The 288,358-nt window shown below is 46.4% G+C and overlaps 1 protein-coding gene, 1 long non-coding RNA gene and 2 pseudogenes across 2 annotated transcripts; 3 read left to right on the top strand and 1 right to left on the bottom strand.

Annotated features, from left to right (window-relative positions):
* LOC146869266 (uncharacterized) overlaps positions 1 to 2,971 on the bottom strand; it is a 3,213-nt pseudogene extending 242 nt beyond the window's left edge.
* A 93,491-nt stretch (positions 2,972 to 96,462) lies between these two features.
* On the top strand, positions 96,463 to 99,795 carry LOC146869265 (uncharacterized; annotated as a pseudogene).
* A 22,692-nt stretch (positions 99,796 to 122,487) lies between these two features.
* Positions 122,488 to 228,474, top strand: LOC146869264 (uncharacterized). The gene is made up of 9 exons (XM_085632983.1): positions 122,488 to 122,571; positions 131,577 to 131,631; positions 139,872 to 139,907; positions 141,600 to 141,885; positions 150,889 to 151,037; positions 184,014 to 184,284; positions 211,571 to 211,719; positions 225,708 to 225,990; positions 228,234 to 228,474. The coding sequence occupies exons 1-9, from the start codon at positions 122,488 to 122,490 to the stop codon at positions 228,472 to 228,474; spliced, it is 1,554 nt and encodes a 517-aa protein (XP_085489109.1).
* A 19,266-nt stretch (positions 228,475 to 247,740) lies between these two features.
* On the top strand, positions 247,741 to 287,365 carry LOC146869263 (uncharacterized). Its single transcript, XR_014981371.1, has 3 exons — positions 247,741 to 247,827; positions 261,345 to 261,429; positions 287,026 to 287,365. It is a non-coding gene; the product is annotated as an uncharacterized LOC146869263 (long non-coding RNA).
* The last annotated feature ends 993 nt before the right edge of the window (positions 287,366 to 288,358 follow it).

Raw genomic sequence — 288,358 nt, 5'->3', positions numbered from 1 at the left:
GCACTTCCAAGGAGCATCAGTGGCTGCACAGGTAATGGCGGCTGATCAGACACACCACCCAGCGGCTCCTATAAATGCTGTCCATGATGTTATCTAAGATGTCTTTGCCGACCTCAAAGTCCCTGCCATGCAGACACACTTTAAAGAACAGGGGTCCCCTCTCTTCCAAGTTGGGCAGGAACTCGCGGACAACCCAAGCCTCATCGCAGCTGCTGTAAGAGACAAAGGCGTCAAAGTCATATTGCCTCTTTCTGTCGCGTCTCCCACGATAGTTCCACCAGGTCCTGAGCATGTAGTAGAGATACAGGAGGTACCAGCGCACCTTGTGATACAGCAGGACCGTGATCAGGAACAACATGTTGAAGGAGAAAGTCCCAATGAAGAGATGGTATCCTATCAGCAAGCTGCAGTATTTCTCCAAGAAATTGCGAAATTCAGCTCCTGTGGCCCAAGAGAGCATGTCTGGATTCCCAGCTCTAGCACGCTCACTTGGGGGTGAGTGGTCACCCATCTTCTGATCCAGGATTGTTCACACAAACAATCCAGGGGTACATCCTTCAGGTAGATGTAGCACTTACTTTCCACGTGTTCGAGCAGACCCTCCTGTAGGGTTTTCACAGGCTGGGACTTCAAGATTAGGAGTTCCAGAGAGACAAGGTCTCTAAACATGGTAGCAGTAAAGTCCTCTATCCCAGAATCCTCCAGGATCAAGGTTCTAAGGTATGTTAGTTTCCAGAACAGCTGCTCAGGAGTCAGGAAACTCTTCTTTATGTCCAACTTTAGGTTTTTTATATGGAGATGGCGTAAATTGTGAAGATGCTGCAGGCTGTTATTCAAGGGGCTGAAGGATTTATGGATAGGCATATCTGCAGATGAACTGTAGTACAAATATTCAATGTTAGTAAAAGACAGGAGCCCCAAGCCTTCAGTCTCTGAGACCCCAAGTGGTAAACATAACAATATGTGGTTTTCTCGTAGGTGAAGTTCTTTCACAAATTTGAAGTCCTTGCACCAGCGAATACGAATCTCTGGTGCACTAATGTGAAGGACTTCAAGTAAGCTGCAGTTGTTTGTGCATTATTGTAGACTTTGCTTCCAAAGTAAGAGTAGTGAGTTCTTTCTGTTCGATTTTTAATTCCATAGCAGTCTCAAAGCTGATGGACAGCTCCTGAAGCTCGCTCTTCGCGGTCAGGGAGCTATGCTGGTTCTTGAGTATGTTGCCCCTGAGGCCCAGCACCCTTACACTACTCAAGTGATCAAAATAGAAGTTCTCAAGCAAAAAGAGTTTATTGTAATCCAGCTGCAGAGAATTCAGTCTGTCAAGACCAACAAAGGCGTCCTTGTCCAGGGACATAAGGTGATTACTACTGAGATCCAGTGTTTCCAGATTAGCCAGGCAGAAGAGCTGCCCGGAGCCGAGATTGGTGATGAGGTTGAAAGACAGATCCAGGTGTGTGAGGTTGGACAGAACATTGGGGGTCCCGGGTGCACACAGGTCTATGCTTTCTATCTTGTTTACAGAGAGAACAAGGGACCTCAGGTTCAGCAGTTTCTTTGCCATATCATTCGTAAAAGCTCTAAGGAGGTTGCCGGACATGTTGAGAGACAACAGCATGGAGCATCCTTCAAAGGTCTCAGCGGGAACATCTGAAATAAAGTTTTGAGCAACTGTCAAGTTCCTGACCCCCAGCCGAGACACCACAGAGCAGACATCTTTAATCTTCAGATAGTCCTGATTTTTCATGGCATTTAAGGACAGCATTTCAATGCTCTTTATTCCAGACCAGAGAAGCTCGATGACCTTAAGAGCAGTTGCCTCTACCTTGAGGAGAGTAAGATGAGGGAAGTTGCAAAGTGCATTTTTCTCCACACTTTTTAGGTCATTGCTTGACAAATCGAGGCTGGTAATCCTTGGAAAGAAAATTGTGCTCTCTCTGATGTTGATTGTCTCAATGCAGTCCGCCTCCCGAGCTGCAACAATAGCATTCCTCGTGATTTCCAGGACCTTCAGAGAAGCCAGTGACTGAAGCATAGTGGTCAGTCTGTACAGCCTACTAACCTCATTCTCAGACAAGGCTATCACTTGTATTCTATGTAAGGGTTTAAAAAGATTTTTGGGAAAAGCTGCATCAATTTTCGAATTTCTGAGTTCCAAGTGTGTTAGATTCTCCAATCCGCCAAACACCTGATCATCCATGTCTACGGGTTGGGTGTGCCTAGTATCTCCTTTGATTCCCAGCTGTCTCAGGTTGGCAGCATCATTGAAGGCTCTTCCAGAAATATGAAACGATCCATACAGAAAGAGCCGGGTCAGGTTCTGATACCTGGAGAACGAGTCTGTAGGGACGGTTGGTACGTCTAACACCAGGCAGAGGGTGTCCACGTCCACTGGAACCTCTCTTAGATCCACCTCCATGTTCCTCACTGTAAATGTAAATGTATTTGTACTTATATAGCGCACTTCTACCCAGGGGTCTCGTAGCGCTGTATTCATACCGCTGTGGAACCCTTCCTGTTTTTCTTGTGAGATGTCCATTCCTGGGCACCCCCCAAGGTGAAGCCAGGCATCCTAGCGCTGTGGGGGCCGTTGTGGAGATTAAGCAAGCTATTGCCCAGAGTTGCACAGTGGGACCCATGATTAGAATAGGCACCGAGGCGAGAATTATCAGGTCCGGGGAAATTGAATCCAAGAGCCGCCAAGGCGGGAATTGAACCCTGGTCCCGGGCCAGACCTCTGCATCAGGGTCTGCCGCTCTAACCATTGAGCCACACTTCTCCACGTGCGGCATTTGTTGAAGACCCTGAACCCCTCCAAGGGGAAGCCAAAGCAGGTCGGGTCTAACACTCCCGGGGATCCCAGCTGGTCCCACTCGTAGATGTCGCACATGGAAGTGGCCGTCCCTGACACGATGGTCCAGCAACCGGCAACCACTGTGCAAACCACGGCCACAGAGAACGTTCTCAGCGCCATTTCACGCTGTTGCTGTCTCATCGGTGGTTTGAGGTGCAGGTGTCTGAGCAGCGGTGGTTGTCTGTATGTCTACCAGACAGGGTTATCTTAAGATTTAATGAACCGCCTCCTTCCTCTGTTCTTTGTAGTTTCAAAAAACGACATGCCTCTCAGTAAGGTACTGAGACTGAATTGTTGCCCGGTGCAGTGGGAGTTTAATGACTGGTTCACATCAGGGTTTGAAATAAGTTATATCCATTGCAATACATTAACTGGGGACTGGATGTGACACATGAGAGACGTGGTTCATAAATTTACATTTAAAAAAACCACACACCTTTTGTACAGAACTTTACAATATACTTTGGGAATTGTACCCAATAATCCTTTGGTAGAAATAGTGGTAAGTGGTAAAAGTAGGTATGCCACTCTCTAAAATAATTGACACATCTGTAGTATCCTGAGGGCGAGCCACAGTGCAGCCCCTTCTGCCACATGGTTGTCCCTACATTTACACAGACCCATCCCTCAAAGCACACATGCCCTCACTCCAGTTTCTGCAAGTTCTCTCTGTGCCGTTGGTAGTCGAGGCCCACAACACTTGACTGGTATCAGGATAGCTGAACCCCAACTTGTCACCTTGCTTTTGGTAAAACTGGCTAAGAGAAGTGGACCACCGATGACATCATGGCCTGCAGCCCACCCCTGCTTCAGGAAGCCAGCATTCTTCCTCCTGTTGGTTGGAAAGGGGGCCTGTCCCGTGTAGGGGCACGTGAAACTCATGTGGCCAAACCTGTAGGCACAACCACCCATCCCCTCCACTGAGCACGACTAAACCATCGGCCTGACCAACTCTCCCCACAGTGAAGAACAGAAGGGCCAACGCAATTGTCTCCCACCCCAGAACCGGACGGACGCCACTGTGTTGAGAGTGACGTCACCGGATACCAGACAGAGCCAAAGTCACCACTCAAGAGTGGTCCTGCTCCAGCATGGCTATTGAGAAGAGACATTGCTGCAGGGTCTGCATCCGCGTCCCTATTGGACAGAGCTGGACTTAACAGCATCTTCCATGGACACAGCCTGCTGCTAACGGGGCTAGGGGTGACCACAATTCCAAGAGAAAAATACTGGTTGTTTGTTCTTGTTTACAGATTCTGCAAAGGCTGGGTCGTGGTAATAAATAGAACTTTAAACAGGTTGGTATGTATGCATTTGTAGCCTTTTCTGTTGCTTTTGTCCACTTTTAATATTAGAGTCATTAACACAGCTCTAGGACACACTTAAAAGTGCTTTCTGTCCTCATACTGAGAGGCATCTGGCGGTTCTGTTCACTTGCCGTGGTTTGCAATCTTCTATGTCAGGGGTTTCACAGCAGTTTCAGGCTATGCGAGAGTTTCTCATCACTCAGAGTGGGTAATCTGTGATATTTATCTCTTTAAATGGATGTTCTTACTTTGGTTTTATCAGTGATCGTGTCACTTAAGGCATCACACATTTAGAAGTGTGATGTAATTCGTAAACTGTAATCATGGAAGTGACACACATAGGCAGTCTGTAAACTTGACACTATGCTCTGGGTCGGACGCTGCTGAGGATGAAGTCACCCTTCCCTTGCCTACTCCTTGCACCCCACCAGGGCTGAGGAGGGAGAGATGCACACTTGCACTTGAAGACCTGCTCCTCCTCCAGCCATACAGGTTTAACAGCTCTCTAGAGTGAGAAACAGTGGAGTCCAAGCACATCATAAACACTGTGAGACCCCCTAACCTAGACCTGAACCTGCTGTGCCATAGTGGAGCCCAAGCACAGCATAAAACACTGTGAGACCCCCTAACCTAGACCTGAACCTGCTGTGTCATAGTGGAGCCCAAGCACAGCATAAAACACTGTGAGACCCCCTAACCTATCCCTAAACCTGCTGTGTCATAGTGGAGCCCAAGCACAGCATAAAACACTGTGAGACCCCCTAACCTAGACCTGAACCTACTGCGCCATAGTGGAGCCCAAGCACAGCATAAAACACTGTGAGACCCCCTAACCTAGACCTGAACCTGCTGTGTCATAGTGGAGCCCAAGCACAGCATAAAACACTGTGAGACCCCCTAACCTAGACCTGAACCTGCTGTGCCATAGTGGAGCCCAAGCACCGCATAAAACACTGTGAGACCCCCTAACCTAGACCTGAACCTGCTGTGCAATAGTGGAGCCCAAGCACAGCATAAAACACTGTGAGACCTCCTAACCTAGACCTGAACCTGCTGTGTCATGGCATCCCGTGGACCCCGAAATCAGCAACCAATCACTGGTCGTCACACCACCCCACTGTCCTCCTGTCTGTAGTGTCATGTGAGTTAGCAATGAATTAATCCTTTTCTCTCTTGATGGACTCCGCAGATCTGTGACGTAAGTGTTCGAATGTAGTGAAGTGAATGTAGGTTTAGAATGCCGAGTTCGCTGTTACTCGCAGAAGAATAAAGATGTGTGATACCAAGCTCAGTGTGTGGTGTAGACGGTGGCGTATACCCAGGCTCGGTAGGACTCTACAACTGGCAACAAGATAGGGGTTACTGACCGGGCTCTCTCAGAGAGTTTACCTTAGGACAACAAACTGCTTACGTGTGCCACGTGTGCCTCTGTTGAAGTGGAGAATCAACGTTTGCCGTATGTGGAGTCAAAGCCCCACTCCAGCTGGTGGTAAGCAACTAACGATAATGAGCTTCACTGAGAAGTCAACACATCATTGGCCAGGAATGTGTTGGTAAGGTCGTAAAAAGAGGCACCCCGCCACTACGCAACATAGAGCTGTACATCATACGAAAGAATAACGCTAAAGGCGGATGCAACCAATTTTTCAAAGAGCAACAAAGAGTGACAGTAAATTGCAAAATAACACAGTGATCAGAAGCACTGTGAAGCTGTGATAACTAGGCACATAATTCACAATAAGTGGCAGCAGCCAGGTGCAAGACAATGCTGTGGTTAGAAGCAGATATACGTGGATTATCCAGGTGCAATGTAAAGAGGTGATGGTGGTAAAGACCCTGTGCAAGAAACAAAGTCGTTGCTCACTGCCAAAGAAGAAAAAGGAGTCCACTGACCTCCATTTGGGTGTTTTTGCCTTGTTTGTTTGCTGGTTTGAATTCACCATTTACTTTCACATGAAGTTATGGAGCTTGTGGAAATTTTCCTGAAAAGACATGTCACATATGTGTATGATATTGTAAACGCCTGCTCAATTTCTCTGCATATGTTTTACCAGGGACGTTCAACTAACAACTTCGCAAGTGTTGTTAATGTTAAATTGAAATAACTGCAACTACAATGATGTCTTGTTTTTGTTTTGAGAAAACAATATTGGAATGTGATGTTGGTCCTTCTCTCTTATCTTTCAGATTTCCATATATGTAAGAGTGTAAAGTAATTATCATTCCTTATATTATGCTATGTTCTGAAATGTCTTCTTCTGTATCATTTTGTATGTTGTCACTTTCTGCTTATGTCATTGAATAGTTATAACCTGGTTCAAAAAAAAATGTCTGATGATTAAAAAATGTAGTGTTGTTTGCTCAATGCAGTTTCCTGTGAAAACAAATGTACTTCCCAATGTTTATATGATGTCTAATGATATTCATCCGTCTAAGTCATTTGATATTGACATAATTCAACCCTACAAGGCCTTGGAATGGTTGATTTCCCTTCTCTCCTCTCCACCTTCCTGGTCAGCGTCACTGCTCTCCCCGTGCAGCTCCCTTGAGCCCGAGCTTCTTGCCAGGTAAGTGTTCGAGGCCCTCCTCCACCCACAGGCCCCTGCCTGCGGCCCATCCCTGGTGGTCTAGTGGAAGAGCACCCTGCTCTTCTGCTCTGCTCTGTGTCTCCTGTTTTCTTTTGCCTCTTCTCTCGCTTTCTCGCCTGCCTCTTTCTCTCTTTTGCCTCTTATTGCCTCTCATTGTCTCTTTTGCCCCTTTTTCTTTCTTGCCTCGTTTGCCACTTTTTCTCTTTTACATCTTTTGACTTTTCTCTTTTTTGCCTTCTTTCTCTTTGCCTCGCTTCACGCTTCCCGTGCTCCCAGCCACTGCTGTCCACACAGCCCTTCGCTCCAGCCTCCCAGATGATGGCCCTCCCCCGACTCCAACTTAATGGCAGCCACTGAGCGGAAAGAATAGCAAGACCTCTGATCTTCTTGGTCAGTGTCACTGCTCTCACCGGCGCAGCTCCACCGTTAAGGGTCTGCCCTCGAGCCCGAGCTCCTTCCCAGGTAGGGGTTCAAGGTCCCCTCCGCCGGCAAGCTCCTGCCTGCGCCTCATCCCTGGTGGTCTAGTGGAAGAGCACCTTGCTATTCCGCTCTGCTCTGTGTACCCTGTTCTCTTTTGCCTCTTCTCTCTCTTTCTTACCTGCCTCTTTCTTTTTTTTGATTCTCATTGCCTCTTTTATAACTTTTTCTTTCTTGCCTCGTTTGCCACTTTTTCTCTTTGCCTCATTTGGTGCTTCCCACGCTCCCCACTGCTGTTGCCCCGTCAGCCACTCCCCTGTGTGTTGCTCCTGCCTCCCAGCTGATCGACCTCCCCACCAAACCCTACTTAATGGTGGCTGCGAGCAGTGGGCGCGCACCTGCTGTGCCATAGGCAAGTCCATCTGCGCCTGTCCGGGACCCGACAGCGACCAGCGCCAGGAACCCTGGTCCTCAGACCCCCCACCGGTATGACCCAGCACCCTCCACGCTCTCAACTCCAGATGCAACAACAACTTCCAGCTCTCGACGCCGAGCAAAACACCCAAGGCCTGATCTCCTGACGACACTGCTGCTGCACCTTCACCCACCTCCGAACCCCAGCAGTAGCCCCCAGCACACCGGACGCCAGCAAACACAAACCACTGAACTGCATCCTCCTCAACGTACGCTCCCTGCACAAACACACCATAGAAATCTAGGACCTCCTCACCACTCACAAGCCCGATGTTGACTTCCTCACAGAGACCTGGACCAACGCCAGTGTAGGAAGTTGGAATCTGACTATATGGTTGCCCCCACATTTTGCCTTGTGTTTTGCTGGTTTATGACTTAGTTGGACTGGGATCCTGCTATTCAGGACCCCACTCTATCTGCTTTCTCTGTAAAATGGTTTGCATGCACATTAGGTACATATCTAATTGGATTCTGGAGTGCCTTATAAGCCCCTAGTATATGGTATACTATGTACCTAGGGCATAGGTACCTCAGAGGCTTACCAGGGGCCGAAGCAGTGCTGGGAAGCACTCCAAAATGGCACCACAGGTCTGCTACTGCAGCCTGGGCAAGGGTGTGCTTGCACCCCTTACAGTGGTATAGGCTACCTATATCCACATATATATACAGACACATATAAACCTATAAGCCACTACTATGGCAGGCCTTGACAATCCTGAAGGCAGAGTGTTTGGTTTTGTATGAGAGGGTGTCCAAGTATGAGCTGAGCCACTCTGCAGCTTTCGGAAATACTTCCTTATGGCTGTTCTGTGATACAGCCATACCATATACCCTTAAGTGCATTAAAAACCTCGCGGTAAATGCTAACTTTGGAATGGCGGCATCGAAACATGTCGTGTTTGGTGTCAAACGCTTTGTAATACTACCCCCCGCCAGTTCTGACGGCGGGGGTAGCATTCCACCCTTCTAGAGGGAGAGACATGTTCACACTGGTCTACCCGGTTAAAACTTTCCAAAGCCCTGGCATCACGAAATGCCAGAACCCGGTCCTAGGAAGCTTGTTTCCGGTCCAGGGAAGGCATGGCTTGGCAGTTCGGGCTAGACTGTTCCCATGAGGCACAGGGTCAGACTGATTTGCATATGGCCATGTCTGAACTGGGGTGGCAGAGTGGGCTAAAGAACGGTGATGGATCCTACCCAGATCTGTTGACTGGGTGTAAGTGTTTGATTGGTTGTGATGCTCCGTCCATCTCCACCCCCTTTTGTACCGCTTTGTTCGCCATAAGTTGGCAGGGTATGCTCAGACGTGAGTCCCTTGCTCACTTTGCCACTTGATTCAAGCAAGCCTGGCTGAAGACGGCTTAAATGCCAGAAACCGGTCCTAGGAAGCTTGTTTCCGGTCTAGGGAAGGCATGGCTTGGCAGTTCGGGCTGGACTGTTCCCATGAGGCACAGGGTCAGACTGATTTGCATATGGCCATTTCTGAACTGGGGTTGCAGAGTGGGCTAAAGAACGGTGATGGATCAAACCCAGATCTGTTGACTGGGTGTGAGTGTTTGATTGGTTCTGATGCTCCGTTCATCACCAATCCCTTTTGTACCGCATCACAAAATGGATGCCACTGCCACAGACACGGGTCTGGCCTCCTGCTGCTGAGGGAAACTCCGGCAGGGGAGGCCTGGACAATAGGTTTCATGTCACAGGGAGGTGTAACCACCTCCCCAGACAGGCAGATGTGTTTTGGGGCAGGGTGGGTGCATTCAGAGAATGCTTTTGAGACACTGCCTGGGGCACACAAGGTGTCCCTGTGCATAGCCCAGTTCAAACCGGTTGCAGGGGCACTCAGTCCCTGCTCTGGCGTGAAACTGGACAAAGGGGAAGGGGTGTAACCACCCTCACCCCAGGTCCTCCCATAGGTGCGGCCTTAGAGTTAGTCCATCCCCTAGACTTCGTAAAAGTATAGGAATCCAGTCCCTGAGACTTCAGATTACCCTGGACGAAACTCTGCAACATATATCCTGGACCTTCGACTTTCTATCACGACTAGAAGATGGAAGAAATCTCCCTTGGGGTCAAGGAGTGACTCCCCTGCTTGGCAGGCACCAAAGAAGCAACTGACCGGTCTGCACCGCTGAAGCTCCTGCCGGATGCCGAAGTCTTTGCATAACCAGAGGTGGACTTCCAGACTTCCCCGAGGCTACCCTGAGTCCACATCAAAGCTGAGGCCCGTGGCTATCGTGGGTGACGTGGAACCGTGACCCCTGGACACCATGATCTTTTGCAGCAACAGCATCTTTCGGGTCCTCCTTGAAGTTGTGCTTTGGGCTCCGAGTAGCCCCAGCCTTGAGCAACTCCTGCACCGAAGATTGTTGGCCTCCACTCCACGAGTGACCCGTGGGCCAGTTTCAAGTGCGACCGCTCAAGGCTCCTTCGCGATCACTAGCCTGTTGGCTAGCAGGTCCCCACGAAGGCAACTCCTTTTCTGCTTGGGATTTCCTGGTTGCTCCAGACGTGCCCTGACTTACCCTTGCAGGGTGAGTCCCTCAGACCATGCTGGTCTGCACCGCAGTCCTTTCTCTGAATTCCTGTGACTTGCCGTTGCCATGGCTTGTTGGGTCCATTCTGGTTGCCGATACCGCAGCACTTGACAGACTTCATGGGACAGCTCAAATCCGGCTCGTGGACTTCGTCGCCGCCTCCTGGACCTCATGGCTGAAGAGTCAAGACACCCATCAACTCACCTGAAGCACCCGACATCTGTGGGCATTGGTCCATCCTGCCCTCGGTCACTGGCTAGTGACCCAGACTCTGTCCTCTCTGCTTACAGGTTCCTTCCATCCCAGATCCAGGCTTGGATCTCTTCAGACACTTCTCCTCTTCACGGCAGCAGCAGTTCTTTGCAGGCTTCCATTGCAATCGACGACGTGACCTGACACCAAAAGACACCTATGCACCCGGCTTCCCTGGGTGAGGTAACTTGAGTACTCCGGTGCTCTCGTGGGTGCTAGCCCTAGAACTTCTTAAGTCCAAAAGGGTTTGGTCCTGACTCGATTAGAAGTGTCCCTAATCTTTAAATTTCCAACCGCGAAATTGCCCATAGAAGATAACGGGAACCCACAGTTGTGTTTACACACTGCATACAGTCCCCGTGGGTCCCCTGTGTCACTACCTTGGGTGGTTCCTTGGGGTCCCAGCGATTCTACAGGCTCTAGGCTTTGTGTCTAGTTCAGTCGTGGTTCTTATACCACTTTTTTGGTATATGGTTTGGTACGCCCCTAGGGCCCAAACGTGTATTTGTGCTGTTACTGATGATTGCTATCTTGTAACTTAAGTACTTCGAACTCCAGTCTCATAAAGAGACTAGAGGGGTGTGTGTTAACCTGAATACATATATTTTAAATATATACCTGGTGTGGTTGTCCTTTCATTTGATCATTCAAGAGATTATAGGCTGGTAAAACAAGCTCCTTTACATTCCTTTAATACTTAGCCTGAAGGCTGCTCTCCATAGCTACCACTAGGATAGCTTTCAATAAAGGTTGTCTTTAACCTATCACCATAAGGGGTTGTTTGGACTGATACAAGGTGCCCACTAGAACTAGTGGACAGCATATATCAGGCCACCTTCTCACATTGGTGTGCAGCGTGTGGGATTCCAGCTTGCTATTGTTTTACCAGATAATCTCAATTGAATTGATCAACTGAAAACCACTAAAGGTACCTAAGGTACATATAATATCAATTTTAGCTACAGTAAGTTCTACTGACCTTAGAGTTGTGTGTTAAGGGATAGCACACCCTTTCTACAACCCAAGAGAGTTTAGTAGGCCACACTAGTGTATGTAGTGCAATACACCACACCACATTAGTAATGTCTAACCAGCCAGGAACCAGTGGGTCCCTACCAGGAACCAGTGAGCTCCTTCCCTATAAATATGAGGATCTCTCCTTTGCTCAGCTTAGGGCCTTATGTTCCATTAGGAAGCTGAAGACAGGCAAAAGCCCATCCACCCAGCATCTCATAAAGATACTTAAGCTGGATGATATCACAGGGCCTATTGGGCCTGATGGGGTAGACAGTGTGGGTGGGACAGCACCTGAGGGTGGGCCCAGGGGTGGAAACTCCCCTGACCCTACCTCTGATGCTCACCAGACTGGTGACAATGACCAGACTCTGGTGAACCCAGATCTCCTGGATGAGGATGAGGAGAATGACAATAATGCCACTTCCTTTATCCCTCCAGGTAGACCTGACAACAGGGCTAGAAGGGATAGATCTCTGTCAAGGGGATCTATCCAGTCTAACTCCTCTATAGGGACCTCTGTCTCTTCTCACAGAGGGAGGGAAACCTCCCAGGAGAGGAGAGAGAGACTGCTGAAGTATGAGCAAGACAAGTTCAACCTCAGAAAGCAGCAGATGGCCTAGGATAGGGAAGCCCTTGAGCTCTACAGAGCTAGTAAAAAGGAGGGACTAGAGTTGGGGGCAGCAATTTCCCTAGAGATAGGGAGAGGTATTATGACCATAGAAACCTAAGTAAGATTGTCCCTCCCTACCAGAGTGGGGATGACATCCACACATGGATAACTGCCTTGGAGAGGGCCTGTAAAGTACAAAAGGTCCCTCAAGGTCAGTGGGCAGCAATCTTATGGCTCTCCTTTGCAGACAAAGGTAGAGCCAAGCTCCTCACTGTAAGAGAAGAGGATGCTGATGATTACAATGTCTTTTTTTTTGTCCTCATTTACCGCCAATCTCACTGTGAATGCACACTCAAGCAGTCCGTGCCCTCACTCAGCAAGCTGAGAGGCGCAGGCGACTAGGAGTTTAGATCACCCCCCTACCAGCACTAAGACTTGCCAATGTGTACCCCAAAGCAGTCACTGAGATAACTCTGTTTTGCAAGCTTCTAGAGCTAAATGACCTTTTGTCTTAGGACCTCCCCCCCCCATACTGGGAGGGGGGGATTCCCCGGCTGGCCCTGAGAGTATTCAGGCAGCATAATCATAGGACCCAGAAAAGGGGGAAAAGAGGAAAAAACAAAAAACGATTCCCTCAACTCCGGGTTCCACCTCATTTTCAGTATGTTCCAGAAAGTTCCCATCTTTTGGCTACCATTTCTCAAGTCCAACTTGGAGCTCGCCAGAATCGAAGAACGCCAGTCAAAAAAGGAGGGAGGGATTGAATCTGTCCATTTTATGCATATTTGTCTCCTAGCCAGGAGCACAGCATAAAAAAGTATCGATCTTGCATGACCTCTAATATTATCTTGAAGGCCAAAACAGACCAAGGATAAATCAATAATAACAAGGGTTCCTATTAAGTCTGACAAAAATTTGCCAACGCTATCCCAAAAGGAGGTCAAAACTGGGCACTCTTTGAACATATAAGTGTCAGAAGCTGAGGCCAATCCACATTTCTTACAGCATACAGGCAGCTCTTTATTGATCTTGGAAAGCTTACGCCGGGTAAAATAAGCCCCATGTATAGTATACAGATGGTTCCTTTTTAACCATGCCGGCTTTACTATATCGTGTAGGAGTTGGCACGAAGTTTGCCACAGAGTGTCACAATCTTGATCTAGTAGGACACTTCCCCATAAATCCTCTGCAAGGTTAAACTCTCCGTCCAATGCCTCCAGTACTGCCTGATACCAGTAGGAAACTTCCTTCTTCCCTCGGGGTCTGGTCACAAGGTTGTACTCTAGATCGTTACCGTTCCCTAATAGGCTACCCTTGGTCGTTTGTGTCTGATCCTGAACCCAACTAGTCACCTGGAAGTATTTAAATCTAGAGAGACCTGACCCTACCCTTTCACTAAGCAGTTCCCATGTTACCAGAGTACCATCTGTGATCAGGTCCCCCCAAACTGCCAGGCCAGATTCCCTTAACGGTATCGCCAAACTGTCCCTTAGGCATTCTGGACCCCCTGGGGAATCCCATAAGGGAGCCATACTAGAAAAGTAAACAAGAGTGGCCGACCTCCTCAAGTCTGCCCAAGTTTTACCCAGGCCCTGCAAGACCTTTAGCCTTACTTTTTTGAAAAACTTTACATCCCCAAATTTAAACAAAAAAGCCTCCACCGGTAGCTGTGCACCCTGAAGCATTGCTAGAAACATCCCTCCTATTCCAATATTGACCGGCATTTTTAAAAGCATACGGGCATGGGAGAGTTGAAAGGCCCAAGCGTAAAGCTGAATATCAGGCACAGCAAGGCCCCCCTTCTCTCTTCGGTGTCTCAGCTTTTTCCAGGACAGCCTCGCAAATTTATAGCCCCAAACAAAAGAGTTAATCTCCCTCTGAATCTTGTCTATTTATGATTTTTCAAAGTAAAGTGGGATACAGTTAAAAAGAAAAGTGATTTTTGGGAGAATCGACATTTTAGCCAGATTGACTCTGCCAATAATAGAAAGGGGGAGCGAGGCCCAGGTGTTCATTAGATTTACACATTCTCTCACCACTGCGGTAAGATTAAACTCAACAATCTTGGCTATATCTTGCACTATATTGACTCCTAAATATCTCATTCTAGAGCTTATCTGATATTGATACTGATTTACCTCCTGATTCCAAACCATTACCTCAGTTTTAGCGGGCATTTAATTTCGTACCCCGATACTAGTCCAAACTCCTGAGCTTGACTAATAACAGCTGGAAAAGTCTTATCTAGGTCGGCAGTAAAAATCAAAATATCATCGGCATACAGGGCTACCTTCCTCTCCCACTCCCCATACCTAAAAGGCTGAATGTTATCATCATCTCTTTCCTGGAGGACAATGACCTGCGCAGATGAATCCCGCAAGTACTGTATGATCTTATCTCTCCTTGGTCTAGTTTGCAGGCCATTGACATTCCAGGAAAGAATCTGAAAGGAAGTCATGGCGGCTCCCCCTTCCCTGCCTTATCAAAATATGCAGTATTGGCAGTGTCAGCTTCCATCCTTACGCCCTTCACCTTAGCTCTAAAAATGGACACATCCTAGGTGGCGAAAATGAGGATTTTTTTTTCTCCCTCCCTCCCGCCCCTGCCCCTACCCCAACCCCAAACCCATACCCATCCACCCTCTACCCATGGAGAACCCAACCCCCAATCATCCGGACAGATGAAGTCCAGATAATTGCTTCCTGAAATTTTCCACCCACATCCACCTCAAGAAAACTCATCCAGAAGTGCCAAGAAAAGAAAAAGACCGTGCAATACTAACCTGCTTATACCTAAGCTAGCCTATTACAAAGCGATAGATATAAGCCTAACATATTGTAAATAAAAAAAGAAAGAAAGCAAGAGGGGAAAGGCATTATCTATGACCATCTTGATCTTCTTTTTGTCACTTCTCCCTTCTCCCCCTTCCCTATCTTTAAGACCTAGCTATTCCCCCCTCTGGGCTTCCTGCATCAAAGAGCACACATAATACTCAAAAGAGTGCTTTGAATTATATTTTCTAGCCCTGTATTTAAAAGACTAAGGGCCATATGTAGGAAGCCAAATGGCGATCGCAAATGCTGAAATTCGCAGAATTTCAGCATTTGCGATCGCAATTTGGGCAATGTGCTATATAGCAAACAACAACCCACACGCAAAATAAGGAATCGCAAAATCTGCAATTCCTTATTTTGCAAATGCATTTAAGGAATCCCAAATTGCGATTCCTTAAATGCAATGTAGGAAGCACCCAAGTTGTGCGATTTTGGATTAAGGAATCGCAAATTACCACCAACTTCAGGTTGGTGGTAATTTGCGATTTCTTAGAAAAATTCACTTTTTTGCATTTTTCAAAGTGCCATGGGGCGCACATACATGCCCTTAGCGCATGTATGTGCATCACATGTGCACACATGTTTATTTCAGGGGTGCAAAAGGGTGTCCTATTGACACCCTTGCAACCTTGAAATTGCATTCTCAATTTGCGATTCTCTAATTGAGAATCGCAAATTGAGAATGTCTTCCCATTCATTCCTATGGGCATTCTAGCCCATAGGAATGAATGGCAAGGTATTCCTTATTTGCGAATCTCAATTTGCGATTCGCAAATAAGGAATATGTGGGATTCGCAAAATATTTTGCTATTCCTACCTACATTGCGTTTTGCGATTCTCTAATTGCGATTCCCTAAAAATCGCAATTTGAGAATTGCAAAACACGTTCTACCTTATGACAATGGAACTATAGGCACGACAAGGAACAAAAGGCCAAAATATAGTGCACACCTAACCTGCCTGTAGGTTTACAAGCAATTCTTCCGCCTCCTGTACCGATCTCACATTGTACATTTTATTTTGGAACATGATCTTCAAAAAAGCAGGAAATTTAAGTTGGGCCACTGCTCTCAGCTTTTTAAAATCCTCCAACTTCCTGCCCAGTTCCCACTGCCTATCTAATGGTACTCTTGCCAAATCTGATCGCATTTGAAAAGGAAAGTCCTTGCCTCTTAGTGATTTAAGTTTGAGGGATAGGTTAAGTATCTTCTCTTTCACTGAATAAGTGTGAAAATTAATGAGGATCTTCCTCGGTTAAGAGCGATTCGGGTTTCTTCTGAAGGGGTCCCGGTGGATTCTCTGAATATCCCTATTTAGTTCCTCATCAGAGAACTCTAAATCTAGCGATTCTTTTAGAAGATTGATCATGAAGGGTTTAAGATTGTCCCCCTCACTCCCCTCTGGGACATTCAGTATTCTTAAATTGTTCCGGCGGGAGTTATTTTCTAATGTTTCCAGTCTATCCCATAGGGCTCCCTCTTCCCTTTTCAGGGCTACAAAATCCACTTTTATAACATCCAACTGCTCCGTTAATGCCCCCACATTGGATTCTAGTGTTTCCGTCCTTGCATTTAGGAGATCCACTTTTTTATCCAGAGATTCACAAAAGCTCCTGCTCTCTCCTTGGTTTGCGGCAGAGACCTCAAAACCCTTTTTTATGTCCACCGCTAATGAAGCCATAAGAAGCTCCAAGGAAGAGATCGAATGTACCTCTGGAGCTGGAGCCTCTAGACTTTGAACTATTGTTCCTCCATCCGGAAGTGCCACCACAGAAACCGAGCTCTGGACCTTAGATGGATCCTGAAAAGCTTCTCAAGAGACCCCTTAGGATGTCTGGTTCGCTACCTCCATCCTGTTATCCCTCCTCACCGACCCGGAGCTTTCTATAGCCGCTGAAACACAGTCCTCTACCAGCATGGAACACCCCGGCTTTGACTTTGCTATTTCTGAGGCTATTTCTAAGGCAGGGTTTACAAAACCGCTCAATTCATATTGTGACTCAATTATGATCTCCCCCCCCAACCTTACAGCATCTCCCTGCCTCGCAAGAGACAATACTTCTGGCAGGACCATAAAGTATGACCTTAAGGAAGGAGTAATCCTAGGTTTAATATCTGGGAACAGTCCCTTAACCTTAGTTGGTTTGGAATTCTTTTTTTTTACTTCCCCTGATAAGAAAGTAGAGGTGTTCTTCTTATCTATTTTCCCCTCCTTTCTGGACTTTGCCTTCCAATTGGCATTGCTACTATTACCGCTACTACTATTACTGTGATCTTCACCGATACTCAGCTGAAACTGGTCAATAGTTCTCTTAGTGGATTTAGCCTTTACAAGCCCTCCTCCTCCCCTGCGCCTTTTATCCCATCTAAGACTCTTACTGTTGCTCAAGAGGGAAACAGGAGTAGAGGCAGAAACAGAAGTCGAGGCAGAGGCAAGAGCTAAGGCAGCAGAGCTCACACCAACATCAACTGGGACGCCTCCTATCTTAGTATTGGACACCCCATCGCCCCACAAACCTCCACAGTCTTGTAGCTGAAGAGATGCATTGACCGACCCAGCGCTACGAACCCTCTGCTCCCGGGTGTCCTTGCTGTTCGCCTCAGTTTCCTCAATCTGCTCCAGGTTGACCATCACTCCTCTGATGCTACCCCTGAGGAGTCCGCGGGCCGCGACTCTCTGGCTCCTCCTCAGCTCCAGCGCCGCTACCCCCCAACGCGTCGAGCTGCGAGGGGCGGAGGGAGCGAAGGGAGCGGAAACCGGACCTGGACAGCAGCCTGCACCACCGCCGACGAACATCCGCAAGAGACCGACCACCAACCAAACCCGGATACGGCCCAAACAAAAGGCCATGCGAGCACCCCCCACAAGCAACCCAGGCACCTCAACACAGACGTCCAAGAGAACAGGGAATCCAAGCCTCCTAACTTTCCTCGTCCTCCCAACTGTACCACTATAGGATTTTCCCAGGTAGAGAACTATGTAATTGCGGCTGGGTTCCTTAAGTCAGATTAAGCACTGCGCAAAAATATGTCCGCTGCTGAGATCGCTAAGAAGACAGAGCCAGTGATCTCCAGCCGTGCGCAGAGTCAGAGTCTATACTCACATATACTCCTGAAGCACGATGATGTGCCTTGATGCTATCTCCAGTCCTGAGACCAAACGGCCACCATATCACAGCAGATGTCCCAGCAAACACACTTGTGGCCCTGCCAAGTCTCGTGCCTGATACCCAGCCGGTCGCACACCCTCTGCACACGAGAACGCTCCCAGGTGCCGATGTCCGGGGGAGGGCGGGATGCTGCGTTTTGGCCGCCCGTTCACTACGCGACCCACACCGGCTTCTCAAAGGTGGAAATCGTGGCCAAACCCGGACAACACAGGTGCTGCGAGTGCAACCCGCTGTCGCCTCAAACTTCCGAGCACACCAAGCGCCCAGACTCTCCGCTCAGGAAACAGAAACAGGAACAAGCGCCGCTGCCCACAGGCCGCTGGCTCAACCGAGACCAAACCCGGGACCAAATCACCGCCGCCGCCACTCAAAACAAACGTAGCGAAGGGGAAAGAGCTGGAAAAAAGGCTGGAAAAAGGTGGTAAGAATCACTGGTCCTTGTAGAAACCTCCGGACTTCATTACTAGGCTAAACAAAGCATTGGAGGAGCAGGTAGGATTTCAGGTGCAGCGGTAGCTCAGCGCGCTGCCGCCATGTTCTCCCGGTATCACCCCCTGTTGCCCAAATCTCTACAGAGCTAGTAAAAAGGAGGGACTAGAGTCCCTTGGTGGCAGCAAATTTCCTAGAGATAGGGAGGGGTCTTATGACCATAGAAACCTAAGTAAGATTGTCCCTCCCTACCAGAGTGGGGATGCCATCCACAAATGGATAACTGCCTTGGAGAGGGCCTGTAAAGTACAAAAGGTCCCTCTAGGTCAGTGGGCATCAATCGTATGGCTCTCCTTTGCAGACAAAGGTAGAGATAAGCTCCTCACTGTAAGAGAAGAGGATGCTGATGATTACAATGTCTTGAAGAGTGCTCTGATTGATGGGTTTGGCCTAACCACTGAACAGTATAGTTTGAAGTTCAGAGACACCCAAAAAGCTCAGACCCAAGACTGGGTAGACTTTGTTGATTGTTCTGCTAAGGCTCTGGAAGGTTGGATACATGGCAGCAAAGTGCATGACTTTCAAGGATTGTACAATTTGATTATGAGGGAGCAGATCCTTAATAGTTGTCAAAACCAGCTTTTACACCAGTACTTGGTGAACTCTGATCTGACCTCTCCCCAAGAATTGGGAAAGAAGGCTTTAACACTAAGGTCTTTGAATGGCTGTGACCAAGAGGGCTTAACATTGGTGTTGTTGCCATGGACAATGGCGGTAATATAGTTAAGAAAAAGGGGGGTGACAGAGTGCACATCGATTTCTTCCTTTTATTCACTTTTATCCTGTTTTTAGTCTGTTTGCGTGCAAGCCCAAAAATGTGGTCTGCCCTAAACCACGTACATAATTGAACATTTGTAAAGATGGGGCGACATCGCACCCCAATGCCGGACGCACTGCGTTGATTCAAGCATTACGCTGATGCCGTAAATTCATTCAATTTCATCATTATTTATTGCAATTTCATTCAAAGTTCCACATTTTCCATAGTTAGTCCTTGTCACATGAGAGGCGTCTTAAGTTTAACACTGTATCCTAAAAGCTGCAGAAATGCCAATCCAGGCCTTAAACTGTAGCCTGGAGTGTACAATATTAATCCTCACAAGTTTTATCCCGGTAACCCAATGCATTTCAGGCCTAGTCCTGGCCCTTCGTCAGAGGTATTCTACAATTTAAAAACATAATTGTGAGACCGAGTATTTAAACAGATTAAACATATTAATAACTGCACCAAATTTTTTCAAACCCTTTTTTTCACCATAATCCACACCTTCTCGCTAAACATAGCAAAAATTCTACCACTGAATCGATGCCCAAAACCACTTCTCTCACCTCCCTCAATTCTCTCATATTCAATGCCATCATTTAAACCCACATTTATCCGTTCTCGTAAACATGCATGAGACCCTTTTACAAACAAATTATTGCCCAACAACCACATCTTATTTACCCATTCCTTTACCTTCTAGAATCGACATTGTGCTTGCCTCCCGATTAGTTCACAACGGTCCACATACTGCATGCTCACCTTGTTCCGCAATTTAAGCACCTGTGCTCTGTCTCCGCCCTCCACCTTTCATCAGCTATTATCAACACTTAACTCTATGGTGCCGATTCCGATCCGTGTCGGAAAGCACTCCGACCGAGCCGGATCCGGAGTGTTTTCCGATGGAACCGGAGGCCTGCAGTCCGACCCAGCGAGTACGATGCGGCCGTATGCTGTCAATGGGAGCCGGTCGTACGACACGTACATGGGCGCGTACATGGGCTCCCATTGACTGATTGGGTACGCGTTGGTGCAATCCGCACCGTTCATGTCTGTGTTGGGGAGACCCATAGGTCTCCCCCTGTGTCCGAGTCGTAGGGCTGCGGGTGTCAGGGGTCCGACGCAGACCCCCAAAGGCAATCACCCAGACATTTTGCGAGCTGGACACTCCAGCTCGCACAGGCTGTCCGACGCGTGCATCGTACTGGCTTGGTTGTTAATCGCATCCATTGCATGCCACGGTTAGCTTCCGACCGAGACGTACGGAGCGGTTCGGACCCGGAAGCGACTCGGTCTGTGAATTTCACGTAGCTCGCATCATACTTGCTCGCTCGTACAGCTGTACGAGTCGGCTGGAAAACACGCGTACGGCTCGTAGTTTTTCTGGCCGGATCGCGTTCGGTGCCCTTCCGACCCAGATCGGAATCGGAATCGGCCCCTTTGTATCCCTAATCGCATCCTGCTGCAGCATTTATGTTACGTTCTCTATGCTTTAACCAAAACCTGTTAACTTGCCAAGTGTTGACCCCCTTATCAACCTGAATTTCACCTCCATCATTCACTTCACCGGCCATATTTCATTGAATTCGGCCCCACCCTTCAAAATCTCCCGTTTACAGTAATTGCCAAGCACTGATGTACTACCAATCCCATACTACACTGCGTTTGCCATCTTAAAGTGCCTCAGTATCATGTCTACCAAGCCACATTATATACACTATCCCAGACGCTGTTCATTTGGTATTTTTATGCATCAAGCTTAAATACCCCGCCCACCCTTAGATGACATTTATGACGTCAATTATACGATGTCCTACGTTTCATATTTCCGCCTAAAGCTAAACGTAGCAATATTCTGTGCTGGTTAATGCTGCGCATGTTGGTATGCTTACTATAAAAACATGTTAAAAACAGGAATACAATCTCGATACACCATATGCTTAAACAAAGTAGTTATAGGGGTTCACTTTTGAGAAAATGTTCTTTCAATTGTCTCTCATGTGACAACGTTGTGTTTGTTTGTTTTCTTCTTTGCTGTAGTCGATGGGTGTGACTCGTCAGAGGGCAGACAGTAATACTTCAAGAAAAAGGGGGGTGACAGAGAGTACACCGATTTCTTCCTTTTATTAACTTTTATCCTGTTTTTAGTCTGTTTGCGTGCAAGCCCGAAAACGTGGTCTGGCATTTCTGCAGCTTTTAGGATACAGTTTTAAATGTAAGACGCCTCTCATGTGACAAGGACTAACTATGGAAAATGTGGAACATTTGGATGAAATTGCAATAAATAATGATGAAATTGAATGAATTTATGGCATCAGCGTTATGCTTGAATCAACGCAGTGCGTCCGACATTGGGGTGAGATGTCGCACCATCTTTACAAATGTTCAAGTAATATAGTTAAGGCCATAGCCAATGCTGGCTATTGCAGGGTCCTGTGTTTGGCGCACTGCATTAACATCATTGCTCAAGACTTACTGAAAAAAGAAGACAGAGTCAACAACTTGCTGACCACCTGTTAAAGTATCTGCACACATTTCAGCCATTCTTTTAAAGCCCGGAAGCAGTTCAACATGATAATAGAATGCCATTTAAAGCACTCATCCAGGAGGTGCCAACACGTTGGAACTCAACTTATTACAGCTTGAACATCTGTTTGAGCAGTACTGACCAATCAATGAATATGTCATGCAAAGAGGGGATGCTACTGTGAAAGGCATGATCATTGAGATGGACCAATGGGGCCTAATTAAATGCCTGATAGAGATGCTGCTTCCTTTTGAGGTCTTCATACGTGAAGTCAGCAAGGAGGACTGTACTATGGGCCAAGCTATACCATTGTTGCACATGCTACAGGAACATCTGAAGGGGTGTCTGCAATGTACACAGGTGTGTAGGAAAAAAAAGAAGCATATGAGTCGGTGGAGAGCTTAATCCTTTGTTTATCTGAAAATAGAAGGATGCAAAGAGACATGGTGTCATCCAAGCATTACATGTGTGCCACAATTGTTGATCCATGGTACAAACCATTACTGCACACTTTCATTGCATTTTCAGATGGGGATGTTACCAACTACAAAAAATGGATAGCTGTGCAAGCCAGTCAGCAAGAAAAAGAAGGGCTGGGAATTAGAGGCCCGCTCCTCAAAGGCACAACAAATACTGCAGAGCAGCCTTCAAGTTCAGCTTTAGGTTTAAATCGTTTTATTGGTTTTTGTCAACACAAACACATAAATAAACATCCCCGCATTCGCTTCAGGTACATTATAATTCGTCAAGGGACCGTCCCTTGTAGCACTGATCTAAGGCCAGTTGTGCGTAGAATCGCCGTGACTGAGACAAGTAAGGTATTGGATTGGCAGGGCCCATAGTGCTAAGACAGACAAACTAAATAACATCTCCCAACAGAGCAGTACCGCCATAGTCCAGGAGGGAGGCCCTCCAGCGAGCACTCAGACAAGACCCTGGCCCGCTATAACACTCAGCGGAAGGGGCGATGCAAAATCAAGAAAACTTCGCCCCCCATCCCTCCTCCCAAACCCCCCCCCGCCCTCCCCTCGTCCAGTGCATGGGTCTGTGCCACCCCGCTCCATCCTGTCTCCCCCCCAGGCAGGCCCTCCAGCACGTGTCCCCACAGGGGGCCTACATCTCCGGCGACGTGAGCCGCAAGAGGCAGAGATATCTCGGGCAGGTCAACTCCCTGAATTCAGTAACCAGCAGGGACCGGAACGGCTGCCAAAGGTCGTTGAACTGCTCCGTGTCCCCCGCCACTGTAAGCGACAGTTTCTCCATACCCAGTACATGCCATAACCTATGAAGCCAGCCCGTAATCGTGGGTAGTGTAGGGGAGCGCCAGTGTGTAAGTATATTCTGCATCGCCGACCCCAACGCAATGGCTATCTGCCGACCCCTGCGGGAGCGTAAGGGGTACATCAATCCGTTCGGGAGGCCCAGTAGTATGTACGCTGGGAAGCGCGGCAACTCAGTGTCGAAGTGGGAGTCAATATCATCTATCACCGCCGTCCAGTAGGAGGCTAGAAGCGGACAGCCCCAGAGGATATGCGTCAGCGTGCTCACCTGCCCGCAACCCCGCCAGCAGGTGCTATCTTTGCTGCGGTTCATGTCGTGTATCCGTTCGGGTGTGTAGTACCAATAGGTTGACACTTTGGTGAACGTTTCAGTCAACCCCATATGATAAGCCGAGTGTCTAGCCCTATATGCGACCTGTTCCCATTCCTTGTGACTCAAGGATCTGCCCAGCTCTCTTTCCCAGCGCTCCCTCCCTGGGTTATAGTAGTGTGAGGAAGGCGGCTGAAGAAACCGGTAAAGGTCGGTGATAAGCTTCGTGTCGGACGTGCGAGAGAGAAGCCAACGCTCATAAGGGAGGAGCATCCTATCGGCCGTCTCACGCACCTGTGGGTGCAACGCCCAGTGGCGGACCTGCAAATAACGCAGTCTGTCGCTCTCCGGGAGCGCGTAGACCTGGCGGAACTGCGGGAAGGGGATAACCCCCTCCGGGTCGTACACGTGGCACAGGGCCCGGCACCCCGCCGCCCGCCAGTGAGTGAAGGCCCCTCTCTCCAGTCCCGGGGAAAAGTCAGGGTTGTCGATCAGGGGCGTAAGCGGCGAGGGGAATGTTGTCAACCTGTGTGTGGCATTGGTAGCGTCCCAGACCCGGAGGGGGACTCTCGTGACGAATGACGCGAATAGGTTCGCCGGTCAGTGAGCCCTTCGCAGGAAGGGGACTTCCTGTAATGGCCTGCCCGCCACTGCCTGATCCTGAAAAAGCCAATGCTTGTCAGATTCCCACTTGCTCCACTCCACAAGGTAATGGAGCTGCGCTGCCTGAAAGTATTTGCGGAGATCCGGAATCCCCAGTCCCCCGGCCTCCGGGGCGAGCGTAGAAAGCACCCTCTTCATTCTGGGTGTCCTACCCTGCCATATGAAGCGCATCAAGTCGGACTGCATCTGTCGGATCCAACCGGCAGGCGGTTGCAACGGTAGCGCCCTAAAAAGGTACAAAATCTGGGGTAGAACAGTCATTGTAACGGCCGCTATCCTGCCCAGCCATGAAAGGGTGCCACGGTCCCACCGGCCGATCTCCTCCCGGACCTTCTTACCCAAGGCGGTATAGTTAGCAGTCACCATAGCCGGGAGGGTGGGAGCTAGTTGGATCCCCAAATAGGGAACCAGATCAGTCGACCAGAGCATTGGGAAGCGACCCTGCAGGTAGGCCTTGGTAGCGGGCGCGAGAGACACATCCAAGGCCACCGACTTCCCCATGTTCATCTTGAAGCCCGCGACCGTGGCAAAGGAGGTCAGTTCCTCGATACACGCCGGTAGGGCAGAGAGCGGATCCTCCAGTGACAATATGACATCATCAGCATAAAGGCTAACGGCATGGGTAAAGCCCCCAAACTTCACCCCCTGTACTGCTGGGTTGTCGCGTATCCTCTGGGCAAAAGGCTCCATGTAGAGGGCGAAGAGCAGAGGTGACAGCGGGCATCCCTGCCTCGTTCCCCTCTCGATGTCAAAACTCCCAGAGCTATATCCATTCACTCGCACCGTCGCCGTCGGGGATTTGTAGCAATTGAGAATCATAGTGCGGAATGTATCCCCTATACGCACCTTCAGCAACACCTGCTCCAGATAAGGCCAGTGGACACGGTCGAACGCCTTCTCAGCGTCCACCAGGAGCAACATCCTCTCCCCGGGAATCCGCGACGCCTTTTCCAGCAGGTGAACTATTCTTTTGGTACTGTCCACTGTCTGCCGTCCCGGGATGAAGCCCGCCTGGTCTGGGTCAATAAGGCTCGGTAGGTGCGGGGCCAATCGGGCCGCTAGGATCCCGGTGTATATCTTGAGGTCTATATTCAGCAGTGATATCGGCCTGTACGAGCCGCATTGCACCCTGTCCTTCCCCGGCTTGGGGATAACCGAGAGAGAGGCTCGCAGCAGGTCCGGGGGGATGGCACCGGGCGCGGAGAACGAGTTGAAGAGGCGCGTGAGGAGCGGGGCTAACGTTGCACAGAATGTTTTATAAAAAAGGGATGTGTAGCCGTCCGGCCCCGGGGCTTTGCCATGCTTAAGATTAGCTATAGCGGAGATCACCTCCTCGACACGAATGTCCCTGTCCAGGTGCTCCGCCTGCGAAGGTGCCAAGCAGGGGAGCGAGACCAAATCCAGATACGCCGCCATCGCTGGCTCATCCGGGGGCTCCCCCGCATAGAGGTTCGCATAGAACGTGCGAAAGGTCTCCGCTATATCAGCATCTTCCGAGACCTCTACCCCCGTGGGGTCAGAAATCGCCTTCACTAGCTGCCGCCGTCGCGCCACTCTGAGTCTATTCGCCAGCAACCGGCCGCACCTGTCTCCCCCTGTGTAATAGGCATGGCGCAAGCGCAACGCAGCGTACTCCGCCCGGTCCATGTCCAGCGCCGCCAGGAGCTTCCTCGCCTCCTTGAGTTGCCGCCAGATCCGGGGGGCCCCTGTTCTACTATGTATGTGTTCAAGTTCGCTAACCCGTTGGGTGAGTTCGTCCCTCTTTTGCCGTCGGTCTCGGTTGTCGGCCGTGGAGATCGCTATAAATTCCCCCCGCAGTACAGCCTTCAAGGCGGCCCATTGGGTCGCCCGGGAGGTCTCGGAGTTGTCATTATGAGCTAAGTAGTCCCGAATTGCGTCCGCAACTCGCTTGACCACCTCCCCCCTATGTAGTAAGGTGTCCCGCAAACGCCAGACCCTCGGCGGGCAGGTAGTCGGTGGCAGGCAAAGCTCAGCGGAGACCGGGGCGTGATCAGATAGGGAAATCACCCCCATCTCTGTCGCGGCGGTGAGCGCACGCACCGGGCCCGTGACCAGGAGATGGTCCAACCTCGCATAGGTTTTATGTGCGTGGGAGTAATATGAATAGTCCCTATCCGTGGGATGCATATAACGCTATAGATCGTGAAGGCCCAGCTCCGCCAGGCGTGCCCGACACCCGGCCGAGAATTCCCCCGTCTGCGGAAAGCGGGTCGCCGACCTGTCGAGTGCGGAATCAAAGACCATGTTAAAGTCGCCTCCGAGGACAATATGTCTGTCCTGCGTTGCCGCGACATCCACCAACGCCGAGCGGAGAAAGCGATCCTGTTGTTCATTGGGGCTGTACAGAGACCCTACCGTAAAAGAAAGTCCCCCAACTCGAAATCTGTACACCAGCAACCGGCCTCTCTGTTCTGCGTGCTTATGGAGGACCTCCCCCCGAAAACGCCCAGCCACCAGAATCGCCACCCCCGCCGTCTTAGTGTTGCAGAATGAAAAGAATTGTATCGGGAATTTGTGGGAGCGTAGTCGGTGGCAGTCCCGAGGCACCAGGTGGGTCTCCTGGAGGAGGCAAATATCTGCTTGGGTGCTCTCCAGTAAAGACAACACCGCTCGCCGTTTAACCGGGTTATTGAGACCCCTAACATTCAGGGTCACGATCTTAAGAGTGGTGGGTGGCATAGCGGGTGACAAAGAAGGTAGCGCTGAGCCTCCGCGTACGCTGATGCCGTCTCAAAGAGGCCGCCGCAGCAGCCAGTACCCCTGCGATGCACTGGACGTCCCTCCCTCCCCTCCCGGTTCCCCCCCAACCCCCGGGTCCCACTCCCAGACCACCCTCCATCCCACACCCTCTAACAGGTCCCCGAACCCCCACAAACTCACCCCCCCAACAAAACACCAACAACCCATGAACCCCTTGCGCCCCCCTCCCCACACCCAACCCCAAACGCCCATCAACCATAGTCCCAGTCGAGTGCCGGAGGGACAAGTCCGTGGTAAAGTACCTGAGTGGACGTCCAGCCACTGTCCCCTCCCCGTGACCCCCCCACTCCCCCCCGATCCCCCAAACCTGCAAGATGAAGTAGGCTGTGATGATCTCCCCCCGGAATGTTCTTATGCTGTCACTGCAGTGTCACTGTTGGCAGTGTCCCTGGCGACCTCGAGCACCGCGTCTTCCATGCCGGCTCTGACGGTAGAAGAGTCCGGCCTTCCGGCCCGTCCGCGGGAGCGCCGCCTCGACACTCTCTGCCAGCCATCTCTAGTCGAGCGCCCCCAGCGTGGCGTAGACCCCTCTTCCTCCGTTGCGGTAATGCCTAGGACCCCACATGTCTCTTGCAATGAGCGCAGTTGATGCATGGCGCCGTTCCACCAGAAGATAAGACGGAAAGGGTGACCCCAGGCATATGGAGTCTCGTGTTCCCTCAGGAAGTCCGTGGCAATCTTGAAGGCCTTACGTTTCTGTAGGGTAATTGCCGATAAGTCCTGGAATAAAGCAACGGGGTGGCCGCGAAAGGTCAGGGACCGTTGCTTTCGTGCCTCAGCCAATATGCGCTCTTTAAGCGGGAAATCCGGGAGGAAGGCCAGAATGTCCGGCGGCGGGGCCGACGCCCGTCTCGGTGGTCCCACCCTGTGTGCTCTGTCTATCCGAACACAAAAGTCCTCCGACGGTCCCAGGATCTCCCTGAACAGGGCCTATAGGTAGCCTGCCACATCGGCTCCCTCCTCCGAAGACGGCACTCCCCGGACCCGAATGTTATTCCTCCGGGACCTGTTTTCAAGGTCCTCGTTGTGTGCCTGGAGATCTAGCTGTTGGTCCCGGAGGCGCAGCACCTCTTTCTGTAGCTGTTCGATTTCTTCGTCTCTCCGTTGGCTGGCGCCCTCCACGGTGGCCAACCGTTCCCCCAGGCCATCCACCTCTCTCCGCACCTCTCGCACCTCACCGGCCACTTCCTGTTTCAATGTTTGAAAGTCATCTCTGAGGGAGCTGAAGAGGGACTCCAGAAATGATCTAGTGACCGGCGGTTCCACATCATGCACGGTCCGCGAGCCCCCGGAAGAGCCCGATGATGGCTGCCCCTTCTCCGACCTCTGGTTGTTCTTGCCGAGCATCTCGGGGAGGGTGCGATCCCCCTTTTTACCGCTTCTGCCACTTGCCATCGCGGGGAGAACACAGGTCCGCCAGCCGTCGCAGTGCCTCGCTCCAATCCCTGGCACCGTACCCCCGCACCCCACCTGATGCACGTCGCCAGTCTGTGCAGGTCAGTTGGGTGCCGTGCGGTCACATGTTCCGGGGTCCTATGCCACTTTCCTTTGGCCCGTGCTCGCCTCTCCCGCACCAGGCCCGCTAGTCTCCGCGGTTTCAGGGATGTCCACCCTTCCGGTCGTAGCTCCCTCACTCCCCCGGGGGCGAAGCCTGGCCGTGACGCCCCCTCTAACTCGGGGGTCCCGCTCTGCAAGCCGCTGATGGAAGGAGCAACCACTCTCCCTATTCCAGGGGCTCCGCAAGGGTCTTGGGTTCCCTCTTCCCAGGCCGGGCCACCCCAGCAGCGTCTCAGCCCTTACCAGGCGTCCGTGCGCTGCGGGGCCTCTCCGCCGCTCGTGCTCTGGGGGACCCGTCCCCTCCGCCGCCGGGCAAATGGCCTCCACAAGTCCCCTTGTGCGAGTTGAGCCACCAGTTTCCGCCGCACCGCCTTCACCCCACGGGGCACCGGGGCCGTCCTCCGTCCTCGACTAGTCCCTCCGTCGCGTCTCCGCAGCAGTGATGTCAGTGGGTGGCCTCGGCCGTGGCGTTCCACCTCAGCGGCAGCGCCGTCATCCCACACTGGCCCAGGCGCCCTCGGGGCCTTCCCGTCCCCGGATCGGCCGTCTTGCCGTTCGTGCTGTGAAAGGGGTCGAAGCCTAGAGCCTCCGGGCCGTCGGCCTCAACTTGCACCCCGGTCGCTGCTGGGCCCCTCTCCGCACCGGCTCGTGTACAGACGTTAGGGTGCTCCGCTACAGGCCTCACCTCCGGCCCAGCCCAGGGATGCGTCTCTTCACGCCTCCAGCTGCCTCCTCGAGCCTCTTCACGGCACGGCTCTCCCCGCGACTCAGGTGCAGGCGATTCCACCATGCGGAGGGGCTTAGCGTGGTGCGGTTCCAGTCCGCACCCCGGCTGCACTACACGGGTCGCTCCGCTAGGCCGCAGGTCCCGGCGCTGTCCCAGCGCCGCTCCCGGCCTCCGCGTGTCTCTGGGTCTCGGCTGGACGTACGCGGCCCACAACGAGCCGTGAAGGTGTCGTCGTCCGCCTGCCACTGCTACCATGCCCGTTTCTAGCAGAACGGGGGGAGATCCTGCAAAAACGGGCGGTTTAGGGGCCAAAGGGTGCGGGAGCTCGCAGAGAGTGCGACCGCTCACCCCGCCATCTTGGCCACGCCCCTCAAGTTCAGCTTTAGAGCATGAGGGCAGTGCAGTTGGCTCACAGCAGCCAAAACCACCAACAGCAAAAACAACATCAACAACAGCAAGAACAGGAGCAGCAGCCCCAAAATCGGCAAAGGAATGGTTTCTACTGGCAGGGCTTAAGTCCAGTGTTGAGGCAAAGGCAAAAGAGACAGAGCAAAGCGGAGCACCCATGACCATTGAGCGGATGGTCCAGATCTATCTGGATGACTCAACAGAGGTCTACATTGATCAAAACCCATTGCTGTATTGGTATGGAAAAAGGCGCCAATGGCCTGTGCTCAGCAGGCTGGTGATAAACTATCTGGCTTTTTCCCCATAGCAAGTGTCTCTGCAGAGAGTGTTTTTAGTGCTGCTGGTGCCGTTCTGACAGTGAGAAGGACCAGTCTCTTGTCCCAAAACATGGAAATGTTATCCAAGATCAAAATGAATCAGCACTTTGTACCAACGGATTACACCATACCTGAAGTAGCACAGCAGGAAGATGATGACAGCGACTCAGGTCATGGACATGACAACTAGGCTTTCGATTTACTTTCTTTCTTTCTTTGACGCCTCAAAAAACGCTAAAAAAGACATAGCTCAGAAACATTATTAAGTTTATTATTTCAGTCTGCCACTGTCTTTCTGGTTCACAAATCTATCCCCACCGTCTTAGTCTCTTATTGCCTGATTGCAGTTGCAACTGTGTGCAGTCAGTGAGGAAGTAAGTCGACTCCTGACTCGCCCTAAAGCCATTTCCCTCAAGCCAGACATTGGATGCAGAATAAAAACCAATGTGAGCCTGCCTCCAAACATGGGCCCTGACTAGCTATCTATCCTTTCCAAGCCTAGAGGGACTGACCTGGTAGAACAGGTAAATTATGGCATGCATTGCACGCTGAGTGATTGTTGTTTGTTGTGAATGACGTCTACTATTCGACACACAAAAAGTGACTCAAGGCAATATTTCCCTTCTTGCTGTTCAATAAAACAATTGTACTACTACAGGCCGAGCCATTGCATTTTGGGTCGGGATAAGTCTGGACTCACTCTGGACAAAGTTGGTACGGAGTTGGACACCTTACTCGCAGTCAGAGTCAGGATGATCAGAGATGATTTATGGAATAACTCAGGGTGTGGGTGTGTGTCTGACTACTTCGAGAAATGCCACCAGAAGAAGATGGAAGTTTTCAAATTCACTGAAACCAACCGATTTGGATGCTGATGACTTTGAAGTGGGGAAAGTTAAACAACAACACCAGATCTACATGTCTGTGTAGTGGTGGTGGCGAGTGTGGTGTGACTGACAGCGGTGCATTGACTTTTTACTGCATTTGGAAAATGCTATGTTGATGTGTGTGTGTGTGTGTTCAGTGCTGTCTGGCTCAAATTCGAAGCTATATGGAGGTTTGGTTGGGAGGGCTGTTGTTGGAGGTAACTGCCGGAAACAGACATGATTTAGCCATGTTCCGCTAAAAATCTTCTTGTTGCATTCCTCCTTATGAAGTATAACTTTTCTCCTTGATTTTTCAATATCCTTTTTGTTTTTCCATCTACAGGCCCCTTACCCTGCGCCATACTGGAAAAACAACTCACACTTGCCTTACCAAACCACATCCGCCAGGCATCCAAGATTGACGGACGGATAGTCCAAGAGGAATGCGGAGATGCAACTCCCAATTTGGCAATAAAGTGTAATTTATTTCTCTTTAATCATTACGACTGTGTGTTGTTTATGTTTGCTTATTTGACTCCTACATACATTTTAATTGTATTTGCTATCTTTCAAAGCCCGGTACAACAGAACATAATGTATGTAACTTGGGTCTCTCTGGGGGTAGATAGACAATTACATAACTAATATACTGCCCTGTAGTAGTCTAGAACTACTCATCATCATGCATGCATTTCCTTTTTCTCCCATAACAGATTTATGATAGTCGGCTGCCAAGATGAATGTATTGTCCATGTGTAGTGTTTGTCTTTGTCAAACCTTTCCCTCAAATTCCCTTCCTATCCATTCATTGATTCCTTAACCCTCTTCCCCTGGGCTGTATCATATATTGAGATGTGACTAAATTAAATTTACAACATTAATTGAAAACACTCCTACTGGGAAGGATGTGGTGAAAGCAACACCAACTCAAGGCAGGGCGAGGATCTTCTTCTGCTCTTAGTGTATAGCCCACAATGGCAATATATGAATTAGATTGCCCACCGATGCACAGAATTTATTTCTAGAGGAACATAATCAGTCATAATTTATTGCCAGCATCATTATCCTTCCAGCACTAAAAATTACGCTTGTCCACTTCATAGCTCGAGTCAACTTCAGTTTATAACTTGTACTAGGCTAGCCCACCATTCTATTTTATTTTACTTTAGCATTACTTATTATGGTTTCTCGTTTGGCAGTCTTCTTCTTGTGTACTGTACTTCTACTAGTTGTTCTCTAGTCTCCCTCAGGTGACTGTCTCATTTTCTTTTTTTGCAACTGCTACTGTCTACTACTACCACCACCATCGCACTTTGGGAAACCAAAACATCACCATGCAGCCATCGCTCTGCCTAATCATCAATCACAGGTAAGAGAAGAAGTGTGGGTTATGCAATAAATCTAGATACTATGGAAATTAATTAATTCACACACCCACATCCCTTGCAAGTCCATAGGGGCTATAGTTGCAGATTGCATAGACTAGAAGAAAAGAGTAGTAGGATAAGTGAGGGCACCACATCTATCTGTTGGTGTGTTACACTATATCAGCAGATTTAAAAACACTGGCTGCGGCCCTGTTGCAAAGGAAACCATGTATAGTAAGAGTAAACCCCCGTAAAAAGATTTACATCATATTGTAAAACTATACATGTATTCCCCTAACACATAAAGCTATAAATGTCCACAACACCTGGCCTACCCCCTCTCTAACCCCAACCAATGTCCAACGAGAGTCCAAAATCCAAATGTCCGTAAGTAAAACCCCAATGCAATTTCCCCAACTCCCGCATCCCACTCTTTCCCCAACAGGTCCCACTCTCACCTACCAAACAAAACATTAAAAATGGGGCAAGAGACTGAGAGGCCTAGCGGCGGGCTAGGGGTACGATCCTCCTCTGTAGGCTTTCAAAACGCTCCTCCTTCCAGCTTTCAAGACGCGCCATCCTAAGGGGCATGCAGTGGTGAAATGTTTTAACTGTCACCGCAAAGGGGGTAGTAGCAGTAGATGAATAGTGGCGGCAGGCAGCTGCCAGACTACGACGCCGTACCACCGGAGGCACTACTGTGGCCAGGCTTGGGCCCAGGGCATTGGAGGCTGCATCTTCTGCCGCCTCCTCCTCCTCCTCCAGGACCACCAGCCGCTGATATTCATCCCTTATGGCCCCCAGCTTCCTATGCCGGGTCCTGGCTGCTCTCTCCCACCTTTCAGATTGTGGATTGGCAGGAGTAGCTATATCAAGAAAAAAAAGGACAAATTGTAACTAGTACTCTTAGCAAAACAGTAACACATAAAATTACTATATAATGGCACAGTAGCACTAGCAGTACCTAACATAACATTTGTGGTATCCACCTCGATTCCTCGGCACCTAAGATTTGGATGAGATTAGAGTTTCAGGCAATAGGCACTAAAGTATGGCTATGGAGTAGACAAGTATTCTTCTTCTCTCTCTCTTGTTTAGCTAAATTAATCTTGTAGGCATGCCAGCTCAGCTTCCGCAAGTTGCACCCTAGACAGACATACTCGTGTGCGTGTCGCAGACTTGCATTACTTTACCACTGTCTGCAGGTGGGGCAGCTCTTCTACACAATTATCTCTATTTCTATTATGGCCATGCTCTGTCAAATGGCAACTGCTCAATTTTACTTTCATCTTGACTAGTCTACAACGAGGCAGATGAATAGTTGCTTTGAATGATGATAAATGGCACCATGTCATGTGAGGTACTACTTTGTAACCATGCAGCCGATAGGCCACCCATGGCTGACACTGTCGAAAAATGCCATGGGCAGGGAGTGGGCCTCGGAGGGAGGCGATTGATGATGGATGGGTAGGGTGCATAATATCACGTTGTGCTTGGAAACTACTGTGAGTCAACTGAGTAATCCTAAATACAACCTCAAACCTTTGAATCAAAAACCTTGATAAAAAGGCATTCCTTGCTTATTATTCTTCACAGGGATTCCATTTATCAATGCATTGCTCTTCTAGCATTATTTTTTCACTCTTGGCTTTGCTGCTCAGGCACGGTTTAAGTTTTACATTCTCTTCATCCAGTCTTCACCTATGATTGAATACCAACATCCATCCATTCCAAACATGGCTATCATTCTCAACGAACCTTTCATCGACATACATTTGTCATTTTATTTGACCACCCCATGGCATGCGTCCTTACTTCTTTCTTTATGTTGACCCATCAAACTCCCTGGAGGATTTCTTTCACCCATAACTTTCACCCACATAGGTAGGCATCCTTTCTTTCACCTTTCACCCATCCTTCAACCCCCATGCATCCTATCAGCCACCTATATCATTCCCTTCAGCCTTCACCCACACATCCTTCTCTGCCAGTCATATTACATTTCACCCATCCTTGCTCCTTCCAACCTTCTTTTCCTTTTCTGTCTACCCATCAAGGTCTGAGTCTTCTTCATAAAACTTTCTCTGCTGAGTTGATGATAGAAGAGGCCATTAGTTACTCAACTCCCAAATGATAATGCTCAGTAAAGAGTGTCTTCAACTGTTCACAACTTAGTATCACAGTACAGTGCACTGTGTACACCCTTGCAGCGAGTGTATAGAAATTCAAATTGTCAATAGGCAAGCAATATTACTTACCACTGCCCGTCACTGCTGCTGGCGCACCCTCTGCAGCTGCCGCATCAGTTCCCTGAAGGCTGGTGTCGCCGTCCCCGCTGGCCCAGGCACTGGTGGTCGGTACGCCTAGAAAAAACGTTACACATTTTTAAATGGCATGGCATATATAAGCCTCCTTCTGTTAATTTTATTTCTGTAGCACGATTGAAAATACATGGACCACACACATCACTACAATTCTGGTATAGACTACAGAGGACAGTATGTCCTATCAAAAATAATAATATCTGGTTGGGCATTTTGGTGGTGGCAATTTTTTTAATGCTTCTCAAGAAGACAACCAGTAAAGGACTGGGCTGAGTGGCTAGAGCTATTGGTGAATCTGAGTTTTTGAAAAGAAATAAGAGTGGGCATCTGGGTGGACAATCAGACCTGGGGTCTTCTTGGTTGGAAAATGTAATGGTGCCATCCTCAATCCTCATTACTCCCTTCCGGTCATGTTGCATAGTAATCAGTTCACCATCAACTGCTGCTAATATATATAATACTAGGCCTAGATTAGATGAAGACACAACTTTGGAGTGTCCAACGTGATGTGGCCACTCTTGTTGGACTCATTTTACTGATTGTGCATGAGAAAGTAAAAGAAAGCCTTCCAATTCTCAATCCCATCTCGACAAAAATGTGTAGAATAATACCTTACTTGGGCATGCAATCTGCACGGCAGAGTAGTAGTACTAGTAGTAGTAGGAGCAATGGGTTCTCAGACTCTTACAGTACCACCACTAGGCAGTACACAAAATATATAAGAGGAGAGGGAAAGCCGAATAGAAAACCAGAAGAAAGCAAGTTACAGACAGACTAAAACAGACAGAGGCAGTTAGAGGTAAAAATCAAAATATAGACACTAGAAATATAAAATAACTACATTAGTAAATAGGATAATGCAGGGATAACAAGAATTTAGAAACAGTAGATCGATCGAAGAGGATTTTGGAAAGAGGAGAATTAGGAAACGGAAATAATAGTTCAGAATAAGGAGCAGTAAAGGTTAAGGAAATATATATATGATATAATCAACAGGAGGACTTACTGGGGCCATCAGAGCCATCAGATGAGGAGCGTTCCTGCTGGGAGGCACCTCCAGCTCCCGCACCCACCTTGGACGATCTCGTCTGCATCTCACTCTTGCCCCTGGATGCTGGTGATCATGTAAGACATAATGAAAGAGACAAAAAAATTATTGGTGTTAAATATTAAACCGCTCCAAAAAGATTATTTGGAAGGAAACGGCAATTCCAATAACTTTGACCTTTCATACAAACAATCCGATTCCTGACTCCTACACCTACCTAACCCGCGTATTCCAAAGACTTTGGAATGAATTGCAAAAAAATGATATTTGCTTTTAAGTTCTGATCTCATTCGCAAATCACAATCTATTCGACGGGCCAATACGTCTGCATTTAGTCGTATGCATAGCTGGTCGCATGCATATTGCATACACCAAATTGGTTGGTTGCTGCTACTTGCTAGTCACTATACGAACTACAAAACAAAAAGGTTACAGTCTGCTAAATTATTACCAATACTACTAAGTAACTAACAAACTACCACTATCTTAGTGACAAGACAAAGGAAAGGAGTCTCCCTTGTCTGCATTACCTAACTTAAATTATTTTATAATCTGCCCAAGCGAGAGCAAAGTTGCAAATAAAAGTATGATTAGGGAGCCTGAGCATGAGCACCTGTCTAGAATAATGATCATGTGACATAATATAAGATTTTTAAACGTAAGTTACCTGCATGTGAGCGGCAGCATTCTTGCTACTTGGGAAAAAAATATTATGCGCAATAACATAGAACACACAATAATAATTAAACGTAAATGTGCTTGTACTTATATAGCGCACAGCTACCCCGGTTCGGGGTTTCCCAGCGCTGTACTCATACCGCTAGGGAACCCTTCCTGGCTTTTTCCCTGTGAAATGTCCACTCCTGGGCATCCCCAGGGTGAAGCCAGGCATCCCAGCGCTGTTGGGGCCGTTGTGGAGCTTAAGCAAGCTATTGCCAAGGGTTGCAGCGTGGGACCCATGATCAGAATAGGCACTGAGGCGACAATATCCGGTCCGCGGAATTTATAGCCCGAGACCCTGCCGCGACGGGAATCGAACCCTGGTCCCAGACCAGTGCTCTGCATCGAGGTCTGCCGCTCTAACCATTGAGCCACACTTCTCCATTATATAATTGGCTACTCACCAAGCCCCGCGACCTCAACATCTAGCAGGTCCTGCTCTCAGTCCAGGATGTCGGATCACCGGTGCGTCAGCTAGTTGTGGGACTGCTGTCTCCAGAGCAGCGATACACTGCCCAGCGTACTCTCTCCCACCTCTGATGGTGCTCCCGGAGCCCGGGCCGAGGCCTGCCACCTGCTGCCAGGATTGAGGGGAGGTGGCGCTGAATAAAAAACTAAACAGAGCTGCCACCTCCACCTCAGAAAACAAGGCCCGGGCCTGCACCCTTTCTGGGCTCCGCCTTCTGGAAGGAAGGTGACTCCTCTCTGCCACCTTGACCCTGCTATCTTTCTCTGCCATGATGCTGGGGGGTGATGAGGCGGAAAGTATAAATAATGATAGGGAGAAGAAGGAAGGAAGTAGGAGTATAGAGAAAAATAGTATATAGAGCAAAACTCACAAAAAAACACACAAAAAAATGCAAAATATACACTTAAGAAGAAAAAGGAATAGATAAAAAGATCAGAAAAAGAATTTGGCGAACAGGATTGGAAAGATTTAGGCAAGATTGAAAAGTAGGCCCCAGCAACATAACAGAGAAGAAAAACATGATGGCCTCGCACGTGCGTGACCACGTGGTGAAGTTCGCGCAATATTTTGACCCCGAACACGCAATCCGCGTTGACGTACGGAGGAAAATGTCATGCAAACCGGTGGGATAAGCAACTCCGCCCGCTTGTGGAATTCCGCTGCAGAGGTTTTTTGCAGCTTTGCGGAGTTCCGTGTAGTGCCGCTAAGTGAACTCCGCCCAGGCTTACTCAAAATCCCAAATCATAAACCAGTAAGAGAGTCTTTGAAGCGGCTTCACTAGCTACCTGTTGATGCAAGGTTTACATTTAAATCACTTTGCATTGCATATAAGGCAATAAAGAACAAAGGCCCTACCAAACTTACATGATTGGTTCTCTCCTATGTCCCTGCCAGATGCTCAAGATTGTCCCAAGAACACCTCCTTAGAACTTCTAGAATTAAAAGAGGAAGATGGGGTGGAAGATCATTTGCACATCTGCACCCAAAATTATGGAAAGATATGCCCCTTGGAATGAGACTACTGGAAGAGAAAATCACCTTCAGAAAAAAACATGGTTATTTCCCAGTAACTTCTTATGTGGCATAGTCACCCTGTTCAGTACTCTCATCAGTGCTGGGTAGCCCTCGGGTAGCCATGCACTTTACAAATCTTAAACATAAATCTTAAACATATGGTGAGGCAGGTGATATGGACCCCCCTTTTCGCTTTCTTCACTCTTGAAGATGAGAGAAAGTAGCCTATCAGGGTCAGCATTATACACAGTCCCCAACAGAAGTGGGCACATAGAGGGTGTAGTCACCCTAAGGGTAGGTAGCCCATTGGCTACTACTTGGCACTCCCTTTAATGCTACTAAATTTAGCATTTATGCAGCACCCCTGAATCCTGAACTTCAAATCCTGAGGACTGAAATAGACACAGAACAAAGAAGAGCTGCTGAACCTGAGAACGGAGTGCTTGGACTGGAATTTCCGCTGGGACCCAAAGACTCAACAGTCTTGGAATAGTGTCTCATCCTGATCCTCCACAAACCCCAGGGGCCCTACAGCACTACAGCAAATTGCCTAAGAACTCCCTTGGAGTAGAGGAGCTACTCTTCTACAACTGCAGGCACTGAACTGCAGAGTCCAAATCTTTGGCTTGCAGCTCTCCAGTCCCACCGATGCCGCAACAGCCCAGGAGAAAGTGCTTGTACTCTGAAAGGTCAAATCTGTTTCCTCACCGAGTTTGGAGGCACCAGGATCAACCAGAGCCATACAGCACTAACCCTGGAGTACTGAATGCCCCGCATCCAAGATCAACCAGGAAGAGACCAGACTGGATTCCAACTACCCAGGAAGCTGCACCCGTTGAGGGACATCATTACCCCTGAGACCCACATCAAGAGTGGCCTAGCTGCATGAAAATTGTCTTCCCAAGGTGTCCGCCCCTGACCCCGAGGTGTACTATGCACATCGCAGCCCAACCGACCAGAACACTCTGCACCCACCCCGCCCCGCCTGGGTATCGACCTACCTACTATGCTCCAATTATCCCAAGTCCTTTGCAACCCTAGTTTCCTCTCAGGATGAGATGTGTGGTTAGGCTCCGCCCACATATATATATGCTTTTAAATGCTATTTTCTCAGGAAATACTGAACAGATTTACACCAGACCTGCAAAGGGCACTTCCTTGACCTTATGGCTACCTCTCTGCCAAATTTCAAGTAATTCTGTTCAGCCGTTCGGGCTGTAGCTGTGTCTAAAGGTCCTATGGAAAAATGCATGGGGAAAACGCGTTTTGGGACCCCCCTTTTTTCACAGCCCGCCTCCTACAACACTCAGATGAGAGGCACGCATGTGCGTTCGTGCTGTGGGTTATTTGAAGGTGGATCATGTTGAAGTCTTCCATCCGGGGTCCACACACCAAAACTGAAGCCTGTTTTTACTTCGCCTGGTATTGAACAGGCATTCTCAAATGATGCTGACATCAGCGTTTTGAGCCCATGTCAACAAAAAAATGTGGCACAGTATAACTAGTGGCAAATCAGTTGGATGCAACATCTGCAATCCTGGCCCCTGGTTAGAGGCGCAAGCATCATCTGCAATCCTGGCACCTGGTTAGAGGCGCAAGCATCATCTGCAATCCTGGCACCTGGTTAGAGGCGCAAGCATCATCTGCAGGCTAGGAGGCTGCACATGGCATGGAGACCATCAGCCAGGATACACTGACAGTCTGTGAATTCAGTGCCCCTGACACAACCCCTCCCGCCTGCACTGTGACGGCTGCCAGCAGACAGCTTGTCTACAAATGCCTGAGCTTGACGTCTCAGCACAGGAAGTGGCAACCCACTCTGACGGGGGTGCTGGTAATTAAATCATGAAAAACCATCTAGGACCTGCAGTCAACTGTGAGAACAGATCATTGACAACTAAATGTGGTCTCAGGGTACCCACAAGATGCTGAAGATGGAACAAAAATTATTCATGCTCTGAAAAGGAGGGTGCACAGACATGTGAGGGGTGGGTGCAGAGGACTCCAAGCAGTGGACAGAGACATGGGGGTGGGTGCAGAGGACTCCCAGCAGTGGACAGAGACATGGGGGTGGGTGCATATCACTCCCAACAGTGGACAGACATGTGAGAGGTAGGTGTATATGACCAACAGCAGTGGCCTGCCAAATGAGGGGTGGGTGCATATCACTCCCAGCAGTGGACAGACATGTGAGGGGTGGGTGCAGAAGACTCCCAGCAGTGGACAGAGACATGGGGGTGGGTGCAGAGGACTCCCAGCAGTGGACAGAGACATGGGGTTGGGTGCATATCACTCCCAGCAGTGGACAGACATGTGAGGGGTGGGTGTATATGACCACCAGCAGTGGCCTGCAATATGAGGGGTGGGTGCATATCACTCCCAGCAGTGGACAGACATGTGAGGGGAGGGTGCAGATGACTCCCAGCAGTGGACAGAGACATGGGGGTGGGTGCATATCACTCCCAACAGTGGACAGACATGTGAGGGGTTGGAGTATATGACCACCAGCAGTGGCCTGCAAAATGAGGGGTGGGTGCATATCACTCCCAGCAGTGGACAGACATGTGAGGGGTGGGTGCAGAAGACTCCCAGCAGTGGACAGAGACATGGGGGTGGGTGCAGAGGACTCCCAACAGTGGACAGACATGTGAGGGGTTGGAGTATATGACCACCAGCAGTGGCCTGCAATATGAGGGGTGGGTGCATATCACTCCCAGCAGTGGACAGACATGTGAGGGGAGGGTGCAGATGACTCCCAGCAGTGGACAGAGACATGGGGGTGGGTGCATATCACTCCCAACAGTGGACAGACATGTGAGGGGCGGGTGTATATGACCACCAGCAGTGGCCTGCAATATGAGGGGTGGGTGCATATCACTTCCAGCAGTGGACAGACATGTGAGGGGTGGGTGCAGAGGACTCCTAGCAGTGGACCGAGACATGGGGTGAGTGCAGAGGACTCCCAGCAGTGGACAGAGACATGGGGGTGGGTGCATATCACTCCCAGCAGTGGACAGACATGTGAGGGGTGGGTGTATATGACCACCAGCAGTGGCCTGCAAAATGAGGGGTGGGTGCACATCACTCCTAGCAGTGGACAGACATGTGAGGGGTGGGTGCAGAGGACTCCCAGCAGTGGACAGACATATGTGTGTGTGTGCAGAGGACTCCCAGCAGTTGACAGAGACATGGGGTGGGTGCATATCACTCCCAGCAGTGGACAGACATGTGAGGGGTGGGTGTATATGACCACCAGCAGTAACCTGCCATATGAGGGGTGGGTGCATATCACTCCCAGCAGTGGACAGACATGTGAGGGGTGGGTGCAGAGGACTCCCAGCAGTGGACAGAGACATGGGGGTGGGTGCAGAGGACTCCCAGCAGTGGACAGAGACATGGGGGTGGGTGCATATCACTCCCAACAGTGGACAGATATGTGAGGGGTGGGTGTATATGACCACAAGCAGTGGCCTGCAATATGAGGGGTGGGTGCATATCACTCCCAGCAGTGGACAGACATGTGAGTGGTGGGTGCAGAGGACTCCCAGCAGTGGACAGAGACATGGGAGTGGGTGCAGAGGACTCCCAGCAGTGGACAGAGACATGGGGGTGGGTGCATATCACTCCCAACAGTGGACAGACATGTGAGGGTGGGTGTATATGACCACCAGCGGTGGCCTGCAAAATGAGGGGTGGGTGCATATCACTCCCAGCAGTGGACAGACATGTGAGGGGTGGGTGCAGAAGACTCCCAGCAGTGGACAGAGACATGGGGGTGGGTGCAGAGGACTCCCAGCAGTGGACAGAGACATGGGGGTGGGTGCATATCACTCCCAACAGTGGACAGACATGTGAGGGGCGGGTGTATATGACCACCAGCAGTGGCCTGCAAAATGAGGGGTGGGTGCATATCACTCCTAGCAGTGGACAGACATGTGAGGGGTGGGTGCAGAGGACTCCCAGCAGTGGACAGACATATGTGTGTGTGTGCAGAGGACTCCCAGCAGTTGACAGAGACATGGGGTGGGTGCATATCACTCCCAGCAGTAAACAGACATGTGAGGGGTGGGTGTATATGACCACCAGAAGTGGCCTGCAATATGAGGGGTGGGTGCATATCACTCCCAGCAGTGGACAGACATGTGATGGGTGGGTGCAGAGGACTCCCAGCAGTGGACAGAGACATGGGGGTGGGTGCAGAGGACTCCCAGCAGTGGACAGAGACATGGGGGTGGGTGCATATCACTCCCAACAGTGGACAGACATGTGAGGGGTGGGTGTATATGACCACCAGCAGTGGCCTGCAAAATGAGGGGTGGGTGCATATCACTCCCAGCAGTGGACAGACATGTGAGGGGTGGGTGCAGAAGACTCCCAGTAGTGGACAGAGACATGGGGGTGGGTGCAGAGGACTCCCAGCAGTGGACAGAGACATGGGGGTGGGTGCATATCACTCCCAACAGTGGACAGACATGTGAGGGGTGGGTGTATATGACCACCAGCAGTGGCCTGCAATATGAGGGGTGGGTGCATATCACTCCCAGCAGTGGACAGACATGTGAGGGGTGGGTGCAGAGGACTCCCAGCAGTGGACAGAGACATGGGGGTGGGTGCAGAGGACTCCCAGCAGTGGACAGAGACATGGGGGTGGGTGCATATCACTCCCAACAGTGGACAGACATGTGAGGGGTGGGTGTATATGACCACCAGCGGTGGCCTGCAAAATGAGGGGTGGGTGCATATCACTCCCAGCAGTGGACAGACATGTGAGGGGTGGGTGCAGAAGACTCCCAGCAGTGGACAGAGACATGGGGGTGGGTGCAGAGGACTCCCAGCAGTGGACAGAGACATGGGGTTGGGTGCATATCACTCCCAGCAGTGGACAGACATGTGAGGGGTGGGTGTATATGTCCACCAGCAGTGGCCTGCAATATGAGGGGTGGGTGCATATCACTTCCAGCAGTGGACAGACATGTGAGGGGTGGGTGCAGAGGACTCCCAGCAGTGGACCGAGACATGGGGTGAGTGCAGAGGACTCCCAGCAGTGGACAGAGACATGGGGGTGGGTGCATATCACTCCCAGCAGTGGACAGACATGTGAGGGGTGGGTGTATATGACCACCAGCAGTGGCCTGCAAAATGAGGGGTGGGTGCATATCACTCCTAGCAGTGGACAGACATGTGAGGGGTGGGTGCAGAGGACTCCCAGCAGTGGACAGACATATGTGTGTGTGTGCAGAGGACTCCCAGCAGTTGACAGAGACATGGGGTGGGTGCATATCACTCCCAGCAGTGGACAGACATGTGAGGGGTGGGTGTCTATGACCACCAGCAGTGGCCTGCAATATGAGGGGTGGGTGCATATCACTCCCAGCAGTGGACAGACATGTGAGGGGTGGGTGCAGAGGACTCCCAGCAGTGGACAGAGACATGGGGGTGGGTGCATATCAACACCAGCAGTGGACAGACATGTGAGGGGTGGGTGTATATGACCACCAGCAGTGGCCTTCAAAATAAGGGGTGGGTGCATATCACTCCCAGCAGTGGACAGACATGTGAGGGGTGGGTGCAGAGGACTCCCAGCAGTGGACAGAGACATGGGGGTGGGTGCAGAGGACTCCCAACAGTGGACAGAGACATGGGGTTGAGTGCATATCACTCCCAGCAGTGGACAGACATGTGAGGGGCGGGTGTATATGACCACCAGCAGTGGCCGGCAATATGAGGGTTGGGTGCATATCACTCCCAGCAGAGGACAGACATGTGAGGGGTGGGTGCAGAGGACTCCCAGCAGTGGACAGAGACATGGGGGTGGGTGCAGATGACTCCCAGCAGAGGACATAGACATGGGGGTGGGTGCATATCACTCCCAGCAGTGGACAGACATGTGAGGGGTGGGTGTATATGACCACCAGCAGTGGCCTGCAAAATGAGGGTTGGATGCATATCACTCCCAGCAGTGGACAGACATGTGAGGGGTGGGTGCAGAGGACTCCCAGCAGTGGACAGACATATGTGGGTGTGTGCAGAGGACTCCCAGCAGTGGACAGAGACATGGGGGTGGGTGCAGAGGACTCACAGCAGAGGACATAGACATGGGGGTGGGTGCATATCACTCCCAGCAGTGGACAGACATGTGAGGGGTGGGTGTATATGACCACCAGCAGTGGCCTGCAATATGAGGGGTGGGTGCATATCACTCCCAGCAGTGGACAGACATGTGAGGGGTGGGTGCAGAGGACTCCAAGCAGTGGACAGAGACATGGGGGTGGGTGCAGAGGACTCCCAGCAGTGGACAGAGACATGCGTGGTGGGTGCATATCACTCCCAACAGTGGACAGACATGTGAGGGGTAGGTGTATATGACCAACAGCAGTGGCCTGCAAAATGAGGGGTGGGTGCATATCACTCCCAGCAGTGGACAGACATGTGAGGGGTGGGTGCAGAAGACTCCCAGCAGTGGACAGAGACATGGGGGTGGGTGCAGAGGACTCCCAGCAGTGGACAGAGACATGGGGTTGGGTGCATATCACTCCCAGCAGTGCACAGACATGTGAGGGGTGGGTGTATATGACCACCAGCAGTGGCCTGCAATATGAGGGGTGGGTGCATATCACTCCCAGCAGTGGACAGACATGTGAGGGGTGGGTGCAGAGGACTCCCAGCAGTGGACAGAGACATGGGGGTGGGTGCATATCACTCCCAGCAGTGGACAGACATGTGAGGGGTGGGTGCAGAAGACTCCCAGCAGTGGACAGAGACATGGGGGTGGGTGCAGAGGACTCCCAGCAGTGGACAGAGACATGGGGTTGGGTGCATATCACTCCCAGCAGTGGACAGACATGTTATGTTATGTTATGTTAGCAATTTGTTAAAGCGCAAAACAGCTGCCCCAGCAACGGAGCGTCCCGGCGCTGACCTAAACAGTACCTGAGGGGAGGGGGAAACCACAGAGGAGTTAGATGACAGAGAAAAGGTGGGTTTTTAGTTCCTTTCGAAAGGTAGTTAGGTTGGTCAGAGTGCGGATATGCAGAGGCAGGGAATTCCAAAGTTTAGCCCCTAAAACTTTGAAAGAGCGGCCGCCCATTCTGCAGAGCTTGGTTCGCGGGACCGTCACCAGGTGCTGTCCCAGCGATCGCAGGGTGTGCGTTGGGGAGTGTATGGTGCTAGAAGCGGGCGTAGGAGTACAGGGCCGTCTGAATTAAGAATTTTAAATGCAGTGGTGAGGATTTTGAATTGAATTCGGGATTCAATTGGCAGCCAGTGTAATTTCCGGATGGTGGCTCTGGCAGAGCACCTGCGCGGAAGGCCAACCACAGCCCTAGCGGCCGAGTTCTGAACTCGTTGCAACCGTGCTAGTTCTGTTTTATTCGCCCCTAAGAATAGAACATTGGCATAGTCCAGCCGGGCAAGGATAATGGATTGAATGATAAGTTGACGAGTTCTGCAATCGAAGAAACCGAGTATCGGACTGAGACTCCTCAGTAGACCCACACAAGTAGCTGCCACTTTCTTTGTGTGGGACTGGAAGTTGAGTGAGGAGTCCAGCCAGACGCCTAGGTTCTTCACAACATTTTTTGGCACGGGAGTGGGGCCAAGCAGAGAGGGCCACCAATGATCGCTCCAGTGGCCGGGGTTCTTACCGAGGAGAAGCACCTCAGTTTTCCCTGCGTTCAGTTGAAGGCAGTTGCGCGTCATCCACTGCGCAACTGCCGCTAAGCCATCCCTAAATTTAGCAGCTGAAGTTGAAGGGCCTTCAGAGAGAGTGATGACCAGCTGTGTGTCGTCGGCGTACGACACCAGCGTGAGGTCCCACTCTTTTGCCACTACTGCAAGAGGCTGGACGTAAAGGTTAAAAAGGGATGGACTTAACGCAGAGCCCTGAGGGACTCCCTGTTCGATGGAATGGGGTTGGGAGATATAAGGTGGGGCTGAAACTCGAAAGGACCTGTCCTTCAGGAAGGACCGGAACCACTCGAGGGCGAGTTTGTCAATCCCTATGGCCTCAAGTCGTTTCAGCAGGATATTGTGTGAGACCGTGTCAAAGGCCGCGCTGAGATCCAGCAGGATCAGCGCGGCACTTTGACCGGCGTCCAGAACGCCCCGGAGATGTTCAGTGGTGGTCAACAGGGCCGACTCGGTGCTGTGACCTGGCCTGAAACCATTTTGAGATGGGTCCAGGACGTGATTTTTCACCATGTGATGGGATAGTACTTTATTCACATGGGCTTCTGACAGTTTAGACGCCCATGGGAGCAGCGAAATGGGTCTGAAGTTTTCTGGCTTTGTGGGATCCAGTGCGGGCTTTTTAATAATAGGGGAGACCCATGCTAGTTTCCAACAGGTGGGAACCGCAGCTGAGGAAAAAGAAAGATTGAGAAGGCTGGCAAGGGGGGGGAGAAAAAAATCAAGTGAGTCCAAGAATTTGGCTGGTCTCATGGGATCTGTGGGGGAGCCAGACTTAACCTGTCTGCACAGTTTAGCAAGGTCGTCGAGGGATATGTCAGGTATTCTTGACAGTCTAGACATACCAACCACAGGGTTGAGAGTATTTAGAGAAACAGGCTCTGGACAGGCACAGAAACATGTGAGGGGTGGGTGTATATGACCACCAGCAGTGGCCTGCAATATGAGGGGTGGGTGCATATCACTTTCAGCAGTGGACAGACATGTGAGGGGTGGGTGCAGAGGACTCCCAGCAGTGGACCGAGACATGGGGTGGGTGCAGAGGACTCCCAGCAGTGGACAGAGACATGGGGGTGGGTGCATATCACTCCCAGCAGTGGACAGACATGTGAGGGGTGGGTGTATATGACCACCAGCAGTGGCCTGCAAAACGAGGGGTGGGTGCATATCACTCCTAGCAGTGGACAGACATGTGAGGGGTGGGTGCAGAGGACTCCCAGCAGTGGACAGACATATGTGTGTGTGTGCAGAGGACTCCCAGCAGTTGACAGAGACATGGGGTGGGTGCATATCACTCCCAGCAGTGGACAGACATGTGAGGGGTGGGTGTATATGACCACCAGCAGTGGCCTGCAATATGAGGGGTGGGTGCATATCACTCCCAGCAGTGGACAGACATGTGAGGGGTGTATGCAGAGGACTCAAAGCAGTGGACAGAGACATGGGGGTGGGTGCAGAGGACTCCCAACAGTGGACAGAGACATGGGGTTGGGTGCATATCACTCCCAGCAGTGGACAGACATGTGAGGGGTGGGTGTATATGACCACCAGCAGTGGCCGGCAATATGAGGGGTGGGTGCATAACACTCCCAGCAGAGGACAGACATGTGAGGGGTGGGTGCAGAGGACTCCCAGCAGTGGACATAGACATGGGGGTGGGTGCAGAGGACTCCCAGCAGCGGACATAGACATGGGGGTGGGTGCATATCACTCCCAGCAGTGGACAGAAATGTGAGGGGTCGGTGTATATGACCACCAGCAGTGGCCTGCAAAATGAGGGGTGGGTGCATATCACTCCCAGCAGTGGACAGACATGTGAGGGGTGGGTGCAGAGGACTCCCAGCAGTGGACAGACATATGTGTGTGTGTGCAGAGGACTCCCAGCAGTGGACAGAGACATGGGGGTGGGTGCATATCACTCCCAGCAGTGGACAGACATGTGAGGGGTGGGTGTATATGATCACCAGCAGTGGCCTGCAATATGAGGGGTGGGTGCATATCACTCCCAGCAGTGGACAGACATGTGAGGGGTGGGTGCAGAGGACTCCCAGCAGTGGACAGACATATGTGTGTGGGTGCAGAGGACTACCAGCAGTGGACAGAGACATGGGGGTGGGTGCAGATCAACACCAGCAGTGGACAGAGACATGGGGGTCGGTGCAGAGGACTCCCAGCTGTGGACAGAGACATGGGGGTGGGTGCATATCAACACCAGCAGTGGACAGAGACATGGGGGTGGGTGCAGAGGACTCCCAGCAGTGGACAGAGACATGGGGTGGGTGTACATCATTATCAGATGACCACAACTCCATGGGTGTATGTACGCATCCCTAACTTTGGACAATGATGATAGTGCCATAACAACACATCACTGACAGCAGTGTCCCACTCCCATGAGGATGGATGTCGTTCCCCCACTGCATGACACACCACATGCGGGTGTGAGGACACATAACACATGCATACCCACCCCTGGCGGATGCAACACAATACACACACTGAGATCATGCCACAAGACTGTATAGTCATGTCACTGCCTGTTGGACAGGCCACACGAAGGGCTGGCTCCCTCCCCGCACGATAGGGCCCAAGCTCCGGCCCGCCAGGCGTGACCCACGAAAAGCACCTGCACCCCGTCTCCCGACGGAACTTCTGCCCTCGGACCTCCATGCATCACGGGGCCCAGCCCCACCGGCTTCCCCGGCCGGGTCAAGCCGCCATCTTGGGCCCTGCACCACGAGGCCGCGTGGCCTCCCCCCGACCCTAACCCTGGGCCTGGCCGGCCCCGACATCCCGGCACCACCATCCACCCAGGAGGTGAGCGGACCACTTGGCAGGTCAATGGGAGAACGAAGCGTCAAGAGCTCTTCCCCCGCCAGGTGCCGATCGCCTCCAGCTCCCCCAGGCGCTGGCTCCACCCCCTGCTGGGTGTCTGGACACCTTCATCCCGGACCCTCCGACCTCCAAGTGCGAGGACCCGGACATCAAAGGGCGCCTGCCCTATAACTGGAGCAGCTCCGGAGCAGGATGCCAGTTGTATCCTGGAGTCGAGAGACACCGAGAGAACTCAGCCTTGACGGACTACTGGCGCTGCCGTAGCCCTATCTTGCGAACTATCGTCCTGCCTGCTGGCGCTGCCGCGGCCTTCTGCAACATCCATCCTCGTCGGGACCTGCTGGCGCTGCCGCGGCCCGTTGTAACGACCATCTTCACCGGGACCTGCTGGCGCTGCCGCGGACCGTACCTCGACCATCTTCACCGGGACCTGCTGGCGCTGCCGCGGACCGTACCTCGACCATCTTCACTGGGACCTGCTGGCGCTGCCGCGGACCGTGTATCGACCATCTCTACCGGGACCTGCTGGCGCTGCCGCGGCCCGTACCAGCTACACCACCAAGCTCGAGGATTGTGGGCTAACCATCATCTCATCCGAACTACCTGACTGGTAAACAGACTGTCCCGCTTCCCCTTCCCTATCCTAAGAGACCTAAATCGAGGGGACCCCTGAGTCCAGACCTCCTTGTACTATTTCATCGTACCTTAAAAAGTGCATATAAAGAACACTAAATCGTATCCTTGTGTGGTGTCTGTCTGTGGGGGGGGAAGTCACTTGTCTGTACGATCGCGCGGGACGGCTCTCCCCGGAGACCTCTCCCCCTGACCTCGGCCGACCCTCCCGGTCCGTCTAACATTGGTGGCCAGCGGCGTGATCCGAATCAACGCGTAATCGTACAGAGAGTAGCTTACCCCACGACAAAACCACGATGTCGGCCAAAGATAGCGGTTCCACTGAAAAATTCCAAATGGATAAGTTAGAAGAATACAGCCACCGCGAACTGAAACAATTCTGCATGGAACTAGGCATTGCTACCACCGGCCTGAGTACCAAAGATGATTTGAAGCACGCCCTTGAGTCGTGGACAGAAACTGGGATCGCCGGGCCCTCCGACCGAAACAGTGTCGCACCAGAGGGGAACGCCACGGCTCCCGAGGAGCGGGGAACGGGCCTCTCGCAGGAGGAGATCCAGGAAAGGGAAAAAACCAGATTACACGAGTTGGAAATGGCACGACTCAAGATGGACGGTGAACTCAAGTTAGCCGAGCAGAAACTAAATCTAGAGCATCTGCGGCTCCGAGAGGAGCGTGAAGAAAAGCAGAGACAGAGAGAGCTTGAGGAAAAAAGAATAACACTCGAACACGAGCGCAAACTGGCGGAAATAGAACTTCGGAAACAGAATAAAGAATCGGGGGTGCCTGAGAGACCGCACACCCCGGGGCCAACCGAGAAAAAAGTACACATCCCCAAGGATGTTGTCCGCGAGTATGTCCGAGAAGACGACATACAACAGTGGTTCAAAGCCTACGAGATCGCCATGACCTCCCACCGGATCGACCGGAGTGATTGGGGAGCCGGACTATGGGGGAGGTTCGTCAACGAAGGTCGCGATGCCCTGCTGCAGCTCCCAGATCACCAAATGTCGTCCTACGACCACATGAAGGCTGCCCTCCTCACCCGCTACGGCCTCACACCCGAGATGTACCGCCAGAGGTTCAGAGATTGCACCCGGATCCCGGGTACAACTTGGGTGGAGTACGTTAACTATTTCAGCCGTGCCTTCGAGGGTTGGATCAAGGGGAGCCATGTCACGACCTACGAGCAACTCTTTAACCTTATGGTATGGGAGCACCTGTCGAACAACTGTTTCGTCGAGCTCAGGCAGCACCTCCTCGACAGCAAGCTGACTGACCCCCGGCAGCTCGCCGCCGAAGCTGACCGATGGGAAAGCACCCGAGTGGGCCGGAGAGGGCCACACGAGCAGAACCGAAGCAACCAAGGCCAGCACCGTCCTCGAGGAGGAGGAGGCCAGGGGCGAGGGAGAGAAACCTTGCCGGCAACCCCCGTGGCCAGCACCCCAACTCCGGCCGGCCGGGGCAACCCCCCGATGCGTCCTGGGTTCCGAGCCAACGTCACGTGCCACCGATGCCAGCGAGTCGGCCACTACGCCAATGACCCGAGCTGCCCGCAGAACCAAACACCCAAGCCCCGCCAGGTAGCTGCCGCCGCCCTGGGGGAAGAGCGACTATCAGAGGAACAGGAAGAGTATGAGCCGGCCCAGCAAGAGTGGGAACCGGCCGCCATGGTCCTGGCGTGCCTAGGGGGAAGAGACATGGTCCCGCGGGCTCCCCTACCCGCTAACACCAGGAAATACGGTCAGTGGGTGACCATTAATGGACATCGGGCCGAGGCCTTGCGTGACACAGGCGCCAGTGTGACGGCCGTCCGCTGTCACCTGGTGAAGCCCGAGCAGATCCTGCCGAACATTCTCTGCCCCGTCCGCTCAGCCGACAATTCTGAAAGTATGTGTCAAATGGCCTGCGTCCCATTCGAATGGGGAGGGGTCTCCGGCCTGTTGAAGGTGACGGTCCGGGACGATGCCCCCGTGGACTGCCTCCTGGGGAATGACCTCGAAAGTTCCCCGTGGGCCACCGTCGAGAGAAGAGAGCACCTGGGGATGCTGGGCCTCCCGGACTGGGCCTGCATAACCACCCGGTCCATGGCCGCCCATGCCGTCCCCCGATCAGAAGAACCGGAATGGCCAGCACCTCCGCCCCCGGTCGCCCCAGTAGAAGACAACGACGAGGCCAGCCCCCCAGAGCCAACGACCGAAGGGGACGCACAACCCCAGGACTTTCCCGGCCTGGCTCAGTGGCGTCAAGAAGGGGGGCCCACCCAAGAACAGTTCCGCCAGGAACAAAAGACCTGCCCCTCCCTCGAGGGACTCCGCCAACAAGCCAGCGCCCAGAACGCAGGGGACCCCACCGGATCTCACTGGGTCTACTGGGATAACAACCTGCTATACAGCGAACAAAGAATCGCAGAGCTAGGGGCCGTTCGAGTGCTGGTGGTACCTCTCCGCTTCAGAGACTTCCTACTCAACCTGGCCCACGATGTCCCCCTGGCTGGACACCTGGGCCAGGACAAAACTTACAGTCGCCTAGTGACCCACTTTTTCTGGCCGAAAATGAGGAACGACGTCCTGAACCACTGCCGGTCCTGCCCCACATGCCAAGCCAGCGGGAAGAGTGGTCGGAAGCTGAAAGCCCCTCTGCAACCCTTCCCTGTGGTCACCACCCCGTTCGAAAGGGTAGGAATAGACATTGTGGGGCCTCTGGACCCCCGCACGGCACAAGGACACAGGTTCATCCTGGTACTAGTGGACCATGCCACCCGCTACCCCGAGGCGGTGCCCCTACGGACCGTGACAGCTCCGGTGGTTGGCCGGGCCCTAATGGGGATCTTCTCCCGGGTGGGCTTCCCCCGAGAAGTCGTCAGCGACCGAGGCACGAACTTTATCTCCAAATACATGAAGTCCCTCTGGCAACAATGCGGGGTCACCTACAGATTCACGACCCCCTATCACCCCCAAGGGAACGGACTAGTGGAGCGTTTTAACCGCACTCTCAAGGGGATGATTGGGGGATTGGAAGAGCCCCTCTGTCGCCAGTGGGATGTACTACTCCCGTGCCTCCTCTTCGCCTACCGAGAAGTCCCCCAGAAGTCCCTCGGCTTTAGCCCTTTCGAACTCCTGTACGGGCACCCTGTGCGAGGGCCCCTCAGCCTAGTCAAGGAGGGTTGGGAGATGGCCCCCCTAAAGACTCCTCCAGACGTCTTCAAATACCTCCTGGCCCTACGCAATCAGACCCGGCGCTTCAGAGAGATGGCCAAGGCGAACCTCGAGGCCAGCCAGGAGGACATGAAGAGATGGTATGATCACAATGCCTCCTCCGTTGAGTTCGAGCCTTGTCAACAAGTGTGGGTGATGTCCCCCACCGAACCATGTGCCTTGCAAGATAAGTGGACGGGGCCCTTCAAAGTGGTCGAGCGCAAAAGCCCCGTCACGTACCTCATCGACATGGGGACCTCCCGAAACCCCCTTCGGGTCCTCCACACCAACCGACTCAAACCACACTTTGTGCGCTCAGGACTCAGCCTCCTGTTGGCTACGGACAGTGGGGCAGAGGAAGACTCCGAACCCCTCCCGGATCTCCTGAAGACTCAGGAGAATGACGGCTCCGTGGACGGGGTCCGACTCTCTGACGCCCTCACCTCGGAGCAACGCCAGGGCTGCCGAAACCTCCTGCTGCGGTTCGCTGCACTGTTCTCCCTTACCCCCGGGGTCACCCCGTGGTGTTCGCACGACGTGGACACCGGGGACAGTCCCCCTATTCGACACCGGGCCTCCCGCGTACCAGATCGGGTACGGGCCTGCATACAGGAGGAAGTGGCCAAAATGCTCACGATCGGGGTCATCGAGCCCTCGGACAGTCCCTGGGCCAGCCCGGTTGTATTGGTTCCCAAAGCCGCTGCCCCCGGCACCACACCTGAACTGAGATTCTGCGTCGACTACCGGGGCTTGAACGCTGTCACCCGGACCGACGCTCATCCGATCCCCCGAGCGGACGAACTGATCGACCGGCTGGGGGCCGCCCGCTACCTCAGTATCTTCGACCTAACAGCGGGCTACTGGCAGATCGGTCTCACACCCCGGGCCCAGGAACGGTCAGCCTTCTCTACCCCCAATGGCCACTACCAATTCAAGGTCATGCCCTTCGGCATGAAGAATGCCCCCGCCACGTTTCAACGCCTTGTGAACCAGGTCTTGGCGGGGCTCGAAGAGTTCAGCGCTGCCTACCTGGACGATATCGCTGTATACAGCCGCCACTGGTCCGACCACCTCCTCCACCTCCAAGAGGTCCTACAGGCCCTCCAGCGGGCCGGCCTCACAATTAAGGCCGGCAAATGCCAAATTGGCCAAGGGTCCGTGACCTACCTTGGGCACCAAGTGGGAAGCGGGCTGGTGGCCCCGCTGCAACTTAAGATTGCTGCCATCCAGTCCTGGCAGCCCCCCGTCACCCAGACCGAGGTCCGAGCCTTCTTGGGGCTCACCGGCTACTACCGGCGGTTCGTGAAGGACTACGGCAGCATCGTGGGGCCCCTCACGGGTCTCACGTCCAAGAACCAACCAAGGCGGATTAACTGGACCCCCGATTGTCAAGCGGCCTTCGAGAGGCTGAAGGCTGCCCTGTGCACCGCCCCTGTACTCCAGGCCCCCGATTACAGTCGGGAGTTCGTGGTACAGACAGACGCCTCCGACCACGGCATCGGGGCCGTTCTTTCTCAATTAAACCCCGAGGGTCATGACCAGCCGGTGGCCTTCATCAGTCGGCGTCTCCTGGCCCGAGAACAACGCTGGAGCACCATCGAGAGGGAGGCCTTCGCAGTGGTATGGGCCCTCAAAAAGCTCCGGCCTTACCTCTTCGGTACCCACTTCCGGGTACAAACCGACCATCGACCCCTGCAGTGGCTGATGCAGATGCGGGGGGAGAACCCAAAACTATTGCGCTGGTCCATTTCCCTGCAGGGAATGGACTTCACCGTGGAGCACCGACCGGGCCAAGATCACGCCAACGCGGATGGCCTGTCACGATTTTTCCGCCTCGACGAGGAGAGTCCCCAAGAAGATGGGTGACTCTCCCCGCCTTCAGCTGGGGGGGACGCATGTTGGACAGGCCACACGAAGGGCTGGCTCCCTCCCCGCACGATAGGGCCCAAGCTCCGGCCCGCCAGGCGTGACCCACGAAAAGCACCTGCACCCCGTCTCCCGACGGAACTTCTGCCCTCGGACCTCCATGCATCACGGGGCCCAGCCCCACCGGCTTCCCCGGCCGGGTCAAGCCGCCATCTTGGGCCCTGCACCACGAGGCCACGTGGCCTCCCCCCGACCCTAACCCTGGGCCTGGCCGGCCCCGACATCCCGGCACCACCATCCACCCAGGAGGTGAGCGGACCACTTGGCAGGTCAATGGGAGAACGAAGCGTCAAGAGCTCTTCCCCCGCCAGGTGCCGATCGCCTCCAGCTCCCCCAGGCGCTGGCTCCACCCCCTGCTGGGTGTCTGGACACCTTCATCCCGGACCCTCCGACCTCCAAGTGCGAGGACCCGGACATCAAAGGGCGCCTGCCCTATAACTGGAGCAGCTCCGGAGCAGGATGCCAGTTGTATCCTGGAGTCGAGAGACACCGAGAGAACTCAGCCTTGACGGACTACTGGCGCTGCCGTAGCCCTATCTTGCGAACTATCGTCCTGCCTGCTGGCGCTGCCGCGGCCTTCTGCAACATCCATCCTCGTCGGGACCTGCTGGCGCTGCCGCGGCCCGTTGTAACGACCATCTTCACCGGGACCTGCTGGCGCTGCCACGGACCGTACCTCGACCATCTTCACCGGGACCTGCTGGCGCTGCCGCGGACCGTACCTCGACCATCTTCACTGGGACCTGCTGGCGCTGCCGCGGACCGTGTATCGACCATCTCTACTGGGACCTGCTGGCGCTGCCGCGGCCCGTACCAGCTACACCACCAAGCTCGAGGATTGTGGGCTAACCATCATCTCATCCGAACTACCTGACTGGTAAACAGACTGTCCCGCTTCCCCTTCCCTATCCTAAGAGACCTAAATCGAGGGGACCCCTGAGTCCAGACCTCCTTGTACTATTTCATCGTACCTTAAAAAGTGCATATAAAGAACACTAAATCGTATCCTTGTGTGGTGTCTGTCTGTGGGGGGGGAAGTCACTTGTCTGTACGATCGCGGGGGACGGCTCTCCCCGGAGACCTCTCCCCCTGACCTCGGCCGACCCTCCCGGTCCGTCTAACACTGCCTACTAAACTAAGAGAGCCAAAGGGAACACACACTGTCGCGCACATCCCAGGACTGATAGGAATGTACAGGTGCTGGGCCAGCCACCAAGACGTTGTCTCTCATGGAAGGAATAGGGTGGAGTTCCCACAGATACAATGCCCACAATTGTGAGTCAGGTGCCCAAATACCCTGCAGAACATGTACCATATGTGTGCTAGGCCGGGAGTACACACATGCATAGTGCAGAAAAGGGAGAATTTCTCCATGAAGGCATTTCGACATACTCAATACACAAGTACAGTGACTAGCAAGGATGGCACAGACGATGCAGCCGGAGACATTGCTGAGCAGGCATGGCCATAGTTGAAGGGATCCGTCACCAACAAAGGAAATGTAGACACAGGTCAGCACAACAATTGTGCAACTCTTTGCAGGGAAGATGTCAGGTGCCACAGAGGAAGGAACACTCCTTGGGACAATGTCTCAAAACCAAAATAACACACACTACCACTGATTCTTTGCAGAGACCTTGTGATGGCACGCAGATACCATGGTCCACCTCATGACCATCAGACTAGAACATTTCTCAGAACCATAACACATTACCACAACACCAACTCCTGGAGCCTCAGCACCAACATCAATACCTGAATAGTGTTCAAAGTAAAAATAAAATGCTTTATTCAGCATAAAAAAGAAAATATGAACTCACACTATATACAAAGACCAATCCATAATAGAAGTCCTTGGGGGGACACATGGGCACGCGTCTCCCCTAGCTTGCCTGCACAGTGGATCCCTCAGGTTCGTCGACCGGGGGGGGGGGGCATCATGTGGGGAAGGACCAGGCACCGCAGGGACAGGAGAGGGAAGGGTAGGTGTGGTGGGTGCAGGGGTGGACGTCTCCACCACAGGGGGTGGGGCAGCGCCAAAGGTGGAGGTGAGCTCGTCGCTGCTCACTGCTGCCAGGGCGTCCAGGGTAAGCCCGGCACCGGAGGAAACCCCAGGGCCAACGGAGGGTGGGGTGGCCGAGAGATGGGGTGCAGCGCTCTTGGGGGAGAGGGTGGACAGGGGTGGACTCAACTACCCTGCCCGGGGACTTCCTCGCCCGCTTGCGGGGTGGTGTCACAGTGGGGGTGATGGGCAGCTCACCCATGTCGACCTCTTTGGGTGTCAGTTTGGCAGGGGAGCCAAGGGGAGTGCTTTTGGAGGGACTGGGTTGTGAGGCATGCGGACTCAGACTGTGGCTGCTTGTATGTCTTTTTGCCCCAGACCCAGTGGGTGTGCCTACATCCCCCTGAGTGTGCGTGCCAGGAGGTGTGCGCTTGCCCTTACTTGGTGGTGTGCTACCTGTGTCTGGTGGGGTGTGTGCTTGGGAATGTCTGGGTGTGCATGGGACAGGTATGGGAGAGTGTGGATGGGGCTGGGGTAGGGGGGGGACGGAGCACTGCAGGAGAGCCACTGCTGCCATCAGGGAAGAGCCCATGGACCGCAGAAACCTTCGTTGTTCAGATATTGTTGCTGACATGCCCTCCATGAATGACACCATCTGTGTCAGCAGTGTGGTGTGGCCATGGAGGACAGTCAGCACCGATGCCTGCCCAACCTGCAACTGCCGCAGTATGTCCACAGACTCAGCACTGAGGGCAGCAGGGGTGACAGAGGCAGCGGGTGCGGTGCCTGTCCCGAAGGAGACATGGTGGTGCCCTGCACGGACAAAGGGACCGGAGCAACTGGGAGGGCGGTGATGGGAATGGAGGAGGCGGGGACAGATGTTGGGATGCTGCCAGGTGTTGTAGCAGCTTCCGCCCCCTCGATGAGGTCAGCCTCAGACCCGTCTGCGTCGTAGTTGGAATCGCCACCAGACAGGTCCTCCGACTGACTCCCCTCGCCCTCCGTGCCACTGGCTCCCGCAGACTCGGCAGCACTGGTGGCACTGGTGCTGGGTCCCTCATCCAGGTCCATGCAGGTGTCTCCCTCGGTTTCCAATGATGATGCTGTGGGCAAGGTGAAGATACAGAAAAACATCAATCACCTGTATACATCTGACACATGAGTACAAAACCAATAGGTCACAGTGCATATCAGGCAATGCATCATGACTAACAGCTAGATTACTCCGCACATATGTAAGCCCTGTACTCCCCAGTTGGTAGACCCACCATGCCACTTGGACACAAGGAAAAATAGGACACACCAGCCCAAAACTTGAATGAGAAATACACTGAGGAGCTAGTGTCTGGGAACAGGTGAGCACAGCAATACAATGAAGTCATGCCACCTCATGTTTACCCTGAAAGAAACAGTAGTGGTGCACCCAAGGCAAAGTAACACACCTCAATACCAAAGGTGTCCCCACACTCCGAAACCTGTAAGTACTTAGGAAAACAAAACGGAAAAATGTTGGTCCCTTGGGAATCACAATACTTTACACAATCAACATGGTCAGAATGTGGGAATGTGCCATTTTGTGAACAGAACACACATGTGCCTCGATAAAAGATGGCTCCCAAGGAGGTGCACACAAAACTACATTTACCCAGTCATTGAAGAAGCTGGCAGCCTTCTTTAAAGAAGCCACTGTTAGGAAGAAATGGTGTTGCAGAAAGTACATATACATGGGCCCACGGAGGTCTTGATGACTTGACACTCGTAAGTTGGTATCACCAACAACCAAGGACTTACCCAAATTCCACAACACTGGGGGAACATGTATATGTATAATCTGAAAAACAGTCTCATTAGAACAGTGCATTCTTTTAAAATGTGCCAGCGTGTTCCCTGAAAGTGTAAAGGTGGTTTGTTGTGCACTTCCTTGGGAGACATCTGTCATGCAGGCACATTATTGTTCTTAACAACAAAACATCAAACTAAAGCATTTAAAACATGAAGACCTGTTGACAAGTGTTGTGAGTGCCAAGGTACAATACCTTTTGACTAACAACTTGAATTATGTCAGTTGTCACATGGCCATCCGTTACCTGATGACACAGTTGGCAACACATCTGACCCACTTGAGGAAATATGAATTTTTATGATCAATTGTGTCCCCTATCTAGACCCCAACGGCTCCATGTACATGCTACAAGTACATGCATGTTCCCTCCACTTCAAGCTATGAAGATGCAAATACAATTGTGTCCAACGTTAATATGTCCTCTTTCAGATCCGCCCTGAATGGGTCGAATATTCCGTTCCTAAGTATGCCTTGCCACCGTCTTTATATGGTGTACTTTTCACGTTTTTCAGCTCTGGCAAGTTAGGCCCTGAATTCTGCCATCGAGCCTTTTCCTGCCTTCTGCCTCTGAATGCTCCAGCCTGGACCTGCATCTGTATCAATGACCTTTGTCTTACTTCCTGCGCGGCTAACGGTGCCTGGCCCGGCCTGTTGCCTGCCAAAACTGTATTCAGCCTTCAAGTTATCTGCTCCGCTCCTCGAGAAATACATTCCTGCCTGGAGAAGGAGGAATTTAAACATGACCCATCTGCAAAGGAGAAAGCCTAGCCTTTCTGTCTCTCTTTGTGAGATTGCAAAGCTCACGTCAGTAAAAAGCCCATAGCCCCCATGTAAGGCCTCTGCAGTAAATGAAGTAAATGAAGAAATAGATGCCACATTGGCTCTTGGTGATGGGCAACCTATGTCACAAATCAGTCCCTGCTCCAGACATCAGATATCAGATAAAACAAGATGTGCTGGTCGTCCTGACACTGAAGGCCTCACTTCCAGACTTGTCCGGTTGCATAGCAACCCTCCCCACGTCAGTTACACGTCATGCTCGAGTTGAGCACAAGTAAGGCAAAGTTCCAGTACAATTCCAGCAGATCACGCAACCCCCTCCAGGTATCCACCCACACATGACAAATTACCCATTATCATCAAGTGGACGCCCACATGGACGCCCACCTTCACACCCTCTTACACGCCCACATGCTCTTATCTCACTCTCTTTTGCTCTTTTCGTTTCCGATGTATATATACTGTACTCTGTGAATAATGTTTTGAGAATATTGAGAATACTTTTGAGTCCCTTCCAGATCCTTTGTGGTGATGGTAATATTCTCCCTTTGACTCGAGTTATTGGAATAAAGCCCTTTTTGAACCTGATACCACAGACTCAGCCTCTTGCTTTATGTATGATCCTATTTATATTCTGAAATACATAGAGCGTAATATTTTATTCACGACATAATGGCGCCCGAACAGTTCAATCTCTTTCCCCACACGCCGGAGATGAGGGTCCAGTTTTGCCCCCTTCCATAGCCGTGACGGACTTCAAGCGCGCACGTCGCGGGTCTTCCCGCCAACTCCCTCAGGCCAACGAAGGGGACGGACTGCGACCAGGCATCCAGACGAGGCGGTGAGGAACGCAGATTGTCCTACCCAGAGCCCACCTGCGAGAGAGCTGTGTCCGAGGTATACAGAGGCCCACCAGATTCCGAAGTTCCGAAGTATCCACGTCACGAGTCGAGTCCAGTCCAGTCTGGTCTAGTCCAGTCCAGAGTTTCCGAGGCCTTCTGTTCCGTTCCGTGCTTCCCGGTGAGTACCGTTGCTGGGGACGCATCTAGACGTGCACATTGGTTTGTGCCGGTCAAGACGGGTTTGGGTACACAGACCTGGTCTGCACTGTTTTAGCAGTGTATCTGTACTGTTTAGCAGTACATCTAGTATTATGCAGTTAGCTAGTTTTATTCTAATTATCGTTGTTCATTTTAAAATGTTTTAATGTGTTTTAAATGTCGTGGTATGAGTGATTGTTCGATCTTCATTACTGTGTTTATTGTATTAATTGTGTTCAAGTCCGAGTAAGAATCAAGTAGCAAGGTTTAAGATGCCGTTATTCTCAAAATTAAGACAGATAAAAACTAGAAAAGGAATACTCGAGGAAGCCGTTCCCATTCCACCTAGGGACACTGCAGGGTACTTTATGTACCATAAACATGGCCTAGATGCCGTATTATATCTCGATTTGTGGGTGGACTACACCAAGGATTTAGCAGAGAATCAGAGATGGCCCGCTGTTGGGACATGGGATGCAGATTGCATCATGAGAGTAGAAGAAGCATTATGGAAAAAGAAAGCCAGACAGTCACAGAAAAATGCCATTGAATTATGGCGTAAAGAATAGCATAGACGCATAGAGAAAGCGCTCAGAAAAGAAGAGAAAAGTAGGGAGGATTCAGACAAAGCCCGAGAAAACGTATTAGTTGAGGAAGGTATCCGAGTAAAAGCAGAACAAGTAGACAGACAACGAAACACTCTTATGAAAGAGAAAATGTAGACCAGCTCGGAAGGATGCCATTGAGTTTTGGCGCAAGGAGTCACATAGGATGACAGAGTAAGTGTTTCACGAAGCAGAGAGAAGTAGACTGGAGTCTGGAAAAGCCAAGGAAAAGATGTTACAGGAGGAAGTGGAGCAGGTAAAATGAGCGCAGGCTGACAGAGAAAGAAATACTGACGTTGCTGGTATTTATCCCGTCCTTTCAGAGGACCTAGCAAGAGTGGCCCCAGTAGAAAGACCAGTTAGAGTGCCACCGCAAGTACCACGATACATATAATAATGATATAGTAGCCCAAAGGTTCTTGAGCCTCCCACCAAACGAACAGCGCATAGCTGGTGTTTACATGGTCCAACATTTGACTACGTTGTCAATAGGAAATTGAGAGGGGTGTAGCTAGAGAAGGAGCAACACCTGTAATTTGATGACACCCCTAATGTACAAAGTGTTAACGAAAAATAATTAGTGATCCATTAAGGGTTTAGCTTGAGAAAAAGAATTGTGGGTATTTCGAATTTGCAAATTGTTCAAGAATACAGGTTTGTGTTCTTGGTGGTCCAGTGAGCCAATGTGCTGGGTCAAGTCGGTAAGATTATGACCCCCTGAGTGCAAATTGTATGTAAAAATAATTTTTCAATTGGGCGAATTATTGCAGTTTTTATGGAATTGAGTAGTCTTTTTGTCTTTGACAGCTTCAGAGTGAGGAGAAGGTGGGGGCTGTGTAGAGCAGAATGTGATACAGAAATCGGAGACAGATTCTGACCTTGTAGCCAGTGTAGGTGGGGGCCGGTGAGAGGAGCAGAACAGAGGCACTGCTTAGAAAGCTTCTCTGACATCGCATCTGTGTAATGCCTGCAGCCGGAGAGCCTTGGGGGCCAGGAGTAGGAAAAAGAAAAAAGTTGGCTGGCAGCCCAGGCTCAGGCCGCGCTGAGGGGCTATTTTTAGCTTCTCTGATAAGACAGGGCAGCTGAGAAATGTAAGTCGAGAAAGATTCCCTTGTTCTATTCTGTGCAAAACCAGTGCCCAGAGGAAATGTCTATGGAGAAGATTTGTTTTATTTTTTAGCAAATGTTATATTGCTTCTGGCCAGAAAGTAAAATGTTGCTCTTGCTTGGAATTTTAAGGGCTATGTGCCTATATAAAAACGATTTTCAAATTCAGACATTTTTGAATTGTGGCCACAAGCTGCCACCAGTTGCATTGGATAAATGATCCAGTGGTTACGGGTCTGTGAGGAAAGATGGGAGATGCATCTTCGACTAGGACATGAGGGTACATTGTGTACGAAGATTCATAGCTCATTTTTATAAAAAAAAGACAGGTTCGTGTGTTCTTCATTTTTGATTATTGTTGCTGATCCTGTGTGTCAGACTTGACACGGTCATCATTGGGATGACCCACTGTCAGATGGGGGTGTATAGGGCAGGTAAATCAGTTATTGATTATAAGCCTGACAAATTAAGCAGGCCAGAATGTTCGCCTCTGAGCTGTAGGTACTGTAATTGCGCATCACTGCTCAAACCCTGATTACAACAAATCGTTTATGCTTTTTGTGACAGAGCGGGATGGAACAGCACTATCTGTCCTAACACAAGATCATGCAGGAAAACACAAGCCCTGTGCTTATTTTTCTAGTACATTAGACCCAGTAGCACAGGCTTTGCCTGCGTGCCTAAAATCAGTTGCAGCAACGGCCTTAGCCATAAGACAAAGTGACTCGATAGTGCTGGGCCACCCTCTGACAGTACAAGTACCACACGCAGTAGAGGTTCTCTTGAACCGGACACAAACACAACACCTGACTGTAGCTAGACTGACAGGCTATGAGCTAACGTTATTTCAACCACACATAGAGATCAGACGATGCAACATACTGAATCCCGCTACCCTTTTGCCCTCCAGTACAGAAAGCGTTTCACCACACGACTGTGTTGAAGTAATACATACCGTGACTAAACCAAGACAAGACTTGACAGACGTTGCACTCCCAGACCCCGACCTAACACTATAAGTTGACGGCTCATGCATGAGGACAGGGGCGGGAGAATTAGTGGCAGCATATGCAGTGACTACTGATACTGTAATAATAGAGACTAAAAGAATAGACATATTGTCAGCACAAGCAGCAGAGCTCATCGCCCTGACACAAGCGTGCATAAGAGCTAAGCACCTGAGAGTAAACATTTACACCGATTCTGTGGCGAGAAAGAGGTTTCTTGACCTCTCATGGGGCCAAGATACAGCATGGCCCCCTTATTCAAGCCCTACTGGAAGCAATGCATTTACCAACAGCCATAGCTATCCTAAAATGTAAAGCACATACTAGAGCCACAGATACCATTTCCCAAGGCAATGATCTGGCAGACCGAACTGCTAAAACAGACAGCTCAGACCCCACTAGACATGACAAAGTTACAGGTTCAATCAGTGTCCAACGCCATGACAGTTAGGGATCCTTCCAAGGATGTACAAGACATACAGACACATGCTACTATGGACGAATTAAAGAAATGGTCGGAACAAGGAGGGGTACTGACTGATCAGGGTTGGATGAATAAGGGCAAATCCACATGGTTTCTTCCTGATTCGATGGTACAAGTGATTATAAATACCGCACATAGTCCTGCACACTTAGGAGAGAAAGCAATGATAGATAGCTTACAGAATATATGGTTCAACAAGCACCTGCGTGCAGCAGCGAAACAAAAGGTCAGAACATGTATGATCTGTTGCCAATTCAATCCAGGTAAAGGCATTCCGATGGAACAAGGTGGATTCCATCCACCTGACCACCCTTTTGAAGTGCTCCAAATGGATTATATCCAAATAAACAGATGTAGAGGTTACAAATATGTCCTGGTACTAATGAAGCAGGTGTCCCTTCTGTGAGGGTATACCTGGAAATTCCATTGTGTGCGACATCCTGAAGCAGCAGGCCTTGTAGAAAGACATAATCAGACATTGAAAATTAGACTAGCAAAGATTTGCGCAGACAAAGGTGTAGATTGGATGGTAGCCCTGCCGGTTGCCCTCTTTTACATGCGAATGGTAGCTCATTCTAGAACAGGCTTATCTCCCTATGAAGTGGTCTTTGGTAGACCACCAAATATGTGGGGCACTCCAATGCCTAAAAGATTACTGATGTTGATAGTAACATGCTGACAGATTACCTGGCTTCCTTGATGTCTGCACTACTCTCTTGTTGTTCGCAGGTTGCTGCCGCCTTCCCTGACAACACTCAGGTCAAGGGACACTCCATCGCTGATCCGGAACTTTGATAGATCAAGCCCTCTTAAGCCGAGGTGGGACGGAAAGGATGGATACATCATTGCAAACGTTACTTTGGGAATAACTGTACTTTCCAAAAGAACACTGACTGCTTGGACTTTGAGCCCCCTTTTCTAGAGGAGACTCCCCAGCAGGAGTTAAACTTAGATCTAAAAAGTCAGAACCCGTTTGATCAATTAAGTCCACTAGGTGGTGAAGCGGTTGAACATGTATTCTGGCTTGCATAAGATCTTGGACAATAACAATAAAAAAAAGAGCAAGATAAGAAGCAAATACTGTAAAATATTACGTGGTAGATGTATAGTGACTGTGATTTTTCTATCTCTTCTGTGCATCACGATAATATGTATCAGCTTAATACTACATGCTATTTTTCCTTCTATTGCCTCACTTTTACACTCCTCCACTAATGATGCCACAAAACACACGTTTAGTGATCTGCCATCCCATGAGTTATCATATCGACTTGCCTTACGCAGCAATACCTTTATTCAGATGCTGCACCATTCACATCAGGTTAGCAATGCTACAGACTGCTGGGTCTGTGGCCGATTTCCCCCGTATCAGAAGGTACAGGGAGTGTTGACTCTTTTTCCTTTTCCGTTCTCCCATAATGGTTCTTGCGGAGCATGGTTTGCCTTAATGACATCCATCAACGGTGATGCCAAAGAATGTCAAGACAAGGAGTGTAGGGGCGAGTGGGTATGGGGTAACTTGAATAAAGTCATGAACAAAGCATGTTTCCCAGATGAAGAGGGACTTCCCCAAATGAAAGGTACAGATCTAGAAAATGAAGAGTATCTGCAAGGAAATGTGACCCTCGACTTTATAGTGTTGAATGTCAAGCCCATACACAATTTAGGTCCATCCTCAATTACAGTCCTGCCAGTAAAAGGGAACTTGTGTGTCAGAAAAGAAGGCTCAGTACATTTGGGGCACAGTGAGTGTGATACTATAATAGTATTCAAAGACAAAGGAAAGTCCTATTTCAGAGCATCACGACACACCTACTTTATTTGTGGCCAGACAGCCTATGTGCAACTGCCCTTAGACTGGGGTGGGACGTGCTACATATCATTTCTTTCATTCCTAATAACGCACCGTCTGTATACAAAACAATAACAAGGCTCCACAAGATTGCCCAAAGCATACATCAAGACCCAGGCACGTGGACATGGTCCGGTTGGCTCTGGGGATTAATATCGGCTTGGGGATGGAAAGTGTTGACCGTCTGTGGGTTGATACTATTAATAATATTCAGTTGCTGCCTGTGTCTACAATGTGGGCCAGCGATTTGCGGCCTGTGTGCCACATCATGTATTCCACGTTCAAGTTCTCATTCAAAATCCCGGAAGAAGAAAGAAGAGCAAATGATGTTACATGAACAGATTGATGGATTCCTGAGGATCGATATTTCATGAAGGGTCCGTAGGGGACAAGGAGGGAATGAGGAAATATGAATATTTATGATCAATTGTGTCCCCTATCTAGACCCCAACGGCTCCATGTACATGCTACAAGTACATGTATGTTCCCTCCACTTCAAGCTATGAAGACGCAAATACAATTGTGTCCAACGTTAATATGTCCTCTTTCAGATCCGCCCTGAATGGGTCGAATATTCCGTTCCTAAGTATGCCTTGCCACCGTCTTTATATGGTGTACTTTTCACCTTTTTCAGCTCTGGCAAGTTAGGCCCTGAATTCTGCCATCGAGCCTTTTCCTGCCTTCTGCCTCTGAATGCTCCAGCCTGGACCTGCATCTGTATCAATGACCTTTGTCTTACTTCCTGCGCGGCTAACGGTGCCTGGCCCGGCTTGTTGCCTGCCAAAACTGTATTCAGCCTTCAAGTTATCTGCTCCGCTCCTCGAGAAATACATTCCTGCCTGGAGAAGGAGGAATTTAAACATGACCCATCTGCAAAGGAGAGAGCCTAGCCTTTCTGTCTCTCTTTGTGAGATTGCAAAGCTCACGTCAGTAAAAAGCCCATAGCCCCCATGTAAGGCCTCTGCAGTAAATGAAGTAAATGAAGAAATAGATGCCACATCGGCTCTTGGTGATGGGCAACCTATGTCACAAATCAGTCCCTGCTCCAGACATCAGATATCAGATAAAACAAGATGTGCTGGTCGTCCTGACACTGAAGGCCTCACTTCCAGACTTGTCCGGTTGCATAGCAACCCTCCCCACGTCAGTTACACGTCATGCTCGAGTTGAGCACAAGTAAGGCAAAGTTCCAGTACAATTCCAGCAGATCACGCAACCCCCTCCAGGTATCCACCCACACATGACAAATTACCCATTATCATCAAGTGGACGCCCACATGGATGCCCACCTTCACACCCTCTTACACGCCCACATGCTCTTATCTCACTCTCTTTTACTCTTTTCGTTTCCGATGTATATATACTGTACTCTGTGAATAATGTTTTGAGAATATTGAGAATACTTTTGAGTCCCTTCCAGATCCTTTGTGGTGATGGTAATATTCTCCCTTTGACTCGAGTTATTGGAATAAAGCCCTTTTTGAACCTGATACCACAGACTCAGCCTCTTGCTTTATGCATGATCCTATTTATATTCTGAAATACATAGAGCGTAATATTTTATTCACGACACACTGCCTGTCATGTGGAGTGGCACACATGTCCAAACCCAGGACAATGCATAAGCTAATGGGCCTGCAATTTTGTCGTAAAAAGGCATACCTGCACTGAGGAGACACCCTCATGGCAAGCCAGAATGTCCACACAGATGTCAGTTCACAAACACATAACTACGTAGCATCTGGACCACACACTGGTGCCAAAAATGTATGAGCAGGAATCATGTATTTAAACTAGGCCTGGGCAAAAATTTTGTTCTGTTCGCGCAAATTGCGATAATTTGACATTTTCGCGTTCCGCGGAAAGCACGAACATTTCAAAATTTCCACATTCCGCAGCTTGGCGATAATTTGTTTCTTGCTCGCGCTGTAAAATAATACATTCTCGCGCGCGCGCGATCGCCTTACCTGAATCCCTGCGTTCGCCGACATGTTTTCATGATCCGGTCGCGTTCTCCATGAGATGTTATATTGTTTTTAGCCATTTGCGCTGTCTCGCGACAGTTTGTGCCCGCAGTGACGTCATGCGTCGCGCGATCACGTCTTTCTTCTCGCGATCATGCACCGCGAGACAACTGAAAACAAGATGGCCGTGCCCGCGAGCAACCACATGGGTAAGTTGGCGAGCCGCAACCATGCAGAAAATCTCGCGAACATGTGGGAAAAAAACTTCCGCATCTTCGCGATAGTTCCCCGTGTTTGCAATAATTTTTTACATTTTCGCGATAATTTGCTAAAGTGGATTTCGTAAATTCCGCCCACCCCTAATTTAAACAACTGACACATGCTGCAAAGCACAAACATTAAACCCTGCACAACATCACTGGGTCACGGCACGTTGAGTCTCTGTCCAGCCAATTATCACACACAGGTCAGACCTGGCAAGGAGACATAAGGTTTGTCTATGTAGGCCTCGCCCGCACAAATCCCCCATACCTGAGACAATGTGATTGAGACAGATCAAGAAGTGACACCTCTTAATCAGGGTTTACATAAATATGCTGCAAGAATTCCCAAATGTACTCCACATCACCTCGTGAGGCTGCCAACACATATTTGTGACAAACAACCATCGACAGATAGTTGTGAATAGACACACAGGCGCTGCCCAGTGTGAGTATGCACACGCCAAATGGGGTCTCCTTGTCCAGTGGACACATGTAGCACACTTTGGATAAATACAAATGAGGCCAGGGAACAATGCCACAGAGGCTAACATATTTTGAACACACTGAGAATGGACACAGTGTTGGATGACACACATGATTACGAGGCACGGGTGTCTCAGGGGACTGTAGTGGGCACACTGCTCCTTGTTCCTGGAATGATCTGATTGTAACATGAGCAACCGTCCTGGCACTATGCATATCTCCCACTCATGCACATCATGTCTGAGGCCACAACATTGACATGCAAGTGTGTTCATTTGAAACCTCACACTCCTATGTTGAGACTCATCATCAGTGCCAACAAATATGGACCCCCAACAGAGTGAACAGGACAGGGTACAGGCAAGGTACCAACAAATGTCACAGACCACCCTCCCACATGATGCAGACAGCAATGTGCACTTGGATTAACTGGCAGCCTAGATGACCATGTGCAATTGTGATTACACACAGACCAGGGGACACATGTCAAGGAGGGTAAGGGATGAATAAGAGCACCGGTAGACTTTGGGGAACAGAATATGCACTGCACATATAAACCCTGGCAGTGTATCCAGGCTAAAGAGCACTTCCAAAAGCTGGTGACACACAACACAACAAACAGACATGTACCTACCCCCTCCTTGCTGCTGTCTCTCCTGTAACTGCCTATCCAGGTCAGGGAAGACCACCGCCAGGACACGCATCATGTGGGTGGTCAGGCGTCGGCACTCGCCGTGGGGACGTGGAGGTGAGAGCCCCAGCTGGACCCGGGCGATCCGCCGGGTCCAGCACCGGATGTCCTGCCATCGTTTTCGGACTTGGGCTAGGCGCCGACTGCAACCCCCCGCCGTTCTCACGGCCCTGACGATCTCCTTCCAGATCCCCCCCTTCTCGTAGGCAGTTACCTGTGAGGATGACAAAGTGAGACAACATCACTACACCTGCTCCATGTCACAGAGACACACATTTGAACATCTTTGATATGTTGAACAGGGCATAGGATGCTGCCAAGGATTAGCATCTTTCTCATATAGACATTGGCCTCTGTGGAAGCCCCAATACACTACATGGCATTGAAAGTACACAGGTAGCAGGAGGGGTGCCCCACACTCCCTGATCATGGCACACACTGTGCATCACATGCAACACCAGGCTGATGGACAGCACCTCAAAGCGGTTACATGCCCCAGGCCACTGACGCAACCAAAGCAGAGTACACAGACACACACAGGCACAGATCAATCACCTGCCATTGGCAACAGCGGATACAAACCTCACTCTGCACATGTGCCACTTGCCTGTGGGGTGTCACAGATGTTGGGCTAGCTCAGCAAGTCAGACACACAGCATGGCTTACTTCTCACATCAGATGGATAGAGCTGTTGCCTCCTCCATGCAGCTGTGGTGCAACACTTCACATAGACACTCACCCACATGACAAGGAACCTTCACACACATCAATGTCCAGGAGGGCGTACACATCACTTGGACACTCTCACTACAGCTCCACTCAACTCATACACATCTGTGGGTACAGTCACCTGTCACACCGGGGGGAACACTGGATCACCTCAGGACAATAGCCAGAAAATGCCACCAAGGATTTGCCAGGCTGAATGTCTCATGCACTATACAGTGAATGTCACAGTAAGCACAATGCAAGTGAGGAGTGCACACAGGAACTACACCATGCTCTGCATGAGAGACATAAACCTTTACCCCCCCTGGCACACACTCAAAACCACATTGCATGTCTGTCACACCTGGACACAATGCCAGAAGTGACAGTCACAAAAAAGGTGCACAGTCAAAGGTAGTGGAGTCAGCACTCACCTGCACCCCTGGTCTCCCATACAGGCTGGGGTACTGTGGGAGGAGGACATTCAGCAATGCCTCATTCTCCTCAAGTGTGAATGGCTGGGCCCTCTCCACAGTCCGCGACATGGTGCCAGAGGATGCAGAGACAGCAGCAGTGTGGTCGACAGGAAAGTAGTGCAGGCAAGTGCCCTCTCATGGGTTCTGGCTGACTTATATCTGTCTTGCTGGGGGCTTTCATTTACAGGAGTACAGAGTGATTGGTCAGACTCATTTGCATCCTACGTTTCCTCCAATCCCTTTAAACATACACCAATGACACAAATTTGCATGGTTCAAATTTTGAGCATCATAGCAAGGCAAACACCACTTTGCAACATTGTAATTTTTGGGACAACTGACTTTTCAAGGCCACATGATGGCCACATTGCAACTGAAATCTCTGTATCCATGACAACCAGCATGCATTTTGGGCCTAATACTTGTCCCCTATGTAATTTTTGAACCCAAAAAACATGTACGGTGCGTTTCACACATACCCGTACACGTACGGCACCACTACAATAGTGATACGCACCGTACTCACACATCCATAGCGTGGGTACGGTGCGTATCATTATAGTATTGGTGCCGTAGGAGTACACGTGTGTGTACGGTCCGTACCATGCATACTCCTACGGCACCACTACTATAGTGATACGGACCGTACACACACATCCATAGCATGGGTACGGTGCGTGTCACTATAGTAGTGGTGCCGTAGGAGTACGCGTGTGTGTTCGGTCCGTACCACACGTACTCCTACGGCACCACTACAATAGTGATACGGACCGTACACACGACGTGTGTGCGGTCCGTACCACGCGTACTCCTACGGCACCACTACAATAGTGATACAGCGTTTCACACGCTTACACTGGTGATAGGAGGCGCACACGAAAGGAATGGAGGTCTGCGACTCGCACAAGGCTGTACATCAAGTCATTGTCATTGCAGACTTTCATGTGCAGGGCCTAGGTGTGTCAGGCAGTGATATTGCACATGTCTCCTCATGTAGTTGCACAATTGATGTGTGATGACCTGTGTACACATGTCATGTGTGATGGGGCACTATGTGGCACACTTCCCCTTCACACTTTGCACATGTGTGCCTGTAGTACATACGTGTCAAGCACAGCATCACTGGTATGGCACAGTCACCACCACCCGCAACTGTCCCCTGATGCCAGGGACAGGGACACTAACAACTGACATTTCATGATCAGCGTGCCCCGATGTGACTATGTCATGTGTGTGTCATGTGTTCCCATGAACTTGCTGTTAGTGTTCCGTCAACTACATCTGTTGTTGCTGCATCCAACATGTGTCTGTGTGGAGATGGGCATGGCACACATCTACGCACACTATGCCACATGTGGATTCCCACGTAAGCAGGGTCTGTATGCATCGAACATGATATTTTGACATGAGGACATATCTGCGTCGTCTCAATGTCTGTGTTTTCTGTTTTCACGTGTACCCCTTCATCGCAATGTGTTTGATCTGTACATTTGACATTCCATGTGACCTGTGGGTCTAGCTTGCCGTCAGCTGTCTGTATAGGATGACATCCTTTAAATGCAGCTATGTGGATGTATGTCACTCCTGTGATGTCTCTGGCTGTTCACTCAGACTGGCCCCCAGCTCGTTTCAGGGCATGTCATGCAGACTTGCCAATCAGCGGGTGTATTTGGCTTTTCGTAGGAGTATCACCAAGCTGGCATACGCGTCTTGGATGTATTGCACAGACCAGACTGTATTTAGCAGATGTGTAGTAGCAGTTGAGCATGTGCTCTGTTCATTGACATTGATGTTGTTATGCTCTCAATCTTCGTTATTCATTACAATATTCTGCAGGGCACCGCCTGTCCCCCGACCAATGCCAGACTTGGGTGCCATGAGGGAACATGCCTGCATCCGACGTTACAGATTCACTCAACAGTTGATTGAGGACTTGACCGCCAAGCTGGCACCACACCTCCAACCGCGACACAGGTATCCTACTGCGCTGACCCCCAAGATGAAGGTGATGGCAGACCTACATTTTTTTGCCACAGGTACGTTTCAAGTCACAGACAATGTTCAGCCGTGTCCTGCGTGATGTTTTGGCAGCCATGTTGGATCACCTTGATGAATTCATCCATTTTCCGACTCCTGAGGAGTTGACAGGTGTCAAGGGTGATTTTTATGCCCTGGGAGGGATGCCCCATGTCATTGGGTCCATTGATGGGACACATGTGGCTTTGGTACCACCACAGGCACAGGAGGTAGCCTATCGCAACCGTAAACATTACCACTCTATAAATGCCCTTGTGGTGTGTCTTGTTAACATGCTGATTTCCCATGTCTGTGCACGTTTTCCAGGGTCAGCACACGATGCCTACATCATGAGGCGTAGCAGGGTGCCACAAATGATGCTGCGGCTGCACAACGAACGAGCATGTCTTGTTGTTGGGTATACTCTGTTTGTCCTGTGTGTTGCGGTATCTTTGGCTCTTACGGCATCTCCTGACCCACTTATTTACATGATGTTTCCATGTAGGGGACTCTGGCTATCCCAACATGCCATGGCTGATGAAGCCTCTCCGCAACCCAAGATCAGCTGCAGATCACCGGTACAACAATGCACACGGGCAGACCAGGCGAGTGATTGAGAGGACGTTTGGCCTCCTGAGGAGCCGATACCGGTGCCTTCACAAGACAGGCGGGTCCCTCCCATATGCACCGGCGAAGGTCTGCAAAATCTTCCTCGTGTGCTGCATGCTGCACAACATGGCAGTGGAGAAGGCAGTGCCACTCATCCTGGAGCAGGATGAGCAGGAACATCCACCCGTGGAGGATGAAGGACTTGGTCACGAGGCAACTGAGGAGGAGGAGGAGGAGGAGGATATCTGGAGTCAGCTCATACGCAACTTCTTCTCATAATGGTGAGTCACTGGGTCTGAGTGTGCACGCTTGTAGCCTTGGGTGGCATGTGTTGTAATGTGTGTGTCCAGCTGACTGTATGCTAAGTGACTTAGATGTGTGTTCTGATGTGTCACTCGAGTGATGATGTCATTCCACACATTTTAGCTGAGACACTTTCTTTTAAATGAGCATGGGGACAACATTGTTCCTGTTTAGTAAATGACCATGTATACGGAGAAAAATATTTTAGCTGACTTCTTGTGTGTCTGTCATTCCCAGGTTGTTGCGCATATTGTCTGCTCGTGTCATCGTTGTCCTCCTGCTATTCCTCATGAGTATTGCAACGTGTGCTGAATCAGCATTCCATGCATGGACATGGGGAAATGTAATTTTGGGTAAGGATTGCAGCAAGGCATTTTGGGGTGGTACGGGTTGGGAATGTGTGGGGACTGCTTCTGTGCATGTTGTGTTACCATGCATACATGTCGACTCACCATGGGGCACATAACATGTAGCATGACTCCCTTGAATTGATAGTCACCCTTCGTGACAGTCATCTGTAATGGTTTTTGGATTCTGATGAAGGCATCTATGTGTGTAAAACTTCCCTCTGAAACATACGGGATGCTACGGGTGGAAATAGTGTGGGACATCCCCATAACAGGCTCAATGGGGAATTGCAGCCTCTCCGTGTGCAACAGGAGGTGTTTGGCTCATCCCCTTAACTTGTGTGCCAGTTCATTTGGATTTACAACATCCGTGTTGTGAAGGGGGTGTCCAGCGTAGGCCCAACATGTTCAGTCAAATGACCTGTGAGTCTGTTCATATTGATGCATTTCCCTTAGTGTGAGCCTGAGTAATAAAGGTGTCCCTCACCCTCCAAAGTGCCTCATCTCTGTCAATGCAGGTCTCTTGCCACTTTGCATGCGTCATCTCTGGCATAGTTGTCAAAGATTGTGCATATGAGTGTATGTGTTGTTTCGCAACATGCATGCAGTTCTTCATGGCTTATAATCTCTATTGCTAGCAAAACATAGTACCTCTGTCACCATAAATCAACTTTTTTACTTTTTAGAAGTAGATTTTTATTTTCTACTACTTGTATTCACTGTACACGTATTGCATTTCATATTCTTACATCAAGACCTGTTGATTCTGTGCAACTGTGACTACAAAATAACACAAATATTTCAAAAGATTTACAAAAATCGAATGACAGATAGACACAATGTTATATACTCGAACAATCTTCACATACAACACAGCAACGTCATATACTTAAACAATCTTCACATAACAGACAACGTCAATTCTATATACTAAACACAACAAATCTCCTCATACTATTCTTAAACAACTATGTGTAGAATGTTGTACATATAGGAAAGGTCCTACATTTTTCATATAGAGTTCCAGGGACTCATGTTTTTCTAGTCCTCTCAGAATGAGAACTTTGCCCTGCTCAACAATGGTGAGGCCACCCCCCTTGACCTCTCCACAGCATTATACACGATGTGCTCACACACTGTCAGCTCACACATCTCCAACACTGGTATCCAGGGGATGGACCAGGATGAAATCACCAAGTAGCTCACCAGAAAGGCCATGGGAGTGGGACTCAAGCCTTCAGCATGTAGTACAGTGGCGTCATCTGGCACATGGACTAGGGCTCATCTCTCAGCGTGTCAATCTTCAATGTGTCCAGGACCCCCCTCTCCACCATCACATGCGCACACGACCTCATCATCATCTCGAATGCCATTGACAGCCAGCTGCTCCTCACCCTTACCAAAGACACAGCCATTGCCAGTTCCAACCTTCAAGAAGGCATGAGGTCCGTTGATGAATGGCTGAACATCAGCCACCTGAGGCTGGACTTGTACGGGTCTGAGGTAATCATCTGAGGATAGTCCCCTTACAGCTGGGCCAACTCCTTGTGTCCCACCTACCAGGGCACTGCACCAGCACCCAGTGGCCACGCACACAAGATGGTGTGCATCATGGACTCGTCGCTCACAATTGCCATGAAACTCACCAGCATCTGTACCTCATGCTGCAACACCCTCCGCATGATGCACATGATCCACAGATAGATCCACTCCAAGGCAAGACAGACCGTCCCCCAGGTCCACGACACCAGCCGTGTCAACTGCAGCCCCACCCTCTACGGAGCAAGTACAGCCAAACCACCTGTGGTTTGGCTGTACTTTGCTGCTGGAGAAGGAGAAAGTATCAGGTGGAACCCAAAGATGGATTTGAGATGAAGAGTACAAGCAGAGCGGACAGAGTTTAGGTCACTCAGGAGAGACCAGAGGGCATGTAAGAAGAGTGCCCACCGATGTCGGGTGTTGCAGGAAAGATGATGGTGACCTTGGAGCTGCTGCTTTGGGGACCAGGAGCCATTCTCGAACTGCCCCACATCGGATGTCGAAAGTTGAGGGGTCGGTGTCCATCGGGAGCACCAACAAACCTTGGCAACTACAACCAACGTGGAAAGCGAGGAGGGTGAAGTGTTGGGACCAGCAAGGTCAAGAGGACTCACCCCAAGCAGGGGAGTCAGGGCAAGCCCCGAGCAATCAGGGGAGCCCAAAGAATTAAAAGGTCACCCTCAACAAGACTCGCAGACCAGAGGCACTGGAGTCGCAAGAGGACCTCGAGTAGATCACCATAAGATGCATGCGATGCGGTTGAAGATTCTGGTCACCGGAGATACTTGAGGTTGGGGCTACTTGGAGCCCGAAGATCTTGATGGAAGGAAGCCAACAAACCTTTGCAACGGCAAGTTGAAGTGGTACACAGGGGTTCGGTTCCTGCGGCTCCGACGAGGGATACTGGCCTCAAACTTGGTAAGAGGACAGAGCAGGCCTTGAGGGATGTGAAGAACCACCACCTGTATTGCGGAGCCTTTCAGAGTCCGTGGGAGCCCAAGATCATCAGACAGGTCAGCTTAGTTGCGGTCCCTGCAGATGCAGAGAAGTGACTCCTTTACTTCAAGGGAGTTCCTTCAGGTGTCATGGATGCCCACAGGCCTTGAAAGACTTCCTGTATGGAGCACAGGCACGGACGTTGCAGCAGACAACCAGGGCGAAGAGATCAGGAGCAGCAGGAATCTTACCGGTTGCAGCCTTAATGCCAAAAACGAATTTGAGCGAACTCCAGTGTGCCTAGACGGCTGAAGTTGAACTGGTGTCTGAAATGAATCATGTCCCACGACTAATCTAGGGACCCACCCTCAGGTAAGCCCTTAAGTACCCTAAGGAAAGTGTTGGGACGATTCATGGTTCCCTCCATGGGGAGGGTTTGGACAGTGGGGAGGATACTCCAAAGTCATTTGTCCAGTTTCACACCAGAGCGGGAGCCAACTGCTCCCTGAGCTGGTTTGAACTGGAATATGCAAGAAGGGCACCAAATGTGCCCTTCAAGCAGACTGAGTGGCGCTGGCAAGTGCTCCCACCTGGCATCAATACTCTAAACCCTGTCTGGGTGGGGGTCACACCTCCCTGTGACAGGATACATATTGTTCTGCCTTCCCCTGCTCCGGCTTGGCTCAGCAGCAGGAGGGAAGAATTGTGTCTCTGGTCGGCGACAGCCATGTTGCACTGTCCAGACTTAGAAGACTGGTACATTGTGCACTAATGGCCTAACTGGGGGCCTTTACAGTGCTTGGAATCATACCCCCACACCGTTTACGGTGTGGGGGTATGATTCCAACATGTTTGATACCAAACATGTCAGGGTTTGTTACAGCCAGTTAAGAGAGGGTAATCGCGTAATGACTCGGTGCCCCTCTATATGTTATATGGCTGTCTCACTTACAACCCAGGAGAATGGTCTTCGAAGGCTGTAGGGGTGTCCTGCTCATGTAGGGGCACCCTCACACTTAGAACCGAGCACCCTGCACTCAGGATTGAAAAGGCCTGCTGTAGGGGTGACTTAGATATAGGGAACCTATATCTTTCGTAAGTGCTGGCAGCACCAGCTTACACAGGCTGCAATGGGAGGCTTGTAGTGAAAGTTTGAATGGTTTCCCATAAGTGGCATAATACATGCTTCAGCCCATGGGGGTCCCCTGGGGTACCTATGCCCTGGGTAACTCAGTACTATATATTACAGATTTATAAGGGTACCCCAGTAATCAAAAGTACTTACCATAACAATTTAGGGGAGAAAGCAGGGAGACTGGGGTCCTGATTATCAGGATCCGAGTCAGAAACAGAAAAGCATCAGGCAAAAAGTGGGGGTAACCATAAAAGCAGATCCTACTTTCCTACATCTATATAGGGGTAGTAAGCACTATATAAATGCTGAAATACAATTCAAGACAAAAGATTGGTCATTCAAGTGCCTAACACTGCCATGTAAGGGTTTCATAAGTAGTCGCAATTAGCTGGTTCAGCATTTTGCTGGGACACTCATGCTGGATGACCTGAACAAACCTCTCCTTTCACACCCTGAAAAAGTAATATCCATGCCTTGCTCTTTTTTACGGGGATTCTGCTCATGCGCAGAACTATGCGCAGGAAACCAGGACCTCAGTGAATTGTGGTGTACCAAAAAACTCACCTTAGTACCCAGAACCCCTATCCGACTAGCATCAGTGTCTCATTCGTTCTCCGTACTACAGCGAAGCTTCCAATGATTAGACAACCCAGAACAAGCGACTTAGGATACTCTCAGGAATGGTGGGAATCAAGAACACTCTTTCGTCTTTATTCTCATATCAGTCCACAACGTGAGTAATCAGAGACACGGAAAAGTTTAAAATGTTTATTTTTAACTACGTGCTCTAAGATGCAGTATTTTGGCTAACATAAGAAGACAAATGATTAGAAATAAAACCATCAGCATTGTTACAATTCCATAAAACACAAAGGGAGAAATCATATTATAATGATAGTGGAAACAGGTCTTATAGCGCCTTGTGTACCACCCTCCACTGGCTATAAGCTAGTTTTATGATAGTAGAAGGTCTCTAGGTTTGAATGGGGAACCCCATACCTCCAAGATCAGCTTAGGTGAATCCCATCACAGGATCAGCACTGCTCTCTGTGTCTGGAAAGGTTTTCTCCAAGTGACAGCATCATGCATGCAATGCAATATTAAAGGCACCCAAGTTTCAGATATTTGCAGCTGTGTGCTTGTTGTGTCTAGAGCATGGGCCGATCAACCTGAATTCAACAGCATACATTGTTATTTTACCTTGACGGCTTCTGAACACAGTGTTCAGACTAAGGTCGCGGTGTAAGTCTAGGGATGTGAAAAACAGACCGTTCTCATGTGAAGAAAAAGCAAGCAAGCAGTTTTACTTATAATAACAGCTACCTGTAGTATCGTGTGCAAAAGCTGCAAAGTGGCAAGATGGCGTTTAACATCTAAAACGTGTATGCTAACATAGCAATGTGTGCAGGCAAAACCCTGTCTTCACTACACCCTCCCTTGATTGGACCACAAACAAAATAAGGAAGCAATGTAGGAATGCAGATTTCAAGTTCGAATGAGACAGAACCAAGTTAATATTTTGCCAATCCGGATAATTGGTAGTGAAAAGTTCGAAATTGTGTGGTGGGGTAAAAATGTATTACAAAAAGAAGGTTATGCCGTTCCTCTCAAGTAAAAAAGTACAGAGTCAGGGAAGAAGGGGATCTCAGCTGCCCCAAGGACTGGGGTCAGTGTGGGGAATCCATAAATCGGATAGTAATGCCCTCACACACCCTTGCAGGTGTCATGCTTCATCATCTGGGCTGCTCCTCGTCGGGGCTGCGGTGCAATACCCGACGGGCTCCCTCTAATGGGGGCTCTTTGCCGGAGATCTTTTTATCCGAATGCCGTATGGTGAAGTACGGGTATAGGGGCAGTATTGTGTAGATGAAGTGAAATGAATTAAAATAGGGTTGGGAGTGCCGAAGTAAGCAAGTATTTATTCTGGGGGTCTCCTACCCTAAGTAAAAACAAAAAAACAAAAAACAAGGCACTACCCCGAGTGTAATGTCTCGTGTAGTGTAATTCCTTGATTTACTCAGTGTGGGTCAACATGTTTTTCGCTCTTGGATTAATATCCTCGCGATTCTTCAGGACCTAAATAATAATAACTATCTACACCTAAGATGTGTGGTGGGTTTTCTACTCACGATAGTAGTGTCTAATGGTTATAGTACCTGGATCTACCCTAATCAGTATGATCCCCAGGCATCAACAGTACCCGGTGGGATATGCATAGCGCTTGATTCCTAAAAGTTGTAGGAGGTTAAGGCACATTGTGCTCGAATGTAGACCTGCCCTGTCCACCGGGTCACGGGGAAAAAATTTAAAAATTAAAAGATCAAGCAGAGGCGGTATACAGCCCATTCTGGAGCAAAACATTTTTTTAAAAATGTGCATACGTGTGGAAGATGGACGATTGCCAATTTAATCCATCAACGTACAGGCACAGTATGTTGCAACAGCCTCCAAGAGGAAGTCATTGTAATCTTCAGTAAATGATTCAGCCATCCAATCTAATAAAGTAAATGAACATGCATGTTCTTCAATAGCCGGAGCCTCTAGTACGATCAGAGGCAAACTTGCGTGTTCTTCGAGATAACTTCTGCAGGAAGTCATGGGCTGCTGCACATATATCCCAATTTTCCAGAATTCCATGCGCAGCCGCACAGGCCATTATCCCGATACCAGAACAGTCCAACTCATGAGCCACTAAGGGACTCATTAGTCGATCATAATCCGGAGCAGGAGACGCCGTGTTTGAGAGGCACAAATCCAAAGCCTATTCAAATGAACAATCTAGGCAATGAAAAACAGGTTGCACGCAAGTAAAGTACGAGAACCGGAAGGACAATCCATAGGCTACACTCAAAGTGGCCAGGGGTAGCGTTCCATAGTATTCAAGCATCCGGTTACGAAGCTGGTGCAGCCGGTGCAGGCTGTCATGTGACACAGATTATGCAGCCATTGCAGAGCAAACAAATCAACAGCAGCACATCAGCAGCCAAGGAGAGGATTAACGGAAGCCCGCCGAAGACACTGGAAAAAATAGAATGAAAAAATGCCAGTATCACACCAAATATTGTTTGGAACGAGGTCACAAGGCCGGAGCCCACAACTTTGAAAAAATGCACCAAGCCAGTTGTTGACGAGGCATTGACTATAGTGTGAATCAGAGCACCGAAATGAAGTGGGAGATCAGTATTCAAAAGCGCATGCACCTCGGTGTGGGTGTTAGCTACGTGAAGGACAAATGTTTCACAAGAGGAAGTTAGGGCGACCTCTTTTTGGGACAATAGAGCCCTTATTCTGCTCATCTTGTTGAACTCTGCTTTCAAGGTTGGTATGGAAGGCCAGATGGATATGTCGAGTCTCCCATGCGGATGTTGGAAAAGCACATTCTTACAACAGACTACTCATTGGGAGACAGTTACAATGTATGGAATCCCTGCTAGCATCCCACAACACGCCTCATTATTTAAAAGCAAATAGCTACCGTTAGCTAATAACGTGAAAGTTGGTGTTATCGCTGTAACCGAATTTTCCTTTAAAATGCAAGCTAAATTCGCTGTGTGAACGTTGCAAGCGCCATGAAATTGTATGTTCCTGCAAACTACAGAGTGATCAGGTGTGGAAGTGCACTCCTCCCCTTTTAAATAAACCTCTTTACCCTCCCTCAGGCACCTGTATGTGAATGGGAGTGACCAAACTTCATGGAGAAAAGCGCTACCCAATGGTTCATATCTGCCTAAGGCATAGTGTTTCATACATGAACTGAACTTAAATAACGGTAAAGGTATTGTGATTAGCCCATGAATAAGCCACACAACTGAGTTCGATTCGGCCACAGAGAATGGTAAAGGTTCCAACTTTTCAATATGCAATAGTGAATATGTTGCATCCTTCATGGACATGAACTATTGTTTATCAGTCAGATTAAACGGCAGGAATAAAGATGATGTATTCATGTAGTCCCAGGGAACTTTCCCAGCCTTCAATGTTTGTAAAGTCCATGCAAACTGCATTTTAGAACCCAATTGATTCTGACCATGGAATAAAACAGACATGTCATCTTATACAATATCTATAACAGATGAAACAATATTATCTAATGTGTAAATTCTGAAGGAAAGAGTATTAATGCTATTGTTTCATCTGTTGTAGATATTGTACAAGATGACATGTCTGTTTTATTCCATGGACACGTGAGTGTTTGTGAGTGTTTACATTAACCCTGGGCGGAGTTGGCGGCGTGCCACTACACGGAGTTCCACGGAGTTGAAAAAAAACTCAGTGGAACTCCACTCCGCTCGACCTAATTTTAAAAAAAGGAGATAATCACTTACCTGCTCTGGTGTCTCCAGGCTGCCCTCCTCCTCACCATGGTCTTCTCCTTGTCGTCTTCGCGTCCTCGCCGGTTGCAAACCCCTACGTTGTATGTTTTGCAAGGACTGCGCAGGAAGATGTACAAAGTAGGGGTTTGCGACCGTTGAGGACGCGAGGACGGCGAGGGGGTGACCACGTTGAGGAGGAGGGCACCCGGAGACACCAGAGAAGGTAAGTGCTTATTATTTCCTGTTTTTGGGTGTGGGCGCAGGGGCTAACTCCGCTAAGCGTTGGAGTTTTTGCCTGAACTCCGCGTTCCCACGGTGCTGGCGGAGCGGAGTTTGCCACCCAGGCTTGGTTTACTGGATTTTAAAGCCCCAATTCTCATAAGGTTTCCTGTCCTGGCCCTAAGCCAGCAGAGGTGCAATTAAGGATCATATATTTTCACAAATTAGGATTTTGGTGAATCGGGACATTTTTGTGATGGTCCACATTAAGTAACATTAACAGTAATGGTTTATTTAATTCACTCTGCCTGTTTACTTTTCCATGGGAAGATATTTGAAAATGGCCACCAGAGGATAGTATGGTATAACTGAACACTGAGCTACCTGCCTCATGCGCAAGCTAATGTAACTGGATCAGCTGCAATCTTCAGAAGTTGGAAAATGAACATTGTTCCTTTAAGCAAGAGCACTCCACCAGTTTCCCATCATGCTCCGTTGATGGCAGAAAGATCAATGAATTTTTGCAGCTTCTGTAAACAGTACCATAGAGCATTAAGTGTACTCAAGTACTTTGGAGTTAGCAGTTTAAGCTATGCCCATGTGTTGTATATCCATTGGGTTCAAGTCGTGTGCTTGCACTGAAAAAAGTGCTAGTGTAGCACATGTGCATATGTGAAAGTCAATAGGCATTTAAGGGTGAATTGTTGTTAGTCTATATTAAAGCCCTGTTTTGTTACTTGAAATCTTGACCGGGTTAGCAAATGTCATTTTGTATACGTTTATAATTATATGTCTGTATGCCTGCTCGCGCCTTGTGGGTAATGTTATGCTCCATAGGCTAGACCTGGGTTATTTATGGTGACAAACCACTATGTTAAAGAGTGTATTGGTATTACACTGTGCAGAAACCTGTAGGTAGGAACTTTGTTACATAGATTCTGACAAATTACTGTAGCAGGCAAGAGTTTTGGTTCTAGTACAAACTCAAAGAGACTGTAGGAAAAGAAGATGTAATATAGCCTTATAGCTCGCTGTAGCTGGCTTTACCGGCCATTAAAGGCCCACTCCATCGGTTCGGGCCTTTAACAAGGGAGCGGGACTTTAATAGCCAGTATAGCCCAGCTACAAAGGGCTATAAGGCTATTAGAACATTCTGCCACTAGAGGTACAATCTCTAACACATAAAACAAACGCATCAGGCAGCCCAAGGAGATTGAAATTCCTTGAAATTGAAATTGCTGCTGGTGGAGGTCTTGCCATCTACTCCTGCTTATCTAGCTGAACGTCGCCTCTTGATGGGGGAGTGGGGGCTGTGGATCCACAGTTGCAGGGACTGGGGTGGGTGCAGCTGTTTCCTCATGCGGCAGGGCCTCCCCTTCCGTGTCTGAGATGTTGTTGGACCACAGAAAGGGGAAGATGTTGCTGGAAAAGCCCTGCATAAATGTCATGCAGCACCCCATTCAGGGAGCCCAAATTTGAGTTTAGATTTTCCATCTGTACATTGTGCTCCTTCTGCAACTGCTTCGTCTCCCAGAGCTCTGTAAGGACCCGGCCCATTATGTTTTTGGACTGATGGAGGTCTCCCAAGACTTGATCAATGGTGGCCTGGGTGACTGACTTTGGCCTCACTTTGCTGGCCCACAGATTCCTTTCCTTAAATCCTACCCCTACTACCCTGTGCCCTTGACCCAGTCTACCCTATCCTACTGGAGGGCACAACATTGGATTGATGTTGCTTTGGACACAGGAAGTAGAGGTATCCATGGGCTGAGGTGTTTTTACAGCTGGGGTGTGAGGTGTGGGTGTAGGCCGAGTGAGACTCACTGGAGCTGGCTGCCCAGGCTGCTCCTCGTCATCCAGACTTGCAGGAGTGCTGTCCTCAGTGAAGGCTTGGTCTTGGTCTGGAGTGCAGGTATCCTCAGTGGCAGATGGTTGTCCACGTGCTCTGGGTGTTGGACCTAATATGAATAACAAATATATGAGTTTGTAAAAGTCTGAATTATACATCAAATGAGTATGAAGCTAAAGAAGTAGCAACGAAAAAGGAAAAAGATGATGACTATAAATTGGACGATTGGCCCTAAGAGTGAGCACTTTTTGATTTAGGGAACTATACAGTGTGCGGTGATATTATATCACAATCATTCTGGACATTTTTGTTTAAAATGATGACTAGAATGAATTTACCTTTCTGTGTCCTTTTAAGAAATTACACAAACAGTTTATATTACACACATGAGTACTTCTATGAAACAGATAAAGAGATGTCCTGAAGAGATAAAGAATAATTAGGAAGGGTACATTAAATATACCAAATATTCAACACAACACAGTAGAGAGGAGAGATGGGAAATCAACCGTTCCAAGGCCTCGCAGGGTTGAATTATGACAATTTTAAATGACTTAGAAGGATAAATATCATTAGACATCATATAAATATTGGGAATTACATTTGTTTTCAATGGAACCTGTATTCAACAAACAACACTAGATATTGAAATCAACAGACTTATTTTGTGAAGCGGGTTACATCTATTTAATGACATAAGCAAAAAGTGACAACATACAAAATGATACAAAAGAAGACATTTCAGAACATAGCATAATATAAGGAATGATATTTACTTTACACTTTCATATCTTTGGAAATCTGAAAGACAAGAGAGAATGACCAACATCACATTCCAATATTGTTTTCACAAAACAAAAACAAGGCATCATGGTAGTTGTAGTTATTTCAATTTACCATTACCAACACTTGCAAAATTGTTAGTTGAGCATCCCTAGTAAAATATATGCAGAGAAAATGAACAGACGTTTACAATATCACATATGTGACATGTCTTTTCAGGCGAATTGTCACAAGCTCCATAACTTAATGTGAAAGTAAATGATGAATTCAAACCAACAGACAAACAAGGCCAAAATAACCAAATGGAGGTCAGTGGACTCCTTTTTTTAGGTCTCGCCTACGCAGTGCACATGCGCTGTTTCATAGGAGAGACCTTTAGTCATCGGCACAGCTTTGCGGCCAAAAACGTGCACGTGTTCCATTGCCTTCAATGGCAACGCGTGCACGTGTGGCGATTCACTTGCAGGAGCGAGTGCCTGGCGCCATATGTTATCAATTATCGCGGCGCCAGCCGCTCGCTCCCGCAAGTGAATCGCGCAGGCCCCCTCCTCTCTCCCCCTGCTGCTGCACGAGGCGCGCGCGCTTGTGCTTGTTTTGTGACAGATGCGGTGATTGCTTTCTAAAATCCAAGCTGTTAGAAATGGGGGTCTCTAGTTGGCAATGGCTGGCCACTGTCCAAGTAGGGACCCTTCTTCCTAAGTCAGAGTAAGCAGACTACACCCTTTGATAACCCCTGCTCAACCCTGTGGTAACGTAGCACGAGCAGCTAGGCTTATCTCAGAGGCAGTGTGTGAAGCATTTATGACCATACACAGTAACACAGTGAAGAACACTACAAAGGGACGCCACACAAGTAATTATAAAAAAATAAGTATCTTTATATATAGACTTAACACAAGACCAATAACAGTAAAAATCCACAATACTAGAAAAGAGGGTTACTCTTGAAAGGCTGCAAAAATAGTTCAAGGTGTGCAAAGAGGAGTTGAGTTCAAGGCAGTGTCTCTGCGACCCTTTTACTCACAAGATACCTGGATTCTGTAGCAAAGCAACAAAAATCTCGCTAAGGAGTTGCAGCGATGATTTTCCTGCGGCTAACCAGCGATGCGTTGAATCCTTGCCGCAAGGGAGGATGATGCGCTGGTCTGTGGGCAGGACAAGGCGACAAACTTCTGCACGCTAAGCCGGCGATGCGATAAAATCCTTGCCGCAAAGGGAGAATGATGCGCCGAGCCTGTTGCGTGTGCGATCTTGTTGCGATGAAAGAAAATGGCGCTCCGCGAGGGAGCGACGATCCTGATGCGATGCGATGAAAATGGCGAACGCTCGGCGTCCGCGCTGCGAAGTCGTGAAGCGATGAACTTGATGCGATGATCTTTGGTTAGCGAGTGTGTTGAGGCCCGCTAACATGCAATGCGATAATCTTCGGGTTTGCGAGCGTTTTCAGGCCCGCAGACAGGTGATGCGATGAACTTGGGTTAGCAAGCGTTTTGGGGCCCGCTGACATGCAATGCGATAATCTTCGGGTTTAGCGAGCGTTTTCAGGCCCGCCGACAGGTGATGCAATGATCTTCGGTAGCGAGCACTCGGCGGCAGCAGAGCGGCGATTTTCCTCAAGCTTTCCAGCTGCAGTGGCTCGCTAACGGGGGTTAGCGACGATTTTCAGTGCTCTCTTCTCCACAGTAGAACTAGAGGCCCTGGAACTCACAGGAGCCTCACCTGCAGATAGAAATCCTCGCTAGGAGGAAACAGGAGGCTGGTGGTGGAGTCTGATGTGCCTGAGACTCCTGCAGGAGGCTAGCTCTCTTCTAGCCCTTGGGTGATTGCTGTAGCAAAAATAAAAGTTCCTTCAAAGTCCCATTCCTCTTCTTCCAAGTCCAGTAGTAACCACTGCAGGCCAGTCCAAGAAACAGCACACAAGCACAAGGACAGTCCTTCTCCTGCAGATTCCTGTAGTTACACGGACAGAGGTTCTTCTTGTTGTCCAGGAGCAATACAAATTGTAGGGGTTTGGGCACAGATATTTATACCCCAAAAGTCTTTGTTCTAAAGAGTCACAAGTCACGGAACCCAGCCAGAACCAGTTCTGCCCAGCCCTGGAGCACTTTGTTTACCAGGCTGCAGCCTTCCTTTCAGAAAGAGGGGCTCTGCCATCAGACGCACAGTGGGAGGTGGAGCCAGCATTCACCTTGCCAGGCACAGCCCTATTCAGGTCCAGGAGCTACCCCTCCCCATACTCCAATGCAGATCTCTCTATTCAACCCAGGTCTGACTCAGCCTGCCCTGTCCCTCCAAAACCGAACAGCCAATATACATAACCGCAGAGCACACTGGAAGGCTTAGGCAAGAAAATACCTACTTTCTAAAAGTGGTATTTTCAAACACAGAATATAAAAATAAACTTCACTAAAAGATGTATTTTAATATTCTGAGCTCAGGCATACTAAATTCGTTTTTCTACCATGTTCTGTGGGTCAGTTAGGACTATAGAATGTAATAGCCAAACCTCCCATTCTGGCCTATGGAGAACAGGTAGCCTTACAGTAGTGAAAAACTAAATTGGGTGTAATTCACTACCAGGACATGCTACACACATCAGAGCATGTCCTACCTTACACATACAATGCACCCTACCATAGGGGTGGCTTACATGATGCCAAGGGAAGGTTCAGGGGCTGGGAAGTGGGTGCACTTCACAGCCAAGATGGCAGTTCTGGGCTGCACACAGACACTGCAGTGGCAGGTCTGAGACACACTTTACAAGCTGCTTCTGTGGGTGGCGCAAATCAGCGCTGCAAGCCCATCAGCAGCATTTGGTTTACCAGCCCTGGGCACACACAGGCCACGCTACTGGGGACTAACAGGTAAACCAAATAAGCCAATCATGGATATACCACTTCACATGTCAACTTTACACAGGGAGCATTCGCGCTGTGGCACTGAATGGCAGGGGCACAGCGCCCAGAGCATCTATTACCAGCAAAAACAGAGGAGACACAGCGAAAAATAGAAGGGAGACTCACGCCAATGGTGCCAGGTCTAACACAAGCATTTCTTTTTCCCAGCAAAGGGCAAATCATCCAAAAATGTGGTGTTGTGTGAGCAGCGAAATAAAGGCAGATGGGCAAAAAAAAAGTCATGCTAGAGATATAAGACAATACTTTGATTACATGCCCCTCGTGCTCTTAATATACGAATTAGTGTAGCTGGCTCAAGATGGCGGAAATCAATTACAATCGAGACGCACATACTTTATATAGATCTCCAGGGCTGGCGTGTGGCTCCTACAACAAATGTAATATGCTAATTGCGCAGTTCAGTTGATACAGCCTTGTCAAACATAAGGATATATAAGCGCTTTGACACCTCGTTAGAGGTAGTAAGTGCTATAAAATGCAATTACAATACAATATAGGTGTGCAGGGACTTACTAGGTGGCATTGAGTCACGGCAGGAATGTATTTAACCCGTTGTTGCTCAGACTCCATAGGGTAAGTTAATCCCTCCACAGCTGGGTCTTGTCTGGACACTAGAGGGGCCTGGAGCTTCTTACCTCTTTAATGGCTCTGGTTAATTGCTCAAGGACAGGCGGCCTATCACTTACATAAATAAACATCAGAGAGCTACACTCATAAACTGGCAGACCAGGCAGGCACGTTCCCAACGCCGGGTGTGTCAACTGTGCCTCATGAAGTTTGCGACTTTGTTGGTTTTTTTTGTTTACGTTTTCTCCTTGCAGAGCACAAAAGGCTAGGAAATGATGGCCGTGGGTATATTTATTCTGCATTATTCTTCGGCCGTGTTGTGACTCCTTGGTTTTCCCTTGTTGCATTGTGCATTTTTTGCTAACTTTTTATGAGCACACAATACATGTTATGATGTAACAGACGAGGGCCAAGAAACCAAAGGGCACACCTAAAAATGCAGTGCTCTTTGTGGGAGCGGGATGCATCGTGCACACCTTAGGGTGGTAATAATGTGTGACATTAGCAAGGACGTGCTGTTTGCACAATATCCCCCTTCTGCCCCCCCCCCCAATCACACCAACAAGGAGCTATTCCAGAAACCCATTGAAAACAAGCATTTGCAATGCAATAGGTCTCGCATTTACGCAAGTTTAAGTTTTGGCATTGTAAATGGCAATGCCTTTTATTTATGTTTTAAAACCCAATTCATAAAAAAACTGCTATTTTCATTTACAATGCCAATAGCTCAAACTTACGTAAATGCGAGACCTATTGCACTGCAAATGCTTGTCTTCTTTGACAGTGAGTAATGGCTTTGTTTCTTGCACAGGGTCTTTACCACCCTTACCGAATATGTCTCTTTACACCGCAAGCAAATACCACGCGGTAGGTTACAACGCGGACGTTGGATCGTCCGCGTTGTTACTACGCATGGCTTTACATCGCAAGTCGTTTCTACAACTTGCACTAGATGGTGCGCTGGATTTAGAAATAATATAAATTACTATTCCTACTCCAGTTAGCGCAACAGCAGGGAATGTGTTGGATTTAAAATCCAACACATTCCCTGGTGTTGTGGGCCATCTAGCGCAAGTCGTTGAAACGACTTGCGATGTAATGCCATGCGTGGTAACAACGCGGACGATGTAACGTCCACATTGTAACCTAACAGCATGGTATTACCCGCCTTGAAACCACTGTTTCCCCCCTCACCTCTTTGCATTGTACCTGGATTCTCCACGTATATCTGCTTTCAACCACAATCTGGCACATGCATCAAGGAAAAATCCAATCGGTAACATACCGAATCGGTAAAATCAGCCGTTAGCGAGTGTCAAAAACCGAATCCCAATACATCAACACTAATCGGGATAAAATAAAGAATCGCAAAATAATTACCCGGAAAAATAACGATTCGCTAATAACCAACCCGCTAAAATAAATAATCGCAAAATACCGAACTCGCTATCACCGAAATCACTATTAGCTCCCGGCAAGTGCCAATGGCTAATAACGAATCGCTACTCAATCAAAAATCGCAAATACCGAAAATCCCAAAAATCGCTATTTAGCATGAGCAGATTAAGGGGAATCAGAACCTGGAGGTAAAGTTACAAAAAAATATAAAAAGCATGAAAAAAAGATACATGTGCCACAGATGGTACCAATCAGTAAGCCCTTAAATTTGGCCCTGGAGACCCTGTTGGCTTGCACAAAATGGCAGCCCTCTACATGCTTGCAAGGAGGATGCGAATCAATGCAGCAGGACAGCGCAGGAGAAGGGTCCAGGAGAGAGTCTTCAGAGTGCGCATCACATTGCTAGGACAGAATGAGGATGAGGTGTACGACAAGTATAGACTGAATCGTGCCATGATCATGCGCCTAATTGCAGACCTCGAACCACTACTGCAGCACCAGACACATCGGACCAATGCAATTCCTGCGCACGTCCAGGTCCTATGCAGCCTGCACCTACTGGCCTCAGGAAGTTTCCAGGGGGTCATCGCCGTAGCCGGAGGCGTATCGCAAAGCGCACTCTCACGCTTCTTCCACAAATTCATTGATGCCATGCTGACAATGATACACACCCACATCAGCTTCCCCACAACCCCACAGCAGTTGGACCGCAACAAACAGGCATTCTACCAGGTGGCCCATTTCCCCCATGTCATTGGATGCATCGACTGCACACATGTCCCCATCTGTCCACCCTCTGCCAATGAGTACATATTCCGTAACCGGAAGTCCTACCACTCAATCAACGTGCAGGTTGTGTGCGATGCCAAGCACATCATCACGGACCTAGTGGAACAATTTCCGGGGAGCACACACGACTCCTACATATTCAGACAGTGGCATCCACAGGCGCCTACTCAACGGAGAATTTGGAGTGGGACTCCTGCTTGGTACGTATACATACCTCTTCCAAACATGAGCACCACACATGTATATACATCACCGTTGCTAAGCCTTTGCTTCCATCTTTTAGGTGACAGTGCATACGCCCTGCGAGAATATATACTCACCCCCTACATCAATCCAGCAACACCACAGGAGCAACGATACAACGCGGCCCACATAAGCACCAGGAATATAATAGAGAGGACCTTTGGGATGCTGAAGAGTCGCTTTAGAATCTTACATAAGACTGGTGGTGCCTTGCAATACAAACCTGACACCTGCTGCAGGATTGTAGCTGTATGCGCCATGCTGCACAACATCGCAACCAGAAGGGGGATACCCATAGAGGTGGACATGAATGACGACTACCGGGATGACCAACCACCCGCACAACACCGACAGGCACACATCCCTAACACAAACTGAGGGGCAAAGGAGGCGGACATACATCACGCAACATCATTTCTGATCCAGGTAAGAATGAACCATGACGATTTCATTTGTGGTGCTACTGTTTAATGCACAGGAGCACTGAGGTATGTGCGGGCACACATGAAAGAAAATAAGAGCTCCCCAAAACAAGTGTAACAAAACATGCCCGTTGTATTCACGGGTGTGCAAGTGTCAAATAGGAGAGGACCCTGGTTACCCCACCATGGTCATGGATGGCTTTCAGTATGTCTAATGGCGCTTGCCACGAACGCCCAGCCTCCTTTCAGGTGTCTCCTCACCACGGCCTGTCCCTGTGGCAGTGGAGAGGGCGAACTGCGCCTCCTGGTGCTGGCCTCCGCCACGGAAACACTGCTCACACTTGAGGCAGCCTCACTACCGTCCTCCCCTGCCAATGCGCTAGCACTGAAAGTACCGCTCTGCAGGTGTTCCACTGCAGCGGTCACCTGGCCTAGGGCCTTGGCAACATCACCGCAATAATGGCCCAGGTCCACCTGCAGTGACACCGAGCGGCGTGACAAAACAGCAGTGCTGTTGCACAGCCTAGTGATGGCTTTCGTAGAGGCTGCGGACCGGAGCAAGTTCTGCCGGTGCCTCCTTCTCTCGCTGTCATGCCCTGCTCTCATGGCACGGGTGAGTTCCTGGATGTCCTCCCTCAGGTTCCCATTACCCTCTGCCACCACAGTGGTCATGTCCCTCACTGCCACAGTCAGGGTACGCATTTCTTTTGCTAGGCGCGCTATGTGACTGCTGATGGTAGCCATGTGTCTCCCCTGCAGGCGCTGGACACGCAGCATCTGTTCTTCAATGCCACCATTTGGGGAGCTTGCATCTTCGCCTACATTTGGTGTACTGCGCAGAGACCTGCGGCGCAGTGGGAGTCGGACACGTGCTGGTGGTGCTGCAGGCGGTGGGACGAGTGTTGGACTTTGGCCCGATGGTGTTGCAGGTGTCTGACATGCCTGCATCACCTGCATGGGTGGGACTTGTGACCTGCGTCTCCGCTGTTTTGTTGCAGTTGGCGCATCAGCAGGTGGTGGTGGTGGTGGAGGTGGTGGTGGTGATTGCGGCGTCAGAATCGGCTGGTGTCTCTGATATGATTAGCCGGCCGCTGTCATCGGAATCACCAGGAGATGCATCTGTGTGTGAAACAGTGCATGGTTAGTGGGATTGTTACTACTAAGGTGTATTTTACAACATACATGTCCTTCTATGAATCAGTAAATTAAAGTCTATTTCTAGCTTCTACTGATGTTGTGAAAAATTTATATTTTTTCTTCCTGTACATGAACACCGGGCTGACATGACTACAACTCCCATGATGCACTATTGTTATGAGTGAAGATGTGTGGGGCAATTCTGCATGCACACTGTGATCGTGCTGGGGGGTTGGGAATGGTTGTACGCAATGCTGAGTACGGGCACAGCCATGCATCTTACCTTGGGCACTTGTGGCTGCACCGGAGGTGTCCATCTGTGTGACTCCCACAATGGCCTCTGGCTCGATGGTCCCTTCTACCAGCTCCTCCAGAGCAGTGTTTGCTGGCACTGTTGATGGTCCCCCTCCTGTTCTAGCTGCCTCCCAGAGCCTTTCAGCGATCCTCTCCTTGGCCCGCTTCCTGAGGTCGTACCACCTCTTTTTTAAATCGTCTATGCTGCGGGGCGTCACTCCCACCGCATTGACCCTCTCTCTGATGCGCAGCCATATGCAACGCTTTTCTGCCTCTGGCACCTTTAGGGACAGCTTCCCGAACAGCCGATCGTGTTTGCTGCTCACCCCCTCGATCAGGTGCTCCAGTTCCCGGTCTGAAAACTTGCGCTTTCTCTTTCTCGCAGATTCTGCGCTGGCTGGTGCATCTTTCTCCATCCTGGTTGGGTAGGGTGGTAGTCCTGTCAGTGGTGATTCACTGGGCTCAGGCTGTCTCCAGTTCCTGCTCCTGTTAGCTCCTCTGGCGAGTGAATGAGGGTGGGGCTGCTGTACTTCCTGGTAGTGATGTCATAAGACCGTTCCCAGAGCGACCCGTTTATTGCGATTTCGCTATTACCGATTTCGCTATTACCGAAATCGCTATTAGCTAATTCGGTAATACCGATATCGCTTTTTGCTATTCGGTGTTTGCTATACTCGCTATTGTTGATTCGGTAAATATTAGCGATTTTTAAAGAATCACAAATTTTTCCCGAATCTGTTGATGCATTCTGAAAAGCGATTCCTTAATAACGATTCCTTATTTATCGCTATTAAGGAATCGCTTTTGGATTTGTTGATGCATGTGCACCAATGTTCTTTTGCACCTGGCTGTTGCCACTCATTGTGCATTCCGTGCCTAGTTATCACTGCTTCACAGTGCTTCTGATCACAGTGTTATTTTGCAATTTACTGTCACTCTTTGTTGCTCTTTGAAAAATTGGTTGCATCCGCCTTTAGCGTTATTGTTCCGTATGATGTATAGCTCTATGATGCGTAGTGGCGAGGAGCCTCTTTTTATGGCATTACCAACAGGTTCCTGGCCAACGATGTGTTGACTTCTCAGTGAAGCTTTAATTATCGTTAGTTGCTTCCCACCAGCGGGAGTGGGGGCTTTGACTCCACATACGGCAAACGTAGATTCTCCACTTCAACAGAGGCACACGTGGCACACGCAAGCAGTTCGTTGGACCACGGCAAACTCTCTGGGACTGCCCTGTCAGGTTACGTAACCCCTATCTCGTTGGCAGTTGTCGAGGCCTCCCGAGCCTGGGTACACTCCACTGACTACACCACACACAGACCTTGGTATCACACATCTTTATTCTTCTGCGTGTAAGCTCAAACTCAGCATTCTAAACCTAGATTCACTTCACTACATTCTAACATTTACGTCACAGTTCTGCGGAGTGCATCAGGACCCAAAAGGGTTAATTCATTGCTAACTCACACAACACTTCAGACAGGCGGACAGTGGGGTGGTGTGATGGCCATTCATTGGTTGCTGATGTCAGCGTCCACGGGGTGCCTTGACACAACAGGTTCAGGTCTAGGTTAGGAGGTCTCACAGTGTTTTACCTTGTGCTCCCCTATTTCACAATCTAGAGAGCTGTTAGAACCTGTATGGCTGGAGGAGCAACAGGCCTTCAGGTGTAAGTGTGCTCCCCTCACTTCTCAGCCCTGGCGGGGTGCAAGGAGTAGGCAAGGGAAGGGTGACTTCATCCTCAGCAGCGTCTGACCCACAGCATAGTGTCAAGTTTACAGATTGCCTATGTGTGTCATTTCCATGATTATAGTTTGCAAATTACATCACACGTCTAAATTTGTGATGCCTTGAGTGACTCTATCACTGATAAAACCAAAGTAAGAACATCCATTTAAAGAGATAAATATCACAGATTACCCACTCTGAGTGATGAGAAGCTCTCCCATAGCCTGAAACTGCTGTGAAACCCCTGACATAGAAGATTACAAACAAGGGCAAGTGAACAGAACCGCCAGATGCCTCTTCGTATAAGGACAGTCGCTGCACCTTCACTCACTCAGTCAACTGGGCTCCTTGTTTGAGTGGTGCACACAGTTCAGTGTCCCCAGAAAACCAACCTTCCCATCTGAGGCACCGAAGTGTCACTACCCACAGCCAATTGATGAGTGGACCCCGCCTGCTTTCTCACCCAGGTGGCATGTACATTGTATTAAAAACTTCCATGAAGACAAGTGTCTGCCATGCTGCAGCCAGGCTGGCTTTAGTGGTGAGAGGCTGGACATCTCTATCTGGCTGGTTTGTCTAAGCAGTGCTGTTCACTGAGGCTTCAGATGCCCTGAGGAGGAAGCTGAGAGATGTCACGAGGAGGAGACAGATGTCGCGAGGAGGAAGCTGAATCTAAAGCAGAATGGAATAAAACTGAGGTGCTAGTGATTGGAAACAATGCCTCCTGTTCGAATGAACTTAGCTGGCCAAAAGAGCTAGGGTTGCTCCCGGCACTTGCTTCATCATAAAAAAGTCGGATAGCCATGCGCTATATAAAAACAATTTCAATTGAAGTGTGAACCAATGATGTAAACAAGCTGAGCCTAGGCTGGTCACTGCAGGGTCCATTAAAACCACAATCACTTTTCCTCGACTTTAGGCCCAGCTCTAACAGACTGCCTAGGAAACTGCAGATAGCACCTCAAGCAATGCACAGAGCAGCTATGGTTATGCATAACGTACATTTTTAATGCAGAAATGCGGGGACAGGCATTAAATTGACTTACTTCAACTTACAATGTGTGATACTTGACAGCCTGTGCTACAGGTGACAGTGAATACGGTGGCTGTTCCTCCTAAAGGGCGGAGGAGCGTCGCCCTGCCTGCTGCAAGCGCAGAACGTAAAAACAAATAAATAAAATGGCATTACCATGCCATTTTAATTGCCGCCAGCTCGCACTGTGTTCAGCACAAGTATGAGGGTAGGTGGCGGGGCTTTCTGCAAAAACAGCATGAGAGTAGCTCCAGGATTACCTGGATTCGCGTCCACTAGGCAGGAAGGACGTTTTTTCCTTTCCTGCTTGTAGTCACCAGGATCCCGCCGGAGAAACGCCAGATGGGACGCAGCCTTTATGATGAGTTTTGGGGCACATGCCCCACCATATTTTCAAGATTTCAGCAACCACTGAGTAAATGCCTTACATGGGACTCTGTATCAGAGAACTCCGCCCATGCCCCACAGGACGACAAACCCCAGGGCAAAAAACATAGGGGCATATGTACAAGTCCCTATTGCCACAGGAACGTCACTTTTTCCAACGTTCCTGTGGCGATAGGAGCTTCGCCTTATTTACAAGGCAGAGTTAAGCCACTTGACGTGGCTTAACACTGCCTTTTAAATAAGGATCCCTTTCACGCTATGGTTAGCGTGAAAGAGGAGGGCAGTGGGTGTTGCGGTGGGCGTTCCACCACAACACTCATTGATTTTGACACTGCCCCCTATTTACAAGGGTGGCGTAAATAGGAGGCAGCGCCAAAATTAAGACCAGGGAAAACCTGGTGAAACCAGGAGAAAGGCTTTATTTATCCTCTTTTTTCTTCTCCATGTTGCTGCATTGAGCTGCACACACAAAAAAATGACAAAACAACATTATATTATGTGCAGGAAGGGACACCATACTACATATAAACAATCTTCCCCTGCATGCAGACACCCTTGCATTGTGGTGCAAGGGTGCTTGCGTTGGCGCTAAGCTGCTAAACTTAGCGCCAGCGCAGGGGGAAACACAAGGCTGCACCATATACTTGTAAATATGTTGCAGCCTTGAGCTTCTGAAGTGGCGGACTGAGGCGTTAAGCCATGACGGGGAACGCCTCACTCCACAACTTCTTTGTACATATGGCCCCTTAGAGTCTGTGATGGCCCAGCACACGCTCTCCGGGAGGCAGAGCAGGGATGTGGGGAATGCTGTATGGGCCAAGTCTAGGGTTGCCGCCCGACCGGTTTTCTACTAACACCACCAGTACTTTGATGTCCCGGCAGCTATGAAAATAAGGAAAATCACCTCAAACCGGTATTTTTAGCCTTTGTCTGAGCATACTTCAAACCAATATAAACAGAATGCACTTTTAAATGTGTTATAGAGCTGTGTTAATGACTCATGACTAGTAATAAAAGTGAACAAAAGCAAAAAAAAACATGCTACAAATGCATACATACCATACTTTTTAAAGTTCTGTTTAGTACCATGCCCCAGCCTTTGCAGAATCTGTAAACAAGAACAAATACCTAGTATTTTTCTCTTAGAATGGTGGTAACCCTAGCCCAGTCAGCAGCAGGCAGTGTCCATGGAAGATGCTGCCAAGTCCAGCTCTGTCCAATAGGGACGCGGATGCAGACCCTGCAGCAATGTATCTTCTCGATGACCCTGCTGCAGCAGGACCACTCTTGAGTAGTGGCTTTGACTCTGTCATCCGGTGACGTCACTCTCAACACAGTGGCGTCCTTCTGGTTCTGGGGTGGGAGGGGATGTACAGGAGGCCCTCCTGTTCTTCTCTGTGGGCAGAGTTGTGGCAGGCCGATGGCTTACTCGTGCTTGGTGAAGGGGAGGGGTGGTTGTGCCTGCAGGATGGGCCACTCTAGTTTGAGGTGCCCCCATGTGGGACAGGCCCCTTTTCCAACCAACAGGAGGAAGAATGTTCCTGAAGCAGGAGTAGGCTGCAGGCCATGATGTCATCGGTACTCCAATGATCTGAGCTAGTTTCACCAAAAGCAGGGCGACAAGCTGGGGTTCAGCTATACACTGATACCACTCAAGTGTTGTGGGCATCGAAAACCAATGGCACAGAGAGAACTGGCAGAAACTGGAGAGAGGGCATGCTTCGAGGGATGGGTGTGTGTGTAAATGTAGGGAAACCCATGTAGCAGAAGGAGCTGCTCTGCGACGCGTCCTCACGACACTACAGATGTGTCACTTATTTTAGAGAGCGGCATACCTACTTTTACCACTTACCACTACTTCCACCAAAGGATTATATTGGGTACAATTGCCAAAGTACATTGTAAAGTGGTGTACAACTGGTGTGTGTTTTTTTTAATGTAAATTTACAAACCACGCCTTTCATGTGTCACATCCAGTCCCCAGTAAATGTGTTGCAATGGATATTATTTCTTTCAAACCCTGGTGTGAACCAGCCATTGAACTTCCACTGCACCGGGCAGCAATTCAGCCTCAGTACCTTACTAAGAGGCATGTCGTGTCTTCAAACTACAAAGAACAGAGGAAGGAAGTGGTTAATTGAATCTTAAGATAGTAGACATACAGACAACCATCGCTGCTCAGACAGACATCTGCACTTCAAACCACTGATGAGACAGCAACAGCGTGAAATGGCGCTGAGAACGTTCTCTGTGGCCGTGGTTTGCACAGTGGTTGCCGGTTGCTGTACCATCGTGTCAGGCGCGGTCACTGCCACGTGCGACATCTACCAGTGGGACCAGCTGGGCTTCCAAGGAGTGTTAGCCCCAACCTGCTTTGGATTCCCCTTGGAGGGGTTCAGGGTCTTCAGCAAATGCAGCACAGTGAGGAACATGGAGGTGGATCTAAGAGAGGTTCCAGTGGATGTGGACACCCTCTGCCTGGTGTTAGACGTGCCAACCGTCCCTACAGACTCCTTCTCCAGGTACCAGAACCTGACCCGGCTCTATTTGTATGGATCGTTTAACGTTTCCGCAAGAGCCTTCAATGGTGCTGCCAACCTGAGACATCTGGGAATCAAAGGAGATTACATTAGGTACACTCCAACCATGAACATAGATGATATGGGGTTTGGTGGATTGGAAAATCTAACACGCTTGGACCTCAAAAATGTGAAAATTGATGCAGCTTTTCAAAAAAATCTTTTTAAACCCTTACATAGAATACAAGTGATAGCCTTATCTGAGAATGAGGTTCATAGACTGTACAGATTGACCACTATGGTTCATTCCCTGGCCTTTCTGAGGACCCTGGAAATCAAGAGAAACGGTATTGTTGTCGCTCGGGAGGTGGACTGCATTGAGACAAGCACAGTTTTCTCTCCAAGTATTACCACCCTCGATTTGACAAGCAATGATCTAAAAAGTGTGGAGAAAAATGCATTTTGCAACTTCCCTCGTCTTATTGTCCTCAAGGTAGACGGGACTGGTCTCAAGCTCATCGAGCTTCTGCGGTCTGGAATAAAGAGCATTGAAATGCTGTCCCTAAATGCCATGAAAAATCAGGACTATCTGAAGATTAAAGATGTCTGCACTGTGGTGTCTCGGCTAGGAGTCAGGAACTTGACAGTCGCTCAAAACTTTATTTCAGATCTTCCCGCTGAGACCTTTGAAGGATGCTCCATGATGTTGTCTCTCAACATGTCCAGCAACCTCCTTAGAGCTTTCACGAATGATATGGCAAAGAAACTTCTGAACCTGAGGTCCCTCGTTCTCTCTGTAAACAAGTTAAAAAGCCTAGACCTGTGCACACCCGGGGCCCCCAATGTTCTGTCCAACCTCACACACCTGGATCTGTCTTTCAACCTCATCACCAATCTCGGCTGCGGGCGGCTCTTCTGCCTGGCTAATCTGGAAACACTGGATCTCAGTAGTAATTACCTTGTGTCCCTGGAAAAGGACGCCTTTGTTGGTCTTGACAGGCTGCTCTCTCTGCAGCTGGACTACAATAAACTCTTTTTGCTTGAGAACTTCTATTTTGATCACTTGAGTAGTGTCAGTGTGCTGGGCCTGAGGGGAAATTTACTGAAAAATGACAATAGCTCCCTGATAGCACTGAACCAGCTTCAGGAGCTATCCATCACATTTGAGACTCATGGGAAATTAGAAATCAAACAGAAAGAACTGACTATTCTCACCTTGGAAGCAAAGTCTGCAATAACTCTGAAATGCACAAATGACTGCAGCTCACTTGAAGTCCTTAACATGAGTGCTTCAGTGATTTATATTCGCTGGTGCAAAGATTGGCCCTTCAAATTTGTGAAAGAACTTCACCTACGAGAAAACCACATACTGGAATGTTTACCACTTGGGAGCACAGAGACTGAAGGGGGTCTCCCATTTTTTACTAAAGTTGAATATTTGTACTACAGTTCATCTGCAGATATGCCTCTCTATAAATCCTTTAGCCCCTTGAATAACAGCCTGTATTATCTTCACAATTTACGTCATCTCCATCTAAGAAACCTAAAGTTGGACATAAAGAAGAGTTTCCTGACTCCTGAGCAGCTGTTCTGGAACCTAACATACCTCAGAACTCTGATCCTGGAGGATTCTGGGATAGAGGACTTTACTGCCACCATGTTTAGAGACCTTGTCTCTCTGGAACTCCTAATCTTGAAGTCCCAGCCTGTGAAAACCCTTCAGGAGGGTCTGCTCGACCACGTGGAAAGTATGCGCTACATCAACCTGAAGGATGTACCCCTGTATTGTTTGTGTGAACAATCCTGGATCAGAAGATGGGTGACCACTCACCCCCAAGTGAGCGTGCCAGAGCTGGGAATCCAGACATGCTCTCTTGGGTCACAGAAGCTGAATTATCTTAATGTCTTGGAGAAAGACTGCAGCTTGCTGATAGGATACCATCTCTTCATTGGGACTTTCTCCTTCAACCTGTTGTTCCTGATCACGGCCCTGCTGTATCACAAGGTGCGCTGGTACCTCCTGTATCTCTTCTACATGCTATGGACCTGGTGGAACTATCGTGGGAGACGCGACAGAAAGAGCAAATATGACTTTGATGCCTTTGTCTCTTACAGCAGCTGCAATGAGGCTTGGGTTGTCTGTGAGTTCCTGCCCAACTTGGAAGCGAGGGGGCTGCCATTGTTCAAGGTGTGTCTGCATGGCAGGGAATTCGAGGAGGGCAAAGACATCTTGGATAACATCATGGACAGCACTTATAGGAGCCAATGTGTGGTGTCTGGTCAGCCACCATTACCTTCCCAGCCACTGGTGTTCCTTGAAAGTGCAGATGGCCACATACCACCTTCTAGCAGAGAGGAAGAATTCCTTGGTGATGGTGTTCCTAGAGAAAGTGTCCATGAGGAGCCTCTCCCACTAGCACCAACTGGCCAAGCTGGTGAAGAAGAAAACATACCTGGAGTGGGAAGAGGACTTGGCCCAGCGGCCTCTGTTCAGGGCTTGACTGCACAAAGCCATTCGAGGGGATGGAGCTGAGCATTATCCTTGGGAAATGGATGTGGTGTCTTGAAATGTCATGGTGTTTCGCATTGTCTTCTGTGGTTAAGGGTGCGGAGTCATGGGATGGAGTATTGTATTAAGGTAGGGTCTGCTTTGGATGTAGTTGTAGTATTTTTCGATATTGGCGGGCGTTTTGGCATTATCTCCTAGGGATATGGATGTGGTGCCGTTGAAAGGCGTCATGATGTTTCGAATAAGCTTCTGTGGTTAAGGGTGTGGTGTAATGGGAAGGTATGTTGCATTAACCTGTTTTCTGCTTTGGTGTTAGATGTGCTGTTTTGGGATGTGGTGGCATTATCTCCTAGGGATATTGAAGTGGTGCCTTGGCATGTGGGTGCAGCTCTTTGCTTTACATTTTCTGGATCTGGATGTGGTCTCTTTAGAAGTAGGTAAGGTAATTTGCCATTATCTTCCTGGGTCATGGGCTCAGTGTCTTAGTGTGATGTTATGGAATTTTCTTCTTAGGATGTGTCATTTTCTTGTGTAAAAAATAAGATATATTGGGACATGTGCATTATGTTGCATCATCATTGGTGGGGTAGTGTTTTTATGCATGTGGGGTGGGATTAAATTACTTTTTAGTGCATATTGTGGTGTCTCTGAATATGTGCACATTATGGCATTATCTTCTGTGTTATTGGAGGGGGAAATCTTGGGATGTGGTGTTCTTGCAACATTCATTCCTTGATGTATGTACATTGGAGCTTGGATGGTTAGTGTGTGGCTGTGGAATCACTTTCAAGTGTTACAGATGTTTTGTCTTGGGATGTGGGCATAGTGTTTTGTGATTGGCTTCTTGGGATATGGAACTGGTGTCTTGAAACACAGGTGGGGTTGTGCGATAATCTTTTTGGAGTGTGACGCAGTTCTGGGGATGTGGACCACTGTTTAACATCACAAGACGCCATAGCATCACAATGGTATGTTATGTTATGTGTATTTGTGCAGCGCACAACTCACCCAGGGGTATCCTGGTGCCTAAGCAGGAGCTGTATGGACCAAGTCTGGGCAAGGCTTGGTGAAGAGCCAGGTCTTCAATTTCTTGCAGAATTCAAGAATCGAGAAGACAACTTTGATGTGCAGGGGAATGAGAAAGTGGCTGTGGTGGAGAATATTATGGACTCACAGTTGGAGGGGGCCTGGGTGTGTCAGTGGAACTGGAAGCTCTTGTGCATGTCTCTATGTCTCTCTCCTTTGCCGGTGTCTCTCTTGCACTGGGGGTCCCTTCCTTTGTCTCCAGCTGTCCTCCACTTGGATGGAGTGGTGGCTGGTGAGTGTCCCTGCCCACTCTTCCTCTGTGCTCGCGTGGACGCATTGGGTACCTGGATCCACTGGGAGGGAGAGTTGAGGCTGTGAGGGATCACTTTTTGTTATTATTCATTTTATTGAATGCTGTACCTACAAAGGCTTCCTGGCGCTAAAAGGAGAAACTGCACATTGAGTATGTCAAACAAAGATGGGCACAATGTAAAATAAATAAATACTATAGAGTATATAACAAGTTTTATACAGCTTTCATAAAAAACAGAAGATGATCCATTGCAAAGAAAGTGGGCCCCATTCCAGAGGGGAGCCGCCTGAACACAGAACGCGCTGCCGCTGACTCGAGTCTTTGATTTCAGTTACAGTGAGTATGTTGGTATTAGCAGAGCGCAAGCAGCGCACGGGGCAGTAACGCACAGGCGTCTGCTGTAGGGAGCGCAGGCCTTTCTGATGGATAGCCTGTTAACAATACACAAGGATGTAACTGTCTTTTTATGGCAATGCAATCAACGAAGAGAATACAGCGCTTCAGAAGCAGATGACTAGGTCACTCGATCACGTGGTCCATGCTCCACGTATTCTATTGCTGATCCAGCATGTGAATGGAAATCAACCAATAGATAAAGAGGGCTGACCCAAAGCAACCAATGACTGCTCTCTGTAGATGTTTTACTGTTCATAACATGAGCTCTAGCAGACACCTGCCTCTAGACAGACCTAAAAATGACTGCATTGAAAAGAGCCATACATGGCTCTCCCTTTTAACAGTGAAATGTAGAGAAGAGGAAGGCTGTCCACAGAGAAGAGCTGGGACGGCTGGACAAATAACAATGCAAGGTCATTGCCAGGCAGCTTTCCTAGCTGAAGCAATGGCAGCGGGGCAAGTCTCCTTTCAAGATATTGTCTCTTTTTTAGCTGAAAATGTCACCCACGTCTAATAATGAAAGTGGAAGTTGTTCTGGGAGGAAATTCTAGAAGGTCAGGAGAAAGAGTCCTTATGTAAGCCTAAAAGAGCAAGTGTGTCTGGGATCTTAGAAAAGTATCGGGGAGTGAGGGCAACAGAGTAATACGAGGCAAGCCGATTCACTCTAGCGCTGTCCGAGCAGCACCCCTCCAAGCGCTACTTCTCTCACCCACAAGTGCAGAGTGCCAGTCTGGCTGGGATCTGAGCCATGACCCAACTAGGGCTTGTCTGCCTTTGAGAGCCAGTGGTTGCTTGAGAGTGGTTAGGGACGTGAACCCTGCTGCAACCAATTTGCCTCCTTCAGCCTAGAAGTAGAGGAAATCTGCTCCTTTTAAAGATTCTGCAGTTTATGCTCAGGTTGCAGCCACTTTACGCCATAGCCAAAGTAAAGAGCTTGAGGCCCAGAATGCCTTACATTCGAAGGCAAGCAGCAGCCGCAGGCCCTCGGAAGGAAGGAAGGAAGAGAAAGAGAAGCTGAGACTCAGTGGTGAGAAATCAGAGAGCACAAGAGAATCAGGATCCAGGCCACACCGAAGAGCAGGACACGTGTGCTGCGCATGCGCGGTACTGGCCGCACGTGGCGTTGGTTTAACCACGATAAGAAGCGTCTCCACTAGGTGGCAGTGTAACCCCATGTTGGGAATAGAAGAGAACCATAAGTCTGACCTATTTTCATTTGTTAAATGTGAGTGTCAAGGGAGTAGCCGAGGACAAGCAGAGGAAAGGACAGCACACACCCAGAGCCTTCCTGTTATCCACAAACATTAGAGAGGTGCAGTGCCACACCCGTACGAATATAGTCAGAAACTGCATCAATTGTGAGCAAGCCATAGTAAACATGTGTTAAAGGCACAACAGTGGCTTGGATAGATCTGAATGCAGTGCCGTCTTAAGTATTTTTAGGGCCCTTGTTTATTTCATTCTCTTTGCCTAAGAACTCCACGTTTTACACTTCAGGTAAATTTACAAATGGACACAAGCACTGGCAAAGCCGATAGGTCTGGCTTTGGCAAGGCGGTGCGATGGTTAATTTGACTAATTTGTTTGTTTTGCAAGCATACATCACAAAAACGAAAAGAAGGGAAAAAAAACATGCCTTCACCTAAACATGGGGGCCAAATGCATGCTATACAACTTCTACTTAAACATCACCATTGTGTAGCAGGGGTTTCCTGAAAGGCAGGTATTCTTAGAACAGGTATAGAGGCCTTTGTAATGGCCATGACAGAATAATATGGCTGTTTTTTGGTGCAGAAAATAGGTTTTGAATTACTGTAACCCGAAGATAAAGTTTAAACACAAGGATGAGAAAAAAAGGTAAATAATGAATAAAGAATAGCATTGGCAAAGTAATGTAGTGGTCTACCAGCCGTGGCAAGGAAGTGCACTTATTTTTCGGTGGATGTGCATTCGTGATTGTCACACCTGGCCGCTTCTGGTTGGCTAGGGCAATGACCTCAGCCAGGCAGACCTGACCACTTGTGCCACGGTAAGGAAGTCACACATGAAACATAACCGGTGCTCACCTTTTGGTAGCTTGGCACAGAACAGAGAAGCTTATTATCGAGGTGACTTTTAAACATTAGTATGTCACCCGCACACACACAGCGGCACACTGAGGGGCCTATTACCAACGAGTTGCGATAATTATCGCAAAGCGCGCTTAGCGCTGTTTTTCTTATCGCCGGCTATCGCTGTATTTCATCGCCGTGATAGCGCGGTATTATCAACGTTCATCTCACAGGCGATGAGAAATCCAGCGAAAGCGGCGAAAACACCCATTATCGCGAGGAATCCAGAGATAACTGAGCAGCGATAATAGAAAAGCTCGCTGATACGATAGTGTGTACTTAACCATACAATCCACCTCCCATATGCAATAAGGCTAAGTCAGATTTTTTGCAGGCCTTGGAATCATGCGATAATGGGGGCTTAGCACGCCTTTTGTTATCGCTTCGCTGTTCAGGGGCCGCGTTGTTAATACCACGATGTTGGTTTGTGATCATTTCTCATGCTGTCTTAGGAGGGAACGCCTACTTTGCATCTCATTACCGAAATCCATCGCTGTCATGAGATGCATTACAAAATCGGCTACTAACATGCGCTAATGTATGTTAGCGATGCCTTGATAATATTGAGATAAAAAAAAAAAAATCGCTGATTATTCGGCGCTATGTTCCGAAAAGGCAGCGATATATCTCTTGATAATATGCCCCTGAATGCGCTGCAAGAAAAGTCAAAATTATAAACGTTATATTAAATACACATTAGGATAAGAACGTCATGACTATGATGCATGCATTGTCAGATATCACCATTTGAATATCCTGGTATGCTGAGCAAAACAAATCACACCCGCATGAAGATTGCATGTATCACGCATGTGAACGAACCCATGAGCATTAGGGATGCGTCCACATAACCCACAGCTGATCCATCACTGTAATGCTAAGTAACAGTGATCGGGCAAACCTCCGCATGCGTCACACGAGGTTTCACACAGTTCTATGGAGCATCACTGATCAAAGACGGCGTCGATATTGTGTCTACTTTAGCGTGTAACCCCCTCTGACTAGCAGAGTTGTGCAGACCAACATTGATCAAACACGGCATTGACACTATGCCCACTTTGGCATCGATCACACTGGGATTATCACAGTTATACAGAGCATCATTGATCAAAACAACGTTACGATTACACATGGCTTGGCATCACCACGGCTGGAGTCTGCTGAGCACCGGCAAGACCCGGCTCACTTAAAGCCTTGGTGTCGCAACACCTGGAGTACTACAGTGTGCGGAGCAAAACCAGAGCTGCTGGGAGAGTACAGTGATGCCACCGTGCTCGGGGCGCCCTCCTGCCAAATGGGGGACAATGGCCTTTGCCCCCACATGAACACTACGAAAAAATTTCTTTAGGTTCCGTTCCAAGAAGCCTGTGTGCTTCCCGGTACGGCGGAGGGGGCCCATGGAGGTGGTACTATATCCACTGAAAATAGCGCAGAGCTGTGCTGTTGAGACCGCTAACTCTGGATGCGGCCCGCGGAGACAGCACTATATCCGCTCTAAAGAGCGCCGAGCTGTGCTGTTGAGACGCTAACTCTGGATGCGGCCCGCGGAGACAGCGCTATATCCGCTGTAAAGAGCACCGAGATGTGCTGTTGAGACCGCTAACTCCGGATGCGGCCCGTGGAGACAGCACTATTTCCGCCGTAATGAGCGCCGAGCTGTGCTGTTGAGACCGCTAACTCTGGATGCGGCCCGCGGAGACAGCTCTATATCTGCTGTAAAGAGTGTTGCGTTGTGCTGTTGGGACTGTTTGGCCAGGATGTGGCCTGCAGAGGCGGTGCTATATCTGCTGTAAGGAACGCCGAGCTGTGCTGTTGGTAACGCTCGCTCCAGATGCTGCGCTATATCTGCTGTAAGGAGCGCCGAGCTGTGCTGCTGGGACCGCTCGGCCCGGAGGCGGCATTATATCCACTGTAAGAAGCTCCGAGCTGTGCTGTTGAGACCGCTCAGCCCAGATGCGGTCCGCGGAGGCGGCACTATATCTGCTCTGGCAATGTGCAGCGCTCGGTTCAGCTGATGATAAGATTCTAGCCCAAAACTGTCTCTGCCCTTCTGAGGGGCAGCCCCAGTACTTATAACCTGAAATGCCTTTGGAGGGAGGATAGATCAAAGAGTCCTCTTTGGAATGCATCTGTCCCCTCCAATCCAGTCCTGTCGGCCTGATGACCCCGGGAGGTCGGTTAGTATCTTTAGTGGGAGCGGGGCCTTGGCTATTCAAGCCCAGGGGTCAGCTCCACACCCCCTCCTCTGCCTAGGAAGACCCACCAGACTGCAGAGGCCTGCAACTGTAATTGAGTGCCCCGTGTTTTATGGCTGTCTATGGGGAATGCACAGATGCGTATTGGAGACAGGCTGTCAGACACAACAAACGTGAAGATCAGCAGAGTGCCCACTTTTAGAAGTGGCACTTCTGTATTAGTAATGCCAAATCCAACCACTAGCAGGGAAGAGGATGTCATTACTAATCCAAAGATGTGAAACATCATGTGTCTACCCCTCTGCAGTCAGAAACTGCATCTGGAAAGTGTTTCAATGAATCCCCAATGTTACTCTATAAGAGGGACAGAACCACTGTAGTGACAATGAAATGCAGTGTTAGTCACTACCAGGGCATGTACACTCGTGGATGCCCCTTCTATCTTTTACCTACATGGCACCCCACCCTCAGGAACCCTGAGGGCCTACCTTGGGGGGACTTAGCTGTAGTAATTAGAGAACAATAAACCTTGGCAAGCATATTTAAATGCCAAGTGAAATGGCAGTGAGCTGCGTGCACAGGTCCTTCATTGGCAAGCCTGAGACACGTTTGAAAGGCTACTTATGTGGGTGGCACAATCTGTGCTGCATGCCAGCTAATAGCATTTGAAATACAGGCCCTGGGTATATTAGACCACTGTACAAGGGACTTACAGGTATTTCAAAATAAGCCAATCCGGGATACCCCAACCATTAACATATTTGGAAAACGCACACGCGCTTTAGCAATGAATGACAGTGGTAAAGCACCCAGAGTCCTAAGGTCAACAGATAGAGAGTCAGAAAACTAGGAGGTAAAAGCAGAAATTTGGGGAAACACCCCAAGCAGGGATATTTTCCAACAGTGATCACAAAAACCTTGCTAGTCACAGTGCACAAGAACCAGAGGCTGAAGTAACTGACTCACTCTCCCAGGCTTTGGCACCACATTGATTCTAAACACGGTGGTCTTCTTAGACTGATACAGCAATGGTGCAGTCTGCACAATACCGCTTGAGTGGGACCTTCCAGTTTAGAAGCAGTGGCCATGCAGGCCGGGGCGCACTGCAATGAGTGGACTGAGCACTCACTGGGAGGCTGCTGGGAGCTCTAAAAGTGAAACAAGGGACCTGGTAAGAGGAGCCGCCTTGTGCTCTCTAAACAAAAGGAATGGCTGGTGGTGGGAACAGTAAAGCGGTGCCCACCAGCCCTGCTAGAACAGCACACTCATTGACTATGAACATGGTGCGGCAAAACAGCTCAAACTAAAGAAAATAGCACCTAGGGCTGAAGTGAGATGTCCAAGTGGCCCGTGCTGAATGCTCTCCTGTGGGTGGATTTAAACCTGGATGAAACTCGACCAGACCAGTGGCTGGAGAGTGTTGACCCAAAGTCCCAGTATACTTAGATTACTTTTAATATTTCTTTGATTTTATTATGAACCTGGCAGACACCTAAAGCTAGACCGACGAGGACACATTGGAGTGCAAGAGGGCATGATGTGGTCTGCAGAGCTGTGTCTTAGGACTTTAGCTCCACAATATAGAGTAGAGTGATGCTCCTCACAGCAGCATAGTCGCCAACCTGGAGCACCCACAGCAGAGGCACAACGAGGTGTGAGCTTTCAAAAGTCACACTGAGCAGTGATCAGAGAAGAGACAAAAAGCTGGACTCAGTGAAAGCGGTCCCTTTCACCTAAACAACAGAGACCACAACCCACCACCAAAGGGCAGGCTACAGGTAGACAAATCAGCAGCTCCTCACAGCAAAAGGCCTAAATTAATTTACAAAGGGGTCTTGTGCCCTCTGTCCCCCTTCAGTGTCTAGGTCTCCTCCTCAAGCTTCAGGAATGTCAGCAAAACACTTCCACTGTCTGGGAAAACAACTGCACCTCTGTCTCATGCACAGGGACAGACGAGAGGCTTCCACATGGGACCCAGAGGTCTCCATTAATCTGTCTTGTGCACAGGGACAGGTGAGAGGCTTCCACATGGGACCCAGAGGCCTCCATTAATCTGTCTCGTGCACAGGGACAGGCGAGAGGCTTCCACATGGGACCCAGAGGCCTCCATTAATCTGTCTTGTGCACAGAGACCGGCGAGAGGCCTCCATTACTCTGGCTCACTCATACAATGCATGTACCACCCAGGCCACATTCACAAACACGCACAACATACACTTGGGATGTTAGCACTAGGATCTGGGTTAGTGCATAGAAATTGAACTTTACACAATTGGGCCAATAGGCGTCCACTTTAGTGACACAGTGAACTTCAAAAGTAGCTGGAGTAACAAACAGCCGCATGGCCTGTTCGATTAGACCTGGAACCATGGGAAGCATAGATCTAGCAGCACTGTGCTCATGCAAAACATCAAACATGATGGACGTAGTCACAACTTCACCTCTGCTCAATGCCATTCAGGAGTGTCAAGGTCCGCCTCCAGGTTCTTCCTCCTCAGGGACAGTCCTCAGGGGCCTCTGGTGCAGCTAAGATACAGAGAGTCCCTCCTCCTCGCGGGCGGTCCTCAGAGGCCATTGCACAGCTAAGGTACAGAGAGTCCTTACTCCTCACCCCCTTGACATCTCTGATGCCGTTTCCAGTTGTGTTTTGTTTTCCAAGCCATAGAGTCTGATCTTTGCATGATGGACGTAGTCACATCTTCACCTCTTCTCAATGTCGATCAGGAGCGTCGAGATCCGTCTCCAGGTTCATCCTCCTCAGGGGCAGTTCTTAGGGGCCACTGGTGCAGCTAAGATACTGTGTGTCCCTCCTCCTCAGGGGTCTCTGGCACAGCTAAGGTACAGTGAGTCCCTTCCTCCTCAGAGGCCGCAAGCGCAGTTAAGGTACAGTGAGTCTTTCCTCCTCAGGGGTAGTCCTCACAGGCTGCTGGCACAGTTAAGGTACAGTGAGTCCCTTCCTCCTCAGGGGCAGTCCTCAGGGGCCGCTGGCGCAGTTAAGGTACAGTGAGTGTTTCCTCCTCAGGGGTAGTCCTCAGGGACAGCTTGCGGCAGTTAAGGTACTGAGAGTCCCTCCTCAGGGGATGTCCTCAGGGGCTGCTGGTGCAGTTAAGGTACAGTGAGTCTTTCCTCCTCAGGGGTAGTCCTCAGGGGCAGCTGGCACAGTTAAGGTACAGTGAGTCTTTCCTCCTCAGGGGTAGTCCTCAGGGGCAGCTGGCACAGTTAAGGTACAGTGAGTCTTTCCTCCTCAGGGGTAGTCCTCAGGGGCAGCTGGCACAGTTAAGGTACAGTGAGTCTTTCCTCCTCAGGGGTAGTCCTCACGGGCTGCTGGCGCAGTTAAGGTACAGTGAGTCTTTCCTCCTCAGGGGTAGTCCTCACGGGCTGCTGGCACTGTTAAGGTACAGTGAGTCCCTTCCTCCTCAGGGGCAGTCCTCAGGGGCCGCTGGCGCAGTTAAGGTACAGTGAGTGTTTCCTCCTCAGGGGTAGTCCTCAGGGACAGCTTGCAGCAGTTAAGGTACTGAGAGTCCCTCCTCAGGGGATGTCCTCAGGGGCTGCTGGTGCAGTTAAGGTACAGTGAGTCTTTCCTCCTCAGGGGTAGTCCTTAGGGGCAGCTGGCGGAAGTTAAGGTACAGAGAGCCCCTCCTCAGGGGATGTCCTCAGGGGCTGCTGGGGCAGCAAAGTACAGAGAGTCCCTTCTCCTCAGGGGCCTCTGGCGCAGCTAAGGTACAGTGAGTCCCTTCTCCTCAGGGGCCGCTGGCGCAGCTAAGGTACAGTGAGTCCCTTCTCCTCAGGGGCCTCTGGCGCAGCTAAGGTACAGTGAGTCCCTTCTCCTCAGGGGCCTCTGGTGCAGTTAAGGTACAGTGAGTCCCTCCTTCTCAGGGGCCGCTGGTGCAGTTAAGGTACAGCGAGTCCCTTCTCCTCACCTGCTTGGTATCTCTGACACCATTTCCAGATGTGTTCAGTTCTCCTGGCCGTAGAGTCTGATCTTTGCTCGGCTGTTCAGGGTCCTTATGAAGAAGGTGAGCCAGTGCTTGAGCTTGTCAATGATAGGAGAACCCGTCAAGTACAGGATGAAGGTCGTGTGGACCTGTGGAAGCCTTTTTTCCATAGGATGGATATCTCACAATTAGTGAAGAAATTTTGGAAAACAGATTCTGACATTTCTGTCAGAAATTGCATTGCTCCTTTGACTGTCCTATTGCAATATCCATACGTCATAAAAGGTTGTCTCCAGAATGCCTGTATATATATTGCAATGGGCCCCACACGGAGAGTTTAAAAACAAGTATACCCCTAATGGGGGACAATATGCTGGTGGTGTTGGGGTGCTGCCATTCTGTGTTCCCACACTTCTCCCTAGGGGTATGGAAGAGGTATTTTTTTTATATAGGTGGAGCATTGTGAGGAACTGTGGAAAAGCAAACCTTTTCTGTATTTGACACCTCGCCTTTTATTTTATTTTATTCAGAATGTACTCTTTGTTCTATAGTGCAGAGAGGCCTACTACAAAGGTTTACGATTGTCATTAAATAGTTTCCCTTATGATAGATGAGTAGGCGTGGTGTCTTGGAAAGTGAGATTGGCTTTGCAACGTTCCCTACTTGGGTTATTGGTGCGGTATTCAGACAAAACTTCAAAGTTAAAATATCTTCATACCAAAATATTGTGCTATAGAAATATCGTTGTCAAGAATATCGTTGTCAAGAATATCGATTTTAAGGTAAGTAATATCGCTTTTTTAAAATATTGAAGTCATTAATATTGTTTCCAAAAATATAGTTGTTTATAATATATTGTTTTAATTATTATGTATTTTAGGATATATTTTAAATCTATATGATGTGAATTTATTGTTTAATTATTGTTTATGTTTTTTAAGATAGTTGTTAAATTTTTTGCAATTATGAAATGGTTTTAAAGTATTTCTTGTGATTTGTAGGACCGTAGTGGGTTGCGGGTTTGTAGGGGTACATGGTGGGAAGTCATTTAATTATATTAAATTAAAAATTTGTTTTTATTTAAAATAAATATATATTATTTAATTGGTAATTAATTATGTTAATCGTGCAATATTTGTTTTAATTCAAATTTTGGGTGCAAGTTGTGGGGTTTATAGGGATACAGGGTGGGAAATAATTTAAATTGCATTAATTAATAATTAGTTGGTAATTCATATTATTTATTTAATTGATAATTCATTATATTAATTTTGTTTAAAAAAATCATTTTAAATGCGGGATGTAGGGTTTATAAGGGTACAGGTTGGGAAGTAAATAATTCTAAATAATTAATAACTAGTTAATTAATATTAATTGTTTAATTGATAATAATTTATGTTAATTGTGCAATTTAAATGTGTGATGTAACAGTCTTCCTACTGTTGTGTGAAGTGCGAGTAGTAATGTTTATACATTTTTATGTTATGTTATGTTACTGCCATTTATATAGCGCAACAGCTGCCCCAGCAAAGGGGCGTCCCGGCGCTGTCAGCAGAGCGACTAACACGGAAGAAGACAGGAGCTACACACAGGGAAATAGGTATGTTTTTATGGCCTTCCTAAACATCAGATAGTTAGTGTGGCTACGTATGTGAATGGGCAGTGAGTTCCAGAGGAGGGCTGCCCTGTTACGGAAGGAACGACCTCCTGTCCGTACTCTTTGGAACCTAGGGACCATCACCATGTGTTGTCCAAGTGACCTTAACAGGCGTGTAGGAACATAGGAGGTGACCAGGTTGGCCAGAATACCCGGAGTGTTGCACTTCAGGGCCTTAAAAGTAATACACAGGGCCTTAAATTCAATTCTCCTGGCCACCGGCAACCAGTGAAGCCTGTGGATTGTGGATGACACCGGGCAGGAACTGCGCAAGCCAATCAGTAATTTGGCTGCTGCATTCTGAACCCGTTGAAGCCGAGCAATCTCGGCCTTATTAGCCCCTAAGTTCAGGGAACAGGCATAGTCCAGTCTGGACATTATAGCTGCCTGGATAATAGTCTGGCGAGTTGGGGGTAAAAAAAAACCAATAGGGGTCTAAGCCCTCGCAGGAGCCCAAAACACGTCCCTGCTACCTTTTTAGTTTGAACTTGATAGTTGAGTGATGAGTCTAATCATACTGTCGTAAATAAATTATACGCGTTCGGAATTTCTATATATCAATATGATCATGCATGAAGCAAGAGGCTGAGTCCGTGGTATCAGGTTCAAAAGGGCTTTATTCAAATAACTCGAGTTATAGGGAGAATAGTTCCATCACCACAAGGGATCAGGAACAGGATTCTCAAAAAGATATTCTCAATATTCTCTTCACAGAGTACAGTATATATATGTTTGTAATAATATACGTAAGCAAGAGTGCTTCAGGCGGAGCAAGAGAGAATGAGATGAGAGCATGTGGGTGTGTAAGTAGGCGTGAAGGTGGGCGTCCACTTGATGATAATAGGTGAGTGTCATAGGTGGGTGGATGCCTGGAGGGGGTTGCGTGATCAGCTGGAACTTTACTGGAACTTTGCCTTACTTGTGCTCAACTCGAGCATGACGTGTAACTGACGTGTGAAAAGGTTGCTATGCAACTGAGGAGTCTGTAGTCTAGAAGTGAGGCCTTCAGTGTCAGAGCGACCAGCACATCTTGTATTATCTGGTATCTAAAGTCTGGAGCAGGGACTGATACGTGACATAGGTTGCCCATCACCAAGGGCCAATGTGGCATTTATTTCTTCGTTTACTGCTGAAGTCTTACATGGGGGCTATGGGCTTTTCACTGACGTGAGCTTTGTAATCGCACAGAAAGAGACAGAAAGGCTAGGCTTTCTCCTTTGCAGATGGGTCATGTTTATCCCTCCTTCTCCAGGCAGGAATGTGGTTTCGGTAGGAGTAAGCAGATAACCGTACTCAATACTGTCTCGGACAGGGCCCCTTTGGCTGAGGCCCAAGTGTGCAAGGCCAAGGATACGCAGCTACAGCTTTCAGAGCGTTCTGAGGCCTGAAACCTCTTTTCGGCTCTGTGAGCCACAATAATGGAATGCGGGAAATCATGATGCAAAACGTGTAGGCCTCAGTGCAGATTTGTCGTTTCTCTCATGGGAGACTGGATTATGGCAGGCCACGTTTATAGCATAAGCATCATGATTGACAGGCCATGGAGGGGAAATACATAGGCTACATGTATGTGCACATGATTGGTGGGGAACACATGGGGACACATAGGCCTTATAATATTTTATTTTCCTCAATACGCCAGGTTTTTGACAACTTGCTTAGGGGCGACTCCCCGAGTTTTCTGGCAGCCAAAGCTCACTCCACAACCCATGGTCCTTTCCCACCAACAACACCTCAGATTTACTGGCATCCAACTGGAGGCAGTTAGCCGTCATCCATTCCGTGACCACCGCCAGGTCTCCCCGAAACTTCAGGGCGTCCCTCTTGGTGTCGCTCGAGGGTGCAATGTGCAATCCACGGTGGGTTCGATCTCCATCGAAGTTTCCCTCCTCCGGGCTGATTTTTCAAAAATGACCGCCAGGGTGACAGAAGTGGAGCAGGTAGTGAAAACCCTCACTAAAGATACCGCCTCGTTGCTCCAGAGAGTTGGTCGGTTGGAGACCGAAAATAGACTTATGGCGGTAAAGTTGGAGGATCAAGAGGGGCGCTCCAGGCGGAATAACGTTCGCATTACGGGGGTCCCAGAGAGCGAGGGGAGCCCCGCCATGGACCTTTACGTAGAAGATCTCATACAGTCGAAGCTCCAGCCTCGGGGGCTCTCCACCCACTTCTCCATGGAAAGGGCGCACAGAGTACCGGGGGGTAAGCCCAAACCTGGGGCGCCCCCCCGACCCATACTGGCCTGCATCTTTAACTTTCAAAATCGAGACACTATCCTACAAGCAGCGAGGGTGGCGCTGCCGGTGCGCATCCAAAATTCCCGGATCTCCTTCTTTCCGGACTACACGGCGGCGGTTGCCCAGCGTCGCAGAAGCTTCATGGAGGTGAAAAAGGAACTTCGCAGCCGGGAGCTTCCGTACTCAATGCTGTTTCCGGCAAAACTGAGGGTGGTGGCGGATGGAAAGACGTGCTTCTTTGAAACGCCGGAGGAGGCCTATGACTGGCTTGAGGGATGGCAACGAGTGGAGGGTAACGGGCGACAAAGGAGGAGGCAACGACAAGATAATGATGAGGAGGAAGACCCCAAGTTATCCGGAAAGGAGCGGAAGGAGTCAAATCCCACAAGTGCGCACGCCGGGGAGCAATAGGGCGAGAAGCTACAACAAGACCGGCGACGATGGAAGGAGGTGAGCCCAGCATGAGGTATGTCTTGACTAAGCGGGGAGGACATGGACGTGGCGACCCTCCCTCGCAGATTGGGCGCTCGATGGATAAGGGTAGCCGGAACAATCGAGACGATGCACAGCGATCATGGTTGCAAGACTGTCTTTGAAGTTGGGGAAAACTGCAACAGCTCTTTGACTTCTCCCCCCCACACGCAAGTACTGTTTATGGGATTAAAGCACTCTGCTATGTTGGGGTGGCGGGTAGTTGGGGATTCGTCCGGCAGGGGAGCAGGGAGGGGGGTGGTGGAAGGGTTTTTTTTCTTATTAGTGGATTTATGTATGTTTTTTTTGTTTTTTCTTTCTTTTTCATTGTTCAGTAGACACCTTGAGTTTGTATGGGGAAATGCAACACAGCATTGGTCCATGATGCATGGGTGCACACACACGCAACACAAGCAATCTCATGACAACGGCGAGTGTACAACATACTGATCGACAGGCCCGGGCCGCCCCGCTGACCGTGATATCGTGGAATGTGAACGGCCTGGGTAACAAGATTAAGAGGGGGTTGGTGCTACAATACATTAAGAGACACTCTCCGTCCGTGGCTCTCCTACAAGAGACCCATTTGGTCGGCACGGCCGTGAAAGCGCTTGATAGATGGGGTTTTCAAATGATAGCACGACCAGGGACGATTTGCGGCGATGTCGGGACAATGGGAGGGACGCAACTTCAATTTCGTTACGGTATACATCCCCCCAGCACTGCATTCGCTGGCTTTTCCGGCTCTGGGATGTTTACTTCTGGGCCTTCCCCCTGGGGAACTAATAGTAGGGGCGATTTCAATGCCACGGTGGACGGGGAGTGGGACACGCACCCCCCTAGGGGACAGGGTGCATAGTTCAATCCATGGTGAAACCAGATAAGTCTTTTTCAGGAGATGAAAAAAGTCTTGTGCTTGTTCTTTGAAAGTTCTTTTGGCTGGCATTGTTTCCGGTTCGCTTGGATCCTCAGAAAACATATCAAAGTTAATGAAATAGCCAGAGGCATTTCTGTCAATGGTTGAAATTGCATCAGGATTCGTTGAAATCGCTGGCACCAGTTGATCACGTGTAATGTTGGTGTAGACAGGTGTATCATGACAAACTGTTATTTGGGTTTCAAGAGGAATGAGTTCCATAGCATTGTTGCTTAGTCCTTCATTTCTTACTACTGACTACTCGATGGTGATGAGTCTTTCAGTTTGAACCTCTTGGATAGTAGCTAGAGGAGTGCGTCTGCTACTTGGTCGGAGTCCACAAGGCCTACTGCTTAGTATTGGCCAGATAGTGTGTTTTCATGAGGTCGATGGACACAAATCTTTTCTCCTTTTTTCCAGCAAGGGGCGGCAGAAGTACTGTTCTTGTTCCGTGGATGGCTAAGACAGGTACTGGTTGTCTGTAAGAAGGCCCAAATTCCTTCTTGTCCGCGATCTTCTCTCTGACTAGATCCCCAAGCTTTGGGATCCAGACAGGCCTTGCTGGGACGGCTGGATTTTCCCCAGTGGTGGTTGGCTTCAGGAACACGTTGCTTTGTTTCGACCTTAGTTCATTTAAGTCCTGTAAAACAGCCAAACGATCTTTGATATCAAATGGTTTATTTTCCACCACTGTGCCTTTACATTCGAGATCTGGAACCCACATTCTTGTCCCAAATAGGTCCTCATATGGAGTGACCCTCCTAGACAACTTCTTGGCAAATTGTTAAATGATTGTTGGACCCCATAAAGATGTTTGACCCACCCATCACCCAAACCTAATACCCTAGCTGTTATAGACGGCTTTATGTCCCAGTTTTTCCTTTCCACAACGGAATTTCCCTCAGGATGGAATGGAGAGGAGTACCACAATGCAACACCCAAACTGGCGATGGCTTCTTTGTAAGCTCAAGAGCTAAACGCAGGGCCCTGGTCAGAATGTAGTGTGCCAATTGCATATGTGCTGATAAAGACTCACAAATCTTTTTTAACAGTTCGAGCGTCAGCCGAGCGCTGAGGCCACATCCATAGGAACCTTGAACACGAATCCACTGCGACCATGATATATTTATAGTTACCATCCCTTTGCAAGTGACCGCAGTGATCCAGGTAAACACAAGCTAATGGTTTATCTGAAATTAACAGGGGTGTCTGCACAGGACCTTTCACTGTAGAGACCTTCATCTATTGGCATATTTCACATTCCAAAACATAGTTTTTGGTCTGTTTCCTAATGCCTGGCCACCAATATCTCTGTTTTAATAACAATACTGTGGGAGAAACACCTGCATGGGCAGGGGCTATACCTTCATGTGCTGCTAGGATTAGTCCTAATCTACGTTTCATGTTTGGAATTACCCTATCCCCCACTCCAGGGATTCGAGCAAACTGAACGTTGTTCGCATCATTTATATATGAGTGGAAATGTTTTAGGTAACGCTTCACTGCTGCCTTTGCTTGAAGCATTGACAGCCAATAATATCTCACTGTCTATTCTCGTTTTGACACGAGTGATCGCAGCTATGGAAGCCGTTTGCACAGCCTCCTTCACGGCTTCGTCAGCCAATGAATTCCCTGCAACGTGAACGCCATCACGTTGATGACTCAGTGTGTGTATCACGTGAGTGTTTTGTAGTCCGTTTCACAACTGAACTGCTTGTTCCCAGAGCGTTTTATGGTTGATTGTACCATCTTTTGCATCTTTGAAACCATTTTGAAGCCAATTCTGTAAATATTCATTGTATGATTGAACACAGTAAAAAGAATCGCACACTATAAGTGTGGGGAATTCACGATCTGTATTTTCAAGTGCCAATTTGAATGCTTGTAGTTCAGCTCACTGAGCTGTACAATCTCCTAGAGATTGTGTGTTAGTGACCATTGGTCGGAATTTATCATTGTGCATGCGTCCTTTAACGATTGCCCACGCTGCACTGTAAGCTTGCTTACTTTCCGTAGCAGGTTGTGCTGATCCGTCAGTATAAATTATAAATTCGTACTAATCAAGAGGGAGAATCTCAATAGGCAGAGGACATTCATGTTCATATTGCAGGAATGCTTGTGTTTTTAAATAAGCATCAAAAACATATTCAACATGCGTTGCAGCAAGAGAATTAACCCATTGTATCCATCTTGGATGTAAAGCTTTTGCATTTGGAATGCTCGCTTTTGTAACTGCCTCTAAGGCTGGTACCGGATTCACGACAATAATGCGTTTCCCATGAGCTAGAGCTCTTTCTTTTGCTACAGTGGTTTGAACTGCTGTCAGAATTTTTTCTGTCCAAGTGAAGCGCATTTCCGCTTGTGTATACAAATGTGATTTGTATGCAATTGGTACTTTTTTACCTTCATTAAAAGTTAAGTAGGTGAATCTGCATTGACCCGAAATTACTCGGATCACTAAATTGCGTGTATTTACGCGTGTCTGTAAGTGATTTGTTGCTAACATGTCAGCTTGAAGTGAACGCAGGATACCTGTATATTCCTGTGTCCAATTTTTGATTTTGGAAATCAGGTTTGATTAATTCATAGAGGGGTTTAACCCTTTCTGCGTAATTTAGAATGAAAGTTCTTCCAAAATTCAGGCAACCTAGAATCGACTGTAAGTTTTTTCACATTTTTGGAGGTTGGAGCAGCGCACACTTTTGTAAAAAGTTAGCTGCCAGGCTTTTGCCTTCACTTGAAAGCTCATATCCTAGGAAAAGGAAATTGAGATGGGCAATTCTGGATTTTTTAAAGTTGTATTTATAGCCCTCAGAGGCAAAGCCCAGTATAATGGTATTCACCCTGTTCAAGTGCCTATCCAGGTCATCGTCTGTCAGATATATATCATCGACATATGACAATGCCTCGTCATCATAAATTTGTAGTTACTCTGTTACTCTTGCTGAGAATAACCCTGGGCTGTTCTTGAACCCTTGAGGGAGTCGACATAAGTGACGCTGAGTCCCCATTAACGAGAAAGCTGTCAAGTACCTACTTTCAGATGCTATGTTTTGACAAAAGAAACCATTTGAAATGTCCAATGTGGTTTTATATTTTTTTTACGCACAATGTTGTTCATTAATGCTGTACTGTGTGCATTTTGCACTGCAAATGTCTTAGAACAAGTGTTCAGGTATCTGTAATCCAAAACTAGATAATATGTATTGTCTGGTTTGGAGACAGGAAACAAAGGATTGTTCATTGATGAGGTGCATGTTTCGTTTCAATCACCCCTTGGTATTCAAGTTGATCTAAGATCTCCCTGACCTGTTTTTTAGCCTCTTGCTTAATTGGGTACTGTCTTTGTGCAGTAGTTTTTTTTTAATTTTATTTTTTTATTTATGAAGTGTTTTTATTAGTTTCACAGTAATAGATGTCACATACATATTCCAATCGACATTATGGCAGCTTACATGGTACAGCAAAGTCGATGGGGAAGTAATGACATTTACAATCATGGTTCACCCAGGTGACACTCTCTATTACGCTGCAGTTCCATTTCTACTGTAGGGGAAACACACAATTCCCCCCGGTAGGCATTCCATTTACCACACTTCTTGTCCCATTTCTTGGGGCGTTCTCTTGCTTTAAACACCCCTTTTTCCGCTATCATGCATTTGTCATATTCTCTGATCCACAGTCTCAGCGAAGGTCTATCCGCCACACCCCATCTCTTCGTAATTTCCCTTTTAACTAAAGTGTATCCCATCATCGTCATTTGATGTTCAACCTCCGTTAAGTCTGTCTGGTCCCACATGTTGAGGAGCCCCAATCTTGGCGTAAGGGCAAGCTCTTTCCCCAGGGCATTTTGAATTTGACCCGTGGCCCCTTCCCATATCGGTTGAACCCCCGGGCAGTCCCAGATCATATGATAAAAGATTGCTTTTTGTTGACTGCCCCAAAGGCAAAGTGCACACGTCCTTGAGCCTATTCGCGCTAGTGTTAGTCTGGTCAGGTAAGATCTGTGTAAAATCTTGAGTTGGATAAGTCGGTAGCAAAGGGTGATGGCCACCTCTCGGGTGACATCAGTGCCGCCTGCCAGTCTTCGTCGTCAATGTGTCCAAGGTCTACTTGCCACTTCTCTCGAAGTTTATGGAACGTGTTGGGTATGTTGTTACATAATTTTTTGTAAGTAAGAGATATGGCTTTGGTAAGCAACGGTCCATCAAGAAGCCTGTCTTCCAAAGGGGACAAGTCCGGTATGTCCGTCATGTCAGGCAGAGCTGTGGTGAGGGCATGTCGGATTTGTAGATCTCTAAATACTTCTCCTTGGCCCATCTCATATTTCTCTCGTAATTCTCCAAATTTAAGGAGTGTGCCCCTTTGCACCAAGTCACCTATAGTGGAAATCCCGAAGAGGTCCCACTTATCAAATCCAGGTTGGTTACATAAAAGTCCAAGTCGTTGGGTGTACCACAGTGGTGTGGCTTTAGTGAGGACATTTAGCCAACCAAATCGGGCGTTTGCCTGGTGCCATTATGCCAGTGTGTGCGCTGTGGGGCCGAAGTACTGTCCTTTTCGATCCTTCGAGTATAGTGCTCCCAGGTATCCCACAACTCCCATTTGGTATTTGTCTAACAAGTATGCTGGGTCAGCTGGGGAGCGATAAATCCAGTGATTCACTACCATAAGCTGCGATATCCAATAGTGGAGTCTAATATCTAGAAGGGCAATGCCTCCATCATACCATCGCTTGGTTAACTTGTTCAACGCTATACGAGGGGTTTTACCATCCCATAGCAGTGTCCGTACTTCGCTCTCCACCCGTGTGAAGTATGCGTCTGGAACCCTATGGGGCAGTTCTGCAGGATATAAAGAAATTATGGAAGCATTTTAAAAAGAGCCGCTCGACCCACTAAAGATAGGGGCAGAGATCGCCAGTGCTTAACATTCGCATGCAGCTGAGCGAGAGGAGCGGCTAGTTTGCAATCGTAAAAACGTTGGGAGTCTGGGGTTATGAAGACACCTAAATAGCGAAATCCCTCTGTAGTTACCTCTACTGTGCATCCTGGGGGGAGCCTAGGAGGTTGGCCCTTGAGGACAGACAGTACAGACTTACTCCAGTTTATTGCGTAGCCGGAGTACTTCCCGAAATGTGTGAATATATTCAATACCCCGTGAATGGATCTGTAGGGGGATGCCAGGTACAGCAGTACATCATCTACATACAGCGATATGCGATCATCATGCCCTTTCGCCCACTTCAGCCCTGTCACCATGACATCACGTCTGACCCATGAGGCCAACGGTTCCAGCACTAAGGAGAAAATTAGTGGAGATGAAGGACAGCCTTGTCTAGTTCCCCGCTTTAGTGAAAAAATGCAAGATGTATAGTTATTCACCCAAACTTGCTCCCGTATATCTGTGTACAGCAGCCTTACCCAACCCATGAATTTTGGACCAAAGCCCAGATGGCTTAGGACTTCGAATAAGTATGCCCATTCAATAGAATCAAATGCCATTGAGGCGTCAAGGGACAGCACCACTGCATCTTCCTCAATAAACTCTCGGCGCGCAAGCACGTTATGAAGACACCGGATATTGAGCGCCGTATTTCTCCCTGACATAAAGCCTGACTGATCCGGGTGGACTAGCGATGAAATAACCTTGACTAAGCGGAGGGCCAGCACTTTCTCTAGGATTTTCGCTTCAACATTGATCAGAGATATGGGCCTGTAGGAGCCGCAATAGTCAGCGGGTTTCCTTGGCTTTCGGATCACTACTATAGAGGCTAGTCTCTGATCTTCTGGTAGGATCCCCGTCTCATAGTTCTCTTCATACATGGCCCGTAAATGAGGTGCAGTCTGGGTGGCTACCATTTTCAGGAATTCTATGGGGATCCCATTAGGCCCCATCGCCTTCCCAGATTGAATTTTGCTCATAGCCCGTTGGATTTCAGTGTCTGTCAAATCTTTGTCTAGAGCTTCCCTGTCACTGTCAGAGAGTGTCGGTAGGTCACTAACCAAGAGGAGTTGATGAGAGTCTTCTGTCGTATATGTAGTGGATGGGGAATAAATGATTTCCAGGTAGTCTGCGAATGCTTCCGCTATGTCTCTTGGGTGAGTGATCAGCGACCCATCTCTGGGAGTTAACCTAGGTATCCACCTTTCACCCTGCTCCCTCTTCTCCAACCATGCTAGTAATTTCCCTGTCCTGTCTCCTAATTCGTATAGCCTATTATGAGTGCGGAGAAGTTTGGCCTGCATTTGTTTTCTGGCTAGGATCTTATTTTCTTCCTGTTTAAGCAGCAGGCAATGTGTGGCCTCCTCCGAGGGGGCAGTGATACTTTCGCCTTCTAGTTGCTGGAGTTCTTCTTCTAAATTGACAACTTGTTGTTGCTTTTTTGTGTGATATCCAGCCTGTCCCTTCACCACCACATTAAAGGCTTCCCATATTATCTTTGCTGATTCTGCTGACCGTACATTCTCCTTGAAATAGTTGACAATTTGTGTGAGTAATTCCACTTTGATGTCAGGGACCGTTAGTAACCACGGACTGATAGCTATTGTGGCCCATGGCTGGTGATCAAAATTTGTAAGTTCGACCCACACTGGAAAGTGGTCCGATATACCTCTTGGTAGAGCATGGGGATTGTGGAAGTGACCGAGAGATGTCAAATGTGTTAGGAAATAGTCAATGCGGGATGAGCTCTTGTGGGCATTGGAATAGTAAGTATATTGAATGCCATCGGGCTGCAGTGTACGCCACACATCAGTGAGACCCATGGCCATAGTAAAATCTGCCATATAGGTATGGGGTCGGGACAGTGGCCATTGTGGATGTCTATCCCTTTGATCTCCCATAGTCATATTAAAGTCCCCACCAACTAATAGGGTGCCCATAGGGAGTGACGTTTCCTTATTAACCCCAGTCATCTGATGTCAGGGAAGATTGATCTGAGTGCTCCAGAACACTCCAGGGTTCGGTGTCTGCAACTTGGTGGCGTGGCACCCCATGTTCACAATTGTCGAAACGGATGCATTCGTATATAGCCACACAGCTAGCGGCTAACGTCTCATTGAGGTTAATGTCGATAGTGGAAATGAAACATGACATCATTTGAGTCGTGACTTGCATATTCAAACAATCAAAAGTCCCCACTCCCACCCCAAACGTCCCTACCACCCTCCTCCCTGCCAATGGATTTAGAACTACCGACACCCCAACTCGGCAGAGTACCTCGTTCCCCCCCCCCCCCCCCAAATTACTCGTAGGTGCTGGCTGGCAGCTCTCCCTTCCCCTCCTTAGACAAAGTCTATCATGTCTCTCAATGCGATAACTGAGGTCCGCTGTCTGGTTTCATCCAGGCCGCCTCACAACACTGTGGTGCATTTACTACCAACTGGTAAATCAACTAAGTCCTTGCCCGTGTCGGTCCTGCAAGCAAAAGAAACATTTAGGAATCACCCCCTCGTTCCCCTACCCCCAAAAGTGCCACTTATCTGCGAACAGTACATATCTGTCCAATCCTGGGCTCAGTCCGATCCACTGCGCGTCTTCTCACCCCTTTCTACCATGGACAGGCCTTCTTCCTGCTCTGTTCTCGAAGTGGAGTTGATTGGTCGGAGTCCACCATTGCACCCTCTTCGCTGGCCGCCAACTTTGCGCCAACCGTCCATCCAGTCCCATGCGTCCTCCGGCGAGGTGAAGAACCACGTCTTGCCCTCTGACTCAGCTCGGAGCTTTGCCGGAAACAGCGTGGCATATTTCACTCGCCGATCACGAAGCTCCTTTTTCACTGCCAGAAAACTACGTTGTTGGGCCTGGACCTTGGCCGTGAAGTCTGGGAAGAAAGTAACCAAGCTATTGTCCAGTCTGAGCAGAGGATTAGCTTGTGCCGTCTGTAGTATTATATCTCTGTCCCTATAGTTGAAGACACGGGTGATGAGTGGGGGTGCCCTGGCTTTGTGCCCCCTCCTGGGACCCGATGGGCTCTTTCAATGGAAAAATAACTCAACAGCCTTTTGGGCTGCAGATTAAGGTTTACTTTGTAACTGCATCTTGTGGTGAGGTGAGTCCTCATCCCATCCTACATGATTTATGTATAATGCTGTAGCCTGGGCAACTGCCCATTTCCTGGCATATGTATATTTAAGATGTATTGGAACATGGTTGGAGAAGACTGGCATAATGATGTCTTCGCCATGTGGGCACTCCCTGACAAATTCTGGTGGCCAGTCCTGTTCTGCTAGAAGTATATCATAACCCCTTGAAAGTTTCTCCCAAAAGAGTGCTCCCACTTTTCTTGGTATGTCTCCCTCCATCTGGAGTGTTATTTCATATAACCTTTGTGGAGTACTAACCCTGGTGTCTACAGTCTCAACTGTGGTGTACTTATTCAAGTCCACTATCTCCAGAAGTTCCTTCAGGTTCTGGCGAGCTCTTGTTACTTCTGCTGCATTGTCCAGCATTGTCTGAGCCTATTCTCCGTTCTTGAGTTGTGTTCTCAGAATTCTCGGCATGTCTGATCTTCAGACCTGCTACCTTCTTCTTAGTGAATTGAGGTTTTGGTTTGTTTTTCTGAACGTGTTGATCGTCTTTGGACTTCAGGCGTTCTTCTTTGTGATCTGACTGTCCTCTTCTTTCGGATGTCTGTGACGATATCTGAAAGGTACGAGAAGAACGTTTATCAGTATCTTGATACCTGTTAGGTTTTTCCAAATTATCCCTATTCCTGAGGTTATACCTCCTTTCAGAGGGCTCCTTTTGAGGAGACCTACCTCAGGATTGAGAACGTTTCTCTTTTGAATGTTGTTTGTTATTTTCCCACTTCTTTTTAGAAGACGTAGGATTGTGTTTAATAGAGTCCTTCTCAGGACCTTCAGACAGTTGTGGTTTAACTGTGTAATTTTATTAATTCTTGTATTGGATTAAGTTATTCCTCGTCTGACATTGCTTCAATGTCAGGATGAGATGTGTAGCCGGCTAAAATCGGCCATGTTGCTCCTGGTCTACCTAGTGGACCGAGCCTGGTAATGTGATTGTAATGTTTTAGGGCACCTTTAAACCACAGATTATGCTCCTGGTATGTGAGTAGAATTTCAACATCCTCGAAAGGAATATATTCCTCAGGTGGTTCATCTTCTTTATAGAAGTGAAACACTTTTGTTACTGGATTTGATTCTGGGAATACTATCCATCAATAGAATATCTCTGTCTGAAAAGATTAATGTGCCTCTATCACAAAAACTTCTCTACCACCTCTTGGTGTTAGGCCATGTTTTATAAGTTTTAGAGTGATGGCTCTCCTTAAATCTGGATGGATGTTTATAACACCCTCATCGGTTTCATTTAAACCTGTAGGATTAAAAGCTGTTAAGACTTGGTCAGCCGCAGCTCCACCGGTCACGGTATTATTATCCCCATTTTGGGACATTGTTTTTGAAAAAATGTAGAACACGGTTCAAGGAAACAAAGATAAGGTGTACAATATTTTGGAACACTGTATTCTTCAACGTTAAACAAACAAAATAGCTAATACATAGGATTTTCGTCCTACTCAGTTATGGGGTTATTAACCCTACCAACTCCAGACGTCTTATGGAGTATTATGAGAAGGGGTTCTCAGAGAAAAGCACGACTGAGTTACTTCAGTATCTAGCGGTAAATTAGTGCCTTACCAAACCCGTAGGGCGCCATGTAGTGTAGTTCCTGTTTCCTTTATAGGCTTTGCACATTGGAATAATATACACTATAGTTGTGGCATAGGACTGAGGTCAGTATGCCTCTATCGAGTACATTAAACTTAATTACTTTGTGTGCCAGCTAACTCAGAGGCCACTAGAAACTCCTTGAATAAACAAGAAGGAAGTAGTTTCTGGCAACCGTATAAACATGACAACTTTATTTCCCTTAGAATCGGAACGTGTCTCAGAATCGTGGAAACAATAGATAACAGTTTCACTCAGTCTATCTTGCATGCTTAGTTTCTTCAGAGTTACACAGAAATAGATAGACGGCGTTTCAATAAAAGAATTTATTGAACAGTCTTGTTTCTCGTATAAGAGATATGAGCTGTTACAATAGCAAGACAGTATGCGAGATATAATACGTACAGTGTAAGCAGTAAGAAGAAATAATACTGCATCAGCATTGTCTTCTAGCTATGGCATATATTCATATACACATACATAAATAACATAGGCTAAAAAGTGGATACTCGTTTGATACTTCTAAATCATTCTACCTAACCTAAGTGTAGTACAAGGTACGAAGTAGGTGCTGAATTCTAGAGTATGGTATGCTATAGTTTTGCATATGCTAAGTTTGTATGCCAAGAGTCCCTCTGGGTTCCAGTCAGCTCCATACCTCTTCTGGGTCTCAAACTCTAAGACCCCGCGAAGGGAGTCAGAACACTGGAAGCTGGATTCTCTGTGAGCTAGGATGACAGCGTCGTGTTAGTGCGTCAGGCGGGGACTCAAATTCTTCTGAACTTGCCGTGGCAAGCCGTATCGAGCTGTGCAGTCGAGCCATGGTTTGCCATGGTAAGGGAAGGTATATTTATACCTGGAAGGTGCTTAGGAATGTTAGCATTGACGAAAAGTCAGGCAGAGGAAGACGTCATGAATGAACCCCTAAGGAATAGCAGTTCATGCATAATAGATGAGTTCTTGGAGAAATCAATAATCCTAGCTGGGGAAAGTCCCAATGACTTAGGGGTCTGGTTTTTAAGAACTCGTTGTGATGTTGGGATGGACGGATGTAGGCGACCATGCCTGTATTTGGATAGCATGGCTCATGCCTAAATAAGGACTTTGATTCCATGCCTAAATAATGGCAATGCAAATTGTGCCTATATAAGATCATGAATTAGGAAAACCTATGTACGGACATCTAAATCGAAACACAACAATAGCATGTGCAGGAATGTTGCTTGATCAGTATTTGGGGCATATATGTTGCCTAGAAGTAGATGGCGGAGCAGGATTACTATTGCAACAACACATCATCAGTAGGGTAAAACTAACCTGTCTCACGACTGTCTAATCCCAGCTCACGGTCTCTATCAGTGGGTGAGCAATCCAACGTTTGGTGAATTCTGCTTCACAATGATAGGAAGAGCCGACATCAAAGGATCAAAAAGCGACGTTGCTATGAACGCTTGGCCGCCACAAGCCAGTTATCCATGTGGTCTAGGTGGCTCTTGAAAAAGACATTGCGACCCTCTAGGTCCGTCACTACATCTTCCACTACAAAGGAGACCCCTGGCTAAATCCAGATCAATACTCCCGGGCCATAGGAGGTGTAATCAGTAGTAAAGATCTGACCACACAGATGGTGTAGCTGAGTGGCTACCAGAAGCGTCAAATGAGATTCCTGGGGCAATGCAATGTGAAACGCTGTGAAAGGAGCTCTCCTCTGCTTAGTTAAACTGGTGACTATGCTGTTATGAGAGAGCCGTGGCCTGTGTGCCTTTTATAGCCACTCAGCACCTCTTTGATCTCCGACTCACTCAGCACATTTGTTCTGTTGCCGGGTGGCAGTGCACTGCTGCAGCAAAGACCTGGGGGCCCGGGCACAGCCAGGAAATTGAACATCATTCTGCCACAATCTCTGGGTCAGACAGGTGTTCTGTTGCTGTGCGGCATATCAACAATTCCTGTGGGCACAGGCAAGCCAATTATTGAAACAGATCATGCCAATAGCCGGCCTGCGCTGGACTGGAACTAGGCACAGGGTCAAGACTGATTTGCATATGGCCAGGTCTAAACTGGGGTGAGCAAAAGAATGATGGATTTAACCCAGATCTCTTGACTAGGGGTGAATATTTTGATTTGTTCTGCATTCCGTCCATCAATTGTGTGTCTTTTGCTTTCTCGTCCTAAGTGCGCCGGGTATGCCCAGACGTGGGTCCCGGGCTCACTGTGCCAATGGAATCAAGCTATCCTGGCTGAAGAGGGGTGAAACCCTGAAACCGGTCCTAGGATGTTTGCTTCCAGTCCAGGGAGGACCTGGCTTGGTAGTTTGGGCTGGACTGTTCCCATGAGGCACAGGGTCAAGACTTATTTGCATATGGCCAGGTCTAAAATGGGGTGGCATGGTGAGCAAAAGAATGATGGATTTAACCCATATCTCTTGACTGGGGGTGAATGTTTTGATTTGTTCTGCATTCCGTCCATCAATTGTGTGTCTTTTGCTTTCTCGTCCTAAGTGCGCCGGGTATGCCCGGACGTGGGTCCAGGGCTCACTGTGCCACTGGAATCAAGCTATCCTGGCTGAAGAAGGGTGAAACCCCAAAACCGGTCCTATGATGCGTGTTTCCGGTCCAGGGAGGACCTGGCTTGGCAGTTCGGGCTGGACTGTTCCCATGAGGCACATGGTCAAAACTGAATTGCATATGGCCAGGTCTAAACTGGGGTGGCATGGTGAGCAAAAGAATGATGGATTTAACCCAGTTCTCTTGACTGGGGGGGAATGTTTTGATTTTTTCTGCATTCCGTCCAAATTGTGTGTCTTTCACAAAAGGAGAAAGCAACAACCCTCAAGAGTGAGATACGGGGAGGGGAATGTCTGGCACTGGGTTAAAGAGGCGTGAGGCAGATTCAAGACTGCGCAGCCTTGTATTCGGCACACCGACATGTAATGGCGCCGGCGGCGGGCTTATGGGCAGAGCTTTGGGCACCGGCACTCATTCCTTTACAACTTAAACAGTGCGACTTACCCCAAGGCTTGGCTAGAGCCTGGTTTGGCCTTAGTACTGCTGGGGTAGATGTGGGTGTAATTTTAGAGGATTGGAACTAACTTAAGCTTTTGTGTTAGCATGTCTCTCCCTGCACCCCCCTGGATTTTCCTCCTGCTCCTCCCACTTGTTAATCCCCATTTTCCAAACACTTCCCCGTGCCATTTCCATATTCACACCTACAGTGTTGGTATTCGTGTGTGTAGTTTCTCTCATTCACAGCTGTGAACACGCACATGCAAACTAGGCTCGGAGCCTGCAGGTCCCCGTCAGCATCTTTGTGGAGTAGTTACAGGGAAACTGCCATATATACACTCGCAGATACATGCGTGGGCGGCCCCCTTTGGCTCCGAACCTATTTATCAGCACAGGTTAGCTGCTGACAGTTTGTAGGAGGTAGAGAAGATGGTGGGCAATAGGACATGGAGGGAAAAGGTCAATGTTGGCAGAAGGTGGCATGTCTGCGTGAGCGAGGGAGATTTGGAAGCAGGTCTGTTGACACACCTGCCGGCCCCTCACCTGGGCCCCGCGGATGCAAAGATCGGGTTCTGTGGTCTCCTTCGTGTGGACGCAGGTGACGTCAGCACTCACGCGGAGGCGTCTGCAGGCAGAGCTCACGTCCTTCCTGGAGTTTGGTTTCTGTGCACTCTTTACCGGGGGTTTCTGCCCCACAGACAGGTTGGTGTCACTCCTGAGACCTCTACTGATCATTGCAAAGGATACATTTTCATACTTCTTTGCCTCTCATCTCTCCATAACCTAGATCTCTTCCAGTTTCACTTAATTGTCTCATCATTCTCTTTCTTCTACTTTTCTTGAGGGTTTTTACAGTTTCTCTCATCATTTTCAAAATTTTCTTTCTCATGTGCTACTTTGCTGTCTCTCTCCAGTTTCTCTTGTCCTTCATATTTTCTATTTACCTCTGTGTCTCTCTCTTCCTCTGTTTGTTACCTCCCCTTTTCTTCACCTTTTTCTCTGGCTTGCATTCATTCTTCTCTTTTCTCACTACCTTGTTTCTCATTGTTCTTCCTCTTTCTTTGAACTTTCATCGCTTACCTACTCCCTTCCCCTCGTTCTATTTTTCTATTGCCACGTTTCCCTCTCTTCCTTTCCATGTTTTCCTGTATCCTTTTCACTTCCTGCTTGTCCTCTTTTCCCGATGGTTAAGTTCTATCTTTCTTTTCCTATTGATCTTGCTTGTTATTTTCCATGTTTCTTTTTATTTCCTTTGCTTCTATTCCCGATTCTCTTTTCTGTTCTCTTTTCAGTAATGTTATTGAGACTCTCCTTAATTATTATTTTACCTTTCACATTTTCAATATTATCTGGTCTTCATTTTTCTCCTCTTTTTACACCGTAACTTTATTTTTGTATTTTTTTTTACATTGTATTGTGAAAATGCATTTACCTAAACTAGAAAAATATGTTGAACCTGCCTACCAGTTTCTTTTACCCCTGATGCAATATATTGCGTGGTATGACTTTGTAAGGGCTGATGATGAAATGACACGTGTCAGAATTAAGGAGTGAAACTGCCGTTGTTTCCCTTTGACATCTATGCGAACATGGTTTTTTAATTTAAAAAAAGTTTGCAACCTTCTGCAGCTTCTCGAGTATGCAAAGTTTAAAAGGAGGAACAAGAAAATTCCCGGAATAATAGGGTTTCCTCACAAAAATCTCTTCAAAAAATCACTTCGTAAAAGGATTTTTTTCTTCCTATAATTGTTTTTTTGTGGGAACAATTTGTGCAAAAAAATTATTTTTGCCTGTACAAAATTTAAAATTTGCCCCTCTCTATCAAGCAGTTAGGCACCTTTTTTGCACCATTTGTCGGAATTTCGACAATGAGAAACGTGAGGTTTCTCTCAGACAGTCTTCTTTTTATATTTTCTTCTCTTTTACACAGGTCTTTTTCCTGACATGATCCAAACTGGGTCCGTAAAGATTGCCACTGTAGGCAAAGTCTATCGCTAATTATTCAGAAAGGTCAGTGCTTTGTTAGAGTCGTTATATTTCAATGTATTTCTGTTGGTCTTTCTTTCCTTAAGGGTGAGCGGGTGCAGGCATCCTTGTCTTAGAGCGCTCACTGCTCTTGGAGTTTAGGTTTCCATCATCTCCTGGACTCTTTCTTTACAATCACTTCAAAGCACATATAGGGTAGAAGAATACAAGAGGGGGTGCTGTATGGAATGGGTGTTGTGATGAGGAAATAAACGAGCACTAGCAAAGCCAATAGGTCTCTCCTTTGAAAGACATTAGGAAACCCTTTTACATTACCAAGGTTTGTTGCTTGTGGTTAAAAGCATCGGCAAAAGCATACGACTGTTAATGGAAAGCACCAGTATGAGGATGTCATCATCATCATAATCTTTATTTCGGTCACTTGGACCATAAAAGAATACAGCTACATACAATTATGAATTATACAATAGAAAGATTACAATTAGGTGGATAAAAAAGAAACCATAAAACAGTCATATAAAAATCATTCAAGGTTTTCATATAATCTTGTTAGACTTAATATAACGATTTCGAATGAACCACATAGCTGTTAGAAATTTAGCGACTGCAAATACAGTTGGGGCAGATAAATCTGTCTTTAGAATTCTATATGCTGGGTAGTAATTCCTAAAGCCTAGATTTGTAAGGAGTGGGATAAGCCAATGATTCCGGGGTATGTTATAAGCTGGGCAGAAAAATATGATATGCAGGTCATTCTCTCGCAAATGTGCACATGCGGGGCAGTTCACGGTAGAATGTATTTTTGACCAGTGTTCAGTGTGTGCCCTCAGGGGAAGAGTACCATAACGCCACTGCATGTATAGCTTCCTTGTTATTGGAGGGCCTACATCATCAAAGACGGGCTCTAAGCAGTAAGAATCTTTAATAGCAAGGAAATGATTGGATAGAGATCCCTGGCGTATAGACTCAATTGTAACCCCTAATTTATACTTATAATAAGCCTTTGCTAGAGATCTGCGGGATATCCTGCACACTGGTCCTCGCAGTCCCTCCGGCAGAAGGGCCACGCACACAAGCTCCCAAAGTACAAGCAGGGTCCTTTTGTGGCGGAGTTAGTAGTCCCAAGAAGAAGTTCCGGCCAGCACAATCCTCGGTCTGACAGCGGTGAGGATGTATGCACATGCAGGCGTCACTACGCATGTCTGCGTGTGTTCACGCATGCGTCACTACACATGTCTGCGTGTGTTCGCGCACGCGCCACTACGCATGCTCACCTATGTCTCATCACCCGACAGTGGACATTTATTCTTCACTTTGCATTTACAGTTCCAAGAAGGGTGGTGTCCATCTTGGCGCAGTGCATTAAAACACTATAAAGAGTGCGTGCACGCACAGTCAGAGGGGCTGGGGCAGTGTTTGGTGTTTTGCACCTTCTAAATGTTTTTGTTGTTTTGCTGTTTCCATCACAAACAGCATCATTGCACTGCGCCTCCGTCATCTGCTCTGGTTTATGCTGTCCATCCTTCCTGCCTACCACGCTACCTGCATCTTTTGTTAGAACAGAAACTTATCCTAGAAATGTCATCCTGATCTGGAAATAAATAAGTAGAAATCTGTAGGTTCTTTGTGGTGTTGATATGGTCCTATCTGGGGCTTTCAGGGAAAGGAAGAGCCTGAACATGTTCTAGTGGAATCCAAGAATACATCTGGCAAGGTCAAAAGGAACGAGTTGTTTACCCCTAAAGTGACATCACAAGAGAGAGAAAAGTTACACTCTTCATTATAACTTGTAGCACACAGGCTCCCAAATCAGAAGGGCAATCAACAAACATTGGGACCTGTTAGAAGCAGACACTAAACTATTGGGGACTTTTGGGTACTCTCCGTCCTTGGCCTATAGTAAAGTCAGACTTTTGAGGGATTCACTGGTCAAAAGTTCAAAGTTGCGTATGGCTGGATCCAAACTCAGGTGGCCTGGCGAGCAAAAGAACGATAGATTGGAATGCTACCCGAGCGATTGCCAGTGGATCGACAAATTGATAGCATTCCCCCATCGCTTTTTGTGTGTTTGATGTACCGCCCTAAGAATCAAGAGCACACCCAGCTGTGGGTCCCATGCTCGCTGTGACACTAGGAGTCGCTACTAACGACTGATAACCCCAAACAGGACGAAGCTGGCCCTGGGTTGCTTGTGTTCAGGTAGTTCGGCTTGGACTGTTCCTATTGGAAAAGGGTCAAGACTGATTTGCATATAGCTGGGTCCAAACTGAGGTGGCATATATCCTTTTAGGATCCTACTCAGCAATACTTCAATACAGTAGATGACCACTGAGTTGGATAACAATAACATGTATTGTGTTCTTCTTCCCATACAGAGCACAGGAGACATGTTGCGATGGGGCATTCTGCTGGCCCTCTGGCTCTGGACAGGTAAGAGCTAGAGAGAGTCTTTCCTAAACTACTGACTTTGCGAGAAGCAGCACTCTGGGTTCAGGGAGAGGAAAGAGAGTGTGAAGCTACTGACCCACTAGAAGCAGCACTCTGAGGGAGAGGGAATAGAGTGAGACACACCACTTAGCTCCTGATTCCGCTAGAAGCAACACTCTGGGGGTCAGAGAGAGGGAAAAAAGCGAGGCATACCCCTTAGCCACTGACCCTGCTAGAAGCAGCACTCTGGGAGCCACTGACAGGGAACAGAACGAGGCACAGCCCTTAGCTACTGACCTCGCTGGAAGCAGCACTCTGAGGGTCACTGAGAGGGAAAGAATGAGGCACACTCCTCAACTACTGACCCTGCTAGAAACAGCACTCTGGGGGGTCAGAGAGAGGCACACCACTTAACTACTGACCCTGCTAGAAGCAGCGCTCTGGGCTCACGGAGAGAGAAAGGAGCGAGGCACAGCTCTTAGCTACTGACCTCACTAGAAGCAGCACTCTGGGGGTCACGGAGAGGGAAACAATGAGACTCACTCCTTAGCTACTGACCCTGCTAGAAGCTGCACTCTGGGGGTTAGAGCGAGGAAAGAGGGAGGCACGTCCCTGAGCTACGAACCCCGCTAGAAGGAGCACTCTAGGGGTCACGGAGAGGTAAAAGAATGAGACTCACTCCTCAACTACTGACCCTGCTAGAAGCACCACTCTGGGGGTGCCAGAGAGAGGGAAGAGAGCGAGGCACACTCCTTAACTACTGACCCTGCTAGAAACAGCACTCTGGGGTCAGGATGAGAGAAAAGAGCGAGGCACACCCCTTAGCTACTGACCCTGCTAAAAGCAGCACTCTAGGGGATTGGGAAGATGAAAACGAGTGAGACATGCCCCTATAGTAGTGACTCTGCTAGAAGCAACACTCTGGTGGTTAGGGAGTGGGAGAAAAGTGAGACAATATTGACCACTAGACAGCACTCTGGCAGTTCCAGCTGGACTGTTCCCTTGGGGAGCAGGGTCAAGATTGATTCTATAACTGGAATGACATGGCGAGCAAAAAAACTGTGGATTCAACCCAGATCTGTGACTTGGGGTAAATGCATGATTTGTTCAGCATTCCATCCATCCTTCATTTTTGCATTTATCGCCCTAAGTGGGAAGGGTATTCCCACTCGTGGGTCCCTTGCTCGCTATGCCACCAGATTCAAGTTAGCCTGGCTGATGAGGGGTGATACACCGAAAACAGTCAGAGGATGCTTGTTTTCGGTCCAGGGAGGAAGTGGCCTGGCACTTCCAGCTGGACTGTTCACATGGGAGCAGGGTTGAGACTGATTTGCATATGGCTGGGTCTAGAACTGGAATGGCGTGGCTAGCAAAAAAATGATGGATTTAACCCAGATCAGTGACGTGGGGTGAATATTTGATTTGTTTAGCTGTTCTTTTTAGTGTTAGAGTGGAAGTACTTCACTGTTGTCACCTGTGCTGTCTGTGCAACAGTAAGAATCCTTCAGTGTTAGATATACCGGTGGTGTTAGAGTGAAAGCGCTCTACTCTTGTTAACTTTGCTCTCTGTGAAACAGTGAGAGCGCTTCAGTGTTAGATATACCGCTGGTATTAGAGTGAAAGCGCTCTATTGTTGTCACCTATGCTGTTTGTGCAACAGTGAGAGGGGCTTCAGTATTAGATATACCGCTGGTGTTAGAGTGAAAGCGCTCTATTGTTGGCACCTGTGCTGTCTGTGCAACAGTGAGAGTGCTTCAGTGTTAGATATACCGCTGGTGTTAGAGTGAAAGCGCTCTATTGTTGGCACCTATGCTGTCTGTGCAACAGTGAGAGGGCTTCAGTGTTAGATATACCGCTGGTGTTAGAGTGAAAGCGCTCTATTTTTGTCACCTATGCTGTCAGTGCAACAGTGAGAGTGCTTCAGTGTTAGATATACCGCTGGTGTTAGAGTGAAAGCGCTCTATTGTTGGCACCTATGCTGTCTGTGCAACAGTGAGAGTGCTTCAGTGTTAGATATACCGCTGGTGTTAGAGTGAAAGAGCTCTATTATGGTCACCGATGCTGTCTGTGCAACAGTGTGAGTGCTTCAGTGTTAGATATACCGCTGGTGTTAGAGTGAAAGCGCTCTATTGTTGGCACCTATGCTGTCTGTACAAGAGTGAGAGTGCTTCAGTGCTAGATATACCGCTGGTGTTAGAGTGAAAGCGCTCTATTATTGTCACTTATGCTGTCTGTGCAACAGTGAGAGGGCTTCAGTGTTAGATATACCGCTGGTGTTAGAGTGAAAGCGCTCTATTGTTGGCACCTATGCTGTCTGTGCAACAGTGAGAGTGCTTCAGTATTAGATATACCGCTGGTGTTAGAGTGAAAGCGCTCTATTGTTGGCACCTATGCTGTCTGTGCAACAGTGAGAACGCTTCAGTATTAGATATACCGCTGGTGTTAGAGTGAAAGCGCTCTATTGTTGGCACCTATGCTGTCTGTGCAACAGTGAGAGGGCTTCAGTGTTAGATATACCGCTGGTGTTAGAGTGAAAGCGCTCTATTGTTGGCACCTATGCTGTCTGTGCAACAGTGAGAGGGCTTCAGTATTAGATATACCGCTGGTGTTAGAGTGAAAGCGCTCTATTGTTGGCACCTATACTGTCTGTACAAGAGTGAGAGTGCTTCAGTGCTAGATATACCGCTGGTGTTAGAGTGAAAGCGCTCTATTGTTGGCACCTATGCTGTCTGTGCAACAGTGAGAGGGCTTCAGTATTAGATATACCGCTGGTGTTAGAGTGAAAGCGCTCTATTGTTGGCACCTATGCTGTCTGTACAAGAGTGAGAGTGCTTCAGTGCTAGATATACCGCTGGTGTTAGAGTGAAAGCGCTCTATTGTTGGCACCTATGCTGTCTGTGCAACAGTGAGAGTGCTTCAGTGTTAGATATGCCGCTGGTGTTAGAGTGAAAGCGCTCTATTGTGGTCACCGATGCTGTCAGTGCAACAGTGAGAGGGCTTCAGTGTTAGATATACCGCTGGTGTTAGAGTGAAAGCGCTCTATTGTTGGCACCTATGCTGTCTGTGCAACAGTGAGAGGGCTTCAGTGTTAGATATACCGCTGGTGTTAGAGTGAAAGCGCTCTATTGTTGGCACCTATGCTGTCTGTACAAGAGTGAGAGTGCTTCAGTGCTAGATATACCGCTGGTGTTAGAGTGAAAGCGCTCTATTGTTGGCACCTATGATGTCTGTGCAACAGTGAGAGTGCTTCAGTATTAGATATACCGCTGGTGTTAGAGTGAAAGCGCTCTATTGTTGGCACCTATGCTGTCTGTGCAACAGTGAGAGTGCTTCAGTATTAGATATACCGCTGGTGTTAGAGTGAAAGCGCTCTATTGTTGGCACCTATGCTGTCTGTGCAACAGTGAGAGGGCTTCAGTGTTAGATATACCGCTGGTGTTAGAGTGAAAGCGCTCTATTGTTGGCACCTATGCTGTCTCTACAAGAGTGAGAGTGCTTCAGTGCTAGATATACCGCTGGTGTTAGAGTGAAAGCGCTCTATTGTTGGCACCTATGCTGTCTGTACAAGAGTGAGAGTGCTTCAGTGCTAGATATACCGCTGGTGTTAGAGTGAAAGCGCTCTATTGTGGTCACCGATGCTGTTTGTGCAACAGTGAGAACGCTTCAGTGCTAGATATACCGCTGGTGTTAGAGTGAAAGCGCTCTATTGTGGTCACTGATGCTGTCTGTGCAACAGCGAGAGTGCTTCAGTGCTAGATATACCGCTGGTGTTAGAGTGAAAGCGCTCTATTGTTGGCACCTATGCTGTCTGTACAAGAGTGAGAGTGCTTCAGTGCTAGATATACCGCTGGTGTTAGAGTGAAAGCGCTCTATTGTGGTCACCGATGCTGTCTGTACAAGAGTGAGAGTGCTTCAGTGCTAGATATACCGCTGGTGTTAGAGTGAAAGCGCTCTATTGTTGGCACCTATGCTGTCTGTGCAACAGTGAGAGCGCTTCAGTATTAGATATACCGCTGGTGTTAGAGTGAAAGCGCTCTATTGTTGGCACCTATGCTGTCTGTGCAACAGTGAGAGTGCTTCAGTGTTAGATATACCGCTGGTGTTAGAGTGAAAGCGCTCTATTGTTGGCACCTATGCTGTCTGTGCAACAGTGAGAGGGCTTCAGTGTTAGATATACCGCTGGTGTTAGAGTGAAAGCGCTCTATTGTTGTCACCGATGCTGTCTGTACAAGAGTGAGAGTGCTTAAGTGTTAGATATACCGCTGGTGTTAGAGTGAAAGCGCTCTATTGTGGTCACTGATGCTGTCTGTGCAACAGTGAGAGTGCTTCAGTGCTAGATATACCACTGGTGTTAGAGTGAAAGCGCTCTATTGTTGGCACCTATGCTGTCTGTGCAACAGTGAGAGCGCTTCAGTGTTAGATTTACCACTGGTGTTAGAGTGAAAGCGCTCTACTGCTGTCACCTGTGCTGTCTGTGAAGAGTGAGAGTGCTTCAGTGTTAGATATACCGCTGGTGTTAGAGTGAAAGCGCTCTATTGTTGTCACCTATGCTGTTTGTGCAACTGTGAGAGTGCTTCAGTGTTAGATATACCACTGGTGTTAGAGTGAAAGCGCTCTACTGCTGTCACCTATGCTGTCTGTGAAGAGTGAGAGTGCTTCAGTGTTAGATATTCCGCTGGTGTTAGAGTGAAAGCGCTCTACTGCTGTCACCTATGCTGTTTGTGCAACAGTGAGAGTGCTTCAGTATTAGATATACCGCTGGTGTTAGAGTGAAAGCGCTCTATTGTTGGCACCTATGCTGTCTGTGAAGAGTGAGAGTGCTTCAGTGTTAGATATTCCGCTGGTGTTAGAGTGAAAGCGCTCTACTGCTGTCACCTATGCTGTTTGTGCAACAGTGAGAGGGCTTCAGTGTTAGATATACCGCTGGTGTTAGAGTGAAAGCGCTCTATTGTTGGCACCTATGCTGTCTGTGCAACAGTGTGAGTGCTTCAGTGCTACATATACCGCTGGTGTTAGAGTGAAAGCGCTCTATTGTTGGCACCTATGCTGTCTGTGCAACAGTGAGAGTGCTTCAGTATTAGATATACCGCTGGTGTTAGAGTGAAAGCGCTCTATTGTTGGCACCTATGCTGTCTGTGCAACAGTGTGAGTGCTTCAGTGCTACATATACCGCTGGTGTTAGAGTGAAAGCGCTCTATTGTTGGCACCTATGCTGTCTGTGCAACAGTGAGAGTGCTTCAGTATTAGATATACCGCTGGTGTTAGAGTGAAAGCGCTCTATTGTTGGCACCTATGCTGTCTGTACAAGAGTGAGAGTGCTTCAGTATTAGATATACCGCTGGTGTTAGAGTGAAAGCGCTCTATTGTTGGCACCTATGCTGTCTGTACAAGAGTGAGAGTGCTTCAGTATTAGATATACCGCTGGTGTTAGAGTGAAAGCGCTCTATTGTGGTCACTGATGCTGTCTGTGCAACAGTGAGAGTGCTTCAGTGCTAGATATACCGCTGGTGTTAGAGTGAAAGCGCTCTATTGTTGGCACCTATGCTGTCTGTGCAACAGTGAGAGCGCTTCAGTGTTAGATTTACCACTGGTGTTAGAGTGAAAGCGCTCTACTGCTGTCACCTGTGCTGTCTGTGAAGAGTGAGAGTGCTTCAGTGTTAGATATACCGCTGGTGTTAGAGTGAAAGCGCTCTATTGTTGTCACCTATGCTGTCTGTGCAACAGTGAGAGCGCTTCAGTGTTAGATTTACCACTGGTGTTAGAGTGAAAGCGCTCTACTGCTGTCACCTGTGCTGTCTGTGAAGAGTGAGAGTGCTTCAGTGTTAGATATACCACTGGTGTTAGAGTGAAAGCGCTCTACTGCTGTCACCTATGCTGTCTGTGAAGAGTGAGAGTGCTTCAGTGTTAGATATTCCGCTGGTGTTAGAGTGAAAGCGCTCTACTGCTGTCACCTATGCTGTTTGTGCAACAGTGAGAACGCTTCAGTGTTAGATATTCCGCTGGTGTTAGAGTGAAAGCGCTCTACTGCTGTCACCTATGCTGTTTGTGCAACAGTGAGAGTGCTTCAGTATTAGATATACCGCTGGTGTTAGAGTGAAAGCGCTCTACTGCTGTCACCTATGCTGTCTGTGAAGAGTGAGAGTGCTTCAGTGTTAGATATTCCGCTGGTGTTAGAGTGAAAGCGCTCTACTGCTGTCACCTATGCTGTCTGTGCAACAGTGAGAGGGCTTCAGTGTTAGATATACCGCTGGTGTTAGAGTGAAAGCGCTCTATTGTTGGCACCTATGCTGTCTGTGCAACAGTGAGAGGGCTTCAGTATTAGATATACCGCTGGTGTTAGAGTGAAAGCGCTCTATTGTTGGCACCTATGCTGTCTGTACAAGAGTGAGAGTGCTTCAGTGCTAGATATACCGCTGGTGTTAGAATGAAAGCGCTCTATTGTTGGCACCTATGCTGTCTGTGCAACAGTGAGAGCGCTTCAGTGTTAGATTTACCACTGGTGTTAGAGTGAAAGCGCTCTACTGCTGTCACCTGTGCTGTCTGTGAAGAGTGAGAGTGCTTCAGTGTTAGATATACCGCTGGTGTTAGAGTGAAAGCGCTCTATTGTTGTCACCTATGCTGTCTGTGCAACAGTGAGAGCGCTTCAGTGTTAGATTTACCACTGGTGTTAGAGTGAAAGCGCTCTACTGCTGTCACCTGTGCTGTCTGTGAAGAGTGAGAGTGCTTCAGTGTTAGATATACCACTGGTGTTAGAGTGAAAGCGCTCTACTGCTGTCACCTATGCTGTCTGTGAAGAGTGAGAGTGCTTCAGTGTTAGATATTCCGCTGGTGTTAGAGTGAAAGCGCTCTACTGCTGTCACCTATGCTGTTTGTGCAACAGTGAGAACGCTTCAGTGTTAGATATTCCGCTGGTGTTAGAGTGAAAGCGCTCTACTGCTGTCACCTATGCTGTTTGTGCAACAGTGAGAGTGCTTCAGTATTAGATATACCGCTGGTGTTAGAGTGAAAGCGCTCTACTGCTGTCACCTATGCTGTCTGTGAAGAGTGAGAGTGCTTCAGTGTTAGATATTCCGCTGGTGTTAGAGTGAAAGCGCTCTACTGCTGTCACCTATGCTGTCTGTGCAACAGTGAGAGGGCTTCAGTGTTAGATATACCGCTGGTGTTAGAGTGAAAGCGCTCTATTGTTGGCACCTATGCTGTTTGTGCAACAGTGAGAGGGCTTCAGTGTTAGATATACCGCTGGTGTTAGAGTGAAAGCGCTCTATTGTTGTCACCGATGCTGTCTGTGCAACAGTGAGAGTGCTTCAGTATTAGATATACCGCTGGTGTTAGAGTGAAAGCGCTCTATTGTTGGCACCTATGCTGTCTGTACAAGAGTGAGAGTGCTTCAGTATTAGAATATACCGCTGGTGTTAGAGTGAAAGCGCTCTATTGTTGTCACCGATGCTGTTTGTGCAACTGTGAGAATGCTTCAGTGCTAGATATACCGCTGGTGTTAGAGTGAAAGCGCTCTATTGTTGGCACCTATGTTTTCTATGCAACAGTGAGAGTGCTTCAGTGCTAGATATACCGGTGGTGTTAGAGTGAAGTGCTGTATTGTTGGCACCTATGCTGTTTGTGCAACTGTGAGAGTGCGTCAGTGTTAGATATACCGCTGGTGTTAGAGTGAAAGCGCTCTATTGTTGGCACCTATGCTTTCTGTACAACAGTGAGAACGCTTCAGTATTAGATATACCACTGGTGTTAGAGTGAAAGCGCTCTATTGTTGGCACCTATGCTTTCTGTACAACAGTGAGAACGCTTCAGTATTAGATATACCACTGGTGTTAGAGTGAAAGTGCTCTACTGTTGTCACCTATGCTGTTTGTGCAACAGTGAGAACGCTTCAGTATTAGATATACCACTGGTGTTAGAGTGAAAGCGCTCTATTGTTGTCACCTATGCTGTTTGTGCAACAGTGAGACCTCTTTAGTGTTAGATATATGTCTGGTGGTAGAGTTGCTCTGGTGTTAGATATACTGACTGTGTGACACTGATAGCATTTCTGCTGTATTATATATACTGACTGTGTAACGAGTGTGCTAGTAGTTATAGTTGCTACCGCAGTGACAACCCTAGCGTTACATACCAAATATGAAGCAGTGAGAGCGTTCCAGTGTGAGATATGTTAATTTATTGACTTCTAGCAGGGTGTCCTCAAGGAATGAAAAATATCATACATTTTCTGATGCCATATTTTCCAGGTCTACCTCAATTGGACAACGTGTCAGCAAGCAGCGGTGAGGATTCCAAATCTGGATGACATAATTCCCTAACCATACAGCATACTTTTCTAGAAGTATTAGGTATTTCTTTTTCACAGGAGAAGGGGCAAAGTGTTAGCTCCAGCCAAAGGTCTTGAGGCAACATATTCCTGCATGGGCCAAACTAGTCTAAAAAATGTGACAGCCATAAAATACATATATTGTAGGTAGATCCAACCTACTCAAAGAATACAACTCACTAGATATCCACGTCTCCAAAGAAACAGCCTTCATGTAAGACATGAGAAGGCAGATCCTTCACTTAAAATGCAGACCCCACCCCTGGCATAGCATCCAAATGAAAGCAGTGCAGCACTCAGCCTCTACCATCTGAATCATCTTAAAAACCCTACCCTCACTCGAGAAACTACCCTAAAGTTAGCTTGCACCTGGACTATGGCAACAGCCTCCACTCATGTCTGCCATTAAAACAAGTTTAAAAAAAATGAAAAAGCTGATAATGCAGCAGCTCACCCCCTATTTGGCCAATGGAGAACCTCAAGCAAAGACTCCAACCCTACAGTTCCTTTCTAGCGATTACTCTTTGGCCAAGCACAGCTCCTAGTAGCCCCAGACCCATGGGCAGGAGCAGAGGAGAAGGATATTCCACTGGCATGGCCATCTACTTCTGTAAACACCTTCCTCGTTGAACATCTGTAACAGCCCCAGCCTCAACATCTCCAGAACAAAACCGAAAACTCACCCCACGTGACTCCCACTACTGTGTGAGATTTGATATTCTGACTCCCATGCGGCATGTGATTCACATGATCTCTAAATCTCCCTCGTGTTCCAAATTTTTGTATGTGCGAGTTTAGTGTTGCCTGATGTTGTTTATGGTAAACAGCCTTTATAACGCAGACTTAATCACAAGTGCCGTACCCCCGCAAGCTGAACACTGCTTGCCTTAACCACGCATATGCCTTAAACACGCATATGTGTGATTAAGGCAGTCGGCATTCTAGCTGTCTGAGCGTATGGGCGGGGAGAGGAACCGGGAGGCATGTGGCAGGAAGGACCAGAATGTGGCTTGGTAAGTTGGGACAGGGCTGGGGGGGTAAGTTTTAGGGGTGGGGGCTGAGTTTTAGGGCTCAGGGCAGGCGGGAAGGGTCAGTTTTCAGGACTCAGGGCCAGTTTTTAGGGCTCATGGAGGGACTGCTGGGGTTGGGTAGCGTTTTTGGACTGGGGCTGGGTTTTGGGGCTCAGTGTAGGGGGTCGGGGTAGCTCAAAGGGCTGGGGCAGGTCGATTACAATGCAGGAGAGCTAAATTTTAGAGCTCAGGGCAGGTGGGTGGAGGTGGGATCTTTACCATGCATATAACTTTACACATCATGCCTTTTCAACAAAATTCGCTGTAAAGGCATGCATGATAAAGGCATACATGGTAAAGACACGTGCCTTGTAAAGACATGCGACTGCCATCATTTATATGCCAGTCTTCCTTTTGTTTCTATGTCTTCGGGCTTTAACCTGCCTGCGGCATGATTCTTACTTACTATCTGGATATTTCTGACACTCACCTTGTTATTTCGCTGGACCTTCTGGGACTTTGCCAGTCACCTCCTTCTGTCTTTTTAAATGCACTTCTTATGAGTCTTCCTTCTGTTCTCATGACTTCACTTCTCATTGCCCGGATGTAGCTCTGGAACTCACAATTTCTCTTCACAGAGATCAACGTCGCACTCTGGGGTGTCGCCAGTCAATCAAGCACACGGGATGATGTGGCTGTCGCGAGTCTGGCCATAGATGGGGATCTGAGGAGCGATTACACACAGGGTGACTGCAGTTCCACGGAGTACAGCTTCAGCCCCTGGTGGAGGTTGGATCTACAAGTCACCTTGCCTGTAACTTCTGTGGCCATCACCAACCCAACAGGCAATGAGTCAGCGAGAATCAACGGTGCCCAAATCCACATCGGGGACTGGCTGGGGATGAGCGGTGTCCTGAACACCAGGTAGGGATGGCTGGAAGCTATGTGGCACCAATATGTAAGTTAGTGGTTAATTTAACATATTGAGAGTACCTTGATCCAAGTCACATGTGCCGGGACACCTCCGTTGGAGGTAGCTGCGCGCTCTATAAATGACAGTAATGATAATAATAATGTGAAGAATGTTTGGTATGAGTGATGAGGATTTGTAGTGCATTGTGTTTTCTGTTTTTTACTAGTTATGGTAATAAAAATCTACCATATGGGTTTTTCAATTAACTTCTTAGATTTTCTTCAACATGTCAGTCATTTCTGCAAATTAAAATAATTTTTGAACAAGTTAATCTATCACTTTTTTACACTTCTTTTGTAGATTTTGCAAAAAATATGTTTTAGTATTTACATACAATTATTATAATTTGTATAATTAAAATCATTCCACGGTGTGTTTTTCAATTTTCAAACACAACGACTGATCACAATAATGAAGTCATCAATAGGTGCACTGCACTGTGCTCATTTTGTCTTCACTCACAGAACCATATGGAAAAAATGTTGGTATACAAAACCCAATTACACAGTACATCATTTATCATGCATTCTAAAAAGTAACTTAGAAGTAACACATACATCACATTGTCATTACCTTTTTATCAATGTGGTCTCAGTAAGAAAATTAGTGGTGGATTTATGTGAATACTGGACATTTGCTAAGAAGAGGCTTACACCTCGTCTGTCCTACTTACAATGTATTGGTATCTATACACTCTTAGCAGTGCAGACAGGATGGCCTCTGCTTTTTGATATGTCCTGCATCCACCAAACTCCAAAACAGGCCTTTAGTTTGAAATGTCAAAGAGCATTTATTTTGAAATGGAAAAACTCTAAGAAACAATATATTTCTAACTTTGTGCAGCAGTGTTGGTTGTCACCTGTGGAAGCTGAACAACAACACATTTTGCTTGTTTAGAGATGTACCTTTTGTTAGCTTTTTGACTGACATTTGAGTCTTTTTCCAGTTGAGTCTTTTAGGAGTGTGGGTTACCTCTGTTTGGATGTTAAATATGTGTCCTTGCATTTAGTCAAATCTGAGTCTCTCTTCAGGTACCGTCTAGTGCCCAGTTGCTATTTTGTGTCCCTCAATGGAAAATTAAAGCCAATGTTGAATACATTTTCATTTTTAGAGAAACCTGGCCATGCTGCAGTTAGGTAATGGATCTTAGGCCATCATTCCTGTTCATTAGAGCCAATGTATACTTTCTGCAACAAATATTTCAGGCACCACATCTGCTAATTTTTGTAAGAGAATCAAAAACGGACTTTCCTATGCTTAAATACAAAAGCCTCTCACAAGCTATCTCAGTAGGGAACAATGGGAGCACTTAATGTATGTTCTCTCATATATAACTTAGTACAAGAACTTTGTGATCTGGAACATGTTCAGCACATACGACTAGCAGGAAGGACATCTGAAATTCTGAGAGAAACATTAACTACATCCCTAATGGATAATGCTAAAACATGTGTATGTGGAGTACTTGCTGCACAATGAAGACTCGGTGCACAGTGAAGCGCCTGCTCTGAAGTTTGATCACAATATTCTACCAATAGAAACAATTGAACAGGGCACGGAGGACCAAATCATACAGCTAGGTTAAATAAAAAATTATGCAGCAAAAATTGCAAATTATGCGGCACATTCTCTGTCAGTATTATTTTTATCCATTTGAGATAGAAACAACATTTTTGATGCAGTCTGAAAATTGTGTGGGAAATTATGTGGCAAATTATTTTGCAAATATAATTAATCCATAATCACGCAGTAACACTACAGCCACAGAATCTCTTAACTCCGCTGACCCTCACCAATGCCTAGTTTCTGCCAGAAAGGTAAGCAAAGCCTGAACATTCTGAATCAGAATTATCAGAGCTCATTGTCGGCTGCACTTTGAAGAAAACAGCCTTTTCAATCTTTTCCATGCTAACTGCCCCAAACTAAAAATATAACCAGCCGGAGCCATATCTCTAAGAATGATCTGCCTATATATCTATTATCCTGATGAAGACAGCGTAGATTCCCAAGCCGAAACTATGCCATCATAGTTGATGAATGGAGAATGACTGGGAGATGAGGGTCTTTGAAGAATAATTGTTACAGTTTCCAAGGATGGTGTAATAGATGCCATTGGATTCTAATTTTGGCTCCTTAGTTCACATATTTTGATGCCATGAGAATAATGAATTTTATGATGTATCTTTTTAACTTTGGGAGCGTTATTGTGGGGATAAGATGTGCCATCTGTTCATTTCATGTGAATAGTTTCTATATCATCATTGTTCTTGATATTCCTTTATTATAGTGACAGCACCAAACCACTCTTCACAGGCTCACCATTGTCCAATATGCATTCAGCATTTTATTTTTGAAAGGAGAGTAAAGTCTGAGCACTTTAATCCCAGTCAGTGTCCCTTGTAAGCTACACCTTGCAAAGAGCAACATCTACAGCCCCTTTCTACTGCAGACAGAATGTACTGTTTTACAAAGTGAAGGGGGTATTCTAAAATTCTATTCCAATAACATGTGGAATTACAGATGGGAAACAGTGAATTACGTGTATGATTTTCACCGAGTGGTTCTGAGTGACATCAAATAGACAAGAAGAGTGAAGCTCGGATTGTTTATGATGCCACTGAGAACCCTGAGGTGAAAAACATCACTTAATTCACTTTTTACCCATATTTATTATGTTATTTTTGGCCCCAAAATCATCTGCCCCTGTTTTCAACTGCTGCGCAATGGCATAACCCCTGTTATCTACCCCTGTCCCAAAGATTAAACAAGCATTTGCAATGCAATAGGTCTCGCAGTTACTTGAGTTTAAGCTATTGGTATTGTAAATGACAATGCCCTTTATTTAAGTTTTTAAAACAAAAGGCATTGTTATTTGCAATGGTAATAGCTCAAGCTTGCGTAAATGCGAGACCTACTGCATTGCAAATGCTTGTTCATATTTACTTGTAGTAGAGGCGGTGCTATTCTCACTGTTTCCATGAAAGTGAGATGCGACCAGGGTCGGCTTTTGGTAGGTGAGCTGGGCCCAGGCCCTGGGTGCCAAACTTCAGGGGCCTCACGGAGCTCGCTGCAGAAAGGTCGGGCCCTGCGAGCAGCAGTTCCTCTGCCTTGGCTCCAGTGATTCAGTCGAAAGCGCCTCCAATCATTCACAACGTGTTGCAGACGCTGTTAACACCCTATGAACCACTTTCCTTGCCCTCACAGATACCGGTCACCCCCTGCTGCCACGCCCCCACTCCAACAAACAACTTGGCACCAGCCGGTGATTCTGGTAAGGGGGAGGAGGGGGGTGATGTTTGTGTTCAAAGGCAGATCATCGAGGATGCCGTCTGGGGACCATGGAAAGACCCCTGCTGCATCGTTTCGTTGATCAGTAGAAGGGTGGCACATTTCTGTCCATCCAGTGAAAAACGATGTTTGTTAACCGGCCCCGCCCGCGCCACCAGAGGCCCTGGTTGACGGCCCATTGTGACAGGGTTGGGGGTAGTCTGATGGGTCTGTATGTGGCCCGGTCTGCTTGCACAGTAGATTTCCCTGATATTACCACACACATTGCCTACAGCAAGAACACATGCATAGCCGTCCACAGCTCGCAAAAAACCTATACAGCGAGTCTGTACAAACCTAAGCAGCGAGTCTGTGCAAGTTAAAACCGCCTCGATCTGCAAACGAAGGCACACATGGTAAAGGGAAATAATGAGGAGAAAGATATAGGCATAGCTTGTTGACTTATTTCCAGGTTTCCTAGCTTTAGTAAATCTGGGAACTCACAAAAATCCATAGGTGGATGCACGGGAATGCCCTCTCTTCAGTCAGCTGTGGCACAGGCCGCTTTTATGTTGGTGCCCAGGCCTATTTACTGCCAACCGCGCATGGCGAGAAGTTATTCCTACCACTGGCTCGGGTAAAACAGTGTCTGGTCTTCAGAAACCGAAATCGTAGGGGGGTACCCACAAACCCATGGCAGATCAGGGTTAAAAAGCACAGCAGGGGTAGGAGAAAGCTTCCTCATGAATGGAAGCCCCAGGGCAGCAGCGGGACATGTGTAGTGCGTTACCCAGTTAGCGCGCCCACAGCCCACAATGCACCTCTGAGAGCCCCTGGGGCGGAAAACACACGCCCTTGATGCTCCTCCAGTGCCTGTGAGGAGAAACCGTGTCAAATGCGGGGGTTCCGAGAGAGGCCCTGTGATGAAAGGCGGGAACTTTTCCAGTGGGTGGTGGGGGATGCAGGGTCCGGGGCCGTCGGCTGTTACTAAATTGCATAGATGGCCACTTAATAATGTATGCAGCGCACACCTGGCTCCTTAGAAAGGTATTGTTTTCACATTCCTTTTCGAGCGAAGCGTGTCGTATCTCCCCGTCAGACTGAGGTGCTTTATGTGGGCCAGAATTTAAAGGGAAACCAACATATTTTCTGCCAGACAGCTTGAAGGTGGATTACCTTGCAAACTCAGCGTGCACTCTGATGGCCTTAAGTTCTGTTTTACGTCCAGGCAGCCTTTCATCATTCTGTATACTTTATTTGAGGAGCTAATCGCAACACGTGTTGATTACAGTGACGGACAAACACAAAACGGTTCATTTGTTTCCCAGGGCAAAATATGTCAAATGAATCGGTGAGGGTCTCGCTGAGAGCCCCAATATGTAAGAATGTTGTACTTGTAAGGTGAACAAGTGAGTGATACTCCGCAATATCTGTGCAAACATTGGCAAATAATCACCAAGCACAGCTTGAGTGAGATGTAAATAAATGCAGGCAGAAATGCGTAAACCGATGCAAATAACGACCAAGCTCACGATGTAATTATAGACTGAGAGGTGTGGCCAGACCTGTCAAACACATGCAAATAATAGGGCACAGGGTAAGCAAACACTGGCTGGGGAGGGAGACGGGGTGAGGTAAATAAATGTAGGCAGATATGACAAAACCCAGGCTGCTGGAGACTGCCAAACCGGGCATGGCTGGCACAGTGAAGCCCACTTTCTGATTTGTTGCACCAACTTTGAAGTAACAACTACAAATCAAAACGAAAGTTTGAAAAAGAGAAAACGTTGAAGAAACAACGAGGCGCCACTTCGAAGTCTTTGCAGTAGAAACCGCACTCTCCCATGTGATGAGCAACAAGCGCTGAGGCAGCTCGGGGAAAACATGGGATTTGTGAAGGAATTAAAATACAATTTAGTGGGATTGTTTTACTTTCCAATCTTTAAACATTCAGTGTTTTTTTCAATAAAAAAAAACAAGGAGATTTTTGTAAGAGATTTTTTTTGTTGCAAAAACTATGGAGAATACAGTCGATCAGCTAAGTTGCCCAACTTTGTAAACAGGGAGAAACGAAAAGCATATTTGTATACTGACTTTGTATACATTGCTTGTGTGCAGAACAGCTTGAGTAATTATTGCATATTCAGTCTTTCAAAAAAGCCGAACCGTCATTCATAGACAAGATGAAATTTGGGGCGCAGCTGCTTACCGCGCGAGGCTTTGCAGCGCCTGCTTGCACTTAGAGGGGGGGGGGGGGGCGGGGTGTGTGTGTGTGTGTGTGTGTGTGTGTGTGTGTGTGCGTGTGTGTGTGTGTGTGTGTGTGGGGGCGAGAGGGGTTTTAGCAACCCCTCACGTTTGATAGTCACACTGTCTGCGAAAACGTTTGTGAATTGCTCGACCTGTGGGGTACGGAGGAGAGGTCAAAGGTTACATGCAAATCCCTGCCATCTGGACAGAATCACATTCCTGCAAGGGTTAATCCCAAACTGCTGCACGCTTCACCCAGAACGCGCCACACGTTTAAATATCTTTTAGCTCCTGATAAAAGAGAAAATGCACACTCCTTGAAGAAAAGAACGAGGCGTGATTTGCAAGTATTCATCGCAGGATTAAACAAGCGCGCACTGAAGCTGACGGAGTGGGAGGGGGAGTGGGGGCGGGCACGCAGGCTGCCAAATGGTGCGATGAATCACGGCTAAAGTGAAAGTAAACAAGTGGTTGCAGGACTCCAAATGGTGCGCGCGCCCGGACGGGTCACATGCACTGTAGTTGGAGGCCTGCAAAGCCACTGTTTGCACTTCCAAAACGCGCTTACTATAAGTCTCGCCAGAGCCAGCGCTAAAGCGCTGGTCAGGCGAGACCTAAAAAGCTTCCTTGCACCCACCAGCTCCCATGCCCCCTTCCCCCTCCTGCAGCTGTGCTCTCTGATTTCAGTCAAAGCAGACCAGCAGAGCTGTCGTGACAGGCTCCCAGAGAGCCCTGTCTGCCTGGCCTGGAAGGCATTTATGTCACCACAGCAGTGGGTAACCAGTTTTGTTATGAGAGCCATACATAACAACATTCTTAATTATTTTTCTCTATTTTTACTTCAGACAACCAAACAATATAGCCCCATGTTTCAATTACTATTCAAGAAACATTGCCCTGTTTAAAAAGCATCTTTTTCCTGCTAACGGCCCCAAAATAAACATGAAATGAAACATAAAGTAAACATGTAACATCTACGCAGCGCTCGGCCTTTGGTCTCATGGCATTCCCACCCACGCACACTTGATGGCCATTTAGGGCCATATAGCACATTACATGATTGCTGCAGGCAACCAACAGTTGTGCCTCGGCAGTAAAGGTTGATACAGTGTTCCATAAGACATATTTTCTTTTTGCATCTTTAATAAAGCACCCCTCCACCCAGGAATCTGCACCAAACTTTGGGAAAATGTATTGCACTCTCCATTTCAGCCTGCTAGCTTTGGTGTAAATGCTTTCCGTGATATGGGGGTTTGCAAAATAAAGCCTTTCACTGCTTTGGTATATTTTCGATCAGTTGTATATAAATTATAAGTGAAAAACTAAGTGGCGAGTGCAAGGCTATGTGATTATGCATTTATAATTTATAAGCAAGCAATATGCAAATAGTAAGGAAGCAGTTTTAGTGTCAACTGCCACAGTGTGACCTGCATAATTGCAAACAAGGCAGTGGGCAATTGTGAACCCACAACTCCTTATGCTGCAACCTCATGAGCAGTGCTTAATTTGTGCTGATGGTTTCCGGTGCTCAGCACCGCAACTTAATCATCAACCCCCGGACCTTTTCATGAGCACCAGTTAAGGACACACGCATAATATGCACAAGGAGATTAAGAGTATTGCCCAGAATCACAGTATGTTGAGCCGACATCGAGACTCCTTGGTTCCCTAACTCAGAAGTCTGCAGCTCTGTCCATTATGCCACATCCTCTCCTCACCTGCATGGTTAGCAGTTGGTTCAGTTTTAGGCACCACTAACAGGAGAAATGGGCTGGTACAAGCCGCCTTCTGGCGAGAGCCCCGGCACTTATTTTCATACAAAATAACCACTGTTCACGATAGAATTGATAAGGAGGACCAGGACAGCGGTCAGCTGCAAAGGTGCCCCGTTAGCAGTTGGGGAAGACAGTGGGGAAAAGGACTTCAAGGGCAGCTCTTGTCTGCCCTGAAACAAATGCTGAATGCTATTACTTTTTTCACGTCTTCAGGCGATTTTAGCACCTTGTAGGTGTTTTTTTAGCTTCCAAGCTTTGCTCAACGACAAGGATCCAAGAGGTTTGTTTACCTCCCCTCATCCCGAGGTACCTCTCTGTTCATTCTTTTATTTATTTATTTTTTACATTTTATGAAACCTGTCTGCTTCTATCATATAAAACTAGTAGAATTTTTTTTAAACTTTTTTTTATTGAAACCATGCTCATCATACAATGTTTACAGTCAAGCTATGACGAATATCATGGTACATACATGGCAGTTAGGAAGTGGCAATATCCCATAGGAGAACATTAATCACAATCAGTAGGGGCCCTTTTACGGTCCATTGCACGTTATATCGCAGTTATCCACCTCCCATCTAGCATATAGAGTCGTCGGTCACCCTGGAACGTGTTCCCTGCCCATCAATACCTCCTGTGGGCTTGCCACGTCCCAACACCTTTTCCCACTTCTTGGGACAGCCCGTGTTTTGATAAACCAAACTGGCAGATTTGATGATCGGGGATGGAGCAGCATTTGCAGCATTGCTTCTCCCAAAGCTAAGGGGCAACCAGGGCTTGGTGCACAGACTCCCACATCAAATAGGTGAAGAGCTTAGGAGACACCAAGGGGATTGCACCACCAGAATGCCACATTTTACGACATTACTTTGGCGCAATGCCCTGCACCATAGTTACAAAGCGGCATTAAGCCACCATGCGTCACTTAATGCCGCTTTGTAAATATCGTCCCCTTTCACGCAGGTATCTGCGTGAAAGGGGCATGCAATGAATGTTGCTGTGGGTGTTTCACCGCAACACCCATTGCTTTTTGATGCTGCCCCAGATTTACAAGGATCTGTAAATCTGAGGCAGCGCCAAAAACTGGTGCCACTGAATAGCAGTCATTAGATTGGCGCAATGAGGCAAAATACTTTTATTTCTCCTAATTTGTGCTCTTTCTATGTGTGATGCATCCTGCAGCACACATAGAAAGAGCATATCACCTTTAAAGATTGCTTATGTGCAGGAAGGTGTCCCTTCCTGCAAATAAGCAATCATCCCTGCAACACACACCCTGGCACCTTGGTGCAAGGGTGTCTGTGTTAGCACTAGGCAGCTTTTTTGTAGTGCCAGTGGAGGGGAAACCTCCATTGGTGCACCGTATTCTTGTAAACACGGTGCATCCCGGCATTTTTAAATGACACAGCACGGAGCTGCTAAATTGCATGCAGTGCCATGCTGCGCAATTGCCTTGTAAATTTCACCCCAAATGGGAGACAGTCAGACCCACAATGAGTCTTCAGAGGAAGCCAAAACAGGCCTATAAGATCAGACGAGAGTGGATCTCTGTGCGTCTCTTTTCTCACATGAAGTGTTCAGATGTAAGAGGTGCATTGCTTATACCATCTTAATGAATGGTGAAATGATCTTACAGAAATCAACAATCTGTTTTCTGTTGTACAGGTGTGCCACTATCGTGACTCTTGGTCCTGGTGAGACGAGATCCTTCGACTGTGGTGGGATAGCGGGACGCTACGTCACAGTGATTATTCCTTCAGTCTACCAATATCTGACTCTCTGTGAAGTGCAGGTCTTCGCCCCACCCAAGCCAGGTGAGCTCCTCTCTGGCAGAGTGCTGATTCAGTGGTACTAAGAAATCCAGTGCCCCCATCCAGCTATCGACCTGCAACTTACATGAAGCTGTCTTAATTTCACCATCAATCGGTTCTATACAGTGTTAGTCTGTTCAGTCCCTTCTCACACTTTCCTGATGGATTTATCATATCCTGGGCAGTCTATCACTTTAAAATCTATCTTTGGCTACTCCCTCTCACAGAATGTTTCCTATTTTCAAGAGAATAAAACCACAAAACAAGATCTGCTCCAGTCAGCTGTCAGCACCGACTGAACTCCAAACTTGGAGAATGTAAAATTCTGTTTATAACAAACTAGAACATCTCAAATATACAGGTCCTGCATGCTACAGCATAACCTGTTGTGTAGTTCCTATATATCCTATACAGGATCTGCGCGTTCGGATAACATAAACTGTGAGTTTTGTGGCAGACTGGTTCCGAGCAGCCCCATCGGATATGTTAGCCTGTTTGCATTAGCTAGCTCACAGTGTCACTAGAGTCTCCTCTCAGCGGGGAGAGAATAGTTTCTGGCAACCTTAGAACATGACAACCCTGATCCCTCAGGATCGTGGAAACGATATACTACTTTTCGCTCAGTCACTCGTGCTCACTTATGGAAACAGGTTCTGCGCACACGTTTAGAAATAAACACAATGTAGTGAGACCGAAGGGTAAGGTTGAAAGTACGAAGGAGGTCTACACCAGAAATGTCTTTGTAGATTTAATAGTGCGTATCATCAAATGAAAAGGGAACATGAGAACAACCAGCCGACACGTGTTTCGTCAACGGGAAACAACCCGTGACTCTTCAGGGCTGAAAGAAATAAAGCTGGCAAAAGTAACCAGGTCGTAGGCTCAATAGGTGGAGAAGGGTGAGGATAGCACCGTGACGACCGCGGTATGCAGGAAAGTGGGAAACTTCGGAACTGGCACGTAGGCGCAGTAAGAACACCAAGAAGTCTCTGGCTCAAAATTACGGCAGAGACAGAAATGGCGGGTAAAATCCGTTGGGATGCGTGGATGACGGGTAAGTCACTCCACAGTGAAATCATAGGGTCCGGGCAACGAGCTGGGAGCGCGAGACGATTCCAGCTCGTTGCCCGGACCCTATGATTTCACTGTGGAGTGACTTACCCGTCATCCACGCATCCCAATGGATTTTACCCGCCATTTCTGTCTCTGCCGTAATTTTGAGCCAGAGACTTCTTGGTGTTCTTACTGCGCCTACGCGCCACTTCCGAAGTTTCCCACTTTCCTGCATACCGCGGTCGTCACGGTGATATCCTCACCCTTCTCCACCTATTGAGCCTACGACCTGGTTACTTTTGCCAGCTTTATTTCTTTCAGCCCTGAAGAGTCACGGGTTGTTTCCCGTTGACGAAACACGTGTCGGCTGGTTGTTCTCATGTTCCCTTTTCATTTGATGATACGCACTATTAAATCTACAAAGACATTTCTGGTGTAGACCTCCTTCGTACTGTCAACCTTACCCTTCGGTCTCACTACATTGTGTTTATTTCTAAACGTGTGCGCAGAACCTGTTTCCATTTGTAGTGGGTGTCTCCTACACCCCAACTCGCAGGGGTTCTTTTTCTTGCCAGGGTTTGTTTTCCCCTGATCTCGCAGCACCGTACTTACCAGTTCACTATCTGACCCTTGGTGTGTTATGTTTGAGCGCCATTCTTCCTTCATCAACTAAACCCCTCACAGAACCTACTCGTGCTCACTTAGTTTGTCTCAGAGATACAAAGAATAAACAGTATGGGCGTATTTATTGAACAGTTGTTATTCTCGTGTAGAATAGATTTGCTGCAACAACCATTAGACAGTAGCAGAGATATATGATTAGCAGTACTACGAAAGTAAAGGGATGGTACAGTTCTATCATCTTGTAGTAATCATGAATATAGACACGTACATAAAAACATGATAAGAAAGTGCGTACTCCTAAGACGCCTCCCTAACTAGATGTACCTAAATGTACCAGGCATCGGTGTAGGTGTTATGCAAAGAATCCCTCTAAGGTCTAGTCAACCCCATTACCTGAGTAAGGAGAGAATATGGGACCCTGTCCTGGTCTTGAGTTGGACACCCCGCGAGGGATGTTAGACCACTGCGAGCTGGAGCATCTGCATGCAGGAACATCAGCGTCTCTGGTCAGTGTGTCAGCCGGGAAGTCACGGTCTCCTCTGCTTGTCTAAGCAAGACATGATGTATATTTACCCACAGGTCTCCCAGGGGTCCTACCTTGCTGTGTTACTGTGTCAGCCTAGAGGATGACGTTGGGCCTGAACTTTAACATAGATATTATACATGAGATATTCATCCTTCTGTGAGTCCTGCTGTGCCTCCAAGAAGCCTCATGCATAATGTATGAGTATCGAACCAGGGAAAAACCAGCGTTCTGAATGCAGTGTTGTATCTAGGTAAAAAGTTAATGCCTAAGAACCGTTATGTATGTAATGTGGGGAAGAATATAGGAGAAAAGTTGTGATGTTTACATATGCGTATATAAGGTACCTATATGGAATATAATACCCAGTCCTCTTCCAACTGGACGACATATGTAACCTATAGCGCACTACTAGCCTAACTAGATATAGGTATGCTTAAAGTTCATAAAACATTTGCTTTGTTAAAATGTTTAAAAACTTCTAAAAATCTTTTAAAATGGTAAAAGAAAAATACTTGCAAACGATTGCTCTAAAAGTGTTCATAGTTATAGTTCAAACTACTATAAGCATTAGAAAGCCATTTATACCCAATAAATTAAAAGGAATGTCAATTTTGTATCTGAGTTCCAAATTGAGCTTGTTATTAAAAAGGGCAAATTTCTTCCAGCACACGACGAGCCAAAGTGAGTAAATTGTTTATGTGTCCTGGCTGGTAGACGCAACATTTTGGTTGCTTGCTTCCGCAGTAGAGGGCCCTTGTAGCACCTCGCAGAGTACGTCAATTGAGCACAGCTGATCTTCCATGGTGTCTGCAGCCGGTGCTGGGGCAGCCTGTGCGCCGTCCAGAGCCTGGGTGCCAGTGGAGGAGCCGGTGTTCATACCAACAGGTGCAGTTACAACCTGTGGTGGCTCAAGGTCTAACACGCATTCTTCTCCGCAAAACAGGCATCAGAGGACAGGTAAGATGCAGTCCATCCAGACTGGTCGAAATGACAGGAACCAAGATGCACTTAGTTCTCTCAGGCGAGGCGTGCCTAGGTGTTGTATTATTCGGTCACAGTATTTCCTTGGTGACTGGTACGTCCATTGCGTAGAAGATAGAAGACAATCAGGATACCTGCAATTAGAAACAGGATCAGCGGAAGTCCTTTAAAGATGCTTCTTAACATGGAGTGTATGAAGTTTGGTATAACTCCAAGTACCGTCTGAAAGGTGCTTAGAAGTCCAGAACCTATGGTCTTAAACAGGTGGACAATGCCAGTCGTATCAGGCATGTTAAAGATACGATTTACAATTTCTACGAAATGGAAAGGAGAATTTGTATTAATAAGCACCTGTATCTCAGCTTAAGACCTTGCGATCTCCATTTCAAAAGTCTCTCGAGCGGAGGATAAGGTCACAGACTTCTGTAAAAGCATGGCTTTCATCCTGCCTAGAGTATCAAACAGTTTAAAGAAACATTCAGTGAAGGCCATAATAGCGCATCCCTGACTGTATGTGTCGGGGGAAACAATACTTTAATACAAGTAACCCTGGATTTCACGGTTATCAGATATGCGATGCCCAGGAGCATTCCGCAGCAGCCTTGACTGTTCAGCATCAAGTAACTCCCATTCGAAAGTAGCCCGAATGCTGGAGTAATCACTGCAGCTGGGGCACCCCTCAGATGACAGGATAGGTTCGCCACAGAACCATTACAAGCCCATGCAGAATAATGTCCTAACATATGAGCGATCCACTTAAAGCGCTCTCACAGTTTGTTCCACTGAGAAACACTTCTCGATCCCCACTCCAGCATTGAAATGTCTATTTCCCGTATTCTTTCTGCGGCCTCTTGTTGGGATATTTTCCAAATTTCATTGTAGGCAGCGTAAATGCCAGCATATATGAAACATTTCTTTTTTTTTTTTATATATATTTTTTCAAATAAAAAAGTAGCACAATACAGTACTTACACTGAGCCTCATCCATGATCATTCCCGTATAGATAAAATACAAATGAGTCTCGAACAGAGCAATGTCCCCGCCATTGGATTAATATGAGCTTGTATTTTCCAGTCATAACCTGTCAATTTGGTTATGTGGATTCGTTGGGAGTCGTGAAACAGCAATAGGTGGGCACCAGAGATGCCGCCTAGGGCAAGGCTCTGTCAGTTTCCAGTGTGGAGGACCCCTGAAGTCAGTTTCGTTAAGGACTGTTGTGTATCTCCACCCACGTCCAGCCCAAAATGTTTTCTCCAGGGGTCCCATATCTTGCAAAATTTATTTGGGCACCCCCTGCTTCAATATGTGGTTTGCTCAGCCACCATGTATGTGTCCATCCCTCTCATCCATTCCTGTATATTAGGTTTAACTGCCACCCCCCATCGTCGGGCAATGTCCCTCTTGGCGACCAACAGCTCCAGAGAAGCAAAAATTAGTTGTGGTCTAGTGACATCTACCTCGCTTGATATTCCCAATATCACAAAGCGAGGTTCCATCGGCAGTCTTACACCCAGGACCGTACCCAGTAGCTCAATCACCTACGCCCAATGCGTCTGGAGCTCGGGACAGGCCCAGATCGTGTGAAAGAAGTTGCTATGTGTCGTAGTGCAAGTCAGTGGCGATTTCGCCCTCCCAATTTTATGCAGCCTGTCTCTGTCATAATAAGTTTGGTGCAGTATCTTGAGCTGAATGAGCCAAAGCCTTGCTATTATGGCAACCTCTCTGGGGTTTATCAACGCCGCCTTCCGGTCAATGTCCTCCATGGAGCCCACATCCCCCTCCCACTGTATCCGGAGTCCAGTCAGCCCATCTGGGATTTTGTTATTGATCGTTTTATAGATGATGGAGACTGCCTTGTGGATCAACTCCTCTTGTAGGAGCCGCCCCTCTAGGGGTGCTTATTCCGGGAGGTGCTCATTGGGGATATTCTGTTTCTGCCATGCATGCTGTAGTTGCGCCTATTTAAGAAATTGAGAGTTGCTCATATCATGCTCAGGTTTAAGTGTTGCCCATGTTTTGAGCTCCCCTTTCTCAATTATGTGCCCTATTGTGGAGATCCCCAGGAGATACCAGGACCCAAACCCCGTGAGCTTATGCAACTCCTTTAACCAAGTCCCTTCCCAGTGCGGGGTGGTCTTCGTGACGCGACCGGTCCACCCAATAGTCTTAGTCGCCCTTCCCCATGCCACCAAGGTCACTTGGGTAGCAGGAAGCGGACGGGAAACCCCTTTCCTTCCATACAGATAATGTAGGTATGTGTGTGGTTGCATTTCTTCCCACTCGAGGTGGAATGTGGGTTGATCCCTGTTTTTATGTATCCATTCATTTATGGGTATCTGGTGGGACGCCCAGTAGTAAGCCTCCATATCGGGGATCGCTATCCCTCCTTTGTAAGGATTACGTTGCAGTGTCTGGAGCGCTATTCTGGGTTGTCCCCCCTGCCACAACAGTGTTCAAAGTGTATTATTTATCTCTGTGAAGGTGTCTTTGAGTAGGGGATGGTATGAATTTTGTAAAGCATATAGCAATGGAGGCAGGGTGATCATCTTAAAAATGGCCGCTCGTCCGAGCAGGATAAGGGGGAGATCTCTCCATCTCTCCACGTCCGTCTTAAACTTACAGAGGACTAATCCTATGTTCTCCTTCCTGCAGACCCTCGAGTACGGAGTCACAAAGATTCCTAGGTATTTGAATCCCTCCTGCACTACTCGCAGCTCTTCAAGCCTAGGCCAATTCGTTTGGGCGGTATTTGGGCAATAAAGCGTAGATTTGTTCCAGTTAACTTTGTAGCCAGAGTGGCATCCATATTCAGTAATTGTGTCAAACAGGGCCGGTATGGTCTCGACACGATTAGTGATAAACAACAGACTGTCGTCAGCGTAAAGAGATTTTTTCCTCTTCAGTATCTGCAGGTGTGATACCAAAGCCACAGATGGAGGGATGTGTTCTGATGGCGCAGGCCAGGGATTTAAAGCAAAACGGAGGGGTGAGAGAGGACGGCCTTGTCGCGTCCCACTCTCGATGGGAAATGGCGCCGAGCATCTGCCATTGACCCGTACTGACGCCACCGGTTGCTTGTAGAGGAGCGTCACCCAGCTATGGTACTTCGTCTCAAATCCGAATTTCTCCAGTGTGGCATCGAGATACATCCAGTTTACGGCATCAAACGCCTTCTCGGCGTCCAATGATAGGAACACCTGTGGGCTCGTTAGGGTCAGTATCTTCATGAGCCAATTATGAGCTCATCTCAGGTTAAGACGAATAGACCTGCCCGGCATGAATCCCAACTGGTCTTCATGGACCAGGGTCATGTTCACCCCCAGGAGACGGGTCGCCAGAATTGTAGCCAGAATTTTAACTTCGGAGTTAAACAATAAAATGGCTCTAGAGGAACGGAACTGGATGCAGGGCTTGCGTTCTTTGTGTATGACCACAATGGTGGCCATCCTCGGGTCTGGTGGAAGGGCACCCTCTTTATGGGAATCTATGAAGAGCCGAAGGAGGTGGGGGCTCAGGATATCCATGTAGCACTTGTAGAATTCAGCTGGCAACCTGTTGGTGCCTGGGATTTTCCCGGGGTGAAGTTTCGTCACTGCCTCTAAATCCTGAGCTGCTTCATTCCCTAGTACCGGAGTGGGGATACCCGCCAAGTACTCCCTTATTTCGACCTGCGATGTGGGTGTTCTGGCATGGCACAAGTCTCTCTAGTACTCTGCAAATGTACTTGCCACCCCTTCATCAGTAGAGTGGTTAATACCTTGGAGGTCAACCACCTCCTGTATCCATCTGTCTTGGGCCTCCTGCCTGTTAATCCAGGCTAAGAGCTTTCATAGAGGCAGTGTAAGTCGCTAAGTGCAATTTCCTGGCGTTGTCTGTGGCCATTTCCCTATATTCTAGTCTAAGGGTGGTCAACCTGCGAGCCAATTTGGCGTCCCTGTTCTGGGAAACCTGAGCATCCAGCTCGCATATTTTTTGCTCTAACTCAACCAGATATTTGTCCTTCTCTTTTTTCTCCCAGGCTATACGGTTTTGGGCTCTGTCTCGCAACACTGTTTTATATGCTTCCCATACTGTCACCTCAGAAGGGACTGAGTCCTTATTTTCAAGGAAAAAAAGCCTTGTGTCCGCTTGAATTCCTTTTGCTATTTTGGTGTTGTGTAAGTCCCATGGGTTCAGCCTCCAGGAATGAGGCTTATACCGATCCTTTAGCCCTTCCTCCACTAGGAGTGGGGAGTGATCAGAAAGGCCCCTAGCTGTGTATCCTGCCCGTCTTACATCCTGTAGTTCCCCCTTAGGGATGAAGATGTAATCCAGTCTGGAATGCAAATCGTGGGCCCCTGAATGGAATTAGAATAGCCTGTTCTGGGGATGTATGACCCTCCATGTGTCCGTCAGGCCCATCGCCGTGGAAAATCGCTACAGGGGTGTGGATTGTATGGAGCCGTCTCCCTCCCGCGTGCGGTCCATTACTGGGTCCATAACATCATTAAAGTCGCCCCCCCACTATGTGTAAGGCGGAGGGCGTCTCTATCAAGCTATCCATTATCTTGGTCATGGTGGGTGCTCGTAGTCTAGGTGGTGCGTAAACGCAGATCAACGTGACCTCGGACCTGCCCCATAGCCCTGTGACTCCCACGTATCTACCTAAAGGATCCTGCCAGAGGCGGGAGGTTTGGAAGGGAATGCACTTCTTGATCAGAGTAGCCACTCCCCTTGCCCCTGATGTGAATCCTGAGTGCGCCAAGACCTTGTAGGCCCCTCGACCTATGACGCCGCACTGCGTGCCCCTAAGCTGTGTTTCTGTTAGCATGGCTATGTCCGGGTGAAACCTCTTAATGTGTTGGGATACCAGCCCCCTTTTTATCTTGTCCCCCAGTCCATTAACATTCCAGGTCAGAACCGCTAGATTAGGAAGTCGGCTCATGTCACTTCCAGAGGCAAAGTGCATGTGACCCCATGGTCTGATAACGAGGAAAGGTGATGCTCCCTAATGTCACTTAGTGTATAGGAGTGTGTCGCTAGGGCGGGCCCTGTGCTCAGTGAACCGATGTGCAAACAAATAAACCCCAACTGTGTGGTCTCTCTCCCCTCCCCCACCTCCCTACATCCCCCCTCATTCTTCCACCCCCCCCAACTTGGGAAGGGCTCTGGACAGGAGAGAGTCGGTTGGTCTGTCATCCCCCCCAACCCCTCGGTTATATACCCCAAAACCCCAAGTCGTACAAATTGATGTTCAGCTGTCCAACTTGTTCACAGTTCAAAGCTCTGTGAGCTTCAATGGGGGTGGTCGATACTGGCCCACTGTGCCTTCCCGCAGGTTTTCAAGATGCAGCGCCCACTTCGTTCAAGTCGGCCCCCTTGGGTGGATATCCATCCGTCAGCCTCTCATTCTCCTCACTTTGTTCGTGCTCCTGAATTGCCACTTCCAGTGGATGTCTTGACTCTGGTCCCGGGGACAAATCATCATCTTCAGAGTCCGTCCATTGGATAGGGGAATTCCTTCCCTGAACCGGATCAGTTTCGGATTGGGAGCACTCAACCGTTTGCAGGTCACGCCGCCCCTTATCAGACTTGGGCTTCCGCAGGGCGTACGGAGTCCCTTTTCCTGTTCTCCGCATCCAGTTCCTGGTCACACGGCCCCTGCGCCGGGGAGACCTCTCTCTGTTAGTACCGTAATGCGTCATCCGGCTATCTAATTGCGGGCCTGCCACTGAGGGTCGAAGTGCCGGTCGTTCCACCACCCATGACCAGGCCTCCTCTGGGGTCTGGAAGAATGCCTTTCCCTGGTAGATGACCTTCAGTTTTGCTGGGAACAGGAGCATGTATTGAAGTTGTAGGGCCCACAACTTAGCCTTAACCGAGTCGAAGGTCCGGCGTTGTTTTTGGACTGCTCGACTGTAAACGTTCCGGTTTTCGTAACAGACTTCTTCCTTGTGGCGTATTTCACAGAGTATTATATCTCTGTCCATGAAGTACAGTATTCTGGCAATGATGGGTTTAGGCGGGGCCCCTGGAGGGGGCTTGGCGCTCAGTGAGCGGTGTGCGCGTTCTATGATGAAGCATTGAGAAAATAGCGTCCATGGCATGTCGTCAGGAAGGCCATCGCGTTGGTGCCCTCCAACCCATCCGGAAATCCCACAAAGCGGAGATTGTTTCTTCGGGCTTCTTCGGGCTTGATTCTCTGCGTCGTCGACTCTCCACAGCAGGTTCACCGCAGCACTATGCACGTCGTGCATCCCTCTTTGGAGGTCCTTGACGGCATCCTCCACCTCCAATATGCGCGTCTCGGCCTATGTTACTCGCTCAGACACCTTACGGAGATCCTGCCAGAGCAGCAACGCTTCTGAACCGACCTGTCCAATCTTCCCCTCTAAAACCTCCCTAGAGCTCTGTATGGGCTGGAGGAGCAATGCGGTGTCCGTTGGCGGCTGTATAGCCTCCGCCACCTCTCCCGGTGCCGAGAGCACCTTGTTGTACTTGTCCATTTTTCCTTGTCTGGGAGGCTTCGGGTATTTATCGTTGGCCATGGCAGAGACCTATGCCCACCTTTCCTGGATGAGCCTGTGCAGCAGGCACGGGGAATTGCTCTCTGTGCTCTCCCTTGCGATTGCGGCTTCCTTATGGAACAATGAGGCGGCCTGCCATCTTATCCCGCGGACCTCTTGAATGTAATGCCCAGGTCAGCGTGCCAAGCAGGTCAGCCGCCTATGGGGCCCTCTTGTGATCCCACAGCTCTCTGCCCCTAGGGCAACGCACCAGGCTCAGAAGTCCAGAGTCTCATGCCCTACCCGGTGCTCACTCTGATGCAGTTTGTGCCAAGTGCCGCCCCAAAGTTCACTGGGTCGCTCAAGAGAAGTCAGTGTTCCATCCCCCACCACAATCTCCTTAGTGGCTGGCCTTGTGGCAGCTCCACTGGAATTACCTGTATAGTGCCGACTAGCACTATGGGACCATAAGACAGAGTTCGATTATGTATGTCCTCATGTATGCCTGGTCGTAGTGACCAATTCTGTGCACTCGTATGGCCTCGTTGCTCCACTGACTTCGGGGAGAGTATCTCACCACCGCTGTCCCTCCGGCGCCATATGCTTGCAACACAACAAGACCTACCCCGAAAAGGAATTTATTTAAAATTTATATAGTGTCCAGGTACTCAATATCTGTAGTGCCTGCCTCACTCTCACTCACTGGTGTTTCTGCCACATATATGTAAAAGAGTTGTTGTTAAACACTGTCACCGTGTGCAATCACACGGCAGTAGCAACAACAATGATTGTCTTTCAGCATACCTGCACATATCGGGCTGAGCAGGGGGATCTTTTCTCACACAGGATAATGAAGGCAGGGCGCATTCCTTACATAGATTGGGGACGGCAGGTTGTACGCCAATGCTTAACAAGCGCACGCGGATTCAGCCGCGTAACATCAGGGCAAACATGGGCTTTCAAACTGTAGGCAACCATGTTAACTGCGTTCTACAGCGCAGTGTGGTAACTATATGTGACCGCTCAGGAAAACAAATCACAGCAACAATGTATTCAAGGGTGAATTTTGAATTTTGAACCAAGGCATCAAGGCAGGGCTCTGCTAATACTTGGATGCAGTTAAAGAGTTGAGACACGATACTCTAGTAGAGGTGACTTAACAGTTCTTACATCAGCTCTTACATCATGCCATCTCACTAACTGTTACATTTTTTATGTGTGCACTTTTAGAAAAGCAGTTCCGCAGCCTTGGATGAAACAGCCAAAGGGTTTGTGCAAAACACTACAGATACTTACACACTGAAGGTGCAGGTATGCTGAAAGACAGCCACTTTAAGGGTAAATACACTTGTCAAGCGTGAAGCTAGTAATATGGACATCGAGCATTTGCTCGGAAAGACCAGTTGTGACCGGTTGGGTGAGATACTGAGTATGTGTGTTTTTAATTGTGTTTCCCCCAGGTGCTGACTTAAAGTAATCGCTGGTTTACACTAGCGTTGCAGAGAGACCAGTCGACCCAAGCCCTGATGAAGTTGCCGGTAAATTGAATAAGGCAACGAAACATGTCGGTTTTTAATGAGCAGCGACACAGCTTAGAATAAAGTACCATATTGCCAGTGTAGTGCTGCTCGGTTTTAATTCGGAGAGACTTGAGTCCTGATCAGACTCAACTCACCAACTGTTGGGTCGACACTTCCTTTTTTTCTTTAGATTAGCAGACACAATTCATCATATAGTTTGCCCTGTAGACACTAGTCATTAGGACTATCACGAGGGTTCCAGAGATTTACATTATGAATTTCCTTTCCAACTTTGCTGTTTCCGTTTGGGCGGCAGCGACCGATGATGACAACAGGAGGTAGTAGGCGAGTACCTGTCTACATATACCTCGTTGGGGCTGCTTCCGTGAGGCGCTGTCGTCCTATCACACCTTTTTTACCTCCCTTGGTTTTGGCCTGATTACCAGCAGGTTTTCACAGCACCATAGGATAGGGAAACACATTGACACTGAGGGTCACATTGTTGTTGCTACTGCCGTGTGATTGCACACGGTGACAGTGTTTAACAACAACTCTTTTACATATATGTGGCAGAAACACCAGTGAGTGAGAGTGAGGCAGGCACTACAGATATTGAGTACCTGGACACTATATACATTTTAAATAAATTCCTTTTCGGGGTAGGTCTTGTTGTGTTTCATGATCTTGAGAGGGGGGCTTCCTACCCTTTAACCCCCTAGGCTCCCTTTTTTTGAGCCATATGCTTGCACACAAGCCTCTCTGGTTACAATATTGATGGCCAGAATATCCCTCCAGCGCAGTGGTCCCACCTGTTCCCACCTGTCCCCACCCATCTCGGGGGGGTGAATGACTCGCAGTCATTGGGCGATTGGCCGTGTGGTGTCCCTGCAGGTGTCTCAGGGCCCCTCCGCTACGGTGCCAACCTCAGTGCTTGCTCCCTTAGGTTACCTTGTTCATGACGTGAGCTCAATCATGGTCTCTCACTAGCTCTTGATCTGCGGCGGGCTGCGGAACACTCGACGGGATCCCCCGGGGGAGGAGGGTCTCCACTTCTCCACACTGGCCCCTCTGCCCGCTTCGGAGCGCGCCACAGCTCTTGGGGAGGGGTTGGGCCGCGCCTCACCCAGTCGTAAATTCCAGCAACCGGAAGGGTTCCAGCCACCACAGGGCGCACTCTATCTCAGTGACTCTCATGGAGGGGTCCGGGGGCTCCCCTGTGACTCTCTCCAGCCGCGGTCCACGGCGCTGCGGTCGTCTTCACCCCGGACAAGTCTGGGCTCCTCTAGGGTCTCCACTCCTTCTCGGTTCTCCTCACCCCTCGCAGATCGCCAAGCTGCGTCAGTGTTGTGGGCCCCCTTCTCTCCACGGAGTCCGTCTGTCGGGTCCGAAGCTTCTCTGCGGCGCTGCAAAGCCCAGGGGAGGGAAGCGTCTTACTGTTGGTTTCCTCCGGTTTACTCCCGGGGAGTCAGGCACAAGCAGGTCGTCCCAGATCTCTCACGGGTCTGTACCTCAACGACAACGAGCCGCCATCTTGTTTCTCCGGACACCGTCTGGCCTGGAGCCAGAACGGCCGATTCTCCCTGTCGGAGGCGTAGGACAGGCTTCTACCTTTCACCAAGGAAGACCGTACAAGAATACAATTCAGGTAGGTTGCTGCAGGATTTAGGACGGATTCATAGCCCCGGCGGGAGCCCACCTTAGATGCGACTTACTCAGCCATGAGCCTGGCCACGCTCCCATATGAAACGTTTTTGGCGTGGTTTCCTGGGACCTAGTAAAAAATCCCTAAGATCCATGTCTCATGTGAGTAAAGATAAGTGTTGTTTCACCTCTGTGAGTGTTGAGGTTTCTAGCCAATTGAGGCACAACTTCCCAACACTGTAGGATGTCACTACCCCTGGATGTTGTCTCTGTACATAGTGTGGTTCTGGCCTATGGATATTGAACCCTTCGGTCCTACCCAAGAATCTAGATTGACAGATATTGGTGTCTGTGGGCCAAATCAACCATTTCCTCCAATAGGGGTCTGATTTGTTATATTGTTTGATGTCATCCAATGTAAACCCTTCTTGTGATGTTTCATTACCCTCGGCTACTGATGGTGTTGGCATCGAGGTGTGTTCAAGTCCTTGCTTTTGACCAGGTCAAGGCAAGATGTCTCATTCAAAAACATTATTTGTTGTGGGATAAGGCATGCTCTAAATAATGCTTCAGTTCCCTGCACTTGCCATTCTCTAGTACCCCAGACCGATTTTAAGTCTATGGTGTCTCTCCATAAGTCATAACCTTGTTCAGACAACTGGGCAATAAAAGATGCAGAGTAAATCTGTTTGGTGTTTGTTAACATTTTTTTGTGCTGATGTTGGTGCAACCTTATAATAAAATGAGGCTGGGTCAGACATATTAAACCCCATAAAATATGGAAACTTCTTGTTTTTGAACTGCTCTTTAGCGGTGTTGGACAATGTTTCCACTGATGGTATGTGAACACAATTCTAGGATTAGCAGATTTATACAAAACATTAAGACCATAATGTTGATAACAGTACATAGATTCATAATCTGCTGAGTTCTCCAATGTTTCACTATTAGAAAATGCAGCAGATTTTTCTAAATCAAAGAACATGTTATTCACAGTTTCAAAATCCCAATCATTGGAAAATGTACTTGAGGTAATGATATCACTCAATGATATTTTAAATAAATGTGGAATTTTTAAAAGTTCAGTTGGACCAAATATATCGAAATCAACTTTGTCCCACACTATACCATCCGGTACAGGAACTTCTGTAATGGTCACTGACAACAAGTCTCTTTCTATGAGATGATCGATGAGGCTTCAAAATTATATTCACTTTTTGGGCTGCAGAGTTCTGCCGAATGTATTGTCCACTAATAAGCATGTTAAAAACTATCACTAAGCTAACTGGAAAAGAAAGAAAAGAATCCCAGAAGATACCCATAGTTCTCCCCTTGGTGATACCAGGTAAGTCTTTCTAAAAAAGCTCAAAATGTTTTTAACTTGCTGCTTGCGTGACTTTTGGGCTGGCGTTGTTTAGGTTCACTTGGATCCAATGAAAACATATCAAAGTTTATGAAGTAGCCAGAAGCAGTTTTATCAATTGTTGGAATTGCATCAGGATTTGTTGAAATCGTAGTTTGCTCTTGTCGAGGCATGTTGACGTAGACGTCTGTATTTGGTCTATTTGCAACCTGAGTGTTATTTTGAGTTGAATTTTGAAGTTGAATTTCAGGTTGAAGAGGAACGAGTTCCATGGCATTGTTGCATATTCCATCATTTCGTATCGGTGATTCTTCCAACGTGATTAGTCTTTCAGTTTGGATTTCTTGAATTGTAGCGAGAGGAGGGCGTCTGCTACTTTGGAGTCCACGTAGCCTACTGCTTAGTATCGGCCACATAGTGTGGTTTGATTAGGTCAATTGAGACAAATCTTTTCTCCTTTTATCTAGCAAGAGGCGGTAGAAGTACAGGTCTTGTTCCTTCAATTACTAGGACCGGTACAGGCTTTCTGTAGGATGGCTCAAATTCTTTCATGTCAGTTATTTTCTACCTGACCAGATCCTGACTTTTGGGATCCAGACAGGTCTTGCCATGACTGATTTGACTTCCCCAGTGGACGTTACTTTGTTTTGTCATGGATTCATTTAGATTCTGTAAAACAGCCAAACAAATATGGATGTCAAAAGGCTTTTCATCTGCCACTGTGCCTTCACAATCAAGATCAGGTACCCACATTCTTGTCCCAAATAGGACCTCATATGGAGTGACCCCCCCAGAGAACTTCTTGGCATGTTACTAAGGGCCCGCTGGACTCCATAAAGATGTTTTACCCAACTTTTGCCTGGGCCTAATACTCTAGCTGTTAAAGACTACTTTAGGTCTCGGTTTTTTCTCTCCATTACCAAATTTCCCTCGGGATGGTACGGAGATAAGTATCACAATGATACACCCTAACTTCCCATTGCCTCCTTGTAAGCCCGAGAGCTAAACGCAGGCCCTGTTCAGAATGTAATGTGCCAATTGCGTATGCCCCTATAACAGTTCGAGCGTCAGCCGAGCGCTGAGGCCACACCCAGAGGAATCTCGAGCAGTAGTCCACTGCTACCATGATATACTTTTTTAAGGGGCCACAGTGGTCTTGGTAGATACACGCTAATGGCTTGTCAGCTATTAACAATGGTGACTGCGCAGGACGTGTTAAGGTGGAACCTTTCATCTGCTGGCAGATGTTGCATTTCAAGACATAGTCTTTAGTCTGCTTTGTTAAACCAGGCCACCAATAGCGTTGTTTCAATAAGGAAACATTTGCCGTAACTCCTGCATGTGCAGAACCTATCCCTTCGTGTGCTGCTAGGATTAAACCTAACCTACGATCCATGTTTGGAATTACTCTATGCCCCACTCCAGGAATCTGAGCAAATGGAATGTTATTGGCATCTAGCTTGTAGGAGTACTTGAGTGGAAATCTTTTTGGTACTGCACCGCTGTTTTTGCGTGAAGCAATAACAGCCACCATAATCTCACAGTCTATTTTTGTTTTAGAACGAGTGATTACAGCTACGGAAGCCATACGTACAGCCCCCTTTGTGGCTTCATCAGCCAATAAATTCTCTTCAATGTGAACGCCATCACGCTGATGACTCAGTGTATGTATCATGTGAATCCTTGGTAGTTCGGATTTAAACTCCACTACCTGTTCCCATAGCATTTTATGCTCAATTGTGCCACCTTTTTCCGTCTTTGAACCCGTTTTGAACCCAGTATTGCAAGTATTCATTATAGGACTGCACACAGTAAAAGGAATCGCACACAATTAGTGGGGGAAATTCACGATCCGTATTTACAAGTGCCAGTATCAGTGCTTTTAACTCTGCCAACAGTGCCGTGCAGTCTCCTAGAGATTGCGGTTTAGTGCAACTTGGATAGAACTATCCATCCTGCATGCGACCTTTAACAATTGCACATGCCGTGCAATATTGTTGCTTACTTCCTATGGCCGGTTGAGCAGATCCATCAGTGTAAATGCTGATCTAGAGGCATGATTTCATTAGGTAGAGGATATTCTTGTTCATATTGCAGGAATGCTTGTGTCTTTAAATTAGGGTAGAATCTATATTCAACATCCGTTGCAGTAAGAGAATTAGCCCATTGTATCCATCTCGGATGTAAGGCTTTTGCATTAGGAATGCTAGCCTTCGTAACAGCCTCTAAGGCTGGTACTGGGGTAACGACAATTATGCGTTTACCCTGAGCTAGTGCTCTTTCTCTTGCTACAGCGGTTTGTACTGCTTTTAGAATTTTCTCTGTCGATGTAAAACACATCTCTGCGTTTGTGTACAGGTGTGATTTGTATGCAATTGGTATTGTTTCTCCTTCATTATATGTGAGATAGGTGTACCCATATTGACCCGCAATTCTGCAAATCACCAGGTGGCGTACGTGAACGCGTATTTGTAAGTGTTTGGAAACTATCATGTCAGTTTGTAAGGAACATCGTGTATCTGTATGTTCCTGTGTCCAATTTCTGGCTGAGAAATCAGGATTAATTAAATCGTAGAAAGGTTTTACTCTTTCTGCATAATCCAAAATGTATGTTCAACCAAAATTTAGGAATCCCAGTATTGATTGTAAATTTTGAAATGATTTTGTAGGTTGGAGCAGCGCGCATTTTTCAAAAGAATTGCCTCCTGGCTTTTTCCTTTACTTGAAAGATCGTATCCCAAAAATAGGACATTGAGGTGGGCAATTTTTGATTTTTTAAAGTTACATTTGTAGCCCTCAGATGCAAATCCCAAAATTACAGTATTCACTCTGTTAAAGTGTTCCTCTAGGTCATCGTCCATAAGATAAATATCCTCCACATAGGACAATGCCTCTTCATTCAATTTTTGTAGTAACTCAGTTACTCTGTCCGAAAACAACAATTTCAAATACCCATTAACGCTTTGTCTCATAAATCTTTTTCGTTAAAATATAAGCCCTGATGTGCCGACGGTCTTTCTAATCTCTCACCAGTGTCTTTCATTCATAGCTATATCTCTGAACTTAAATTCTCTACCTGTTTCATATTACTCTTTGTTTGCACAATGATCCTCATTTTAAGACCAAGGACTCCAGTAGAAAGCTCTTTTATGGTGGAAGCCCTCTAATTCCCAAAATCACAGGGTCTGCCACTGCAAAAGGCCTTTTTAAAATGTACTAAAGACCTTTTGTATGGGGACCATTGTATGGAACATGGGCTGCTTTAAAAAAAATGTTTCCCATTTGGGAATGCCCTCCTTATCTACAATAAGTTTGATATATTCCCTTTCCTGTTTAGCCTGTAATTGACGCTCTAGTAAGGACCCCAGTTTGTTCCCTCCCATATACCCCCTGGACTGTAGACGTAAGATGGTTTTCTCTGCTATGTTGGTATAAATGGCCTGAAGTTTCCCCTTTAGGGACGTAACTTTCCGCATTGTCTGAACCAAGGGGCTAGCCTTATGGGCCTGTTCTGCGGCTACCAAATTCTGTTCTAACTGGAGGCGTTCCTCGCATTGCTGCGACTGCAAGGTAGTGGCCAATTCGATGCATTTACCCCAGACTACTGTTTTGAGAGCGTCCCAGGTGAATGCATGGGAAGAAGCCTCTGGGTCGTTCTGAACAAGAAAATCCTTAATAGTTTTGCAGAGGTCATCAAAGAGAAGTCTATCCCTGCAGAGGAAGTTGGGGAAGTTCCAGCGTGCGTGTTTTGGGCTCGGATTCGGCCAAGTGAGCGACATCTCTAAGGGGGCATGATCTGACAGGCAAATCGGGTGGAAGTGTGTTTGCAGCATTGAGGGGAGCAGTGATTGCCTCATGAAAATGTGATCAATACGGGAGTAGGTTCTGTGGGAATGGGAGAAGAAAGAATAATCACGGACCATGGGATTGGCCTCTCTCCATACATCTCCCAGCCCCATGAGCTTTCGCTGTGACTTAAGTGCTGTACCAAAGACCCCCCCGGAGCTCTCTGTGAGTGTGACGAGTCCAACACCTGGTGCCAAACAAGATTAAAGTCCCCCAATAGCAGAATATTCCCCTCAGTGAAAGTCTCCAAAGTCATAAGAATGGAGAGAACAAAGTCCTGCTGGCCTGAGTTAGGTGCAAAGATGACTGCGAATGTGCATGGACGACCCCATAGCTCTCCCCGAACCATAAGGAACCTCCCGTTTTTGTCAGTTTTGGAGTCTTGTGCTTGGAACGGAATCCCCGTGTGAAACAGCAATGCCACCCCGTTTTGTTTGGAGGAGTGAGAAGACCTAAATATAAGGGGATAAGCTTTATGATGCAACCGGTGTTTCTCGGATCTTTTGAGGTGCGTCTCTTGAAGAGCCGCCACCTGGACATTGTGATCCAGCAGGTATTTCCAGAAGCGGTGGCGTTTGTTAGGGGAGTTCAAGCCGCGGGCATTCCAGGTTATAGTCCTGACCGCCATTAATAACTGGTTGGGATTTTACCCCCTAGGCGAGAATCTCTGTCCGAGTGTAGCTCCTGGACCCCCTCCCTCCCACCACATCCAATAAACAACATAAAAAGGCACCATGACATCGATTTAAATTAATTAACCAGAGCAAACAATGAAAACAAGTGTGGAGAATCTCCCTCCTAGAGGGGGATCTCCCTAGGAAGATGCTCTCGGACAACGTTACCCTTCCCGATTCCCTAGCCCCTCTATGAACAAAAATCAAGGCATAGGCTTTGTAACAATATACAGCTATTTATCAGTGAACATATAAATAAAGACCCCTGCAAAAAACAGTCCAAACAAAGAGTCCCAGTGGTTTCGCAGGCAATCAGAAGAAATGCAAGTCTTCCGCAACCACCTCCCTCCAATTGGAAACCTCTTACCGCAGCGGAGATAGGACAGATTCCTCATCCTCTCGCAACCAGCATCGTGCTCCCAAGTGGCCGCAAAGACAGCATCTGGGACCGGGTCGTCTTGTAAGGACCAGGCTCCTAGGCCCCCAAGGGGACAAAGCATGCAAGTCCTCCACTCCATCCAGTTCTCCATGGCTTCGTCCGATCGCCCCCAACGGAGGAAGTGTGGCGCGAGCTTTATCAGCAAGATAAATGCAAGTCCTTCAATCTGTCCAGCCTCTGAATGTTCGGGATCCGTCAAGTCCTCAAAGATTCGTGAGGTACCGCATAGGGTTCATCATCAGTAGAAAGAACCATGCCGATTGGTGGTGAGGTCGGTCGCGAGTCCATCCTGTCGCGTACCTATCACAGTTAGGGTAGAGGTAAGATCTTCGCTGCCCCCGGCATCGCTTCGTCGACCTGGCGATTCGGGTTATTCCTGCCCCCAATGAGCTTCGTGTTAGGCAGCATAGGAGTCATCCGTCATTGGCCTCAATCTGTAGTTTTCATACCACTGAAGCCTACTGTCCGCCAAGGGCCCCCACCCTGTCGCCTGCGCCGCCGTGCACCTTCCGTGTCTTGTGAAGAGGTTTTGTCATGTGAGGAGGAGATCTCGATTCCCAATAAGTCTGCAGCTTCTTTCAACTCCGTGCAATGTTGATATTTGTCGTCCCATTGGAAGGCTATTCCAAACGGATAGGTCCATCGATATCTGGTTCTCTTCTCTCTCAGAAAATCGGTAACCGGGCGGAATTGCTCAAGCCGTAGGAGCGTGGCCTGTGCCACGTCTTGGTAGAGTTCACATGTAGCATTTTGGAAGGTGACCTTTTCGGTAGCTCTCGCTTTTTGAAGAACCATTTCCTTGGTCTTGAACGAGCTGAACTTGGCCAGCACATCACGGGGCCCCCGGTTCTCCCCTGGCAGGCGCGACCCCACTCTGTGCCGAGCCTCAGGGCCATCCTCCCCCAAAAGAGGGGAGAACAAGCCCAACATGAACGCCTCCAGGTCCAAGCCCTTGCAATCTTCCTCCAGTCCTCTTGCTCGGATGTTGTCACATCGAGAGCGACTCTCTAAATCCTTGCATTTAAGCAAGGTGGCTCGCAGTTGGCCACACAAGTCCGCCGACCCTTCTTTTAGGGTTGTGAGGCGTTCGGCCAGCTCTTGATGTTTGGCCTCAAGGTCCAACGTGCGGGTGCCCACTGAGTCTACATCTGCCTGCAGGGAAACCATTTCCTCCCTCATCTTGTCCCGGATTAACTCAAAGGAGGCATCTATGTCAGCCTTGATGTCTGCCCGAAGTTCCTTTTTTGAATTCCCGCAAGGAAGACAGGAGGTCCTCCCTAGTTAGCACCATGGTCCCCGTTGATGATGCTGCCTCGTCGCCTGCCCCTCCGGTGCCAATGGCGGCAAAGTAGTTAGAGACCCTGTTGTTGGGGGGTCTTTTTGGATGGCATAAGAGGATCCGCTTCCTGGTCAGCTCCTGGCCGCCCCTTCCTTCTTGCAGAACCAGTGCGGAGCTTCTGTGTCTACCGGTAGGTCCCAGGCCGCTTCTCTTCCCTCGCAGGGGTCCTGTCCAGCCCTCGACCCAGCTGTCCCGCAGACCTTGTGGATCCCCACAGTGCCTTCGCTATGTCCCCTGATTTAGTGTATCTCAGGGTTCGCCCTTGCAAATTTGGGGGGCCCGCCTAGTAGCCCTTGAGGTGCTGCCTGTGCACTTTAATGTAGTTAATTCCCCATCTCAGTGGCCATGTTAGGGTCAAGCCACAGGCCTCCTCAATATCGTGAAGGGGGGCCCCAGGGTATCCCTCCTTGTGAATACCTCCTGATCGCAGGATCGCTTCAGCTAGCACGCATCCGTCCTACCCCCGTTGTGCTGTACTTGCCGTTTGAGGGCTAACTGAATGGTGCCTCCAGGACCAGCTCCTCATCAACTCCATCACCTGCAGCGTATCGGATTTCCAGGCCCCCGCTGCGTTCTGCAATCCGTGTGCTGCTCCTTGATGTCTCGCAGAGAGGGGGACGTGAGACCCACATTCGTGTAGCTGGCATGTCCCCAGGGCAGGAGTCAGTGCCACCGCCGATCGTTTCTTCTTCGCCGCTCCAGGTCCACCATCTTGCAGTTCCCACTACCCGGTCACCTCCCTCTGTCTCTGCCGTGATTCTGGGGCGCAATAGAGTGTTGGGGACACACAGGGAGCACCCTCACCTGCTTTCATGAGCTGGATTGACCCACCGCAGCAGCGACAGGAGTCTCGAGGATTTAGGCAGAGTGCCGCTCAGAGATCACCGCGATGCAAGGCACCATTTCCTCTGTAGGATCGCCGATCTGTAAAGCGATCGCCTGCTCTCACAGGTATGCAACTGGGGTTCCCTCGGCAATTTGTGTCATCCCCTTGTTCGGGGGTGTGCAAGAATATCTCCGGTGTATGGCCGTTATGCCTTTTTCCATAAATAGTTACGCGGCCAGGGACGGAGCCGATCAGAAACACATCTGGTCGGCCATAGTAGTTGGCCACGCCCCCCCAATATCTGTATTTTTAAGAAAAAGGGGAAACCATCTGAGCAACCTGGGTCTTACCGTCCAATTTCTCTTCTTAACTCTGACGGTAAAATCTACGCCAAAATTTTGGCCACACGGCTGGCCAAAATTATAATACCAATAGTATCTTTTAAACAACATGGTTTCATACCTGGAAGAGGGATGGTAGACCATGTGAGTAGAGTAGTTACTCTCTTTGACATTGCACAGGTAGAAGCTCGAGAATTAGGGCTGATTTTACTCGATGCCGAAAAGGCATTCGACCGGGTGTCTTGGAATTTTCTTTGGAGGGGATTACAACAAATGGGTTTTGGACAGGGATATATCCAAGCTTTACAGGCCCTATACCATCTCCCTGCGGCGAAAATATGCTCAATGGGACATTATTCGGAGACCATCCTGATCTCTAGAGGCACATGACAAGGGTGTCCATGCTCACCACTTTTATTTGCGTTGTATATTAACCCCTTTATTATTATGCTTGAACAGAGTAAAAAGAATATGCCTTTTATTGTACAACAAGAACGGTTCTGTGTAATAGCATACGCCGATGATATTGCGATTGTTACTTTCAACCCCTGTCTTGCAATACCCGAAATATAATCTTTAGCGCAGAAATTTGGGGCGGCATCTGGGTATAAATTAAATACAGCCAAAACCCAAATCTTATGTACAAGTCAAGCAATGGATAGGGATGCTAGGCTGGTTAGGGAAGCCACATATTTGGGGATTAAGATTCACACCTCTGTAAAAGAGATTGTTGAGGTTAATTGGTGCGATATTATTTGAGGAGTAAAACGGTCACTCGAAAGGTGGTAGAATCTTCATCTGTCACTAGTTGGCAGACCCAATGTTCTGAAGATGAATGTTTTGCCACGGGTTATGTATTTTTTTAGGACAGTTCCTCTGGAGGTATCTGCTAAACAAATCCAGCATCTACAATCACTCTGTGCCAGGTACATGTGGGCACCGGGGAAACCTCGAAGAGCGGCGTGACATATGACACTCTCTCGAGAAAGAGGAGGGTGGTCTATACCTGATTTTGCTTTTTATTATTATTATTGTATTTTGGTTAACGTACGCATTTTGCTGACTGGGGAAGAGGTTAGTAATTTGTCTGAAGCCCCCTCAATCTACCAGATGATTCTTGGCTCGGAGGTGAAGCATTTCCTGTTCAAAAGGTTGGATGGCAGCTACTTTAAAAGAACCCATTTTCAGGTGTTAAATGCCGTCTTTAAAGTCTGGAAGAGAGTACGGAAAAACTTTAAGATTCCTGTACTCTCTTTCAATACCCCTACTAATGCCACCGGAGTTTTGCCTTTGATCTTTTGGGACCAGGTGGCTGCAACTTGGAGAGAGAAGGGTATTATCGTACTTGGCGATATGTATCAGGCCGATGGGAGGTTATATTTATTTTCGGAGTTGGCGGAGAAATACCATTTACCCCCAACCCAATTTTTCAAATATTTGCAAGTAAGGGACTTCTTGGGAAAACATCCTATTTGTACCACAAAGTCTAAAATTGTAGAAATCATTAGACGACAGGGAAATATCGGGTTGATTTATAAAATATTGTTAGAGGGTAGAACCAATGATTTAGAAAAGTACAACATTATATGGAGAACCTGGCTGCGAAATCCTGAAATTTCATTGGAGATATCTATTGATCTGTCTGGGAGGATTTTTATGGCAGCTAATTTAAAAAATCAACATTATAAAATGTTATTTAACCTGTACCATACCCCCGTTAAGATGATGAAGTCGGGGGCTCAGCATGATGGGAAATGCTTTCGCTGTGGAATAGACAGTGCAGATATATTACATGTGTTTTTTGCTTGTACTGCATTAGACTCTCTGATAGGATCTATAGAGAGATTCCTGTCAGAAATTACGGGTGTTCCCGTAAAAATCTCTCAATCTACAGTGTTGCTTGGAATTCCGTCAGGAGAAACTATTGTATAAATATCGCTATTTAATTTTTATGGCTACGGCGGTGGCTCGGTTACCAATACCGTCATTTTGGTTACATCAGGAGGCCCCGTCCTTCGATATGTGGCGCGCCAAGTTCTTTAATGTTTTTAACATGGAATACAGTCTTTATGCTGTCAAAGGATATAGAAAAAGGAAATTGGGGTTACTGATTTGGGGGGTCTTGAGGGATTATATGGCAGGTTAATGAGCTTCGGCCATATGTAACTTAGTAGGTTGTCAAGTTATTTTGATGTAAGGGGATACTATGCATGACCATGGTTCTTTCTTCGTTATGGCTTATTACAATCAATGATGGATGTTTTTATGTATGTTTTTATTTATGTATTATGCATTTCGCTGCTATGGATCTCAAATAAAAAGTAAAAAAAAAGGAATGAGTATCTCGATTTACATGTGTGTGCCCCCTTAAAGTCAATGGAGCAAGTGAAACCAGACAATAGTGAGACTTTGGGATCGTTGGGTGGTACAGAGGTTTAGACATGGCCGTCTTTAAGTATGTCACCCTATTTGTTGCTTCTTGGTAAAAGTCAAGGTTGGCGGTTTCTACCCTGAATTGTTCCAGTTGGTACTTGCCGTCCGGATCCGAGTGTGAAACTTCTTGTCAGTATATGCGGCAGCGGTCGACGAAATTATGTGGTAGGTTTGAATATGTGACAAGAAAAAGGCATTTTATGCAATATATCGTGGCACATTTTATGGCAGGTTTATTACACTCTTGTCATTTTAACACTCTTACTACATGAGGAAAAAGTTTCACTCTATTACTATCAGCATAACATTTTGAAAGCTGCAATCATAAACTAAAATGTGACAAGATAATCTATAGGCAGCTGCACAGGTGGTACATTTTTAGTAACTTTTGATCTCTTTGAACTAGAAACATAGATTTTATTTTGTTGCAATCTACAAGTTGTATTACATGTGGTGGGTTATGCAGTTACCTGACATGTCACACAGTTTGGTGCTTACTTTCCCTCCATGTTAAAGAACAGTAGATGTTTCAGCACCCGGGCTAATGTGCTGCATAGCTAAATACATAAAAGGTCCAAAAGGCGAGACCGATTGCATTGCAAATGCTTGTTTAAACAGTAATTGCACATTCCATATAACCAAAATTAAGTAATGCATAGACTCCATTCAAGTTTGTTTAAAAATCTTTCTTCATAGTACTTTATTAATGTTCTTTTTTTTAACATAATATCCAACAATATAGCAGATGTAGCCAACACGTTTTGTCTGTTTACAGAGACTTCTTCAGGACTGCAAAATGTAGACAATACATATATTTAACATCTTTAATTACAAAACATTTATTCTAAAATCATTGCATTAATTGTTCATATGAAATCCACCAGATGGCACCATAATCAATATACTCAAAACACAATGCAAAACCAGAACATAATAAATACATTGGTGAGGCCAATAGAGAAAATCTCATTGATATCACAATTATTTTTTAATACATTACATCATTTGCTTATGTATAATACAATTCTTATCTACTCATCAAAGTACATCATAATTGATACAGCATAGACATTATGTTAACCATAGTATAGTGAGTTTATGGTGAGGCTACTCAAATGCATATTCTTACCCTATTAGCAACATTCTAATTTCAAGTCTCTCATGAGAAGCAACAAAAAGGAAAGAAAAAGCAAACATAATGAAGAAGGGGAAAGAGGGAAAAAAAAAGAAAAAGAAAAAAGAAGAAGAAAACGGAAGAGACAGGAAAGAAATAGAAAGAGGAAAGGGGCCCAATTTTTATTATACCCATTTCTGTTTCCTCTTACATAGTTACTTTGTGATAACACATTCATATTCATTTCACATGGTTCCTTTCTTATCCCCATTTTTTGCATGTCCAACTAATTTTGTAAGTAAAAATAAGTTAAAGATATCTTTTCAATGTTCTCACACCCGTACCTTTTATGTGTGGATAATGTCATTTGTCCCAGCCTACAAAGAATAGAATAATTAACCCATTAGAGCTACATTGAGTGTGACAAGATTCTTTATGTCAATCAGCTATATTAAATACTACATCCTACACGTCATGTTCCTGCGGTTCATACAGAGAAGGTTATCATCAATAAATCTGGTTCTTGCCCGTGTTGGCATTAGAATCTAATACAATCCATAACAATTATATATCTAAATTTTTTTTTTTAATATTTAGACTAAAATGCTAATCCATTCAATTTTACATTTTAGCATCCATAATCTTTAAGTGCACAGGTACCATGTTAAGAAAATGTCTAGTGTAGTGTTAAAACGATCATATTCTGTCCATCAGATGGTATATGAAAGTAGGGGCTGTCCCAAAAAATGGTCCAAGATCTGGGAGAAATGGAATGAATACCGGGGAATGATATTGTTGTAGTGTATCTTATGTTGTGTACCTTTAAACCTGTGATGATATCTTATGATGTCTTAGGCTCTAAAATGTATGTCTCCTGGCAACTGTATGAGCTGAGTACATTCTTATTGGAGCTGTTGGCAGAGCTGGTCTCCATGTAGCCAATAAATAACCAGCCTACTACACTTTGTGTCTGCCTGGTTACTACAAAATTTTGGCGACAATCTTTGACTAAATGGAAGAACTACTCCTGACTTTACTTCACTGTCATACCAACTTTGAGTTTATTAAGGAAATAACAACGATGGACTACTACACACAATATATTATCTGCGTTGCCCTGCGCTAGCATCTACGCTTAATTTTTCCCAAATCTACCAAAGAAGGACTATGTTTACCTTTAAACTGCTAGCAACTGCCTTCCTGCCTCTCGCAGCTTCCTCACGCTCCCATCTTGCTCGCGCCATCAGTCTTGCTCCATCAGCCATCTCCCGCTTGGGTCACTCGCATCCATTGTTAGAAGCTGCCAACTTGCTTCGGCTTTGCCTTTTCATCATGCCGTCACACCACGTAACGTCAGTGAGACTATTTTAACAAGTTGGGAAACATTATCTTATCTACCACGCAACGCCGCGGCCATCTCTGTGAATTCAGGTAGCGACTTTTCGACCCTGCATTACGTTGCCTTAGTAACACAGCAGTGTGTGTTTTTATCGACTTCAGTGATACACACACCCTTTATTCATGCTTTAAACAAGCAAGTCAACACAGCCACATGTGTTCCCATGCTACTTCGGTGATACACACACCTTCTTTAAAAAGCAGGAAGTCAAGTGTGTCTACCGTGAGGTACAAGGTGACACTCACACCACTCCAGTTTGTTTAATAACGTGAACAGCCTTACAGCGTGTATCTACTACACATACGGTGACACACACACCTTCTAGTGTTGTTTTTATTTATCAACAATAGTCAAACAGTGTTTCCATTTTGCGCTCCAACTACACTGGTGTGCTGCTACTTCTTCAGCATTACACACACCTACAAGTGTTTCATCCTCAGTTTATCACTTGCGCATTCTCAAATCATTACTTGTGTCACTTTTCGACTGTGTATTTCCAATGTTAATCTACAGTGATATACACACCTCATCTAAGTGACATAACATTTTTTTTCTACTCGCAGTGCATATTAACAGTGTGGAATTCTCATTTCTTCCACACTCTGGTCTTTCTCATACTGTATCCCAATGTTTTTGGATATTTATTTTGGTTGTCTGTTCTGCATCATTTTTCGCTAAAATTTACCCTCCTTAGCAGAATTGTGTACTATGCAGTCTGTTAATCCTCCACCTTTATTCCTTAACTATCCCAGTGATCCTCCAGTCCGGTGGGAAATCTGGTATGACGATTTTCAAACCTACCTAGGTGCTATAAGCGCTCTACGTTTCAGCGCAGAGAGAAAAAGATGACTTCTTCTCCACTCTCTAGGATTTGAGGGATGGTCTATTTATAAACACTTACCACCTCTGCCGGATGAACAATGTGATGGCATTGATGAATATGAGGAATCTTTAAGAGAAAGCAAGCTGAAGGAGAAGATAATGATACTTACATTTCCTCCTTGCGTAGATTAGCATCTGACTGCAAGTTTGAAAACTTTGCAGACCAACTCATCAGGGACCAGTTCATTTGCCAGTGCAAGGACAAAAATATACGTCAAAAACTGTTGAGTTTAGGCGATCCATCTCTTGACGAGACTATCAAAATCGCTAAAAGCATAGAGATATTCATAGTTTCACTGAAATAATTGGAAGACAAACCTTTAGATTCTGTAAATGTTGTTAATACTAGTAATCCTCTTAACTTTCGTGCCAAGCCTAGTCAGTCGATCAATCAACCTTCCAAGCCCAAATCTGACTTAGCCAGTTCCTCTAGGGCTAATGGTAATAACATGTGCATCAGGTGTGCTAATTCCTCACATATCAAGGGTTCCCGTTGTCATGCTAGCAATGTCATGTGCAATTATTGCAAAAAGATGGGGCATTTTGCTAAAGTCTGCTTAAAAAAAAGGAATGTAAGAAACCAGCTGCAGGGGCAAAGATCACGATGGTTACTCAAAAATTGTTTGAGGAGACCTGGAATGATTCCCAAGCCCTATCTCCACCTGATCGTTCTCCTGTCTCGTATAAGGGACGAAAGATAGATTCAATGTGTTTTTTAAGGCAAAATGACATTCAAAGGCAGGAGAATCAAGGGGAAGATTTATGTTGCAGTTAAGGGACTCAACATATTGGGTTGGTTCCACCAGGGCCTGTTCGGCATAATATTGAATCCCGGGGCTAAGGAGCAAGTGCTAGCTGTCAAACAAGTTTCCTAAAGTTTTTAGCAAGAACCTGGGAAGGATCAAAGGATTCACGCACAAAATTATTGTTAAAGATGGCGCACTTTCCACCAAACACAAACTAAGAGGAGTGCCGTTTAGTGTGAGGGAGGATCTAGAAAAGGAATTTAAGGGGCTTTGTGATAAAGGGATCACCGAACCAACGGACTCTTCATTATGGCTTTCCCCCTTGGTCGTAGCCAGAAAAAGGGGAGGAGATCTCCGCATCTGTGTGGACTTGCGATCCCTCAATAAAGAAATATGGGTAGATTCCCACCCCTTACCGAAAATTAATGACCTGTTCGCTTCCACCAAGGGGGCATGTTTTTTCACGAAGCTTGACCTAGCCAGTGCCTATCACCAGGTGTAATTAGATCCAGGATCACGCCATTTAACTGCATTTGTATCGCCTCTGGGGACATTTCGCTACTGTCGCATGCCCTTTGGGTTTGAGTCAGCAGCATCTGTTTTACAGAGGATAATGAGCAATATACTCAGAGGTGTTGATGGCGTCCTGGTGTTCCAAGACAATGTACTCATTTTCGGTAAAGATGTGTTTCTCATGACAGTCTTTTAACCTTGTTCAAAAAACGTGGTGTTGTGTTGAAGGAGGAGAAGTGTCAATTTCTGTGTTCCAAAGTTGAATATTTGGGGCATGTCATTTCTCACGATGGAGTCAGCCCCCGACCAGGATTACTTCAAGCCATCATGGATGCTCCTGATCCAGAAGACAAAGCTGGGGTCAAGTCGTTACTGGGGCTATGTGAGTACTACTCACAGTTTATTCCGAACTTTGCATTCATTGTGCATCCTATAAGTAATCTTCTCGAAAAGGGAGTCAAGTTTGAATGGTGTAATGAATGTGTGGTAGCTCTCCCATTTGTGAAATCTGCAATAAGGAACGGTCCCGTTTTGAAACCATTCGACCCTAGTTTGCCATGTTGCATAACAGTTGACGCCAGTCAAGTTGGCATTGGTGCCACCATAACCCAATGGGACAACAATTGTGAGAATACAGCTTGTTTTCCATCCAGAATATTAGGAACTCCTGAGCTCCAGTACTCTGTCATCGAAAAGGAGCTGTTGGCCTGTACATGGGCTATTGAGAAGTTTCGACCTTATGTCTGGGTTAATAGGTTCCTGCTATTGACATATCATAAACCGTTGGTAAACATTCTGGGGGGAGTGTGAGTTAGTGCTGTTCCCCCGTAGAATTATGCGAATGCTAACAAAACTCCTTCAGTACCCGTTTGGAGTGGAGCACGTTTCTGGTGGTAAGAATGGCACGGCAGATTTCTTATCCTGCTTTCCCATCAAATTGAGTGAACATGACGAGGTAAATTTGGAAGAGTTTTCAAATGAAGATTGTGTTGACTGTCTTGTCACTGTGTTAGACTTACCTGACTTGAATCTGGGTTCTGAGACCGATTGGGTGCAGGCGCTGGAGTCTGACAGCGTGATACGTGAAGTTTGTACTTTCGTCAGGAATGGATGGCCCAGAGAAAAGATGCTCCCACTACCTCTCCAATCTTTTTGGAAGGTTGAAGGTAAACTTTCTATTGAAGATGGTTTGCTGCTCAGGGCGCACAAGTTCGTACCCCCTGATGTTTTCCACAAAATCATCATTGATAGAGCCCACAAAGGTCATCTAGGTGCCACGCACACCAAGCGGTGCATCCGGGATGTCTATTGGTGGCCAGGGATTGATGCTGAAATTGATCGTGCAGTTGCTAATTGTTGTGTCTGCGGTGCAGCTGACAAAAGTTTGAAAGTGTCTGCTCCCCCCTTGATCCACATTGAATGCCCCGAAGGTCCATGGTTAAAACTTGGTATTGATGTTATGGGACCGTATGAAGTTCTCCCAGGTGGTTCTCGTTTCATTTTGATCTTCATGGACTATGCATCTAAATGGCCTGAGGTTAAAATGGTGAGAGAAGCCAACACGAAAGCCATTGTGGAGTTTCTTGAAAACGTGTGGCTGAGAGAGGGTTTTCCTCAGACCTTAGTCTCGGACAATGGGAAACAGTTCATCAGGGCAGAATTTTAGTCTTTTCTCCTTGAGTCTGGTGTGAAACACCAAAAGAGCTCCCTTTACCACCCACAAACCAATGGTTTAGTTGAGAGAATGAATCCGGTGGTAGGGGAGTGTATTAAATGGGCCAGAGCTGGAGGTCATGATATTTGCAAGGCACTGAACGCAATGGTGTGGTTCTATAGGACTACGCCCATTCCATCACTAAGATTTCTCCTTTTGAACTTTTTCGGGGACGGAAGCCAAACACTAGTTTCAGGCCTGCGTGGATGAGCAAGTGGGTCACGTCTGAGTCTGATGTTGCCCAGCTGATGTCTTTGGCGAGTGAGAATATGTCTATTGTTCAATCCAAACAGAAGCAGTGGTTTGACTCATAAAGGTGCTAAAGTAGCTCCGCTTGAAGTGGGAGACATGATTAAAAACAAAACTGCTGTTCATACCAAAAAGGGAGACAGCAAATTCAGTCAACCGGTCAAAGTTATGAAAGTTCTTGGAAATGCGGTAAAGGTTGAGGGTGGTCATTTGTGGAACCTTAGCAGGTGGTGAAGGTCCGGGTAAAAGATGCCACTTCGCGTTCAGAGAAATTGGTTCCTTCTCGTATTGATCAAACTTGTTCCAAAAAGAGAACTAGAAACACTGTTAGGCCTGCTAGGTACAGGTCGTGATTTGGTTGTTTGGTTTTCTGTTTATCTTTGTTTTTTTTGTTTAGAAGAGAAGATATGTTGTAGTGTATCTTATGTTGTTTACCTTTAACCCTGTGAGGATATCTTATGATGTCTTAGGCTCTAGAATGTATCTCTCCTGGCAACTGTATGAGCTGAGTACATTCTTGTTGGAGCTGTTGGCAGAGCTGGTCCCCATGTAGCCAATAAATAACCAGCCTACTACACTTTGTGTCTGCCTGTTTTCTACCGATATGTTCACCACTGCCCCCTCGAGGGCAAAGGGAATTGTTTGAAGACACCTAAGGGGGTATGGAAGATCTCAGGGGTAGGAAGAAAGACTTAAGAGTTAAGTATTGGATCACAATGAATGTCACCTCCTTTTTGACGGAATGTATCGCAAAATGTTATGTAATAATTGTGAATTGCTGTCGCTTAGCAATGTTTTAATTTTATGTAATAAAAAGATTTAAAAAAATATAATAATAATAATCTGTCCATTAGATTCTCACGTGAGATTGTAACAGTATTAATGTTCACTAGTACCAATTCTCATTGTATCGCGTTTCAATGAGAATTTTATAACATCACAATATTGCATCCTTTTTGCTAATCAAGAGTCTTACCGGCAGGATGCAATTCAATAAAAAAAAAATTCTCCAAAAAACTCCCATAATTTTTCATTTCAACATTCACCATCTTTGAATGCCCTTTTATAACATCGTCACATATAAGAGTCCTATAGTTTGGGACAAATCAGTCCCATAGCGAAAAGTAGCAAGAAGGAGAACATTGAATAGGTATCTTTACTTTATTATTACATAGAAAATGAGTTGGACATGCACTAAATCGGTTTATGAAAGGAATCATGTGAAATAAATATGAATGTGTTATCACTATGTAAGTGGAAACAGTAATGGGTATAATAAAAATTGGGCCCCTCTTTCCTCTTTCTATTTCTTTCGTTTCTCTTCCATTTTCTTCTTCTTTTTTTCATTTTCTTTTTTTTCCGTCCTATTTCCCCTTCTTCTTTATTTTTGCTTTTTCTTTCCTTTTCCTTGTATCTCATTACAGACTTAAAATTAGAATGTTGCTAATAGGGTAAGAATATACAATTGAGTAGCCTCATCAATAAATTCTTCATACTTTGGTTTACATAATGTCTATGCCGTATCGATTATGGTGTCATGTGATGAGCAGCTAAGAATTGTATTATTCATAAGCAAATGATGCAATGTATAAAAAAAATCGTTTGATATCAGTCAGATGTCATCTATTGGCCTCACCAATGAATTCATTATGTTCTGGTTTTGTGCATTGTTTTCGGTATATTGATTATGGTGCCATCAGGTGGATTTCATATGAGCAATTAATGCAATCATTTTAGAATAAATGTTCTGTAATTATGGATTTTAAATATATGTATGTATTGTCTATATTTTGTAGCCTTTAAGAAGTCTCTTGGAAGAGATGAAACGCGTTGGCTACATTGGCTATATTGATGAATAAAATGTGAAAAAAAGAAGAACATTAATAAAGGACTATGAAGAAAGATTTTTATAAAAAACTTGAATGGAGTCTGTGCATTACTTAATTCAGATTATTAGGAATGTATAATTATTGCTTAAAGAATATATAGTGAGTGCTGATCATTTGTGCTAAAATAATTTGGGGACCTATATCCCTATACGGAGGATAAGGAGGCTGATCCTCCAGATCTGAGCTCCACTTGTTGAAATTGTTTCCACTCTAAGTGATAGGTGCGGTTGCTAAGTCTCAGCCTTAATTTGTAAATCACATTTTAAAATGTTGTGCGCTGGCATAAGATTTGTTTATTGTCTCCATATGTCTCCAATCTCTCTCTTACACTAAAGCAATGGAATTTATATAGCATGAAATAACACTGGATTTTCTACGCAGTTGTCAATGTGGCCCGAGGAGGAGTGGCGATTCAGTCAAGCACTTACCAAAATGGAATTGCCAGTCGAAGCATTGATGGGAACCTGAGGAATATTTTTGATCATGGTTTTTGCTCTCACACCAATAATGACTATTCCTCCTGGTGGAGGGTGGATTTGCTGGGCACCTATAGCATTGCTTCAGTCAGCATAACCAACACAAATGGCAATACCATCATTGCCAACATGTATGTTGGGAGTTCCTTGGAGAGTAATGGTGTCTTGAATGCAAGGTAAGGAAGGATGGGCAGCACCACTTTGAAACAATGCATCGAAAAGATAGTAGATGGAAAGTTCACTGTTGGGTCATTAACTTAATTTGTGGTATACTATAGTTGGTCTATCATGAGGTAAAGAACCTTTAACAACTAATATAGCCCAAGGCAGAAGGTCTATAATCCCATTAGAGCATTCCATCCACTCAGGGTATAATGTTCTAAAATATATAAATTCTAAAATAAACAGTGAGAAACAGAATGATACACATTGGAAGACATTATCGACCCTTATAAACATTTTCTTCAATTTCACTCTCATAACAATTCAGTATCCTAATTAAGCAATATCAGCTAAGGGTGAAGGCACTCCAAAATAGTTTCTGACCAGGTTGATGTTAGAGGACCCGAGGTTAAGCTGAGGGCCCTACTCCACCCATCAACAGCTTTCTGTGAGTGTCCTACCCCTTGTATCATGTTACTATTGTAAATCAGACCCTTAAAGGAATATATAGAAAGAATGGTAATAGCTTTTAGTCACAATGTAAATCATTTATTATTTGTGCCACAATAATTTTTGGAATTGTGGTGAGTTCTAAGGTGATTTCCACTTAGGAAAAATGCTGTTCCTCTGCTGGGATTTTATGTACCATCTTTGACAGAAAACACTTTGCTCTTGCAGTTATCTCATGGACGTTCTAATTAGTGCTCCAAAAGCTAAAATGAGGACATATGTTCTGTAAATTCATATATATCTTCCTTACCCATGTGAGAATAAAGCCTGTAATGTTGAGTGAAATGTGTGTAAGAGCAAGAGTCGGCCATTTGATTCCCAGTGTTCTGTTGTAACGTTATAGTGCTAATGAATTACTGGAACGCTGACAATGGATATTAATGACAAATGTGAGGCACATTTGAATGCCATATTGCTGGAATAGGAGTTGGTGGATTTAAAGCTTTTCTTCTTGAGCTTGAATTAATTGAACATTGAGGATTAAATGATCTGAAAACAAATATTTATGAGGGGAAGTATGGGTTTCAGTCATATATACCATACTATATTTTAAGTAGGCCTGGGCGTAAAACTCTGCTCTGCCCGCTGAGTTAGCAGAATTCAGCAACTCGGCATTCCTGGGGAGAATGCAGAGTTACAGACAAACTTCGAAACTCCGCAATGGAGCGGAATTATTTTTCTGTTGGCGCAGCAATCACGTCATTTGTTGCACGCGAGGAGTGAGACGAGACTTGCCAGGGACTCATGAGCGCCGACAAAAAATGTTCTGGCAGCACACTAGATTTTGCGCATGCTTAACGAGGCTTTAAGCTGTGCCAGCGACTTCGGACGCTTCTTTTGTGATGGAGGCGAGCGCGAGGGACCGCTGCTACAACTTGGAGAAGACTCTCTCTTCTAAAAGCAGCTAAATCTTTTCAAAAACTAAAAAAACATCTCAAATGGACCGTTCACATTCTTTTTTTTGTGGGAGGAGCCCTTTTGTTATTGTACTTTTTTTTCAACAAGGAAGAAGTGCCTTGAGACTCCAACTTCCTGTTCGTGTCCAGCAGGCTCCTCCCAGTGATATGTCCTGGTCACATTTCATTTGGACTTTTAGCTGGAAGGATCACTCTATTTGTTTGCTTGCATATATATCATCAGATTTGACGACTTTGTTTTTGTGGTATCACAAGTAAGTTAACAACTGTTGTATAAGGGTGTTGTTTGTGTGATAGAGGGCATGCACCAGGATTTATTTGTACTTTATTTGATTTTCAGAATTTATTGTGGTAGGTGGCCTGCATTTTCAGTAGGGGCCTAGCTATTTTTTTGCATGCAATTTTTCTTCTTTTATTAAGGAACAATGTTGCACAATTCAGTAAATTTTCTCTATGTTTTAATACATTTGCAATATTCATTTAATTCTCTATGTTGCCTAGTCTGCTAATGGGCCATCCAGCCAGTAGGACCAGTATTGGTCATGAGTGTATGAAACAACTGTTTATGTGGTGTCTATTGAATTGAAACATCATTAAGCCATGGATGGCATTGGATTAAATTACAAAATCTCTTTTTTTCAGGGATATTTCATGTTGTCGTTCTGCAAACAGTGTATAGGTAGGGTAATATATTTGATGCCTTTGGGGGATGTGTGTTGTAAAAAACTGTTGGCCAGTTAATTCTCGTTTTTTGACATTGTTGAATTAATACTGTTTTGCCCTGTGTTACCATGCCTCCTTGTCTGGCCGGTGTGTGAGTGTGTTTGCCATAGGCCACCATTTGTCTTTGTTCCCCATGCCACATGGCCAGAGGCCATTTTGCATAGTCAGTGTCTATAGACCTGCATGTGTTCTTTGTTTTACATGCCTCCTGTTAGTTGTTTGACAATGTGTCTCGTGACCATTTTATGTAGGAGCCAGTGTGCTTTTGCCACAGGACTGCATGTGTTCTTTGTTGTGGCCATGCCTCCTTATTGGTTATTTTTGTTTGACCATGTGGCTGGCAGCCATTTTGTGTGGGCAGCCAGTGTGCTTTTGCCATAGGTCTACATGTGTTCTTTGTTTTGGCCATGCCTCCTGCCCGCATGTGTTCTTTGTTGTAGCCATGCCTCCTTGCTGGTTGTTGTTATTTGACCATGTGGCTGGTGGCCATTTTGTGTCAGCAACCAGTGTGCTATTGCCATAGGCCTGCATGTGTTCTTTGTTGTGGCTGTGCCTCCTTCCTGGTTGATGTTGTTTGACCATGTGGCTGGTGGCCATTTTGTGTAGGCAGCCAGTGTGCTTTTGCCATAGGCCTGCATGTGTTCTTTGTTGTAGCCATCCATCCATGCTGGCCGTTGTTTTTTGACAATGTGACCATTTTGTTAGCCAGCCAGTTTGCTTTTTGCCATAGGCCTAAATGTGTTCTTTTTTTTCCACGCGTCCTTGCTTGTTGTTTGACCATGTGGCCATTTTGGCAACCATCCTTTTTTCAGTTTTCAAAGCCATTTTGTATGTAGACACCTACGCCTTTTTGTTTGTGATCTTTTTTTTGTTTAGTGTTCCCTGTTATCAGTTTAATAATAATATTCTTGAAGCCTAATTGCTCCATGCTCATACTAGTCTAAATGTGCTGCATGGATAGTGTTTTATGTTATTGTATACTTTTTTTGCATTTTTTACCTGTGCCACTCCTTGCCTCCCAAATCCCAATGGGTTTCTTATGGTAGTCCCTTAGTACATCAGCACATATATATATATATATATATATATATATATATATATATATATATATATCATCGCTCCATCTGCACCTCCAGACCAGCGCACTCAAAAGACGGGTGCTTTTAAACGCGAAGGTGCATTCGCGTTCGTATATCCTTTATTACATAGCGAGTATGGAAAACATGACGCGTTTCGGCTATGCCTTAGTCGAATGTTTCTCGAAGTTCGGCCAGAAAGCAGCATATTTAAAAGAAGCGTTGCGTGAATCACATGACGACATAATGCATGGACAACAAAAGAGGACAATCCCCTCACAGTATTAGACGCCATATTGGAGTGTAGTTTTGAAACTCATAAATACGAATTTCAAATTGTTTGACATTCCGCCGTATATCGGCTTACACGTTGTCACTAAGTTGACCATTATAAAGCCGTAAATCGGCTATCATCACCACATAATGAATATCAGAGCAATAGACTGTTTACACCAGTGTACCTGTGATGTCAAGGCAACATATAATAAGTCAAATGCATATTAGTTCGTATTGAATACAAAGAGAAAATTCAGCCGTGTATCAGCTACCTCAATGTCACTCAAATTATGCTAACATTATGCCTACACTCCAATATGGCGTCTAATACTGTGAGGGGATTGTCCTCTTTTGTTGTCCATGCATTATGTCGTCATGTGATTCACGCAACGCTTCTTTTAAATATGCTGCTTTCTGGCGCGAACTTCGAGAAACATTCAACTAAGGCATAGCCGAAACGCGTCATGTTTTCCATACTCGCTATGTAATAAAGGATCTAACAACTGCAGGAGTTTCCCGCTGAGTGCTTTTCCAAGTTCTTGAAAGTAACTGGGAGTGAGCGCATATATATATATATATACATATATATATATTCACTTGAACTCCGTAGGCTTGCGCAGACTTTAACCAACAACGAAGCACAGACCACAAGGTAAACCAGCAAAGGTTTTATTCTTTAGTCCCCTCGACCTTTACAGCCATGACGCATTTCAGCCCGGAAGGGCCTTGATCACATGACACGCTCTGTCAGGTGATTGGTTATTTTATAGCTTTTTTTGCTCTTTTTTTATGCTGTATTTTCAACAAAACTTTATAAAGTGCTTAACAATAAAGTGCTAGTGCCTGAGTAAGTAATTAATATTGGCAGGAAAAACAATTTAGTGTCTAAAACAAATGTTAAAACACATTGTAATTAGCTAAAATTGTTTACAGTTTGAGCAAATTAAAGAAATAAATAATTCAACTTTGTTAAAATGACATTTGTTTCTCTAGTCAAATAACAATGTTGTGGATTGCAATTAGAGTATTGTCTGCATAAATGCACCAAAGATGACTGGCTATTTGTATTTTTAATGGCGAAGTAAAATTACAGTATAAATACTAAAAACTTCAAACCAACAATTCTAAAAGCCCTTTCAATAAAATTGCAAAGTTCATCTATTCAGAAACAAAATGTTACATGTTGATTTGCTAATAGAATTTTCCTGTCTTAAAATACATTAATAAAGTGCAAGTGCCAACTACTCTAAAAAATTCACCAATTCTAATGTACATAAAGGTGCTAAAAATATCTAAAATACCTATAAAAAACTAAAAACAACCTATAAAATCACCCCTATGTGCAAAATAGTACCTTAATAGAATTTTAAACAACATTTTTAACAGTGTAGGCGGCGGACATGTTATCTAGTTGAATGCCATATAATGAATGTTGTTATGCATAAATGCCATTAATCTAGTGTCCTATAGATTAGTATCTGATGAGATAATCATGGCAGAAGTTATGCTAATTAGAGGCATGTATGGAGCTCCTCAGTTGCATTGAGACCTCTCGGATGTTTTGTATCTAAATTCAAAATGTATTTAGTTTCCAAGCGTCTCAATTCTTTTTGCCTATTTCCCCCTCTTTTGTTATAAGGGATTGAGTCAATTAAAAAGTAGGTTATGCCTGTAGGATCAGCGCTATGTGTCTCATTGAAGTGTCTGGCCACTGGATATTGCTGATCCCTGTTCTTGATTGCTCTTATGTGTTGCAGTATCCGCTTGTGGGCTTGCAAGGTGGTACTGCCAATGTATTTCAGACCACAAGGGCACTGCAACACATATATCACATATTCAGATTTGCAATTGAGGGCTTTCGTAATTGGTTTTTCTTCTTCACAGAAAGGTGTTGTGAAGAATGTTCGGTTTAGGCCATGTTTGCAAGCCTTACAAACCTTACATTTGAAAAAACCCTTTCTTTGGGCTAGCCAAGTATTGAAGTTAGTACTGGCAGGATCATTTTGAACTAAAATATCCTTCATGGATGAGGCCCTACTGTATGTGATAGCTGGCTTTTTTGTCAGAGTTTGACCAATAACAGGGTCACTTAAAACCAGTGGCCAATTTTTAGTAATCAATTTTCTGATTTCATTTTCTTGTTTACTAAATTGGATGATGAATCTAAATGTATCCTCTTGTTCTGTCATCCCATGTTTAGCGTAAGGTTCAAGCAACGATTCCCTGGACTTGCTTCTACTTTTGACAATGGCTTTGTCTAGACATTAAGTCGTGTAGCCTCTTTCCTGGAATCTTTTTTTACTGATATGCTGTTCCTTAGTAAGATCAGTATCATTGCTGCAAATGCGTCTCAGCCTAAGCATCTCACCGTAAGGAATACTGTTGATGAGATGCCTAGGGTGAGAACTGCCGGCATGCAATGTAGTATTCCCAGCTGTCGGCTTCCTATGCAGCCTGGTTTCGATTTTTCCATTTTGTGTGTAAACTTCTACATCCAAAAAGTTTACAGTTGTCTCACTAATAGATGCGGTAAACTCCAGATTTAGGGCATTGATATTAAGTTGACTTAGGAATTCTTCTGCTTCAGTTTTTGACCCATCCCAAATAATAAAAAGGTCGTCTATATACCTCCACCAAACTTTGATATTTTTAGTTACGTATGTGTTGTATTGGTTGGGGAGGACCAGCTCTTCCCACCAACCCATGTGGAGACAGGCATAGCTGGGGGAAAAGCTGGCCCCCATTGCTACGCCTCGCAATTGTTGGTACAAGTTGTTTTGGAACACAAAATAATTGTTTTTTAAACAAAATTCTGCCATGTTAACAATCATAGTACTGTGTTCAATATATTGGTATCCTTTTTTTGCCAAATAAAAATCAATGGCCTTTAGTCCATCTCTAAGATTGATGGACGCATATAGAGATGTAACGTCTAGCGTCATCAATAGATTATTTTCTTGCCATGAATAATTTAAAAGGTTAGCCAAAAAGTCACTGGTATCTTTGATGTAAGATCTTAAACTCTGAACATGTTCTTGTAGAAAATAATCCACATATTTCGTATTTTTTTTCAAAAGGCTATTTCGAGCTGAAATTATGGGTCTTCCTGGTGGTTGCTGTGCGTTCTTGTGAATTTTAGGAATAAAATACAGGATTGGGACTATTGGATGATTTTATTAACATTATTAGGTGAAAAAGCTAAAATGAGGAAGCAAACACTGTATGTGTGCTTCATTGACTTAATAGCTGCGTTTGATTCTGTCCCGCGAAACATTCTTTGGTCGAAGTTAAGGAACTGGGGAATATCGGAAACTTTATTAAAAATGATTATATTACTTTATTCCGACACCTGGGTTCAGATTAAGATTGGCGATGGTAAACATACGACTCGTCGTTTGACTACTAACGTAGGACTAAAACAAGGTTGTGTTTTGGCTCCTTGCCTTTTTAATCTTTTTATGGCCGAACTCCCAGCCCATTTTAATACTATTAATTCGCATTCACCCTCGATATACGGTAATGAAATCAAATATTTGCAATATGCTGATGATACCATCTTAATGAGCCAAACCGCTATAGGCCTAAAAAGGTTAATTGATTCCTTTAACTCCTATGTCATACAAAATGGACTAACTATTAATATAAAAAAGACAAAAATAATGACTATGGGAAAGGGTAAATCGAGAATAAAAGAATGGAATATTAACGGCCTGGTGATTGAAAATGTTAAAACATATAAATACTTGGGTATTATTTTTGATGACGGACTGATATTTAGGCAGCATTTTAATAAACTTGAAGCCAGGGGTTTATTCCTCGCTTTTGCTTTTAGAAAATTGAGAGACAAATTGGTCTGTCCTAATTATGAACATTTAATGAGGGTGATGAGAGCAAAATTGATTCCATCCTTAGATTATTGTTCCATCATCTTTAGGGGCAAAGACGCAAAATTGCTTGATGATATAGAAATTAGGACATACAAATCTGTTTTTAAGATACCTAAATATATTAGTCGTGCCAATATAAGATTAGAATTTGGTTTGAAGAACCAATTATTGGCACGCCAATCTGTATTTTTAAAGTCTTTATTATCATTAGTCCGATCAGAGGAAGGATCTTTAGCGAAGTTGTGTTGGCTCGAAATTTCAGAAGGTGAATACTCGAGAACTTGGCAGTCATATTTAAATGATTGTTTAAGCAATTATAAATGCTTAAAATTAGAAGACGAAATGAGGAGTAAAACTGTATTTAAGAAAGAAATGAATCAAATGGCTGCTTTGCTTAGCACTATAGTGGACAAGGATGACCTAAGAAAAAAAACTCATTTTTGGACAATAGCTAACTCTTTTGGTAGGTTGTCCCCCCAACTTTATTTGTCATACCATTTGAGACCTTTGATTAAGAACAAATTTATTCATTTAAGGTTGGGAAGATATCCAACAAAGGATGGAATACCAAAATGGGAAAGTAAATGGTCATCTAATGTCTGCAGGCTCTGTGGGTTAACTGAAGAAACCTTAATGCATATTGTAACAATATGCCCAGGGCTAACAGATGCTCGAAAGTCTATCCTTAAACCAATTTTTAATGAATCGGGTTTTAGAACATGTAGGAATGCAATTATTGCCTGTTTAAGTGGTGATGATATTAAATGTGTTCATCTCTTTATTAAGTTCATCACTATTGTGGAAAAGAAATTAAAAAAAATAGCTGCTTGAAGAATAATATTACACGACTATAGAGTACCAGCAACTTAATATAATTTAGGAGTTTGTAGACAATTATTAGAGATAACATTCTTTTTTTAGTTGGTATGATCTCTTAATGTCTAATTATTGAAATTATGAAACGTGTTATTATTAGAAGTTATTGTAGCTCACAGGTCATATTATATCAACTGTGTTGCTGTTAAAATATCTGACGTTAAAACATGGTACTCTAATTAGATGTAGTTAAAACAATATTTGCTGCTAACATAAAGCTCCTTAGTAAGCATAATGCACTTTATAGTAGTTTATGAATGGATAATAGTAAAAGGATCTCAACTGTAATATCTGCTGCTAATATATGTTACTTTAGAAAGATGTTGCTAAAATATTTTTTGCGGTCAGTAAAAGGTATTATTGTAAGCATAATGCTTTTTTTTCATCAAACATGAAATGATAATAGTGAAATAATTGCAAATTACAATAACCGCTGCTAATATATGTTGTTTTATTTTGTTGCATTTTAAATGGTAATTATTGGAAGTATAATGCACTCTATTGATTATAATGCTTTTTAATTACTATTTTATGTAAAGGTTTTAACGTAAGGTTGAAAAATTGTTAATTATTAATTTACAGGTAGTGGTTCTTTTCAAGGTGTTTTTATTTTTTATTTTTCTGTGTGTGTGCACATGTTTGTAATGATTTTAATTAATTAACAAATAAATTACTACCCTTATTGGATGATCATTGTTTAAAAATTTAAATTCAGTCCTTTATTTTTCCATCCTATCAGTTTCAACATGAAATCATTGGTTACACTGCGTAATGTGGGGTAATCGCTGCGACAATAGCACTTGTTGTCTTGCAGTTGTTTCATTGCTTCGGAAATATAGTCGCTTTTTTTCCAAAGGAAAACATTGCCGCCCTTGTCCGCATTGCGCACCACTATGTCAGAGTTCTTTTTCAACTTGGCCATTAAAGCGTAAAATTGAATTTCCTGCTTGTTGGATTTTGCTTTAGTATTTTTTTGAATTTTAAAATTTAAATCTTTCAAACCATTAATCACATTGTCATGAAAATTGTCTATAGCATCCTTAATCATCAATGGATGAAATGTCAAGCGTGGTTTAAACTGTGTTTTAGGCTTAAGTTGCATGTTTCTATCTTCGCCTTCATAATTGGCTGGTATCGAGGGACTCAAAGTTAAAATTGCATTTTCATCTGCAAGTTCTTGCATCTCACTTAGAAAACATTTATCAGATTGGGTGAGAGAGAACAGAGTAGATTCAGCAGACATTTGAATAGGTTGTATGGCCATAGTGTCATTGCTGGTCTTATTTAACTGTGATTCGGTTTGATGAAAATGCTTTTTTAATTTCAATTTCCTTATGCTCTTATAGACATCGAGTCGTGTAGTAGCGTAGTTGAATGAACTAACCGGGCAAAATGAGAGGCCATATATATATGATAATTTTTGTTCACATTTTTTTATTTAATATTCATTTATTTGTTTTTGTAGTAGTTGTAGTTTATTTTTTTAATTATTAATACATTTTTTAAATTATTATTATTTTTTAAAATGTTCTTTTTCACATTTTCCCTGCATCCATCAACCCCCTGTCTGCCATAGGCACACAGCCGCACAACCATATTCATTTTCTAAGGATTTTTCCATTGTCACCTGCACCTCCCTGAGTGCCACATTCCAACTCGATGCACATAAAGCAAACAGTTACATCTGCATGTTATTGCTGTTTCTTATCCTTCCTGATTGTAAATGAAAGTTTATGTTGGTGTGGTTCTACTTTTGAATGGATACACTGTTTTGTTGTTAATTATTTATAACTTAAGTAACCACACTAAATTATGTTGTTTGTACTACTAATTCAAACTGTGACAATGCCACGTTTCACTTCTTGTTTGTCTGCATTTTATTGCACAAGAGAAAAGACATCGCCCACAGTACTGCCAGACAGAAGGCATGTACGCATGACCACACGACCACACAACACGGTCATCTCTTCAGCTTGTGCCACTGCCAACTGACAGCTTCAAGATGGCCCCAAAGAAAGGTGCTACCAAGAAAATGGCCAGTGATAAGAAGGAGCTTACCAAAACTAGTAGGTCACCCCAGACATTTTAGGGGCAACGTTGCGTGCCTGCCACACTGGCCTCCGGGGAGCAGCACTCTAGCCTCAACGGCCCATTCCTAACCTGGGCCCAAGCTCATGTCTGTCACAGAGGCAGACACTGTATTCACGGCAATGCCGACGAGCAGTGACGGGGAATTGGAATCATCTCTTTCACAAAGTAGTACCCAATCGTTGCCAGATACTCAGCTAATTGGACAACAACAGCCGCAGCCAGCAATAGTAGCTCTCCCTGAACTAGGAGCACTTCAGGATATTGAGCTTCATGCCGAGGAAGTAGAAGAAGCCCCTCTTCCAGAAGATCCATTGTCTTCCAGATCATTAGCAAGAAAAAGGAAGGGTACCCCACCATCTTCTTCTGCAAGCCCCCCTTCTGATGATCAAGACTCCACCTGGATGCCGCCTCAATCTGAGACATGCCAGGAAAGACTAGGGAAAAGGAAGGTTCCTGAAATTCTTAGAGTGACCGATGAAGAAGAGGCGGATGATGACGACCAAGTCATCATGAATGTTAGCCCAGTCACAGACGAGACTGACGTTACCCTTGTCGTGGAATCAGATCTCTTAATAAGTGCAAAATATAGATATAATGAAAAAACGTGAAGATAAAGGTATAGAGCCTCTTTTTGGTCTGTTCTTATCTTTTTTTATGTATAAAGCCCGATTAGGCCTCATGAGTCCATTCGAGGTAGAAGGGATGCCTGTAGTCATACTTTCATCAAGGCCACTCCCTCGTTGTGGGACTACTGTTCACCCGTGGCTCTGGAGCTAGGGTTTTTTGCATAAAAAATTTGAAAAGATAAGAACAGACCAAATAGGTTCTGTATTCCTTAATCTTCACTTTTTTTTATTATATCTATATTTTGCACTTATTAAGAGATCTGATGACTGTAGGAGTGGTAACAGGGAGTAATCCACTTAGGTCCTGATGAAAAGCCTTGGGGTAGGGCTTGAAACTTGTCGACCAGAGAAACTAAAGGTCATTTACCCTAGATGTTTCTCACCATCCCCATTTTTTAACCATATCAACTAGGGAATTGAATAAACAAATCCTTTTTCCACTAACCAGATATTTTTAACCCATTTTTTACACAAAACCCCCCACTTCAATATCATTACAACCAGCCTAGGTGTGTAGTCAAAACATACTATCAGTGCTCTCACGTATCCGTCGGTCGCAGCTCACCCCGTTCCGTAGCAGGTTAGGGATGAACCTTATGATGAAGCATACCACTAAGTGGTAACCCTGGTGGGTGAGGGTTACTTACAAGGAAAACCTTTTCCTTCCCGAAACGAGGTTGACATCATTGCTATTTGTGATGTCCTTTTGGTTATTTGATAAAAGTTTGGAGGACAAGTCCTCCCCTTTTTACTCTATCTCCCTCTTTTGTTGTTTTGATGAGACTGACGCTACTCCATCTCAACCTTCTCTGAGGGATGTGGCACAGAAACCACCACTGTCAGCTTCCATATTTGCAAGGCACCTGAGACCTACATTCACAAACAGCTCAGTGGAAGTAAGCACTGCAGAAAAGCAAATGTTGAAACACCCACCTACCGCCACTTCTTCTGACATTGGCAGTGGCACTAGTGTCAGAAAGTTTACCTCCCCAGTTTGGTACTTCTTTACAGTTAGCAAGCTGGAGGCAAACATTGCCGTATGATCCATTTGCAAAGCAAGTGTTAGTCAGTGTAAGCTTGGTACAAATTATGGTACAGCAGGCCCAACAATCCATTTGAGAAAACACTGCACAATCTGCTGGGAGGCACACCTTAGCCCAAAAACTGCAACTGGTGTTGATGAAGGTGGTGAAAGCAGGAAATCTGATCTGATTACGGTGGACGATGAAAGTGAAGAAGAAGGTGACATTTTTGTTACACAAATCAGCCCTGTCCCCAGCAGTGCAGTAGTATCGCCCACATCAGCAACATCACAATGGCACAAGAATCAGAGTCAGATCCTGACACCAAGGCAAGAGCATACAGTGACTGCTATGCTGAGATGCACATTAAGCCTACCACCTTCTGCTCTCAAGAAGTTGCCTGCATCAGTGACACCAGAAAAGAATACTACTATTCCTGGCATGTTTAGGCAGGAGGGGCAGTACTAACGCAACCACCAAAAGGCACGTTTGTACAACGGGAAGCTGGCTAAAATGTTAGCGCTGTACCTCCTTCCTTTTTCTTTTGTGGAAGGAGTGGGTTTTCTAGAATTCGTGGCCGCTATCTGCCCGAAATAGAAGGTTTCCAGCCGGACCGATCTTGCCAGAGTTGCTTGTTCCTGCGCTACTTCACAATGTGCTGGAATTGGTTGGACCAGCTTTGTAGAAGAGTGCTGTGACAACATGCATGTGGATCAGTTGCCCACCTACTGATTCCATGTGCATCACTGCACACTGGATCTCTTTTGTGGGAGTTAAAGAAATGATATCTGCAGGTGCTGACACTGCTGAAATTTTCAATGGTGCTCGGAAGCATGCAAAAGTGGCCATGTTTGCCATGGAGAAATCCCATACAGCTGCAAATATCGTGGATGACTTTAACAACAAGGCCTCTGAATGGCTGCGACCCAGATGGCTTAACATTGGATTTGTTGCCACAGACAATGGCACCAATATATTTAAGGCCATGTCAGATGGTGGCTTTTTCAGGGTCCAGTGTATGGAGCACTGCATTAACATCATTTTACAGGACTTTCTCAAATAGAAGACCGAGTCAGCAACTTACTTTTAACCTGCAGAAGATTCTGCACTCATTTCAGCCATTCTATTAAAGCCCTGAAATAGCCGAGGATCATTCAGCATGATAATATAATGCAGTTAAAGCACTCATACAAGAGGTTCCAACATGTCAAAATTCGACGCATTACATGTCGTAACGTCTGTTTGAGCAGTACAGACCGATCAATGAATATTTCATGCAAAGAGGGGATACAACTGTGAAAGGCATGATCATTGTGATGGACCAATTGGGCCTAGTCAAATCCCTGACAGAGATGCTGCTTCCTTTTGAGGTTTTCACACGGAAGTTGGCAAGGTGGACAGTACCACGGGCCAAGGGGTGCTGCAGGATCAGGTAAAGGAGGTGTTTGAAATTTACACAGGTGTGGATGCTCAAAAGATATGCATGAGTTGGTGGAGAGCTTAATCCTTCGCTTGGGTGTTAATACAAGCCTGCAAAAAAGACATTGTGTCATCCAAACATTACTTCTCTGACAAAATTCTTGATCCACGGTACAAATAATTACCGGCCACTTTCTTTCTTTTTACGTATATGGATGTTTCAAACTACACGATGTGGATTGCTGAGCAAGCCAGTGACCTAGAAAAAGAGCGGCTGGGAATTAGAGGCCCACTCCTGGGCAGAAGTTCTGGGGTGCAGCATTCAACTTTCACCGAGCTGAAAGGCAGTGCTGTTTGCTCACAGCAGCCAAAACCAACAACAAGAACACCTGGAACAGGAACAGGAGCATCGGGCCCCAAAATCTGCATTTGGTTTCTAAAGGCAGGGCTCAAGCCCAGTGCAGCGGCAAGGAAAAAGGAGGTCAAGCAAGTTGGAGCACCAATGACTATTGAGAGGATGGTCCAGACCTATCTGGATGACCAAACAGAGGTCTATCTGGATCAAATCCTATTGGTGTATTGGTATGTGATGAAGTGCCTATGGCCAGTGCTCAACAGGCTGGCATAAGGCATCTGGCTTGTCCTGTAACCAGTATGTCTGCTGAGCGTGTGTTCAGGGCAGCTGGTGCAGTTGTCACAGTGAGAAGGACCAGTCTCTCACCCGAAAAAAGCGTGAAGAGATTAACCATGGTCAAAATGAATCAACACTTTATACCACCAAACTACACTATACCTGAAGTACGACAGGAGGAGAATGGGGGATGATTGGTCAAACTCAGGTCATGGTAGTGTGTTAGCTGACCAACTTCTGGGCAAACCACATGAGTTTGAGGACAAAGTCAACTTCCCTGACTACTGAGTAGGCCTGGGCCACCATAGAACTTTCTATCGCTGAACTACTTTGACAAAAAAAAAAGGATAGAGCTAGGGAAACATTATGTTATTTTTTTTGTTTGTGTCTGACTTACTAATGCAGCCCCACCATTTTAGACACATGTATGGCTGGATTGGAGCTGGACCAGTGTGCAGTGAAGAAGCCTCCCACCCCCATTCCCTTCAAGGACATTGCGGAGACAATGCCTGCCTCCATCCCGTGCCTATTCTTTCTTTCAACCCCCAGCAGGACAGCCCCAGAATTTTTGATTTAAAGGCTGACCAAAGTGTGTTGCGTGAATCAAAGAGGATCAGCAATATACCACTGTCCTTGAATTGGAACAGGTAAATAATGCACCAATGAGTGATATATGATTCATGTGGTGGATTGTAAGCTTGATTGTTTTGTGAGGATTTACAATGTTGTTGGCCTAATGGGTGATCTTTTTTTTCCTGAAGGTTATTTCTACACTGCTTTGTTTTCTGGTTCACACTCCTCAAAGACCCGACCTGTCCATTTCGCTAAAAACACAAATCTTGTCTATACAAAAAATAACTTAATGTTTCTCTTGTTGTTCATCAACAGCATTGCACTACAGGTCGATCTCTCTCATTTGGGTTGGAAGTCGGAACGGTGTTAGACATATTCATTACTAGGAGTGAGGATGATGATAGAAGGACTCAGGGCGTGACTACCTCAACAACTGCCAGAAGAAGGAAGTTATCTAGTTCATGAAAACCAACATGGTGATGACTCTAAGAGGCCTACTCAACTCTGTGGACTGGTGAGAGGTGCTTTGATTTCTTGATTTGGGAAATTCAATGCTGCTGAGTGTGAGTGCTGGCTGGCTCAATTTTGAAACTATGTGGATGGATGAGAGGCCTTCTGTTGTAGGTAACTGGAGACAGACATGTGATGATGTCACATCCTCACATTATACACACACTGGGCTAAATTTTATATGGTGATCATGACAGTTGCAAATTTGATCAGCCCGATACATGCAGCCACTTGTCTGTGATTGTTGGTTGTTGTATTTGCTTTAACTCAGTTGGTCGCACATGAGTCATAAAATGAATGATTGCGAAGGACTATGCTCTTGCTCTGCTTCTGAGTTTTCTTGGTACCCTCCTCATGAATATTACCTTCTGTCCTTCTCCATGACTCTACAATATTGTTTCTGTTTTACACTCCCCAGGCCTTCTCTTCTTCTGCACAAAAGGCAAAAACCACCATAGAACTCTTGCTTATCTTACCGGACCGCTACAACCTGGCACCCAAAATTGACAGACGATCCAAGAAGAATGCAGATGCACCACCCAATTTGGCAATACAGTATCATTTTTCTTTTAAGGATCATTTTTTAGAAGTCCTTCATAATTTGTATTTACAATTTTTCAAACCTAGGTGACAGAACATTTATATATATAATACTATAATAACTTGGGTCTCTGGGGCTGACGGACTGTTTACAATGCATTTAACTTAACTGTGTCATACTCATTCCTACTTTTCCTTTCACAACAGATTGATGATGGTTGGCTGCTCTTCGCCCAAATTAACATTGTCTTTGTGTTGTGTTTGTCATCAAACCCATAACCCTCTTTCCCCAGGCTGTGTTATTTTTTGAGATGTGACTTAATTTACACCAATAATTAATCACATACTTGGTGGGGCGAATGTGGTGAAAACAACACCAACTCCCTGCAGGATTTTCAGTTCTATTACCTAAACAATAGCCCACACTGGCCCCATTTACCCACCCGCGCATAAAAAACTGATTGCTATTTTAGATATAGAAGAACATCATTTGTCAGCATCATAAATCAGGCATTGTGTTGCATAAACGCTTTACCTTGTCCCACTAACTCGTTGTTTTTATATACATTTACTTGCATTCGATGAATAATCCTTCTGATTAATCCTACAGTTAGAGTTCACCTAGGTGGGAGTAGGACCTCGCTTCTGATTCCTTCCCTGTTAGTGTGCTAGCCTGCTACTACTACCACCACCATATGATGGCACCTTGGGAAATCATGAAGCCCTCGTGTCATCTATTCAGGTAACAGAACCTGTTGCAGACTGCAGAGACTAGGAGAGCAGTAGGACTAGGGTACAGCATAACTAACCGTTATACACTATAAGCAGATTTTAAAAACAGGGTGTGCTAAAAGGCAGTAGTGCAAAGTAAAACACCCAATAAATGATGTGAGGCATAAATAAAGTAAAATAAATATTTATTACCCTTTTTAAAAATATAATAGAACCCACCCCTTCCACCCAACACTTGCCCACCCCTCTCCCCAAACAAATCTCACCATCCCCAGCTAATGTCCAAAATGTCCAACAAAAAACTAGTCTAACCTGTCCCGGTCCCAACTTCCAGCATTCCCACCTTCTCCACCCACAACAAGTCCTACCCACCAAAACAAATGTTAAAAAGGGGGCTTAAAGAAGAGGGCACAAGACTTAGTTGGCCAGGAGATTTCTGAGGTGGCCCTCCATCTGCGCCTGCCTGACTTCCTTTGCGCCAGCCTCAGCAGGATGTGGCGTTCAAACATGCAGTCTGAAATTGAGGCGGGGCAGCAGTGATGGAACAACGGCAGGTGGCTGAGGCCCTTGACAGCTGCCTAATCCTCCTCCTCCTGGGCCACTGGTACTGTGCCCGTATAGCCTGCAGCCTCTGCCTCCGCGATGCTATTTCCTGCCGAGATGGACCAACAGGACTTAGAGTTCTGGGGATTCCTCCCTACCTCCTTAGTATTTTGATGAGGCTGCATGCAGGTAATTTTGCCCAAGTGAGGTATGGAAAACATGGTGAATTAGTCCCACGCTTTCCGGTTAACAAAGGGGTACGGCAGGGGTGCGTCCTTTCACCTACTTTATTTTGTTTATTCATTAATGCACTGATTGACCAACTCAGAAGGTCAGGGATAATGATGCCCCTAAGTTAGCGCCTGGTAAGGTTCCAGCAATGATGTATGCTGACAACACCCTTTTACTCTCAAAGTCGCCTATGGGAATCCAGCGGATTCTCAATAGTTTTCTTGTCTTCTGTAAAGCCAGTGAGTTGGAGATTAATACACAGAAGACCAAATTTATGGTATTCAATCCTGCCAACAAGTCTTGCTGTAACCCCTGTCTGAACGGCACCATGCTTGAAAGAGTGTCAGTCTTTGACTACATAGGTGTCACCTTGACAGAAAACCTGGAGTGGGGTCCGCAAATGGCCAAAGCAAGCCTCAAGCTTGCTTAGACCGTAGGAGGAATTGCAAAATTGTACAGAACTTCAATACACAAACCAGCCGGGCCAATAGCAGAAATCTATAAAGTGCAAGCAAGGGGTACTACATTATATGGGGAAGAACTATGGGGGCATTGCTCCGCTAGCAGCCTGAACAATGTAGAGAATAATTTCATGAGGCAGTTGTTAGGTCTCCCCACTACCACCCCCCTGACCCCCCAAACGCCTGGATCTGGGCATTAGGCCCATTAGGGCAGAGATCGCCCTTAGACCCGTAACTTTTTGGTGTAAATTGTGGGTGACCCCGGAACTGGCTGCCTATCGGTTTGAGCTTATAGAGCTGTTGAGTCTCCCGGGTATTAGTAACGTACCTTGGCTTGTATACATAAAGGATGTCTGTAACAGGCTGGGTAAAGCAGGTCTATGGTGCACTCCTGAAGAATCGTGCCTTTTAATCTCGCGTTCAGAATTAGTAAAATACTTCAGGAGGCATACATTTGCCGACACCCAGGAAAGCTCTTCCTCCGGCCGTCTGACAGCCGAATTTTTAAAAATCAAAGACGAGTACATTATGGAATCTTTCCTGGATGACATCCAACCAATTCTGGCAAGGAAATTGTATGTACAGTTTAGATTTAAGACTCTACTGGTCTATGCTTTTTTGAATAAATGGTCCAAAACTCAATCTGGAGGATGCCCTGCCTGTAATTATAAGGAAGAAACAGAGCTACATGTCTTTTTTTCTGTCCTTCTAATTTCAATGTGGCGTATACGTTGGACTTTTTTAAATCAGTAATTACGGCCCTACAAACTTGTATTCTTTGTATTCTTTTTTGTCTTTGTATCTATTCCTTCATTTTTACCAGTTTTATCGATAATATCTCTTGATGAATTATGTTGTTAAACCTGTGACTGCTCTGTACTATATTATACGCCTAGGATCATGCCTTGGAAGAATCTAAAATGTGCTTTATTATTGTTAAATGTTTCAAACTGTACAGCTCTTTTTATTGGCACACTTTTTTAGTATATTTTCCTTTATATGAATCAACTGTATGGTTATGTATTATTTATGATCCATTTGTGTATATCCCTTTTGGAGAAATGTTATGATTATGTACTTTTGTGGTCCATGAGACCGAAATAAAGTTATGGAATGGAATGGGATGTAGCTTGCACACACCCACAATATAAACATTTGATCAGGCCTGTCACACAGACTATTGCAGAATAATAGACCATAAATGTGAAAGGCCTAGTAAACTCAGGAATGGTACATTTCTGTGGTCTACGAGATGTGTTGTACTTTACTTTTACAAGCGTGGTTTCAGATACTGTTCTCCCAATACTAGTAAGTGCTGCTTGGCAAAGACCCTATTTGACTACTTGTACTTTCAACCTATTGGTAGACATAAGATCCAAATTGACAGTGTGCGCACACAGCATGTGTAAGACCCAACCTAAGCTGATTTCATCACTTATGATGCCTACAACAAGTCGTAACGTTTAGAAAAACAAACAATGCTTTATTTTTTAAATCTGTAAAATCACAAAAACGCTATCCTGAGTACCACTACACTATAAATACCTAACATGGTAATTCCTACACTACACTAAACTAAATCAACTACACTAACATCCTATCATCTAAACTTATACTAGATAACTATACTTTATACTACCTTACACATGCATCACAACAGCCCGCTAAAACATCAACCCTCAGCCCCCTATGCAACAATGAAACGTGAGACACACATACAAAATATCTAAATACAGACTAACTACAGCTAGCATACTAAACAAAGATAAATTATTTGTGTTTTTGTTTTCTTAAAATAGATTAAACAATTACTAAACATCAACCTCCCACGCACTACTTATAACTTAGCGACTTATCCTACAACTAATAGTAAGCACTAAAACTAAACTAACAGATAACAAACTATTACTACACTAATACTAAAAAATTTGTAAAACTACTATTATTCTATATATATTTAAAATGAGCACTTAAAACACAAACGTTGGAGATCAAGCTGGGGGGGGCTCTAACCTCTGGTCCATTTGTTGTAAAGTATCCTGTAAGGATACAACCATCCTTAATAGGGTGGCCAGCTGAAATTGAACCTTCGCCAGCTTTAGACTCAAGTCTTGCGGGCCCTTTTCAAGTTTATCAACCCTGGTCAAAGGTTGAGCTACCACAATGTCTGAGGTTGCAGCAGCAGGTCCAGGTGGGGGAGCAGTGGAGGGTCCAGAGGGTAGAGCGGAGGAAGGTCCAGATGGGGGAGCAGTGGAAGGTTCAAAGGATGGAGCGGAGGAAAGTCCAGTTGGGGGAGCAGTGGAGAGTCCAGAAAAAGTTATACAATGAGAAATAAAGGATTTTCTCCTCATTGTGCCTCCCTTACGCCTCCCCTGCAGATGCGTCAGATTTATGATTTTACGTAGATGTGGGGCACTGCCAAATAGCCATGGATGTTGCTGGGAGCGCCCCCAGCAACACATTTATGGTAGTTGGACCTCCCTCACACCACACATGGGGTTGCATTTAATTTATAATCATTCCCAGATGTACAGGGTCTCTTAGATTTGTGAGTTTGTCTGCTTCAATGGTTGTTGCGTTGTGAGAACCACCGCAAGACCCATGAAATGTCACTTTTACACATTGTTCTGTGTGAAAGGTGCACATGTACACAAAGCGATGCAAAGCAACCTGAAAACACTTTTCATGGCCTTGTAATTGTGTGCCACTTTCACACATGACACTGCGTGACAGTGGCATAACATTTGTCTTGATGTTGGTGTTCCAACACAATAAACCATGGGAACAGACACACTCCCAGCTGTTTGAGAAATCATATGTCTGGGTATGCATCCAAACCTAATGTAGCCCCGTGTGGCATTATGGATGCACACGAATGTGAAATTGCCTTAAGTTTAGCATTTGGTAATTCAATGTTGGCTGCATTTCACGGCACACATAGTAAGTGGTTATCAGGTCATTTTGAAGTATTTTAACAAAAAGGTGATCCTTCCTGCACACAATCATCCTTCACCACAAAGCAGAGACCCTTGCAGTATGGATAAAGGGTGCGTGCATTGGCGCTCGGGAGACACTTGCGCATCCTAAAGCATTTCCAGGTTTACAATTGCTTGGAAATTTGGAAATGCATCAGTGGACATGGGTGTTGCGTGTGAACACCCACAGCAACACCCATGTCATGCTCTTAACACGCAACATGTTGCATGAAATGGGCTGTAATTTATGAGCACAAGTAAAGACACTCTGCGTGGCTTTATGTGGAGAAGTGTGGCTCACTGGTTAGAGTAGGCAGACCTGGAAGCAGAGGTCAGCCTGGGACCAGGGTTCAAGTCCCGGCTCGGCTGGGTCTTGAGTCCATAAATTGTCCATGGACTCGATAATTCTCGCTCCAGTGCATACTTGATTCATGGGTTCACACTCTGCGACTCTGGGCAATAGCTTGCTTAATCTCCACAATGGCCCCTCGCGGCGGGATGCCTGGCTTTCACCTTGTGGATACCCTGCTGGGTTATCTCACAGGGGAATACCAGGACGGGTTCCCTAAGCAAGCGCTTAGAGACCGGTTGGTGATTTGCGCTATATAAATATCTGCACATTTACATTTATGTGTGCTTGTCACTACATCCTCTTTTCATGCAACACTGTGCGTGTTAGGAGCATGACATGGGTGTTGCTGTGCCTGTTCCTCCACAACACCCATGTCCACTAATGCCTTTAAAAATGTATGAGCAATTGTAAATCTGGAAATAAGTCAGAATGCTACGCCAACCCAGGGAAGGCGTAGCTAGGCGCATCGAGTCTATGGACTTGGTTTCCGAATGAGCGAGTACGATGACCGATTCAGACAGCCTTTCTGATTCTGATTGCCCGGAATGAAATGGCTGCTGGAATCAGTCTTTGGTGGCCCATAGCAGGCCGCCCTTCACCTGGGACCCTCTGAATTGGTTCCGTGGGGGTACCCATGGGCCCCCCCTTACCAACCATGCACAGTGTGGCATGCACCAAGGGGTGCCCGCCACAGGGTGCATGATTTTCCCCAACCACCCCTTTCTTCAATGGTAGCCTGTGTTCACGTTCAGAATGCACGCTCCCATTGTTTTAAATGGGAGTTAGACGAATCGTATCCGGATGCATATGGATGCATCGTACTCATTAATGTTAATGTTAACTGGTATTTGTATAGGGCATAATCAACGGCAGGTCTTGTAGCGCTTTGAAGAGAGTAGTCAGAACTACTAGCGGTACCATAACAGTGCAGGAACAGGGAGCTAAACGGTGTTTAAGGTTTCTCTAAACAGGACCATTTTGAGCTGCTTCCTGAACGGGAGGAGTGCGGGTTCCTTGTGAAGGTGTTCAGGCATTTGGTTCCATAGTTGTGGAACCAGGACAGAGAAAGCTCTGCCCCCTTTGGATGCAGTATTGTATCGTGGAAGGGCTAGGCGGCAGGCCTCAGAAGACCGCAGTATGCGGCCTGGAACATAGTTTTCGGCGTTCTTCGTTTAGTCGGACTTCACCAATCCGAGTCATACGGAAAGCATTCTGGAACCGAGTCGGTTGGTATGCTTTCCGAACGAGAAACCACAGCTGCACTTTAACTGGTATTTTCAGTGGAGTTAAGAGGTTTTTAAACATGAAACAAAACAAACCATAACTTCACTTATAATTCTTAGTTTTTTTATTCAGTTTCTGTTATTTTTAAACATATTCCTCATATTCCACCTGTTTTTGCACCTCAACCCCATATATTATGTAAATTTACATTTGTTTTACACAACACAGCCCGGCAAACAAAGTTCCCGCTGTGCATAATATGAAAGGGAGCGAGCAGAACAGGCCTATATCCACCAAACTATGGCTGTGCTGCTGACACCCCCTCTGCTGGTGCACTCTCTTGTTGCCTTGGGCCAAGCTCAGGTCTTTGAGGGGTACATGATTCCCAGCGCAGGTTTTGTACTGGTACTCTACTATGCAAAGTACTAAGCTCAGATATACTGTCAAACGTTGCCCACTCTGTATGTGTGCTGTACAGAAAACCTTTCTGCGACTTCGCTCCTGACTTGAAGAAATGCTAGTAGATAGGATTTTGCTTAAAAACCGTGGACAGTTACATGCGCTGCCCGATGACAAAGCATGACACCCACCTGGGTGTGTGAGGGATCTTGCTTCTGAGCAATCAGATCCCCCCATCTGCTTTCTCAGGTTCCCACCGCCTTTCCCCCTTTCTTTCCTTGTGAGCTGACAGGACCTGCATACCCTACTGGACTACTGAACAAAAAGGTTAACATGTTTACAGATTCACAAACATCACATTAGTGTCAGTCAATAATCAATACATGAATGGATTAATAAATATGAAGTTCAAATCAATCAACATCATATAAGTAAAAGGAAGAATTATTATAAAGTTGATTCAAAAGGAACAGTTAACTAAAGCAGTTCTTCCATAAAGAGAGCACCCTACTCAAAGCTGTCTCGAAAGACGACAAACGTATATCTGGATACGTTCTGCTCAATTTACACAATTCTACCATTTGCCAAACCTACACATCATTCCCACAAAATTCTCCATTCAGATTAAAACATAAAGATTGACCCCAACCCCCTGGGCCAAAGCAATAAAATGTGGGAAGAGCTGTATGGCCCTCATCCCAAAGCCTTATTAAGTCTCTGGGACACAATTCCCCAGGCCGACCTGCATAAGTAGGGGAGGGGGCATGCAAATCCATCCTCGAGCCTTCTTGGGCCTTGTCAATCTCATCCCCTGGGGTCCAAATCTAAAAGAAGGGGGGCGTGCAGCTTTCCCTCCCTTAACCTTAATAGGCCTTTGGGACCCCATCCCCTTTGGACAACTACAATAAAAAATGGGGGTGGGGACTGAAATTTCCTCCTTGAGCCTTCTTGGGCCCTAAGGACACCACCCACCAAGGCACCCATAGATTTCAAGTTGGGGGGCTGCTGAGAGAGCCCCCGAGGCCCAAGCCGGCTCCCCATATGGTGCAGGAGCCAGCATTGATCCCCCCCGGAGGGAGCAGCAATGCTTCCTTGTTCCCTCCGGGTGGGAGCAATATCTGTTTCCCTTCCTGCAGCATTGCGGGCAGATAAAAAGGACCCTGCTCCCACCTGGCAGCAGCATGTTGAGATCTCCCGATGCTTGGGAGTAGACATGCCTTCCCTGCCCGAAAATGCTCTATCCCAGGGTTGGACTCCTCAGGAGTAATAGAGTTGACCTTGGGCAATAGGGTCCCTGGGGGCTTTAAAGACTTGAGAGGGAATCGGCCATGGGGGATGGTGTCCCCGGGCCATTAAAGTCTCGGTGAGGACGACTGCAGGGCCCTGCTCTTTTTAAACATCGGGGGATGGAGTCCCTGGGGCACAAAATAGGTTTGGGGAGGGTGTCCCCACTCACACACCCTCCCCAATTAACTTATAATAAATGGCGGGCCGGCATTTTTTGATTTGTTGTGTGTGTCGCAATACCGCTGGAGTCCCACAGGGTCACAGAAAACGCCACTAGTTATTTTTCTTTCTTTGGCTATGGGGGGACCCTCTTGATCCCCTTCACAGGGACTATGGGCACAGGGTATGCCTACTCTGCCCCTTTATATTATTTATAATTTTAAACTTCAGGACAAATGACTAAGTCCCCGAGTCCTATAATGGCTGCCAGCAACATTTTTCTCATGTTGCTGGCATTCAATCAAAGTGTTGAACACGCATGAGTTTGACTCCCATGAGCGCAAATTGGCCTAAGGGAAAAAAAAGCTCCCTGGGAAATCAAAAATCGCTATTTTTTAAATAGGGTTCAAGACAGTCAATCGTCCAGATATACAAATATTTTTTCACCTTCATTTTTCAATAACTAATCTATGCACCAAGATCTAGCTTCATGCTGAATTTGGTGTAATTCAGTTCCATAGATTTTGGAGAAGCACTGCCTAAAGAAGTCTATGGAAATGAATGAGAATTTTGTGTTTTGGGACCCCCATTTTTTCTAAACTCTTGCTTGACAGATCCTGAAACGATCTCTCTCTCGCTCCCTCTCTCTTTCTCTATCTCCAGCTGCTTGGGTGTTTATGGAATGATATTCTAGCTCCATTTTTAGAGAAAGAATTGCTGCCTTTACAAGTTGCAGGCTAGTAAGGAGACCCAGGAGTTTGACAGGTGCAGCTGTGATGTAAATAGCTCAGCCCCAAGCTGCAGATCAAAACTATCACTGCAAGGATAGAACACTTGAACTTACCACAGTGTGCAGTCTACATGACACACAACATCCTACACTAGCCAAGGAGTCAGGATACTCCAACAGATAGGGATAGGAGACTCACACGTATGACATCCCACAGTCCAAGTGACTCACAACATAGGACCCTCACACGTATGATATCACACCGTCCACATGACTCACAATGTGCTAAACAAGCTTAGGAGTCAGGGTACTCCAACGCATAGGAATATGGCACTTACACTCATGATATCACACAGTGCACATGACTCACAGCATATCACACCAGGCTAGGAGTCAGGATACTGAAACGGATAGGTATAGGACACGCACGCATATGATATCACATAGTCCATGTGATTCACAACATCCCATACCAGGCTAAGAGTCATAATACTCCAACAGATAGGGATAGGACATGCACACTCATGATATCACACAGTCCACATGACTCATAATGTCCCACATCGGGCTAAGAGTCAGGATGCTCCAACATATAGGGATAGGACACGCACACATATGATGTCACACAGTCCACATGACCCACATTGACCCACACCAGGCTAGGAGTCAGGATATTCTAACAGATAGGGATAGGACAATCACAAGTCTGATATCACATAGTCCATGTGACTCACAACGTCCCACACCGGAATAGGAGTCAGGATGCTCTAACTGAAAGGGATAGGACCCTTACACGTATGATATCACACAGTCCATGTGACTCATAACGTCCCACACCGGGATAGGAATCAGGATACTCCAACAGATAGGGGTAGGACACGCACACTCATGATATCACATAGCCCACATAAATCACAGCATCCTACACACGCCTATGAGTCAGGATACTCCAACGGATAGGGATAGGACACACACTCACTCATGATATCACACAGTTAACGTGACTCACAACGTCCCACACTGGGCTACGTGTCAGGATGCTCCAACGTATAGGGATAGGACATACACACGTATGATATCACACCGTCCACTTGACTCACAACATCCCACACCAGGCTAGGAGTCAGGATACTCTAACGGATAAGGATAGGACCCGCACATGTATGATGTCACACAGTCCACATGACTCACAATGTCCCACACTGGGCTAGGAGTCAGAATACTCTAACGGATAGGGATAGGACACGCACACATATGATATCACACAGTCCATGAGACTCACAAAGCCCCACACTGGGCTATGAGTCAGGATACTCCAATGGATAGGGATAGGACACTTACACATGATATCACACAGTCTACGTGACTGACAACGTTCCACACCAAGCTAGAAGTCAGGATACTCTAATGGAAGGGTATAGGACCCTTACACATATGATATCACACAGTCCACGTGACTCACAACATCCCACACCAGGCTAGGAGTCAGGATACTGTAACAGATAGGGATAGGACACTCACACGTATGATATCACACAGTCTACATGACTCACAATGTCCCACACCAGGTTAGGAGTTAGGATACAACAATAGATAGGAATATGACCCTTACACGTATGATATCACACAGTCCATGTGATTCACAATGTCCCACACTAGGCTAGGAGTCAAGATGCTCTAAAGGATAGGACCCTTACATGTATGATATTACACAGTCCACGTGACCCACAGCATCCCACTCCGGGCTAGGAGTCAAGATGCTCTAACGGATAGGATTATGACCCTTACACGTATGATATCACACAGTCCACGTGACTCACAACATCCCACACCGGTCTAGGAGACAGGATGCTCTAACTGAAAGGGATAGGACCCTTACACATATGATATTTCACAGTCCACGTGACTCACAACGTCCCACACCAGGCTAGGGGTCAGGATACTCTAAGGCATAGGACCCTTACACGTATGATTTCACACAGTCCAAGTGACTCACAACATCCCACACCAGGCTAGGACTAAGGATACTCCAATGGGTAAGGATAGGTCATTCACACGTATGATATCACACAGTCCACGTGACTCAAAACATCCCACACTAGGCTAGGAGTCAGGATACTCTAACGGATAGGGATAGGAGACACATAAGTATGATATCACACAGTCCACATGATTCACAACGTACCACAACAGGCTAGGAGTCAGGATGCTCCAACGGATATGGATAGGACATGCACACATATGATATCACACAGTCCACATGACTCACAACATCCCACACCAGGCTAGGAGTCAGTATACTCCAAGGAATAGAGAAAGGACACGCACATGTATGAAATCAGACAGTCCACGTCACTCACAACGTCCCACATCAGGCTAGGAGTCAGGATGCTCCTACTGATAGGGATAAGAGCTTTTCGCCATGCATGTGACTCACAACATCCACCACCAGGCAAGGTGTGAGGACAGAATACCACAGGAATGCCCTAAAAGGGAGCAGTCATTCACCAGTCTGTGTTTTCACATGCAGGTGTGCACAAATCAATTTTTTAGAGCAGACGAGAACAATATCCTTCGACTGTGAAGGGATGGCAGGGCGCTACGTCATGATCAGAAGTGCGACAGCGTATCAATATCTGGTCCTTTGTGAGGTACAAGTCTTTGCGGCACCCAAACCAGGTGAGTCCTATACTGCATGAGGGAAGGGATGACCACTGGTAGTAATGATGGGCTATGGTGAAGAGGAGAGGGGTGCAATCACGTCAGATCCCATAGCTCAGCTCCTGATAGAGGCCAGACATCACTTCCTATGCCCGCTGCCCCTTCAGTCTGAGAGGCCCTGTCCCACTCCCAGCTGAGAGGCCCTGTTACATCTCATTCTACAGCTGAATGGGCCTGCCTAGGCTGTCCTTCCACCTATATGTCCTCACTGAGACCGGGCCTCACTTCTTATAACTATTGTCCCTCCCATTTGAGAGGTGCTATCTTACATCTGTTGTCTTGGTACCTCTCCCTCATTGCTAAATCCCTTTGCCACTCAGCTTATTATAGCTCTTCCTTTTAGCTGTGGGGCCTGGCCACACTCCCTCTGCTCCTCCTAGCTTCGAGGCACTCTTTCACTTCTCTTACTGCCTCTACATCCCAGGTAGGAGACCCTGGCTCGCCTATCATTCCAGTGCCCATCTGATGGGTCTGCCTCACCTGTCATTCTACCTCCACATGCTAGTTGAAGGGCTCTGCCTAGCTTCTGATTCTACCTCCAACTCCTAGCTACACACCTTCCTCACTTCTCCTACTACATTTACCTCCCAGCTAAAAGGGCCTGCCTCACTTCTTCGTCTACCTCTACCCCAGCTGAGGGGCCCTGTCTCACTTCTTCATCTACCTCTACCCCAGCTCAGAGACCCTGCCTCACTTTGTCATCTACCTCTACCCCAGCTGAGAGGCCCTGCCTCACTTCTTCATCTACTTCTACCCTGGCTGAGAGACCCTGCCTCACCTCTTCATCTACCTCTGACCCCAGCTGAGAGGCCCTGCCTCACTTCTTCATCTACCTCTATCCCCAGCTGAGAGGCCCTGCCTCCCTTCATCTCCCTCTACACCCAGCTGGAAGGCCCTGACTCACTTCTTAACCTACCTACATCCCCAGCTGAGAGGCCCTGCCTCACTTATTCATCTACCTCTACCCCCAGCCGAGAGGCCACGCCTCACTTCTTAATCTACCTCTACCCCGGCTGAGAGTCCCTGCCTCACTTCTTGATCTACATCTACCCTGGTTGAGACGCCCTGCCTCACTTCTTCATCTACTTCTACCCCAGCTGAGAGGACCTGCCTCACTTATTGATCTACCTCTACCCCAGCTGAAAGACACTGCCTCACTTCTTAATCGCCCTCTTCCCCAGCTGAGAGGCTCTGTCTCACTTCTTCATCTACTTCTATCCCAGCTGCGAGGCCCTGCCTCACTTTTTAATCTACCTCCACCCCGGCTCACAGTCACTGCCTCACTTCGTCATTTACCTCTACCCCAGCTGAGAGGCTATGCCTCACTTCTTCATCTACCTATACCACAGCTGAGAGGCCCTGCCTCCCTTGTTCATATACAGCTACCCTCAGCTGAGAGGCCCTGCCTCAGTCCTTCATTTACCTCTACCATCGCTGGGAGGCCCTGCCTCACTTGTTAATCTACCTTTTGCCCTCAAGCTTAGAGGCCCTGACTCAATTCTTCTTCTACCTCTACCAAGGCTGAGAGGCAGTGAACAATTCTTCATCTACCTTTACCCCAGCTGAGGGGCCCTGCCTCACTTCTTCACCTACCTTTACCCTAGCTGAGAGGCCCTGCCTCAATACTTCATCTACCTCTACCCCGGCTGAGAGACCCTGCCTCACTTCTTGATCTACCTCTACCCCGGCTGAGAGTCCCTGCCTCACTTCTTGATCTACCTCTACCGTATCTGAGAGGCCCTGCCTCAATACTTCATCTACTTCTACCCCCAGCTGAGAAGCCCTGCCTCATTTCTTCATTTACATCTACCCCTAGCTGAGAGGCCCTCCTCACTTCTTCATTTACATATGCCCCTAGCTGAGAGGCCCTGCCTCACTTCTTCATCTTCCTCTACCCGCAACAGAGAGGCCCTGCCTCACTTGTTTATCTCTCTGTTGCCTTATCCAGTGAAGATCATAGAGCGACCGGTCAGTAGAACACTCTCCCAGTTTCTTGAAGCCAGTGAGAAATTGGATGATGTGCAATTTGGCTTTCGCCCAGGACATGGGACAGAGACTGCCTTAGTGACCATATTGGATGATCTTCGAATGCGGGCGGACAGGGGACAATCAGCAATTCTGATTTTATTGGACCTGTCCGCCGCATTTGACACGGTAAATCACGAGGTACTACTGGCCAGGCTCGCTGGAGCGGGAGTAGGAGGACCGGCACTGGAGTGGATACCTCTCTGATAGGCAACAGGCGGTTGCTCTTCCCCCGTACCAATCACTGTTCATGAAGGTCCAGCATGGTGTGCCTCAGGGGTCTGCCATCAGTCCTATCTTATTTAATATCTATATGAGGCCTCTGGTTACTGTCATCAAATCACATAACATAAGTCTTGTCTATGCTGATGACACCCAGTTGATTTTATCTTTAGAAGGCCACCAGTCACTCTCGCTGGAAACATTTCATGACTGTCTGCAAGATGCCGCATTATGGCTACAAAATTATTTACAATTTAATTTGGAAAAAGCCGAGATCCTGTGTTGCTCACCCGGGAAGGTTCCACTCCCCTTAACTCACTGGGTTTTGGCCACTCCCAGTGTCAGCTCCACTGATTCCCGCTAAGGCAGTACGTAATCTGGGAGTCAGTTTTGACTGTAATCTGAGTCTAGAGTTTCAAGTAAATAAGATAGCCGGAAAATGCTTTGCCCTGATTAGAGTGCTCCGAAGGATCCTCCCATTGCTTCCTAAGCAGACTAGACCATTGGTAGTTAGGAGTATCATTTTGAGTCGACTGCATTACTGCAACGCATTGTTGCTGGAGTCTCCTAAACAGCAGATAGGAAGACTCCAGAGTATCCAGTCAATGGCGGCCAAGCTAGCTTTAATGAGACCACGTCAATCATCGGCATCTCAGGCTCTCTCCGAGCTTCATTGGCTCACAGTTATGCAGAGGATACAGTTCAAGTCGCTATGCATAGTTTTTAAGGCTCTGCATGGCTCTGGGCCCAAGCCATTACAAAGTAGATTTGAGTGGTATGTCCCCTCGCATAACTTCTGGTCATCTTCGGCTAAACTGGTAAGAGTGCCCAGGCTCAGAAGAGATAGATCAGGAGGAAGGGCCTTCAGCATTGCAGCAGCCTCGGCTTGGAACAAACTCCCAGCCGAACTTAGGCAGATGGAAAAATCTGCTGTCAGTTAGAAAGAAGCTGAAGACTTGGCTCTTTCCTAGTATATAAGTTTATGCTTCTGATCCTTTGCCCTTCATTATACTCAGAGTTAGCTGGTTCTCACGTGTTCAAGCACCAGGATACCTGTAGGGTCACAGTGCGCTTTATAAATGGTGATTACAATTACAATTACAATCTACCTCTGCCCCAGCTCAGAGGCCCTGCCTCACATTTTCATCTACCTCTACCTCCCGCTGAGAGGCCCTGTCTCATTTCTTCATCTTCCTTTACCCCCAGCAGAGAGGCCCTGCCTCACTTCTTTATCTACCTCTACAGAAGCTCAGAGGCCCTGCCTCACTTCTTTATCTACCTCTACCGAAGCTCAGAGGCCCTGCCTCACTTTTTCATCTACCTCTAACCCCCTGAGAGGCCCTGCCTCACTGCTTCACCGACATCTACTCTAGCTGAGAGATCCTGCCTTCCTTCTCCGTTTACATCCACCCCTAGCTGAGAGGCCCTGCCTCACTTCTTCATCTTCCTCTACCCCAGCTCAGAAGCTCTACCTCACTTTTTCATCTACCTCTACTCCCCACTGAGAAGCCCTGCCTCACTTCTTAATCTACCTCCACCCCGGTTTACAGGCCCTGCCTCACTTCTTCACCTACCTCTACCCCTGCCGAGGGGCCCTGCCTCACTTCTTCACCTACCTCTACCCTAGCTGAGAGGCCCTGCCTCACTTCTTAATCTACCTCTACCCTAGCTGAGAGACGCTGCGTCACTTCTTAATCGACCTCTACCCCGGCTGAGAGGCCCTGCCTCACTTCATCTACTTCAACCCCAGCTGAGCGGTCCTGCCTCACTTCTTAATCTACCTCTACCCCAGCTGAGAGGCCTTGCCTCACTTCCTAATCTACCTTTACACTTGCTGAGAGACACTGCCTCACTTTGACATCTACCTCTACCCCATCTGAGAGGCCCTGCCTCACTTCTTCATCTACCTCTACGACAGTTGAGAGGCCCTGCCTCACTTGTTCATGTGCCTCTACCCCAGCTGGGAAGCCATGCCTCACTTCTTCATCTACCTCTACCCCCAGCTGAGAGACCCTGCCTCACTGCTTCACCTACCTCTACCCAAGCTGAGCGGCCCTGCCTCCCTTTTTCATTTACAGGTACCCTCAGATGAAAGGCCCTGCCTCAATCACTAATTTACCTCTACCCTCGCTGAGAGGCCCTGCCTCACTTCTTAATCTACCTCTAGGGTAGCTGAGAGGCCCTGCCTCACTCCTTAATCTACCTCCACCCCTGTTTATAGGCCCTGCCTCACTTCTTCACCTACCTCTACCCTAGCTGAGAGGCCCTGCCTCACTTCTTCATTTACTTCTACCCCGGCTGAGAGGCCCTGCCTCACTTCTTAATCTACCTTTACCCTGGCTGAGAGACCTTGCCTCACTTCTTGATCTACCTCCACCCCTGCTCACAGGCCCTGCCTCACTACTTAACCTACCTCTACCCCAGCTGTGAGGCCCTGCCTCACTTCTTAATCTACCTCCACCCGTGCTCACAGGCAGTGCCTCACTTCTTCATCTACCTCTACCCCCGCTGAGATGCCCTGCCTCACTGCTTAGCCTACCTCTACCCTAGCTGAGCAGCCCTGCCTCCCTTCTTCATTTACAGCTACCCTCAGCTGAGAGGCCCTGCCTCAGTCCTTCATTTACCTCTACTCTCGCTGAGAGGCCCTGCCTCACTTGTTAATCTACCTCTGCCCAAAGCCTAGAGGCCTGGCCTCACTTCTTCTTCTACCGCTACCACAGCTGAGGGGCCCTGCCTCACTTCTTCACCTACCTCTACCCTAGCTTAGAGGCCCTGCCTCACAACTTCATCTACCTATACCTCCAGCTGAGAGGCCATGCCTCACTTCTTCATCTACCACTACCCCGGCTGAAAGACCCTGTCTCACTTCTTGATTAACCTCTACCCTAGCTGAGAGGCCCTGCCTCACTTCTTCATTTACATCTACCCCTAGCTGAGAGACCCGGCCTCACTTCTTCTTTTACATCTACCCCTAGCTGAGAGGCCCTGCCTCACTTCTTCATCTTCCTCTACCCCCAATTTAGAGGCCCTGCCTCACTTCTTTGTCTACCTCTAACCCAGCTCAGAGGCCCTGCCTCACTTTTTCATCTACCTCTACCCCCCGCTGAGATGCTCTGCCTCAGTCCTTCACTTACCTCTACCCTAGTTGAGAGGCACTGCCTCACTTCTTTATCTACCTCTACCCCCAGTAGAGAGGCCCTGCCTCAGCCCTTCATTAACGTCTACCCTCGCTGAGAGACCCTGCCTCACGTGTTAATCTACCTCTGCCCCAAGCTTAGAGGCCCTGCCTCACTTCTTCATCTACCTCTACCACAGCTGAGGGGCCCTGCCTCACTTCTTCACCTACCTCTACCCTAGCTTAGTGGCCCTGCCTCAAAACTTCATCTACCTCTACCTCCAACTGAGAGGCCATGACTCACTTCTTCATACTACAACTACCCCGTCTGATAGACCCTGCCTCACTTCTGGATTTACCTCTACCCTAGCTGAGAGGCCCTGCCTCAATACTTCATCTACTTCTACCTCCAGCTGAGAAGCCCTGCCTCCCTTCTTCATTTACATCTACCCCTAGCTGAGAGGCCCTGCCTCCCTTCTTCATTTACATCTACCCCTAGCTGAGAGGCCCTCCTCACTTCTTCATTTACATATGCCCCTAGCTGAGAGGCCCTGCCTCACTTCTTCATTTACATCTACCCCTAGCTGAGAGGCCCTCCTCACTTCTTCATTTACATATGCCCCTAGCTGAGAGGCCCTGCCTCACTTCTTCATCTTCCTCTACCCGCAACAGAGAGGCCCTGCCTCACTTGTTTATCTCTCTGTTGCCTTATCCAGTGAAGATCATAGAGCGACCGGTCAGTAGAACACTCTCCCAGTTTCTTGAAGCCAGTGAGAAATTGGATGATGTGCAATTTGGCTTTCGCCCAGGACATGGGACAGAGACTGCCTTAGTGACCATATTGGATGATCTTCGAATGCGGGCGGACAGGGGACAATCAGCAATTCTGATTTTATTGGACCTGTCCGCCGCATTTGACACGGTAAATCACGAGGTACTACTGGCCAGGCTCGCTGGAGCGGGAGTAGGAGGACCGGCACTGGAGTGGATACCTCTCTGATAGGCAACAGGCGGTTGCTCTTCCCCCGTACCAATCACTGTTCATGAAGGTCCAGCATGGTGTGCCTCAGGGGTCTGCCATCAGTCCTATCTTATTTAATATCTATATGAGGCCTCTGGTTGCTGTCATCAAATCACATAACATAAGTCTTGTCTATGCTGATGACACCCAGTTGATTTTATCTTTAGAAGGCCACCAGTCACTCTCGCTGGAAACATTTCATGACTGTCTGCAAGATGCTGCATTATGGCTACAAAATTATTTACAATTTAATTTGGAAAAAGCCGAGATCCTGTGTTGCTCACCCGGGAAGGTTCCACTCCCATTACCCACTGGGTTTTGGCCACTCCCAGTGTCAGCTCCACTGATTCCCGCTAAGGCAGTACGTAATCTGGGAGTCAGTTTTGACTGTAATCTGAGTCTAGAGTTTCAAGTAAATAAGATAGCCGGAAAATGCTTTGCCCTGATTAGAGTGCTCCGAAGGATCCTCCCATTGCTTCCTAAGCAGACTAGACCATTGGTAGTTAGGAGTATCATTTTGAGTCGCTGGCATTACTGCAACGCATTGTTGCTGGAGTCTCCTAAACAGCAGATAGGAAGACTCCAGAGAATCCAGTCGATGGCGGCCAAGCTAGCTTTAATGAGACCACGTCAATCATCGGCATCTCAGGCTCTCTCCGAGCTTCATTGGCTCCCAGTTATGCAGAGGATACAGTTCAAGTCGCTATGCATAGTTTTTAAGGCTCTGCATGGCTCTGGGCCCAAGCCATTACAAAGTAGATTTGAGTGGTATGTCTTGAGTGGTATGTCCCCTCGCATAACTTCTGGTCATCTTCGGTTAAACTGGTAAGAGTGCCCAGGCTCAGAAGAGATAGATCAGGAGGAAGGGCCTTCAGCATTGCAGCAGCCTCGGCTTGGAACAAACTCCCAGCCGAACTTAGGCAGATGGAAAAATCTGCTGTCAGTTAGAAAGAAGCTGAAGACTTGGCTCTTTCCTAGTATATAAGTTTATGCTTCTGATCCTTTGCCCTTCATTATACTCAGAGTTAGCTGGTTCTCACGCGTTCAAGCACCAGGATACCTGTAGGGTCACAGTGCGCTTTATAAATGGTGATTACAATTACAATTACAATCTACCTCTGCCCCAGCTCAGAGGCCCTGCCTCACATTTTCATCTACTTCTACCTCCCGCTGAGAGGCCCTGCCTCATTTCTTCATCTTCCTTTACCCCCAGCAGAGAGGCCCTGCCTCACTTCTTTATCTACCTCTACCGAAGCTCAGAGGCCCTGCCTCACTTCTTCATCTACCTCTACCACAGCTGAGGGGCCCTGCCTCACTTCTTCACCTACCTCTAACCTAGCTTAGTGGTCCTGCCTCAAAACTTCATCTACCTCTACCTCCAACTGAGAGGCCATGACTCACTTCTTCATACTACAACTACCCCGTCTGATAGACCCTGCCTCACTTCTGGATTTACCTCTACCCTAGCTGAGAGGCCCTGCCTCAATACTTCATCTACTTCTACCTCCAGCTGAGAAGCCCTGCATCACTTCTTCATTTACATCTACCCCTAGCTGAGAGGCCCTGCCTCCCTTCTTCATTTACATCTACCCCTAGCTGAGAGGCCCTCCTCACTTCTTCATTTTCCTCTACCCGTAACAGAGAGGCCCTGCCTCACTTCTTTATCTACCTCTGCCCCAGCTCAGAGGCCCTGCCTCACTTTTTCATATACCTCTATCCCCCGCTGTGAGGCCCTGCCTCACTTCTTCATCTTCCTCAACCCCCAGAAGAGAGGCCCTGCCTCGCTTCTTTATCTACCTCTACCCTAGCTGAGAAGCCCTGTCTCACTTCTTCATCTTTCTCTACCCCCAATTTAGAGGCCCTGCCTCACTTCTGTATCTACCTCTATCCCCCGCTGAGATTCTCTGCCTCAGTCCTTCACTTACCTCTACCCTAGTTGAGAGGCCCTGCCTCACTTGTTAATTTACCTCTAACCCAAGCTGAAAGCCCCTGCCTCACTTCTTATTCTACCTTTACGGTAGCTGAGAGGCCCTGCCACACTTCTGAGTCTACCTCTACCACGGTTTATAGGCCCTGCCTCACTTCTTCACCGACCTCTACCCTCGCTGAGAGACCCTGCCTCACTTCTTCACCTACCTCTACCCCCAGCTGAGAGGCCCTGCCTCACTTCTTCATCTACCTCTACCCCCAGCTGAGAGGCCCTGCCTCACTTCTCAAGCGACCTCTACCCCGGCTGAGAGGCCCTGCCTCAGTTCTTCATCTGCCTCTACCCCAGCTGGGAAGACCTGCCTCACTTCTTCATCAATCTCTACCCCCAGCTGAGAGGCCCTGCCTCACTTCTTCATCTACCTCTACCCCCAGCTGAGAGGCCCTGCCTCACTTTTTCATCTTCATCTACCTCTACCCCAGCTGAGAGGCCCTGCCTCAGTCCTTAATTTACCTCTACCATCGCTGAGACGCCCTGCTTCACTTCTTCATCTACCTCTGCCCCTATCTTAGAGGCCCTGCCTCACTTCTTCTTCTACCTCTACCCTAGCTTAGTGGCCCTGCCTCACAACTTCATCTACCTCTACCTCCAGCTGAGAGGCCATGCCTCACTTCTTCATCTACAACTACCCCGGCTGAAAGACCCTGTCTCACTTCTTGATTTACCTCTACCCTAGCAGAGAGACCCTGCCTCAATACTTCATCTACTTCTACCTCCAGCTGAGAAGCCCTGCCTCACTTCTTCATTTACATCTACCCCTAGCTGAGAGGCCCTCCTCACTTCTTCATTTTCCTCTTCCCGCAACAGAGAGGCCCTGCCTCACTTCTTTATCTACATCTACCTCTAGCTAAGAGGCCCTGCCTCACTTCTTCATCTTTCTCTTCCCCCAATTTAGAGGCCCTGCCTCACTTCTTCATCTTTCTCTTCCCCCACTTTAGAGGCCCTGCCTCACTTTTTCATCTACCTCTACCCCCCGCTGAGATGCCCTGCCTCAGTCCTTACTTACCTCTACCCTAGTTGAGAGGCCCTGCCTCACTTGTTAATCTACCTCTACCCCAAACTGAAAGGCCCTGCCTCACTTCTTAATCTACCTCTACGGTAGCTGAGAGGCCCTGCCTCACTTCTTAATCTACCTCTACCCCCAGCAGAGAGGCCCTGCCTCAGTCCTTCATTTACGTCTACCCTCGCTGAGAGGCCCTGCCTCACTTGTTAATCTACCTCTGCCCCAAGCTTAGAGGCCCTGCCTCACTTCTTCACCTACCTCTACCCTAGCTTAGTGGCCCTGCCTCAAAACTTCATCTACCTCCAACTGAGAGGCCATGACTCACTTCTTCATACTACAACTACCCCGGCTGAAAGACCCTGCCTCACTTCTGGATTTACCTCTACCCTAGCTGAGAGGCCCTGCCTCAATACTTCATCTACTTCTACCTCCAGCTGAGAAGCCCTGCATCACTTCTTCATTTACATCTACCCCTAGCTGAGAGGCCCTGCCTCTCTTCTTCATTTTCCTCTACCCGCAACAGAGAGGCCCTGCCTCACTTCTTTATCTACCTCTGCCCCAGCTCAGAGGCCCTGCCTCACTTCTTTGTCTACCTCTATCCCCCGCTGTGAGGCCCTGCCTCACTTCTTCATCTTCCTCAACTCCCAGAAGAGAGGCCCTGCCTCACTTCTTTATCTACCTCTACCCAAGCTCAGAGGCCAGCCTCACTTTGTCATCTACCTCTACCCCCCCCCCCCCGCGAGAAGCCCTGCCTCACTTCTTCATCTCTCTCTACCCCTAATTTAGAGGCCCTGCCTCACTTCTTTATCTACCTCTATCCCCCGCTGAGAAGCCCTGTCTCACTTCTTCATCTTTCTCTGCCCCCAATTTAGAGGCCCTGCCTCACTTCTTTATCTACCTCTATCCCCCGCTGAGATTCTCTGCCTCAGTCCTTTACTTGCGTCTACCCTAGTTGAGAGGCCCTGCCTCACTTGTTAATTTACCTCTACCCCAAGCTGAAAGCCCCTGCCTCACTTCTTAATCTACCTCTACGGTAGCTGAGAGGCCCTGCCACACTTCTGAGTCTACCTCTACCACGGTTTATAGGCCCTGCCTCACTTCTTCACCTACCTCTACCTCCAGCTGAGATGCCCTGCCTCATTTCTTCATCTATCCTAGCTGAGAGGCCCTACCTTGGTTCCATTCTACTTGATCTAGTCCCAGCTTAGAGGCCCTGCCTCGGTTCCCATTCTACTTCACCCCCCCCCCCCCAGCTGAGAGGCCCTGCCGCTGTTCCCATTCTACTTCTACCCCCAGCTGAGAAGCCCTGCCTCGGTTCCCATTCTAATCGTTCTAGTCCCAGGTGAGAGGCCCTGCCTCGGTTCCATTCTACTTGTTGTAGTCCCAGCTGAGAGGCCCTTCCTCGGTTCCCATTCTACTTATTCTAGTCCCAGCAGAGAGGCCCTGCCTCAGTCCTTCATTTACGTCTACCCTCGCTGAGAGGCCCTGCCTCACTTGTTAATCTACCTCTGCCCCAAGCTTAGAGGCCCTGCCTCACTTCTTCACCTACCTCTACCCTAGCTTAGTGGCCCTGCCTCAAAACTTCATCTGCCTCCAACTGAGAGGCCATGACTCCCTTCTTCATACTACAACTACCCCGGCTGAAAGACCCTGCCTCACTTCTGGATTTACCTCTACCCTAGCTGAGAGGCCCTGCCTCAATACTTCATCTACTTCTACCTCCAGCTGAGAAGCCCTGCCTCCCTTCTTCATTTACATCTACCCCTAGCTGAGAGGCCCTGCCTCCCTTCTTCATTTACATCTACCCCTAGCTGAGAGGTCCTCCTCACTTCTTCATTTTCCTCTACCCATAACAGAGAGGCCCTGCCTCACTTCTTTATCTACCTCTGCCCCAGCTCAGAGGCCCTGCCTCACTTTTTCATATACCTCTATCCCCCGCTGTGAGGCCCTGCCTCACTTCTTCATCTTCCTCAACCCCCAGAAGAGAGGCCCTGCCTCACTTCTTTATCTACCTCTACCCAAGCTCAGAGGCCAGCCTCACTTTGTCATCTACCTCTACACCCCCCCCCCCCCGCGAGAAGCCCTGCCTCACTTCTTCATCTCTCTCTACCCCTAATTTAGAGGCCCTGCCTCACTTCTGTATCTACCTCTATCCCCCGCTGAGATTCTCTGCCTCAGTCCTTCACTTACGTCTACCCTAGTTGAGAGGCCCTGCCTCACTTGTTAATTTACCTCTACCCCAAGCTGAAAGCCCCTGCCTCACTTCTTAATCTACCTCTACGGTAGCTGAGAGGCCCTGCCACACTTCTGAGTCTACCTCTACCCTCGCTGAGAGACCCTGCCTCACTTCTTCACCTACCTCTACCTCCAGCTGAGATGCCCTGCCTCATTTCTTCATCTATCCTAGCTGAGAGGCCCTGCCTCACTTCTTCCTCTACCTCTATACCCAGCTGAGAGGCCCTACCTTGGTTCCATTCTACTTGATCTAGTCCCAGCTTAGAGGCCCTGCCTCGGTTCCCATTCTACTTCACCCCCCCAGCTGAGAGGCCCTGCCGCTGTTCCCATTCTACTTCTACCCCCAGCTGAGAGGCCCTGCCTCGGTTCCCATTCTAATCGTTCTAGTCCCAGGTGAGAGGCCCTGCCTCGGTTCCATTCTACTTGTTGTAGTCCCAGCTGAAAGGCCCTTCCTCGGTTCCCATTCTACTTAGTCTAGTCCCGGCTGAGAGGCCCTACCTCGGTTCCATTCTACTTCTTCTAGTCCCAACTGAGAGGCCCTGCATCGGTTCCCATTCTACTGCTACGCCCTGACGCCCAGTTGAGAGGCCCTGCCTCAGTCCCTATATTACTTCTACTCCCAAGCCTTTCCATAATGTAAGTCTTCTCTGGCAGAAATAAGGGAAGCCCACATGTGCCGAACAATGCTGGTCAAAATCCACAAAAGATATTCCACTAAATATTCTGGAAATGTTTGTGTTCCTTGAACGTTCAGAATGTAACTAATTTCCGTTTCGGACATCTTTCCTCACCCAATATAAACTGGTGCCGTGCGTGCATAGAACGAAGGGTGAAATTGTGGACTTGTATGTTCAATATATTCTCCTTTCCCTTAGTGAGACGCCTGAGGTTTGACAGGCACGCGCTCACTGTGCTGCGGGGCGCGCGCCGCACCTCCCTGATGAGGCTGAGGTGGGCGGATCTTCGCCCGGGGTGCTCGTGCTCTCCTATAGCGGCGCTGCTGGACTGTTCCCATTGGAGCACGGCAAAGACTGATTTGCATATGAACTGTGCCTGAGACCTTTGAAAGCATTCCAGCTGTTATGTGCATATGTTTTTCTTAACATGTATCCCTATTGCTCTAATTCACGTGAAACCAATATAAGTCCAGGGGAAGCAGACCCACTCCAAATATTCATAACAATATGTAAATTAGGTCCATTTAGAATAATTAGCTTGAACATTATCTTTTTTATGTGATCACGAAAATCTGCCTCGGTTCTGGCCCTCTAGACCTTATCTGAACACCACTGCTCCAGACTAGGCCTGGGCAAAAATTTCGTTCCGTTCGCGGAAATTGCGATAATTTGACATTTTTGCGTTCCGCGGAGAGCGCGAAAATGTCAAAAATTCCGGTTTCCGCAGCTTGGCGATAATTTGTTTCTTGCTCGCGCTGTAAAATGATACATTCTCGCGCGCGCGCGATCGCCTTACCTGAATCCCTGCGTTCGCCGACAAGTTTTCTTGATCCGGTCGCGTTCTCCATGAGATGTTGTATTGTTTTTAGCCATTTGCGCTGTCTCGCGACAGTTCGCGCCCGCAGTGACGTCATGCGTCGCGCGATCACGTCTTTCTTCTCGCGATCATGCACCGCGAGAACAACTCAAAACAAGATGGCCGCGCCCGCAAGCAGCCACATGGGTAAGTTGGCGACCCGCAACCATGCAGAAAATCGCGCGAACATGCCGGAAAAAAACTTCCGCATCTTCGCGATATTTCTGCTTGTTTGCGATAATTTTAAACATTCTCGCGATAATTTGCGAAGGTTAATTCCGCAAATTCCGCCCACCCCTACTCCAGACCCACGAATACCCGCTTACATGAACGTCACTTCATAAGCATTCTGTAGGAAGCAAATGTGAAATCAAGTACCCCTAATGTACCCAATAAGAGCGCAGCATTGATCTCTTACCCCGCCCACAGCTAGCGTCCGCCCACTGAGGCTGAGCACAGGGGAACATCAAATACAGGAAAAGAAACATGCCTTTTAGAACCCTGCTTACTTTCTGCTTCTGCCTCTGCCCTTATGACCTTTGACCTCAGGATTCGAAGAACAATTCCAGGGGTGAGAAAAGGCAAGCCAGGGTCAGTAGCTGCTTCCCTAATTAACATCCATACCGGCATATAGGTCACAATAGTATTCCAGATGTTTCAAATAGTAGAATATTAAGGATTTAAGGACGTAAAATTCATCTACCTCTATAATCCCTAGCATTCGGGACATACCAGAAGCAAGGGGAGGGAGAGGGCATCAGGAAGATCCCTTTGAACAATGACCTCTCTGTGACCTCTCTTCCAGTGACCAATGTGGCTCTAAAGGGTGTGGCCGTGCAGTCCAGCAATGAATCGCTGTTATCACTGGCAAGCCTCGCCAATGATGGAAAACTGGCCAGTACCTACCAGCTTCATCAAACCACCTGCACAAACCTCGACTTCCCAGCCTGGTGGAGGGTGGACCTGCAGGCCACGTATCGCATAGCGTCTGTGGCCGTGACCAACAGGGACGCAGTGCCTCAGAGACTCAATGGTGCCGAAATCCGCATCGGGAACTCGTTGGAGAACAACGGCATTGTGAACCCCAGGTAGCTAGCCATATGCTGCCAACCCAATGGCCCTCTTCTAGGTGACTGGAACTACAGCGATCTCCATCCAGGCCACAATAAATTTGAGCTCAGGACCTGGGAACTACAAACTCCTAAGACTGACCCCTATCAGTCACAGGCTGTGCTGTTGTAGCTCCACACATGTGGACTTTCAAGGTCTTGCTTCCAGTGCTGAAAGTCAGTGCAGATCTGTGCTATTCCTATTCCTCCTCACTCTCAGGGTCTCGCCGCAGTCTCCGGAGTTCCCCTGCTAGCTCCAACTCTTTGCACTCTCAATGTCCCAACCTCATGCTTTGCTTTACTATATCTATATCTTTTAACTCTCAGAGTCTAGATCATGGTCTCATGATTGGAAGAGGTATGTTCACACCTTTGAACTCTCATCATTTAGCCCTCAGTCTTATGATTGGAAGAACTATGTCCACACCTTTGAACTCTTAGGGACTAGCTCACAGTCTCATTATTGAAAGAGGTATGTCTACACATTTGAACTCGCAGGGTCTAGCCCACAGTCTCATGATTGGAAGAGTTATGTCCATTCCTTTGAACTGTCAGGGTCTAGGCCACAGTCTCATGATTTGAAGAGTTATGTCCACACCTCTGTACTCCCAGGGTCTAACCACAGTCTCATGATTGGAAGAGTTATGTCCACATCTTTGAACTCTCATCATTTGGCCCACAGTTTAATGATTTGAAGAGATATGTCCACACCTTTGAACTCTCAGGGCCTAGGCCACGGTCTCATGATTTGAAGATTGATGTCCACATCTTTGAACTCTCAGGGTCTAGCCTACAGTCTCATGATTTGAAGAATTATGTCCACACCTTTGTGTTCCCAGGGTCTAGGTCAAAGTCTCATGATTGGAAGAGTTATGTCCACATCTTTGAACTCCATCATCTAGCTCACAGTCTCATCATTTGAAGAGTTATGTCCATAATTTTGAGCTGTCAGAATCTAGGCCATGGTCTCATGATGTGAAGAGTTATGTCCACACCTTTGAACCCTCAGGGTCTAGCCCGCAGTCTCATGATTGGAAGAGTTATGTCCACACCTTTGAACTCTCAGGTTCTAGCCCACAGTCTCATGATTGGAAGAGTTATGTCCACACCTTTGTACTCCCAGGGTTTAGGCCACAGTCTCATGAGATGGAGAATTATGTTCATACCGCTGTACTCTCAGGGTCTAGCCCACAGTCTTATGATGGGAAGAGTTATGTCCACACCTTTGTACTCCCAGGGTCTAGGCCACAGTCTCATGATTGGTAGAGTTATGTCCACATCTTTGAACGCTCATCATCTAGCCCACAGTCTCATCATTTGAAGAGTTATGGCCACACCTTTGAACTCTCAGGGTCTAGTCCACAGTATCATGATTTGAAGAGTTATGTCCACACCTTTTTACTCCCAGGGTCTAGGCCACAGTCTCATGATTGAAAGAGTTATGTCCACACCTTTGAACGCTCAAGGTCTAGCCCACAGTCTCATGATTGGAAGAGTTATGTCCATATCTTTGTACTCCCAGGGTCAAGGCCACAGTTTCATGATTGGAAGAGTTATGTCCACACATTTGAGCTATCAGGATCTAGGCCACAGTCTCATGAGATGGAGAGTTATGTATATACCTTTGTACTCTCGGGATCTATCCCACAATATCATGATTTGAAGAGTTATGTCCACACATTTGAACTCTCATCATCTAGCCCTCAGTCTTATGATTGGAAGAGTTATGTTCACACCTTTGAACTCTCAGGTTCTAGGCCACAGTCTCAATATTGGAAGAGTTATGTCAACACATTTGAACTCGCAGGCTCTAGCCCACAGTCTCATGATTTGAAAAGGTATGTCCACATCTTTGAACTCCCAGGGTGTAGCCCACAGCCTCATGATTGGAAGAGTTATGTCCATACCTTTGACCTCCAGGAGTTTTTCCCCAGTCTCAGAATTCATTATGCTATTTGCATATCTGTGTATTCCTAAGGTATCGGTCTCATGATCAGCTTTCCTATCTCCAAATTGCTCACCTACGAGGATCTAGTGCCCTTTATCAGAGTTGGTTGTGCTATCGCCACTGCTTTTCTGTCTCAGAGACAGATCGCATTCTAAGGATCACAGTCTCAGGATTTGCTGTGCTATCTCCAAGAAGTTAGAACTCTCAGGTCCTAATTCTCTTGTGCACAAGAAAGGCATTCACCATACTCAACATTTTGTACTTCTCTTCACAGGTGCATCACTATTGTCACACTCAGTGCAGGAATAACAAAATCTTTCAACTGCGGTGGCTTGTTTGGGCGCTATGTGACGGTCAGCATTCCTGGACGCTGGGAGTATCTGTTGCTGGCCGAGGTGCAGGTCTTTGCTCTTCCGCCAGATGGTGAGTTTCAGGTGCAGGTGGCAGAGCACCTGCAAGTGGCATGGGAAGGGTCGTTTCTTGGAGGCAGGAGGAAGGTGAAAGGGTATCTATGAGTGGTAGGTGGCGGAGTACCCGAGAGTGCCATGGGAAGGGTCGTTTCTTGGAGGCGGGAGGAAGGTGAAAGGGTATCTATGAGTGGTAGGTGGCAGAGCACCTGCAAGTGGCATGGGAAGGGTCGTTTCTTGGAGGCGGGAGGAAGGTGAAAGGGTATCTATGAGTGGTAGGTGGCAGAGCACCGGCAAGTGGCATGGGAAGGGTCGTTTCTTGGAGGCGAAGGAAGTTGAAAGGGTATCTACGAGTGGTAGGTGGCGGAGTACCTGCGAGTGGCATGGGAAGGGTCGTTTCTTGGAGGCGGGAGGAAGGTGATAGGGTATCTATGAGTGGTAGGTGGCAGAGCACCTGCAAGTGGCATGGGAACGGTCGTTTCTTGGAGGCGGGAGGAAGGTGAAAGGGTATCTATGAGTGGTAGGTGGCAGAGTACCTGCAAGTGGCATGGGAAGGGTCGTTTTTTGGAGGCGGGAGGAAGGTGAAAGGGTATCTATGAGTGGTAGGTGGCAGAGCACCTGCATGTGGCATGGGAAGGGTCGTTTCTTGGAGGCGGGAGGAAGGTGAAAGGGTATCTATGAGTGGTAGGTGGCGGAGTACCTGAGAGTGCCATGGGAAGGGTCGTTTCTTGGAGGCGGGAGGAAGGTGAAAGGGTATCTATGAGTGGTAGGTGGCAGAGCACCTGCAAGTGGCATGGGAAGGGTCGTTTCTTGGAGGCGGGAGGAAGGTGAAAGGGTATCTATGAGTGGTAGGTGGCAGAGCACCGGCAAGTGGCATGGGAAGGGTCGTTTCTTGGAGGTGGGAGGAAGGTGAAAGGGTATCTATGAGTGGTAGGTGGCGGAGTACCTGCGAGTGGAATGGGAAGGGTTGTTTCTTGGAGGGGGGAGGAAGGTGAAAGGGTATCTATGAGTGGTAGGTGGCAGAGCACCTGCAAGTGGCATGGGAAGGGTTGTTTCTTGGAGGCGGGAGGAAGGTGAAAGGGAATCTATGAGTGGTAGGTGGCAGAGCACCTGCAAGTGGCATGGGAAGGGTCGTTTCTTGGAGGCGGGAGGAAGGTGAAAGGGTATCTATGAGTGTAGGTGGCGGAGTATCTGCGAGTGGCATGGGAAGTGTGGAAATATGGATTTTTATGGTCAGTTATGTCCCCTATCTTGGACCCCAACATTTTCATGTATAAACCATAAGTACATGTATGTTTCCTCCAGTTCCAGTTATGAAGACGCAAACACATGTGCGTCCACCGTCAACATGTCCTCTTTCAGATCCGCCATGAATGGGCCGGATATTCTATTCCTAAGTATGAAAGGCCACCGGCTTTATATGGTTCACTTATCCCATTTTACAGTTCAGACGAGTAGGCCCTGATTCTGCCATCAAGTCTTTTCTGCCTTCTGCCTCTGAAAGCTCCAGTCTGAGCTCGCATCTGTACCCATGAACTTTGTCCTACTCCCTGCGCGGCTAACGGTGCCTGACTCCAGCCTGTTGCCTGCCAAAAACTGTATTTCACCTTCAAGATTATCTGCTTTGCTCCGCTCCCTATCCAATACATTCCTGTCTAGTAGTTTAAGTAAACATTCTCCCAGCTACCGAGCAAAGGGCCCGGCTTCTCTGTCTTCATGCAAGTAATTAATAGCCCTATTACTATGGAAGATTTCTGCCCTCGCATCTAGTGTAGACACTTAGACGCTTGTACACGCACTAACGGACAGTATAGTCAGTATAGAATAAGATTCTATCCTAAGAGACCTTTCTTTCTGGATAACACAGTTCTTTAAACATAGGATATTAGATATGATTTGGGATTAGGTTGACATAACCCCAGACTTCTGTCTCCACATGTAGAGCTAAATGTCAAGTCCCTTTTCATCCCCTAGTTACACGTCAATCACACGTCATGCTGCTGCGTGCGCATCTCTGCCAAGTATTTCTGCTGACATTGCGAAATTCTTTCATGGAACCACCCATTTAGGACATCATACCTGATGACGTTCTTTAGTTACACCCACTTTAGTTACGCATGTATGTTCTTATCTTTTTTATCAACTGTTACGCCTCCGGCATCTGTTTCACTGTAATGCCTATTGTATATAAATGATTACTTGTCAATAAAGTGGGGTCCTTCACTTCCTGAACCTTCGTGGTGATGGAATATGGAGTCCTCAATTCGAATTGATTTTGGAATAAAGCCCGTTCCGAACCTCTAATACCACGGATTCTGCCTCTTATTTTACTGAGCTATTATTATAGATTTTCCGCATCAAATTAAGTCCCGGTAATTAAATTATTTACCACATATATGGCGCCCGAACAGGGACACTTTCTCATCTCACGCGCCGGAGGTGCGTTGCAGGCCCGGTCTCCTGTCACAGCTGGACGGACAACAACGCGTACCCACAGGATTTCCTGTATCTCCCTCCTGCCGAGCGGGGGTAACTGAGGCTGCGATCAACACCCAGACGAGGCGGTGAGAAGTGCGAAGTATCCCGACCAGAGCCTAGCTAAGAGAGCAAGATCCGAGGTATACAGAGGCCCACCAGTTCCGAAGTTCCGAAGTTCCGAGTCGAGTCCAGTCCGGTCCGAGTCCAGTTCAGTTCAGTTCCAAGGCCTTCCGTTCCGAGCTACCCGGTGAGTACCATTGTCGGGGAGGCGTTCTGACGTGCACATAGGTTGTGCCGGTCAAGACGGGTTTGGGTACACAAATCCGGTCTGCACTGTTTCAGCAGTGTATCTGTACTGTTTAGCAGTATATCAAGTATGTCTAGTATATGAAGTCAGAATTATCTAGTTAGTATCGAGTATTATGCTTAGTGAACGGCCATCATTGTTGTTCATTAAATGTTAAATGTTAAATGTTTTAAATACGTTCTGCATATTGTGGTGTGAATGACTGTTCATTATTGTGTTTCGTTGTATTAAACGTGTTCAAAATTAGGTATCAGATCAGATCAGTTCTCAAAATGCCGCTCTTTTCGAAATTAAGACAGATCAAAACTAGAAAAGGGGTACTCGAAGAAGCTGTTCCCATTCCTCCTAGGGACACTCCAGGGTACTTTATGTATCATAAACATGGCCTAGACGCCATATTATTTCTTGATTTATGGGTAGACTACACCAAGGAATTACCAGAAAGTCAGAGGTGGCCCGCAGCTGGGACCTGGGATGCAGATTGCATCATGAAAGTAGAGGAAGAATTATGGAAAAAGAAAGCTAGACAATCACAGAAAGACGCCATTGAATTATGGCGTAAAGAATCGTATAGACGTACAGAAAAAGCACGTAGACAGGAAGAGAAGAGTAAGGAGAATTTAAATAAAGTTCGAGAAAATATATTAATTGAAGAAGGTACTCGAGTGAAATCAGAACAAGTAGACAGACAACGAAATGCCCTTATGAATGGTATGTATCCTCTCCTGGCCGAAGGATTACCTAAGGCTACTCCGGAGATACCAAAAGACTTGCCACCCCCATTGTTTCCGATAAAGGTACATCCCAAAGGGCATCCCAGAACCGCAGAAGATGTTTTTCTTTCCTCTTATTTAGACGACGCAGCTCCCGAGTATGCTAATGCTGCGCCACATAGACCGCCTGCAGAGGGGGTTCAACGCCAAGATCCTCTTCCGTCTGTACCTCCGCAACAGCAAACTCCGACACAAGTTCAGGCAAGCACATCTGCTTCGACATCTGTATCCACACCTATAGTTGCTATATCACGTTCGACGAATCCTTTCACATCCAGCACCCCAGGTGGGGCTACCGGAGGTACATCAAACATTTTTTCCACGCCACCCAGAGTAAATAAACTTTCCTTTCAAGAATTAGCCCACCAACGTACGCCCAAACTAGTAACTCCCAACACGCTCAAGGAACTTCTAATAGATTGTAGATATGATCCTGTGCCCGGAAAAGGGGACGAGATGATGCTAGCATCATTACGTATCCGACGAGCTGCTATATATTTAGGGAAGCTACCAGGAATGACTACACACTTAGAAAATATATATCACTTTGTCCAGTCAGGGCGAGATTCTGAGAGTATTAACAGAGCCATGGAGTACCAAAAAGTGGAAATACAGGGGGAACTGTTACGTTTCCTCATAAATTGTGTGATCAGAAATCAAGACCAACCAGGGGTAAATCCGAAAGAAATGCAAATTCTTACCACATGGAGTCAGAATATATCAGAGGGGAGACATGATAAACGATCATGTATAGTAGCTATGTGCCGAAAGATCCGCAAAGAAATAGAACGAATACACGAAGAAAGATTAGCAGTAGACGAACCTGAACAAACCGAAGACGAGGAAGAATTAGAACTGCCCACAGGACAGTTAGAAACCATGGCCTATGTAGGTAGAGGAAGATCTTGCAATAATACTAGATGCTTCACTGATCCGATACGTCCGGTACATCCAGATAATAGCAGAAATTTCCAAACTCCTATAATAAATATAAGGTCCCCCGAACATTCGTTCCAAGCCGCTGACAAACTACTCCGAGAACGAAGGGGTTATCATATACTCGATTCTATGGACGAACAAGAATTAGCCAGGTCAGCCGTTCATTGGGTCGATAGTCCCGGAAAATATAGTGATGATATATTAGCACACACGTTTTTGAACCTCGCCCCAGATGAACAGCGTTTAGCTGGTATCTATATGATTCAACAACTCCTTATATTATATAAAAGCCAACACTCCGATCCTGGTCCCTTACCTGATATATTGACTAAATTACTAACGAATAAATGGAGAGGTTCAGGTACTGAGCTAATTAGAGAAATACTAGAATCCAGAAAGCAGTACATTCTTTTTGTATGTCCCGAACATGTTTCACTGCCCATCAAGGAAAGAACGACGTACTATATGGATAGACAGAATCCCTTACGCGAAGTCCACCCGATAAAAGGTGAGGACAATCAGTTTAAACGTGTGTTTGTATACACACCCATATCTAAAATAGAACTATTGGAAATGAAGAAGGTGGTACCCAGTCATGACAAAGACCCAGCGGGTTTCCACCGAGAAATTAAAGACATGTTACTCATGGGAGAGTATACCTACCCCGACATTATGACAATATTGAAGGTATTAATGCCTGCGGGCATTTATGAAAAACTCAAGGAAAAGGATTGGGAGGTGGGAGACCAAAAGATAGATTGGACAGCATTAGAAAACGAAGAAAAAGCTCGAGGTCCAGGTGCAGGGCTTGGGGAGAAGACCAAAACACTACCAGGTTTACTAGTACAGGTACTGCCACGTTTATTAACTACGAAAAAGGAAGACTGGGGTGCAATCTCAGCCTGTAAACAAAAACCAGACGAGGACACTAGTGATTTCTACGCCCGATTCGAAAAATGTTTTGGTATAAATAGTGGAATAAAAGCAAGTAGCGAGTCGTATCCACATCTGTTTGTGACAAAGTTAGTTGAAAATTCTTTGCCCCAAGTTAAGAATAGAGTATTGAAATTCGAGAGTACCTGGCAAGGTAACACTCCGTCACAAATGTTACAAATGCTACAGTACCATCACAATAGAATTAGAGAGGAACAAGAACATGAACAAAGACGCATGAAAGACACGAAAATGAAAATGCTAGTTTCCCAGACAGTTCCAGCTGACGGTCATAAAAAGGGTATGATACAGTCCAGTGTTTCAACAGGTCCTGTAAAAGGGACATGCAACTATTGTAAACAGCCAGGTCATTATGTACACGATTGTCCAGTTTTAAAACATAATATCGCCATAGGTAATACAAAAGAAAGACCACGGCCACTTAGACAGGATCAGAACCAACAAGGAGCCCCGCAGCATGCACAGGCCATGCCAGCTCCGCAACAGTCTATGCCAGCTCCACCACCGCAGCCTATTGCTGCCACACAAACAACGACACGACAGATGTACCAGACCGCACAGTATGACTATCCTGATTATCAACGATACTCATGAAACAGCCTAGAGAGGGAAGTTGGCTTACCCCTTATTGAGGTCCCTGTAGATCAAGAAGGACCTTATGTACACAGTGAACTATTAGGCCAAGATAGAAAATTTTTACTTGATACAGGGGCAAGCCGAACAACAATAAGACGTAGTGAAGTTCCAGGGGCACCCCTCTCAGGCTCACAGAATATTTCCCTTGGGTTTTCAGGAAAACCTATCGTTAACGAAGTATCACAGCCTCTTCCCCTTACGATTGGTCCTTTGACACGAACTACAGATTTATTGCTTACTAAATCATGCCCAGAAAACTTGTTAGGTATAAAAACTTTGAAAGCTCTAGGAGCTATAATATGTTGTTCTCCGGAAGGAGTAAGATTGTTTTTACGTGATTTCAAAGGGCACTATGTGTCCCGAGACATGGATCACCGACTGCAGACTTTACCCACACATTTATGGGCACAAGGCCCTACAGATGTTGGTTGCATGAACATTACACCATATCGAGTCACACTAAAGGCAGGAGTGGTACTACCACGAAAGCGATAATACAAGTTACCACCAGATGCTGTAGTGGCTTTACTGCAAATCATTGACGAACTTATTACCCAAGGAGTGGTTGTGGAAACAGACTCCAATGTATGTAATTCACCGATAATTCCGATTCTTAAACGAACTGATCCAAGGGCCCCGCCAGTATATCGACTGGTCATTGATCTGCGCGAATTAAATAAATGTATTGTACCACAATACCCCGTAGTTCCAGACATTTCTTCATTATTGACAGCTATTGATTCCGAAGCAACATTCTTTACTGTAATTGATCTCAAGAATGCCTTTTTCAGCGTCCCAATAGATCCGGAAAGCCAATACTTGTTCGGATTTAGTTTAAATGGACGAAGCTTTAAATTCACACGCGCACCTCAAGGATTCACAGAAAGCCCGAGCATCTATAGCCAAGCACTGAAACGAGAACTTGACAGTATACACATGCCAGTCAACACTGCCCTGCTTCAATATGTCGATGATCTGCTGATCACCGCTAGAAGCGAACCTGAATGTGAAAAAGCCTCACTGACGGTTTTACATTTTTTGGCCGAAAAGGGGCACAAGGTGTCCCCTTCTAAGCTGCAATTCTGTGTCCAGCGAGTTGTTTACCTTGGTCACTCGCTGTCCAAGGAGGGAAGGCAGCTTACACCAGATCGCATCCAGTTAATTGCTAACATGCCAATACCCAAGACACAAAAGGAGGTGCGGGCTTTTATAGGCCTCACTTCATATTGTAGGCAGTGGATTCCTCAGTATGCATTTCTAGCAAAACCACTCATTCAGTTGACAACACAGGAGGCAGCCACATCGACTGTCCTCCCTTGGACACAGGAACATACACAAGCTTTTGAAAGCCTAAAGAAAGCTTTATGTCAAGCACCCGTTTTAGCAACACCATGTTACTATAAACATTTTACGCTCTTTGTTACAGAACGCGAAGGTACTGCTTTGTCAGTACTCACTCAGGAACAAGCAGGATCACACAAACCGTGTGCTTATTTTTCTAGTACATTAGATCCCGTAGCTCAGGCTCTGCCTGCGTGCCTGAAATCAGTGGCAGCAACAGCTTTAGCAATTAGACAAAGCGATGCCATAGTGTTAGGACACCAATTGACAGTACAAGTACCACATGCAGTAGAGGTTCTCTTGAACCGCACACAGACACAACACTTGACTATAGCACGACTCACTGGTTACGAATTAACATTGTTTCAGCCACATATAGAAATCAGACGTTGTAGTACATTGAATCCTGCCACACTGTTACCAGTAAACGGAACAGACCCACTTGCACATGATTGTATTGAAGTTGTCACTATCACGACGAAACCTAGACAAGACTTGACAGACGTTCCATTGTCAGATCCAGACCTGACGTTGTATGTAGATGGGTCATGTATGAGAACAAGTACAGGAGAGTTAGTGGCCGCGTATGCAGTCACAACAGATACTGAAGTTATTGAAACAAATCGCATAAATACCTTGTCCGCTCAAGTAGCAGAGCTCGTCGCTCTGACACAAGCCTGTATTCAAGCCACAAATAAGAAAGTCAACATATACACAGATTCACGTTATGCATTCGGAGTCGTCCATGACTTCGGCGTGCTGTGGCGAGAGAGAGGTTATTTAACTTCTCACGGTGCCCACATTCAGCACGGACCCCTTATTCATGCCTTACTAGATGCAATACATCTACCCACTGCAATATCAATTATGAAATGTAAAGCTCATACGAAAGTTACTGGTATCATTTCCCAAGGCAATGATTTAGCTGACAGAACAGCTAAACAGACTGCTCAAACCCACACGTCTGACATGACAAAGACAATAGTTCCGACACCAACACATTGCATGATGGTTAAGGATCCCGCTCTTGACGTAATTGACATACAGACACATGCTACACCAGATGAAATAAAGAAATGGACTGAATTAGGAGGGACCCAAACGGATCAAGGATGGATGACGAAGGAAAAATCTGTGTGGTTCCTTCCTGATTCAATGGTCCAAGTTATCATTAACACTGTACATAGTCCAGCGCACCTAGGAGAAAAAGCTATGCTAGACAGCATTCAACACATTTGGTTCAACAAACATTTACGAGCAGCAGCTAAACAAAAAGTCCGTACCTGTATGATCTGTTGTCAGTTTAACCCAGGTAAAAGCATTCCCGTAGAACAGGGTGGATTTCAGCCTCCTGATCACTCTTTTGAAGTCCTCCAGATGGATTATATCCAGATGGAACGATGTCGAGGATTCAAATATGTTCTCGTAGTTGTCTGTGCTCTTTCCCGTTGGACAGAGGCATACCCGGTTTCAGATTACACTGCCCCGACTACTGCCAAACAGTTGGTTCGAGAATTCTTCCCACGATACGGTTTACCACGTGCTGTCTACTCAGATAACGGCCAGCCGTTCTCCTCCGAACTAATGAAACACGTTTCACTTTTGTTAGGCTATCAGTGGAGATTTCACTGTGTCCGACACCCCGAGGCAGCAGGTCTCGTGGAACGACATAATCAAACTCTGAAAATTAGATTGTCCAAAATATGTAGAGAGAAAGGTGTCGACTGGGTAGTAGCCTTACCAGTTGCACTCTTTTACATGAGAATGGTAGCGCACTCTCGAACAGGGCTATCCCCTTATGAGGTGGTCTTTGGTAGACCACCAAATATGTGGGGGACGCCTATACCACGAAAAATAACTGATGTTGACTGTAACATGCTGACAGATTACTTGGCTTCCTTGATGTCTGCACTACAATCTTGTCGTTCACAGGTAGCTGCAGCCTTTCCCGACAACACCGAGGTGAAACCCCATGACGTAATTCCAGGGGATTTGGTGTTAGTGAGGAATTTTGACCGGAAGTCCCAGCTGGATCCTAGGTGGAGATCGCCTCAACTCGTACTGTTAACAACGAGGACAGCCGTGAAGATCGAAGGTCGAAAAGGCTGGATACATTCAAGTCATATCAAGAAATTTCATGGACTACCGTCCGATGTAAATGACACACCTTGCGTGTCTTCACCGATTGACTCAAAACTTCCTTTGGTTGAACTGAATGACAAAGAACAATACAGACTAAAGTTAAGGTCTACCAAGTCAGACAATTTGATTGTTTAAGTCCTCTCCAAGGTGAATCGGTCGAATTTGTCCCTGACATGAATCCCCTAGACCTGAATAGAGAAAGACACCGAAGGAAGCGAATGAAACAACATGCGTACTATAAATCACTGCGTAGTCATTGCACAGTGACGTTATTAATTTTGTTTTTCTTATGTCTTTTAATGATAGCTGCAAGTATATTGTTGCACATATATTATCCTATTTCTAAACATGTTTATAATGTTACTACTGGGTGTTGCCCTGAGCTGATTATGAACATTGGAACCCTGCAGATAGTTACCTGCTTTCCCTGCTTGTCCTGTGGTTGCTGCTGGCTCTCATTTCTCCCGCCGCCGCTTTGCTGACTACGCGGCCGCCGAGAGGAGAAAAACTTCAGCCCCCAGAATCCCCAGCCCCAGGAGCAGGTGACGCTAATCACGCGCCCGGAGGTCCCATAAAAACAAGCACACCTCCGGGGGAGCGGGTGTTGCCCTGAGCTGATTATGAACATTGGAACCCTGCAGATAGTTACCTGCTTTCCCTGCTTGTCCTGTGGTTGCTGCTGGCTCTCATTTCTCCCGCCGCCGCTTTGCTGACTACGCGGCCGCCGAGAGGAGAAAAACTTCAGCCCCCAGAATCCCCAGCCCCAGGAGCAGGTGACGCTAATCACGCGCCCGGAGGTCCCATAAAAACAAGCACACCTCCGGGGGAGCGGCTGTTGCCCTGAGCTGATTATGAACATTGGAACCCTGCAGATAGTTACCTGCTTTCCCTGCTTGTCCTGTGGTTGCTGCTGGCTCTCATTTCTCCTGCCGCCGCTTTGCTGACTACGCGGCCGCCGAGAGGAGAAAAACTTCAGCCCCCAGAATCCCCAGCCCCAGGAGCAGGTGACGCTAATCACGCGCCCGGAGGTCCCATAAAAACAAGCACACCTCCCGCGTCGCGGGACACGCGCGGGCGGACGCCGGGCTAAGCCCGGGCAAAGGGCGGGCCCTCTGTGGCCCTCAGTGGCCGAGGTTGGCCGGGCAGGGCCCTGTCATTTCCATATTGCTGCTCACAGCATGTACATTCCCTACAGCTATTGAAGGCGATAAAACGGTGAGGGTGATACAACTATACAACTATTGACTGGTCGCAGATATAAACATTGACAGTTGATTCTTAGTATATCATTGGTTTATTTATTGTGTATTAGTTTTTGCTTTTATCCTTTTACTTGATATAAAATGACAGCAAAAAAACTACGCTCTGGAAGAGTCTTAGGGGGGAGATCATGTATTAAAACTAGGTCCAACCCCCTGAGGAATAATTTTGAACATAGTCTACAATTGAAGGGACAGATGCAGTTGTTTAAACTATGGGAAAAACCAGAGAATAAATATATGGAAGTTCCAGTCACTTCCGACAATGAGACAATAACTACGACGGAACCGCAGATAGAAGCAGCCTTCGACACTAACTCTAGGTCAGCTACGGAAAAAGTTTCTCCCACCTTACTCTTGACTAAAGATGTAGACATCCTAGCATATCCTCCCAAAGGAGATAATTCAGTCTTACTGAAGGCAGATTTGAAAGGTTTTCAGTATAATACTCCTAAGGTTACAGAAGAGAAGGTGGAGGATATAAAAGAAATCTCTATTCCGTCTAGTATTGATCTAGAATTGTGTGGTCGCTATATGGGTGAGAGGGTTGTGAAACAGCCTGATCCTTGTATTTCCTTAAACGGAGCAACGCCTTCAGGATTACGGCTATATAGTAGCACCCCCTCTATGACATCTAATGATATTTTTTCACTGCAGAGTGATTTGAAATCTCCTCAACTTAACCTATCAGGTATCTGCTCTCTTACTGCACCTGAATATATAAAAAATGAAAAACCAATTTCTGATTCTCTGATAGCACTTGAGCATCTGCTGACCTCCATATTAGGTTTATTGAATAAATTCGTGGGGAGCACTGACTGTATTATGGATTCAGTTACTGAAATATTGAAAGTATTAATTGCCAAAAATGCTGTGAACAGGTCTATTTTTCCTATCGAACCTATTGTTCAGAACGTTATTGATAGTAACACTGCATTAAGAAAAAATGTATCTGCGGGGTTGGTATTAAAAGTAGATATTCATGAGCCCACAACCTCTACTTTACCAATCTCTGCATCTTTGAGGAAAGAATTAGAACCGATTTTGAAGGAAGAACAATCGGCAGAGGTTAACCCAACCGCTGGAAGCGAATTTTTTCCTATTTTTATTCAGGATAAAAAAGAACCTGAAGGTATTGTGGTGACTACTGGGACAGTAAGAGAAAAAAACAGAAAGATTAAAGGGAAAAATAGGAAACCTGTTCGCAAATATAAGAAGAAAAGACAGAGGAAAATTATCTTTCAAGAGCAAGTAAATACAGAAGTAACTGATGTTATAGAAACTCTAGATAGTTTAATACAGGAGACTTCATCTATTGGGGCTGCTGGTGGCCTCACCGATCCTCTAGCTGAAGGCCCCCCCGGTGTCAGCGCCTTGGATGGAGGACCCCTTTGTTCCGAGGCTGGTGGGATAGAACCTCTTGAACTAAAGGATGAAGTTATAAGTAATAGGCCTATTGAAAAAATAGCACTTAATCCATCGGCATCTACTTTTTGGCCTTTAGCGCATGTGACCACTAATTCATCTACTGTAACACTAAAAACTCCCAATCCATGTGTGGATACTTTGTCACTGGATTTTCTCCCCTTATTTGATTTAGACCTTAATATGAACAGATCATGGTTGCTGAATTCCTTCAAGGACATTGAATGTTTAAAACTTATTTTGTCAAGCGACATTGATTTGGTTTCAATAATGGGGTTTGAAAATGGTCCGCGCGTAAGGGTAAAATTCTGTTCAAAAATAATTGCGAATCTTGTCCTCCAACAAGCGGAATCATTTCAACGTAGAGGGATTGATGTGCTGCCCTTTATTAATAATGGAAATCATATGTTCTTTAGAAAAGGAGCTTCTGAGTTGGGACTTGGGCAAGAAGCCCCAACTATTCAAAACAAAGATCTAAAGATACGGGTTTCTAGAGGAAAGCGTATGGTCTCTCAGGTACCTTCTCCCCCTGAAAATCTTCTTATTTCCATGACAGAAGATAATCAACACTGGAATTGGCTTCCTGGAGTTTTATCCAGTAACACATCGAACAACTTAAGACCGCTTCTACATCTTTAACAGTCAATTAAAAATCATATCCTGGAATGCGGCAGGATTACATAACTGTCCTCAGAAGTTTGATTATCTGTTCTCTCTGAATGCAGATGTGCTATGTATTCAGGAAACATGGTGCAAAGATTCTCTTTATGGGGGGAAAAATTATTTTGTATTTGAGGCCTCTGCCACACCCTCAAAAAAAGGGCACGCGAAAGGAGGAATAGCCTGTTTTTTATCAAACTCATTACAGTGGCAATTTTCCCATTATAAGGACACTAGTAATCTTTTTCAATCAATTACTATTAATAATATAGTGTCCACAGGTAGACGGTCCTCTCTTGTAATTCTTAATGCATATATCCCACCTGAAGAGATTTTTAATACCGTTCTGAAACGAATGTTTTCTTATGTTAAACAACTACTGGAGCTCGATCACCCCCCATATATATTACTTATGGGTGACCTAAATAGTAAAGTGTCCACTTCGAGTATAGACTTGTTTAGAAATAAATTTAAGGAAGAAGCATGCAATATACCCCAAGCAATCTTTCCTAGTAAAATGAAAACTAACAAAAGAGGAAAGATATTACTTGAAGAACTTAGCTATGTAGAGGGGTTAATTGTAAATGGTAGGATGCCCTCTGACACTCCGGCTAAGTTTACACATAATTCCTTTAGGGGTGAATCTATCTTGGACTATGTAATTACGGATTATGATTCATTTTCTTATGTTCAGGACATTGTGATCTCTCAATCTTGTTTGAGCGATCATAATATGATTAATATAACAGTTTCATTACAAACCCCAGATACTGAATCATGGTCTATAATTAATAAAGGTGTCTCTATTCATTGCAAGTCTGGAAGGTGTTTCTGGGACCCTTCCACTATGAAAGACGTACAAGATATTCTTGCCCAAACCTTACTTGATCTAGATGATTGGCAGGGTAGGGAATTTTCATGTTTTGAAACTCTTAAGGAAACCCTTACCATGAGAGCTAGGAAATTAAGTAAACCAAAAAAGCCATATCTCCCGCCTAGTTTATTATTACCCCTAAATAAGGAAATAAATAAACTCGTAAGGCAACAGTTCATTAATAGAACTAAGGAAAATGAGTATAAGATAGCCTTATTAAGAAGAAGGCGAGCTAGACTTAGAATCAAATTAAAAAGAGAAAAAGAAGATTCTCTCTGGATCAGGTTAAGAGAGGCATCGACCTTTAATAAATCTAGAGAATTCTGGACCCTAATAGGGAAAGGATGTGGGGTAAGAACTTCCCCTATCCCTATCTCTATTGCCGAAAATGTCTGGATATCATTTATATCTAGTTTGTATGCTTCTAATAATGTAGAGGGGGATAGCTGGGATTTAGGCCTAAATAGTCAGCCTATTGTAGAGCTCCCATCTGAGAAAATGATCGCTTCGGTGATAAAGAGTATGAGTGCGTCCGGAGCTATGGGCCCGGATGAGCTGCCCATGTCTATAATAAAACAAGACGTTACATCCTGGAGTAGGATTCTCCTTTCAGTATTCCGTGCGTGCTTTTTATTGAGATCAGTCCCTAATTCGTGGAGGGGAAGTATATTAATCCCGATATTCAAAAAAGGAGAGCGGGATAGCCCTGGGAACTATCGTTTAATTGCTCTTTTAGATTCGATAGGGAAAATTTTTGCAAAATGTCTATTGATTTTAATCTCCGAATGGATGGAAGCGAATGACATCCTACCTTTGGAACAAACTGGATTTCGTAAAGAGCATGGTACACTTGATAACTTAACAGCATTACAGGTGATTGTCGATAAATATGTACGTGTTCGCGGTGGTGGAATATATGCGGCATTCATTGATTTCTCCACAGCGTTTGATAAGGTCGACCGACCAACCCTGTGGAGAAAACTCGCTATTTTAGGGATGCCGTTATATTTGCTCGAACTTGTAAAAGCCCTCCACTCGAACACGTGGTGTAAGGTATTACAAGGTGGAGAAAGAGGTTTGTCTCAATCTATTCCCTCACCTAATGGGCTAAAACAAGGGTGCATATTGGCCCCTATATTGTTTTCTCTCTATACGGCAGACCTCCCATCTTCCATTTCAGTGTGCGGTGGGATAGCCCCGATAATTGGAGGATCTCCTGTATCAATTCTAATGTATGCAGATGATATCCTCATATTAGATTTAACTCCGAAGGGCTTGTCTAACCGCTTATGTGCATTAAATCAATTTGCAGAAGCAAATTTCATGAAGATTAATGCTTCGAAAAGTAAAATCATGTGTATTTTTGGAAAGAAAAAATGTAGGTCTGTAAATTATGGATGGGCCATAGGCGGACATAAGTTAGAGGTGGTAAAAACCTACACCTTTTTGGGTAAAATAATATCGGCAAACTTAAGTGAGAAACCCCATACAGATCATAACTCGCGTAAAGCATTAGCCCATGGTATGGGATTATGCTCCTTGTACAAGGCTACAGGGAAGAGACACCTTACACTATTTATGGAGGTATTTAGGGCAAAGATCCCTGCAACTTTATTGTATGGGTTAGAATTAGTAGAGTTAAAACACTGGGGATTTTTACATAGAACGGAAGGAAAGATATTAAGAAGAATTACTTCCATTAATACAGCTTGTTCTCTATCCTCATGTAGATTGGAGTTCGGACTCAGAAGTTGTTGGGTACAGGGGCTGATAGCTCTGGTAAGGTGGGTAGCTTGTATAGCTAGAGGTAAAAAGGATTCCTTACGGGAAGCCATAAAAAATGAGCTTCTGGGCAATTTCAATGAGTTTTCCCTGTTAGTAAAAAACTTTAGAGAAGCAGTAATTCTGTTAGAGCTGGATGTAAGTACTCTGTTCCTACTTACTCCCTCCGAACTAAAATCTAAATTAAAAAGTGCATCTTGGGAGCTCAGTTATAAATTGGATATTATTGCCCAACAAGGAAAATCGGAAAGGCAACTTCTTTTAAACACATACACAGTAAAGCTGCCACAACAATACCTCACATGGAATATCCCCCACAGAGTCCGTAGGTTATGGTACCTGTTAAGACAAGATTTGCTTCCACTAAATCCACTTTTAGCTAAATGGTATGGTGTATCTCCTATATGTAATCTTTGCCATAATGCTGTACAGGATCGTAATCACGTTCTGTTTATCTGTCCTGTTTTACGCCCATTGCGTTATAAATGGTTGAAACCTATTTGTTTACAACTAGGAATTTTAAATGTAAACACTTTTTTTCATGCACTTTACTGTCCTCCAAATGAAATGTTCTGTTTTAAAGTTTTTAACTTTTTTAAAGGTTTTTTAAATATTTATTGAATGAAATATAGAGAAGCATCTGTCAATTGTCAGACCAGTGTATATGATGTATCTTCTTCTCATCTGTTTGTCTGTGATTTTATTGTAAGTATTGTTGTATAATTGTGTTTTTATTCTATGTGGCCCTCTTTGAGAGCCAAAACATAATAAACTTAAATTAAATAAATTAAATTACTACTGAACATTCTTTTAGTGAACTTCCCCCGCATGAGTTGTCATATAGATTTGCGCTGCGCAACAACACTTTTATTAGTATGTTACATCATTCCCATCAGGTTAGCAATGCTACAAATTGTTGGATATGTGGCCGACTCCCTCCCTATCAGAACTATAAAGGAATTCTGCCTCTCTTCCCATACCCGTTCACACACAATGGCTCCTGTGGAGCATGGTTTAGTCTAATTAATTCCCAAGATTCGAATTCCGCAGTTTATCAAGACAACTGGGTATGGGGAAACCTGCACTTAGTTTTACTTAAAGTCTGCTACCCTGACAAGAAGGGACTTCCCAAAAGAACAGGAACTGATCTAGAAAATGAAGTATATGGATTAGGTAATTTCACGCTTAATCTCATGATCCTGAATGTCGAATCCGAACCTGCACCAATTTTGCCCGCTATGTCAGTATTTCCAGTTAAAGGTGAATTATGTATAAGAAAGAATGGCTCTATACACATGGGCCACAGTAGATGCACCACTGTAATAGAATTCAGTGATCAAGGCAAGTCTACATTTAGAGCTTCTCGCCATTCCTACTTTGTATGTGGTCAGACTGCATATATACGTTTGCCTCTAGATTGGGATGGTACCTGCTACATTGGATTCCTTTTGCCACCTGTTTTCCTAGCTCCTCCTGATTATCATAAAAATACTCATTTAGTACACAATAGAGAACGGAGAGATCTCCCAATAGTCGATTACACTGAGACAGCATGGGAAAAATACACAGATTTCAATAAAGGTCTCTTTCCCTATATAGGTACAGTTACCAATAGTAAGCTGATACGTAGATTAACCAGAACCCTTGAAGCAGTAGTGAACGAAACTATTTCCGCCTTAGGCAATTTAACAGAAGAGCAGTCTGCTATGCGGATTGTTGTGCTTCAAAATCGTCTTGTCCTTGACGTCATCCTGGCCGATAGGGGCGGAGCTTGTAGGGTCATCGGATCAAGCTGTTGCATTTTCATACCAGAAAATTCGCCATCTGTATATAAAGCCATAACTCGCCTTCATAAGATTGTAAGCCAGATACACCAGAATCCAGGCACCTGGACTTGGTCCAGTTGGTTTTGGAGTGTATTATCTACCTTTGGATGGAGGGTCCTATCCTTCCTAGGTATTGGCTTTCTCATACTATTCAGTTGCTGTTTATGCCTACAATGTGGACCAGCGATTTGTGGTCTGTGTGCCACCTCGTGTATCCCACATCCAAGTTTTCATTCAAGACTCCGGAAGAAGAAAGAAGAACAAATGATGCTATATGAACAGATCAACGGATTGATGAAGATTGATATCTCTTAAGGACAAGTAGGGGACAAGGAGGGAATGTGGAAATATGGATTTTTATGGTCAGTTATGTCCCCTATCTTGGACCCCAACGGTTTCATGTATAAACCATAAGTACATGTATGTTTCCTCCAGTTCCAGTTATGAAGACGCAAACACATGTGCGTCCACCGTCAACATGTCCTCTTTCAGATCCGCCATGAATGGGCCGGATATTCTATTCCTAAGTATGAAAGGCCACCGGCTTTATATGGTTCACTTATCCCATTTTACAGTTCAGACGAGTAGGCCCTGATTCTGCCATCAAGTCTTTTCTGCCTTCTGCCTCTGAAAGCTCCAGTCTGAGCTCGCATCTGTACCCATGAACTTTGTCCTACTCCCTGCGCGGCTAACGGTGCCTGACTCCAGCCTGTTGCCTGCCAAAAACTGTATTTCACCTTCAAGATTATCTGCTTTGCTCCGCTCCCTATCCAATACATTCCTGTCTAGTAGTTTAAGTAAACATTCTCCCAGCTACCGAGCAAAGGGCCCGGCTTCTCTGTCTTCATGCAAGTAATTAATAGCCCTATTACTATGGAAGATTTCTGCCCTCGCATCTAGTGTAGACACTTAGACGCGTGTACACGCACTAACGGACAGTATAGTCAGTATAGAATAAGATTCTATCCTAAGAGACCTTTCTTTCTGGATAACACAGTTCTTTAAACATAGGATATTAGATATGATTTGGGATTAGGTTGACATAACCCCAGACTTCTGTCTCCACATGTAGAGCTAAATGTCAAGTCCCTTTTCATCCCCTAGTTACACGTCAATCACACGTCATGCTGCTGCGTGCGCATCTCTGCCAAGTATTTCTGCTGACATTGCGAAATTCTTTCATGGAACCACCCATTTAGGACATCATACCTGATGACGTTCTTTAGTTACACCCACTTTAGTTACGCATGTATGTTCTTATCTTTTTTATCAACTGTTACGCCTCCGGCATCTGTTTCACTGTAATGCCTATTGTATATAAATGATTACTTGTCAATAAAGTGGGGTCCTTCACTTCCTGAACCTTCGTGGTGATGGAATATGGAGTCCTCAATTCGAATTGATTTTGGAATAAAGCCCGTTCCGAACCTCTAATACCACGGATTCTGCCTCTTATTTTACTGAGCTATTATTATAGATTTTCCGCATCAAATTAAGTCCCGGTAATTAAATTATTTACCACATATAGGTAGTTACTTGGAGCAGGGAAGTAGCAGACAGCGTCCATCACCCCTAATGAATCAGGAGCAGGTAGCATGGGCATGACGTTACTTTTATACACTTTACTTCCTTACCTTTACTTTGTCCTGCCTTCATTTCGCCCACAGATCCATAAAACTAAAATGATCTTTATTCATCTGTTTTTTCTTCATCCGACCTCTACTTCCTTCTCTATTGCCAGCCTTGCTATAATGTATTTCATCATAATTTCCTTTTAATTACATTTGTTTCATTAACTCATACCCTAACTTTAATTAAATTATATTTTTATGTATTAAAGTAAAAGGTTTATGTATTAATGTAAAATGTTGCCTTATTATGATTATAATTTAGGCTATGTTTTAACATTTTCATATCATTCATCATTGTTTGCCCCTTGCTTTTAAATGTTAATACAAGCATCCCTCTCTTTGCAGATCAGAGGCTGGCTTTGAAGATCACAGCTACATCCATGAATGGCAATCTCTTGGAGACCCCTGAAAAGAAGAATCAGACTTTTGAACAGGTAACAAGGCATGTCGCTCCCCCTCCCCCTCAAAAAGCCAGAGCTTCAGATCCAACTATAACCTGGGCTTGTCTTTGAACGTAGGCAAAATGTGAGGGGTGGTAGGAGACACAGGAAGTGTAGGGAGGGGAGCACGGATGAAGAGAAATGCCAGATATTCGTTCAGTATGGGGTCTAGTAATCATGTATGAGCATCACATACAATTTAAGGCGGTCTCATCAAGCCCCCCGTTTATGAGGACCACATCCCATAGATTGCCATTGCCCCCAAATGCAACTTTTTTTATGTTTTAGGGAGAAAAAGAAAAATTAGCAGTTATTTCCAGTCCTTTCCTCTGAGATGTACTTTCAGTAGAAAAGTGGTCTCTAGAATCTGACAGTTCTGTCAAAGAATGTCTCCCTCTTGCAGAGTAGTGATAAAATACCCCATCTTGAGCTTGCATCATCAGTGCACACCTTGGTATAACTGTGAGTGGTTGAGTATGATTGTTCCACTACCCTCTTAATACTGAAGTAACATCTCTGCCCCAGGGTCTGACTTGACACAAAAACTGAAGCGTCACTCCCTGTACTGTCTGGTAGCTGTCAGAAAACTGGGGATCAAAAAGTCTAACTGCGACAAATGATGGACGGAATGCTGAAGGATTCAAACATTCTCCCCTAGTCAAGATATCTGCGTTAAATCCATTGTTCTTTTGCCCACTATGCTACCCCAGTTTGGACCCAGCCATATGCAATTCAGTCTGGATCCTGTGCCTCATGGGAACAGTCCAGACCAAACTGCCAAGCCAGGTCCTCCCTGGAACGGAAACAAGCATCCTGGGACCGGTTTCGGGGTATGTCACCCTTCATCAGCCACACTAGCTTGAATCCAGTGGCAAAGTGAGCAAGGGACCCACGTCTGGGCATACCCGTCCCACTTAGGGCGAAAAGTGTAACTGCAACAAATGATGGACGGAATGCTGAATGATTCAAACATTCTCCCCCACTCAGAAAGCTGGGGATCATATAGCAGGTGGTGTGGATGTTTACGGACTGCTGCCCCAGCTGCAGACGGCATGGTCATCTTAAAGGTGATCAGATAACCCACAGTAATGTGGAGGAAGGAAGGTGGTGCCTGTCCCCTGTCCTCCAACTCTTGAACATGCAGAGTAGCCCCTTTGGTTGGCTATCAGATGAGAGGGAAGGCTGCTAGGTGTCTACAGTGCCCGCATCCACCACCATCTACATGAGAGTTACAGGCTTGTTAGAATGAGAGTTGAGTGAGTGGATCCATCTGTGCAACCCAACTGAGTAGAACAGAGCTGAATTTGAATTGAATCTAAGTAATCTAGAGAACTCAACAGAACTAAGAGAACTTAATTGGCATTTGATAGATCTTTTCATTTGACCATTGAAGACTTTTACATTTCATTTGTGGTGATTCTTGCCATAGATGAGGAAGCTGTGCAAACTAAAGAAAAGAACGAGGCCAGGCATGGCCTAAGCAGAAATAAAGCAATACAACACAAGCAAACATTTTACTAATGAACAAACAAGTTTTTCCTTTCTTCTTGGCAGCCAACTCAAAGCAGTGTGGGCACACCATGGTGGGTAACCGAAGAGACAGAACTCTGTCATCTGGGCAACATTTGATTGGCAGCCTCAGTACCATCAACCTGTAGTTTTAGATCAGACTCCGACTGCATACCTAGGGAAAGGAACTGCCTTAATACACATACAGATCCAGAGGCGGAAAGTTTGTACAAACTGGAAACATTAACCATGAACCTCATTGAAACATCAGGGAAGGCAGCTCACGGGCACCTTAAGATTGTTGAGAGAAGGCCAGGCCAGGTTGTCATCTTGCAGATACTGCAAGAGTTACTTTACTTTAACTTGCATGCACAGATCTTTCCTCCTGCACCACTCAGGGGCGCAATTTACTCTACAGGACCGGAGAGCCATGGTGCCTTTCAATCAATTGAATGTAGACTTGACCTCCACCTATGCTCTGGAGGACCCGTTCTCAATGGAGCCAATTTACTTCATTTCTGGAACTTTGTGAGGCGATGAATGAAGTCACCTCAAGCAACATCTCCTTTTGTAGAATTCCTAACATGCAGAGGAATGGGTAACAAAGAGAAAACAAGAATCTACTGGGAGGCCACGGGTCGCTGGGAGATCATGTACGCCTACAAGAAGAGGCTGAGACATTTAAGCAGGAAGGTACCAAAGGTATCCCTTTGTGATGAGGATCTCTGAAACAGGAACTTCCCCCAGCGCTGTAACCACTCACAGACAACTAGTATGCAGGTGTTTAGTTAAAAATTGAGGCCAATATCAATGTTTCAGTTGAGGAGCTAAGCATGAAAGTAAATTATGACTTGTACAGCAACAATAGATTAGAGACCAGCCGATCATATGGAATGAGAGTCCTTAATACGATCCATATTGCACAAAAATGCACTGTTCCTAGTAAAACCCTCAGGAACATCGATTACTTTACTACCGGGGTCTCCCCCGATTCCGACAACAAACCAAAGACTATTGGCCTTCCGCAGTAAAATCTATTAAAACATTTACCCTTCAATTACAGATGTCAAAGAAGGAAACAAGGACAAAGGTAGGGTAGATATTCAGCAGTTACCTTCGGCATTTAATTAAGCTCAACTGTTAATTATTGTTAAAAAAAAAATATATATATATATATATATACTGTAATGGCGGCGTTGGTGCTTGTTATATTTAAATAAATTATTGGATTCTTCACCGCATCCTGGGTCTGCTTCCGTTCGGAGTTTGGCTATATATATATATATTACCTACTGGCGGTCGCCAGTAGGTAGTTATAGTTAGGACCACGTTTCCATAGGAAATCCGCAACATTCTATTTTGAATAACTTTTGCGCCGGTCGACAAATCCTCGCGAATTTTTCAAAATAGGTGGGGCGCTACGCTACGCTCCTACCCTGAAAGTCTCGGGGGGTTTCGTCAAGCGGGGGCTGAGATAAAAGGGGGGTCCCAAAACGCGTTTTTCCCATGCATTTTTCCATAGGACCTTTAGACAGGGCTACAGCCCGAACGGCTGAACAGAATTACGAGAAATTTGTCAGAGAGGTAGTCCTCAGGTCAAGGAAGTGCCTTTTGTAGGTTTGGTGTAAATCTGTTCAGTAGATTCTGAGAAAATAGCCTTTAAATCAATATATATATCTGAGCCAGCTTACGGTGCGCTTACGGTACGCTTACCGTACGCGTACGGTGGCGTGCGCGAGCGCGATTCTGATTGGCTCTTAGATCTTAGTAAACATTCGAATCGGCCGAAACCAGGAAGCTGCGGCCGCCATTTTCTCTCTCGCACTGAGAGCGATTTTTAAAATTTAAAGCCCAAAAACATGTAAAGGTGCTGTTTAGACAGCTCCCACACACATAGGCATCTTGAGGGAGTCCCCAAAGATCCTCCAAGGCCAAAAACGGAATTTTTATTTTTTCGGTAATTTCGCCGATTACGCTTACCGTACTCGTACGGTAAAAATTAATTAAAAAAAAAAACATCATCCACACTCTCTGCACCCCGTGTGCAATTGTTGGCCGAAGGCCACCTATTGTGCATGGCTTATCACAGCTGAAAAAAACTAAAATTTAAAAAAAAAAACAAATAAAAAAAAAAATTATCCACACTCTCTCCACCCCGTGTGCAAATGGTGCCCGAAGGGCACCATTTGTGCATGGCTTATAAAATATCCGAAAAATAAAAATATTACCTTTCAAAACGAAGTGCATCATATGTGCGCACGGTGCGCGAAGCGCATCGTGCGTACATGGCCCATCTAGCGTAACGTGGGCACGCGGTGCGCTACGCGCACCGCGTGCCCACCGTGCGTGCATGGCACTAACTGCGTAAAGTGGGCGCGCGGTGCGTGAAGCGCACCGTGCGCGCACAGAACGAACTGCGTTAAGTGGGCGCGCACGCCACGAATGGCGTAAAGTAACTTAGCATTTAAAAAAACGTACAAATTCACTGAAAAAACCATAGGTTTCACACACGTTATAGTTAGGAATTAGCATTTAAAAAACCTTGCAAATTCACTGAAAAAAACCATAGGTTTCACACATGTTATAGTTAGCGGAAATTTTACTGATAAAAAACCAATGAAATTCCCCCGTTATAGTTAGTGCAGGCAACTATAACTCACGCGACCGCAATCTTCTGCTGATGACATATGTGTCTTTATGAAAAAAAAATATTTGTAATATATGTATAGCTAAAAATGTATGGAAGAAGACATGGGCAAATAAGTGTCTAAATACAGTATTAGCATCAGCAGAGGATTGCGGTCGCGTGAGTTATAGTTGCCTGCACTAACTATAACGGGGCAATTTCATTGGTTTTTTATCAGTAAAATTTCCGCTAACTATAACATGTGTGAAACCTATGGTTTTTTCAGTGAATATATATATATATAAAATCACCTATACTGAACATTCTCAACATATGGTCCAAAATATTAGGTAAGAACAGGCCAGTTTTAGTGGTTGCCGTGATATCAACACCACATCTGAGCCAACCACTGATTATCTTGCTACGTCCAAAGAAGATGACCAGGCATAGGATATCTCGGTCATAGTCGGCCGGCATATGAAAAATTGCTGTCTGACAGGACAGTAACTAGCCTTGTTAACTTTAACGCTTGATGTGCAGGCCTGCAAAAGAAGGTCCAAATCAGACCTTCTCTTACCCCAAACATTTAACAGCCTTTACACAACTACAATTGATTATATAAAGCCGGACCACTCTAGCCAGAGATTAAGTTTGATTTTGATATGATCAATAAAGAGGGCCCTGAAAGTGATCTCGAGCCCTTAATTCTTTCTCTATGTGTCTTCATAGACAAAGAAGATCTATGCGCCTTCATGTCCCACTAACCTGTGCAGATGCTTGTCACAACGCGTGCGTATCCGGCAACGGGAGAAGACTGAAGTGGGACCATATAGATTCAGGAGCCATACTACCCTTAATAATGAATTTTATAACAATGGCCATGGACCCACTGAAATTCCTGCATTAGAACCACATCAACACACAAAACTTCCGCATATTACCAAAACCACCACCTATCGAAGGCCATCTGAATAGATACTCATCCCTTCCTCCATTAGAGCAAACCAAGGAATCTTTTCTGGCAGCTTTAATAAGTAATAGCCGAGGAAACATACTATCTAAAAGGGAGTACAATAAGACTCACCTGAGTGAGAAGCAGGCTGAATGAGAATGGGATCATTACAGGGGGAAGATTGACTTGGAGCCCTTGGACCCAAAAATGCCTGAGCCTTCTGGAATAACATAGCAAATGGCAGTAAAAAGTACATTTTAAAGTTGGCGATGTATAGCACGGAAGATGGATTGGTTTTCACCCTTTTCATCCTTGCACTATGCTGCTGGAGACCAGGCAGGCAGTGTCACATTAGGCGTTATGGGGCCCTAGGTAAGACTTATTTTGAGGGACCCTGTTTGGAGCAACTTTGAATTTTATTACTATTTTTTTTGTAATTCAAGCCCTATGTTGACTAACAATAGTGAATTACATATTAAAGGTTAATATACAAAATACACAGAAGTGATCTAGAGAGAAAGTTAACTTTCCCAGGGGGTCCTTGGATGGTGGGCACCCTGGGCAATTTTCCACTTTTCTTATGCCTTACAACGCCCCTGCAGGCAGGGACCGCTCCTTTCCTTATATTGCTACTATGTGAACCTCCACAACTAGAACTGTTTACCTTGAATAAGATTCTACAGGTAATTAAAATATAAAAAGAGAGCTTGGCCCCGGACATCATAAACTAGCAGGTGACCTGCATAAATCCGAAGGAATCCGAACCTCTCATGTGAGGCAAATACCTTCAGCTTGGGAGTAATCCAATTGTAAATGGAGCCCCTTCAATAGCACCCTCACTGGGAGCTCAGCTTGTGCCTTCACACTAGACGGCGTCTAGAAATGATCCATGAAATGACCTCCAGGTAAAACTACTTGATAACATCCTGAGGAAAGTGCCTTTTTTTGTGGTGGTTGTGGACCTCATCCACTTGATTTAGAGTTCATTACATGCTCTGGGTATTTCATATGATCTTTTCAATAACATGCTAGGGATCCACAAAGGAACATTTGTCATGGTTCGATGTGGATCGGACGGGAAAGCCACAGAGCCCTCTTGTGTAAACCAAGGCTTCCACCAAGGTTCCTCAAGGGCGCCCTTGGCTTTTCCTTGTATATCAACGAAGTGTAATACACAGTGCATGTACAAATGATGCCCTAATGCCAGAAGGGGCTAAGGGGCCTTATGCATTACTCGTGCACCACGCAACATGGTACAAGAGCGACACAAATCTTAAGACATTTTTGAAGCCACGCAAAGCCACTTTGCATGGTTCTGAGTGGCTCTAAAAATCTGGAGTAGCGCAACGCAGTGCAAATCGCTGCATTGCGTTACTCTGCCCTGGGACGGCGTTCCATGGATGTTGCGTGGGTGTTCACATGCAACTTTCATGGATGTTGACATACTCCCAGATTTACAAGAACTAAAAAAGCTGGAGATACACCAAAATGTTACACCTTCGCATTGGAGGTGTAACGAGGACAAATATCTCTATTTATCCTCTGTTCTTCCCATTTCTATATTTATGCCTCCCATGATTGTTTTTGTGCAGGAAGGTGGCCTTTCTTGCACAGATAAAATCCTGCATGCAACGCAGGCTCCCTTTCACCATGGCGCAAGGGTGTCTACGTTCTGCCCTTTTCCTGTCACACAGTGCAGTGCAGCAAGGTCACTTGCTGAACGGTGTGACTTTTCCATAAATAGGCCCCTACGATTGCAACCCTGTGATTTGCCAATGACAATTTACTGGTCTCAGACACCAAGTGGGCTGCTGAACCGATTGGATAAATTTGATGAGTTCTGCAGATTAAAGAGCTTAGCCCCAGTGCAGGATTTCACATATCTTGGCATATTGAGGAAAAGGAAAGTTGTGATGTGTCTGGGTGTGACCACACACTTTGTGAGGGAGCAAAGTGGACAACTGATCTCTCCTGCCCTAGAGTGTGATAACCCATTACAAAACAATGGTGTAACTTAATAGGCTGTAGGACCTGGGTACAATCCAATACAGACACCAATTGGTCCTGACTGATAGTTTAAGGATATGGTAATGAAATGAGCCGATCCTAACTCCATACAAGCGGATATGAGACCCCAATCCAAAAGAGAAGGGAATGTATCATTCCTGAATAAAGGGAAGAGTATATTGGCATTACAACACACAGAAACCGAAATTAATTGAAACTAATTCAAAATTGTACTGAAGTTGGATCATATACATATATATACATTATTTACATATAATGGGTGCTCCATTGTGCATAATAAAAGCGCTTGAAAAGAGTGCACGTGCGTAGGTGACAGAAAGAAACAATTTTTGCTCTCCCCATGAAGCTGCTGGCATATATGTTGTGCATACCACCTTTTGGCAGGTGGCACATAGTGTCACTATACGCGGATGATTCCTTAATTTACTTGCACAATGTCCACACCTCACTCCCGCCCTTGATGAACCTGTTAGACCCATTGGGAGAAATATCATATCTTAAAATTAACTGGACTAAAGACTTTTTCTTCCTGCTAAAACAAGTACCAGAATATTGGAGAGGTGATGTAATGCCAACTAGACTCACATGGCACTTTGAAAGACTTAAATACTTGGGAGTGCACATATGTTACACTGATATAGACTTAAATGAGGGCAGTTTTTTCAGGGTGCTCGCATCAATCCATTGGTCTCTCCCCTTCGGGATATTTCTATCTTCCCCACCAGATTTATCTTTTAGCTCTGGGCAAGTCCCAAGCCACTGGAAACATGCGATGGTGGTCCCTTTACTGAAGAAGCCCTCCTTGGACCAGACACTTCTAGACAATTTGACCAGTATCACTACCTTTTTTTGCTAAAATAGCAGAAAAATTTCTCAACCTCCAATTGACCAAGTTTATGGAAGATTACCATGTGCTCCACGAAAACCAGTCAGGTTTCAGAGCCTTGTATAGCACTGAATCCGCCTTATTTTTGGCCTCCGAAGCACTAAAAATGGCCATGGACAAAGGTAAGACAGCAGCACTAATCCTGTTGGATCTAAGTGCAGCTTTTGACGCGGTATCCCACATCCTTCTTTTGGAACGGTTGTGGGATGCTGAAGTCAGAGGTCGTACATTGGAATGGATCAAGCATTTCCTTCATGATAGATCCTTCCAAGTCCCCCTACGGCCTTTCAAGTCTGAAATCCGACCCCTGTTACAAGGGGTTCCACAGGGCTCTGCAGTTAGCCCAAAGCCATTCAATGTCCACATGCGCCCGCTAGGGGACATAGTCACAAAACACGGGGTGAAGCTGGTGTCTTATGTTGATGACACTCAGATGATTATCATGCTAGAACAGAATGATGTGGAGGCTGCGCCTAAACTCAAAGCATGCTTAATCGACCTGGCCAATTGGATGAAATTCAGTTGTCTTTGACTAAATGCAGGCAAAACTGACATTATGGTTGTTGGTAAACAACCCTCCATTTGGTCCCACATCTGGTGGCCGTCAGAGCTAGGTCTGACCCCGGTTCCCAAATCTAAGATTAAAAACCTAGGAGTATGGTTTGACAACACCCCATCTTTTGCGTAACATATATCAGTTTTGTCCGGCACATGCTTTGACCTACTGAGGAGGTTACGAAAAATCTTAGATCTTCTACGTCTGGCAGCAACAAAAAAAATATTTTTGAGGCTGCGATTATATCTCGCTTGGACTACTGCAACGTTCTCTACTTAGGGGTCACCAAAAGTAGTATGAGAATGCTGCAGAGAGTACAGAATGCTGCAGCGCGGCTACTATTGAACATCCTAAGGCGAGCCCCGGTGGGAATGGTCCTGAGGGAACTACGCTGGTTACCGGTGCTGGACAGAGTGACTTTTAAAGCTTTGTGCTTGTGTCACAGAATTCTAAACTAGAAAGGCCATAGCTTTCTACTGCCTCTACTCACCCCCTACAGACCAAGTCGTGATCTTAGATCTGCAGGCACTGCAAGGCTGAAAGTTGCCAAAATGCATAGGGCACGTTTAGGAGATAGATCTTTTAGCTTTCTGGCAGCAAAAGTTTGGAACCAATTGCCACTGGATCTTGGGATGCAGCCCTCAGAAGTGCTGTTCTGTAGGAAGAATAAAACATGGTTCTTTAGGTCATCCCAGGTAGACTGGTGCTAAAGTATGTTCGGACGGGGGCGGACTCGACCTAGAAGAAGAATTCCTAGCGCGGGGACACTCTGTCGGAGTAACCAGGTTCTCTACAAGCTACTAAACTAAGCTAGGCTGCATGACAATAGCTAAAATGCTAATACTACCTCAACTATTGTATTTCTTTGATGCCCTAACAATACTCTTTCGTAAACAGTTCTTTAACAAGCTTCACAGGCTCCTATCGGACTTGATCTGGAGGAAAGAGTGAAAAAAGGGGTGTATTAAACAAAAGGCAGTGCCATTTTCTGGACGGGGGACTTGGGACACCCAATTACAAACTGTATTATGTGACAGCACAACTGCAATGTCCGATGCCCTGGCTGAGGACCGTCATAAATGCGGAGAGATTGGACATCCATCTAGTCCTTAACTGGGACCGCATTCTTACCTGATTACTTGGTCCCTCCACAACACTGCCATCGGAAACACAGCAGCAGTGAGTGGTATGTAAAGGTTAACACAGATCATACACAACGGAGGGTCACACTCCCAATGTTGTTACAACCGAAAACACAGGATGTCATTTTGTGACATGACGTACGATCATGGGCGGAAGCTGGGGTGCTGCTCACTGAGGGCTTATATACAGAGGGCATTCTGCAACCCCTCCAGGAGAGCAGTGACACATACTGAAGACAGGCAAGCCATTTTTTAATGTACAATGCAGAACAACATGCGTTCACTACTCAGTGGGGCAAGGGCATTCTGAACTGCCCACAACGTCACCCCTACAGGCCATACTCACCCACAGTGGCATGTGAAACGCCATAACTGCTGTGTGCAATGCTCTACTTAGTCAGCAATACATGACAGACCTAGAAATCAGAGCTAGGTGGGTGAACAACCAGCAAACATACCTCACTGACGAACAATGGACGTGCGCTACTCAACAGGTGAAAGTGGTCTCCAGGAACCAAGTGTTCCAATACACATAATTCAACTACCTGCATCAGACCTACTTGACACCGAAACGTATTTGGCTTATGTTCACAGGGGCATCATCGGTACCAGCTGCCTGATGCAAGCTTCTATCATACGGTGTGGGATTGTCCAGTGATCCACCGTGCATGGGAAGCAGTGACAGGGATTTAGTGGACTGCACTGTACCACCCACAGCAGAAAAGGGGACAAATATCTATGCAGGATCATAGACGTAGCCTATGTACTCTTCAAAAGACAAATAGCGATGTCTTAGAAGGCCTGTGTGTTCCCCCAACACAAAGCACTGGCTAGAAGATCTACTGAAATGGGTTAGGGCACAATTGGATATCATCACACTGGCCCAATTGCAAGGAGGCGAGGGCTCGGGTGTACAACAGGCGATGTCTATGTCATGAATGGAAGCGAAGATGAAAGACCACCTTGAGCGCAAGTGCATCAGCTTTCACTGAATTTGGGGATAAGACACCAACTTGAAAGGCTTGGACTCTCCACAGTGGAGAGGTGTGGCTCACTGGTTAGAGGCGGCAGATCCGCAAGCAGAGAATCGGCCAGGGACCAGGGTTCAATTCCCGACGCGGCAGGGTTGTGGACCAGGGTCAAAACGGACTCGATAATTCTCGCCTCGGTACCTACTCTAACCAGGAACACACTCGGCAACTCTGGGCATTAGCTTGCCTCATCTCCACAACGGCCCCCCACATTCGCCGGGGATGCCTGGTTTCACCTTGGAGATACCCAGGAGGGACCATCTCACAGGGATAGCCAGGACGGGTTCCCCAGCGGTCTACAGCGCCACGACGCCTCAGGGCAGCAGTGCGCTTTACAAGACACATACATTTACATACATTTACATTTACAGGCCAACTGAATGGCAGTCAATTCCTTAAGCTGCCATAGCCAGGATCAGTGGTACATGGAACTGGCGGAAGGGTTAAACTGGACGGTAAACTGGACACTCCCCAAATAGCTTAATGGAATGGCTTCAGCGGAGGCCCTCACAGACGCTTTGTGTGCCCAGGGGTCCTTGAGGTATTGGCATCCAGAACTTGCTGTTTATTGCAGTTGTGAGTCTCTACAGTGCATGATTATTTACCCTATCAGAGCGTGTTTTTATATGCTTTGTTTTTATACATGCTGATCATGTCTGTATATGTAGGGCAATCCCTCTACAATCGAGGGGGAGGTTAGCTGCCGCGGTTATATGACTTCAACATCACTGTTTCTGTGCGGGTAATTGCCAGAGCTGTGTGTTGCTACCTGTTTAAAACCTAATAAAGAAATGTGTAAAAAAAATTATATATTGAACATTATATTATAAAAAACTCATGAATATTATAAAGTGAAAAAAATTTAGACCACAAAGATAGCCGTAACCAGATAGACAAAAACTAACTTTTTGCCTAATGGTATTACATTGTTGTTATTATTCAGTTTGTTGCCAAGTCATGCAATGACCCCCACTAGACCTTGGTATCAGAGGGTTCCCAGTTAAGGGTCACAACAGACAGCATGTCTTCCACCAAGTGGTTTCTCTCTTCACCTTCCTAACTGGGCTAAGTGTACATACCTACTCACACCACGCCAGCATCACCCAGCCCAAGACCATTCTTCCAGTGGAAGCCATTAGTTCTTTTTACTTTTTAAACCTCTCAGTTACAGAAACCAAAGTCTGTCATGTCACAGAAAAATCTTACCTTTTAGCTGCAGTTACTACCAAAAGTCAGCAGAAAAGAGGTACATTTTTATTCTACTAAAGCAGTGTAGAACAGTTTGGACACAAACCATTATATAACTGTCCACAAACTAAAACAAGAAAACACATATTTATTTTCAGGCCTGATTTTCAACCCTAGCACACATTTTTGCCCTAGTTTAAACACTTAATGCAGAACACAAATCTAGAGCATACTAACATGCAAGAGCCTGTAATCCCTATTAACATTATAAAATATATTCAAGAGCTCAGCACATGACAAAGCCAGTGTCATCTTCAGCAGTTCTTACGCCATGATGGTTGCCTGATTAAGGATGACGAGGCAAATAACACCTCGTAAGAGAGTAAGTTGGACAAGGACACTTTGAAGGCGAACTCAAGATCTATCAGACCTGTTGCAAACCAGTAACTCTGAATAAAGAGTTGAAATAACGAATGACTGGTGGTGGGGGAGGCTAGATCCTCTTGACATCTGATACCATGTTGAGTTTAGTCACACTGTCCAGCATGTAACTCATTGTGTAAATCAATGCTCATGGCTTAGCACTTATACCATGGTGCACACATGTAGACTTGCCAGCCATGGGCAGCCATGGCACTGGCAGGCTGCACCTTTAAAAAAAAAAAAAAAAGAGAACAAGCAGAAAGCGGAATGACAAACAGGATGGGGTAGCCCCAAGGAGATGGCAGCCTCCCTTACGGCATGGCGGCTAAGAAGGGGTACATTTGTTAGTAGGGAGGGCGGTGTGCAGGAGGAAGGCCACTCACCTTGGGATACCTTACGGCAGGGTGATTAGGCCCAAAGGGGGGAGCAAGCGGAGATGGCATTCGCAGCCCAGACCTGCCGATTGGCAGGGCACAAAAAGGACAAATAAGGTAGCGAGTTGGGGCCTAACTCCAGGGAGAGGCAACCACCCCCCCATGCAATCAGCGAGAAAACCAACAGGGAACTTTATGACCCCATAAAATAGCATGTATGATGGCCTGAACAAACTATGAGATGTCACAAGTATGGTTGATAGATAACAGAGCAGGATTGTGATATGTCAGAAATGATTTATGACCTGTCAGCCATTGTGAGTTATGATCTTTCACGTGATTTACAAGTCTGCCAAAATGATTTGTGACTGCTAAATGGATGGATTAATGAACTGTCACATCCATGAGCTTATGAGGAGATTATGAGCTTGCCAAAATGATTTATGACATCCTGTGATGTTGGTTCATGGCATGGTCATAGCAGGTTATGACCACACTACTGTAACGCAAAAAGTAATTTGTATATGTCATGCAAAAATAAACTGCGGCCAACATATACCACAAGAAACAAAACATGCATGTGTTGGCAAACCTTATTGGAAAATATATGTGAAGAATGACATGTATGGCAGTTTGGGAGTGGGCCCAGTGCAGAGGCTATTGCCAAAGTTAGTCAATGATTGCTGATCAGGCAAGAAAACCAACATCCAGCATGATGAGACTTTACCAGCCTACTCTCCAAAACGTCATCCCCAGCTCACCAACCTCCAATCTCTTCTCTCTGCTACCTTTCCAGATCCGCATCCAGATTGGACACTACCTCTCCGACTGGGCCGTCAGAGACATGAAGTGGCGAGAGGACCACATCCAATGGTGGAAAGGTGAGTCCACAACCAAATTGGAGTCCTCCAATCCTTGTTCAGAGGAAACAATTTCCAAAATACACCCAGAGAGAAAGACTGAGACAGGTGGCAGAGAACAAGGAACTTTTTCTTGTCAAAAGTCAATGGTAATCCAATCTCTGCAAAATAAGCAATTCAGATACCATTAAGAGTCTCAATAAATGCTGACAGAGCAATGGGCTGGGAATCCAGCCAAGAATCAGGTGGTGTGAAACTCAGTGCCTCCGAGTTTGAAATGAAGTCAAGTGTGGAAGGCGTCCCACGTCCACTCTTGATCCATTTGCCCTCTGCATATATTGTGACACAGTTTGAACCAGACTCATTCAGGAGGACTCTCTGCCCAAATAAGCAATCCTGTGGTTTTGCCCAAGGACGCTGAATCACTTTACATTCCTTGTAAATTGTGCAGAACAGGCAGCTTCTGATCTATAATGTTAATGGCCAGTCCTACACTTTCTGCTTCCATTGATTACACATGAAAGGCAGACTCACATCATTTGGAATCAAACCTCCTTCTGCTACTGAGGATCTTCATTGATAAACTCAAACTCTTCATAAAAGGGTTGAGATGGATCTGGGCGATGTAAAATAGGAGCCCCAGTAAAAGCTTTTTTCAGCTTTTGGAACTCATCTTCAGCTGCTGGAGACCAATGTAATCTAACCCCTTGAAAAGAAGAGCCTTCACAGGTTTCTTTGAAGTTTTCTTGTAGGTTTATTAATAAATTATTAATAAAACAGCATCCCAGCAGAGAGCAGCTTCCTTTATCTCCAATGGCTCTCCTCAACTGTCCCTTTAGAACCTCCCCCTGTCATACTTCCAGTAACTAGGTAACAGCTCCATGACATCTCCTGGCTGGAGTTCTTTACATATCTCCCTTTTATACAAACAACAAATACAGTGTAAAAGACTATCATGGGAATACAGAAAGATTAATAAAATTAAACTTTTTTTTTTTTTACTAAAAATACATTACACAAGTGCAAATTAAAATTAACATTCTTATTTCCAATTTATATTCCAGAAAACATCTTGTAACATTTGTACATTGCAAACATAAATTAATGTTTTTGTTTTCCAATTTATGTTTCAAGAAAACATCCTATGGTCTTTGTACTTTGCAAACATTTCCTACACTCCACATCGTATCATCTTCCAATATCACGATATTGGACTTCATACTTTTGATCTTTAAAGGTCCCATATATTTGCTTTCACCTTTACGAACCCATTCATTCTTCCGCACCACAACCCAATCACCAACTTGCAACGTCATATGCTTTACTCCCTTTCTACAATTATACGTATCTTCCATCTTCTTTTGACCCGCTTCAACTTTCTTCAACACTTCCTCACGATCAACCCATATCTTATCCTTCTTACATAACCAAACAGGACACTCCTTTTTCCCTGGTTCTCTTCCTTTAAGGGATACAAAAGGAGTTATCCCAGTGCTAGAATGAGGAGTAATCCTATGTGCCCACATCATTTTTTGCAACTCCTCCCTCCATGACAAACCATTCGCAAGGGATAACTGAATGTTCTCCATTATTATACGGTTAACCCTTTCCACCAGACCATTAGCTTGAGGTCTAAAAAGAGACACTTTTTCATGAACAATGCTCATTCTTTCAAGATACTCTTGCATCTCCCTCAAAACAAATTGTACACCATTATCGGTCACTATACTGCCTGGTATACCTTCCTCAAGAAAGATCTCTTCAAGGAATTTTATTACATTACCAGTATTGATCTCACCCATTGTTCCTATTGTAGTAAGGACTCCCTTAATACGTACATACATTGTTAAGTTAGCATAACCACGTCAGAAGTTAGAAAGCCATCTTGCTGCTTTGGCACACGACACTGCATTCACATGTTATTGCTTAAACGAACTGCTGACTCGAGTTTTGCCTCACACGAGAGCAATCTGTTGTTACCATCCCGAGCTCTGCGAAGCGACCTTGGTCTGCACACGATGTGACAAACAGTCTGAGTTGTTAGACAATGCATGTTTTCCACTCTAGGTTGATCGACCCACTATTTAGTCATAACACACGAGCAGCTGCACATACCTGAAAGTTGGTGCTTTTAATATCACGGACATCATGTTTATTATTCAGACCGAAGACGAGCCTTCCTGTGAGAGGACTCCTGATGCTCCTGTGATGTGATTTCACTAAGCTGATCTTTGAGGTATGGGGCCCCCTATTCAAGCCTAAGAGACCTTCTGTTAGACTAATAATAATATTAGCTTCTTAGTAAAGGGAAAGTGGTAGTATCCACTGTCATTATAACATGATCACCCCTTTTATATTCTATGGAATTGTAACTATGTTGATGGTTTTGATTTTAATCATTTGTCTGCTTGTATTAGCCAAAGTACTGCATATTAGGACACGTGGTCTATAAAAATAAACTCTTTTTATTTTCACCGTGTCTCTGTTGATTCTTGTTGTGGACTGATGTGAGAATAATATACGAACAGGTATTTCCGATTCCCACCATTCCTGAGTATGTACTGAGTCGCGTGTTCTGGGTTGTCTTTTCATTAGGACCTCCGAGCTAAATCTCGGATAACGAATGGGACACTTATGCTAGCCGGATACTGGGTTCTGGGTTCTGAGGTGAGTTTCTGGTACAGCACAACTCACTGAGGTCCTGGGGTTCTACGCATAGTTCTGTGTATAAGCAGAATCCCTGCAACATGGCGCACCTAACGTTTGGTCTATGAGTTGAAACGCCTTAGTAGTGCTCGCGTTTGTCCACAACACCCTCATTCTTGTTTCCGGATAACAAGTCTGACGGATTTAAAACCTACCTAGGTCTATTGATATAGGTTCTTTCAAGCTTGATAATTAAAAAGGTTATTGAACCCTTGTGCTACTGATAGTTTCAAGTGTGTGTTGTCCTAATGTCGGTGGAGATTGCGGCACACAGCCGTGCGGCTGTGAAACGTCATTTGACGCAGTATGGGGTACCGGACACTGGTATGAACGTCATCTTTGTAGTGGGAGCCGATGCGGCTCATCCCTATGAGTTGTTCTACTCTTGGGTGACGATTCCAGCGGTGGGGGATGATGACACCTTTCATTCTTACACTGCCGCTGCAGTGCCGGCGAACTATACGCCGTATAGGACACAGGAAATACCAATATCTGCTTGGCAGCACCATATTTGGTTTAATGGCGCCCTTCCCCATGTGGTTATACCGCCGAGAATGGGCCCTTTATCAATTGCAGGGGCCACTTGGCCGGTACTAGCCGGATTTACGCCTCATCCCCGTTACCTCACGGTGACGGTGGCTGAGTTGCGTGTACTACACACTGCCCTCATTACGGTATATAGGGCGTTAGTGCAGTATGTGTCGCGCAATATGCAGGCGGGGGCACCTGCTGTTGCGGGACAGCCTACTGATCATCACGCGGTGGTCATTAGTCCTGTTATGGTTAATTCTGTTATGGGCAAGCGCCCCCAAACTAGGGATGATTTCCCCTTTTGGCTTGCTGAAAAATTTGACCAAATAGAAGCGGTTTACCCGAATACTACTCCTGTGGAGAAACACAGGATCCTCACCATTAGTTTGCCTAAGGACTTGGTCCCCCACATTGATGATTGTGTAACTTGGGGCAAGGTCTTTGCAGCGACGTACGCGCAGTGCTTTGGCACTCCGTCTATGTTGCAGCTGCCCTCCGTTATCAAACGCGTTCAAGAGAACCATGGTGCGGAGTCTGCGATAGAGTTAGGGATGCGGCTCCTCGGGCAATTTGACCTGGTGGCTACCATGATAATTGGTAACCTGAAGGGTGATGCTTTGCATTTCCAGGTTCGTAATGAACTGAAACGAGTTCCTGAGGAGGACAAACCGCAGGAATTTGCGAAAATAATCGCAGAGGCATATCGGGATTTGGGTCGTAGCTCTTTAGGAGTTAAGCCTGTAATAAAGAATCCCGATCTAAAACAGCAGGGTAAGGCAGAAACGTCTGGTAAGGACGAACGGCCCTTTTTTCCTAAACAAAAATGGCAGGTTAAACAACAGGGAAAGCAGCAGCAACAGAAACAGGGCTCTCGGCCTGCCTCTCCCGTACAGTCTAGTAGTGAACGCACTTATGATCTGCGCGATCGTGCTGCTATTAAGTCTCCTGATAGATTTCAGGTTTCTGAACAGCGCTCTCCTCGTTCTTCACAGGAAACATCGGCTACACAGTCCGGTGGCGGAGGCGGTGGCAAAGGTCGGGGTGCTCCACAACAGCGTGACCAGCCCCGACAGACTGAGGGTAAAGGCAAGCAGGACGAATTTGCACGACAAAGACCCCCGTTTCAGAAGAAGAAAGTGGCGGCTCTGACGGCAAGGTATGCCTCAGATAGTGCGGACACAGCTTCGGAACCGGACATGGGCGCTGACGCTCCTGGACAGCGCAGCGGAAATTACCATAGTCCGTCAAGCTCTGCGTCCATTTCTGGCGGTGACAGCAACTGATATATCGGTTACTGTGGAAACAGCTGACACCAGAGTGGCTCCCCCTGACAGACTTTATGAAATAGTCTTATTAATAGAGGGTGACATACAACGTACAATAAAAGGGATTTTTTGGGATAATCTGACCACCACCTATGATATCCTCCTAGCGGAGGCAGATTGTCCCCCAGCTTTCATTTTAGAGGCTCCTAGAGGGGAGGAAGTAATCCTCCCGTCCTTTGCGCACACAGTGCCTAAGGACCAAGGTGAAGTGTATGCTGAGGAGTGGGCGCTTGCGCTTGCGCCGGCGGTGTATCGTACTCAGGTGGGATGGGACAGATTGTCCCCCTGCCATGAGATTCCATTGCGGTCTATGCCCCAGCCTCAACCTCAATATCCTATGCGTCGTGAAGCGAGACCCCACGTCGCGGCAATCCTTGAACAATTGGAATATCAGGGTGTTATTGAAACATGTGTGTCCCCTATGAATAACCCTTTATTCACTGTAACGAAGCCTGACGGCTCGTACCGTTTAGTTTTGGATTACCGGCACCTAAACTCCCATTGCCGGACCTGCGCGGTACAAAATACACATAGCTCGGCTTTGGTCGACAGTCTCGTGCGTAAGAGATTTAAAACGACACTTGACATTTCCAATGGCTTTTTTAGCCACAACCTGTCCACACTGAGTAGCCAGTGGACAGCGTTTACTTCAGGCGGAAAACAAAAACAGTTTACAAGATTAGCCATGGGTTACAAAAATAGCCCTGGCGTCTTTTCTGCTCGCGTGGTTTCTCTTTTAGAAAGAATAGACCCCGAAGCATACTCCTATGTTGACGATATCTATCTTACGGATGATGAGCTGATGCCGCATCTGTCTCGGGTTGACAATATTATCGTGAGTTTTGCTGACTATGGCTACAAATTTAATTTTGCGAAGTCACACATTGCAGAATATACGGTGTTGTTTTTGGGCTACGAGCTCAACAATGAAGGTAAGGGGTTAGCCCCCCACTTTCTGGAAAAGTGTGCACGCTTAAGTGCTCCTACGACACTGAAGAAATTACAATCTCTGCTGGGTTTTCTGAATTTCGGCCGTACGTACATTCCTGATTATGCCCAGCGTATCAAGCCGCTTTACGCCTTGGTACAGCCTTCGTTTTCGAAATCTAGCTGGCAGCTAGAACACTCTGCTATTTTACAGTCTTTACAGGCTGACCTTCTTGCTTCACAATACTTGCTGACACGTGATAACCGCACTAACCTGGTAATCAGAATAGTACCGGGCGCCGTGGGGTTCACGTATTTGACGTTTAATGAGGGCGACACAGTCCCCATTGCGTACAAATCCCACTTGTACACCTCTGCTGAATTACGTTTTTCCACGGTCGAAAAAGTTCTGACTGCTGTGCAGATGGCGATCCTCAAGGAACGCGCACTGTCGCATGGGAAACAGATTCTGGTTGTAACACCATATCCTGCTTTAGAGGCAGTGACTAAAGCAAGTGTACCAAATTCTAAGGCTTTGCATCCACGGTGGATACAATGGGCCACAACACTGACGTCGCCAGACGTCACTTACATCTTTGATGCCTCATTACAGACTCAAGAGTACTTGCAGTATGAATTCGTTCATCCGGCACCTCTGTCTTTGCGCCCGCTCGAAGAATACCATTGTGTCATATACACTGACGGGTCTGCGCAACCCGCAATTGGATCGAAGCACGCTTATTCTGCGGCTTGCGCAATTGTCGTAGGTACATTCGTGAATGGTGAATTCCAATCTGATGCAGTGCATACGCAGTCATTGGGTGATTGTACCGCGCAATTGGCGGAGCTCCGGGCTCTGGTGCTTGCACTGGAGTTTGCTGATCCCCGAGTCACTACTCTTATAGTGAGTGACTCCTTCTACTGTGTCCAGTCCTACAATGACAATTTACACTTCTGGTCTCAGAATGATTACCGCGACACTAAAGGTAGCACAATTAAGCATAAAACGCTTTGGGTTCGAGTGGCGGACTTTAAAGAACGTCTCCCTCTCGTAAGTGTTATTCACACTCTTGGTCACCAGCGGCTTGGTGTCCATGCTGTCGGCAACAGCTTAGCTGACTAGGCAGCGAAAACAGCAGTGGCTACATACTTAGTGGCAGCAGTTACAAGATCCAAAAGTAAGATTGATGATGACATCTTGGCAGCTATTGCTGCTACAGAGAAGGGAGGGGATTACCCGAAGGGTTTTCCCTCTCGGTATATTTATCATTTAAGTCCTGATAACGTCCCGTTAGTGAGGATTAACGACGTTGGTGATAGAATAATTCCCAACGCGGACTGCAGACCAGCACTGATCTTGGCTGCGCACGAGAAGTTGGCGTCAGCCCACGCCGGTGTGTCAGCTACAATATCTCTGTTACAACAACGTTACTGGTGGTTTGGTTTATATAAACAAGCGCGCGCTTATGTTCTTGATTGTGACATTTGCCAACAGATTAAACCTTCTACTGTTGCGCGCCCACCACAGACGCAGCTGTACATCTCTAATAAGCCATTTGGTTGTGTTAGATCACTGCGGTCCTTTTTCTTCTGATACTGCGTACAAGTACATCTTGGTTGCAGTGGATTCGTGCACACGTTTTCTATGGGTATGGCCACAAAGGAGTGCTGACTCGCGGACTGTCATCAGGGATTTGCGTGTCTTTGTGGGAACTTTTGCGTGTGGTACCTTCCATTCTGATCAGGGCCCTGCGTTCGCCTCTAAGGCTTACAAGGAGGCTATGAAAAATTTGGGGGTCCTTGTCAAATTTTCGTCTCCCTACCGACCTGAGGGTAATAGTGTGGTGGAGCGAATGAACCGTGACTTAAAGCAATCATTGACAGCACGTGTTTTAGGCACGGGCCGGAACTGGCTAGCCCATTTGTATAACGTCCAACATGCACTAAATAATCTCCCTAGAAGGTCTCTGGGTGGGCGGACCCCGTACATGATGCTCTTCGGAATCGGAATGTTTGTTCCAGACCTTGATGGTCTAGACATGGCGGCGTCGACCGCACCCTTTGACGTAGATGATCACTGTGCTGTTTTGCAGACTCTACAAGAAGCCAGAGACTCTCTTTCGAAAGAACATTTGCCCTCCACGTCTGAAGCTGAGGTTCAGATTCCGGTAGTCGGCTGGCTACCCCGAGTTGGTGATCTGGTCCGTGAGAAGGTGGAGAACAAGAAGGAGTTCGGCCCCTCTTATCGTGCACCAGTTCCAGTGCTTGGAGTGCAGGGTACAAGAACAGTCATTTTACCTCCACTTCCTGGTCGCAAAGAAAACAGGTACATCTCTATTGACAATGTCAAACTTCAGCGAGTGGCCGATACTTCTTAGTATGACTCCGGCAGTTTCATGCCAGACAATGCAAAGAAATTCAATGATGGTTCCTGCTTCTACCACCTTGTCTGATGTTGCAATCGAGATGCATTCAGTTACTGATCCCTTGCTGATACCACCGGCTGGTGGTTTGTCCGATGAGACGGAGTATGCTTATCCTACACATGGACCTTCGCCTGTTTTACAATCTACAGCACTTGGCCAGTCCCGTTTTTCCTTTGACACTAACTCTTTGCCCTCAACTCCCCCATCAAACATTGCTGTTTTTGTGAGCTGGTTTAAGAAACATTTTTTGGTAGCTCCTTGGACATACATCTGGTTGATGCTTTTTGGTATTTTTTTGTTTATGTCCATTGGATTTGTTGTAGTTTTCTTCCGTTTGGTGGATGGCCATTATCTCAAAGAGAGATCGACAATTAGACTTATCAATGGAACTTTGGCCCCCCACTCCTCATCCCACATCATGAAAAGGGACCAGACTTTTGTGAATATTACCGCCTGGCCCGTCATGGGTGGAATCGCATGGGATGCAGTTAAATTTCACATTCATGGGCCTACAGAGGTCATTAATGTGCCTAATGTATTTCGTGTTTCTATGGGTGATGTAGTTAAACAGAACATACGTTCTGATGATTGGGATGTACACGCCATTGAAGCACTGTTTTCAGATTTGAAATATTATGCCGCCTTTGATGCTGAGGATTTGTATGAAAATGCGGCTAATTATGCGGAACAGTATTGTTTTCAACATTATGGCAATCACTTCCTGCATAAATCGAATTCGTTTAGAAATTTTGTAAATTTTACCCAGTGGGAACATTGTCCCACCCCCTCGTTTGGCAGTTCACACACATTAGTTGATAAGTTTACTTATTTTACTGATTTCAGTGTTTCGGCCCCGGCATCCTTCTATTTTAAAGTTAAGCCTGAGTCTGCCTCCAAGGTTAGACTGACACACACCAAATTGCTATATTCTAAGTCCTTTATGGATGAGTTGTCAATCAAAGGTTATGATCTATGGAAGGCTACTATTGATCTTAAGTCGGTTTGGGGTTCCAAACCGTGGCAGGTTCGGGGAACTGAAGCTTTACACCGTGCCTGTCTAGTACCAAATCATATGTTGTTTTTAAATGCAACCATCTTCCAAACCACCTGTTTCGGATTGGCCACTTCTAAAAAACTAAATTCACCTTCTGTGCCGGATCTGGGTGCTTACCCAAATTGGTATAATCACACAGATCTGTCCCTTCCTGCTTTGCAGTTATTGGTTTCCAATTCGTCTTTCAATATTTCGAAATTTAATAGTGAGGGATGGTTAATTTGGCAAAGCAGTTCTGATACCTGTCAACGTCGTTTTCTAGGACTGAAACCGGGGTATACTCCAGATCGCGTGGACCCCCGGTTTGAGTCGTCACATACAGTAACTACATACTCTGTGGGGAAATTATGTCAGTCCTGGCTGCGACATTCCACCTTGGCATCTGTCAAAGTTCATTTATCAAAGTTACATGACAAAATAGATTTGAATGATTTTGTTAAAGGTCCTGTGGGTGGCAGATCCAAGAGATGGGCGTATGCTATTTACAACGAAGTATGGAAACTGTCGCAAATTGAGGCAGCTTCAAGATTGAGAGCTATTGATCAGGCTAATATGGAAAAAGTATTAGCGGTTATTGATAACAGCATTAACACTCTTTCTTCTCGCATTTATACATTAGATAATATTGTATCTTCAATTGTGGATATTGTGCAGGATGATATGTCTGTGTTGTCTCATGGTCAAATCCAGTTGCGTTCTGTTATGCAGTTTGCATGGACATTACAAACATTGAAGGCAGGGAAGGTCCCTTGGGACTATCTGAATACAACATCGTTATTTCTTCCCTTTAACCTTACTGACAAACAGCAGTTTATGTCCATGAAGGATGCTACATATTCCTTGCTCCATATTGAGAAATTGGAGCCGTTACCTTTTTCTGTTGCGGAAGTCGATTCCGCTGTGTGGCTCTTACACGGATTGATAAGTCTACCGTTTGCGCTTTTTAAGTTTACCTCTTGTATGAAACACTATGCTCTGGGTAGATATGAACAGCTGGGTACCGCTTTCATACATGAAGTCTGGTCCCTCCCCTTTACGTATAGATGTACAAGGGACGGTACTGAGGTTTATCTGAAGGGTGAAGAATGTACAACGTCACCTGATCATTCTGTTGTGTGTAGGCACATTCAATTGCACGGTGCTTGTAATGTGCACGCGCCGAATTTGGCCTGCGTCCTCAAAGGTATCCCGGTACTGGTGATTACGCCATCTTTCACGCTGCTTGCAAACGGTAGTTATTTAATTTTAAACAATGAAGCTTGCTGCGGGATGTTAGTAGGGATCCCGTATATAGTAACTGTAACACAGAGGGTTGTCTGCTGCAATAACGTCCTGTTTCCACCCCCGCATGGGAGGCTGGATGCTTCTATCTGGCCTTCAATTCCAACCTTGAAAGCAGAGTTCGACAAGATGAGCAGAATAAGAGCGCTATTGTCCCAAAAGGAGGTGCCATTGACTTCCTCCCGGGAAACATTTGTCCTTCACGTACCAAATACGCGCACCGAGGTACAGGCGCTTTTGAACACTGACCTCCCCCTGCATTTTGGAGCTTTGATCCAAACAATTTTCAATGCCTCGTCCACGACTGGCCTGGCTCATTTTATTAAGCTTGTGGGCTCGGGCCTCGTGACCTCTTTCCAAACTATTTTTGGTGTGATTCCGGCATTTTTTCATTCTATTTTCTCCAGCGTCTTTGGAGGTGTCCCGTTAATTCTGGCTCTAGTGGCAGGTGTGCTACTTTTACTTTTCATCTTGCGGAATGGCTGCTCTTTCTGTGCCACACGTCAGCCTGTCCCGTCTGCAGCTTCTTCGTGACAGGATGCTTGATTACTATGGTGTCCTGCCGTTGGCGACTTTGAGCCTGGCATATGGATTATCCTTCCGGTATTCCTACTTCACCTGTGTGCAACCTGTCTTCCACTGCCTAGATTGTCCCTTTGAATGGCCTATGGATTTGTGCTTAACCAACATGGTGCCTCCGGACCCGGATTTTGATCGACTGATGAAGCCCTTAGTGTCTCACGAGTCTGCCTGTTCTGGTGTTCGGATTATGGCCTGCGGTGCGGCGCATGGTATCCTGGGTAATTGGGACATCGTGAGAGCGGCATATGACTTCTTGAATATGAGTTATTTGGAAGTACACGCTGGTTGCCCTCTGATGGTGCTAGAGGCTCCGCTGATAGAAGAACACGTATGTTCCTTTTCTTTACTTAACTGGATGGCTGAAACCTTCAGTGGCCGTGCCAATGATTTTCTGCTGGAGGCTGTGGCCACGTATGCTGCATATACTTTCATGGATTGAGTGAACTTTCGTCCACTGTGTTTTCCTCACGTGTCTTGAACTGTCCCTGTACGTCTGCACTTCAGCCCGGTGAGGCGTTTTTTCCTTTTTCACCCCCCACGGCACGTTTGAGGTTTTTTGTTTTTTCTCTCTTTATTTTTTTTTTTTGGTTTTTTCTGTTTGAACTTTGCCTGAACTGACCAGTTCCTTTTTAAATTGGATACGCCTTGTTCTGCTCTGACGCGCTTGCACTCTGCGTTCTCTCTTTTCTTGCATACTAAGTAGTGCTTCGATCAAGGGGGCATGTAGTAAGGACTCCCTTAATACGTACATACATTGTTAAGTTAGCATAACCACGTCAGAAGTTAGAAAGCCATCTTGCTGCTTTGGCACACGACACTGCGTTCACATGTTATTGCTTAAACGAACTGCTGACTCGAGTTTTGCCTCACACGAGAGCAATCTGTTGTTACCATCCCGAGCTCTGCGAAGCGACCTTGGTCTGCACACGATGTGACAAACAGTCTGAGTTGTTAGACAATGCATGTTTTCCACTCTAGGTTGATCGACCCACTATTTAGTCATAACACACGAGCAGCTGCACATACCTGAAAGTTGGTGCTTTTAATATCACGGACATCATGTTTATTATTCAGACCGAAGACGAGCCTTCCTGTGAGAGGACTCCTGATGCTCCTGTGATGTGATTTCACTAAGCTGATCTTTGAGGTATGGGGTCCCCTATTCAAGCCTAAGAGACCTTCTGTTAGACTAATAATAATATTAGCTTCTTAGTAAAGGGAAAGTGGTAGTATCCACTGTCATTATAACATGATCACCCCTTTTATATTCTATGGAATTGTAACTATGTTGATGGTTTTGATTTTAATCATTTGTCTGCTTGTATTAGCCAAAGTTCTGCATATTAGGACACGTGGTCTATAAAAATAAACTCTTTTTATTTTCACCGTGTCTCTGTTGATTCTTGTTGTGGACTGATGTGAGAATAATATACGAACAGGTATTTCCGATTCCCACCATTCCTGAGTATGTACTGAGTCGCGTGTTCTGGGTTGTCTTTTCATTAGGACCTCCGAGCTAAATCTCGGATAACGAATGGGACACTTATGCTAGCCGGATACTGGGTTCTGGGTTCTGAGGTGAGTTTCTGGTACACCACAACTCACTGAGGTCCTGGGGTTCTACGCATAGTTCTGTGTATAAGCAGAATCCCTGCAACACTATCGTGAACCATTTAGAGTAGTAATCTACCAAAACTAGAATGAACCTATCTCTTAGCCCCAACTTATTCACTGGTCCTATAAAGTCCATAGCTAATTTCTCCCATGGTCTTGATGGAAATTTTGTACACTCCAATGGGGGTTGACGTACCACTTTAGATTTATCACTGTTTAAACAAATTTGACAATTTTTTACCAAAGCTTCAACTTCTGAATCTACTCCAGGCCACCAAAAAGATTCTCAACCTTCGTTTTGACATTCCTTGCCCAGGATGACCTGAATGAATTATGTTAAGAATATGTTTCCTCACATCTTTAGGGGGTACAACTTGCCATCTTCTCATAACATTCCCATTACTTAGGCTTAACTCTTCTCTAATCTTGAAAAATTCCACAAGTTCCAAATCTTTGCAATCTTCAAAATTCCAACCACTAATAATTTTACCTTCTACCTTAATACAGGATCATTTTCCATGGCTTTGCTCCATTCTTCAGGTGATAAAGCAACAACATCAATTTTACTAATAAAATCAGTATTTGTGTTCACACAAATCTCATCAAACTTTACATCAAGAGGCATTCTTGATAAGTAATCAGCAACTACATTCTTTTCTCCTTTAACATATTCGATCTCATAATTAAATTCTAAGACAGACAATAGCCATCTAGAAATTCTTGGGGTTATACTCCCTTCTAATCCTCTTCCACCCTTGAAGATATACAACAATGGTTTATGATCAGTCCGTATTTTGAAAGGGAGACCCCACAGGTAAAACTTGAAATGGCACATCACCCAACAACACGCCAAGGCTTCTCTTTCAATTACTGAATATGATCTTTCAGCGCCTTGTAATCTTCTTGATGCAAAACCAATGATCCGCTCCTCCCCACCGATAATTTGAGATAACACTGCTCTAACACCAACTCCACTTGCATCTGTAGGTAAAAAGGTTTTAGCACTCACATCAAAATGTCCTAAAGTAGGCGCTTCAGATATCTTCCTTTTTATAAGATCAAAACTTTCTTTACAACTTTTTGACCATTCAAAAAGAACATTCTTCTTCATAATTTCTCTTAATGGTTCAACAATCTCAGTGAAACTATTTACATACTTTGAACAATACTCCGCTAATCCTAAAAAGGATCTAAGCTCATCTTTATTAGTTGGTTCAGGAGCCATTGTAATAGCATTAACAATACTTTTCTTAGGTCGTATTCCCTCTGAACTCACTTCATGCCCCAGATATTCAACCTTTTCCTTTCTCAATTGACATTTTTCTCGTTTGATCGTCAGATTATGTTTTTCTAACCTTTTCATCACTTCGTCGAACAACTTATCATGATCTAACAAATCATTCCCTGCAATCAAAATATCATCTTGGAAACACCAAATCTTCTTCATATCTCCAAAAATGTTCTTCATTGCCCTTTGAAAGACGGCTGAAGCTGACGCCAAACCAAAGGGCATCCTCTTGTACCTGTACGCACCAAACGGTGTAGCAAAGGAAGTTAAATGCCTAGATGACTCATGCAAATTAATCTGATGGTAAGCGGCAGACATATTGAGGACACTAAAAATCCTGCCCTCACTCATTGTTGACAACATTTCCGATATATTAGGCAAGGGTTCCCTGTCTACCCAAATGTTTTTGTTAAGATCTCGTAAATCTATGCAAAGACGAAGTTTTTTTCCATCTTTAGGGGCAATCACAATCGGAGCCAACCAATCAGAAGCCTCAATTGGTTCTATGATCCCTTGCTTCAACAAATTATCTATTTCTTGACGCAAAGGTTCTAACATGAGGTTTGGGACATTTCTCACCTTATGGACAACAGATTTGGCATTCTCTTTCAAAATAATTTTGTGTGCAAAACCCCTCAATAGTCCTAATCTAGAATTAAAAACATTAGGATATTTCCCAAAAATGTTAACATCATCATTTACATTTTGGACCTTACATTTTTCTAGTACCATAACTGGTTCCTGGGATCGATGATGATATTTAGATCCTTCTGATGACGCCATCCTAGAAGATCTGATCCATAATCTGTGATATCTATTCTGCCCCTAACTGCCTCACCCTTAAATTTCAAAGCCATCCAAGCCATATTTAGAATTCCAATCCTTTTCCCTGCATAACCTACTGCGCGTATATCAGGGTTTTGCATGACAGGACCACTCCCCTTGGGCCAATTACTTTCAAAAGACTTTTTCGATATCAGGGTATATAAGCTTCCCGAATCAGCCAGCACTCTTATTTCTTTTTCATCAATCAAAACATTGCAATGTGGCTTTTCTAGCTTATCTGTACTCTCCATTTTTACATTAGACACATGTCCCTCATGGTTTTCTTTTATTTCTAGTACCTTTTGTTCTCCATCAACCATTAGTAAAATATCATCAACATATTCACAAATATCTTCAACTTCTTGGATCTTGTTATTTCCAAACCCTTTTGTGCGACACATTTTTGCAAAATGGCCTCTCTTCCCACAATTTCTACATAGCGTTCCTCTTGCCATACAATTAAGACTTGTAGCTATATGTCCGGGAGCGCCACACCTAAAACATTTAATTTCTCTTGACTGGAAATTGCTTTTTTCAAGCAGAGGTGGAGGTTTTTTGATAGCACTATTGACCTTTACTTCCATCCTTCTCTCTTTTCTTTCAATAAATTCAACTTTTTCTTGTTTAAAATTGCTAACAGGTCCTTCCATTTCTTTTATCTATATGACAGTATGCTCCATACCTTTAGCAATTTGTATTGCTTCATCTAAGGTATACTCCTTCATTAGTAATTTTTCTCTTATTTTTCTATTATTGGTGCATCGTACAATTTGATCTCTTATTAAAGAATCATTTAGTTGTTCTAACTTGCATGTTATGGCCAATACCCTTAACGTAGCTACATAAGATTTGATATCTTCACCTTCTTTTTGATTTCTTGTAAAAAATGTATGTCGTTCAAGCAAACATAAATTTTTGGTGTGAAATGTGATTCTAACATTTGCAGCGACATAGCATATATATTGCTAGGTTGACCATCCCCCATTCCTAAAGAGATTTCAGGTATTTCTTCATACACTCTCTTACCTTCGACACCTAAATAATGTAAAAGAATAGCTTGGCGTCTGACTGGCCCATATTTGTCTCCACCAATGGCTAAAAGATAAGTTATAAACAATTTTTTCCATTGTAGCCAAGGTATAGATGGCTCTCCTGGTGATGATAAGAAAGGTGGAGGGGATGACATGGCTAGATCAGACATGGTACCTGTAAAGAAGGAAAAGTTAGAAATAAAAAAAAATAAAAAAACTATAAGACAAATTATTGTCAGTGTAAATAATTTCCTAAAAATCCCTATGGATTTGTCTGTTTTCTGTTGTCTGTTACTGTATCTGTTGTATCAAAAGTCCTTTTTCAGTGTTGCTTGCACTGCCACTCTACTTCATTTGGACCATAGAGAAGGCAATTGGTGAAGTACATTGAGGTATGGTCCTTTGTTGAAGAAATTATTCTTATATATTTAAACACGTGTTATTTTGGCTTTTATTCTGTCAATTTGAATGTGGATTTGTTCTATATTTAGCTTTCAGGCGAAATGCGGCATTGTTTATTTAGCTTGCGCAGTTAACTGTGAAGGGACGGCATTAATCACTTAGTTGGAGCACTCGAGCGTGAAGGGCAGACAAGGCGGCATTGTTCATTTAATTCGAGCATTCGAGCATGAAGGCAGCGTGATGCAGCCAGAAATGCTTGAAAGTAAACACTTTGGATTGTTGAAGCTTTCTCTGCATACGTGCTAGTATTTACTCGGTTTTGGTTGAGCGCTTCACAGGAAATGCTTGAAATTAAATAGTCTAAACAATTGACATCTACACGCTGATATTTATTTTGAACGTGGATCCTTTCAAGTATGCACTTCACGACAACGTGTTGATGTTTACTTAGAAATTGATCGTTTTTTTTTCGAGCGCTTCTTGGAAATGCTTGGAATTAAACACTCTAACTAATTAATGTCTACGAGCAGATATTTATGCCAGCTGGTGAACAAAGGCAAATGACATTCATGTGGTTCATTTCAAGCAGCGCGGAACATTGATCCTTTTAAATATGCAGTTTACACTTATGGCATACACGGATATTTTCACTTGGAACTGCTTAACAGTCAGATGCATTACAAGGAAAAATATTGAATGATGATCATCTGGTTTCTTTTAAGCAGTGCGTCCCAAAGTGATCAATGTTCAAAACCATGCACTTATAAATATAGGCGTGGATAGTTATTCATAAACTTGCTCTTTAAAATTATTCTTTTAAGAGAATAGTCTTATTTATATTATTTATTGAAAGTAGTATTTACTTCATTAAGTAGTTTCAATCTGTTTTGATCTTGCCTTAATCTTCTTTTGTGAATCCAAGGATGAGATGCTGATTTCTGCTCCTTGTGCAGCTCGTCGCCATGAAAAGAAGAGCCTTCACAGGTTTCTTTGAAGTTTTCTTGTAGGTTTATTAATAAAACAGCATCCCAGCAGAGAGCATCTTCCTTTATCTCCAATGGCTCTCCTCAACTGTCCCTTTAGAACCTCCCCATGTCATACTTCCAGTAACTAGGTAACAGCTCCATGACATCTCCTGGCTTGAGATATCTTCACCCCTTTTTTTAACAGATGGGTAATTGGCGAAACAGTAGTGGAAAATTGGGAATGAAACGCAGATAAAAATTAGCAAAACCCAGGAATCGCTGGATGTCTTTGAAGGATCCTGGAGTTTCCCATCTCAGTATAGCTTGCACTTTAGTTTGATCCATAGCAATACCATTGGGTGAGATCACATACCCCAGGAATTCAATACTGGTGGCATGGAAAATGCATTTGTCTAATTTGACGAATAGATTATGTTCTCGCATGCGCTGTAAGAAGGCCCGAACATGCCCTGCGTGTTCCTCGGTTGAAGATGAATAAATGAGGATGTCATCTATGTAAACAATTACAAAGACGTCCAAGAAGTCCTGCAACTCTTCGTTGATGAAGAATTGGAATGCTGCAGGAGCATTGCACAATTTGAAGGGCATCACTGTATATTCAAAGAGACCAAACTTGGTCCAAAAGGCCGTCTTCCATTCATCCCCATTTTGTACTCGTATAAGGTGATATGCACAACGAAGATCTAATTTCGTAAAAATGGTTGAATTGCGCACCTAGTCCAATAACACCAAAATTAGGGGTGGGGGATACTTGTTTTGATTGTGACCTGGTTCGCTGCACGGTAATCTATACAGAAGCAAAGTTCATGATTCTTCTTTGGCACAAAGAAGAGCGGCGAACTAACAGGAGATGTGGAATGTCTTATAAAGCCTTTCATTAATAAATCATCCAGGTATTCTCGTAAATAACAAGTTCCTGGTTCAGATAGGGCATCCACCTGACTACATGGCAAAGTTGCTCCAGGGAGTAAATCGATGCGGCAGTCGTAAGACAGATGGGGTGGTAATTGGGTAGCCTGTTTTTCCGAGAAAACATCATGGAAATCGTCATATAATGTTGGTAGAGTGATTGATTCAGACTTCTTAGTCTCCGATTCCATAGCTCCAAGCGTCGAAGCACAATGTAACGGGGTGGTGGGTTGTTGTCTTTTTGTATAGCAAGCATGCCAGCAATGTGGGGAAACTAATGTGACCGTGTGTTTAGTCCAGTCAATCTTGGGATTATGTAATTGAAGCCATGGAATTCCCAATATGGCTCCGAAGACAGGGGTGTCAAAAAGGTCAAACTGGATCCATTTGGAATGTCCATCAGCACAAATCATAGTCAATGGTTCTGTGTGATGAAAAATTAAGCCGCAAGACATTTCAGACCCGTCAACAGCCCGTAGTAGTTCAGGAATAGCCTTTTGGACAATAGGTATATTAAGAGTCTTTGCTAGTCCCATGGCTACGAAATTCCCTGTAGCCCCTGAGTTTAATAGTATAGGAATAACTTTCCTTATCTGGGTGGCAAAAAGCAATGTCACAATCAAGGTTTGATGTCGTGGTGTGGGTGTGGTAGTATTAGCCAAATAATGACAAGAGGCCATATTGTTGAACATGCTCGATAAGGAGGCCTCGGTCCTTACCAGGCAAGCGGATTTCCCGACTGGTCATTGTCCTAAACAGAAGATAACGTTTCAGTGAGACCTATTACCCTTTTAGGTGATCTTTTGAAAGAACACTCTCGAGCGAAATGCCCGGACCTACCACAACAAAGGTAAAGAATTAAGCAACGTCTTCGGTCTTTTTCATCCTTGGACAGAGGTCCCCTGATGCTACCGATATGCATAGGTTCTGTAGAATCAGAGGCAGAGTTAGAACCAGGAACCTCTTTCTTTCCATGTTTTACTAGGACTACTCATGTTAATTCTCCACACATTTTTTCACCTCTTCGTTCACCAAGACGGTGACCACCAAATCACTGAATTCTGCACAATCAGTGGGAGGATCCACAATCTGGGCAAGCACATCTTTTAGCTCATCCCGAAGACTGCGATAGAACAATGACGTTCTTTTTACGTCGGGCCATTCTGTTTCGGCTATAAATCTCTGAAAGGATGTAATATAGGATAGCAAGTCCTTGTTACGCTGACGTAAAATCAACAGTTCGCTGTCGCTTGCTTGTACGAACTGGTGTTTAGTGAATAACTTGCGCATTGTTTTTTTGAATCTATCAAAATCATGCAGTATCATGTCATTTCGTTCCACGAATGGAATTGACCACGTAGCCGCTGTGCAACCAAGATATTAGAAAATGAATGCTACCTATGCAGTATCATTGGGGAAGGCAGACGGGCGATAGAGAAAATGTAACTGGCATTGATTCATAAAAATATTGTAGTTTACATGATCTCCAAAGAAGCATTCGGGAGGGGCTAAAGGAACGGGCGTAGGTGTATTAACTGTGACATTCACTTGTTGAACCCCAGAAATGTCTGCGATAGTTGGGGAAAAGTGAAAGCGAGGAGGTTGAATAACTGGTTTGGGTTTGACGGAGGTATCATCCCAGGAATTACCTCGTGGTTTGTATCATTGTAGTTCGTATTCCAAGGTATGATTTTCCTGTTTTATGTCTGTTACTTCCTGTTGTAGAGCCATAAAGGTTCTAGACAACTCCTGTATGGAGGGGGTCTTCTCAGTCGGGCAATCCATCACCCCGGCAGACGTGAATGTTGTGGCTTGGCTTTATGTTAGATGTGAGTCCAGCCACTCACCTGAAATCCAGGACCACCTCCAGGGGCGATGTCTATTTCCCAATCCTCTTAGAACACCTCTCAGGGCTACCGAAATAGATAGGAGCCCTGGCAGGTTTCCCAAGAGGGAAGGGGATTTGGAAGAGAGAGAGAGAAAAGAAAATGACACAGCTACTCTTCTGCTGTCACCTGGCCAGGCAGTATGGAACCTCTGGGACTGCGAGAGTAGCGCCTAGTACCTTAGAAATAAACAGGGATTGATTATAATCAAACAATAATAATACGGCATACATAGGTTTATATATGTCCTTCCACACCCTTCAATTACCTCTACAAATACAGGCGTAAGACACTGGTTACTCGTTCTCTCATCTTGTGGTATTGCTTTAAATATAAAAATTGAAATCAAAAGACTCAAAATATATTATGTATGAAGCAAATAACAGTTCCTTTGGAAGTAATGATATGCCCTCACTCCTACACTCTCTCACCTGAATAGTGGGAAAACATGGAGATATCAAATGACCACTGTGATCATTATCTTCGGCGCATGAAGATAATTGTTAATTCTGCTGCTCCAATTGTTCCAACAAAATAATCAAAATTGAATGTCAACAGAAGTCTGAAATATTAATGTTGATGTCCTCATAAAAGTACTGCAGTAATAACACTGAAAGAAGATTTTTTCAGGGAAACTAAACAATAGTAAAGCAATCCATTCAATAACACAAAAAGTGGTAGTTCAAATAATCAAATGCACTGAGCAGATATCCTGATTAAAAGAAAAGTGTTCACTTTAGTTTTGGAGGTCACTCACAAAAAATAGAAATGTTCACTTAGCTTTGAAGTCCTGAATGTATCCTCAGAGAAACCAGCTGGAATTCTTGACCTTGACAGGTCTGGAGTCCTTGAAAAGGCTCAGCAACAGGAAAGTCCGATCTCAGGCAGCAGGAGGAAAAAGGCTTAAATGCACTTTCAGATGAGATGAAAACAAAAGCCAAGCATCGTGTGCTGAAGGGAACGTCTATTTATAGCTACTGACAGGACGTTGTCGGCGTGTCATAACGTGCCTAGCCACGTTCTATTTCCACGTGTCTAGCACCTGTCATGCTCCACAGTCTTGCGTGCTTCAGCATTTCTCATTACACGAAGTCCCAGCTGCCAATAGAATAAAACAAGCATTGGCAGCACCACTAGGATTGTGACAGCAATGCTTTAAGAATAAAACCGAAGAACATAAAAACATAGTTTGTCATACAAAAGGCATGCATTCACTCCTGATTGATAGTACATCTATTTACACATGTATTGACTGCAATGTGATCTTATTCACACATTTATTAACTGCAATGTGATTTAAATGGAAACTTCTAGGATGTTGATAAATTACCCAAGCACTGAAACTCCCTGTACAGTACGCATTCCCGACAGATGTCCTCGTTGTTCTCGAGTTTGAGTGCCGCTTTTTCATTCCTAGTCATATTCCATTTCGTCTACCTTTGTTTGTTGTCTAGGAGGTCAAGGTCTCATCACATTTTTTTTCAAAACTGAGTAGCTCTATTGGGATGCTACCTGTTGGAGAGAAGAACGATGATCGGTCTTTAAGTCCTGAATAGCTTCTCTCCGGATTGTACGGTCTTTCAGCGAAGAAGGACTTGAGACGCATTTTTCGAAAGAGCTGGATCATTTCCAACTTCATTTGGCACATGTCTGGCAGACTTGCCGGAATGAAGGAGAGTCCTTTGGTTAAGACTTGAATTTCTTCAGTCGTGAGCTTGTGCTTGGTTAAGTTGTAAATCGGACTTTGTGCAGTACTTACCACCTGTAGGTGTTCCTCCGTGTGGTTATCTCTCCCTGGTACTGGTTGGGATTGTGGTTGAACCACTGTTAAGGTCTGTTTCGTACTCCGGGCGGCCATTGCCTCTTTCTAAAAGAGGTTGTGGTCCCTGATAGAAATGTACTTGTTGATTGCCCCTTGTGCTTGTTGTAGGTTCAGCGTCGTTTGAGCTATCCGAGTATGAAGAAGAATCAGAGAAGGTTGTGAATTGTCTTTTGCTTCTTCCCCCGAAGGTTCATAATATCCTCGTGTTGGCCGGTTGATTGTAGTACTCTTTTTCCAGGTAGGCGTAGGTTCTTATCTCACTGAAATTTGCTATGTGTTTTTGTAGTTTATCTCTTTTGTAATCCTCTGTGTTATTTTTGAGGGTAGCGTTTTCTTTTTCCAACTTTGTTAATGTGGCCTTCGCGTTTTCAATCCCCTCAAAAAGGCTTCTTCAAGCTCTCTAATTTGTTCCAATTCTTTTTGGCTCATGCGTTCAGCTGTTTTGATAGATAGGAACATCCAGTCTCTGGAGACTTCGTTCCTATGTGACTGAAGTCACCCAGGTACACTGGTTGGTCAACAAAGATGACCGAAATGTTCTTGTCCTGGAGGCCAACAGGGATGGTGCCTGCTCTTAGATGTTCCAGTAATACTTCTCCATGTAGAGCTGTACGGATTTGTTTTTTCTTCAATCTGGTTATTTTTCCTAATTCGGACTGTTGTCGTGGGTTAGTTGATGTATTCCCTATATACTGGACGGTCTTTTTAAAAGCTCCTCAAATTCTTCCTCCCGGTAACTTAAGGACGTGTGTTTTGGAAGTGGTGGGGAAGTATGGGTAAGATGATGTTTGGAAAGTTTATGTTAAGGAATCAGATAGTTAAGCGGCTCAAAATGTGCGTTTTTTCAGAGATCCATTGTAAGTAGGGTGATAGCCTCTGGAAATTTCTTTTTTTTCCACATAGATCCCTCGTATGCGTGGTGCCTACACTCACAGGCAGTTCCAAGAAAGGACCAAAGAGGCTGGAATCGGTTAAGCAAAACAATGAACATTTGCCTCTTGGACCATCAATGCTCTATTCTTTTTGTACCTCAGGTCATCTATTCTCACCTGCAGATAATTTTCAGTTAATCAACTTCATTTGATACATTTAAGTTTTGAGTGGAGGGGTTGGAGCCATCATACAATCATTAGTTTCAAAAAACCAAAACTCACGGTTCAACTTATCAAAAGGGATGTATTTGTTTGTTTTTTCTATTTCTTAATTACTCATTTTTGTATTAAAGGAAAGACCACCAATCCTGCCAAAAGAGTATCAGATTACGATAGCTATGGGGGGTTTAAATATCTTGGAATCTTTATTACTAAGGATCCCAAATTGTTTTATGCATCTAACTTGTTACCACCGCTGCAGCAGCTGAGCTGTGATGTGGAACACTGGAAGTCTCTTCCACTGTCGCTTTTGAGCAGAGCCACGCTCTTTAAAATGATGTCGCTGCCTCATTTTTTGTACATTCTTCAGAACTCACCTGCTCTTGTCCCCACATCGTACTTTAGAATGGTGGAAACTGCACAGAGAACATTAGTTTGGTGAAATGGTCCGCCACAAATTTAATTCCCAAAACTTGTGAAAGGCTGGTATGACATGGGAATTGGATTACCAAACATTAAAAAGTACTACTGGGCGGCACAACTAGCGGCCATCAATCACTGCATATATTGACCCCAGAATGATCCGGGTTATGTCATAAGCAGATGGCTATTCCCTGGTAGCAATCACACACGGGCATTGTATTCAAAGCCCACGAAATGTCACCCCACGGGTCCCACAAAACACACTGTACAGGTGTGGCATTCAGTCAAAAAGAGCATGGGATGGCAAAGACTATAACACAAACCACCCCACTATGGGATACCGAACAACTGGGCTCTCTGGAGAACTAAGGGATTTGATAAATGGGATATAATAGGAATCTCTTGGGTGGGCGACCTCTGGTTAAAGGGAGGGGTGGTGCCCTTCACAGCCCTCCAGCAGAATTACAAATTAGCTGATACGGACGGGTTATGATATCTGCAGGTGCGGCATGCTCTACAAGCGGTGATTCCAAAAGGAGAAACCCCTCCTGAGGCCTCTACTCTCGAGGATAGGCTCCTGGGCAGATATATGCCCAAGAAGGCAATTTCCCCGACATATTTAAAACTGGTAAATCACTCACCTGACCCTCTTCCACAACTCCGTGCAAAATAGGAAGGTGACTTAGCAGAATTAGAAGAGGAGGAGGAGTGGCTGGAAGCGCTAACATCCCCAAGGGAGGGGGCAATATTCTCTAAACTAAAATTGGTACAGCTGAAAATACTGCACAGAATCTATGTTACAGGGCCAACATTGGTCAAGATGGGGTATAGAGATGAGGCTAGCTGTAGACTATTATGGGGCCGAGAGGGCACATTCTTTCATATTATATGGGAGTGCCCTTATATTAGTAGATACCGGAGCGATGTCACCTCATGTATGGGGGGGAAACATTGGAGAGACCATAACAACGGATGCCAAGCGGCGTTTATTAAATATATGGGAACCAACGGACTTGGGTAGCAAAGAGTAAACATGGGTGACACTAGGTTTGATGGTCGCCAAGAGGAACATTGCAAGAAAGTGGGGAGTGCTGACGGCCTCGACATTGAGGGAGTGGGAAGGCGATATGGTTTGGTGCATGTTTACAGAGAAAACAGTGTACGTATCAAGGGGATGCTCTAGAAAATGGATGCAAATATGGGGGAAATGGAACGAATATAGAGGAAATGTATGTGTGCCACCTGAGTTACCATCACAGTTATCCCCAGAAGAATCATACCCCTAGCATACTAGCTAACTCGAGCCATGAAGGATTTTATATGAATGCTGAACTGTATATACCACATCACTGACTATGATAATTTGATTGTAATATCAGGAAATCTGTGCTTTTTTGTTAACAATAAAAAGAAATAAAAAAATAAAAAAATCTTACAGCGTATCTCTGACTGGTATATCAACACCGGCTCGTATGATGCCTGCTATTTTTTGTGGGGTTTTTTTTGTTGCATTAATACTTCGCCAGCAACTCACATACATGTATCGTATCCTGTGCAAGAGAGGCAACTATAATCCATCCTGGATGATGTAATATTGATGTTTAATATTGGCGTGGCCATTCCTTTTATGGAAGCTAATCACTTCTTCAGGGCTGATTTGTATCCAACTTCTTAGCTCTCCTTTCAAATTCAACTTGAAAACAGTAGACTGGACCTCTATCATAACTGGAATGGAGCAGGTCTGTGTTGTTGCAGCAAAGAGGAGACACCCTTATCATGGGGCACTGATGATTCATTTGATAACTTTGGGTTTTGGATCATATGTTCCGTTGGAGTCAATTGGATAATATTGTGAGGTTCGGGCGACTGCTTTCAAGTTGAATTATGAAGGGGCTTTGAGAGGCTGGGGGCACTCAGCTACATACATAGAGACTAAAGAATCTATTCCATTTGAAAAAGCTAATTTACACATTTTTGAAGTGCTAAGGAATCTATTATGGTAGCTGTGTATTGCAGAACACGACTAAGGTGCTTTCTCGTGAAGAACCGGACTGGTGTTTGGACTCTTGACTGTTTGGACTTCTTCAGTTCTTAAGTTCCGTTTGATAATTTTGGACCACTTTCATGGTGCGTTGTACTGAGTGGGCAATTCCCACGAAGACCTGCTTATGTCCAAGTCCATTAATCCTGGAATCTGGTTCTTTAAGTGTGCAGCAACTCCAGCTCAGACAGTCTGGCTAGGAGAGCCCACAGACACAAAATACAAATTAATGTTTACATTCTAAACTTCAAATGCATTTGAGAAACACTACATTCTCCAAAAGGTCTGACTTACTATGGGCCTTAAACCTGAACCAACAACAGGTTTCAAAATACAGTCAGGGCTTGTAGGATGGGCATTTGACAAACATGGGTAGATGCTCCAGTCTGTAAACTACTCCACTGTGGTCTGATACCTAAACCACTTTTCTGGTACCCTCTCTCCCCCTCCTTTTTTCCTCTCTCCAGGACTGAACTCCAGTACCACAGATGCAAACACCGGAGATGCCAACTGCCCCGCCCCCTGAGAAGCTCCTCGTCTCGCTCAGTTTCTCCTGGATGGTCACACGAGGACAAAAATACTGCTCCATATGGCTGCACAACTCTTATGGACGTTATTCAGCAAAAACACAGGGTTAGCAAAAATTACGTCATGCATCCCTTGAACGCTGAGGTCACGACAGACTTGAGACCATTGTCCCTCCCTTGACCCCTCCACAGCATCCTTTTCACTGTAGATTGGAAACAGAGACGTTTTAAGGAGTGGGCAATTGCCCATGGCCCCCACCTTGCAAGTGACCCCCTGGTAAAGCAATTGTGGTAGTCTAAATACCTCTCATAAAAATGTTGGTAATTAAAAAAACACTTATTTGTCTAATTTGACAGTCTAGCATGTTTTACAGAAACTTAGGACCACATTTATGAAGGGTCTGCTTCGGGGCAAAGTCAGGCAAAGCAGCGCAAACTCTTGCAAGGGTATTTACATTCCATCGCAAAAACTATCATGCGCCAGGAATGTGCACTTTTCTCAGCACAAATAGCGCATTGCACCACTATGCATCAAGGGAGCATTAATTGGGTGTAACTTGGATGGTTTAGCACAAGGAATCTTGTCCGCAGCCAGACCAGGCTTTGCATCAAACAAATCACCTACTTGAAGCAGGAAGTAACATAGAGAATGTTAGAATTTCTGCAAATATTCCACACATTGCCTGCGTGTTGCACTGTACGCACGCACCTTTCCATCTCCCCTTTATGTCATTCTACATCTGTTCCCTTTCCGTCACCTCTCTAAATCTTACTCCTTTCTGGTTACCACTATTTCTGTACCTCTACTCCTTTTCCTCTATCATCAGCTCCTTCTGCCTCACACTCACACACCCTAATGCATATCTTTGTCTGGTCCACCTTATCCATTTCAACTCACCCTTTCCTTCCCAACTGTCTCTCTCAACCTTTCTTTATAGATCTCTCTACCTCACCGTCTCTTCCTCTTTTTTATATCACACCCTCCATCTTATCTAAACCTCACGTTTCTTTCTCAATTTCACGTAGGTCTCTTTTCGCTCTACTACATTTTTGTCTTTCTATCTTTCAACGTTCTCTCTTCCCCACTACCCCTTTACTGGACACATTTTATCTGTACCTCATCATTTTACACTCTCTCTCTACCATCCATTTTTGTTTTCCTCAATTCTGTCTACATGTATCTCGCACTACCATTCCCTCTTCATTTTTGCTACATTGACTCTTTTTCTACCTTTTACTCTACATTTCCTTCTTCCTACTTCTCTATCCCTAC

This window comes from Triturus cristatus, chromosome 1_1, assembly GCF_964204655.1.
Source record: "Triturus cristatus chromosome 1_1, aTriCri1.1, whole genome shotgun sequence".
Classification (NCBI taxonomy): Eukaryota; Metazoa; Chordata; class Amphibia; order Caudata; family Salamandridae; genus Triturus; species Triturus cristatus.
Note: the sequence above shows the minus strand (reverse complement) of the source record. Positions and strands in the feature narration are given on the sequence as shown.

Bases quoted from the DNA above. Each gene is read 5' to 3' on its own strand.
- LOC146869264 (XM_085632983.1), top strand. From the start codon at position 122,488: ATGGGCTCTTTCAATGGAAAAATAACTCAACAGCCTTTTGGGCTGCAG. The intron at 131,632-139,871 runs GTAAGAGCTAGA...CATATTTTCCAG, and splicing joins GGCCCTCTGGCTCTGGACAG to GTCTACCTCAATTGGACAAC. The intron at 225,991-228,233 runs GTAGCTAGCCAT...TTCTCTTCACAG, and splicing joins AACGGCATTGTGAACCCCAG to GTGCATCACTATTGTCACAC.